The sequence below is a fragment of the Vulpes lagopus genome, chromosome 21 (genome assembly GCF_018345385.1).
Source record: "Vulpes lagopus strain Blue_001 chromosome 21, ASM1834538v1, whole genome shotgun sequence".
NCBI lineage: Eukaryota > Metazoa > Chordata > Mammalia > Carnivora > Canidae > Vulpes > Vulpes lagopus.
The window spans coordinates 31,364,625-31,648,979 of NC_054844.1; the positions used below are offsets into that span (position 1 = coordinate 31,364,625).

Sequence of the window (284,355 nt, forward strand, 5' to 3'; positions counted from 1 at the left end):
TTTCTCCTCTCAACCTATAAAAGTCCTATGTGGCATCTTCTTCCAATAAAAGGGTGATTTGTCTGCATTAGAAATGTGTTGTTTAATGTAGCCACCTCCATTAATTATCTTTTTTTTTAAGATTTTATTTATTTATTCATGACAAAGAGAGAGAGAGAGAGAGACAGAGAGAGAGAGGCAGAGGGAGAAACAGGCTCCATGCAGGGAGACTGATGTGGGACTCAATCCCGGGTCTCCAGGATTACACCCCAGGCTGAAAGCGATGCTAAACTGCTGGGCCACCAGGGGCTGCCCTACCTTAATTATCTTAACTAGATCTACTGGATAATTTACAGCTTCATGTTGCACTTTTATGTTATGGAGACAGCTATTTTCTTTAAACTGCATGAACCAACATCTGTTAGCTTTAAACTTCTCTCACTTTCCTCACCTCTCTCAGCCTTCATAGAACTGAAGAGTCAGGGCCTCGTTCTGGATGAGGCTTTGGCTTAAGGGAGTGTTGTAGCTGGTTTGATCTTCTATCCAGGTCACTCCTTATGAGGAATATGGCTGTTTTGCTTTCTTATCATTCATTAGTTCACTGGAGTAGCACTTTTAATTTCTTTCAAGAACTTTTCCTTTGCATTTACAACTTGGCTACCTGGTGCAAGAGGCCTGGCTTTTGACCTCTCTCAGCTTTCAACATGCCTTCCCGGCTAAGCTTAATCATTTCTAGCTTTTGATTTAAAGAGGAAGACTCTTCCTTTCACTTATTGTTAGGGTTATTAATTGGCCTATTTGAAATTGCTGCTGTGTATGGGTGTGGTTTGTGGTACCCCAAAACATAAAATATGATAATAGTAACATCAAAGATCACTTATCATAGATCACCATAACAAATATAACAATAGTAAAAAAGTTTGGAATATTTCCAGAATTACCGAAATGAGACACAGAGACATGAAGCAAGCAAATGCTCTTGCAAAAATTATGCTTATAGGTCTGCTTAACCAGAGTTGCCACAAACCTTCAATTTGTAAAAACCATAATATCTGTGGATCACAATAAAACAAAGCTCAATAAAATGATATATGCCAGTATTTAATTTCTGCCTCAAAGGTGACAAAGTAAGATTTATGAAGGAGAAAATGGGCATGACTTTGACTCTTGTAGAGGGAGCAACTATGAAATTAGAGTTAGTTTTATTCTTTATTTCTCTTAAACACTAGGCTTGATTCTGAAATCCAAAGATCTGTCTAAAACAAGTTGCTAAGCTATATAATTTTACATTGGCTTGTTTAAAAACTTGGAGCTATGTCAGAAAGCATTTTAGGGTCCCTTTTATTTTTATCAAACATCACTGGCTTTGGACAATGCTCCATTATGCTCTGATAGGATGCTAGAAGAAACCCATGGTGTTCTATACTTCTATTCTGATATAGAGGGTATGGTAGAGAAACGACAATATTATCCATGAGTTTTAGAATTGCTGAGGCTGGATGATGAGAAGGCAGTGGAATCATTATGCTAGCCTGCTTCGCTTTGTATATATTTAAATTTTTCCTTAAAAACATCTTTTCTCTAAAAATTGGTGTTCAGTTGTCTTATCAGCCTAATCAGTCCTACTGGCAATTTCATGAAAGATAAGACAATGTTTAAGAAATTATACTTTCTTACCAAAATCAGCAAATGCCTCCAAAAATCTCTTCCCAAAATTTGCCTGTGTAACTACAAAATGCTGAGATAGTATGCTGTTGTCATTTCTGAGACTCTATTTCCTTGATGGAATAGTTATCCACAAATCGCAAAGAAAAATCCATTTCTAAATACTAGCAAGAATCTTACTAAAACAATCTGATTTCATATTTTATTTCATAAAATAAGTGAAAATTTTCTCAGTCTTTAAGAAGTTAGTCCAAATATTGTATACCTATTAGTGAATGACTTAAAACTATATCTTGAGAGAAATATCTGCGAGTATTTGATACATTTGATTGACCCCTACAAAGACGGAAAGGTTTCATTTAAAGGGAAAAGGGCATAACTCTTCTAAGTCACTTTTTTTTGTGAGTAAATGTTTAACTAGCTCTCCAAAACAATGCATATGTAAGTCTCCATACATAGGTTATTTTAAATTCTACTGATAGAAAGGATATAACACAATTTGCAAATAGTCGGTACAATTTGTTTGTTAATTCTATATGGCCATTTGATTATCAGAGAATCTTTTTGTGGTTGACTTTTGTTAAAATCTTGGTTCCATAGCCTATATTTGCTTCTTTGTTGAATTGAACTATAGTTTTCAAAAACTGGGAGAATATTTCCTCAATTTTTGTGCTATTCACAACACAAGAGTGGATACAGACACAACACACTTTTACATTTAATCTGCATCAGTAACATTTTGTCCCTCACATTCTTAAGTCTAGATCAACAAAACAATAACTCAAACTCTGATTTTAGCTTTGCCAGTTTCCATGGTGGATTTTAAGCTACCAACATGGTACCCCTGAAAATGGAGTTGGGAAGAGGTGCACTGTAACATACCATCACACAGTGTTTCCACCATATAGACATAACAGATGCAAATAACTTCAGAAGTGTGATGGTCTGTGTGTGTAGTATGAATACTTGCAAGACATAGTAAAATCGTTAAGAATTGATACATCTTGAGTATATACTACGCTGTTCTTAATATAAATCACTTAATTATAAGTTTACATACTTTTTGATAATGACTATGTTTCACAACTGGCTCAGAAAACTCCCCAAAATTGAATAATCACTTCTTAGCAGCCAGTACGGAAGTTCAACTACATCATCACCTCTCATATTTGTGGACTAATATAGGGAATGTATGTATTGTGTGTATGTGTGTGTGTTTTATAAAACAAGTTTTATAATTCCTTCCCCAACTTGTCATACTAACCTTATTGCCCTTCTCTCAAAAAAAAAAAAATGCAACTTTCTGCTTAATGGAATAATTCCCTAAACTGAAATGAGCTCCATTAACCCTTCTGAAATCATTTTCAAACTTGAGGGCCTCCCAGGTCCAATAAATCCACCATCCTGAAGTTTTCTTGACCCTCTCTTCACAGTTAGTCCTTCTTTCCTTCCTCCATACTATAAAAGCACATTATACATCCTCTCCCTGAAGCTTTCTTAATTCTATATCATGTTAGAATTCACTTTTTGAGAGCAAGAACCATATGTAGGCTTTGAACCTTATTCTTCACAGCAAGCACTCAGTACGTGTTCCTGAATCTAATCTTTCTTTATACATTTGTTGGAAACATAAGATGCAACCAGTTTCATGAAAACAGAGCTATCTTCAATGTATCAAGTCCAATTCTTCCATCCATCATTGTGATGAGTGAGTATCAAAAAAGTTGGGAGTACCTGGTGGCTAAAATAACACACATGCGTCCAACGAGGATGTTCTCCAAAGGTCATATGGCAGCTGAGGCCAAAGTGGAAGTCCTTTCCATACTGGACGTTAGGCAGCTTCAATCCTAGACTTGTTTCAACAGTTCACTAATTGGACCAAGTCTCTTAGTGTTTCTGGGGTCTGGTGTTTAGATCTGTAATGCTAGATGGCTGAACGAGATGGCATTTAAAGGGAGCTCGCCAACCCTAATTCTCTATGATTCTAAGGTTCTAACACATACAATCGAGCAACACAGAGACTTCTATCTCCAGTGTATACTAGAAACCCAATTCAAACATCAAGTTATCAAATGGGAGGCAAGAGTGTTTTTTTCCCGTTCTCTAATTCTAGGTTGTTCTATAAAGGGAATTGTCTTGAACTTTAGAACAATGGAGAAAGAAATTTAATAATAATACTATATGGCTTATAATTTATAACTGCCCTGTGGCAGAATAGTTTTATAGCTGTATTATAAACCCACACTTGCATTGAAATATTGAATTGCTCTTGAAAAATTCTAGTTTTCCCAATAAAAAATGTTTCTGCTATAAATGAAGGGTTTTCTGTTAACTATAGGTTCTACATCAAAGTGTTGGCTGCCATGGAGACCAAAGGACACAAATATCAAGTAAAATCTAAATCAACAGCTGGTAATTCCTGTTGGGGAGGATATTTCTCTTTTCTCTGTGAAGAATGATTTTCTAAGTTCAGCAGGGGGGAAAGCAAGATTCATAAAGCTGATGATGCAAACATGTCCCTCAGTGAGTTGCAGAGTATGAAGTATAATAGCTTTCCAGCTACCTGTAATAGCCAAGCAAAATAAGAAGATGGCTGTTATAGAAGGAAGCCTGCATCACTGGGGAAAGCAGGTGAGGGTCTTTTGCTATTGTACTCACCTCATCTACAGAAAGAACTGGTCCTGAGGAATTTGAAAGAATTAAGGAGGTGGAACTCTCTCCTCCAGCAAGCCAAGATGCCAAAAGGAAAAAAGGTGAAAGGGAAGAAGGTGGCCCTGGCCCCTGCTGTTGTGAAGAAGCAGGAGGCCAAGAAGGTGGTCAATCCCCTGTTCTGGAAGAGACCCAAGAATTTTGGCATTGGGCAGGACATCCAGCCCAAAAGGGACCTCGCCCAATTTGTCAAATGGCCATGCTACATCCGGCTGCAGTGGCAAAGAGCTATTCCCTTATAAACATCTAAAAGTGCCTCCTGTAATTAACCAGTTCACCCAGGCCTTAGACCGCTAAAGAGCTACTCAACTGCTTAAGCTGGCCTACAAGCACAGACCAGAGACAAAGCAAGAGAAGAAGCAGAGATTGTTGGCCCAGTCTGAGAAGAAAGCTGAGGGCAAAGGGGATGTCCCCACTAAAAGGCCACTTGTCCTTTGAGCTGGGGTTAACACTGTCACCACCTTGGTGGAAAACAAGAAAGCTCAGCTGGTAAGGATCACACATGATGTGGATCCCATTGAGCTGGTTGTCTTTCTGCCCACCCTGTGTCATAAGATGGGGTTTTCCTACTGCATTATCAAGGGGAAGGCCAGGCTGGAGTGTCTGGTCCACAGAAAGACCTATACCACTGTCACCTTCACACAGGTTAACTCCGAAGGCAAGGGAGCTTGGGCTAAGCTAATAAAATCCATCAGGACCAATTACAATGACAGATATGATAAGATCCGCTGCCACTGGGGAGGCAACATCCCATGTCCAAAGTCGGTGGCTTGTATTGCCAAGGTAAAAAAGCAAAGGCTAAAGAACTGGCCACCAAACTGGGCTGAGTGGACGTTGTTGAATTTTCTGGACATAAAAGTAATAAATAGTTCTCTTTCAAAAAAAAAGAATAAAGGAGATGGAGATTCAATTGAAAAAATAGTGGGGTGACACTTAACTATGTCATAGGTGCCAGGCACTTCAGGTTTTCTCCTGAGCACCCCTTCCCTACATTATTAGTTCTTCCATTTCTGTTAAGTCCAGAGATGAATAAAGTTCCAAATTTTCTCTCCCCTCCAAGATATCTCAATACAACAAATGGCCTAAATTAAAGGTATTTCCAGCTTTCCTATCTCAACCCTAGGGGATGGAGGGAAGAGAACATGTGACAGATGATATCCATGGTCATGCTTTTCTATCATTGTGGTGTTTTAACCTTGAAATGGAGTTCCCATACCTGCATCTCAGTTATATGTCTGTTGTTATTTAGCATCCCTTAAATAAATATCTGTTAACAGTTACATGTTTATTAAAAACATATGTTAAATATCTATTATACAAGACACTCTGTCAGCTTCTCTGTGGGTAAAAGGATTAAATAAACACAGATTCTGTCCCAGAGAGAGCTTATAGACTGAGCAGGGACACAAAAATTTCGATAGATGTAATACAAAATGATGAGCCATAATGAAGACGTATGTAAAGTATGTGGGAGTTCAATGTAGGGAGAGAGAACTTCCATCTGAGCAGGTGGGAAAATGCTTAATGGAAAAGTAGAAGTTAAGGTGGCTTATAGAGATGAAACAATTCTGGAAGGATAGGTCATATACTGTGGATTGATTAGCTTTATCGGAGTGTAAGATGTATAAGTAGAAATAGCAAGAAATAAGGGCACCTGGGTAGTTCAGTACATCTGCCTTTGGCTCAGGTTGTGATCCTATCCTGGGGTCCTGGGATTGAGCCCTGCATCAGGCTCCCTGCTCAGTGGGAAGTCTGCTTCTCCCTCTCCCTCTGCCTTTCCCCCTGCTTGTACTCTCTCTCTGTCAAATAAATAAATAAAATCTTTTTTTAAAAAAGGAACAGGCTACATAAACCACATCTTCTTTATCCATTCATCTTTCAATGGACACTGAGGCTCCTTCCACAGTTTGGCTATTGTGGACATTGCTGCTATAAATGGAATATTCCTCAGCCATTAGAAACGACAAATACCCACCATTTGCTTCAACGTGGATGGAACTGGAGGGTATTATGCTGAGTGAAGTAAGTCAATTGGAGAAGGACAAACATTATATTTCTCATTCATTTGGGGAATATAAATAATAGTGAAAGGGAATATAAGGGAAGGGAGAAGAAATGTGTGGGAAATATCAGAAAGGGAGACAGAACATAAAGACTCCTAACTCTGGGAAACGAACTAGGGGTGGTGGAAGGGGAGGAGGGCGGGTGGTGGGGGTGACTGGGTGACAGGCACTGAGGGGTTCACTTGATGGGATGAGCACTGGGTGTTATACTGTATGTTGGTAAATTGAACACCAATAAAAAATAAATTTATTTTAAAAAAAGGAACAGGCTATAAATTTAATAAGGGATAGATTCTTTGAGGGAATTATGGTAACTAGATGTGTCTAAAATCCTTGTTTAAAAAATCCTGAAAGACATGTCATTTGTAAATATCTTCTCCTGTTCCACAAGTTGCCTTTTAGTTTTATTGGTTCTTTCACTGTACAAAAGCTTTCTATCTTTTTTTAATTTAAATTCAATTAGCCAACATATAGTAGATCATTAGTTTCAGGTGTGGAATTTAAGAAACAAACAAACAAAAATGAATATAAGGAAAGGGGGAAAAGAAAAAAGGGAAGCAAACTACAAAAGACATTTAACTGTAGAAAACAGAGTTGCTGGAGGAGAGGTGAGGGAGAATGGGGTAACTGGGTGATGAGCATTAAGGAAGGAACTTGTTCTGACGAGCACTGGGTATTATATGTAAGTGATGAATCACTCACTACATTCTCCCCTTGAAGCCAATATTGCACTGTATGTTAACTAATTAGAATTAAAAACTTTAAAAACTTTTTTTAAAAACCCACTTTAAAAAATCCTGAAAGGTATCTAATAAGGAGTCAAAAATATTGGACTGAAATTGTTAAGCTGGAACTTAAGATAGAGCTTAGGGGTAAACTGTAAGGGAATGAGAATGGGGAAAAAAAAAAGATTGCCAAGGGAAAAACCAGGCAGGAAAACAAAATGCAATTATAAAGGATTGCTTAGATTTACTTTTTTTAAATGTACATACATGTGTATGTGTTTCAGTAGATTCAAATCATGACCCTAAATCAACCATCACAGAATCACCAGTTATTGAATTCACTGTGATGAGCTTCTTATATAAATTATATCATTTTACCATTACAGAAACCCTATAAATTCTCTTTATTCTCATTTTTATATGAAAAAAATAATTTCCCTCAAGTTACCATAACTCAAAACTCCAAGATATTGCTGGAATCTAAATCTAGCATGATCCAAACTTCAATCCCTGTGCTATCTCACTTCCCAGATGCTATCATTCCCTAAAAGTGGCTGATAATATAAATAATTATACCAACTGGTGTTGTCAGAATTAATCATAAAAATACAGAATATTGAGTTAAATTTAAATTTCAGATAAACAACAAATAATTTTTAGCATAAGTATGTCCTATGTACTTGGGAAGTTTTTACACTAAAATATTATTTGTTGTTTATCTGAAATTCAAACTTAACTACATCTTGTATCTTATCTGACCAGCCTGGAAGCAACTGAATTTGGGAAATGATGTCAGTTCTCTTAAATAACAGATTTTCCTTAGCCCAGGTTAATAGCAAAGTAGGCAGGCAATAAATGAGGCATAGATGGATAAAAAAGAATGAGCAAATGATAATGGATCAATATATATCCAATGATATTATCCAGTGAATGGATAATACATTATAAAAGGCACTATAGAATGAATCTTTATCTAGCCATTTTTATATTAGTGATATTATTATTCTGATAACCATTGGAGGTTAGGATATTTAGTAATACAGGGTAAAATATCCACTTAAGTTTCTCAGCTATCAATGAAAATATTAACACACTCATTTTAACTAAGATTTCAGAAAGAAAAATTGCCAGAACCCAAACCATCTGCATATACAGAGCTAATTTAAAATGTTTCACTAATTTAACCTAATTGAAAAATAAAATGCATATTTTAATGGCTCTGTTGTTCTGATAATATGTTTCTCCAGACATATAATATAGCCAATGGCCAAATCAAGAACATAATAATGTAGATATTTTAAAGAAAGAAAGAATAATTTAAAAGCACAACATTATTCTTCAGTTATTACTTCCAATTCTCAGTTGATGGAATAAGCCATTTAAAAACTCATTGTCTGGCACAAAAACACATAGATCAATGGAACAGACTAGAGAGTCAAGAAATAAACCCAAATTTATATGGCCAATTAATCTATGACAAAGGAGGCAAGAATATACGATGGGAGAAAGCTTTTTCAACAAATAGTGTTGGGAAAATTGGCCAACTATATGTAAAAGAAAGTAACTGGATCACTTTCTTACACTATGAATGAAAATAAACTTAAAATGGATTAAAGATTTTAATATAAGACCTGAAACCATATAACTCCCAGAAGAAAACATAGGCAGTAAGCTCTTTAACATTTTCTTAGCAATATTTTTTTTGTATCTGTCTCATCAGGCAAGGACAACAAAGACAAAAATAAACAAATGAGACTACATCAAACTAAAAAGATTTGCACAGGAAAAGAAACCATCAATAGAACAAAAAGGCAACCTACTGAATGAGAAAAAATAATATAAAATGATATATCTGATAAGGGATTAACATCCAAAATATATAAAGAACTCCTATAAGTTAATTCAAAATAACAAACAATCCAGTTAAAAAACAGGCAGAGAATCTGAATAGATACACGCACAATGGAATATTACCCAGCCATAAAAAAAATCTTGCCGTCTGTGAAAACATGGATGAACTTAGAGAGTATTATGAAAAATAAAATAAGTCAGACAGAGAAAGATAAATACTGGATGACTTCACTTAAGCATGACATAAAAAACAAAATAAACAAAACAAAACAGAAACAGACTCACAGATACAGAGAACAGACTGGTAGTCCCCAGAGGGGAAGGGGTTGCAGCATGTGTGAAATAGATGAAGAGGATTAAGAGGTACAATCTTCCATTTATAAGACAAATAAGGCACAGGGATATAATGTAGAGCATAGAGAATATAGCTAATAATGTTGTAACAACTTTGCATGGTGACAGATACTAACTGGACTTACTGCTGTGACCATTTTGTAATGTATATATTAAATCACGATGTTGTACACCTGGAATTACTACAATATTGTATGCCAATTATTTTTCAATTAACAAAAGAGAATTGAAAAAAACCCACCTCTTATTTGCAGCAAGTGGCTACAATGAAGGAAATTTTAAATGGAATTTCAAATCACTGACCATTAGAATATAAATCTAAAACAAATAGTTTCAAAGTGGAAGGATGTAAAAAGATAGTCCATGCAAATGGAAACCAAAAGAAAGAATAGCCACACTTATAACAGGCAAAATTGATTTCCAGCCAAAAATATTAACAAGAGACAGAATGTTATTATACAATGATATGGGAGTCAAGACATTAAGAAAATAAACAATTATAAATCTATATACAACCAGTGCCAGAGCACCCAAATATATTAAGCAAAACTGGCATATCTAAAGGTGAAATTGAAAAAAAATATAATAAAAGTAAGTGATTTTAATATCCCACTGTCAGCAATGGCTACATCATCCAGACAGAAAATCAACAGGGAAATGTTGGAATTGAACCACATGTTAGAACAAATGAACTTAGTAGACACATATGGAATATTTCATCTAACAGCAGTAGAATACATATTCTTCTCAAGTGCCCATGGAACATTCTCCAAGATAGCTCATATGATAAGACACAAAACAAATCTTAACAAATTTTAAAAAATTGAAATATACCAAGTACCTTTCCTGACCTTAATTAATGACATGAAACTAGAAATCAACAAAAAGAAAGCTGGAATATCTACCAATATATGAAAACTATACAGCACACTTTGAATGACCAATGAGTCATAGAAATCCAAAAGAAAACAAAAGTTATCTTGAAACAAATGAAAATGAAAATACAGTGTCGAATCTTACAGGATACAGATTGCATCTAGCAGGAATAACCTCAACATAAGGGCCTTGTGGGAAGCCCAATGTGGGATTCCATCCCAGGACACTGGGATCACACCCTGAGCTGAAAGCAGACACTCAACTACTGAGCCACCCAGGTGTCCAATTCTGTTTTTCACTTTTACCAGAATGTTATATTCTTTCAATTTCCTGATTAGCATCTTTTTAAATTCCAATATGATTAATCTACACTATATTAATTTTATGTGTACAAAATAATGATTCAACAAATCTATACATTACTCAGTGCTCATCATGATAAATGTACTCTAAATCCCATCACCTATTTCACACCCATTCCCCCACCCACCTCTCCTTTGGTAACTACCAGTTGGTTTCTTTATTTAAAAGTCTGTTTTTTAAAAAAAAATAAAAATAAAAAAATAAAAGTCTGTTTTTTGAAAAAAAAATAAATAAATCTAAAACAAATCAGAAAGCTATATTTTGAATTCATTGATATGACAAGACTTTCAACTTGCTCTTCAGTGAAATGAAAACTATATTTAACTTTAGAACAAGAAATCAAGAGGTGTTTAGTCAATGAGTACTATGACAATTAAAGCTTGCTGTTAAGAAGTACTGTATTTATGAAAATTACCAAGACCCTTGATTATACACACTTTTAAATCAGAATCTGTCCTTGAACTATTTTTTGCATTGCAATTATAAATTGGTTATTTCCAGATAAGATGTGGTTACCAAGTGACCTGAAAAGCTGTCAGTTTTAAGCAGGGCTTGAACAAGAAAAGGCTCTGCAACAGGTCCAGAATAGTATGCAAGGTGCCCTGCCAATTGGGCCACATGAACCAGTAGATCCAATGTCGCTTAACGTGCCAGGGGCAGGTAGGGATACTATTTGGAGCCTTCGCCGGGCTCTGGAGGTGAATCAAAGTCCCCAAAATGAATCAAGTGTCAATCATATGTCTATATATCACATAAGAAAAAAATATTTATTCCTCTATAAGATTCCTTAGATGAATACCAGAGTAATAGATCAGATAGTACTTATTGTTTGTATTAATTTTATGTATCTGTATATTTTGGAATCTAGATTTTTCCAGTAGATTTGTATTTATTTCTGGCTTGCCCTGAAACACCTCATTGTACAAAATGATAAGTATATCTGGATATCAGGCAGGGGAACTTACAACTGATTGAAGAAAAATAGCGTAGTTGTAACTTTCTCTTCAACTCTTGAATATTGATCAAGTGACTCAGATATAAAAGTGAAAGTGTGGAGGACAAAAACAGCTTTTTTCTCCTTTTTGGTTTGAATGACCACAACAGAAAGAAAAATACAAAATAAAACAAAATTATGTGAGTATTACATAGGCTGAAGCCAAAAATGTTTTAAGGAAATATCTATTTATACAAATTCTGAAAACAATGCAGTGGCAATCTTGCAGGGCTGGCCCTTCTGCTGGAAAGGAGCCAGGGCCAACTGGCCAGCGTTCACAACCCAGTCTCTAACTGTGCATGTTTCTTGACAGGCACCTAGATAAGGATGCTCACCAGTACATTTCTGAGAGAGAAATCTACTGGTATCCACCATCTCTTATTTGAACTGACAGAAAAACAAAATGGAACATGTGATTGTCACACAGCAGTCTTCCAGGCAGCTTTGAATATTTCTGGCTCAGGGTAACACTTAGCTTGTTTGAGACAACTTTTCTATCCATCAATTGTGTCAAAGTATCAGGGACTTTCTGGAAGTTTAGGTAAAGAGCAGCATCGATTTCTAACTGGGTGGTTAGCAGGTGTGGCTTAAAATAAAAATTGGGGGTAAAACACAATCTCTATTGTTCACATTAACTTTAAGAAGGAGGGGATAAAGGGCACTTGGGTGGCTCAGTGGTTGAGCGTCTGCCTCTGGCTCAGGTCATGATCCTGGGATCCTAGGACTGAGTCCCCCATCAGGCTCCTTACGCAAAGCCTGTTTCTCCCTCTGCCTATGTCCCTGCCTCTCTCTGTGTCTCTCATTAATAAATAAATAAAATCTAAAAAAATGAAGGGGAGATCCTATGCTCTGGCCATGATGAAAGGACAGAGATCAAACATATGCTCCCCTCTAAAATAATCAAGATTCACATAGAATATATGAAAAACAGTTTTCATACATGTAAAAACAGGAAACACAGGGCAGTGATCCTTGAGAAAAGGGAAACCTGCAAGGTAAGCCCTACAATTGCATCAATGTAGGCCTCCTAAGGTCAGTTCACAGGCCATGGAACCAAGGAAAAAAACTCAAGCAGAGCCCAGTAAATCTTGCTGAATTCAAGAGACAGAGACCAGAGTTCAGATTGCTCAGGGCAGCTAGAATTTGTGAGCAATGAAACAGAGAGGAGGGAATACAGGGAAGGAGACTTAGAGATCTGTAGAGGCCCTCCCGCCCAAGTCTTCATCTGATCTGTGTTTGCGTAAGAAGAAACTACCTGAAATCAGGGAAAAAATCACTAAAAAGTAGTAGGAAAACTGTACAGGACTAGACAGTAGGAGCCTGTACAGGACTAGACAATGGGTATAATACTAAAAACCATAGAGCTTTCATAATGATGCTAAATTAGCCCTAAAGACATCCCTGGACTTACCTTAACAAAGCTTAAAAGTCTTGAAAGGATGTAACTGATTCTAATTAACTTAAATTCCCGCCTCCCTGGTGGGGGTGGGGTGGGGGAGGGAATGATACATAAAAAAGCCAACACTATATTTAATAGAATACAACAAAATATAGCAATGAATACTTTGAAACCCACAATGTCTACCGTTCAATTTAAAAATGATTATAAAAAATGATTATAAAGTAAGAAAATATGGTCCATAAATGGGGGGATCAATCAATAGGAATATATCCAGAAATTTTAGTAATTATTAAATTAGCAGAGAAGGATATTAAAAGAGGTATTATATGATCTGTGTATTCAAAAAGACAAAGGAAAACATAAGCATGGTAAGAAGAGAAATGAAAGCTATAAAATAAGCCCAAAGATCATTTCTGGATATGGGGAAAAAGTATCTGAGGTGAAAAATACACGGGACAGAATTAACAGCACATTAGGAAGTGCTGGTAAAAATATCAGTGAACTTTAAGCCGTGTCAATAGAAATGATCCAAAATAAAGCCCAGAGAGAAAACCCTAAGGGGAGAGGGAAGAGGATCAATGAACTATCAGGCAACACAGCAGTCTAACATATGTGTAATTGGAGCCCCAGGAGCAGAGAGGCAGAAAAATATCTGAAGAAAATCTGCTGGAATTTCTCCAAATCTGATGAAAATTATGAGCCCACAGTGCAAAAACTCAAGGAAACCCAAGCAAAACATATTTTTTAAAAACCATATTTATTACATTATAATAAGTTGTTGAAAATAGTGATAAAAAGAAACCTCAGTAACTGCTAGAGAACAAAAAGGACTAAAAATACAGATGGAGGGATCCCTGGGTGGCTCAGTGGCTTAGTGCCTGCCTTTGGCCCAGGGTGTGATCCTGGATTCCCTGGATCGAGTCCCACATCGGGCTCCCTCCATGCCTGCTTCTCCCTCTGCCTGTGTCTCTGCCTCTCTCTCTCTCTCTCTTTTTCTGTGTCTCTCATGAATAAATAAATAAAATCTTAAAAAGAGGAATACAGATGTAAATATGATAGCACACATCTGGCCAGATACCACACAACCCAGAGTACCCTAGAGAAGCCATCCTTAAAGTGATGAAGGGAATGGGGGAGGGAGAACACCTTGACCTAAAATTCTCTACTCAGCAAGAATACTTCCCAAAAATAAAGTTGAAATGAACTCTTATTTCTGACAACAGAAACTAGGGAATTTGTTGTCAACAGAGCATACTACAACATGCCAAAAGAAGTTCTTCAGATAGAAGGAAGATGAAAGATGATAATGTAAGGAAATCTGAATCTACATAAAAGAATGAAGGGAATTGGAAATTATAAACATGTGGGTAAATATAAACACCTTCTTAAAATATATTATAATGCCTTTAAAAGAAAGTTTAATACTTAGCAAATACAAGCCATAATCAGAAAACATAGTTAGCATGCTTAAAAATCATGGCTAAATAATGCTCATTTTGTTCATTGGGCCTTAGGAAAGTCATTTTTCAATGGGGAGATGACATGGTATATGGTATGAATGCTTCCAGGGAGATTTTACATTTATTAATGGATAAATGTAGTTTCCTACCCCACTACCTACAAAAGCCCTCCCTCTCATAGAACCAGGAACCCTAATATTTCCTAAAACGAGAAGGAATGTCCCTAAACAGTGCAGTTGTGAAGGGATGAGAATGTGGTCTCTAATCATACTATCCTCCTTAACATCGAGCTGGTTATGATTCCTGGACACTATAGTCACACAAAATAACAAGTAAAAAATCAAAAACAAAGACTGGATAATAGAGTCCAAGAAATTTTCTAAGACACATAGTAATAAGACAAAGTGACAGGTAATATGACGAAAATAGATATAGGATTTGGGCAAGAAGTGGGTGGCTCAGCTGGTTAACTGTCAGACTCTTGATTTCAGCTCAGGCCATGATCTCAGGGTTGTGGGATGAAGCCCCATGTTGGGTTCAGTGGTCAGGGGGAGTCTGCTTGAAATTCTCTCCCTCTCCTTCCCCCAGCTCAGGTGCATGCATTTTCTCTCTCTCTCTCTCTCTCTCTCTAATAAACAAATCTTAAAAAATAAATAAATACCAGGAATATTGTAGAGCTGAAAAATACAGACATGTTTACTTTAAAATAGGCTCTGATTAGAAATGGAAGAGTATAAATACATTTTAAAGTTGTCTCCAGTGACAGAAACTAAACAGACATTATATTTCTTATCAGCAATAAAAGAGGAAGAAAGCAAGGCAATACTTTCAAAATTCTGAGGAAAAAAATATTTTCAACTAAAACTTCTCTACCAAGTCAATGTGTCAAGAGTCATGGCACTTGATAGCCATGGTTAGAATAGACTCAGAAAATGTACTTTTGATCCACCTTTTCTTAAAAAGTTACTTTAGGATTAACTCTAGCCAACAAAGATAGGAAAGCAATAAATGAAAAGATAGAGGATACAAGAGAATTGGAAACAAATAGGAAGGCTAGAGAGAGAAGGTCCCAAGACGACAAGACACTAGAGAGCCTCCAGTCTATTTTGAGGAGGAAGTGAGAGGACTCCGAGAGGGAGAACTCTAGGGAAAAGCAGAGTGGGCATAAAACATAACTGAGGGGCTGGATACAATTAAGCATATGACAAAGGCAAATGCAAGGGGAAAAGAACATTTAGAACCCCACAGAAAATGGGGGGAAGCACTACAAAATGCCAAGGTCCAAATACAAAACAAAGTTAAAATGCATTATTTTGAACACTTGGGACCACATCTTTGTAATAGAAGAGATGTAATTCTTAGCAATCTCTAGTCACTAATTGAATTTTATTTATGTTGTTATAAAATAGTATTTTCTGCATCATTGCCCAGCATAAGCTTTAACAGAAAGGGAAAACATGGAAGACTTGGGTGTGGTTTCTGAACAAGAAGTAAATTTTAAGAATCCTAACAAAGATACCTGGGTGGCTCAGTGGTTAAACGTCTGCCTCCTGGAGTCCTGGGATCGAGTCCCACATCGGGCTCCCTGGAGAGAGCCTGCTTCTCCCTCCGCCTATATTTCTGCCTCTCTCTGTGTCTCTCATGAATAAATAAATAAAATCTTTTAAAAAACATAAGAATCTTAACAATATAAAAGCAAAATCTTACATAATACAAAGTAGACCATAAAAATGGAAGGAAGATAGGCAAAAGGAAAAGAACATTTTCTTCTTACCTAGTGGGATATCAGGATACCCTATGGAAGGTAAATAGAACAGGAAACAGGAATTCAGGTTTCTATTTAAAGGTACAAAGTTAAAGGACACCTGGGTGGCTCAGTGGTTGAGAGTCTGCCTTTGGCTCAGGGTGTGATCCCCAGGTCCTGGGTTCGAGTCCTGCATCAGTCTCCTTGTTAGGAGCTTGCTTCTCCCTCTGCCTGTGTCTCTGCCTCTCTCTCTGTATCTCTCATGATAAATAAATAATAATAAATAAAAATTTAAAAATTAAATTACAAAGTTAAGGAATTAAGCACTAAGAGAAATACAACCATCAGACACTAGGCAGGAAGAAAAAGATAAGTGGGAACAAAGAGCAAAAGCCTCAGCTTTCACAGTGGAGACCTGTTCATTGTTATCAAATTTATACTTTCATCTAAATCGATAAATATCTATTGATAAAGTAAAAAGAGATGTAATCATATTTTCTAGTTTTTTGAAGTAATCACCAAAAGATAAAAACAGAAATTATCCAAAAAAGTTTGCCTCTAAGGTGTATGTTTAGAGAATAGCCTGGGGCAAAGGAAGAGTTTATTGTTTTTCATTATTTCAGAATTTTTAAATCAGTCAAGGGGCACCTGGGTGGTTTAGTCAGTTAAGCATCTGCCTTCAGCTCATGTCATGATCCCAGTGTCCTGGAATTGAGCCAAGTCAGGCTCCCAGCTCAGCAGGGAGTCTGCTTCTCCTTCTGCTTCTGCCCCCCTACTTGTGTTCTCTCTCTCAAGTAAATAAAATCTTTATAAAAAAGAAAAAAAAAGAATTTTTTAATCAGTAGAAAGGAGAAAAGAAAATGGAAATAAATTGAAATAAATGAGCAAACCAAAGGTAAATACACTTTTTAAATATTATTTGTGTTTCCTATGGAGTGGATGACAAAGTTTCTGCATTTAATGCTAATTTCTTTAAGAGTTTCCTGCTGATTCCTAGTGATTGTTAGAAATATCAGTCTGAAATGAAAATGATGATGGTGCAAATAAACCTTCCTTACTTAAACTTCAAGATATTTTGGGAATAAAGGTACAGGTTCTTTTTTTTGACTTGAAAGAAGGAAATCCATCTGCTCCATAGGATTATTGACAGCCTTTCTTCTCCCATTTGGGTTTCATTTCATACAGCAGCATGAAACTACAATTCTGAGGTCTAGTTTTCTACCTTTATTTTCTTCTTTCTTTCTCTGGAAAAAAAATACATGCTAATTTTTAGTCAGAGATTGAATTCTTACTTGGGTTTCCCTCTATTCCTTGGAGGACAGCTTCTTTAATTTCCTTTGAGGGAAGTAATGGATTTCTTTATCTAGAGCATATTATGAAGAAGTACAGCAGAGCACACCCAGATGGGATCTTAGAAACATATAAAAAATAAAAGAATAAACAAAAAGATAAAAGCCAATTAAACTCTGCAATGAAAATATCATAGACCGCAAAAGCAGTCTGATGATATTGTAGCATGCATCTTGATATAGCAAGGTTTAGAAAATGACTTTTAGGGGCACCTGGGTGGCTCAGTGGTTGAGTGTCTGCCTTTGGCTCAGGTCATGAGCCCAAGATCGTGGGATTGAGTCCCATGTCGGGCTCCCTGCATGGAGCCTGCTTCTCCCTCAAGCCTGTGTCTCTGCCTCTCTTTGTCTGTCTCTCATGAATGAATAAATAACATTAAAAAAAAAAAAGAAGAAGAAAGAAAATGACTTTTAATGACCAGTATGGGGCAGGGGGAGAGTATAGCCTGGCACAACTTCTTGAAAAGCAACTGTCAAAGGGTAATGGATTTTATATTTTTAAAAATTTCAGCTTTTCCTCAGTCCAAGTCAAGTCCTTCATTTTAACAAAGATCTCTAGAGGCAATCCACTTGAGCCCTGACCAAGGGAAACACCACAGGAGCGTGAGAAGGAACTTGATGGCCTAACAACATTATTCAGAAGATGATACTTACATGCTGACAAAATTGAAGGACACTCAAGGACTAAAATACTAAACTGAGGGATCCCTGGGTGGCGCAGCGGTTTGGCGCCTGCCTTTGGCCCAGGGCGCGATCCTGGAGACCCGGGATCGAATCCCACGTCGGGCTCCCGGTGCATGGAGCTTGCTTCTCCCTCCGCCTGTGTCTCTGCCTCTCTCTCTCTCTCTCTGTGACTATCATAAATAAATAAAAAATTTAAAAAAAAATAAAATAAATAAAAAAATAAAATACTAAACTGAACACGAGCCTCAAAATGTCTGGGACACATGAATGTATTTCTGAAATACTCAACAAGAAATAGGAGTGAGATGGACCCCAAAATCACCCTGGGATTCACCCCACCTCACCTTACTATAGTAAAAAGTTGTAGAAATTGGGCAGTGATAAAAACCAGCACACTCAAGGCACCTGGGTGGCTCAGTCAGTTAAGCGTCAGACTTAGGCTCAGAGGGTTTATTAGACCTGAGCCTAAGATCCCTCAGGGTCCTGGGATCAAGCCCCTCGTCAGGCTCTGTACTCAGCAGGAAGTCTGCTTATCCCTCTGCCCCTACCCCTACTCATGCTCTCTCGCTCTCTCTCAAATAAATCCTTTTTAAAAATGCAGCACCCTCAAACACTAAGAAACCACATCTCACACATTCGAGAAACATTAAGACCTCAAGTCTCTCTTGTCTTGTTCTAGTCAACAACTTCCAGTTATTGTCCTAATTCCCCAGCTTGATTTACAGGCAAGGTCTGCATGCCTTGCCTCTACTTCCTCACACTCTTTCTAGTTAGTTCATTGTGGTAGTCAAATAACCTTTACCCTCTCCACTCTCATTAAGGTTCCTAGTGGCCTCTTGTTGGACAAACCTTAAATCTACATTCAGTCCTTATCTTATTTGATATTTCTGTTCACTTGAGATTATTAGCCACTCTTCCCTTGAAAATGAATTTTTCTGGAAATGGTTTCTCATGCTGGCCCCCTAACTCTATGTTCATTCTTTTGAAAGACCGTTATTGAAGATCACTTACATGCCAGGCACTCTTATAGGCTCTGTGGATACAACAGTAAATGAAAGAGTCAATCCCTAATCTCATGGGTTGACATAATAAAGGGAGACAAATCTAAAATATTTAGAACACTGGAAAATAACTGCTAAGAAAAAGAAAGCAGGGAAGGTGAGATAAGGAGTTACAGTAGTTTGGGTTATAATTTTAGACAAAGTAGCCAGAAAAATTGATATTGGATATTGATTAAAGTTGGTATTAGATAGTGATTAAAAAGCTAAAGGAAAAAAAAAAAACTAAAGGAAGTAAGGGAGGAAACTATGTGGATTTCTGGGGGAGTATCAATACAGGAAGAGAGAATCATAATTTCAAAGGCCCCAAAGCAGGAATCTGCAGGGTATATTAGAAGAACTTCAGGAAGACTAGGGTGATTGGTGCCAAATCATTATGGAAGAGAGAGGTAGAAACTGACTAAAGAGAAGTAACTGGGACAGATCACAGAGGAGCTTGACTTCTTCCCCAACTGAGGTGAGAACCCACTGAGGGGTTTTAGCAAAGAAGTGAGGTGACACGGCTTGTATTTTAACAGGATAACTCTGGCTTCTCTACTGAAATAGAATGAAGGAGAGTTCATGGATTAAAGCTAGGAGGCCATTGCAATATTCCAGATGAAAAATGTCTTGATCAAGGTGGTAGCAGTGAGGTGATAAGAAGTAATTAGACTCTGGATGTGTTTTTTTAGCTGGCAAGACTTAACTGATCTTTGGCCACAGCAACTGGAAGAATGGAGTTGTCATTTGCTGGGATGGGGAAGACTCAGGCCGGTAGGGTTAAGTGAGAGAGGATTATAGAATGTCAGAAACTTGCTTTTGGTCATGGTCAACAGGAGATGCCTATCAGACATCCATGTGTGCATGGCAGTTGGGTGATAGGTAGAGAGGCAGTGCCATGAGTCTGAAATGCAAGGAGGAAGTCTGAACTAGAGATACAAATTTGTTCTTAAGACATACATGGTATTTCAAGCTATGAGACTGGATGATCATGAAGTGAGTAAAGACAGAGAAAAGAAATACCCCAAGAGTGAGCTCTGGGTCACTCCAGTGTTTAAAGTTTTTCTCTTTTTACCAATCTAGTATGCAAGGGCGATGCCCAGATTATTCTCAGCCCCTTCTCTTCCAGCACCAAGGACTGAGTTACTTTGAACAGAGGACCATCTATTTCTTCTTTCACCTTGACTCTCTCTCAGCCACAGGGTTGGATGACCAATGTGACTTCTATTTCTTTCCCATCCCATCTTTGATCTTCATATGAACCACATTACCTCTATAGCACTTACCATAATTTGCATTTACTGTATTTGTACACCTTTTTGTTTACTATCTCTTTGCTTTACCACTAACCTTTCATGAGCACACAGACCAGTGTGTTGTTAACCCCAGCACCTAGCACAAGGCAGGACATATTGAAGGAAAATATTTATATTTGTTGAAAGAATGCATATGAGCCATTAGTTGATGACTCTCTGATGTGTAATCCCAATCTGATTTCTTTCCTTAGCTTCAGAATTCACCAAACTGGCCATGAGGTTTTCATTTAGATGAACCATAGATACCTCAAACTCAATATATGAAGGAAGAATTCCTGATATTGCATTATCAACCAGTGTTAGCCCCTCATGTCAATGGATGGAAAAATCACATACTTAGCCATCCAAATCAGAAATCTGAAAGTCATCTTAAACTTCTTTTTCCTTAGTACCTATACCTATTGGCCACCAACTTACCAATTCCTTTAAATGTCCCTTGGTTGCATCCCTGCTACCTTTGCTTTGGTTCAGCTCCTCAATTTTCATTTCAAAAGCCTCATAATTACTCTTCTTGACTCCATCCTAACATCCCTTGATTTATTCTGTTATTGTTTCCATAATAATCCAAAGTACCAAAATAGATGGCATTAGATTTCATCTTTCTTCGTTGCTCAGCATACCTACTTTTATTCTTTATAAGACAGTCTCAAAAAATTTTTTTGAAGATTAATTTCAATAAGATGCCTACAAAGACACCCTTTGGCCCGGCAAAGAGTGGGTGCTGAACAAAAGTACACCACACCAGGAAGGTACACTTGAAGTGGCTGAACAAAAAGGTTTTACTATTTTAATTCGAGATTCTAATCCTAGAGCGGAAACAGTGCACAGCACAGAGCAGGCACTGAATGCTTGCTGAATGAGTGAATGAATGCATCAGTGGATGAGCAAATCCTGGCTCTGCCCATGATTCTTGGGTTGCCTCCAAGTCTTTGTACTCCCTGTTCTCTGTATTTAAAACAATCTTTCCCCAGTGTCTTCCTGAGGGCTCTGTTCAAATGTCTTCGTATTGACAGGCCTTTCCAAAAAACCTAGATGAAACGAAACTCTTGCACACCCTTTCCCCTTCTTCTATTTGCCCTCCGATTTCTCACTATCCACAGCTCTGTACACATAGCTCTCTCCACCTCAAATTTAAGCTTCAGAGAGCAGGAACTCCGTCTGCTTTGTTTGCTTCTGTATCTCCACATTCATGCAGAACAGTGTCTGCATGAATGAATCTTGAAGACTCTTGGTATGACTCCTCTTCTTCATTTGTAAAGTAATGGGGTGGAAATAAATGTACTAATGCCTTCTGGATGAAAATTTATATCATCCATTTCTCCCTGCTCTTTGCCCATTGAACACAGCAAGCAGTCTCCATCTTCTATGACTAAAATTCAACATCTGTGCTGTCCCATAAAGTTGGGAAAGGATCCCTCCTTCACATCCATGCTGAAAAACCTCTTTTACAGAGCTACTCCTGAGCTGTCCAGATGGTAGCTAAATCCTACAGTGAGGATGGATTTGTCTTTTCATATAATTTAAGATTTTATAGTTGTGATGATTCTAAAAGCTTACTCGGGCCAACAGATTCATTTTATGGATGTGGACTGTGAAGACCAGAGGGGCTAAATGACTTAGTCAAAATTACATAGTTAGTGGCAGAGCCAGGAAAAAAAAAAATTACAGATTTTAGGAACCTAATCCATATCTCTTATAGTAAGTGATAGTCCTCTAACATTAAAGGGGCCTCACCAGGATTCATATATCTTTCCCCTGATTCTGAGGCCATTGTTCTTTCTACCATAACATGATGATTACTCCTCAGTCTTGCTAGAGACTATGCCCATGAACCTTACCCCAGTGGAAACACAGTTTCATTCTTCCAGCAGCTGAATTTCTCCTACAAGCTAGGGTAGGATTAGTGGGAGACAGAGCCTGAATTCATTAAGGGTATGAGTTCTTCAGAAGCAAACTTCCCCTATCCTCGGTTGTAAAACATTTGTTCCTTGTGGTTTCATGGGACTCATAATTCTTGCCATATCTGAGTCCTAAGGCTACTAGACAGGAACTTCAAGAATTATGAATTTTCAGAGTCTTAAGATAGCTGCTCAATTTAACCAAGTGTGGCAACTGATTTAATCAAGTAGTCACTCTGGTTTAAAAGACTCTATAGTTCTGCAGATGCTATTTAACCTCCCTGCTCTGTCTTCTGCTGGAATTTGGCTTCAAATCCATCCTAATGACCATGGGCAGTCAGAATTAATCAGTCCTTCCTGCACACCTACTTGAAGTCCAAAAGGTGAATGATAAATTTTCTTATCCAGTCACCAACATTATAGAGGACATCACTGCCCCCTGGTGGAAATACTAAAAACTATTCCTGAGAATGATGCTGTAAAGATCAAAATTCTCACAGGACAAGAACATTCTGCAAGCTTATCAAGCAAAAAGCTAACTTCCTAGAAACCTGCAAGGTAAAAGGTCATGGGATCTGGTGACTGTGTTATTATCTTACTTCATTTTCCGCTCCCTAATCTCTCAAGCCCTGGCTCAAACAGCCTCAGGCACCTAGAATTCCTCATCAGATGGTTTTCAGGATAATAATCCTCAAAGACTGACATTTCTCAGTTAATATAGGCTTAGACAAAACACCAGTGATCACTTTAGGACAAAGCAAAAGTTTGTTTTAATAAACTAAAATCAGCACACTATTAGAATTTTTATGGGAGCTCTACTTTATGAATCTATAAAAAGCTGGTTTCTTCACAAATTTAGCCAACTTGTATATATCATGCTTAGTTCCTTCCTGAGAGCCTCAGGGCTTCATTCCCCTCTGCCCTGTGGACATAGTGAAAAGAGTAAAAGAATCACTTTCACAGAAGAAGCCTCCTCCAACAACTCTGACATGACTCATTAGAACTTCAAGAATTTTTTTTTTTTTTTTTTTTTTTTTTTTTTTTTTTTTTTTTTTAGGCCTGTGGATGTCAATCCTGGCTGCTCCTCAAGACCATCTGGAGAGTTCGTTGTTGTTATTGCTTAATACAGACTACCAGGCACCACCCATACTTACTGAATTGGGATTTCACAGAACGGAGAATCAAACTTTTCCAGAGTGAGTGAAATCTCTTAGTAAACTTTACACTTTTGAGAACGAATTTTTTTTTGTGTTTCTTACATAATTGACACTGTGAAAATGGATTCCCTTTTGCTCTTCCCTAATTGCCACCACTGTTATTTCTACATATCCATCACCTTCTGCCTGGACTGCTGGAGTGGATGTGGTACATTACGGGAACAGATACACTTCTCATCCATCTCCTCTACTTTCAGAGGGACATTTCTGGACACCAGTTAGATCCTGTCACTCCTTGGCATATAACCTTTTTTGGCTGTTTCACTAGGCATGATAAAATTCTTGTTTCCCCTGCATGACATGCAAAAGCCCTCAGGTTCTGTAAAAGCTTGATTCAGTTCAAGCAAGTAAATTTAATCATTAATAAATCATCAGGATATCATTTGATTGTATCACAATTATACTTACACTTTACTGTTTAATTGTAACTATCACACAACCCTCAGATGGTTAAACTAATTGTATTCATAAAATTACTATTACTCTAAAAAGGAACTGTTAAGAATCAAAATATCTTTGAGCATTCGACATCAAATAATTATACTATTTCTGCTACAAATAATAATGATGATGAACTTTGCCCTCTCAGTTTCCTAAATACATGGGAACATCATGCATTTATACTGACATAGCATTGCATACATATGTGCTCGTTACTAAATAGGTAAATTCAGTTTTTCATCCTTTAGGTAATTAGCCTTTGGCAGTGAGGTATATTGCAATAATTGAAAAGAAGATCAAGAAAAGTTTACTAGCATTCTCTCTCTTGGGGGAAAAAATATACACAGGCAGAAAATGCAGCTGTTTTTCTTCATCCACAATGGGATTAGTTCTCTGATCTCTCTATTCCTAAAATAACTTTTTCAGCAAATCATATAATTTCCACTTTCTATGATACAATTAGATCTAGATTTCAGTTACAAAGAAGAAAAAATGGAAATAGGGAAGAAGGAAGAAAATTTACATGTCAAATTAATTGACTTGGAAATACAAAGCCACCCATTTAATTAATAGACAAAACAAATGTATTGAACACACATTTTGTCACTCTGCACAACCTCCTGTGAGGTAGGGGCCTGATAGTCTCCTTACGGTGGTACAGATCCATTGACTAATTGTCCCAGTGGCCCAGGTCAGACTGAATTCCCTCTAATTCCATTGCCTGCCTCATTCAGAAAAAGTAGGAAACTTCATCTCTCATCTTTTTAGGTTAGTTTGTGAAAAAAAAATTCATAAAATGCAAATTCCCATTTCTGGGCTGATAAGTGAGGAATCTACTCCCGGAGGGGTTAATTCAAGATCACCACTACTTTTAATTGTGCTGTCTCCATACCAGGGCCACTACTTCGATATGTTGAGCACTTGAAATATGGCAAGTGCAACTGAGGAACTGAATTTTTTATTTTAGTTAATTTAAATTTAAACTGAAAAACAGGGCATGCCTGGGTGGCTCAGAGGTTGAGCATCTGCCTTAGGCTCAGGTCATGATCCCAGGGTCCTGGTATCAAGTCCCAAATCAGGCTCCCCGTGGGGAGCCTGCTTCTTCCTCTGCATATGTCTCTGCCTATTGAACAAATAAATAAAATCTCTTTAAAAATTAAATAAATATAAAATAAACTGAAAAACGGATTCTGAATTAAATGGAAAACCTTTAAGTATGTTTGGAACCACTTGGATATGTGAATTTTCTTTTTCAACTCTAAGTTTTATGAAATCTAAATGCAGATATTTCCAGTGAAGATTTCAAATATGAATTGAGTAGTATAAATATTTACCAGATTTTTAAAATAGCATAAAAAAGAAATGCAATATACCTCCTTAATTTACATGATGCTTACACACCAAAATAATATTTTTGGATACAGTATGCTAAATGAAGTACATTTTTAAACTTAATCTAACCTATTTCTTCTTACTTTTTTAACATGGCTACTAGAAAAATCTTTAATTACACATGTGGCCCACCTCATATTTCTATCAGACAGCATTGGCTTAGAAGAATCTCCAGAAGATGAATGAGTCAAACCAGACCTCTCTCATACTTTACCTGCTTTCTCACCTGACCCCATTCCAGCAGGACTTAACATACAGAGATCAAATCTGTATAACTGGCCTCAGTTTCCCATCAGCATCACAGAGTTCTCCTGAGGCATGTTTACACACACAGTTAAGGTTATTATTGAGTATAAGTAGCAGGGCTACCAGAGTAAGATGCTTCAAGTAAAATAACTGGCTCTGAGGAAGGATCTCTTGCCATGTTTTCCTACAGATACAACAATCATCCTAGGGGCAGGATCTAATAGGTGAATACTTGGTATTCTCAAATGTTAATATAAGTAAGATAATATACAAGCCCAAGATTAATAATAAAGTTTTTCCTATATACAGAGATGCCATTTTATCACTCTATTCATTTTGGGTCACAATCTTTATTCAGCAACAAAACAGCAGCATTCTTCACTGTCTTTAAAAACAGAAAAACTATGAAATAGATATAATTGGTATATTTTCCCAAGGAGTATTTCATTTTGATTAAAAGAAAATTGATAGGAATATATATTTCCATGCTAGATAACTCTCAAGGGTATCAAATTTCACAGGTGAATGTCAAGTACATTTTCTGGATAATGTTAATCAAATTATGTCACTGGTAATTTCCTTGCATACTGACATTTTAATATTTTGATGACTTCATAAATCAAAGTTTCATTGCTTCAGATACTGAATAGGTTCCTTGTTAGAGAAGATGAGACTGTAAATTAACAAACTATTTTTAAAGTGTGGTTTAACGAGACTTATTTTCATTACTACCCAGTGGCATAGATATCACATGACTTTGCATTAATATCTTATTGTATTATAGTGGGAATTATGGTGGGAAATCTCATAAAAGCAGGTGGTCTTAAAAAAACAAACAAACAAACAAACAAAAAGCAGGTGGTCTTAACTCAATTCCCACAGAGATGGAGGTCATGATCTCAGCCTTGGTGGCTAAGTCTCTAAGCCAGACATCTGAGAATCCTCATTTCCCTAGATCTATCATCACTAAGTTCTCTGATTAGGTGTCTGCTTCTTCCAGGTAATCTGATTGCTATCCGTGGTTCTATCTACAGTATCCTCTAGCCAGAGTTCAACAAAATTTCTGATCAGGACCTACTATAAGAAATACCTTTCACATATCACCTCTACCCAGGCATACACATACATAATACTTTATTTTTTAATTACCTTTATTAAGAAAGATGCCCTCTGATAATTTCTATTATTATGTTATCCAGTTTCTTTTTAAAAAATAAACTGTTTTCAAGCCACTGAAATGACTTTAGAACCCAGTAAGTGTTAGAACCCACTGTTTGAAAACCCCAACTCTAATATCTGTCGAACTACCCCAATAGCTAAGAGAACTTTTGAACATAGGAGTAAGGGGGCTCTCCAAAGAATACTATTTAAAAATGACTTTCTCACTATTTTGATACTATTATTAATCTTTTCAATCAGTTAAAAACAAAAATTGACATTATAATCTCATGATAGGACATGTATTTTTCAGATATATTTGAAAATTTAAATGAGTTCTTCCTTAAACTGCAAAAAAAAAAAAGAAAAAGAAAAAAGAAAGAAAGAAATCGTATTAAATGCTGGAAAGGAAAACTGCAAACCTATATAACTTTTATTAAAAGTGTTCACTAAGGATTTTTAGTGTTCCTGTATAGTATGAACTAAACATTAAAGACACTACTTTAGAAATCTATCACTCTCATTTGGATCATATTAAATAAGATGATTAGATTTGAATATCTATATGAACCTTAAAAGCCCAATAGTATGGGATACCTGGGTAGCTCAGCAGTTGAGCATCTACCTTTGGCTCAGAGCGTGATCCTGGCCCAGGGATCGAGTCCCACATCGGGCTCCCTGTGAGGAGCCTGCTTCTCCTCTATGTCTGTTTCTCTCTGTGTCTCTCGGCAACAAATAAATAAAATCTTTAAAAAAAAAAAGAAAGCCCAATAGCATATAAGTGAAATAAGGCTTTCAGAGAAAGACAAACACCATATGATTTAACTCATATGTGGAATTTAAGAAACAAATAAACAAAGGAAAAAAGAGAAATAGAGAAAGACAAACCAAGAAACAGTCTCTTAACAAAGGAGAACTCATTGTTACCAGAGGGGAAGTGGGGAGGATGGGTAAAATAGGTGATGGGGATTAAGAGTACACTTCCCTGATGAGCACTGAGGAATGTATAGAATTGTTCAATCACTATATTTTACACCTGAATTTAATATAGAACTGTATGTTAATTGTACTGGAATTAAAATTTAAAACAGTAAAAATTTAAAAACCCAATAGTATGATAAACTCATTAAAACCAGTATTCAAAACACTGGCCAATATTGGAAGGAAGGTTTAATAATTTTGAGGTCAAAGCACATTATGATTATCATTACATAAGATTTTGCATCCAATTTAGACTTTGTAACCACTTTGGAAGGAAGTCCAATTATTTTTTATAGCATTAATAACTACATACTGTAGTCGAAGACTTTCAGTAAAGTAGTGCAATTATGAGGAAAGTAATAAAACCAATTGAAAATACCAACTGCAACCTGTTCTGCTACAGTTTATACTCCTTAAATGCGCATTATCTCGTATCAGGTGGACCATGGAGAACAGTGACAGTGTAACATGGAAGTGGCGTTGGTCCACACATATATTTTACAATTGATTTCCCACAATGTAAGACAGACTTTAGCAATACATGAAGACTTAAGATAAAAACTGCACACTCTTCAACAGGGCCTTCCTTTGGTTTGTAAATAGAGGCTGATTCACTGGCTTCAAGAATTGGAGCCCTTTTCACTGGCTATGCTTCCACTGGAGGCATAAAATATGTTACCAGGACATTTTCCATGCTATTTTAGAAACTTTATAAGAAAGCTACACTGTAAATCAGTTTTTTAATTTTGATGAAATTGCTCTCTATTAAAAGCAAAATCCCTAAAGTTCATACCTCTCAAAAGAGGAGTCAAGAGCCCCAGAATATAATGTTGCAAGTGTTTGATGAAGGGGAATGCTGGAAGCAATGCTAAGAAGAGGTCTTTGGGCTTCTGTTGGTTACTAGGGTTATAATTGTTTCAGTTATTGCTTTATTACAAAACCCCATAGGTTTAGAATAGTCTGTCTCACCCTTAAGTCCTATCGTCTTCTCTGTGTAATTTTGTAGAACTTCAAAAAATGCATATATGTTGGCCACTAAAACCAAAAACAGAAACAAAATAACAAACATTGGCAAGAATGTGGAGAAAAAGGAATGCAATGTACCCTTGGTAGGGTGTGAAATGGTGCTACCATTATGGAAAGTAGTAAGGAGGTTCCTCAAAATATTCAAAATGGTACTACCATACAATCGAACAACTCCCATTCTAGGCAGAATGGATGAAACAAACACAACAAAAACACTAATCTGAAAAGATATATGTTCGTCCTCTGTTCACTGCAATGTTATTTACAATAGCCAAGATATGAAAGCAACTTAAGTGTCCACTGATAAATGAATGGATAAAGAAGATGTGGGACACACACACACACACACACACGCACACACACACACACACACAGAGTTGACTATTACTCAGCCATTAAAAAGACTGATACTGGGGATCCCTGGGTGGCTCAGCAGTTTAGTGCCTGCTAAAACTTTGGCCTGAAGTCCTGGGATTGAATCCCACGTGGGGCTCCTTGCATGGAGCCTCCTTCTCCCTCTGCCTGTGTCTCTGCCTCTCTCTCTCTCTCTCTCTCTCTGGGTCTCTCATTAATAAATAAAATCTTAAAAAAAATAAAAATACTGATATCTTACCATTTGTGACAACACGGACAGACCTAGAGGGTATTATGATAAGTGAAATAAGTCAGGTAAAGAAAGACAGGGATGCCTGAGTGGCTCTGTGGTTGAGCGTCTGCCTTCAGCTCAGGGCGTGATCCTGGGGTCCTGGGATCAAGTCCCACATCAGGCTCACTGCTGGGAGACTGCTTCTCTCTATGCCTATGTCTCTGTCCTCTCTCTCTGTGTCTCTTATGAATAAATAAATAAAATCTTTTAAAAATATATTTAAAAAATAAAGACAAATACAGTAAGATTTCACTTATATGTGGAATCTAAAAAACAAAACAAAACAGAAACAGACTTAAATACAGAGAATAAATCAGTGGCTCCAAGAGGGGAGGGAGGTAGAGGGATGGATGAAATAAGTGAAGGGGATCAAGAGGTCCAAATTCCCAGTTATAAAATAAAGATGTCATGAGGATGTAACCTACAGTATAGGGAATATAGTCAATAATACCATAATAACTATATATGATGACAGATGGTAACTAGACATGATCATTTCATAAGATATGAAATAGGAGAAATCACTATGTTGTACACTAATATAATATTGTATTATTATATTACAATATTATATTGTATCACTAATATATTATACATATATCACTAATATATTATACATTGTATACACTAATATATTATACATATACATATATGTATATAATATTGTACACTAATATAATATTGTATGTCAACTATACTCCAATAAAAAGTATTTTATAGAATTGACATTTGTAAGTATGTACATTTTTAGGCAGAATTACATGAATCTATGTTGTTAAAATTACATATTGATTTTTTATAAAATTTAGTTACTTGTGTATTTTTAATCTTTCGGTCCTTAAATATCTACCATATAAACTCTCCATATCACCTTTTTTCCCTCCAATCCATCTTCTATTCCCATTGCTTAGCAAGGATATGATCTCTAAAACTGTTTTTAATTCTATTCATTTATTTGAGAGAGAGAGCGCATGAGCACACGGTACAAGGGGAGAGGAAGAAGCAGAGTCCTCGCTGAGCAGGGAGCCTCTTGTGAGGCTTGATACCAGGACCGACCTGAGTTAGAGGCAGATGCTTAACCAACTGAGCCACCTAGATGCCCCTGATCTCCAAAACTTTTAAAGAATTTCAGACTGAATATGTACTTCATCATATGATGGGACTTGCATATAACAGTTATGTTGTCTGTACTATTTCATCATTAGCCATTCCATTTTATAACATAAGAAACTATTTTGGTACTAATCAATAGCACACAAGTCATCTGTGAAAATATTATTGCTTCTTCACGGTCACTGTAAAGTCCATTAATAACATTGTTAAAATGATATTCACTGATTTGTGGAAATTTCACTAAAATCCTTGATGATTAACTATTGACAATGCATCTAGCACCATTTTTCTTAATGTACATGCCCTCATCCCATTGCCAGTCTTGCTTCATGGTCCTTGTGTTGTGCAAGCTATGAGTTTGACAAAGAAAACATTTTTTTTTCATAAAATAACTTTTAAAGATTTCACATGTTGACAACTCTTTTTATATCCATTGTCAGTAATGTTACAATAACATTTCCTTTCTGACTTTTTAATTTCTTATGAATATTTCATGAGCAAACAGGAAAACAACCTTCTCAGGATCCTTTCATCCTGTGGCAATCATTGTCTTAATTTTTGACATCTTCATCATATCCTTAATGCTTATCAAAACCAACTAAACTTAATGGAATAGAAGAAATTAATTCATTTGAAGTTCTTCCCATCATGGCACTAATAACTTCTAGTATAGAGGATAAGGTTTTTTTTTTTTTTTTCTTTACTGTTGGGCTTAGCACATCTTGAAACCATTTATGCAATTCTTTGGAAATATTTATTTTTTCCTTCTCATGTTTTCAAACATTTCAATGACAGAAGTACAGTTTTTAAACCTCCCCTTTACACTTAAGAAGTATGAAATACCTGACTTTATCAGCATATTTCTTTGCAAAACATTCAATTAATCTTCATGTTTTCATTACTTCAATAAAAAAAATCTCATTAGCTGATTAAGCTAACATGGCTAACTGGTCATTTGTGAGCAAAGCTATGAAGCCCAATTTCAAAAATTCAATTGAATATTATCAACCTTTTCCCTCATTTTTTGATATTTTAAATCTGCCCTCTTAGAAAACTACCTGCTGGACACGACTTTGGGTTTCCTGCTGGTATCTCAGTCTCTAACATCCAAAAGAAAACTCCTACTCTTGCTCCCAAAATGAGCTCATTCTTTCATTCAACAAATATTTATTGATCTCTAGGTATGTGGCAGGCACTGGGTTATATCTGGAAGATACAGAGTGAACAAGATCAGAGAGATCTTTCTTTCAAAAAGTTGGAAGTTAAGAAGGGAAGGCACACAACTCAAACACAGTAAGTAATTGCAAACTTATGTGAGGAAGTTATGTGAGGAAAGGGGTACAGCTCCTGTTGTAAAGGAATTTGTTCTGCATTTAGGAATCATGACTTCCTAATGAATTCAAGGATGAAATAAAATTTGGTGGATGAACTGGAATTAATTGAGCAAATGGAGGACACCCTTAAGGAAAGGTTTGGTGCATGGTTGAACAAAGATCAATGCTCATGGAAGCCTAGTCACAAGAGAGCCCCAAATCCCTTGGTCTTTGTCCAGAGAATCATGGAAATCTTAACAATTCTAAGCAGAATTTGACTAAAGTAAAATTTTATTTGGAAAACATGACCTGGAGAGCAATTTGGAGGGCTGGTCAGAGTGGAGAAGAAACCAAAGAGCAGGATACGGCATAAACCTAGGTCAGAGAGTTGATGGTGCGTAGTATCAGCAGAGATGGAGGAAAGTTGAGGTATGAGGGATTGGGTGCAAGAGCAGATATGGCACACAAGGGAGGAGTTTCTACTTGACCTACTCCTCAAATTCCTTCAAACTGCCTCTTAATTAACTGCATGTATGGAGATACCTCTCCTGGGTAATGCTCTTTCAATTAGGGTGTTTTCAAAAGCTGGAAAAGAAACCCCTGCTCAGACACATTTGTCAATAAGAGTATTTATCATCTCACACAATGCAGAGTCCCAGGTTTTGGCGGGCCTGATGTCAGCATGCTCTGACGTTCATAACACTGTCATCTACCAAAGCTGGATTGCCCAGGGTCAGAAATGGCTTCTAGCAGCAGGTGAAGTCACATGCTTGCTAAATCGCACCAGCAAGAGTGTGCAGTGAGCTTCTGCAGGCGTGTCATATTAATCCTTCCCCTCACAGACCCAGGAACTAGGTCATCAGTCCTTACCTAGATCAATAACCATTGCTAGAAGAACGCTAGGTTTTGATTGGTCTAACCTAGGCTCCTGAGCCGCTACGAAAAATAGAATCAACTTAGACCAGTGCTTCTCAAAGTGTGGGCTTTTATCCTCAACATCGGTATCTTAGGTGAGCCTGTTAGAAATGCAAATTCTTTTCTTTTATATATTTTATTTATTCTTGAGAGACACAGACACAGGCAGAGGGAGAAGCAGGCTCCATGCAGGGAGCCTGACGTGGGACTCGATCCCGGGACTCCAGGATCACACCCTAGGCCAAAGGCAGGTGCTAAACCACTGAGCCACCCAGGCTGCCCAAATTCTTTTGCATCAGAAACTCTGGGGATGTGATCTGGCAATCTGAGCCCTAACAAGCCTTCCAGGTGATTCTGATTGGCGCATGCTAAAGAAGCAGCATCAGCTCAGACTAATCAGAACAAGTCATGAGGCTTCCTTGAATCACATGGACTATGCAGGGTAAAATGAACTCCTTAGTTTGAAAAAAAATATGTGTGTTCATGTCTTAAAGTCTGCCCAGTTTGAGATAACCTCTTCTCTCTAAGTTAGGTTGTACTTAATTTTTTTTTTAATTTAAGAAGACATACTCTTCAGGACACTAAGAGAAACTAGACAAATCATTTTCAAGTGCCCATTATTCCTTATCAAATGCAATGCACAACAATTTCTGGATGTTATGTGTTTTTTTCTACCTGAAAGTAGGAATCTTTAATTATCAAATGACCTGTCATGATGTTATTGTTCACACAGTGTTGGGGGCAGTTGGCTATTTCTTACCCTACCCTATTGTCAGCCCCTACATGGACCAGACACAGAGAGTGTCTCCCCCTTTTCGTAAGGCAGAAATGACATGATCAAGGAGAAATCTAGTTGCAGCTTTTGGCTTACGTGGGATACAAAAGGACAAAATTTTCCTGACCTATTTATGGAAAACTGAATCTTAACTACTGCAAACAAGTAACAATACTAAATAAAGGCACTGAGGCAAGAGATTGTAAATGTATTTATTCTCAATCTGAGCAGCTAGTCATCTAAGGAAGGACATAGTGATCTTGACATGCTTTGCTTAAAGAAAACAGCCAAAACATATTAATAATCCATGAAGCATAAAAACATTTATTATTGAAGGACCTGGAATCTCGGATCTCTTTTGGAGATTTTTCTGTGAGTCTCTCATTGGAATACAAAATAGATAAAGCTACCTTAATCAGGGAGATGTTTATAGTGAATTTGACAGGAAAAGGCAAATGGTCTATAGTTATTTGTTCTCTATTATTGACATCTATGTCAATTCCAGGAAGTAGAAACTCGGTTTCTAAGAGATAATCATTTGTTTTGGGCTATGATCTACTTTATAAGTTGGGGTTCTTAGCTGCAAATCATCGCAATGAACTCTGCTACTTCAAACAGAAAAGGAATATACTGGAGGTTATTAGGTAATGTGTACAATTTCTAGAGGAGTCAGAAAAGGTTTGGAGGCTATGCAACCAGGAACAATGTCCAGAATCATACCACAATTGGTTGCTTCTTTCCCTAGTTAGCACAAACCCCATGGCTTATGTCATCAATACTGACACAAACTTCTTCCCCTGCTCCCATAGAAAATGGCATTTGCTCCCACTATCCCCATCACAGGGATTCAGTGAGGTCCCAACTCTTTCGGGTCACTAGCTTCCAATTCAAAGTCTGTTGCCAGTGGCTCTAATGGGCCAAGTCTAAGTCACATACCACCCTGGCCACAGAGGGAGGTAAGGAAAATGAGTAACCAGTATCTAAAGTGAGAAGTAATTCATAAGAGGGGAATACCCTAACACAGAAAATTGTTCAAGGGACCAAGAAATCCAAAAGAATGGTGAATACCCACTAGATTCAGGATTGGAAAATGAGTAACCAGTATCTAAAGTGAGAAGGAATTCCTAAGAGGGGACTACCCTAACACAGAAAATTGTTCATTTGGGCCAAGAAATCCAAAAGAATGGTGAATACCCACTAGATTCAGGATTAGGATGCTTTATATGTTTACACTCTGCTTTCATTTTACTTTTTGCCATTAGTTATGGGTGGAAGAGGCAAATAAGTATAGCAAACACACACTCTCCAAGTGCACATTTGTAGACTTAGACATCTTAGTGGATGGAAATGACAGAAACCAAGCACCATGACAGTGCTGTGCCCAATGCTGCCAGGTTACCCCACTAGAACCAGGACAACATAAGAAAATCTCTATAATAGCAAAATCCTTCAGAGAAATTTCAATTATTCATAAAATAAGTTATTAGTCTTAGAGAATGTATTAATACATCATCTGTCCAAATCTTTTCATTAAATAAGTTGACTATTTTTTATCATATTTTTTATTTTTAAAAAGGCATATGTGACAGAAAACACTGTGGCACTTAAAATTTGGAATTTTTAATGAATAATTACATGAAGCCAGAGTTTCCTGAGCAATCAATATTTTTAAGGGAAGAAATTAATTTTTTCTTTTTTAGAGAAAGAGAGAGAGTAGGAGGAGAGGAGCAGAGGAAGAAGGAGAGGGAATCTTAAGCAAGCTCCACACTTAGCATGGAGCCCAATATGGGGCTAGGTCTCATGACCCTGAGATCATGACCTGAGCCAAAATCAAGATCCAGACACTTAGTTGACTGAGCCACATGGTTGCCCCACGAATTCATTATTTGTAAATTGATCTTACTTAATAAGGAATATGTTAACCTTAGGCAATGGAGATCAAACAGTTGATCACCCGGGCTATTACTAGGCCACAGATAACCCTTTCTCAAATTAGAAAAAAGTTCTTCCTAAATACACTTTTTACTTCCATATGCTGAAAATTATCATAGTATTCTTATATCCTTAAGAACAAAACACCATTTACCCTAAGTTTGTAACAAATATATAAATTTATAATGTCTAAAAGTGAATGTTATCTTTTTGGGTTGTGCAGTGCACAACGTGCACAACCATGCATGAGGGCCTGGTAGCAACCCATCTCTGCAGAAAATCTTTTCTAGAGCATACTTTGTTAAATCATTAACTACATGGATATTTACACCATACAGAGAGACTACTTTAACAAAAGATCTTAAAATTCAGTGGCTCAAAAAAAATTATCTTTTCCCTATGTAACCATCTTAATTAAGCAGGGATTGGCAAATCACAATCTTTGAGCCAAATTCAGTGCCCAGTCTGTTTTGCACTGGTTCTCAAGTTAGGAAAGGTTCTTATAAGTTTAAATGGTTGTCAAAAAAAAAAAAAAAAAAAGGACAGAATGTGTGACAAGGACAATATGTGGCCTGAAAAGCCTGAAATATTATTACTTCTTTACTAAAAAACAATTTGCCAACCCCTGACCTAAAGGTTGACCCAAGACAGGAGCAAAGCTCTGTGCCACAAGGCCATCAAGGATGCGCGGTTCACTCTAGCTTACTGTTCTACCATCACTCAGCCAGGACGTTATCTTCATCTGCACAATCAGGGTTGGCTCATCACCACCACTTCCACATCCCAGTCGGTGGAAAGGGAAAAGACAAAATGAAGGCCAAGCATTTCTATTTTTTGAAAAAGTTAGAGCAGTACACCACTTCCCCTTAAATCACAGCATACTGTCATGGGTAACTGCAAGACCAGGTGGGAAGTATAATCTCTGGCTGGGCAGCCCTGTGCTCAGCTGAAAGCCTCAAGTTTTTATGACTAAGAGGGGAGTGACTGGTACTAGGAGAACTTAGAAATCTGTGGCACGTATACTACACCGTCCTCCTGCTTTCCTTGGTTGATGCTGAGCTGTTCCAAAAGGGTAAGACCTCCCAGCTTTCCCATACCATATATCAGGATCATTCCCAACGAGTGATTTTTTTATTGTGGGGATTCCTGTCAACAGCCAACACAGCTCTTACACACGTGAACACACACCACAGAGATAAGCGAAGGCGAGGGAAGAAGTAGGAGAAGAAGGCCTAGGGGAAAGGAGACAGGAACAGGATGGGATAAAGCACTCATCAGATTCGAGAAGGTAGATATTTCAGGTTCCTTCAGTTAGTGGCCAAAGAAACTGAAAATTATAACATCCTCAGCCGCTTACTATCTTCCCTGAGGCCGGTGAAGACACTCCTAATTGCCTGCCTCCAGCAGAGATTACTAAATATAAACACTAATAGTCTAATCTGAGGATAATGAACACTAGTCAGGTTCCTGATTCCTGCAGGTGAATCCAGGTCTCACTGAAACCAGGCTTCCCATCATCCGATGTTTACTTGTTGGACATTTCTCAGTGATGGTGTTAAATGTTTACAACAGGTGAGGACGCACAAAACGGTCACTCTGATACCCACCGCTTCCGTCCTCAAGTAACACCAGGCAGGCCTGAGAGCCTAAAGAGCCTGTCTGTCTAACTGGGTTGTCAGCGACATTAGGAAGCCTGCGGATTCCCCGGAGGAAGAGCAACATCTGTGAATGCCTGCGGCCCTGGGAGGCACGCTAAATCCTCCAGGCCTGGCTGAGCCGGGACAGCTGCAGACAGCCGAGAAGGCTAAACCCTACAGACTGAGGGACAGGGAGAGGAGGGCAGTTTGCCAGGGCACCAGAGACGGGCAGACAATTTGCTGTGAACTGCAGGTTTGCCAGAGCAGAGTGCTGACCTCCCCACCAGCTGTCCGGACCACCCGGGGTCAACAGAACCCTGAGTAGGCAAAGGAACCTAACAGGGCTCCACACCTTAGGGGAACCAAGCAAATGAAGGAAGGAAGACAATGCAGAATAATTAAAGAGGGCTCCCCACTAAGTAGAACCACCGGACAAGCACCGACAATAAATAATAACAATAGCACTTGACGAGATCCCATTAAAACATAAAGCCTCTCTAGGCAACCAAAAAGTATTGTTTTCAAAGTAAAAACAATTACATAGGTTAATGAGAAAAGGGTATGGTCACTCTTGAGAACAGAATTACTGTCCAGAAAAAATAAATGGAGGAAATAGCTCAAAACACAGATCACAGAGAAAAAGAGATAATGCATCTTTTAGAACTCAGGAGCAAATACAGAAACCACTATAATTGGTCTAAGCAGAAGGGGATTTCATAAAGGGACGTGGGTGCTTACAAATCGTGAGAAGGTGCCAGATCCCACCCCCCACCCCCAGAAGTAGTCCACCCAGTTCCAGCCTCTGTCACAATCAGGAAGAACGAGGGCTCTGCTGCCCCAGCTGTAGACTCCAGGAACCACCTCAGCTGGAGCCAACAAAAACGGTGCCTTGTTACCCTGCCTCTTGACACCCACGGCTAGGGCCAGATGCTGCGGTGCCACTGCTGCCACTGACAAACAAGGGTGTCTACAGCTCTGCTGCAGAGGCACAGATTCTTCCTCACTGCACCTCAAGCCTGGGTGCATATGCTCGGTGGAATGTGGAACTCAAGCTGAAAAGAAGTCTGAGAAATGTGGTCTTTCTTATCCCAAATCCAACATACACAAAAACATATTAAGAGGGGTTGAAGTCATATTATCTGCCAAAAATGATGTAGTGCATATTTGTCACTATTTTTCTCTGGCACCCCACCCCCATCCTGTACTTCACAAATTCTAGGATGTGCACTGTTTTTTCACAATTAAATACCTCTGAAATCAGATGCTTCTGATACTCACTGGCTTCTTAAATTCTCATTTCAGGGACACTCAAAGGTGAAAGTAAATGCTCAATAAATGTTGTCTATTACAATTATCCACCTCATTAAAGAGGGGAGATTAATGGTAACAGTGACATTTTAAAATTGGTTCAGCATCTCATTATGGTTAGAAAATAGGATGCCTCTTATTTCTGTATCATGATGTTCATACAGAGCAATCTGTATATTTTATATCTATGATTTGCAAATACCAACTTCTAATAATCAGTATCTGCACAGTAGTTGGCAAATCAGATCCCCAACAACACAGCAATAATACAACCTATTCTGTGGCTAAAAAAAAGAATTTGGGTCTTTTTTTCTTTAAAGATTTCATTCATTTATTCGCGTGCGCGCGCGCGCGCGAGAGAGAGAGAGAGATAGAGAGAGAGAGAGGCAGAGACACAGGCAGAGGGAGAAGCAGGCTCCATGCAGGGAGCCCGATGTGGGACTCCATCCTGGGGCTCCGGGATCACGCCCTGAGCCAAAGGCAGACCCCAACCACTGAGCCACCCAGGTGTCCCTAAAAAGAGAATTTGAACTGACTTTGAAGTAAGGCAGAGTCTTTGCTTAGGAAAAATTACAAACAACAGCACAGAAGGACGTGCTACATGTTGATGACCTTAAGTTTTTATAAAAGATTCCATATCAGCTGAGAAATAAATGTGGACATAATTAATATGCAAAACACTGTTATCACTCTTTAGCTAAAAAGCAACTATTTGGATTTGAAGAAGAAATATTATCTTCCAAGAAAAGAAGACATTATTCTCGGGGGACGTGGCATATATTTAATACATACTGAGGACTAATCCATTTCTAAATTTTAGAAGCACTATTTTAACTGTTTTAAGAGTTATTACTGGGGAACCTGGGTGGCTCAGTCAGTTACGCGTCTGACTCTTGATCTCAGCTCAGGTCTCAATCTCAGGGTAGTGAGTTCAAGCAGAACCGTGGGCTCCACTGGATGTGGAGCCTACTTAAAAAAAAAAAAAAAGTTACGGTAAACCTTTCTGGATGGGATCTTTAGAGATTAACAGTATTTTTTTTGCTGGTTGGCAAACTAGCTCCCACACAAGGACGGTAAGGAGAGGCAGAGACAAAAAGATGCAGGCCACTCCAGATTGGTAGGTGGCAGGTTTAATAAGCAAGAGGATTTACTTACCGCAAGACAAGTAGATCTCCATAACCCTCCTGCCAGAACCTTAAAAGTTTACATAGAGGCCTTACCTGGTTTCGGTCTCTAATACCATGTAGGTAGTCTCAACAACACATGACTCCCTTAAGGCTATGTCCTTGAAACAGCAAAACAGCCCTGGCTGTGGGAACATGCACAGAACATACACACCAAGGACCGGGGAGCAGGTGAGCAGTCTCTGATTGCCCAGATCTAGCTCTCAGGTCAACTAGACGTCACGCCCTCTCACCGACTTCCCCCAACATCTTGTACAATGTACATCTTTAAGAGGACTGCCTCTTTTACATATTTATTTGAATTATTTTAATCAGATCAACTCTAGCTGAGCTTCCAGTATTTTAAAATGTAAAACGGACCCTGGGCTTTACGCTCTGTGCCAACAAACACAGTGTTCAGGACAGTATGACAAAACTGTAACTGGACTCCAGTCAGGGTCAGATGCCTCCAATAGGTGTGAAGACACCCAGGGCTTCTCACTTCCCTGTCAGAACACTGACCAAATTATAATGTCAGTGCTGGATTTATTTTCTCTCTCCACTCAGAGGGCAAGCATTGACTCAGTATTGTTATTTTTCTGTCCCTAGTAACTGGCCTAAGGCATGTTCAATAAACATATCAGATAAACTGTCTAACGAATGGTTGAGCAATAGTCCTGTAAAAAGAAACACCCCAGGACTATTGAAATTCAAAATGGTCCTAAAAATGAAACATCTCTCAGGTCTTGTCATAGTATTTTCCTCCAGAAAAGGAGGCAAAATTACAAAACAGCTGAGTTCCTCTTTACAGGAAAATCCCTTCTTTAAAATTAAAGAAATATATATTGGGCAGCCCAGGTGGCTCAGCGGTTTAGCGCCGCCTTCAGCCCAGGGCCTGATCCTGGAGACCCAGGATCAAGTCCTGCGTCAGGCTCTCTGCATGGAGCCTGCTTCTCCCTCTGCCTGTGTCTAGCCTCTCTTTCTCTGTGTGTCTCTCATGAATAAATAAATAAAATCTTTAAAAATAAAATAAAAAAATAAAGAAATATATATTACATTGTGAAATATAGCACACATATATAAGAGAAATATAGGTACAGTTTAACTTAGGACTCAGGTCGAGAACTAGAACATTTCTAGGACCCCAGAAGCAGCACCACACCCCATCTCTCAACTCACCTCCTGCAACACCTGCCAGTCTCCACCCTTCTATTTCTTCTTCAATAACCAGTCACTATTGTCCTAACATTTGTGGGAATAACTTTTGTTTCATCATCTATGTTCAAATGCCTAAGTTATATAGTTTTAATTCCTTACATAGTGAGTTTCCTTGGTTCATCAAGATTACATTAGAATTCAAACTTTTCAAGAATATTTCATGTCTAGTGAGGAAAAACAGGAATGCTTATGAAGTACTGGAAACAACAACAAAAATTGCCATTCCTTATATCACACACAGACAAAACAAAGTTTTACAAACACTATTTTCATACAATTAGAAAAAGAACAAGAGAATGAAAACAATTCAGAGCAACACGTTTATTGAAGCCCTCACTAAGCTTTCATTTACAAGCAAATATACTCAGGGGGAAAAAAATCACAAGACAATATTTTCAAATGTTATACCATCTACATAAAAATTAAACTTGCAGAATTTACAAATTAATATTCTGAGCAGACAGATAAATTATACATCCTTTTGCAAAATCCAATCTACAGCATTTAAAAATTCATACAGTTACAATGTAGGACATTCTCTCTTTACAATCTACTTATTTACATAGCTTTTCCCACTTCAGATGATATAGTTCTCATCATAACTACCTAGGTTTGCAAACATAGTGTATTTAAAATATATTTAGCAGCATATAAAAAAATTAGATAAAAGGGGAAGGAAATACTACTTTTAAATAAAAATGAAATCAAAAGGTGGTACTAGAAATAACTCCATAGGAAAATAGATCAAAATAGATTTCTGTTAGGACCTCAAAAACATTTCCCATCACAGAATGTATGCACAGCACTAATAAAACAATTTAACAGCATTTTAGTCCTGAGCACAGAATATAGCACAGCTGCAAAACTTTGGTCAATACAAGTAAACATCAATATTTAACACAAACTGTTTAACATTCTTTGTTAGTAGATGAAGGTCAATTCCATCTTATGAAAAATCATCAATAATATTCTCCTTATTTTTTTCGCATTTTATTAAAAGGGCTTTGAAATTTGGGAACTTTCTATAGACTCATACAAATACCATACAAAGGGACCACAAACTGACTAACATCTCCAACGTGTTTAAATATACAAATCATCTGAACAGTTATATGATGAGTAACCAATACGTTGTATCCCAGGTGTTTTCTGTCACAAAAGGAGATATATAATTCAAATACTTTTAATTTTAAGGTGTTTTTTTAGCTAGGCACAAAAATCCAGCCACAAAATAAGTGTGAATCAAGCAGTATACCAATTAAAGGATATATATGTATTGGCAGAATTAAGCACACAGGCTAGTATACAATTTTATTAGAATATCATTTATATTCAGCAGTTGGATTCAGATATATTTTCCAGTTAATCCCATTCATAAGTTTTTGCCTAATAAATACAGGGCAACAACTCATAACGAACATACAGAGTATTATCACAGTATTCAGTTCATGACTATCTTCATTCATGTTTAATTACTGGCAATATCCTCCCCCAGATCTCCTATGTCAGAGATCTGGCCATCTTGCAAATTGCGAGCCTTCCAAATTCTCACAGTTCGATCACTACAAAACAAATTAAAAATGAACATGTGAAAAGAGGCAGAAAGATAAATAGTTCTTAGGATTATTTATTGTGAAAACATTTTTTTGAAGAGGACTTCAATAGACATGAGCAAAAATATACATTGTCCCATAAGCATATCAAGCAGATACCCATTATAATGATATTAAAAATAGTTCATATTGTCAAGAGCTTACTGTATGGCAGGTATTGTTACTATGTGCCCTTCAAATATAAATACATTCACTTATCTTTAATTTATCATAAAGATAGATAATGCTATTATCCCCTTTTTTACTGATGAGCAAATTGAGAGCCAGAGAGGTTAATTTGCTCAATATCACAAAGTATGTGATAGAACCAAGATTTCAAACTAGGCAGTCTGGTTCCACGGCCCCACCTCCTAATCACTACACTGCATCTGCACTTATTATTTTTAAAAAACAACACATGAGGGCAGCCCACTGAGGGCAGCTCAGCGGTTTAGCGCCGCCTTCAGCCCAGGGCCTGATCCTGGTATCCGGGATCGAGTCCCACGTCGGGCTCCCTGCATGGAGCCTGCTTCTCCCTCTGCCTGTCTCTCTGCCTGTCTCTCTCTCTCTGTCTCTCATGAATAAATAAATAAAACCTTAAAAAAAAACACATGATACAACATTGGTCAGAGATCTTCAGGCACAGAGTAAGGTAACAGTAAGGCTTCTGAGAAGAGAGGAGAGATCAGGGCAAGGATTCCAGGGGGTTGTTGAATCTGGCCACAGTCAGGAAGAGATATGCTCAGATGAAATCAGCATTAGCCCATAGTAAAGGCAGGAGGCTACTGAGAAGTAGACTGATCCTCCACTATTATGAAACATAGAGGATTCAAAGTTCTTCCAAGAAAACTTGTTCTTGTTCACCCAGCATGGAGGTACTGGGGAGTGGTCATTAAACCATCATATTTCTTACTGTGTCTCTCATAGCTTTAAGGGAGTGGTACTTTTCTCCAATTATCTAATAAACTCAAAGCCAAAAGAAAGAGTTTCCACAGAATTTCATAGTGAAGAGGCACTTCAGAGATTATGCAGTCCATTTCAAGGAGAAAGAGAGTTTAGTTATATGTCCAATGTAACATAGTAAAGGACAGAAGTGAGCTTAGGACCTAGGCTTTCTAGTTATAATCAGTAATCTTTGTTCTTCCCTAAGAGTTCATATCACAAGCAAACAAAAAAACCTCTTTTTCTATTTTTTGTATCTCTATGAGATGATAGATGTTAACTAAACTTACTGTAAAAAAAAAAAAACTAAACTTACTGTAGTAATCATTTCACAATATATAAAAGTCAAATCATTATGCTGTATACCTGTAACTTATACAATGCTATATGTCAATTAATCTCAATAAAACTGGGGGAAAATAATCTTCTCACCAACCCACATAGCATACATACACTGATAACAGCAAGGTGATTATGTTCATTCATCTACCTATTCATCTACCCATTCACTCATTCAACTACCCACTCAACAAATGCTTATTGAGTACTTGCTATGTTCCAGGCACTATTCAGATGCTTGGGACAACTTAAAAACAGACAAACAGCAAAACTCTCTTCCATTGTAGATCATACATTCTAACAAGAGGAGATAGACAATAAACCATATTAAATAACTAAATCATGAAGTTTATCAGAAAGTAATACATGTTATAGAAAAAGAAAAGACAACATGGAAAAGACAGCAGCTAGGTGATAGAAGGGGTTACAATTTTAAATAAAATGGCAAGGTTACCCCTGGTGAGAAAGAAAAACATTGGAAGAAAGTTGGGATCTCTGAAGGCAAAGCATTCTGGGCAAAGGGAGCAACCAGGGCAAATGTCCTATGGCTGAAACAAGGTTGGTGTGTTCAAGGACCAGCAAAGAGGTTACTGAGGATTGTAAAAGAAGGAGCAAGCGAAGAGGTACTAGAAGGTAAAGTGAGAGAGATAACAGATGATCAAAGGGTCACATCAAGTACAGTCTCTATTGTAGGTAAAATAGGAGACCACTCCAAGAGTTTGAGTAGAGAAGGAATATGATCTGACTTGTGTTTTAAATGGATTACTCTGACTTCTGTGTAGAGAATAGACTACATGAGGACAAGGTACTTTGTTTACTAGGAGGCTACTGTAGTAGATCCAAGAGCTAATGGTAGGCTAGAATCAGTGAATTAGCAGAAGACATGGTGAAAAGTGATCAAATTCCAGATATAATTTAAAGGTAGAACACCAACAGGATTTGTTCATGGACTGGATACGGAGTGTAAAAAGAGTGAAAGTTTCTGGCCTGAGCAATGGAGAAGACAGTGATGCCATCAACTGATGTGGAGAAGGTTGTAGGATGAGCAGATTTTCTGGGAAGGTCAGGAGTTCAGTTTAAGACATATTAAGTCTGAAACGATCAAACTTCTACTACTAGTCATGACAGAGTAACTTGCACCAGGTTAGGTTTTTTGATGTAAACAAAGTGAAAACCTGACAAACTATATGAAACAACTATTTTCAGACACTAGACCATGGGGAGTACAAGGCTGTAGTCCCTGAGAAAAAGGAGAGAAGTGAATTCCAGGACAGCCCTGGCTCTTGCCCTGGAAGTACTTTCCAGACTACAGCACAGGGAGAGGAACTCAAGCAGAAAAGAACCACAGAACCACTGAGTTGAAGAGATAGAAATAAAAACATGAGATAGTGAGAATTTTCAGGATCAAGTAGAGAAGAGAGCTATACAGAAAGAACTATGGAGCTATGGGGAAAGAATTCCATAAATCCACATATAGGCCCCTAATGTCTCTGACTGAATGCTAAGTTACCCATGAGTAAAGTAATATTATAAGGCCAGCAAACAAAACAAAAAAGCAAAACAAAACAAAACAACTACTAGTGAGCTGCAAGTTGAATAATTCCCAGAGCCCACAGAGGGCTATGAACCATTTAAGTTCTGACCAGAAAGTAGATATTATCAAACACCCAGGGCATTCAGTAGGAATCCAAGAATTAAAAACCAGTCTCAAAAAGATAAAGCTGAACCACAAGCAACTTAACTGCCTGACTAAGGTCCAACACTCTTTAAAAGAATAAAACAAAATCCAGGGGCACCTGGGTGGCTCAGGTGACTAAGCATCCCACTATTAATTTCAGTTCAAGTCATGATCTCACAGTCGTGTCCAGCTTGACCCTGGACATGGAGTCTGCTTAAGATTCTCTCTCTCCTTCACCCTCTGCCTCTCCCTCTCCAATAAAAATAAAATTCCTTAAAAAAAAAAATACAACAAAATCCAAATACTCAAAACACAGCAATATCATGTTCAACATCCAGTAAAATATTATTTGACATAAAAAAGTAGGAAAAATGAGGGGCGCCTGAGTTGGTTAAGCATCCAAATCTTGATTTCAGCTGAGGTCGTGAGATTGAGCCCTATGTCAGGCTCCACATGGAGTCTGCTTAGCACTCTCTCTGCCCCTCCACAAACCCCTCACTCACACACTCATTCTCTCTCTCTCTCTCAAATAAATAAATAAATCCTAAAAAGCAGGAGGGCAAGAAAAATGAGACCCATAATCATAAGAAAAAAAATCAATTAATGCTACAGATCTGGACTTATAAATAAATAAGTAAATTGCAAAAGAGCCAGAAATATTAGCTATGAAAGAATTACTATACAAAGACCAAGTTCTAAAGTGCCTTGTTTTTCCCACTTATAATATTATTATATATTATATTATAATAATATAATATAATATAATATAATATATATAATAATATATAATAATATAATATATTATATATAATATTATATATAATACATTATTATATTAATTATATTACTGAGAAAAAGTTCAGTTCTTCAAAAATAAGACTATATCGTGGAAGGTGTTAAAGTAACATCATACTTCACCCAACAGACCTCAGTAACATACAATACTTTGAGAGTCTTATATTGAGTGTCCCACAGCTTTGAGGGGTATTAAGTTATTTCCAGTAAATTATCCAGGACATAGCAAGTTTCCAAGAGCATAAAGAGAAGTGGTGAGTCTTAAGAAAATAATACATCTTGGAAATAACATCAATGAAGCACCAAAGGTAAGCACCTTAGAAAAAACACAGAATAAGCCACTTTAAAATACATTAGAGAGGGATCCCTGGGTGGCGCAGCGGTTTGGCGCCTGCCTTTGGCCCAGGGCGCGATCCTGGAGACCCAGGATCGAATCCCACGTCAGGCTCCCGGTGCATGGAGCCTGCTTCTCCCTCTGCCTGTGTCTCTGCCTCTCTCTCTATCTCTCTGTGACTATCATAAATAAATAAAAATTAAAAAAAAAAAAAAAAATTTAAAAAAAAAAAAAATACATTAGAGATATGAGAAAGTAAATCTAAGTGAAACGAGGGATTCAATGAAAATAGCACAAATAATAAGAGATGCTACAGAAATACAGCAGAGGTTTCAAAATAAAGTCAGAGTAATTGTGCATTTAGGACAAATGAATCAAGAAGGTGCTCTAATTAAATTAAGTGCGAAAATGACAAAGTAAGATTTTCAAGGTAGATATTTATGAGACATTACATTTTATCTGAAGAGACCAATGCCTGAAATCAGGAGATATATATATATATATGCTCTTGGAAACTTGCTATGTCCTGGATAATTTATATATATATATGCTTTCCTTGTCAAAGTACTTATATACATATTATGTTATTTTTAAGATCACAACATCTCTCCCCTTCCTTCAAGCATCTTCAATGTCACTTCCTTAGTGAGGCCTTCACCAGCCACCCTATTGTGTAACCTCCTCCCCACACTACTCTCTTCCCTGTTTTATTTTTCTCCACAGCATCTATCACAATGTAACATATGTTACTTATTTATTTTATTTTATTTTCTTCTCCTTAGAATGAAACTGGGGATATGATCTGTTTTGTTCACTGCTATTTCCAAGAATCTGGAACAGGCCTGACATATTGGAGATTCATCATAAATGGAAAAATAAGCAAATGAATCCATCAATCCAGCCTCCCTAAGAGGGAGGAAACAGATACTATTATTATGTACTTATACAGCTGATGCTTGAACAACACAGGATTGAGCTATGAGAGTTCACTTTCCTGTGGATTTTTTTTTGATAAACACAGTATCACACTGCAAATGTATTTTCTCTTCTTATGATTTTCTTAAAAACATTTTCTTTCCTCTAGCTTCCTTATTGTGAGAATACAAAATATAACTACAAAATATGTGTTCATTGACTATATATTGGTAAGGCTTCCAGTCAACAGTAAGCTATTAGTAGCTTATTTTTGGGGGAATCAAAGTTATAACTGAATATTCAACTATGTAGAGGTCAGTGTCCCTAAGCCTACATTGACCAACTGTCAAATGCACTTTAAAGAGAGATAGAAGAGGAACAAAGAGATTTTTTTAAATGATTTATTCTAAATGTGAAGAATGACAAGTTTGTTGTCTTTCTGGAAAAAAAAAATCTTTAGAAATTAGTCACCTATAAATGATCATTTTTTAACTTCAAATCACCAGGGAAGGACCTGGCAGCCAACTTCCTAGTACAAGCAGAGTGCTAATACAGAAGTAACACTATTCTCTCATTTATTCTGGGGATTAAACTCAGTGCCCAAAGTGCACATCAGAAAATATAAATAAGAGATCTTAGACATTAGATTCACTGTAATAAGAGTTTCATATGTTCTACATTTCCAGACATTTACAACTTATAGTATATTTATTAACTCTGAACACAAGCAACCAATACAGAGAAAAATCACACAGGAAAAACTTACTCGGCTGCAGTAAAAATATGGGTGGAATTAACACATATGGCATTAATAGGACTCTCATGACCCTTCATCTCTCCGACTGGCACAAAAGTATCCATGTTCCAAAGCTTCAAAATACCCCCTCTGCAGCCACTGAGCAAAACTGGGTGCCCTGGCACCACTCCTAGAGCACAGACCCAATCCTTATGTGCATTTGGAACTTGCTGAAAGAAAGAAAGAGAAATCAGTAGCTTAAGAGGAGCCTTCCAAAATGGCATTTCCACACCAAAGTAAGTTATGAACATTTTTGTTGACAAAACAACATTTGGAACGCTGAATGGCCTGAACTATAAAAATCATTTTCTATGCGATCATCCTTAGTGATTTAAAGAAATAAATCTGCAATATGCTTCCCAATTTGCCTCAATTTTTATCACTGTTATCAATATTAAAGAGTTACAATGTTAAAAATCTTACAGAACCTAAAAGACCCAGAAAGTATACAGAATGTTTCACAACACATTCTCTTCATGGCAGTTAAGTATCTCACCTCTCTCCAAAATGTATTTAATTCAACAAGTTTGAAAACTACAGCCTGGTATATAAACTATAAAGAATGCTTCATAAAATCACTGCCTTCAACCTTTGGTAGAGAACATGGAGGCAGGCCTAAGGCTTCTTGTAGAAGACTAGAGCTAACATATATTTCATAATGACTAAACAATAATTATAAGCTCAAACTATATGACTGTATTTGAGTATAAATATATTTATATGAATAATACAAAAGTCACAACCATGAATGTATATGTATAAAAGACTCTGAATGCAATATACTCATCTGTTGCCAAGTTTGTTCTATTGACATTCATGCTACCTGTTCATTTTGTTTTCATCTATTCTTATCTAGAAGGTATTATTAAATATTGAATGTTGCCCTTCTTATAATTAGTAACTCTGGTGGATGAAGATGAAACACTCTTTAAGAGACTCTTTGAAGTTCTTCTGTAGACTATTAGTGGCTCTGAAGTATCCATTCCCATGAAAGGTTTTGCATTACCTGTAGAAGGTCTTTTTGAGCTAAGTCCCATTTCTTGATTCCATTATCTCTGGACCCACTAAATAAGTTATCCCCTTGTATGGTTAGCGCTTCGATGCCGTCATAATGAGGGGGCTCAAAATTGTGGGTGGGACTTACAGTTCCCAGAGCCCCTTCAGTCACATCAAACATCTAAAAAAGAAACAGAGAAAGCCGACATCCTATTTAACTTACAAATAAACACCTATACATGTTCACACAGAAACACATTCGTGTATATATTAACCAGATATGACTTGTTTTGTTACAATATTTTACAAAATTAACTCAATTAACCTGGTATAAATGACCCAGGATGAACACTATTTTCATGCAACTTTAGCTTACATGTCACATGCTTATGTGTCTGTAGGCTTTTAAAAAAGGCAACCCATATTTTCATGTAGGAGTGTACAAATGATACATTCAATAGTAAAAAGACTACATATCAATCCACTTGAAAGTCAGAAAAATGATATGACTGTTATTTAGCCACTATTTGATAGCTCTGCAATTGTGGTAGGCCATGTCAAACTTCCCAAAGTTGCTATTCAAAACCTCTGCTCTCCTAGGTTGCCTTCATCTCTCTTAGCGGTTGACCTTGTGATTTCCTGAAAAGGCTACTAGCATGATCAAAAATAAGCTTTTTTGGACTTTTCCCTACATTTCAAAAGTTTCCTTTTATCCTTAAACATTCTCTTACTCTTCCATTCTTTTCAGATGCTAAAGTGTGCTTACTGTTTCCCAAGGTTCACATCACTGATGTGTTTCTAACTGTTCCTACCACTTCATCAATTACTACCACTTCCTTCTTCACACTTTCCCTTTCCACAGGGCCTGTTTTTTAAGCAGACATACTCAAATCTACCACACACAAAATCTTCTTCCTTTAATCATTCTGTTTTCATGTTACCAACCCACTTTTCATCTCTTAATCTCAGATTCAAAACAAAATTTATTCTTTTCCTATCTTTCTGTATTCTCTTTTTACTAATTGCTTCTTACAGGAATCCTGTCATCCTCTCTCTCCTTTGGCCATGTCAACTACTCCAACTCCTTGAACATCTGACTCTATTTGAATGGCTCCCAAACCTTCATGTCTAGTCATAACTTGAGCATGAGCTCTAGACTTGCCTTTCAAATGGCCTACTCACTGACATGAAGAGGACTTCTATTACTGAGTATCTCAAATTTAACATTTCGAGAACCAAACTATACATCTTTCCTTACCTGCTAATTTCATAAGATCATAATAGACTCAGTATAAAAGATGGGGACAGTAATACTTATGCATTAGCGCTGGATGACTGAGCCAAACATCTTTAAAATCCCTCCCAAATTATCGTCTATGAAAAATGAGAATACATGATTGAATAATAAGACAACACAATCAGAAATTATGAGTGAGGACAAGATCAAGAAGAAAAGGTAAGGTCAGAAGTGAAAAAAAGAAAACTGATTAAGAGAAAAGGGTTGTAGGTGCATCTGAATACTTTAATATCATCAAATAGGAGAATATAATTCAACAATTCTATCATACACACTTTGATGTAATGATCCTTGGAGCCAGTGACAATTAGATCTTGCCCATTAGAAATCTGATCCACAGTAAGGCACATAACAGGGCCTAGGTGTCCTGTTAACTTTCCTGTAGACTGAAACCTTTAAAAAGAAAGAAGAATAATTTTGTTTGAAAATATTTCTTAATGTGCTGGGGCTAAGCACATAAATAATCTACATTCTTTGATGAAACTGTTCATTAATTTTCTTTTTTTATTTTAGCTCCACCTCTAGGCAGCTCTCTTCAAATTGAGAATCAAAAAATAGCCAAACTAACCTATTTTATGACTGAAGTGTCAAATAGGTTATTCCAAAGTGACTAATGTCATTTCAACAGTAAACAAAAAGGCAACAAAACTTGTTAGATACTAATTTTGAATCCAACCTAAGTCCAGGTAAACCTAAATCTGTTACATGTTCAAACATGTTATAAATATATGACCAAGGTCCAATTTTGAATTTGATTAAAACAACTGCTATTGCTCATATAACACACAATCAACAACAATATGGAAAAAGTAAGATTACTTTATAACACATATTCTCACATATACACATCCACATATATGTATACCCATCATATACACATTTATACACACATATACCTAGGCACACATATATGTGTATATGTGTGTCAGAAAGTAGATGGTCCATTTTATCAGCTATTATAAAGACTGAAAAAATATATATTGATATATAGGTAGCTGGTAGAAAAATGTGTGATATTAGCTGTCAGGGGGTAACAATGAACCTTTGTCTCACAGTCCTACCTCATGAGCTGCTGGAATACAGAGATATATTTAACATAGAATATTAGTTTCTTGAAAACTATTCTCTTACTTTGTTATGATAAATCTACATTTAATCATGTTCCTGAAATCAAGCAGGTTCCAAAGGACCTAACTTTTCAGCAGAAATAGAAAGTATAAAGATTTTTAAAAGCTGGTATCTGGGACACCTGAGTGGCTCAGTAGTCTGCCTTCAGCTTAGGGTGTGATCCTGGGATCCAGGATTGAGTCCCATATCAGGCTCCTTGTGGGAAACCTGCTTCTCCCTCTGCCTGTGTCTCTGCCTCTCTCTCTCTCTCTCTCTGTCTCTCTCTCTCCTTCCCTCTCTCTCTCTCTCTCTCTCTCTCAATCTGTGTGTGTGTGTGTGTGTCTCATGAATAAATAAAAATCTTTTAAATCAATCAATCAATCAATCAATCAATCAATATAAGCTGGTATCTTTTCTGCTTCATGTCATGACTTTGAGTACCTTCCTCCATGGTGCTCTATGAGTCAAGTTTTAATATCTTCAAGAATAAACCAAGTACTTACCTCTTTTCTCATTTTCTTAAACAAGCAGTGTGTTCAATTTTCTACATTCTATTTCTAAAACAGTGCTCAGGACTGTGTTTCTTCTCTCTCTCTTTCTCTCATCAATGTATCTATAAATTATGTTTATTATATTATCATGTGTTAAAATGTTACAAGTTATAAATAGTTATTTTAAGTTTTTAAAATACCCCTTCATCAATATCCTGTAATCGCCTGTTTAGTGGCCACTATCCTCCATTAACAGCATGAGTGCTAAGAAGGTAGACACCACCTTGTCTTAGTCTTTATTCCAAGCACCTACCACAGTCTTGGTGCAGTACCGGCCAGAATCAATGTTAAAAAAATACTTAACCAATAAATGAATATTCCTTTGCTGCCAAAATTTTAAGAACTAGAAAAGAAGCTAAAATAAACACTCAACTGAAGGGCAAAAGCTCGTATTTCATGGCAAATAAAAATCAAATCAAAGGTGTAATGCTTTAGATTTCAATTTACCATTTTTTACCCATTTTATCTTCTTGATATGTCATCTTTTCTATATATTTTATATTCACAAAAACCCTAAAAGAGTTTATGCCCAAAGTTATTATATTAATTTATAAACTAAAAAGTTTAAAATATAGGATGTTTAAGTGAGGCTGCCCAAAAAACAAACAAACAAAAAACAAAAACCACCTCTTTCAAAGGTCCTGGTGAAACTAGAACGAGAATCTTGATCTCTTCCTAGCAAACAACACAAACTGTAGACAAATATTAAGAGGGGCTATTTTCCTTCGTATCCTTTTTTCTATCAATGGAGAGTAAAAGAAAGGAAAATTTTGAGTTTGCTCATGAGGACAGAAAAGACATTAAGGGGCACAGGGCCAAATAGAAAAGCCTATGATTTTATATTAACTTCTGGAGTTATAAAAATTAGATCTCATATACACCAATATGTTACTAATATCTGAAAAATTCTATTTGCCATACATATACAAGAAATATATTTTCTTTAAAATTCTACCTTTTAAGATCCCACATCCTGACAGCATTTCCAGAAGCTGCATAGAGGAAAGTGCCAGTTGGGTTTAGAGCAATTTGATTTATCTGGTTTTCTCCAGAAGGAATAGCTACTGTCCGGCTGGTACTTGCAGAACAGGCATCTCCAAGAGTAACTTGACCCGAAGATCTTAACAGAGACAAAACAAAGGAAAAAAAGTCACATTTCTGGATAAGAATTCGCCTTAGGGTTCCTTAAATTCCTAGGAAACTGGCTGTAGACAAAAACAAGCTCTGTGTCCTCTGGTCACCATGTGAACCATACCTAGCACAGAACCTCATACACATAGTTGGCATTTATAAACATATTTGATGAGTAAGTGAATAAATGAATGACTAAAACAAGATGATATGGCTGAAAATTCTTAATTTGTAAGTCTAGTATAATGCTAGGAACTCCAGGCCCTGAGTTAGGGATGACCAGGATGTCATTTAAGAAAGATTAGAGGGATCCCTGGGTGGCGCAGAGGTTTGGCGCCTGCCTTTGGCCCAGGGCGCGATCCTGGAGACCCGGGATCGAATCCCACGTCAGGCTCCCGGTGCATGGAGCCTGCTTCTTCCTCGGCCTGTGTCTCTGCCTCTCTCTCTCTCTCTCTCTGTGACTATCATAAATAAATAAAAATTAAAAAAAAAAAAAAAAAAGAAAGATTAGATGTCAAAGATTAAAAAAAAAAAAAAAAAAAGACCCAACAAATGATACAGTGCCACAAAGGTAATTCATTTTCCTAGTTTCCAGAAGGCCCCCGAGGGCCAGGCCTTCCAATATTCCTTTTGTCCATAAGAATTGCCTTTTGAATTAAAAACATGAAGATTGGGATCCCTGGGTGGCGCAGCGGTTTGGCGCCTGCCTTTGGCCCAGGGCACGATCCTGGAGACCCCGGATCGAATCCCACGTCGGGCTCCTGGTGCATGGAGCCTGCTTCTCCCTCTGCCTCTCTCTGTCTCTCTGTGACTATCATAAATAAATAAAAATTTAAAAAAATAAAAAATAAAAATAAAAAAAATAAAAACATGAAGATTTTTCAAACCCAATCATACATGGAGTATTTACCATGTGCCAAAGACTTAAACATAACTTATTTCTATTTCCTCAGATAAATTCTAAGTGATAAATACATTCTTAAATTTTGAAACATTTTCTCAGCTAACTTCTAAAATACCAAGTTATAATCAATCTTTTTAAATTTGACTTTAGTGAGTCAGCTGGGCTGGCAGACTTCTAAGATACAGTGCACCTTTTTCTATAAAATTTCCAAGAGATTTGTACTCAGTACAGTAAATAATTAGCAGTTCTCAAAATACAAATTAGCACTTGTGTTAATAGTTCCTACTCTACAAATTATAAAATTTAACCTTTCCTATGTTCCCTCTGCTTATTTAAAACAAGAGTTCACCTCAATTTTAATTATGTAAAACAGTTTATTGATCTTATAGCAAAAAAGAATCATTATTTGCTCTATAAAGAGATATACGATGACACAGAAAACAAACTCATCCTCCAATTGTCCAACCTAACCTACAGTTATGAAATTTGTGCCCACACCAAAGCAGTTTATGTCCTAAAACGACCAAAAACCTCTCAATTATTGAATACCTGCAAATTAAAGGTTACAAGTACTTCTTAACTATCTACTATGGTGATTTTAGCCATTTTTCCAAGGAGTGGTATTCATTTGAAGTGAGTAATTAACTACATCAAGTAAGAAATATTATGAACATGTGGTACCTTAGTATTTAGGAGGGAGAAAATATGAAATGTATACTTAATCACAGATCAAATATGATTTATTCCTTCCTGTTTAATACCAGGTTTTTATATTACATTTTCTCAATAGATTTCCCCCCTTATATTATCTACATTCTTACTTTAGTATCCTTTTGGAAGCAGACAGGTATAAATAAATTAAAATACATTCATAGTCCTATCTTTTCATATATGTAGTACATAGGAACTATTTGCCCCTTATGCTATTTGTCTTTACATTACTTACGTCAGCGTTCGAATGCACTTTGCTGAATCTCTGATATCCCACACCTTAATATAAGATGTGGACACAGTGAAGACCAAACTTGTATAATTACAGTATTTAACAGATACAACATTGTTGGGATGACCCCCCAATGACATTATCTCTTGCCCAGTCACCAGATTCCATACTTTACAAGTACGATCTACAAAAAACAAGAAAAGGAAAATACTGTCAATATGAATTAGATTAGGTTCTCTTAAGAATAAAAATCATTTAAACAATTTTTCTATGAGAATGAAATTTTAAAAGTAATTATTCCATAACCTACAACGGACATCCTACCTCTATCCTTGACCCTATACATCAGGTTCAAGGGCAAAGTACATAAAAAGGACTGGATGAAAGCCAGGGATGTCTGGTGTATGTATTATGTGGTATTTAAAAAATATAATTATATAAAATCTTGAAATAGTCATATCACAAGAGTCTTGCTTTAAATTGCCCCTGAATTTAAAATGGCATTCTCATATTAGCTTCTTCAAAATATTCTGTTTTGATCACTCCTACTTCCTCACAGTACTCCACACTCATAAACACACAGACTTTTCCAGGTGTCAATGATTGATGGATTTTATTTTTGACCACAAAATATAATTATAAACTAATTATTTTGTTTTCCTGACATGCCAAATATATAATTATTCTGGAGATAAATTTAATTTGAATTAGAAAATTACATTTTCACACTGTAGATTCTTTAGAGAATGGCTTGCCATTCACAATTCCTAAGTTCTAGCTAGACTGTTATACTTTCTTATATACAATGAGCAATAAATTGCTTGCTGACTAAACTTGTAATGTCCCTAAATGCTAAAAAACTTTTATTAGCTCCCCAGATTCCTGTACATGCTTCCTTTCGACCTTTCTAGTCCTACTCCCCATCACTTCTTTTACATTACAGTAGACACCTGAACAATGGGTTTGAATGGGTCCACTTACATGTAAATTTTTAATTAATTTAATTTAATTTAATTTAATTTAATTTAATTTAATTTAATACAGTAGTACTGTATTAAATGTATTACAAATGTATCTTCTCAGTAACATTTCTTTTCTCTAGCTTACTTTATTGTAATACAGTATATAATACATATTAACATACAAAATATGTGTTAATCAACTATTCATATTATTGGTAAGGCTTTGGTCCACAGAAAGCTATTAGTAGTTTACTTTGGGGGAGTCAAAAATTATATGCAGATTTTCGACTTTGCAGGGGTCAGAACTCCTAATTCCCATGTCGTTCAAGGGTCAACTATATTCTACATTTCAACCCAATTGGATTTAGTTTCAAACATACTCCATTTTTACCTCTATGTCTCTGCTTCTATTTTTCTATAATCTTGGTTGTCAATTGTTTCCTGTCAATATCCAAACTATCCTGTAAGGTTTATCCTAAATGCTTATGTCAAAGCCTTTCTTATTTCTCACAGGTTGGCATAACCTCTCCCTTTTCTGAAACCCCCAAACTCTTAGTCCTTAACCATATAAAGCATTTATACTTGATTTCTAGTTGCCTGCAATTGTATCAAAGGGGTTAAGAGTACAGGTTTGGAGATAAGTAGACATGGGTTTCCAATGCTGGTTCTTCCACTTACTACTATGTTCACCTGGGAAAATTATTTCATTTTTTGAATCCTCATTTTATTCACCTGTAAAGTTAAGATGCAACATGTATCTCATCAGAGTTACAATGAGAATTAATTGAGATGTAATTTATATAGTGTTTAACATAGTCTCTGACATATAGTTAAGTGCTCAAGAAAGGTGGTTGCTACCCATCTTATTCTCTTTACTACAATGTACATTGTAATGACCCTTTACCCATTTTTATATAACCTGCATTATAAGCTCAGGGCCTTGCATGCATTAAGTGCTCAATTACTGAAGGAAATGTATTCTCTCCACATCCTATTCACATGACATCAGTAGAGGTTTGACATTCCTCCCAGCCATGTGATGATTTTATATAACTCAGGGGTTGAACCAGATTATCTCTCAGGTTCTTATGTGTCTTAAGCACTTTGACTGTTTTAAAGCCTGTTAAAATGTAATCATTTTTTTATTAAAAAAATCTCTTAACTATCCACATGAAACAACTATTGGCACCTTTTGATCCAGTGAAGAGGAGATCATCAGTAGAATCGACACAGAGCACAGCTTTTGTGTGTCCTTCAGCTATGTGAATACACTGCAGTGGAGAAGTTCTGATTCCTTTTGAGGCAGGAAATGGGTTGATTATGCCCCTGAGATGGGGGAGAAACAAGATTCACTTCAGTAGCTATATCATAGTACTAATTTTATTTTCCCCTGACTTTAAGAAGTCTTTCTAAGTAATTAACAAGAAAATTCAGACTGCTCCTTTGCCTCTTTTTAAAGGAAAAGGACATAGAGACAAAGTGTGAAATAGTGATAGTGGTGATGGAGTGCATCAACTAATAAGGCATCAGCCAACAGCTGCATTCTACCAAGAGCAAAACCTATGGTATATGGACCTTCTTACTAACAAGTTCTTCTCTTCAAAGTTTAATGAAGCAATATTGGGAGCTGTTTAAGTATAGTGAATTGCAACAAATAAGAAAGGATAAATGATGGATAACTGGAGGATGTAACTCTGTCAGGCTGGAATGTGACTCTATGTCAAAAAGAATATTCTGGGGCAGCCCATGTGGCTCAGTGGTTTGGCACTGCCTTTGGCCCACGGCGTGATCCTGGAGACCTGGGATCGAGTTCCATGTCAGGCTCCCTGCATGGAGTCTGCTTCTCCCTCTGCTGTGTCTCTGTCTCTCTTTCTCTCTGTGTCTCTCATGAATAGATAAATTTAAAAATCTTTTTAAAAATATTCTGGAGGAAATATAACACATATAACCTAAAATACTAAAAAAAATAAATTTCAAATGAATTTGAAAAAGACAGGGATGACCGCCTATGCAGAAATTCTAAAGGGAAAATGGCCCAAAACTATAAAAAAAAAAAAATTTAAAGAAAAAAACTCTAACAGTCTCAAAGAAGATTTAAAAAAAAAAAAAGAATGAGACTTTAAAAGTACAGACTTTTTAGGGAGCTTTCTTATAAGTTTAATTATTTCCAGTGTTTCTGCTTTATGCCATTAGACTACATACTATGGAAACATAAAGTTTATCAAAATATTGTTCCTATCTTCTAAAGGAGTTTAAGACAGAATCTGAATTGAAATAGTTGTGTCGAGAAGACTAAAGATGAGAGTGAATTATATGATAAATATATAAATTAATGTGTCTGCTCAGAGCAGGAAGAAAAATTATTATGTTGACATGTATCCATTGTATAAGACAGATGGCAATAATATTAAAACAAATAACAGAGATAAAATAAAACTGTTTCCAGCTGCTTTGGTGGGGGGCACAGGGAGAAGGAGAGGAAGAATCTTAAGCAGGCTCCACACCCAGCATGGAGCCCAGTGCGGGGCTCAGTCTCACAACCATGAGATCATGACCTGAGCCAAAAATCAAGAATTGGACACTTAACCAACTGAGGCACCCAAGTACCCTTTCATCTCCTTAGTGAAAGAGAACAGTCTTCGAGAGCAATGGGCAGAAATGATTAAGAAGAAATGCAAGCCCAAGATAAGTTAGAAATGACAACAGAGACTAATACAATGAATTCAAGTATTTCTGTTTTTAAGTCATTATATCACAGGGTTTTAAAAGGATACACCATTGTATAGGCAAAAATCATTGTTGGTACACTAAAATTGATAAAGGGAGCAAAAGATGTAGATCCAAATTTCCAAAAAGCAGAGGGGAAATAGTGGATTTCAGAAAGTACAGATGGGCAAAACTTCCTATTGAGTCTCACAAAGGAAAATATTTACAAATTATTATAAACACTTAAAAATAAATGCTCATCAGTAAAAGATAAGACTAATGTCACAGGGGCAGTTCTTTGCAGGGTTAATAGCAAATTAGGGGGATGTCATATTCACAATACTTGCTGACTTCAAAAAGGTCCATACAATGAGCCTTTCAAATGGTATCCTTGTAGATATGGTAGGTAAGTACAGAACTATTGTAGTTAGGTAGTTCCATCAGTGGCTGAAGAGGCACACCTAAGGAGTCAATGTTCCTATCAATTTGGAAGTCAATGTTTCCCTAGCACTGAAGAGAGATGGTATATTTATTAAACTGATATATTAAAAAGCTGGATACTGTATTGTATTGTCTAGGAAAACGACAAAATTTATTTAAGTACCTACTTAACATTAAAATAATCATCAGATACAATTTAAAGATAAAATTTAGGTAGAAGTTAGAACAGAATGCTCCAAGTAGGAAAAGATTTAATAGCAGCCTAGATTTAAAAAGCCAAAGAAGGGGCAGCCCCAGTGGCCCAGCAGTTTAGCGTCGCCTTTGGCCCGGGGCATGATCCTAGAGACCCGGGATTGAGGCCCTGTCAGGCTCCCTGCATGGAGCCTGCTTCTCCCTCTGCCTGTGTCTCTGCCTCTGTGTGTGTGTCTCTCATGAATAAATAAATAAAATCTTTAAAAATAAATAAATAAAAATCCAAAGAGGTCATTATGCTAAGTGAAATAAGACAGAGAAAGATAAATGCCATGATTTCCTTTATATATGCAATCTAAAAAAATGTGTATTAAAAAATAAAAGCTCATAGATATAGAGAACAGACTGGTAATTGCCAGAGGTAGAGGGTGGGGAGGGTAGGAGAAATGACCAAATTATTTTCTGGGCTTAGTTTAAATAAATTGAAATGAATAAATACATAAATAGCTAAAGAGATTTTTTTAATTGAATAAAAGATCGATGAATAAACAATGTATGGTTTCTCGACCAACACTTTCAATAACTAGTTCAAGAGAAGTAAATATTTCAGGAGAAAGAATGTAATAGAGCTACTATTACAGGAGGAGGTTGGAAGGAGGTTGAGTTCTAGATGCTAGATTTTAAGAACACTGAAAACTTGGAGACTTCTCAAAGCAGTGGAAGCAGAATGAAGGACCTGTAGACTACATTACATAAGGAGATGATGAAACTAAACCTACTGAGCTGTTAAGAATATACTCACTGAAGAGAGGATACAAAAGCAGGTTAAAGGCTGAATATTTAAACAACTGTCATATACACACAAAAAGAGGTGTGTGAATTAATTCAATTAATTAATACCTGAAGGTTAATTCTGGTAGAGCTCAAGAGGGCTGATGAATAGAAATGCTAGGAGGTAAATTTAAGCTCAGGACTAAAAACAAACAAACTTTATTTTTAGGCTCTATTTATAATGATTTCAAAAAGTGAAGTTTGTTCATCATCACTAGAAATAACACCAGGAATTGTTATCACTGGATATGTAATTACAGTCTAAAGTATGATTTGTGTACATGTGTCAAAGTGAGATTCTTGAAATTAATGTTCAGTAATTTATTTGTAATCTAAGAAGTTAGCCAATCAAAATTGAAATGGAAGCAAAACCTCCCCTATAAGTCTGAATCTCCATTTTGAAATCTTATTTATGTGAGGTCACATCTATGAACTGAAGCCATAGAATTAGAACTATAGCTTCAAATGTTCAAACGGGTGATCTAATGCACAATCAACGGCTACTGTTACTTCTCAAACAGAAAATATGTATGTATATCCCAATAAGCTGGTTATAAAGAAAAAATTCATGTTAACAGTCTAAGACATAACAGTCTGTCATGTCAAAGGCTGTAATATTACAAAAGTGAATACTTGCCTCCAGTGACTTATGTATGGCACTGCCACTATAAGATGCCTCTTTTACATTTTTATATGTTTTAATATCATTTATTTCAGACTTCTGAAGAAAAATAATATCAACATTAAATATAGTATTTTACTAAGATACTGAAAAGTGCTCTCTAGTACTCACAATATTAGCACTAATATTTCATAGGGATTATCTTACACCAAGATAATTTTTAAAAAATAGAGAAACTGAAAATATACATCCATGACATTTCTTTCAATATCAGAATTAACCTATTCACATTCTGACTATAGAAATCAACTTGAAAATAGTTTAAGTTAAAGTTTAATACTGCAAAGTTGTATATCAAACTGGTCTGAAGGAAAAAAAAATGCTTATTTTTGTTCCACGCAAATCAGTAAAGTCTTGTAATACTGTAAATGAGATTAATTTCCTCTGCCTACCTTCTGGAGGATCTACTGATGATCAGCAAAATGGCCATATACAGTGGAAACAAGTGCAAAAAAGAGAGGAGACAAAATGATAAGTGGAAAGAGGAAATGATAGAAAGAGAGAAATTAAGAGTCCAAAAAGCCCAATTTAACATGGAAAAATTCAACACTGTTATTTTTAAAACAGCATCTATCAGCAAAAAAAATATTTATTATTTTAGAAAAACTCCTTTAATTTCAATTTCTTCTCATATTTTTGGTACCATAGTCTTTCCCCCCCAGCATATCTTTTTTTCAGGTTCACAAAACCTTCCAAAACTTTTTATTTATAATCTCCAAACCAACAACAACAAAAATACTTTATTTACCTCTCACACGTTGAAGGACTGAAAACATATAATTGCTAAGGAACAATGAAATCAATATTCATAGAATTTAATTTCTTTGAAATAAAAGATTTAGGTTATAGACAGAAAACAAACAAGTTTGCTGCTACTTTGCCTAAAAGGTATGACAAAACATATTAAAATTAATATGTTTAAAAATATTAGTGTGTTTATATGGTACAACAAGTTATGCATCCAAAAGTAAGATATGCCTATAGTTTCTAGGAAGGTATTTTAGAACATCAATGAAATGCCAGAATGTAGGAAAGATAGAAAGAAAGTACCTGTGTACCTCCGACAGAGAGGAATCACTTTCATCAGACCTACAGTGAAAGAGTTAGAATTATGAGGAGAAAGAACACTGAAGTCAACAGGTAAAGACACTGAGACTGAACTGAAAATCAACAGTATGAATTATAGAAATACAGCAAACATTTCCTTTATAGTGAATGCCTTGCTTTTCTATCTGTACTGGATATCTGCAAATTCAATGTACAGTAACATCTGGTAAAATATTTGATTCTTATGTTTTCTCCTAAGACTTTGAGGATAAAAACTTTCTTTTACTCATCCACAGAAAACCTATCAATCCTCATTTCTAAAATTTAAGCCCTGCAGTGGAACAATATCAAGTAAGTAAAATACGTCACTTCAAGATTCTTTCTATTTAATTTGATTAGTACTAGAAAATGTTTCTTATTTAAAGAGCTACTAATGAATTTTATCCATCTTGATAATTACTTGGATTTAGATTCTAATGTGAAGTTTGCACAGATACATTTTATGTTTGCATGCACAGCAAATTACCTAAAATGCAATAACCTTTGATTTTAACTTATCTCAAAAATATGAAGTTCTCCTAACAAGGGAATCCCTCAGTAATACAGGACTTTAAAAATAGGTGAGCCACTCCTGTCAGTTCTACCCTGAAACCTCCAAGACTGGCAATAAGTCTGGTTATTATGAAAAATCTACTCAGTTTGTGCAATAGGCTTGGGAGAAGGAGGACAGAGTGAATGCTGACATGGAATATAACCAGAAACAATGTATGGGATCTTTTTCTAGCTGAGATATGCTAGTCTCAAAAAACAGCCCAAAAAAAATGATTCAAAAGGTAGGTGAGTCTCTGAAAGTGTAGTCAGTTATTCTGAGTTTTAGCTTACAAAGATGACAACAGAGTCAAATTACTGGTAGCTTATAAAATATGTCAGTAGAAAATATAAAACTATGACTAGATTGTCAAGATTATCAAAAGACTGACAGAAAATTTTATTATGCCTTTGAATATAAGGCAGACAAAATTTACTAACTCTTCATATCACTAGTGAAAATAGACTTCCCAAAGACATTGCTAATGTTCTATTCTTCTCAACTAAATGGGAGGCAGAGATTTTTTCAATAACACACAAAATTTATCTACCTAGATAAGGACATGTCACGTACTGATTAAACTATATTAAAATCTAATCAATAACTTTATCTATAAATTAAGCAGATTAAAAATTATTTCAAAATGTGTGCTTCTCTAAATCTACAGAGCCATCTAGCATGATCTAAACCTGACAGACAAATCTTAAACAGCAATCCTAAAAATCTCAGAAATTGTTGATATACACAGGGAGATTATAGCATAGAAAACAAATAATAGTGGTGGGAGACTAGATATGAAGTACATACATCTACAGTGTTACCATTCAAAATCAAAGCAGACAAGTCAGAGTTAATCAATATCTTATGGCAGCATTGTTAGTATCAAATTCTTGCAAGAGAGATTCTGGCTCAATATGGGAATACTTTTTCATTTCAAATTTAGTGCAAATTATACTTTTCACACCCCTCCAACTTTTCTTCCTCTACAAACCACCCTCAATCCTAATCCCCACTACCCATAAAGGAACTGTCTTTTATTATTTTATTTTATCACTGAAGTTTTGTGATGGATTTGTGTCAAACAACCAAATGGTAACAATGGTCTCTGCAAGCTATAATATGCATGGAAGGTAAAATAATTTGCCTCTTTTCAACTCAGTCTATCTGGATTAGAGGCTTTTGTGGGCTCAGAGAGACTGAAGAATCCCAAGAAATTTAAATTTCAAGTGGTCTCAAAGATATTTCAATTCTAATTTACTTAGAAAAGGTAAGACAAGTGCTGAAAGTAGAGCAATGCAAATCTACAACAGGGAATAATGTTCAGCAGGAAAATAATTTTCTCTAATCTTTTCTAGATGGTTCATTTCCCATTGGAAAAACACATCAAATATGGCAAACACATCAGATTTCATCTCCCACACAAAGAGATGGCTAAACGTTTTCTACAGGCTGTATTAAAAGGTTCAGAAAACTGCAATAAGTAGAGGGGCTCTTTTCCATAAAGACTTACTTATCCTGCTGAACTGATGTGTTTCCCTGAGAAACAGTAAGACGGTTAAAAACATTCAGTTCATTACGGGGTCGGCTTGGTGGGGAGGAAGGAGGTGAAAGACTAGCCTCTGAGGTTCCAGAATCTGAGCTACAAGAAAAAAAGAACATTAAATAGGTGGCTTTAATTGGTTATGATTTGTTAGAAATGTTATAAGAAACATGCTTTTTTTAAAAAAGCTTTTCATTAAAGAATTCCTTCCATCCTAGTTTAAAAAAAACAAAAACAAAAACAAAAAACCACTTTTCCACTGGATTTTGTCACATTGCCCACAAGATGGCACTAAAGAAAAAGTTCTATCTGCTGAAATCTAAAGCCATTACAAATAAAGCAAGTCAAATTTAAAATTACACAATTTTAGAGTTAAAACCAAGTTACTCGCTTGACAGATGGAGAAAGAGAGGCACAGTATTTAAGAGCGATTTGTTTTTTCAAGGATTCACTCACTTTTATGTTATTACTTATTTGCTCCATTCCCCACTTCCCAATTATCCTTGAGACATTCAATCCAGTAAAAACAGGCAAATTATATCTTTAAATACAGGAAGCAAAAAAATAAATAAATAAATAAATAAATAAATAAATACAGGAAGCAAGGATGATTAGAAGGATAATTTCCATGACACTCAAGTCAGCCAAACCAGTGGTCAACGTAAAGTGTGTTGTCATGGGGGAGAGGATGGTATAAGATCGTCCACTTGAGCACAGAAAACATATGAAACTTCTTTTTGCTTATTTTTATGTTAAAAATAATAAGATTTACTAATATTTAAATGTAGACCGGCACTGATACTCTCCCTCAAGGCAGTGTCAGAGATCCATCTGCCACATGCAGCACCTCAGGTGACATGAGGGGGGAGTGGGTGTGCCACAGGGTAGAGAGGGGACAGTGGCTCTCACCCATTCGTTCAACTTTCTCCATGTTGCAATGTTGCAATTTTAAAATGTCCAGTTAAGTGGATCATCAGATTATACTATGTACTGTTACGTAAATAACCCTCACAAAACACACAAATAGTTTTAAAAAGATTTCAGCAGAAAAACAATTTAAGTATAAAAGAACAGCAAGAAAATGGCACAACTAATACACCCTATGACTAACACTTGTTTTTTGTCAGCTACTCTAAAGAGGTAAAGTCGATGTCAGTTTTAACAGTCAAATCAATTTCAAGTTTTTCTAGAAGACCACCTGAAATACAGACACACTTCATCTCAAGTGTATATGAATTTTTTCAATGATATGCACAAATAATAGAAAAATAAATAAGAGAACATGATTAGGGGCAAGTGTTCAAATATTTTTCCAGGTGTGTGTGTGACCAAGAAACATTTAGCCAAGCCAACAGCTAACTTGATTGTCTATTAGTCAAAAATGTCATAACCAAAGAGCCAGCCTACATATGGAAAATAACTTCACTGTTATCCTTTAGCATTTATGTACAGCAGACATTTTATGCAATCTAGTTGATAAAAAGTATGGGTAACTTACTGTTTCTGTTCCTTGGCCTTTGATTTTTCTGCTTTTTCATATGCTTTTCTCCTGATTATAGGGGAAGGCTCTGGCATTTTTTTTTCTGATAGAGATGACTGTCTGGAACTAAAATAGAAAAAGACTCCTTAATCATCAAATTTTAAATATATACATTGTTTGGCAGGTACTCAACCTAAAATTTTTAACAGATTAATAACTGGAACTTGAGAAAGTATTACTGGGAACAAAATACAAAAATAGGATGGGATATATTATCTGAGTAATTAGTTGATGGAAGTTGACATCTATATATTTAACTTATAAATTGGCAATCTTATTAAATATAAGCAAACCTATTATCTTTGAATGTAAATATCAATGCTACACTGCCAAATAGTTCAAATTAAGTTTATTTTAAACATAAGTGATTAGGTTGATTAGAATTGTTTCAGTTGAAAAAACTCATCTTTACAGTCTTACAAGAACAAAAAATATAAGAATTGTTAGAAACAATAAGATTTAACGAATATGTAGACATAGTCAAAAATAGTACTATAGGTAATCACACAGACACACAAATAACACACAATAATTTAACCTAACTAGTAGTTAGATATTAATAACTACGTAAATTTTAGTAACAAAAACATTCTTATTGTAACCTTTAAATGTCAAATAGTCACTATGTAATTAACAATTTAAAAAACAATTTAAAACTATTATTTTTGTGTATAGTAGTAATGAATTTTGATTCAAAAATGAATTTTTTCCTATCATTGGCTAGTTATATTCATAAAAAAAAGGAATTAGAAGGCAAGATTACCAGAGTGGGTTTACATGATTCCTATTTGAAAGTGAAAACTAAATATTTAAACTTTATGTGTCTGACTTTTCTAATCAAAAGAAATCACACATTTTAAAAATCCTTCATCTATTTATCATCTATTTATTCATTTATTTATCATAGGGGCCACCTGAGTAAATTATTTTACATCATGCAGTAAGTCTGCAGTAATGACTTCTTAAGAGTTACCACACCAAACATGTCCAACTTAAATTTTTATAGAATGACACAAGCATTTGAATTTATTAAAATTATTGAATTTATTAAACAGATCATGTGAAGTAACAGAGTCCAAAACATATATTCTACAACCTGTCAAAAAGGATACACTTTAAGAATGAAAATAGAGGAGGGCAAAAAGAAGGTATTACCTGAATCTGGTTTCCAGGCCATAGATTTAGTCTTGAAGTTCCAAAAGTCTCTATTTAAATCTGTTACTAAAGTCTGTTCTGTTTATATCACTACCTTCACCAAAAGCATTTCTTCAACAGTCATCAAAAAAGCACTGAAGCCATTAGCTTATACTGGTTAGCAATCTATCAGCAAATCCAATAGTTAATTTAGTTAATTGCATAGGCTACATCAAGCACATGCAAGAAAGTTGCCATCATTAAAATTAAATTTGGATCTAAAGATAGCAGATGGGCTTAGTGAATGGAAGATGACAGAAATATCTTCATAAAATGAAGGAGGTTTTAAAAAAATTTTTTTAAAAGAAGGAAGTTATGGGAAAAAGATACTCAAAAGGGGAAAGTTTGTTATATTTTATTATTTGTAGAGTCATATAATATGTGCCATTTTTTTTGGGCAATAGTCCTCAGTGCAGTATTCATTCCATAAATCATTTGCTAGATCATATGCAAGGGTTACTTTGAAAAAATGTCATTAAAAATCTTTACTAGTGAATGACTGATCTGATTTTAACATAACTATCAAAATACACAAACACACATAGCATACACACACATACTAGCTTGGTAGAGAAATCTTTGTCCTCAAGACAGTAGTGAAAATTCTAAATAAGTTTTGTTTTGAACAGAACATTTTTTGTTCATATTATCATAAATGGGAGAATATTTCCTCCTTCAAATCTTTGATAATATCAATAAAAATATCTTGTGCATACTCTATTCCCAGACATGCAATGCAATGTGCTTTAAGGCAAAAAATAAGGAAAGCTTAAAATGATTAAGTTTGTAATTGATATTTCATTTTCTTTATAGGGTTATTGGCAAAGGTTTGCGATCCTTACCAGACTCTTAGAACTAGGATGTACGTTAATTTAGAGCAAATTTGAGACTTTAAAGCTTCTGTTTTATATAATGGTTTTATAGATATAACTACCCAATTTTAGGTGTTTCTAAATAAATTTTGTCTGTAATTTTTAACTCAGCCTTTATGAAAATTACAACCCTTAAGAGTGATCCTAAAACTTAGAAAACAAGCAATACAATTGAACAAAGAATATCTCATCTTAAATAACTTCAAATGTCAAAAAAATTAGGGGAGAAAACACCTAACAAATTCCTTTGAAAACCAGGGATCTTATTTACATAATTTTTAAAAATAGAAATAAGAAATTAGCAACATGCATATAAAAAATAAAAAAAAAAAAGAAAGTAAACAAAAAAGAAAAGCCAAAAGAAAGGAAGTTAGTGTAGCTGGGCCAGACTTACATGCTGCCTATCTTAGAAGGGAAGCCAGATGGGGGAGGGAGCTCTTTTTCCCTAGCAGAAGTACCACTTGTCTCTGTATTCATTCCAATCTCTTGCCCTTCTGCAACAGGTGTAAGAGGGCCAGGCAAGGAGGCATCTCCTGTACTAGTGTCTGAAGCTAGTTCACTGCTATCTGCATACAGCAATTCCATTTGAGTGGTGGTTCTCCTTCGGGCCTAGTCAGAGAATGGAAGGAAAAGCAATCAGGAGCAAACTTTTGCAGAGAGGATTAGGGAAAAGAGATTTAATATTAGTTTGAAATAGGTAAAAACATTTAGCATGTCATTTCCTAGCAAGTGTGTCAAACATAGCATGTAAGATAGTGACAAGCCAGAGCTATAGCCAGATAAGACCTTTAAATGCCATAGTAATAGCCAACATTTATATTGTATTTATTGTATGCCAAACATTGTTCAAACACTTTATTATATTAGCATGTACTACCATTATCAAAATTCACAAATGAGGAAACTAAGGCACAGAGAAAGTAATTTACCCAAAGTCTCACAACTAGCAAGTGGCAAAGTCAGATTCGAAGACAAGCAACTTGTCACCAATATGACTGTGCTACCCTGCCACTCGTGGCCAGCTCCCTCAACAAAGAATTTTTGTAAAAAAGAAAGAAGAAAGAAATGAAACCAAAAGTTAACTGCAGGTAAGCTCAACTAAATTCTGATTTTTCTTATGTTTAAATCCTTTATTTAATATCATTTTTAGTTTTAAATTTTATTTTGATATCACTTTTTAAATCTGCTTCTTAGTTGTGACTTTGTTTTCCTGATGCCTTAGCTGTGTTTTAACATGCCTGCTAGATAATTCAACACCAGCCTGCACCAGCTGTTGGTGGCACAGTAAGGTAGGGGAAGGTTATTTTCCTAGAATCTAAACTCACTATATACATTCCTTTCCTTACTCTTGAAAACTGACTACGCTGTTGTTGCTCAGTTGTTATTATCACTAAGATATTAAAGGATAATCACAGTGTTTACCAGATGATAAGCCTCTAAAGAGCTAACTAACACACTTGTTTTATTCAACTTTATATCCCCTGTACTTAGCATAATGCTGGTACATACCTATTTAACGTAAAGAGTCCATTTTACTCTTTCAGTGATAAAAAAATATATGATATGAGATCCTTCCAGGTATCTTTGCAGATCAAAAGTAGCAACTCAGAAAATTTCTGAGAAAAGTAAGCCCTCCAACCAGTTTTTTATATCATCAGTTCTCGTCACTGCCACTAGTCCAAGGCAGAAAGGAATCATTTCCTTAGGAATTCCTAATCACATCAGTTGCTTCAAGAGATGACCGTTAGGGCCACACTTCACACCTCTCTCTGGCATCCCAGCAGGGTATGAATAAGTAGACTCTCATAGGGCCTGAAAGACTTTCAGGACCATAATAGATTCCCTCCTCAAATTAAGATGGGATCCAAACCATACTAGGATGTTTTCGTTGAGTTTGGGTAACTTCTGCTTAGCCACTTAGAATAATAAAATACCAACCACATGTTGCCAAGCCAGTAGTTCAAGGATCATACATACAGTCTGGATATGTTTTTTGATTGGCTTGACCAGTGTTTTAAAGATCAGGAAATCCTACATAAAAATCTTTATTTACAGCTTCTTTGAAAACAAACAGAAGACCTAATAATCTCAGGCCTATACTCCTTGTGGCAAATATGAGCAAGAGCTAAGTGGTGGTTATTTGCTTAGATGAAGCATGTCCTGTCCAGGTAATCACAATGACCCCTCTTCATTATTCTATAGCCAAATTACTACAGCCAAAATACTCATTTACAGTACCTATTCACTATGGGCCTTCAATTTGTCCTAATCCATATGCACAAGGTTATTCTTTCCAGTTCTGATTCTTTCCATTCATTTAACAAATATTTACTAAGCACTACTAGGTTTTTAAACATCTTAAGATGGTTAGTTAATTCATCTATTATCAAATGCTATTCAATCTGAAACAGACCATGTGTATCTTACGCATTTAACAGCATGTGTCACCAATGTTTTTCTAACAAATATGCATTATAGCCTCACTAATTTTTAATATACCATGATGATTAAGAGTTGGCTTATTATTCAAACCTCCTCAGGATACTAATTTAACAAAATAAATATGAAACACTTAAGAACATACTAGAATGTTACAATTTCAAAAGTTTCCTGCCAATTTACAAATTTTGCAAATTCATGTTGTATGCCACTATAGGATCTACAATATCTCTTACTGTTAGGAAATTTAGGTGACTTTAATAAATTAGCATATAACTTCCTTAATGGGTGATAAAACTTTTAGGAAAAATTTGGAAAAAAAAAAAAAAAAGAATTGATCTCCACAATTATATCTTTTCCAGGGAAAAAGTACAATAATGCAGTAAAACACAAGTTCCACAAAGCAGAAATGTTTCAATATAATTTTTTTTTCAAAGGAGAATATGATATAGAACTAAATTTCTTACACATGGGAGCTCTGTTAAAGCATGCCAATTTATTAACTTACTAAGGGTCTGAAGTCTTTTGTTTATTTGTTTATTGAGCCAGACAGGAGGCTCAATCTCACAACTCTGAGATCATGACCTGAGCCAAAATCGAGTTGGATGCTTAATCAACTGAGCCACCCAGGTGGCCCTGAAATCTGTGTTTAATAGTGATAACAAAAACAGTGGGAAAGGGTGCTTACCTGCTATTTTCAATTCTCCTTACCTTGCTTTTAGGTTTCACTTCACCACAAAGTTTCATAAGATCTGAAGATAGCGTGCTATACACAAATAAGTAATTAATCACAGATTAAAAGGGAAGTTATTATAGAAAACTGTATGTCTTCTATGTTTATAACTATAGAAAACACCTTATATATTTATGGGGAAGAAAAGACAACATTTAAAAACAAAATGAACTAATTGAAAAATAATTCATTTTTTTCCTTAAATATCTTGGTATTTTTATTTTAAAATTTGTGGTGGAAAAAAAAAATTGTGGTGGTTAAGTATGACTTAGTTTGGTTTCCATAATATTGTTTTTCATGTTATTCACTTAGCCATAAAATTCAAATTAGTTGATGGTAATTTTTTGAAGGAGCAAGATAAAAGTAATTAAAATATTACAGAAACAAGTAAAATCTATTAAATTTCTAAAGGCTCTCTTACCTTCCTTCTGATCCTGGGCTGTTTAAAGGTGCTTCTTCATCAGTACTATCCTCTACACTTTCTAAAAAAAAAAAAAAAAAAAGTGTCCGAAACTGAAGTATTACCCACATGTCAAAATTTGAATGACTGCAATCCCTATGCCATAATTAATATCATCAGCCCAACATCTCAATATGGGCAGTTTGGTTTTAGTAACTGAATCCAAATAGAAATGGAGAAAAATATTTCTAAGAAACCCCTCTGATTATGTGTCCTAAAATGAGAAAAAGTATTCAAAGTAAGAAAATCACAAGTTCAGATCATAAAACACAGAAGAACAACATTCACAGGATGGAAATGAGATCATGTATTTATCAGAGTATGGATAATTTTATCTATTTTTCAGAGTATGTATTTATCCCATGTCATTCAAATATATGAAAAAAGAGTAGTGTACAAGATTAAAGTAGATGCTGCATGAGCTCCCTTTGATGTACTAAGCCAAATTCAAAAACTATGTAAGTATAAACATACTTGCTGTATTTTAATCAGTATGCCAACTTACTTAGGTATCTTCCTTTTTTATTTTTGTTTCTAAGTAAAGAGTAAGAGTGTGTGCATGTGTAAAGGTATTTAGAAGTTACACATCAGCATGCAGCTCACTCACAGGTACATAAAAGACAAAAACAATAGATTTGCATGCAATGGTTTTATAAATAAATACAAGTAAATTACCACTATTTCAGAATAACTGTAACAGAGGAGTAAAAAAAGAGGAGGAAAAGCAAACAAGTAAACTAGTAGGAAGTCTGTAAATCAAACAGCCACCAAAAGTAAATTATTTAAAATGTCAGTGAGCCCCTAACATAGGGCAGGTTTTTAAAACATACACATGTTATTATAAAACAAATCCACAAAAGTAAAGACAGTATAAATGACATCTATTAATGAAAAATATTTATGATTCATTCCCTTTTAACTTTTTATTTTATACATGTGGATCGCAGACAACTAATTCCTTTCTCTGATGCTCTCTTTCTTCGCAGCAAAGGGAGCCTACCTAGGACCCATACAAAGGGAATTTATTTTCTGAAGTGAAGAAAACAATGGTCTTGAAGGCAATGTGTATCTCAAAGCCCACCACTAGAGGGAGGCTCGACAACTTGTTCACGGACAGGATAACTGAGGGCTAAGGTGACTTGACAATACTGAACATGAGATTATAGAGAAATGAGAAACTAGTCTTTATTTTCACATATATAAAAATGGGCTAAGAATGGCTAGTATTTTTCTTATAGAGACCAGTTAGTATGAAACCAGTTAGTATGTTAAACATCATGTGAGTGCTTAGTAAAAACTCCTGCTAATACATGTATACATAATTAGGAATTATGGTTTGACATAACCAACCTGGCAAAAGGATAGAAGCCCCCACCCAGAAAGTCATCAAATCAGACTCCTCTCCAGGACTGAGCTTAATCTGAGCACCACAGTCACTACTATACTGTTAACTCTGAGAATATACATCTAGCCCACTACCAGCTTCCTTTTTTAACACAGAATTAAAGCTAAAGGCAGAGACTTGCAACTCCTGAATACCTTAAAGTCCATTTTTATTTAGTGTAAAGTTGTACAGTCTTACTTCACTGGAAGTTAACCAGGTATTTTTAAGTCTTTAAGTTATTTTTTTAAGTCATTAAAATAAAGTGTATACAAAGAGTTAACATAGAAGCCCAAAGACCACTATCCTTAAAAAGGCCTGCTTGCAAAGTGGGACTTTGTCTGGCATCTGGAAATTTGATTCTCAGAGCGTCTCCTGTCATTAGTTAACTTATGAAGGTATGAATGGTTGTGCCTAGACCATAGAATAACATGGTCTATGCTAAACTTCTGCTTTCCTTCTGGAGTCTTGAATCCTGGTACATACTATGTAGATGGCACCTACGTGACCAGTCCCCAGGAAAAGGAGTCTAAGCTTCCTCAGGTTCTAAGTGTCTAATGAACTTGCCTGGGCATAAACGTTGTACACATGCTGCTGCATTTTCCTTCCAGAGGGAAAGGATCATTCTATCTCCCACAGAAGGGAGAGAGCATAAGGAAAACCGGACATGGATTCCTCCAGACTACATCTGTGGGATTTTTTTACCCTTGTGATCCAGCTGTGCATCCTTCTTACACTGTTCTCATGAACTCTTGCTATGAATACAATCATATGCTGAGCCCCATAGCAAGTCTCCAAAGATAGGTATGATCTTAGGGACTCTAACATAGGGAAAAAGAAGAGGATAATAAAGATTATCTTCAAGGGCTACCAAAAGCACACACATATTAGCAAGGCCCACCTTCTAGCCTTATGTTCCATCGTTCTATGCCATGTGCTTGTTGCTGAGGGCACCAACCATGCACACAACATTGTGGCTAAGTCTCTGTGTTTTAATTTGGTCATTGCCTGGAGTGACTCTTCTCTGTTCCCTTTCCACCTTGTCTTTTGCCTAGATAACTCTTTTTCTTCTTTTGTGTTCCAGCTCAAATGTCACCTCCTCCAAAAAGCTTTTATCAACTCCTCCATTCTTGTTGGGTGGCAGCACTCAGTGTTCCTATAACTCCCTGTATACATTTCAATCACTGCCCTCACTGAATGTATCATACTCTGTTCACAGTCTCTCACCCTCAGCAAGGCATCAAGTCAATGAGGGAAAGATTTTAGGTCTTATTTGAATCCTAGCACTCATCCTAACGCTTGAGGTAAAATAGGAGTTAAGTACAGTTCTCTAGCTTTTGCAGCTCTAACTTCCATTTTGTTTCTCCTTCCCTGTTTTTCCTCCAAGCACCTCTGGGCTAGATTATGGCCCCCGTCTCTAGTGCAGATTTCAGCCATAGAGACACAGGCTAGCTCAGCTGAATGGGTTTCCACTCTCTGCTTCTGACCCTTTTTCAGCCGTAGATAAATGAAAGTTGTTTGAAGGTTGTGAAAAAGTAGCACCACCCATCAAATTAGCAGTTTAATATCTTTTGCACAAAAGGATATCAAGAAGGACATTTGCACTTTCTACCAAGTTAAAAGAGACAGTAGACTTAAATAAGAATTCACTTATTACTATAGGTTGGGCCACAAAGAAAAAAAACAAGGAGCAGGAGAGGGAGGAGAGAGAAGAAGAAGAGAAGAAACATGCCTGAGAACACATGGAAAGTTAAAAAAATTCTAGTTATACTCCAGGAACTTGGGCAGTCTTGGTCAGGATATAACCAATCCTACTTTTTCTACCTGTACTTGTTATAGCATGAGTAGATTAAAAGTAGTGGCCTTTCCACACATGTATTATACAATTGATCTCAAGGAAATACTATGTTGAGATTAACATGTGGTATAAACATCCAAAAAAATCAAATAGCTCATGTATTTTATTTGTGTAACATCTTATTTAAAACTAATTCAGATGTATAGATTATATTTATTCTAATGACACATACAGGTAAGTACATTTACTCTTTCAGTTATAGTCCTTTCCTTTACTTAAAAGCATTTTTTTTTAAAGATTTTATTTATTCATTCATGAGAGACAGACAGAGAGAGAGAGAGAGAGAGAGAGAGAGAAAGGCAGAGACACAAGCAGAGGGAGAAGCAGGCTCCACGCAGGGAGCCTGACATGGGACTCAATCCCGGGACTCCAGGATCATGCCCTGGTCTGAAGGCAGGCGCTAAACCACTGAGCCACCAGGGATCCCCTACTCATCAGCATTTTAAAAACTTTTGGCAGCTGTGTACTTAGAATCAGATAAGATTTTGAAATAATTTTAATTAAATAAAAACCGCTCCAAAATAATCATTTAGAAAAATCTCAAGTAATAAAATTGCCCTGATACTCCTGGTCCTTCATGTGTATAATCACTAAGAGGAGCAGAGATATTATTAATGGGTGGGTATAATTCATGTAAATGTTACAGTGGCAAGAGAAAAAGGTTGAAAATTTCAATACTTGGTGATCTCTAAAGCCCATTCTAATCTAAAAATATTATAATTATAAATACTGTTTCAGTCTATTCATATAAAATATCTGAAGAATTTTATTTAATTTATAAAAAAATATGTTTTGAATTTTATAAAAATTAAGAATAGCTGAGAATCTAGCAAATATATACTGAAGACAAATATATACCCAAGATATATGCTAAGGAAAGTTAATTATGAGGTTAAAACAACAGATGTAAGTTAACAGATATATTTAAAAACTAAAAAGAAATGTATACTCCATTTTTTCCTACAAGAAAAGAGAAAGAAGGGCTTATGAAACTGGAGCCACAGCTGGAGGTCAATAAATAAAAGAGAAAATTAACTAAAGCCTACTTCTTTAAATATCTAATAGTTTTAAAATAGGAAGGACAAAAGACTTAGTATGTTTGTGGTCACGGATATATTTCAAAAAAGATCATGCAAAAACCAGTTGACTGCCAATAAAAACTTTAAACATAAGATGTACCACAATTAGTGTACATGAACAATTAGTAATTCATGCAGCTGTAGGGTACACAGAAAGCTAAACATACTTACCTAAAGGTACGCTATCTAGATCTGTGTAAATAACAGCAAAAAGGAAACAAAAAGCAATACTCCAATCAAAACAGATCCAATGTTAAGAACTCCCACATAAAACAAGATTATGTACCATTTATAAGATACATAGAATAGATGCCATAGAAAACATTTATTATTTTTCAAGGCAGTTAGATATGCAGAGTAAAGTAATGAAACTTGGTTAATATTTTAAATAACCAATTCAGAAGCTTAGTTGATCCACAAAAACTAATTGCTTAATAAGGTTAAATAAGCCTTTTTAAGTTGATAATCATTTGTTGGAATGACAATAATTACATCCCCCAAATTTATACATGCAAATTAAAGAAAGAATAATTATTACATAAGTAAATACAGCATCTATTCAGTCAAGCAATAGGGGAAAGAGATATAGTATAGCATTCTCAAAGAGCAAAGCTACCATGCAATTCATTTAACTGATATTTAGTCCAAATTACCTTGCAAAGCATGGCCTAGTAAAGCATCTAGCTCAGGATTTAATTCTGCTTTCTCTTTCAACATATGGAATAGAAGCTGGTTTTGTGTAGCACTGGTTATTTCAGTTTGTTTAAGCCGACCTTCAAGTACTTTAATTTGAGCCTCTTTCTGAGCAGCCTGAAGACCCTGTAATGACACCAAAACAGAAGACCCTGTAATGACACCAAAACATACTACTACTACTAATAATAACAATAACAATTGTCTTAGATCATACAAAACAGATTCTATTACATAAAGATCTGTATCAAAACGCAAATGTATATGACATATGGAATTTAGCATCAGATAGACCTTGATTAATTGAAGCTCCTCCACTTACTAGTCTGGTGACTTTGAGCATATTACCTTATCTTCTTGATTCAGTTTCCTTGTATGCAAAACGATATGAATAACACCTACTTCCTAGCACATTGTAAAGAGTAAGTGGGAGAACATGAAATAAAGGGTCTAGCACAGTCCCAAAGTGGTAAAAAAAAAAAAAAAAAAAAAAAAAAAGGTGAGTCAGGAATCATTACCACCTTTAACATTTAGGTGTAAGTTTTTTATAGTTGACAGGTTAATGCATTTACAAAGAGGAGAGAAGTGATACTGTATTTTTTCCTTTCCAATTCTTTTTGAGTTTTAAAGAATCAATATTAAACCAAAGCTATGATATCAAATTTGTCTAACCCCAAGAGGTTTTTCTTTTCATTTTCCTTTGTTAAAGCAAAAGATGAATTATTTCTTAAGTTGTTTATCTGTTGTAATACACAAGTACAATGGATGACAAACTAACAGAATTGAGCTAAATAATGCTGACTTTTCTTAACTCTAAAGAAAGATAAAAGAATGCATTTCAATTTATAAAAAAGTCTTACTTATTACAAAAGAAAGGGTCACTGGAGAAAGATAAACAAAATGAACTAATCAAAATAGGTTTTCAATAACAGTATAGTTTAATCATACCTTATTGATACCCATTGACAAGAAGTGATCTAGCAGGTATCGGGCTTCTGTAAGTGTGCAAGCATTAATGACTGCAGTAACATCCAATGTTTCTCCTTCTTCCTATATCAAACCAACATATGATGAACATTACTTTGAGCCAAATGTGTTCAGAGGCAAAAGCCTATTATTTCATTATTTATTTGGTAGCACTGGGTTAGTTTTATTAACTAAACTTATTGTTTCTTGAAAATGTAAAATAAGATCTCTACTCCAGGAAACATCTGGGCTCTTTGAAAAGAAAAAAACATACTTGAGCAGTTAAGAATTCACGGTGGATTAATAAATTGTATACATTTTTAGACATTTTTTATTTTAAATAATATTGCAAATCAATGAAGAAATCTGGAGAGCAGGCAGGGAGTGATATCCATGTAAAACCTAAGAATCGATTAAACCAATAAAAATTGATATAATTGATATAAAAATTCAACTGATCTAAAAATTCAAAGTGCTTTTAATGATAAAGATGAAAATATCTTCCTTAAGCCATTAACTATTTTTTTAAACATACAAACCTTTGCTTCTTCCATCTGCATGATGTTGGCTTGACAATCAGAAATACTGTCATTGATGTAATCTATATTAGCAGTTAATGATTCCATCTCCTCGTTGATGTTAATCACATTTTTATCTCCTTCTTCACTCTCCTTGACTATCTTTTCTCGTCTTTTTGAAAGTTTCTCTCGTCTTTTTGTGAGTTCTTCCCGTTGCTATTGAGAAAACAGATTGGATTTTAAGAAATATTATTCATCCAGAACCTTAAGAACTTTATGCTAAGTGAAATAAGTGAGTCACAGAAGTACAAATATTGTAAGATTCCATTTATGTGAGGTATCTAAAATAGTCAAATTCATAGATGTACTAAGTAAAATGGTGGTTGCCAGGTACTGGGGGGAGGGACGATAAGGGGGTGCTGTTCAATGGGTATGAAGTTTCAGCTACACAAGATGAACACATTCTAGAAGTCTGCTGTACAACACTGTGCCTACAGTTAACAACACTGTGCTGTACACTTAAAAATGTGTTAAGAGGGTCAATCCCACGCTGTCTGTTCTTACCACAATTAAAACAAAGCAAAACAAAAAAATGAAATGATGTTTTATCTATTCAATGACACACAATGTAATCAAAACTCACAAAAAAAAAAAGAAAAAAATTGTTAAGTATTAATTCACCCAGAGTTCAAATTCAGAAAACTAAAATTAAAAGCCAGAGAGGAAGAGCATATCTACATTCTATTTTCCACACCTTGAGGAGTCTATTCATATCCGCCTCCATATTGGAAATAGTCATTTTCTGCATGATGATGTCTGTGACTCTGCGCTCAAGAAGCTGCCACTTCATGCGAGCTGTCTTAGAAGTAAATACTCGGCCAGTCAATCCTTTCCTCTGATATTTTTTTCTATAATCATATAAAAACAGTAAAAACAGACAAGCATAATTACTCATGTGCTTATTTGATTATACACTGCCAAATAACGAGCTGTTTTTCGTTGAAGTCCAACGTTTAGTAATAATGCCACAAAGATTATGTCAGAAGGAATAGAAGAATTGTACTGACCTGGTTCCATTTGTTGTGGGTGTTGGTAAGGCCTGGACTCTTGCCACAGGAATTCTCATTTTCTGCTGGGCTCCTGCCCTTGATACATCTGCTTCTACAGCAGCTGCAGTGGAACCCATGTCCTGAACAGGGGTATCAGATGAGCTCAGCTTTCGAGTGACTTTCCCAGCCACTCTATCTGACATGGGCCTCACTTGCCTACGAAGAGCTGTAACCTGAAAGAGCAAGAGAAACTGACTCATTCTCTTAGTTTACAGAAATAGATCATTTACCTCAAAGCCAGACGTTTCCTCCAAATCATTAACTTGCCTCTTCAGTTTTGCGACGAAGAACCACTTCTTGGTTTCTTTTTTGGGCCTCCAGAAGTCTAAGTTGATGCTATAAAACAATAATGAGTAAGTTGAAACGGTAAACTGAAAGATACAATGCTTTCTACTCCTGCATTAACCTATTCCACCATCCCATCGGGAACTAATAGTTCTTAGCAGAATCTGAGCTAACAACAACTTTGCATCCATTACTACAGATGAGGATATTTTATTCCAATAAACAAAAATGCATACTGATACATTTTCTAAAAAACGAAGTTATCTCTGTGACATACTTTTATTGAAGAAATGCTATATAGGGATCCCTGGGTGGCTCAGTGGTTGAGCGTCTGCCTTTGGCTCAGGTCGTGATCCCGGAGTCCTGGGATTGAGTCCTAAAACAGGTTCCCCACAGGGAGCCTGCTTCTCCCTCTGCCTATGTCTCTGCCTCTCTTTCTGTGTCTCTCATGAATAAATAAATAAATTCTTAAAAAAAAAAGAAAGCAAAACAAATGCTATATCATGCTTACTATACACAAGTGCTTTTCTAAATGCTTTATAAATATTTATCATTTTATTTTTGCTAGACATTTTGTTTTGCTAGCTGAGGCATGAACAGGAAAAAACACAGCTTAGAATATTTTCAAGAAAGTCACTTTACAATATATACAGTAATTATTAACTGTTGCAAATATAGGGAAAACATCTATTAATTGTATTAACACTTTATAATAACTTCAAAAATATTATGTTGGGTAAAGTAAATGAACAATAAAACAGTCAGTATTGCCTACCAATTTGCTTCTAGGTACTTTATATGATAAGAAAAATTAATTATAAATTCCTTTAAGCCATTTTATAAGACTATAATTGAGAAAGAATTTTGGACTGAAAAAGAACAGAGATCCTAGTTCTACTTCTGTCATTTATTCAACTCTGTGATCTTGGGCAAAGCTTAGGAATTGGGCTTAATCAAAAATATCTCTTCTGAGACTTAAATTCTGAGATATACCAAATAACCCTTTATATTTTGTATCACTAATTTAAATAGATCATTCATCTCATGTTTATGTATATTCCTATGTCATCAGATCAGAATTCTGGTAGAAAGAGACCATCTTATTACTGTCATAATCTTCATTGCCTACAACAATGACGGACATAGAGGCAAAGTCAACAAATCTTTTTAAATGAATAAACTACCAAAAATTAAAATTAATACGCAGTTTGAAACTTGTTACTACTACATTAAGTTTTCTTATTCTAAGTCAAATGTCAAGTTCATTTATATTCTTTGTATGGTGTAATACGAATATACAAAGGGTTCAAAGATGAATATGACAAGAAACAAGTTAGAAATATGTACACAGGGATCCCTGGGTGGCGCAGTGGTTTAGCGCCTGCCTTTGCCTCAGGGCGCGATCCTGGAGACCCAGGATCGAATCCCATGTCGGGCTCCCGGTGCATGGAGCCTGCTTCTCCCTCTGCCTATGTCTCTGCCTCTCTCTCTCTCTCTCTCTCTGTGTGACTATCATTAATAAATAAAAATTAAAAAAAAAAGAAATATGTACACAAAGCAGTAAGTAAAAGCACCAAGGAGTCTGAATGTTATCTTTGAATGTAATTAGCCAGCCTTACATCTTTATAATAGAATAATATATCATATATGATCCTATGTTGTGGAATAAGATTAAAAAGTTCCATCCCAGGAGTGAGTTTTTCAATATTGGCCTCTATATCTTAAATGAATTAGTTATAAAGAAATAAGTAGTGTACACTGTAAGACAATCATTCCTACACCCAAAAGCTTGAATTAAAAACAAAATAAATACGATATTTGTCTTTCTCTGACTTATTTGACTTAGCTTAATACTCTCTAGCTCCATCCATATCATGGCAAATGGCAAGATTTCATTCTTTCTGAAGGCTGAGTAATATGTAGAGTTTAAGAAACAAAATAAATGAGCAAAGAGTAAAAAAGAGAAAGAGGCACAAACCAGGAAACAGACTCTTAATGACAGAGAACAAAGTGTTGGTTACCAGAGGCAAGGCGGGTGAGGGGATGGGTGAAACAGGTGTTGGGGATTAAGGAGGGCACTTATGATGAGCACCAAGTGTCAGGTGTCAAATGGAAGTGTTGGGCAGCCCTGTGGCTCAGCGGTTCAGTGCCGCCTTTGGCCCAAAGTGTGATCCTGGAGACCTGGGATCGAGTCCCACATCGGACTCCCTGCATGGAGCCTGCTTCTCCCTCTGCCTGTGTCTCTGCCCTCTCTCTCTCTCTCTCTCTCTCTGTGTCTCTCATGAATAAATAAATAAAATCTTAAAAAAAAAAAATGGAAGTGTTGAATCACTATATTGTACACCTGAAACTAATATTACACTGTATGTTAACTGCCTGAAATTCAAATAAAACTTCTACATAAATACATAAATAAATAGCCAAAAAATGGAAATAATCCAAATATCCATCAATTAAGGAAAAGATAAACAAAATGTGCTCTATCCATACAGTCATGAAAAGGAATAAACTACTAGTACATGCAATAACATAGATAAACCTTGAAAACATCATGCTAAATTTAAAAAGCCAGACAAAAAAGGCTATATATTGTATATTCCATTCCTATGGGACATCCACCATGGGCAAATTCATGGAGACAGAAAGGATACTAAGGTGGCTGCCAGGGGCCAGGGAAGGGGAAGAATAGGGAGTGACTGCTAATGGGTATGGAGTTTCCTTTTGAAGTGATAAAAAATATTCTGGAATAAGATAGTACTGATTATTTCACAATTTTGTGAATACACTAAAGGCTTGAATTGTACAGTTTAAAAGAATGAATTTTATGGTTTGTGAATATATGCCAATTTTTGTAAATAGGAAAAAAAAAGAAAGATAGCCTTAATACAGCAGTCATCTCATGAAAATATCTACTTTTCTCATTACTATCATCTATCTCCTTAATTTTTCTCTTTACTTCCCAAAGTAGATGTCTACTTTCTAAAATATGATGTTTGCTCACATTTTCTCCAAGGAGGATTTAGAACGAGTTGAGCAAGAAAAAAGAACTGAGGCTAAAACCTAATCAACAATGGGGAAAAGACTATTTTGTCCTCTTCTTCTGAGGAAAAACAAGATCATAATGAAATAATCATACTGCCAAAAATTTGGAAAGAAGAAAAAAATAAATCGACTATAACCTAAAACCCTAACACAATTACAGTTAGGATGTTGGTATATATTCTTAAAATTATTTCCCTCATTTTAATCAAGTGTGCATATATGAAATGCTACTTCATGAGGTACCTGGGTAACTCAGTCAGTTAAGCGTCTGCCTTCGGCTCAGGTCATGATGCCAGGGTCCTGGGATGGAGCTCCAACTAGGGCTCCCTGCTCAGCAGGGAGTCTGCTTCTCCCTTTCCCTCTGTCCCACCCCCTTACTCATGCTTTCTCTCTCTCTCTCTCTTGAATAAATAAAATTTTTAAAAATGCTACTTTACACAATGCTAAATCACAGTCATTTTTCATTTTACTATGCGGTTTCCAAATCCTAATAATCTTCAATGGATGAATAAAAACCTATTAAATGAAATGGACTATAATTTATTTAATCATTCCCCTTTACTGTCTTGGTTGTTTTTATACTTTTCACTATTACAAATAACCTTAAAGATTTTAACACAAAACAATTTTTCTGATTTTACATTATTTTCTTAGTCTGAGTTCATGGAAGAAGTAGAATTCTTAAGTAAAAGAATATGAAAACTTTTATACCTCTTGGTAAAGCCTTCTCTAGTGAAAGTGAGTTATTATTCCAGGAACATTGCTAAGAATCTTTAGTGGTAAAACTGTCTGGAACCATTCTAAAATTGCTATCTTAAAAAAAATAAATAAATAAAATAAAATAAAATAGCTATCTTACAATACTGTAAGTAGTTCCCTGATCTCCCTAGAGATAATCAATTATTCTTTGTCATTTTCTAGCATCTCATCATCTAGGAAATAAGCCTCTCATAAAATTTATAATAATATATAGTGTTTTTCATAAGCTTGTCTGTTGAGTTACTATAATCCATATATTATAATAAATGCCACATTTAAAATTAATGCTTACATATTGTCCTTAAGCTACACTTAATAGTTATGAAAAAAATTTCTTCCATTTACTAAACAACCTTGTTCAATGTAAAATATTTGTATAAGACTGAAAGGTAAAGTCCTACTCACATCTCTTTTACGTTGATCTTTTTTCAATTGAGCAATCTCTCTGTTTCTCCTAGACTCTGTCAATCTGGCTTTTTCTTGTTCTTCTTTCATTTGTTTCATTAGTCGAACCTAAAAAATTAAGTAATACATCTATTGGAGTTTTCCTATCACAGCGTTCCTTAAATTAATCACATGTATGGAAGCAAGCAGTTAGAATTTAACACAGAAATGATGGAGTATTGCTGCACAATTTAAATTGTCAGTTCTTATTTTGTGGGATTAATTCATTTCTATTTCTATACTTTTCTAATATGTTTCTCTCAAACTGCTTAGTGTTCTATGCTTTTTATACTCAGTGTTCAGTTGTTCTAGAACTTGAATGAATTTTTGGTATTTAAATTATTACCAGTAGCTGTGTGACCTTGAATAAATTACTTAACCTCTCTAAGTTTTCATTTCTCATATATAAAATAGATATAACAGCTCTATGGCATTGGATTATTATGAGAATTTATTGAGTAATACCTGTAGAGTGCTTATAATAATGCCTGGCATATAGTAAGCACCTAATAATTTTAGCTATTGCTGTCATCAGTAAAAGATACAACATTGTAATCTAAAACTTCCTAAATCATTTTCACATCTGCTATTTTAAGGAAACAACATTGACTGTTACGCCAAATGTTAATATTAATCCCAGGTAGCTCAGCGGTTTAGCGCCACCTTCAGCTTGGGGTGTGATCCTGGAGACCTGGGATCGAGTCCCATGTCAGGCTCCCTGCATGGAGCTTGCTTCTCCGTCTGCCTGTGTCTCTGCCTCTCTCTCTATCTCTCTCTCTCCGTCTGTCATGAATAAATAAATAAAATCTTTAGAAAAAAAAAGGATAATTAATCCCACAACAAAAACACAGAAGAGATCAGGATTCACATGCTCTCTTTTGTCAAGAGAAGACAGTTTGTATCTTTCTATGCATGCGCATGATAAACACTAAATTCAAGACAGTTGTTACCTCTTGGGAAAAGGGGAACATGATCAGAAGGGGATATATAGGAGGTTTTGTGTACACTATAATTTTTAATACCTAAAATAGATAGTGGATATAGTATTCGTTATACAACTATCAATAATTTCTTGCATGTTCAAAACATTTTATGTGTTTCAGGAGAGCTATATCCATCAGTCAAAGAGGCCCTGTTTTTGACCACATAATTTTCAGCTACTCTGAAGAAAGGCTTTGATAATGATGAGTACAGAAAAAATTTCTAATTGCCAAAAGGAAGTACATCATTTGTAAGAATGCATATTGAATATGGAAAGAACATTTTATGGAATTAGACTTATTGAATATGGAAAGAACTACATTAATTTGTCCCAAATGACACAAATAACCTCAACATCAGACTTCAATACAAAATGTAATCCATACCTTTGTTTTTTTCATTTCCATCACATCCTGTTGCAATTTCTTCAATTGCTTTTCATATTGAGACTGGTTTTTGAGCAACCTTGCATGCTCTTTTTGAGCTGTCTGAAGTCTTTGCAGTTCTTTATTCATGGCTTGGAGTTTCTTTTCATATTCAGACCTAACTTTTTTTGCCTTTTCTTCTGAGTAAGATTCCACTGAACCTAAATGATCAAAGGATATCTGTATTTATTTCTGTGATCTGTGATACAGATCTTCATTTCACAGATTTACAACTCACGAGCTCAGAGAAAAACTACCTCCCCAAAAGAAACCTCAGGAGGCCAGGATATCTGAATCACTCTCTCCTTGATTTCACTCTCTTTTATTATCTACTCTCAACCTGTTCAACAATTATTTAAGTTTTTTTTTTTTTAGTTAAAAAATGCTCCCCCCCCCCAAAAAAAAAAATGTTCTCAGCATAAATCAAGACAGTAAAACAAAATTAGCCACAATTTTGGATGAAATAATTAAATAGGCTTGGTAGGTACCCAGAATGAAAAAATAAGGAATATTTAACATAATGAGACAAACTCACATTTAATGTGGCTTCTAATGTAATTTCTTTTTCCTAAAGGCAGAAATTATAAAAATTCATTCTGGCAATTTAGTTGGAACTTTAATTAGAATTAAATGTAATTCTTACCTAAGTTCTGGAGCACCTGGTCTCTCTCAAGCTGAGTGTCCCGAATTTTATGTTGCAGCATCATTAGCTTCTCTTCATACTGCTTTTTCAGTGTCTGCAGTCTTTTCTGGCTGTTTTCTAGTTCATCAATCAGCTTCTGCTTGATTGCAATTTCACAGGTAATGTTTGCTAAGTCTGCTTGATAATTGGCTATTTATAAAAGAAAAAAATAAACATACTGCAATAGGCCACAATATCATAATTCTTGCTTTCAAGTATGATCATGAAAACCATCATCTATATCCAGGTATTCACTTAGCAGCTATAAGGAAAATGTCCTGGATAAACCAAAAACTAAAAAGAAGTGAACAAGATAAAGAGGTGTCACTGTTGATCAGTGACAACAGATACTATTTGTGCTAAGTAAGAATTGAAATCACACAATGACTACATCCAGTAAGAGCAAAAACATGAGGCTGGGAGGGGATGCACAGGTCAGCAGCTATAAAAGCTGCCTTCCTCAAGAATGAAATAGAGAATGTTTTCTGCCGTATTTTAAATCCCCAACTGAATTTTTGTCCTTGTACTAAATACAAGTACCTTTTTCATCTGATTCTGAATCTGATTCATCAGAGCTTTCACCCCCTTCAATGTCATCTTCTTCTTCCTCTTCCTCCTCCTCTTCTTCCTCATGATCACTCACTTCTTGACTTTCTTCCTAAAATGTGATTTGAGACTATTAATAGTACAATATGCGCAAAAACAGATTACCTCATTAAGAGAGATTGCTAGAGTATAAAATACAGAAGTACACAAATTTCACTTTTCATCAGTTCAAAAACCATTCCACAATTTTAGGGTTATTATATAACTTTTTCTTAAATAAAATAGTACTTTATCTCTCCTAATATTCTACCTCCTCCCTAACCCCCTGCCAATGCTTTCTTTTTGGACGAGATAGAGTTGCCAGTACTTTATAGCTCATGTTTCTGAAGAAGTCCTCAAGTAAATAGTTTAAAATGGATGCATTATAACAGTTTCTCTTTTCAACATAGTATAGATACCATAAACAAGCTAAATGCAGGCACTGAAATATACAAGTTCATTCTTTCAACTTACCACTTCTAATTCATTGTTTTCTCTTTCTGTAATACCCTTTTCTTCTTTCTTCTCTTGGTCAGTGTCTGCATTATCCTCTTTACTGGCCACACTTTAAAAAAAAAAGGAACAAAGGGGTACAATATTAAAATAGAGATGAAAATTGTTCACTTTTGTCTCCCAGATTTTAAAAATCATCAATTGTTTGTGAAAACTAGAAGGGTTTATCATTTGACTGAGCAAAGTTATGTCTGATGCTTCAGGGGAAAACAGAAATTGCCATTCAAACAATGGTGATTTAAATCACTGGAGAAAAGCTTATTTTCTAGAAACACTGAGGAATAGATTATACCATAGGGCATGAGATCTGATGGGACAGCTAAGAACTAGTCACAGTAACAACTAATTAACTAGAACATAGGTGATTAAAATTAAAAGGACAAACAAATTATTTTTCTTTTCTCATCTAAAAATAGGACTTTTCCCATCTAAATATAAAGAAACAGAAGCTAAATATTTCTTGATGTCCTAATACATTTAAAAGTAAATTTAAAGATCCAGAATAAATCTGCTCACAGATTTATTTGTAGTAAGTTTGTCTACCCTGGCTGCATCCATTCGAGTGGTTAGGTCTCCTCTGGTTAACAGCATAGGCTTTTGTCCTAGGCTATACCTATGGCACAGGACTCTTCTTAAAATGTTCTCAGAGAAATGGATCTTTGCACTTCAAAACTATCTGAAGTTCTCAGCCTCACCTTTGACTGAATAGGAAATTCCAGGATCTGCCACAAGACTGGCCATACAAACAGAAGCCTCCTCCTAAGTCATCTGGTACTAACAGCTCTAACTACATACTGATGTCAGGTAATGGTTATAACTAAACTAATTAACCCCTGGTGGCCCTGACAAAAAAACAGTGTACACTACAGTGAGCAAAGTTTTTCACATTTAATTCACTACACTCTTAGGTCTTAGCATCCTTGATCAATTATGTACAGAAGTTGCACATCTGTTCACTTGACCCATACATTTAATCAAGCTAAATAATATTAAGTGAACTTTAAATAAATCTATATGTGAAAGATTTCTTCTTGTGCTACTGTAACATTTTGAAATCATCAAGAATAAAAAAAAATACTCGAAAAGGCAATATTCTCTAAATAAAATTCCCCTAGAAAAAGCTTAAAATCTTTATCAAAATAACTTTATAACAGGGATCCCTGGGTGGCGCAGCGGTTTGGTGCCTGCCTTTGGCCCAGGGCGCGATCCTGGAGACCCGGGATCGAATCCCACGTCGGGCTCCCGGTGCATGGAGCCTGCTTCTCCCTCTGCCTGTGTCTCTGCCTCTCTCTATCTCTCTGTGACTATCATAAATAAATAAAAATTTAAAAAAAATTAAAAAAAATAACTTTATAACACTTATCATTTCTTTCAGATATTCTGCTATACTAAAAACTGCCCTAATACCTGGACTTGTTTCTAGCTTCTAAAGCCAAAAATTTAATCTTATTTAAGCTTTTTATTATTAAATAGTAACCCTAAGTTCCAATTCTCACAGTTGCTTTTGTACTCAGAACAAGGAAAACACATTTCCTTTTAAGTACTTTTCAGAGTTCTTAATTTAGATTTATTTATATGATTATTTCAATTTCTGTCTTCCTTAGTAACCTCTAAGCCTTTTGAGGGCAGGGTTCATGATCGTTTGACTCAGCATTATGTCCCCAGTACCCAGGGGATGTACATAATAAATGAGCAGTAAGTGTTTATTAAATATATCAATCTCTATGACTGTGCATGAGCACCTGTTTGTCATCTCTATGTGTCTTATGCACTAATTATGTTGGAGTCTAATGGTATAGGCTGAAAGATGCATAAAGATGCATGGAATACAGCATGTCTCTAGAGTGAGAAGGAACAACCAGTAGCAATAACAATAAAACAATCTTAACTGGAAAAAAAACCAAGTAAATTATAACAGGGTTCCATGAACACTGTTAAATCATTCTGTTAGAGAAAAATGTTGATTATGCTGAATGCTTCTCTTAAATCACTTGTATTATACTAGGGCTATTGATTTTCCATCATACAGTTCCAACCAAAACTCTAGAAACTCCCCTTCACCCATCATCCCATTCAAAGTACAGTACCATGTACTCAGATATACTTGAGGTTTAGGACTAAGGTTAAGGCTAGGATGGTGAATCTGTTTGGAAAGATATTTCTCATCAGCATTCCCCAGTCTCTCCCCTACACAGTCTTCCTTCCTCACCTGTAAATTGTTGCAGCACACAAATTTGTTATTGTTGGTTGTATCATTATTTAAGCTCCATCCAAATTCTTTTTTACTCTGGTTTACAGCTAAATAACCACTTTATTCTAACCCTCCTACCTTCTCCACGTCACCTGTATCCAGCAAATGTTTATATATATCATTTATATATAAAGTTAACTCATATATAAGCTGTTCACGTCAATTCTGATGGCAGAAAGATCAGCAGTTGTAACTTTACATTATTAATTTACCTTTATAAATCACATAAGACTTAAACTTTTAAAATACAAGTTGATACTTTATAATTATTGTACCTTAATTCAAGTTTTCCTCAATAAAGTGAGACAAATTGATATCTAAAATAACTAAGCAATAATGAAAAATATTTAAGTTTGCAGGTTACAGAGAATCAGAATTTTGCAGTTGGAAGGAACACCAGTGATCATGGGGCTTAACCCCTTTGACATCTGACAACCAATGTCAACATTTTTGTTGACAAACTAAAACAGAAACTCTGGCCAGGGAAGTCAATCCACTCAAGGGGCTAAAACCAAGGGTCTTGACTCCAGGCCAGTATTCTAGAATCTTATGCTGAAAGTGCAGTCCATAGACCAGGAAGCATCAACATCACCCAGAAGCTAATTAGATAAGCAAAATCTCAGTTCCACTTCAGTTTTATTGAATCTGAATCTTCATTTTACTAAACTACTCAGGTGATTTGTGTGTGTGTATATATATATATATATTCTAGTTTGAAATGCCTCATCCTAGAACAAGAAACTGCTCTGCTTTTGCTATTCCTTAAGGGATGATATAAAAACTGGAAACAAATTTTACACACTAAAGACACTTAAAAGACTTGAAAATTTTAAGGTGGAAGGTGTTTCCATATGCTACTTTAACTATGCATTTTATTTTGACCTTCTGAAATAGAAGAAATCTCACGTTTTTAATGCCATAATTTAATTCTAATGATAAATATAATGTCCTAAATATATACTAATTAGGTGAATTCTAGTGCAACTTATAGACAATTAGAATTACATTCTCATTATAAAATACTTTAAATAAGTTATAGAATTATAGAATAAAATTTATTCATACTGTAGAATATCATATGATATGTGGAATATAAATTATTAAATAATTTTAAGAAAATATAATTTTTAAACTTTCGTATTTGAAATAAGATATTGCTGTAACTACTATTGCATAGTAAAAGGTCTCAAATGGCTTATTTTAAGTAAGAGATGAAATTTCTCAAGCGGTGCTTCTAAAATATTTAAATATTGTTTCTTAATCATTTTGATTATATATTCTGGAGTTTATTTAGAAAAAATATGAAGAGAAGTTCTGATATGAAGTAAAATATTAATTGATCCTGGTGTAAATAACTATAATTCTGAGTGACTAAAATGCAAATTATTACATAGAGAGTACAGATATGTGCTTCTAGATTTTGCTTAAATTTCAAGTGAAAAAAAGAAAATATCCTGTTTCTGATGCTCACTTCAAATACAGTTTAAAAGCAACACTTATTTTTCTAATTCAACCTTAAAAATGCCTTGTAAATCTTATCTGTAATAAGACCACAGTTCCTGTTGCTTTGTTGTCATTTAATGTTGTTTTGCAAAACTATTACAAATATTTGTATATACAAATATAATATAACATTATAATATATATTATTACAAATATTACACCAAATAAGGAAGGGGAAAAACCCACCTATGACTTAGCATGTGCTGCAACAAAGTCTCAATTCCTACCCAATTAAAAATTCTCAGTCTGCTCACAAATTTTTGAAAGATATATTCTGAAAGCCATTGGTGGGTTTTTGGTCATGCTTAGCCTCAAAAAGGTAAGTCATCACATAATTGTGATAGTTTATCTGAAATCACATGAAATTGCCTGAATATTGATCCACGTAACTAGTGAGGGTTTTATTCTGAAAAAAATACTTTCTAGAAATATATTTGGTGTATTTGTAATTTTATAAAATCACCATTAATTTTAGGAGCACCAAGCTAATCTAGTCTGAAACAATCTATAATTCTATAACACATTTCCTTGTGAATGGCAACTATTTAAATGACATTTTAATAAAAACCTGGGAAATATTCCAACCTTCTTTCTTCTCGATTGCTTTCCTCAAGTTTCTGTAGCCTTCAAAATCACGAGGCACAGTATTGGAAGGCCAAGCCAATGAAGGACAAACCAGACAGTAAAAAGCGAAAGTGATAAGAAGGTAAAAATGATACATGAGCTTGAAGACTTTAAAATAAATTTTAAAAGATATCATCAAAGGACAATACACAGTAAAAAGGCAATACATTTTGTATGAATAAAAAGTAGAAAAACAAGCAGTATTATATCTAAGAAGAGTATTAGACTATCAGTTGAAATTATTTAGCAGTAAAATGTAGAGTCTCAGTTTATATAACTTGATCAGTAGTAAGAATGTGTGGATACCACTGCTTTTTAAAATCTGCAATGGATCCATTTTCTTAGCTTCCCCAAAAAAGCCTTTCAATGATATCCTCTTCCTTTTAAGCCTTCCCCAAATGACCTTTATATGGCATCATTTAAAGAACTTCAAAAAGTAATGCCTTTATACTATAATATGAAAATACCATTAATACTACATACTAGAATACTACTTTTAAAACTTGTTTTCTATTTTTAATATACTACATGTGAACATCACTAAATCTAAAAAAAATCTATTTCAAAATTATACATGAAATGGTATTACAGTCAAATGAGTATGGTTGTTATGATATCAGTGAAAAACTGTAATTTTATTAATTGAAAATAAAATCTCATAATATCACTGTACTAGTAATTAGAAACTATTAAAAGGATTAAGGCAAAAGTGGCAATAAAATGGGAAATGTAGTACCTTCCATTAGTAAGATTGTTTCAATCAGAAAAATAAAAGAAAAACTAAAAATATGTGCTTAAAGATTTTGAGATATAATTTAAACAATATTCAACACACAGAATTGGGGATCTTTACTTAATGGAATGTACCTGAATACCAATATTTGTCACATAAACAAAAAGATAGATGTGCTAGGCTCTGATGAAGAATATAGCAACCTTGATATAGCATACTTCCAACCAGAATTCCAAAAATATTTTTCAGAATCATCAATATTTTTAAATGAAGAGATTGAGTCTTATGTATAAATTATTTCAAGCCAGTTCTTTTCATGTGCTTGCATGTGATTTTTACTTGTTGGCCTGTGGTTATTTTTCATAATCAACTGCTATTATAAGAAGAGACTAGCAATCTTTCTGGGAAAAAATTCTAGAGTGGTATTCACCAGGGATCAAAAGGTCCCATATAATGGCTAGGAAAAGGAAAATAAAGCCATCACCTAAGAAATCTAGGGGTTCCAAAGATTCAACCTGACACCACTAAACACAACTATAATGCAGTCTGATGAATTAGTAAAGTTGTTTTATATATATAATTTAAGTCATTTAAAGCTAGATATCCAAAAACATGGGGATCAACGCCTAATCTAGTCTTATACTAATGAAAATGAGCCACAGTGGCTCAAAGGATATGGTTCCTCCCTGGCAAAGAGCCCAAATTTTCTATGCCCAATATGCAGAATTTTTATTTATCTTATACAAGAGAGCTCTATTAAAATGTATGAATGATATGAGCTAATAAGTAGATAAACATTAGATGCCTTCTCAATTATTCCTTTAAACAACATGGCAACAAGTAGTTTAAAAAGACAGTGGGGGGGACAGAAAAATGAACTAATAATCTGATATTTCTCCATAATTTAAAGTTGAGTTTTTATTCCATTTAGTTCCATTACATGGAGAAAGAATGTTTCTCCTATAAAGAGGAGAGAGAAAGAATGACAAATCTTGTCAACAATTTTAACATTTTTGTTACTGAAAAAAAGGTAATAGTCTCTTCAATTTTTTCACTTTACTTTGTTACACTCTCTTATTTCCTTATCTACAACTATGGATGATTTTACAGCTCAACAGAAAATAAATCTTAAACCTATCACATATTAGCTAATTTTTGTAGCTTTGACAAAGACTTTGATGCAGAAAAAGGTGAAAGTTCCATGTAAAACAGGACTTATGATGCCTTCCTTGAACATAAAAGCAGTTTCTGACATAAAAATGACCTGGTTGCTACTCTTCCTACTAACAATTACTTTGTCAGAGGTCCTGTGGCCACTACAACCAAAAATTAACAAATACAAAACAAAGTAAGTTAAAAGAAGTGGAGCTCCTAAACAATTTGTGGCTTTAGTGGGGAGGAAAGAAAGCAGCTAGGAGAATAAGGACAGCTTAGGAAATCTGAATCCAAAACTAAAGCCCCAGATAGATCTTGGCAACTCTCAGCTACAAGAAGGTAAAAATCTTCGTTACATAACGTAGTTTTTTTTTTCTTCATGAGGTTGCTATCCAAAATCTCAGTATTTGAATTAAAACTTCCTCTTTAAAAATTACAAACATCCTTAGAAAGGCTTATTGGTTATAAGTTATAACATGGACATATATAGAGTGGATTTTGTTAGCCACAGATAGTTTTGCCCCCCAATTTGAATTTCAGGAGAGGAGAGAAGGAAGTAGACAATTTTTGAAATCAGGAATACTTTGGAGTAGAGTAGAATTACATGAGAACTGACCACAAGAGGAGGAATGGACCAAGACAGGCAGCATAAGGACACAGGCGGTCAGAAGATGGAATAAAAAGGATGGCTAAGGCAGACACTCACACTTTTTCCCCGAAGGTTGTAAATCCATGAAAGAAAAGAAAGTTTCTTTTCCCTTTTTTCCTTTCCCCCTTCCCTTCTGAATTGCTCTTACCATACTACAAAATGGGTAAAAATCATTTTATATAAAGTCAGTTGAGAAAGCTGGACAATATGCATTTATAACAGAGAAAAATCAGTCCTAAATTCCAAAGAAAATTTTTTCCAAAGAATTTTTATTTTTTTAATTTTTTTCCAAAGAATTTTTAAATGAACTTACTGTGTATGTAAGGTTGAAGGAGAATCTCAATTTTACCATGCCCTCTCTGATGAATAAAATAAATAAATATGAGGGATATAAAAGAACTCAACCAGAATCCATATACTAAACAGGAGCTACGGCCTCCAAAGAGTTCCTATGGAAGATGAAACAAACTGCAAGCCTTCTAAATATTTCTAGAACTCTGCGTTTATTATTTGTTTCAACTGTAGCAAACCCTTTAGCTAAAATGACAGTTTACCTACATTTTTAAAATAGGAATTTACATTATATATAGCCTAAAAGTTATAAGGATTTACAGTAAAAAGCTAATAATGAAATGCTTTAATCAAGCTGAATAAAACAGTATTAGTATTCGTGTTTAAATCCACAACAAGGTTTGAATAGACTGTGTTAAGAAAAATTGTATTAAATTCTATAATTTATATATGGAATAATATAAACTCATAAGGCTTTCAAGCAGTTTATGGTACACAAGAAAATTTTTTTCTAGGTTCACATTATATTATATAGGTTTCAGTTCTACAAGGACATAATATGGCATGTATGTGAACATGCTTTATGAAGCATTTTTTAAAGTATTACATATGATTATTCATTTTTAGGAAGTATTAATTTTTTTATTTTAAGTTATCATTTACTTTTTTCAAGATGAATAAGGTAATAACTGTAAATTTATCTCATCTAGTTTGGTTTTTTCCTCACCAATTTTTTTTTATTTCATATCCCTTCTTGTTTAAAAAATTACTTATTTTTTTCACTCAGGTTCTTATGTGGAAATACAGTTGTTTGGTTAGGTCTTCTTATTAACATCTGCTATTATTTTTATCATAACAATTATTCTATCTATCATAATCACTGAAATAGTCCATTTTTCACTTTGAAATAACAGCCATTGGGATGCCTGGGTGGCTCAGCGGTTTAGCGCCTTTCTTTGGCCCAAGGCGTGATCCTAGAGTCCCAGAATTGGGTCCCACATCGAGCTCCTTGCATGGAGCCCGCTTCTCTCTCTGCCTGTGTCTCTGCCTCTGTGTGTGTGTGTGTGCGTGTGTCTCATGAATAAATAAAATCTTAAAAAAAAAAAAGAAAGAAAAAATAGCTATTTAATTTTTTTATCTTAAAAGCACCAAGGACAAATCTTAATAATAAAATATTTTTCCTTTAGTACTATTTACCAATCAAAATGCTTACCTCTCTGCATTGTCACAAAAATAATCTTCATCAGAGGTATTAGTTTAGGGTACCTATGATCACTATAAAAATGTCCAAAACAGGGCAGCCCGGGTGGCTCAGCGGTTTAGCACCTGCCTTCAGCCCAGGGCCTGATCCTGGAGACCCGGGATCGAGTCCCACGTCAGGCTCCATGCATGGAGCTTGCTTCTCCCTCTGCCTGTGTCTCTGCCTCTCTCTCTCTCTCTCTCTCTCTCTGTCTGTCTGTCTCTGTGCCACTCATGAATAAATAAATAAAATCTTAAAAAAAAAATGTCCAAAACAACCTAGGTTTCTACTGGGATCTCTATTTTTCATTATTCATACCAAATGAGTGATTATGGTAATATCTCTAAATTTAACTCAAAACTAAACAGCAGATTCAGTTCATGACCTCGAGAAATATATCCTTCCTTATACTTAGTGTTCATGAACAAAACCAAGATCTTTAAAAACAAGTCATACTATTTGATATTTTGACCAAATACAGAACCGAATTTTACAAAAATAGCCTTGTGCGAAAGTCTCATTTTCATTCAAGCAGTATGTTGGGTCACATAGAATTCTGTGATCATTGTTTTAGTTTTAACTACCCTGCATAAAAGCTAATCATTATATATCTTACTGCTGCTATAATCGGTCATCCATGAAAAACACCTATTAAGACATTAGTATCCTAAGAATACAATTTCAGTTGCAATGCCTCCTAACAATAAATGTGTAACTCCTTGTTTTAATTATTCTAATTATTCCTTTTTAATTCAAGGACACACAGCAGAATTAACTTAAAAATTTTAAACCTCCAATTACTTTAGTCAACTGGATTGTTCAAGGAAGAAATGCCTGGGTGCCTAAATAAATTTCTAAATAAACTGAGCAAAGCAGCAGGTAGACTAAATGTCAAAAATAATTCTACAAAGCAAGTCTCTTGGAACAAACTATTTGATAGCAGTGCCCTTTTTGAATATCTAGCCAAAAATGCTTAAAGTGAATTTGACTGGCATGTTCAAAATATATTTAGTAAGTAATATGACTGCACCACAGAATCAACATGTAGACATGTAAAGAATTTGTGAATATTTAACCACTCATACCTTACAAGTGGTCAAATTTTAATTTTCCTCTTCTTTGCACCCAGTTGATTTCAGAGAAAGATATCATCAGGATGCAAAGAAAAGAAAGCCTAGAACAATGGTGAAAAGCTGAGTAACTCCTTGTTGATTCAAAAGGCCTAAAGTAACATAAATAACTTTGACATAATCAAATTAGAAGCCCTGCAGAAAATACTGAAGAGACCAAATGATATTAAATGACAGTCTGATGGATTCGTTTAGCCTTTAGTTAAACTAATCTAGACAGGAATCAGATTATATCCATGAGACTACTTAATTGCATTAGAAAATGGGAAGGAAATGAAAACAGTGAGTTGTAATGGTAGAGCAAGCTTTGCAGAAAAGATGAATGGAATGCAAAAGCAGCTATTTGAAAAACAATAAAATAATTTCTAAAAGTAATTTCACCTTGTCATAGTCTAAAATCAAATCTACTACTATATTATTATAATTAAACTTATTTTTCTTACATACAAGTATAGGTAAACCATGAAAAGTATATCATTATAATTTTCAGCTAATTTAAATGACATTTCTCTTATTAATATACTCTGAGACTATGTATACTACGTACATAGTATACTATGTATACTCACTGTAACTGCAAATTAGGATATACTGAAAAGTAAGAAAAACAGGGATTCATATAGTGATTTTATAACACTACCTTTTTTTCTTCTTCTTTTCTTTCCGTTTCAGCTTCTCTAAATCTTTCTTAGCTAGATCTATAATTTCAATGGTCTCTTTGTCTGAGGATAGTATAGTAGGAGAGAAAGCTGATGATCCACTGAAATATGGTGATCTTGCTGTGGCTCTTGTCAAGTTTTTTCGAAGGTTCTCATTCACTGCTTCACTTTCTAATAATTTCGCCCTAGTGAAAAAAATGCATTTAAACAGGAAACATTTTTTATTGTAGTAAAAAATTCATGGCATACAATGTACCACCCTAAGCATTTTCTTTTTTTCCACCCTAAGCATTTTTAAATGTATAGCTCTGCAGCACAAAGTACATCCACACTGTTGTGAATCTTGGCCACCTTCCATCTCCAGAATTTTCTTATCTTCTCCAGCTGAAACTCTGTACCCATTAAACATTAACTCCTCATTTCCCTCTCCTCCCAGCCCCTAGCAACCACCATTATACTTTCTCTCTCTACAAATCTGACTACCCTAGGAATAAATAGGGAACATTTTAAATATATTGTGTCGTATGCTAAAAAGTCATTCAAAATGTATTCCAATGTTGCTACAAAGTATGGTGGTTGTTGTTTTTTAAATAAACGTGCTCACAAACATTAACGTTTAGGATTTTTTTTAATTCCCTGATTAAATAATTGTAAATTTGAAATCACATTTTTAGTGCTCAAAAGTACCAATGGTAATTAGATTAGTTGCATTCTGGCCAGTAGGCACTAGTGATCTTGCTTTGTAAACCCATCATTTAAATTTAAAATCTACAAGCACCATGGTCCCCTTTCTTTCAGTTCTCCATTCATCATGATATAATAGCATTTCCAAATCTTTGTAAGGAATAGTCAAACTTGCCCCTAGCTGGCTGAAAGACATCTGGCTCCTAAACATGGCATGGGAAAAGATGGTATCTCCAAGGAAACCTGAGTTTGATAATTGAAAACATTCTTTTGTTTCCTCAAGCAGCCCTAATAATGACAGGAGAATAATGTATGCACTGTCAATAATATGCAAAAAAACATGGAATGACAAGATTCTAAAAGAGGGGACTCTTGAAACAAAAAGGGATTCAGAGTCCACTAGGCTAGTCTTTTATTTCTACTTGATTTAAACCATCAAGAACACAATTATCTACTTCAATAAACTAGATTTCCAAGGTCAATTTGGCAGAAGGGTGAGTGAGACAGGGCACTCAAGCACTAAGCCAACGCAGGTGCCCCAATTTCAAAATTATTTTAAAGAAACTTCTGGGGGTGCCTGAGTGGCTCAGTCTGTTAAGTGTCTGCCTTCTGCTCAGGTCATGATCCTGGGGTCCTGGGATGGAGCCCTGAATAGAGAGCCTGCTTCTTCCTCTCACTCTGCCTCTCCCCCTGCTTGTGTTCTCTCACTCACTCTCTCTCTTTCAAATAAATAAATTCTTTTAAAAAATAAAAATAGGGATGCCTGAGTGGCTCAACAGTTGAGCGTCTGCCTTCAGCTCAGGGAGTGATCCCAGAGTTCTGGGAATGAATCCCACCTCAGGCTCCCTACAGGGAACCTGCTTCTCTCTGCCTATGTCTCTGCCTTTCTCTGTGTGTCTCTAATGAATAAATAAAATATTTTAAAATAAAAAATAAGAAAGCAAACTCTGAATATAATGCTGTCATTTTGCTAATCAAGAGCATAAACTAAGTATAAAAACACAACTTAACTATAAAAACTCAAAGTCAAAATTCACATTTTTCTGTATTTTCAATATAGCCTGGGTACATAATAATGTTAAGACTAAACAAAAATATAATAAGTTAGCTATTAATAATGACCTGTTTTGTATTGGTTCCTTTATATAATAATCAGACAAGTTCTTTTTTATTACCTGATTTAAGCTTGTATTTCATAGGGGTATATACAATGCTTTTTCAATGCTGGTGCTTATAAAAGCTGAAACCTTTAGGGATCAACTCCATAAAGCCTAAGATACATTAGCCTAAGTTGCTTTTTGGGTTTTTTTCCTAACAACTCTTTCTCTTCCCACTCACCAACCAGCCCTGCTGCCTGCATTTCATTTAATAGGAGACCAAGCAGTGAGTCATGAGGCGAAGTATACAAACTTCCTTAGGAAAGAGCAGACTGAGGGCTTACATCTTAGCTCTGTCACTCACTTGATCTTGGGCAATTAGCCTTAAAGCCTCTACTCTTTCCTCAGTAAAATGAGATGAAAATAGACATTTCCCTACAATTGTTTTGAGGATCAATGATATAATGAGTTTAAAATTCACCAGATTGATAATGTATTTAATGAATAATAACTATTCTTATCAAAAAATTGGAAATAATATAATTATCAAGCAGTAGGCAATCAGTTAAATAAACCAATTACAACCACAAGATAGTATCACATGGAATGGTGTAAAAATCATGTCAGAAAAAAATAACATTTTTAAATGCTCATATCAAAAAAAAAATGCTCATATCTTGTCACATTTCAAAGATACTGAAGCTACAGATATACCCTTATGTCAATTTTGCTAAAGTATGCATTCAAAAAACATTGAAGAGATATACCCAAATGTTAACATCAGTTCTAGTAATGGTAACAATATGAATGACTTTAATTTTTATACTTTCCTATCTTTTCAAAAATGTCTACAAAAACTTTAACTACTGCTCAAAAAAAAACAAGAATTAATTAATTATATAGCGTCCATTACTATTGCTCAAAAAATAATGGGGCATGTAAATTTATTAAAAGGAAACTAGTGGGCAGCCCGGGTGGCTCAGAGGTTTAGCGCCACCTTCAGCCCATGGCCTGATCCTGGAGACTCGGGATAGAGTCCCACATCAGGCTCCTTGCATTGGAGCCTGCTTCTCCTGCTGCCTGTGTCTCTGACTCTCTCTCTCTGTGTCTCTCATGAATAAATAAAATATTTTTAAAAAATAAAAAATAAAACTAGTGCTATTACAACTAGAATAAAACTTAAAGTATAAACATTTCTAAGTGGCAATGCATCACCATAAATGTGCATTATATTAAAGGGGCTACGAATAAATGCCTTCTGAAGATGTAAGTTCTGATAGAAGTATGGATTGGAGTAGGATTTAGCAGAGATAAAAATGATAGGAGAACTTGGACCTAAATAATACCACGTTAGGCTGTGACATCTTGTTCTTCCTTTTCAGCTCCATAATAACTCCTTGAGACTAGCAGGTGTTACCTCATTCTTACAGATAAACAAACTAAAGCTCAGAGATGTTAGGGAACTTGTCCAAAGTCACACACTTATTAAGAAATAGAAATTTTAGTTTCAATCCAGGTAATCCAATTTAAATTCAAAGTTCATTTATGCTTATTCCATATGTACATTATTTTTTTATTGTAAATTACAATCTTGGGATGCTAAGAGATTACCCTCAGGAGTGGGAGATACCTAATTAAAAAAACATCAAAGGGGGGCAGCCGGGGTGGCTCAGTGGTTTAGCACTGCCTTCAGCCCAGGGCCCGATCCTGGAGACCTGGATCGAGTCCCACATTGGGCTTTCCTTCATGGAGCCTGCTTCTCCTGCTGCCTATATCTCTGCTTCTCTCTCTCTCTCTCTCTCTCTCTCTCTCATGAATAAATAAATAAATAAAATCTTAAAAAAAAAACCATCAAAGAAATTCTGAACAAGTAGAACAAGCCATTAACTTTTATACCAAGAAAGATTTGATCACTGATTGAACTCAGGGTCTAAGAGTCATCTCTGTTTTCTAAATGGCTTAAAGAATGGTCTTATATCAGGAACTTGAAAAAGAAAATATTAAATGTTGTGTTTAGCTACTATAAATGAAATGATTGTTTTGTAGGAAATAATGACACTAGTCAAGCCATTTGTCTTACAGCAAGATCAGGCTTAGACATGGCCCTAGAAGAGAAGAAATAAAGTACAAGAACCAAGAAATAAAGTACAAGAAACTTAAAATTAGCCTTAAAAATTGACCAGTGCCAAAGAAATAAAAGAGATAAAGAGTAGCAGCCTAAGAGGAGGAGACTGTTGACCACTCCCAAATGGTGAAAAAAGAGGCACAGGAAGGGAAGGCCCAAAAGTAACCTCATAGATATCAGTTATGCCAGTCCTGTACATCAGGTTAGGTAAGAGGTACAGTAACTAGAGTAGGAGGAAAATATAGGAAGATAATATGGGAAGAGAAGAGAGAAAAGCAGTTTGGAATGTGAAATTATGAGAAACGCAAGTCCTTATTCCTCTAAAGTTAACCTCACCAAAGGACTGAAATATCATAAACAGTTTTACTAAATAATAGACTCAACAAATAGCAATATTACTATACTACAAAACCCAAAACACTTGCATTACATATTAAAAAACATGAACTAGGGGATCCCTGGGTGGCGCAGCGGTTTGGCGCCTGCCTTTGGCCCAGGGCGCGATCCTGGAGACCCGGGATCGAATCCCACGTCAGGCTCCCGGAGCATGGAGCCTGCTTCTCCCTCTGCCTGTGTCTCTGCCTCTCTCTCTCTCTCTCTCTCTCTCTCTCTCTCTCTGTGTGTGTGTGTGTGCATGTGTGTGTGTGACTATCATAAATAAATAAAAAATTTAAAAAAAATAAAATAAAAAAAATAAAAAACATGAACTATACCTGAGATCTTCGATTTCTTTGATATAACTGTGAATCATATTACTGATCTCCTCATTCCCTTCACCTGAAAGATAAAAATAAGGAATTTTTTAATTAAAATTTCCACAAAACAGAATCAGTGAAAAAAGTTATGGAAATAAAACAATAATGCTTAAAAACACAATTCATACAGCAGATTTCCTACTCTTAATTACATACACAGACAATAATATTACTAAAACAAAGGGCACATTTTGCTTCTTCAAGAATGTATTATTTACACATTTAAGTATTTAACTTAAAATCACAGACTGTATGTACACAGATTGGTATTTCTACTTTAAATATTCCAGGTAATTAATGTATATAAAGAATGTTCCCTGCTTTCCAGGAGTTAATCCCTCACTCATCCCACCTAACATACATACCTGCTCTGGCAAGAACCTGGTTGGCCTGATCACTAACAAGCTGCGTGATTCTGGCCCTCAATGCATCAACTGTCTCTTGCATGGCTTTAATTCTTACACGTAGGTTATTATTTTCAGTCTGTAGCATAGCATTCTCATGAAACATGTCATTGATACTTTCCACACCCTCCTCGTCGATTATTCTTTTACCCTAGAAAAGGAAAATATTTCCCTGTTTGTTGAGGAGTCTAAATATACAAGAATTTTATCTAAAAATACTACACATCTATAACAAAGAGCCCTTTGGTTTTAGTAGCCTCGAGGCAAATGAGATCTTTTTTCCCCTCTACCATATCCCTCTGTGGTGCACTTGTCACTAAAGAAAGTGACTAAGGAAGCTTTTGAAACAAGAGGTTGGTTGGGTTGATAGACTGAACAATATTAAAGGTCATTCACAAGAAAAACTAGAGAATTCTGTTTCCAAAGGAAGGATGCCATTAGTTTGACAGACAAGAGACTCTGGAGACATGTATGGATAAGCCATCACAAAAAGGCATCACTGTCTTCACAAGATGTACCACAAAATGCAAAGTCAAACCCATTCACTCACTGTTTTATATTCCATGAGCTCCATCTGAAGCCGTGTGATCTCACTACGAAGTGCATTGATTTGCTGACTAGCTCTGTCCTGATTGACCATCACTTTGTTCTTGATATTTCTAGCTCGATTGGCATATTTCAGGGTATTTAAGGTTTCCATAAAATCTCTGTCTGAAGGGCTAACACATGCTATCATGATTGTTTGGCTGAAAGTTAAAAAGAATAATTAGTTTTACAGAAAAAAAGAAGTAAAACACTGAAATAAGCATTTTCAATATCCTGCCTTTTGAACAGTATCTTATCTTCAAGATACCAAAAGATTAATACTACTAATTTAAAAATAAAAGCAAATTTAAATGTCCCCTATGCTTTAACTCTATCTTAAGGGAAATGATTTTTTATTTAGGTAAAATTGGAGAAAATGAAATTATACTACACTTATTTTACCCATAATACTTTGAGAAAGTACAAGTGCATATATTTCTCACCTCTTTACAAAATTTTTCTGAAGCAATGCAAACAAATAATTCCAAAATTTAATCCATAATAATGACAAACTATATTCAAAAATCATTTCTTTCATTACCTACTTAATATTTCAGAATTTTACATTTTTTTCTTTTTACTTAATTATTCATATCCTGATTTTTTTTAACGTTGGCAAAGAAATTTACACAAAATCGTATCATCTGAACATGAAGAATATTTAGTAAATCCACATGTTTTTCCAATATAAAACTTCATTTATGATGGGGTGGTCAAAGCTCCTGAGCTTCTGGCCAGATTACACAGAAAAAAATGGAAAATAGTGCTTTATCGTCATGATGAATTGCTTTGCCAACCAAAGAATAGGATAGTGAAATGCTTAGTATGCCCCAGCTATTCTGTCTGTCAATGAAACAGCCTAGAAGACTGTAATCAGCACTTAAACACTGACTGGAAAATGTATAGGAACTGCAAATGAAGAGCTAATTTACCCACCCTGGTAGAAAATTCATACCTATTAATTCTCATCTGTAGCCTTCTAGTCTGCTTCCCCTGCCATACTCCCCCAGTAATCTCAACACAGCACACAGGGTAACACTTTTAAAAAGGGGTCCCATTCTTTTTTTTTTATTTTTTTTTTATTTTTTTTTTATTTATGATAGTCACACACACAGAGAGAGAGAGAGAGAGAGAGAGAGAGAGGCAGAGACACAGGCAGAGGGAGAAGCAGGCCCATGCACCGGGAGCCCAACGTGGGATTCGATCCTGGGTCTCCAGGATCGCGCCCTGGGCCAAAGGCAGGCGCTAAACCACTGCGCCACCCAGGGATCCCAAAAGGGGTCCCATTCTACCCATCTTTTTCCGTTAGCAATGCTTGTTCATCTGTATTTAGTCTTATTATTATTCAAGATACAACACAGGTATCATCTAGTCAAGAATTCATCAGTTTGCCTACTCTTTCTTTTCCTCATATCCTTTGTGTATCTCTTTTTTGTTGATTTTACCATCATCATCATTATTATATTGAAATTTGATAAATCTCAACTCTTAAACTCTTAACTCCTAGAGGATAAAGATCAAGTTTTATTTGTCAGTATACTTTGTGTAACATAATACTGGAATCTAGCAAGTCATTAGTAATTGTGATGTGTGTCACATATACATAATATTTACTTATTAGAGATCAGAAAGTTAAAATAATTCATGCAGAGGAGCCTGGGTGGTTCAGTCAGTACTTCGTCTCAGGTCATGATCTCAAGGTCCTGGGATCAAGCCCTGCCTTGGGGAGTCTCTTGGCCCTCTGCCTCTGCCCCCGCTCCTCCTTGTGCTGTCTTCTCTCACATAAATTAATAAAATCTTAAAAAAAAAAATTCATGCATCTCTAGCTCCCTCTTTTAATGAAGAAAATAAGGTAATCAAGTGAGAGTGAAGGTTACGAACACTCATTAAAGAACAGGACTACTCAAAGTGTGGTCCCCAGGTCAGTGCCAGTCTGATAATTATTTGTTACACATTCACAATAAATTCAGAAATTGAGAGTAAGCATTTTAGACTTACAACATTTGAACTTGCTATAATTAATGACCTCATCTCACTGAATGGCGTATAGAGCAGTTCAAGTGTTTTCAAACTTAGATGGTAAGTCACAAACAGGCAAGCTGAGTGCAGTCATGCACCATATTATCCCACCACAAATTAGGGAGTGGGGTAGAACTCAGCCTTCACAACTATTTTGAGAAGCACTGGGACCAAGTGCTTAAGGAGAATGCTGAAGTCAGTAATGAGAGGAGCTAAGATCTATTGTATAGGGAAAAGATCACATATTAAATAAAATCCCAAAGATACAAATTTCAAAAATGGTTGTATTTATGAAAAATCCAAACGAAATATTAGAGCTGTTTATTTTTAAAGTTTATATAAAACCACAATTCTGTTTTAAAGGAAACTGGAACACTTAAATAGGCCATTATGTTATGTATCTTAAATATTAATTATCATGTTATATCATATGTTAGGAGGAAATACATCACAATGTTAACAATAGTTACTTGTTTTAAAAGATTTTACTTACTTATTTGACACAGAGAAAGAGAAGGAGCACAAGCAGGGGGAGTGGCAGGCAGAGGGAGAGGGAGAAGCAGGCTCCCCACTGAGCAGGAAGCCAAATATGGGGCTTGATCCCAGCTGGGATAGTGACCTGACCAGAAAGCTTAACCAAAAGATGCTTAATCGACTGAGCCACCCAGATGCCATCAACAGTAGTTATTTGTAGGTATTAAAAATATAATTGACTTTTACCTGTGCTTTAGGTTTTTCTGTCTTTTTTAGAATTTTTGCTATAAATTTGTTGTAAGGCTCTATTAAACATTATAAATTAATGAAACCAATTTAGTTAAAAAAATAAAAGTCACAAGTTATGCATTAGTAGATACAGTTTATTTCCACAAATATCTTTGATCTGATTTTTCTTTTAAGAGTAATTTGTACAAACGTTACAAAACAATGATACTCTGTTCTCCAAGGCTTAAACAAAGTATAATGCTTTTGAACCAAAAGTTCAATTTCAAAAAATTTTAAATTTGACTTAACAAACAAAAATTGGTGTCTCATTGTAGTAAGACCTAGACTGATACTGAAGGTCAGCATGAAGATATATAGGGGAAGAAATATACAACAATGCAAGCAATATTGTACCTATACACAGAATGTGCTTGAAGAGAGAAGAGTTAACACAATGCAAACATTGTCTTAATATAAAATATATTTTATTTTAGGAGGAAATATAAAAATAATACTGTTGAATTCTGTAAAACAAAACTTTACTCCTAAATCTAAATACATTCTATATTATCAAAATTCTTCGAATAAGTTGTTCAAAAAGGAAGTCTGTAAGTATAATTACCAGATCATTTTTTTTACAATAAATGTGTCAGGCCATTGAAAGCACTGTAAAATAGATTCACTGTGGCTGTCTGTAACTTGTTGCATTACACCATGATTGACTTTATTTTTTTAACTTTCATTTTTATTATTTTAAAAAATATTTTATTTAATACGATTGACTTTAAATGCTAAAAATGTGTCCACTTATAAATCCAACATGTTGATGTTTATAAAAAGGAATGCACTACCAAAAGAATGAGTTTAGCCAATGAAATATATCAGAATGATGCAAAGTATGGAAAAAAGAGGAATATCAGTGATATTGGAAAGTTAATAAACAGCAAACATCCCATGTTTCATTCAATTGACATTAAAAACAAGTTTTTCCACATGTAAAATACTTAGGATTTTAAGGATACTAAAAAGTATCAATATTTAATTACTTTGCAATTACTTAGAAGACATTTGTTATCAACAAAATTTTATTAGGCATCTGCTATATGCTTAAGGTAGAAATTATGATATGGTAGGAAAAGTACATGCTATGAAATTCATTTATAAGCTAAATGACTTTGAATAAACTATTTAACCTCTCTGGATTTCAATTTCCTTACCTGTAAAATAGGAACAATAACACCTACATCAGGGGATGTCATTAAGGATTTTATGAAATAATCACATACAATAATCACATGGACTCACCTATTTTAGGTACTTAAAACTTATCGGTTCCTCTTCTATTAATTTGCTTTATAACAAAAACAGTTCTTATAAATCACTTTACAAATTTACCTTAAAATTAAGGAGTAACTGAAATTCAGGAATATGAAGGATAATCACTTATGCATACCTATTACCCCCAAGGGAATCCTGTAGCAGCCTTGTCAGCTTAGAATCTCTATAGGGGACATGGGTGGCCCTCTTGCTCTTATCTCCCAAAGCACTTATGACATTGCCAAGTGCCAACTAAAAGAAAGAGAGAGAGAGAGAGAAGAAAGTGATAAAATTTTAGCAATTATAACACTTTTAAATAAAAAAGCTTATAAAGAATAATATGGGGTCAATGGATCCTCCAGACACTGACATCACCATCACACTGTATCTTAGTTGACCTTCTGCAGAGAAGCTTCAGTTTTAACCACTGGCTACAGTGAAACTTTTTCAGATGTATCTGAACACGTTTCAGTGGCCTAAACAAGAAAATAGACCAATGGCTTTTGTTTTTTCCTGACAGCACAAATGGAAATTCACCATGACTTTATCTCCTAAGATATTCAGATCAATACAGAAAGTCTAGGATCCAGGTCACTCTCTTTAACACAACATTCAACCACAGTGTAAGCATCAAGATGGGTGTTGAAGTTGGGAGGTCTAGCTTTCTCTACTCCAGCCTCGGTTGTTAATTTCTGCACTGAAGGGTTACAATCATCTAGGAGCAAATATTGAACAATAGTAAAGTAGGACCATCTGTGGAGTCCCCACCTCTAGGAAGGGAGGGAGGAAAGCAAAGCAGAAAACACAGGCCCTGATGCAATCTGCATCACAGAAATTTAGGGATGCCATTATTTAATGCAAGAACAAATGTCCAGTTTTATAATGAAGTAATAAGAGAAGATTAATTATATAAAGATTTGCCCTAAAACTTTTTCTTCCATATAACGAAAGCATTATACTAGCAAACACAAGGTATTTTGCAATTAAAAACACCACTAAATAAATAAATAAATACACCACTAGGTGGCACGGTGTTAAAATTAATTCCTAATATAATTTATGAAAGTTCCCATTTTAAAAGAATCATTACTTAAAACAAATGATTATAATTCCCAAAATAAAATGATTGTCATAAAATATTAGCAAAAAAATCTACTTTGAAAGTCATGCTATGGGGAGCCCAGGTGGCTCAGCAGTTTAGCAATGCCTTCAGCCCAGGGCGTGATCCTGGAGACCTGCAATTGAATCCCATGTCAGGCTCCTTGCATGGAGCCTGCTTCTCCCTCTGCCTGTGTATCTGCATGTCTCTCTCTGTGTGTCTCTCATGAATAAATATATAAATAATCTTTAAAAAAAAGAAAGTCATGCTATGAAATATTTAATATTAATATAAAATGTTGGTTTTGACATTTTACTTTTAAAGGTGGGAAGAATATTTTAAATATTTCTATTTGTATTATTTTCTGCATATATCATAAATTTAATCCAACTAAACTTATACATATGTAAAACTTTGCAATGTTTTAAAGGAAAAAAGCCTATAATGTGCATTACTCCTAAGTTTATAAATTTACTGTAACTTTCTTTTCTCAACTCAGCACATGAAGGGTTTCCACTTGAGTAATATGTACGTATTACAAAAAAGAAAAGGATACAAGAAAAGTTCTAATATATTCTTAGCACAAAGCTGTAGTCTTAGTCTTACAAGTCCACAGTTGATGGAAATGCCTTCTTTGGCCCTCTCTCCTGTGGCTCCAGTACGCTTCAGTCTTTCTGATCCTGCCAGATCAACAAAATGGAACTTTGCAGTCAAGGTTTCAAATTCATTCAGCTGTGATGATTCAGAAATCACTTTATTATCAGTTGCATTTTCCTGCAATTGAGAAAAATAATCAAAAGTATTTTATTAAAAAATATATATTTTATTAACGTGACACTAAATATCTTCCAACCTTACCCTGCCCTCATTATATAAATTAAATATAAATATATATTTTATACATATAATATTCAAAAATAGGCAAGTAGCCAAATAATTGTAAATGTAAAAAAAAATCTACTGGCATTTAGAAGCTTAGGCAAAGGTAGAAAGAAGTTGGAGAACCAGAAACCAGCTGTAATCAAATGAGGCTTTGCTTGTGTTGAAGAGAAACCTGAAACGCACAGTCGTCAAAAGCAAAGGGTCTCAGATGACTATATACATCACCATAAGCTACAGCTTGCTTTCTGGTTGCTGCAGACACATTTGATTTTTTTTTTTTTTATTTCAAAATCTTACATAGTTGGCCATCTTCAGTTTTAATACAATCAGAGGTATCTCATTAGGAAAAGGAATGATTAGCCAAACTAAATTTGGTAATTTAAATTTAATTTAAATTTAAATATACCCTCCTGATATTTATGTGGATTTTTAGAAAAATGAAGCCTGCAAGTCTGAGAAATTAGAACTAAAAACTCACAGCATCTGTTTGGGGACACATTCTGGTTTGACACAAATGAATGGTAAAAATGGCATGTGAACGAGAACTCTGAACATTCATCTGGGTACTAGCAGTGGTCCGAGATAAAGCACCCAGCTTCAAACACTGCATCATCTGGAAAAGGAAAAGAAAGATTTCACTTGAACAATATTTAAACAAGATACCATACAATCAGAAATCTAAGCTTTGGCCAAAACCTACCATAAGGGGTATAATATTTTCATATTATTTTAGTTTCAGGCACTTTCTAAGCTGAAAAATGTAATAGCGTATTATCTTTTTAATAGGAGAAAACACTAAGATTCCATTGTTTGTCATTTGCTGACATTTGCAGCTCCCATTCCAAAACTGTTACAGTAGAACATTTGGGAACAAACAGAGCAACAACTTGAATTACTGGAGCCCTTCTGTATCTTCTCTTGAAACATTTTTCTGTAACCTTTCTTAACAGTTTCCTTTTAGGAACCAAGATATAGTCCTACATATGCAACAGCAAAAGGTACAAAAGGATTGTACTTTTTCATCTTCATCTTGTGTACCTGTAGATCTTTCATCTTCAATGATCTCTCTTTCTCTAGCTGTGAAAGAAAACTATACCTACATTGCTTTTTGATGCTATGACAAATGTATAGACTTTATCATAACCCTGCCATTGTAAACAATGAAATCCTGATATAAAAAAATATAGGTGACAGCCCGGGTGGCTCAGCGTTTTGGCACTGCCTTCGGCCCAGGGCGTGATCCTGATGACCCAGGATTGAGTCCCATGTCAGGCTCCCAGAGTGGAGCCTGCTTCTCCCTCTGCCTGCGTCTCTGCCTCTCTCTGTGTCTCTCATGAATAAGTAAATAAATAATTTGTTTTTTAAATATAGGGAAAGAAGACAAGATTTTAACTCCATATTACATATAAGGATAAAATTTCATTCTTGATCTTAAGCAAACCATCAGTAAAGCTGATTATTAAATAAAGCCAAATACGCTCTATTTTAATGTAAATGTCACCTCTGATTCTGTATTCACAGTACGTGTTGTGACGCCCACAGTATAAATTCCTCCAGTTGAATCTTCATGAATTCTTATATTTGATTTTTTATTTTTTGCATCAATATCACGAGTGGTATCAAATAAGTCAAGGACCTCTTCATTATATAGCTGTCAAAAAGAAATATTATAAGCTTAATTTTAGCAGAAATTGCCTCAGGGCTATTAACATATATTGCACATTATCTTTCAAACATATCTTAAAACATCTTCAAAATAACATATTTCTTCAAAATAACATATAAGAAATGAATAATGTAATTATTACTACAAAAACAAATAAATGCTTGATTTCTTTATAAGAGTAAGAACAGTAAATGACTTAATCATGACTGAGTTGAAGACCAGCTAAAATGATCTATTACTCATTTGCAAGAGATAAATATTGGGCATTGCATAAAACATACGCTATCCTTGTAGCAATAGCATCCTTTGCAGCCCAATTAGTGCTAAACCTCAATCCTGTTATTCCTCATATCTTCTCTCCTTCTTAGCTGCTGAATTCCCAGAGCTTTGTGAGCCTGCCTACCTTAAAACAGTATAAGATAGAATCTAAAATAAACAATATTAATTGTTTTACTATATGGATACTGGCCAAGTGTTTTTAATTTTTAATACCAACAAGAAGGAATACTTATTATTTATTATTTATTATCTATTATCCTAAAATTAGTTTACTCAAATGTTGTTTATTAAGCACTAGGTGCCAAATACTATACTAGAAAACTGGGAGTATAAAATCATAAAGGGGGGATCCCTGCTTGGCTCAGCAGTTTAGCACCTGCCTTTGGCCCAGGGCGTGATCCTGGAGTCCCAGGATCAAGTCCCACATTGGGCTCCCTGCATGGAGCCTCCTTCTCCCTCTGCCTGTGTCTCTGCTTCTCTCACTCTCTGTATCTCTTATGAATAAATAAATAAAAAATCTTTAAAAAATATGAAATCATAAGGGTTATGATCTTAAGGATAAGATATAAAGGAAACTACTGAGACAATTAGACTAGTACCTCTAAGAATTGGGCATTCACTTTAAAGTCTGGAGGAGGATGCCCATTTTTAATTGCAGTGTGTTTTTTCTCTTCAATACTCTTGAAAAGGTGTTTCACAGCACGAGAGATAATACCCTGTTCTTCCTCAATGATGTTAACATCAAATCCTGTTCCCATTGTGTATGTTTTGCCAGCTCCAGTCTGAATAAAAGAACAGAACAGAGAAAAATGCATGCTTGATGTTAATAACTTCAAGACAAAAATAAAAGTGCAACTAAATTGACACTTCTGAAAAGTTACAGCTTCTCTGAAAATAATTTGGTACTTACTTGTCCATAGGCAAAAACGGTAGCATTGTATCCTTCAAAACAACCTTCAATTAGTTTTTCTATACATTGAGTGTAGATCTGCTCTTGCTGAGAGTCAATATCAAACACATAATCAAAAGTAAAAGCTTTATCTTTCCCTAGGAAAACCTGAGGTTCTCCTGGTGTGACAGATGTACAAATATGGCATCCTTCAATCTTCTCTTTGGCAAGCTGTGGTCTTATTCTGTGAGAAATAATTAGGAAAAAATAAAATAAAATGAATAGGAAAAAACTGAAAAAAATAGGACTTAAAAATTCCTAGCCAAATCTTTTTAAAACACTAATATAATCTACTATGGCTTCTTCAGTTGATAAGTTTAAGTAAATTAAATTATACTGAGTCAATTTCAGTATGAGTTACTTGACAATCCCAAAAAATCATGAGCAAGAATAAAATTAATCCTAAAAATAAATATATTTGTGACTGGATACTTTTCGGCAAACTGTAACAGGTAAAGACAGAGTTAAATAAATTCTGCTGCCAAAATTCTTTTTGTTGTTGTTATTTTTAAGTTTCTTTATTTCCAGGAAAGACATTACCAAAAGTAAGAAATTAAGGACATAATATTTATCTTGATGCCCCTGACTTGCCATTTTGCAAATTCTATACCAGTTGTTTCCAAACATATTTAACCATATTGTTCTGTCAGCTTAACATCTTTGAAGCACACTCCCACAATACATATGTATGTGTATTCATTATAAATGATATGCATGTACTTTATTGATGTCACATATTATGATATACACAAAAGCAGAATTTTGTAAAAAGAGAAATTAAAAATAAATACAAAGAGAAGTTCCAGTATTCTCCAAAACCCTGTGAATCAACATGCATTTCTCCTAGGGTATCCTCTCTCTACTTGGAAGACCACAGCATTATACTCATTCTACACCAAAAACCCATCTACTCCAGATTTTAGTACCTTCTGCTGCTTCTCTTCCTGATTTTGAAGTCTGTTTTTAAAGAAGGAAAGCAAATGTAGTGGTATTTTGCTAACAGAACAAACCAAAATCTGGTCCTATTCTATTTAATCTAAAAAAAGGACTATCCTGGGGCACTTGGGTGGCTCAGTTGGTTTAAGCCTCTGACTCTTGATTTCGGCTCAGGTCATGATCTTGGTATCCTGCGACGAAGCCCCATGTCTAGCCTGGCTTTGAGCCAAACCCCACTTTAGGTAGGACTCTGCATTTGGCCTGGCCTGCTCCACGCTTCGTGGGGAGTCTACTGGAGGTTCTTTCTCTCTACCCACCATCTTGCCCTTGCGCACAGGTGCACACTCTCTCAAATTAAAAAAAAAAAAATCTTAAAAAAAAAAAAAGGACTCTTCTGGACATATATATAACTGACTTACTGTACCTAGGTTTTCTAAAACCTAAAAGGTTCTTATTTGCCACGAAGAAGGAGAAGCAATTTAAGGAAGAAAGTAAAGACAACCAGTAATAGAAAACAAAATGATGAAGACAGACCAAAGAAAGGATTTAAAAAACAATGGTCCCAAATTCTTATTTTTGAGATCTGAGGTTTTTTTTTTAATGAAACCAACAGAAGTGGAATGAGTTCATCCATTTATTAGAGATAAAACCAAACCTAAGTCCAGATTGCCTGAATTTTAACCCTTTTAGGTTTATCATGATGGAAGGTCAATGAAAGGATAGGAAAGATAATACTGAGAAGCAACTGAATTTCTGCAACTGTGGTTATCTAAAATAGAATTCTATACTATCCAAAAAATATATTTATGCAATTTTTTCTTTCCTCTATGATAATGAAATTTTTCTTTTTAATCAAGTCTTCAATTGTACTTATTTGTCTTAATGGAACACAATAATCAATATAAAGCTGTGTAGGTACTGTGGAAAGAGTAAGAGTGGCCATTACGAGACCTGGTTTTAACTACTTCTGTCACTCCAGTTATCAGGTATCTTCCATCGGACCTCCAATTTCCTCACCTGTGGATAGAAACTGTAATTTCCAAAGTTCCTCTTAGATCTAACGCCATTTGGCCACAAGATACTATATTATTAAAAAGGGAGAAAGGAAAATAATATTTATATACTATATAAAAATAAAATGATATCACAACAAATAAACAAAGGGCTTCTTATAAGAAGCCACAATCATGGACTATGTGGAAACAGCTAATGGTAATAGCAGCTTTGGCTTTCTGGTTCTACATTTTTTATGAAAGGTCTTTCTCAAAATTAATATTCTCTTCTTTCTAAATTCCTTTTTTCCTATCTCACTTCATCCAACTATGAGGTGGAAACTGTAAAAATACCTCCATCCTTCTTGGGAGAATCCTCATCCTGACTGCTGCCAAACTAGAAACAGGGCAGTCAACTTCAATTACTCCCTCTTCCCTAGTCCATCTACTTAATTGATCTCCAAGACCTTATTATCTCTGAAATAGCTCAAGAGCCCACCAATTTCTTCCCAATCAACATCAACATTATCTCTTACTTGGATTATTCCAAATCTCCTCACTACCCTCCCTGTGTCAATTCTCACCTCCACTAATCTGTTCCATACACTGCAATATCAGTGATATTTGTAAAATATAAAGTTGATCAGGTCACTACCTTGCTTAAAATCCTTCAGTTCGTCACTAAATCCCTCTGTAGTCTATCCTTTTGCCATGCTTCATCTTTAAAGTAAAGGATATTGGTTGTTGATGGTGGCAGTGGTGATGGCTTATTTTTAACCAGTTTCACTAACAAGCTATGCTCTCTCTGGCTTCTATATCTTCAAATATACTGCTCTCTTTCTCAGAACAATCTTCCCTACCCTCTCAATTCCTAATTCCTTTTCCAGCCTGAACATCTCATGTTTTTAGTCTCTGGTTAGATTTCACTTCTTTAGAAAGCTCTTGCTAACTCTTTGCTTCTAACATGAAGTCTTATCTGAACCCAGGCTTTTCTCTCTACCTCATGCCCCCAGGATTCTGCTCTCTCCCTTCTTTATAGCTGCACTATGAAGCTTAACAAATCCCATGTAATAAGACAGATAAAAATAAACACAAGTTGTCTAAATGAAAATGAGCACTGGGCTGCTGTTTGAAATCCATGCCTCATTAATTTTAAGTAAATTATTATAACCATAGGCTAACTTATTTGGCTATTAAGATACTTCTAATTTCACTTTAACATGACAAAGAAAAAGTAGATGCTATTTGAATTGCAGATATGACAGCCAATTTTAAAATGCCAATGTCATTCAGAACTTAATCTCCCAACCTCTATTCACCTGATTATTATCCTTGTTAATGGCAAGCAGGATTGTGTTTGAAGCATGAATGGATGATATGCATTCCATCCATTTGCATAGGCGGGGAAAGAGAGTGGTTTTAAAAGCCAGAAAGATGGGTGGAACTCTATTGAACTGGATCCAGGCAATGGCAGTTTCTCAACAGGTCTGAGAAACTCCCACCTAGAAGGGGATGATCTCTGTGCCATGCAGGGAATTGGAATTGACTATACTTCAAAGGTTAGAGATATATTAACCTTTTCAATTTCCCTTCAAAAATTTTTCAAAAAAAAAAAGAAAGAAAGAAAAGAAAAGTAATTTGTTGCATCTAGTTTTGGTTTTTGTTGTTGTTGTTGTTGTTTTTAAGATTTTATTTATTTGGGATCCCTGGGTGGCTCAGTGGTTTAGCGCCTGCCTTTGGCCCAGGATTGAGTCCCACGTCAGGCTGCTGCATGGAGTCTGCTTCTTCCTCTGCCTGTGTCTCTGCCTCTCTCTCTCTCTCTCTCTCTCTCTCTCTCTCTCTGTGTGTCTCTCATGAATAAATAAAATATTTTTTTTATTCATGAGAGACACAGAGAGAGAGGCAGAGACACAGGCAGAGGGAGAAGCAGACTCCATGCAGGGAGCACCATGTGGGACTCAGTCCCAGGACCCTGGGATCACACCCTGCACCAAAGGCAGACGCTCAACCACTGAGCCACCCAGGCATCCCTGTTGCCTCTAGTCTGTAAAGCTGGAAGACTTAGAATATGATACAAGCTGCTCATTATTCAGTTTTAATATAAAAACACATGACAAATGTCATCTCCATTTTCTCACATCTAAATCTTTCCCTTGACATACAGTTTCCTAGCTTCTGCTCTTACCCTCTATTGAAACTGCTCAGAACGAGGGACCAAAGCAGTACTTTTCATTTCCAAATAAAGTGGACCCTTTTTGGTCTTCATCCTACCTGACCTCTCTTCAGCATTTGACCCTATTTACAACTTGTAGGGGAGACAAAAAATTTTTCCTTCCATCCTCTTAGGTTCTACTGGCTTCAGCCCTGTAAATTGGACTGATGAAAGACAAAATAACAAAGGAAAAACGAACAGCAGTTTATTCACAGGTACAACATGCATACACATGGGAATACTCATGATGAATAATAATTCAAAAGGTAGTTAGAACTTTGGACTTATATAGCATATTAACAAAAGGAAAAAGGACTGAGTTCCTAGGACAGCAAACAGTGGGAAGGTAAACATATGGAGAAACTAATGGAAGATAAGGCCTAGTTAGTTAAAGTTTGTTATGTAGGTTCCCCCACTTCCATTCTCGTGGCTGGCTTCTGTCCCAGGTGGTCCAGAGAGGGGAAAGGAAACACCTTTGCAAGTTTGTGTCTTGCTTTTAGACAAAGAGGAAGAGGCAGAGATCTTTCCTTGTATCTGCTTTAAAAAAAAAAAAAGAAGAAGAAGAAGAAGAAGAAGAATTGCCTTCCATTTAAAATAATCTCTGTCAAAATGGCATATTTGGGGGAGATATATTCTGCTACCCTTCATAAACTATATTTCTTAATTCTTTATCTGCAGTTGGCTTTTGTAACATCACTTTTTTTTTTTTTTTACTGATTCTGATTACTAAACCAATCTCTTTTTTTAGACCTCATATGCCAATTTGCCTTAAAATGTCAATGTTTCCTCCCCCAAAATATCCTAATTATTTACCATGGTACCTAACATTTTCCTAATCTATATTCTACCTCTCATTCCATTTTCAAATCTAGTTACATCCAACTATCCCAAACCACTGATTTTTTTCTTGGTCATCTTATATACTTTCATTCACCATGCCAATGTACATTGTTTTCCCTCTGCTTGGAATGCCAAACCTCCACCTCTCTGCATAAAAATCTCTTTGTAACTTTTTAAGATCTAACTCAAATATCTGAACCTTTCTAAAGCTTTCCCTGACCACCCAAGCTTGAATTAACCTATGCAATTTGTACATGATTTTAAATAGTAGCTACCAAATTGAATTCTTTTTTAAAAAAGATTTTATTTATTCATCTGAGAGAGAAAGAGAGAGAAACAGAGCATGAGTGGGGGAGGGGCAGATATAGACGGAGAAGAAGACTCCCCACTGAGCAGGGAGCCCAACATGGGGCTCCATCCCAGGACCCTGAGATCATGACTTGAGCTGAAAGCAGATGTTTAATTGACTGAGAGACTCAGGAGCCCCTCAAACTGAATTCCTATTGCTCTACTAGCAAATGAATTGAGGACAGAGAATAGATCTTATTCAATCATAAAACAAAGTAATTCAACACTTACTGACTGAAACCTGTTGTAAACCACTTTTGTTAAATGGGGGGATCATTCCAATACTGGGTATGTGATTATCACAATAATCTAACTTTGCTCCATCACTCTACTCTGTTACTAGAAACCTGATCTTGAACAATTATGCAATTACCCAATGCCTCAATTTTCTAATCTGTAAGATGGGGAGCCTGGATTTAATACTCATAAGGTCCTTTCTGACTTCAAATTCTATTTTAGTTATTCCTTAAAAAGAGCAAAATCCTGATTTAAAAATAAGTATCAATAAGCAATCTTTTTTTTTCCTATACCCACAATTATTTACACCACTTGTTCCTTATTTCTTTTTTCCCCCTTTATTTCTTTATGGTTTCTATCATTCACTTCAATTTTTATAGCAAATGTAACTATACCATAGGAACAAGTTATTTCATTTATAAAAATATAACCACAGCAGCTTGTGGCAATAGCTAGTGAATAACAGGGGAGATTCTGAGACTGAGACCAGTAATAACTAGCTTTAGTAATAGAGTATAGCAAACTAGCCAAGAGGACTAGTTTTAAAATGTCCTGGATAGGAGCAAAAAACAAGAAGATAAGTATATGAGGGTGGGAATGTGGGGCTTATAGTTGCTACCTGTTCAGCTCAAGTTTTAGTCGTCAGACTAAAAAAAAAAACAAAAAAAAATGGAGTTTAAAGTTTAACTCTGCCACATACTATTGGAGGAAGCAGTCCACCATGAGACCTGAGCATCTCTGCATATTCTTGCTGGGTATGCCAAATATGTAAGACCCTAACTGCTCTTTTTAAGGGTCATTTCTCAAATTGCTGCAAGCAACCTTTAGGGATAATGTCTTCTACCTAACAAAGAGCTAGCTTGCTTCTGCTTACTATAAAACCAGTGAATCCCCAAGTTTGTTATTTCTCAATGCCCCACTGCTTACACAGCATCCACATAATAGGTCTACCTGCATTGCCTCCATGGGTTGGGGGAGGGGAGAATTAGGAAGGAGTTCAAATCATCATGAAGCTTCCAATGCTTTGTCTCTAACTCAGGAATCTTGTGGCTTTTGCAATTATACATGAAACAGTGACAGACTAGTTTGTTAACTAGGAAAGAGTGTAAAATCTCAAACTCTTCACAGGTCTTAACACATACTAATTACGACCTTTGGCAAGTCATTCTCTTAGCCTCAGTTTCCTTATCTGTAAAATGGTAATATTATGACTGTAATATCCACCTTCCAGAATGTTGAACAGATAATATGTAGCATGAAAGCCAATGTAGGTATAAAGTGTTTTTACTATTGCTACAGCACCACTTGAAAATTCTCCAAGTAGGTTCCTTTATAAGGCACGTTTACCATCTTAACTCACCTTGAGCCTTCCAATATGATATGCATGATTTATTCTTAGGCTTCCCTAACTATTGCCACATTTTTCAAAACACCTTTTGGATGCCCTGAGTCTTTAGAACAACTAAATGTAAACCTATTATGTAAGGAATAGAAGTATAATACAACAGTAAACACCACCTACATATATATGTGTACACAGACATACAAATATACAAATATATATTGCTATGCAAAGACAATGAAGCTGAATGTTACACCTCCATTTCCAGTGAAAAGTCACGACCCTAAAGTTAACCTTTTATAGACAATAAATAACCAAGCCTCTATAAAGAGGCTATTCATACTAACACAGTACAACAGCAACCAAAAGGGGAATTTTTTTCACTTTCAGTATTATCATCATTTTTACTGTCTCCATATAACCAATAAAGAAATTTCATTCAGAGAGGAAGAAAACCAAGTTCCTGAGTAAATGGTTCTTTTAAAAAGGGGAAATAAATCATTATGATACAGTTGTCCTTATTCTGAATTAAATTTGGTTAAATGCTAGTGACAAGAATGTTGACAAATAACTAATCAATGATTTGTTGAGACTGAAGGGATGCTGATTTAAGTAAATAGGCACATACCATTATAATTTATATCCTTCTAGGACTATGCAGTCACCAGTTGTTGTTGTTGTTGTTGTTGTTTTTACATAAAAATTTAATTTTACATAAATTTTTTACATAAATTTTAATGTTAGAGTAGCACTAACATCACCTGTTAACCTAAGTCCAAACATGCAAGCAATCAAATCTATATTTTTATTTTTCTTCTTTCAACATTTTATTTAAACTCAACTTAGTGGGATCCCTGGGTGGCGCAGCGGTTTGGCGCCTGCCTTTGGCCCAGGGCGCGATCCTGGAGACCCGGGATCGAATCCCACATCAGGCTCCCGGTGCATGGGGCCTGCTTCTTCCTCCGCCTGTGTCTCTGCCTCTCTCTCTCTCTCTGTGACTATCATAAATAAATAAAAATTTAAAAAAATAAAAATAAAAAATAAACTCAACTTAGTTAACATACAGAGTAGTATTAGTTTCAGGGGTATAATATATACTATATATTGACTAATTGAATTTAAATTTAAAAAAAAGAATTTAATGATTCATCACTCATACGTAACACCCAGTACTCATTCCAACAAGTTCCCTCCTTAATACGCATCACCCATTTAAACCATTCCCTCACCTCCCCTCCAACAACCCTCAGTTTGTCCCCAATAGTTAAGAGTCTCCTTATGGTTTGCCTCCCTCTCTGTTTTTATCTTATTTTATCTTTCCTTCCCTTTCCCTGTGTTCACCTCTTCTGTTTATTAAATTCCACATATGAGTGAAATCATATGGTATTTATCTTTCTCTGACTGACTTATTTCGCTTAACATAATAACCTCCAGTTCCATCCAAACCTGAATTTTTAAACACACGTTGTTTTGTAGTACCTTCTAGAGTTTCTCTTATACCCTCACTTCTCCTTATCCCTCTGTCCATCACAAGGCATCACAAGAAATAAGCCTTTCTTTTCCTAATTGGTCAAGATATTTTTATTTTTAAAATATAAACAGAAGGGAAATAACACACAAATGTCCTCCTTTTTGCACTTGGCCATTGTTAATCTCTTATTCTATTAGAATGCATTGTTGTCCTTAACCTACAGTTTCAAAAATGTGACGAATTTTTCCATTACCTAAATGTCTTTGTAAACTGTCTCTTCTTTTTTCCTTGAGTTATTCTGATCTCATCCTCACGCGACTGTGTTAGTTCTCCAGTTTACTCAATAATCTGACCTGATTCCCACTCTGTGTAGCTCTTTTACTTACAGCTATCTGTAACTAGCCCACTTGGCACCTTGTTAACACCTTTGTTTTTCTTATATGACACCAATAAATCTATCCTCTGTTCAGATCCTTTGCCCTTTTTTTTTTCTCATCTGTCAGTGTTTTTAGATGATCATTATATTGGATGCTATTTACTAATGCTCAATTTGATATTTTACTGTTAATTATATCTTACTAATTTCCTCCCTTCCATTTCTTAAAAATTAGGACAGCTATTACATTGCCACCACAAATGAACCACTGGTTTTTGATCCTTTTTTTGATCCTCCCCTGGTTCATTCCAGTTAGTAGGCACACATTAAGGAAGGAACTAACCTACTTTTAACCCTCTATCTTTCATTCTAGAATAGTTTCTGACACATCATAGGAAACTTCTAGGCCATTTGTGGTCTTGCTGAATTATTTTCCTAAGAGATTAGCCATGGCATAAATAGTAAGTAACATAGGACCATAAAAAGAAATTCCTTTTCCTGAAATGGGTCTTTAATTACAGTGATAATTGATGGGAAGAAAGGTATTTCTCCAAGACATTCAAGAAAGAAACACACCTCAGTAATTCCATTAAAGAGATTAATTCTGTAAAAAGCTTAAGAACAATAAAACACAGTAGTGTGTACCCAGGACCAGGAAGTACACACTTCTATGAAGGGAAGAAGAGATGGAGAGAAGTTCACTTTTGAATCCACTGATGATGAAACACTTTAAAAAATTATTCAGAAATCCTATCTTAATCTGTATAATTAGCTACATATCCTACGGCTTCATCTCTGTGTGGTCCATCTGACTCAAGTTTATTCTCACTCAGAAACACCAAAAAATATGCATTAATCTCTGGGTCTGTGATTCCTAGAGTAATCTACTCAGTCTCTGGTTTGCAATGCCACTTAGAAAAACAAAGATTTATTTCCCTCAGGTACAGTTCCCCACTGACTAATGAGGGAAAGAAAGTAGGAATAAAAGAATGATGGGAGACGGACTTCCTCTGACTTTCATTCCAATATCTTACACCTTTTCACCCCTCATGATTTACTATGGATATAGCACACTGAAAGAAATACTCTCTAAAGTGAGGAAACTACTACCTTTCATAGGGGGAAACATCATATGTCACTTTCTCTGATAAGTACCAGCCAGATGTTCAGAGAATTGCATTGAATAGTGCACATAGGCTGACAAATAAAAGAAAATTGCCAAATTCTGGATTTAGAGGAAAATCCAATCCTCCACATAACTATGAATTAATACCTTTAGAAACTCTGGGCTCTCTTCTTTAGCCTTCCCAGAAATAGAAGAACTTCTACTGAAAAAAACTCAGGGAATAAGGGAAAGGGGTATGTTAAGTGATGACTTGACCCATCCACCTACTGTCCAAAGTGCTCATCAAATTTCTGTTGTTGCTGGTAGCTGTATGTGGTGGCATGCCTATAACCCAAGACCATCAGAAAACTTCATTGAGTCAACAAATCCCTACTAAATGTTAAACAGTGTGTAAAGCAAGGACTTTAAAAAACAAAAAAACTTAGGGATCCCTGGGTGGCTCAGTGGTTTGGCACCTGTCTTTGGCCCAGGGCATGATCCTGGAGTCCGGGATCGAGTCCCACGTTGCTCCTTGCATGGAGCCTGCTTCTCCCTCTGCCTGTGTCTCTGCCTCTCTCTCTCTCTCTCTCTCTCTCTCTCTCTCTCTCTCTGTGTGTGTGTGTCTCTCATGAATGAATAAATAAAATCTTTTAATTAAAAACAAAAAAAAACCTTGATGATGGTAGCCATGGGAGAGAGAAAAAAACAAAGAGCTAGAAGAAAATTAAGTATGTGCTCAATGGAATACTATGTACAAAGGAGAAGTGGAATAAAGATTAGTCAGAGGAGAATGGTATAGTTACAGGAAAAGCTTCAGCAGGAAATTATATTTGACCTAGATTTTGCAAGGTGATTAGAATTTTCCAGGCAATGGAGACAGAAAAGGTCAGTTCAGGCAAGCAAAGGCAAAGATACATAAAGGATATTTGTTCCTGGTTGTAACACAGTTCTTTGAGAAGAAGCACTAGGGTAATAATAGAAGTTGCTAGAATTTAGGAATGTTTTATGAATGTTATGACACCACCTAAGTGGGCATCCCCACCAAAACATTAATTCTAAAATGAACACCCCAGTCTCTGCATGATGAAAGATGCCACCAAAAGACTCACAAAAGCTGTATCGGATCTCGGCCAAATGTCTTTTTGTTTCCTCCTCCAGATGGGTTCTTCACTTATATTCACCATACCCTGTGCCCTAGGAGACTGAACATAATGAGCTACATAAAACAATGGGCTCCCTTCCCTTAGACTTAAAGTGGGGCTTAGCAGTGGAAGGTGCCAAGAGGACATTATACAGTAGGAATGAGGTCAAGGTATTCATTCTCCTGATTCCTTCCCTGCCAAGTCCTGCTGGTGGACCATGTCCCTTTACCAAAGGTCACAACACCTATCAGGACATCTACATCAGTAGGTGTCCCTTAATTGTGGCTCACATCAGAGTACTGCCTTATCCCTTAGAATTTCCTTAATGTAGCCCATCTTACACCACACTTTCCCTCATTATTTTGTCTGAATGTATCATCGGTTTCCTGCCAAGGTCCCAACTAAATCAGAAATAATCTCTGAAAATGGCATCAAGCCCTTTTTAGTACTACCACTGTGAAACCATCCCCTTCACTCCCAGTCATCAAGAGAAATCTTGACTTAGAATATACAGCTGCAAAGTCCCTACAATTCTCCACCCTTTCACAAGCAAGTCACTGACCCAGTCTCTTTCCTAGGAAAAATTGGGGTTTGAGATATATGTAATAGATTTTAAATAAATAATAAGTAATAACACAAAGTTTAAAAAGCATTATCTTTGAATTATCTTATAGAATCAGTTTTTTCAATTTAATCTTACAATTTAAAAGATTTAATTAATACTTCAGTTTTGTTTTTAAAATCTGAAAAATAAAATAAATAAAATAAAATAAAAAATAAAATCTGAAGAAAAGGAGGCAGATGACTCAAGGGGGTAAGAGTGATGAGAAAAAGCAATCTCAGAATCACAGTTGTTGTGATAACCAAATATTTCAACACTCATTCTGAGATCAGTAAGTTTCTATTTCTCTCATTACATTTTACCCCAATTATATATAGAATTTTCAAGAATCTTCCTAGAAAGTTCTTTCTGAATGAAACCAGTATATATTTCTGGGAAAGGGGGGGATCTCCTTCTATGTTTGTTAATACTGTATGTTTATGAAACTATTTCATCATAAGAAAAACTAATATTATGACTATAATGACAGTAGTACACTCTCAATCCAAAGGGTATACTACTTGTGTTTACAATCATTCTGTGGAAAGGAAAAAGACTTGTCACTTCAGCTCTTCTTCTTAGAAATAGAAATATTTTATTAAGCATGAATAATTAAGATTCTGGTTCTAGGTGTGCCTGGCTGGCTTAGTTGGTAGAGTATGCAACTCTTGATCTCAGGGTCATGAGTTTGAGCCCCATGTTGGGCATAGAATTTACTTTTTAAAAAAAGGATTCTGATATTAAACTAACAAACATAAGTGGTTGGTACCAATTTTTACTATCAAGAAAAAATCCTTTCCATAACCAACATTAAAATAAGCCATAATTCTATCATCTCCCAATAAATCCAAAGTGACAGGTCAAAGCTAAGAATATATATTTTTTCATGAGAAAAGTGTGGTAGATAGGATTTTAATGTGAACCCCAATGATCTACAACCATATATAATTCTTGCCTCTTAAGTGTAATGCAAACTATGAATATGAAGGGATATCACTTGCAATTCAGCTACTAACCAGTTAATATGGAGTTAATCAAAGAAAATCCTCCTGGGTGAGCCTGACCTAATCAAGAAGGTGAGCCTTTAAAAAAAGTGAAACATCTAAGAGACAGGCTCCTACTGGAAAACAGGAAGAAGGTAAATAATCACGTCATCAAATGCCTATGGAGAAGGATGATTTAGGAGGTGAGCAGGATAACAAGTAGCAAGAAAATGGGAACTCGGTTAACAAGAAAGAACTGAATTCTGCTGCAGGCTGAATGAGGTTTTAAAAGAAGATATGAGCCCTAGATGAGGACCACAGTCCTGATACCACCACTACAGTTCTGTGAGATCTGAGCAGAGAATCCAGCTAAGCTGTGCTTCAATTCTCGATCCATGAAAACTAAGATATAATAAAACATTATTAAATCTGTAATAATTTGTTATATAGCAATAGAACACTAGGACAGAAGGACACATCATACTCTTTCCTAAGCTAAATTCTATTGCTTTAAGATGATAATCATTAAAACTCCTGTTTATGCTAATGTTAAACTCAGAATAGGTGAGTAACATCTGGCATACATATAACCATGATGATAATAAATAAGCCAAGTAAGACTCATTCATGACACCATTATTCTATCTGCCTTTTGGGGGAAAAAATGAACTCATCCCCTTGCTAAGTTAGAAATCTCCAACTATATTTCTTTAAGCTTAATTTTTTTAAATTTCAGAACCCATGAATCAAATGTTTGACAATATCTTATATTTCCTATAAGTCTTAAAATAAATGCTATTAAGTATAAGGAAAAATAACTCAATAGAAATATGGTTTCCTTCCAAGTATAATATTCTCTGGACCTTCAATTAAGAATTAATTGTATTATAAGACAATAGTTACAATAAGGATTTTATATTCTCTATGCTTTTTTTCTCTATGCTTTTTTGTTATTTTTTCTTTGTTTTTTTTATTTAAACGTGAATCATGTTTGAGAAGGCATGTCTACCAACGTCTCTTAACTTCCAATCACCTTGTATTTAATAAAAAAGATTTCATTCCAATGGGGAATTTTTACCAGATTCAGCAGCCTTAGAATTTTAAAATTATTTTCATACTGTATCTATGAACTGTAATGTTACCCTCCCAAAATTCATATGTCAAAGCCCTAGCCCCTAATATGATGGTATTTGGAAGTGAGGCCTCTGGGAGGTAACTAGGTTTAAATGAAATCATCAGGGTGGAGCTCCCACAATGGAATTAGTGTCCTTAATTAGAAAGCTCTCTCTTTCTCTCCTTACCACATGAACGCACAGTCGGCTATCTGCAAGCTAGGATGTGGGACTTCCCAGCCTTCAGAACTAAGAGAAATAATGTGTTTTTTAAGCCACCCAGGCTACAGTATCTACTTATAGCAGCTTAAGCTGACTAAAATACCATATTCACTCTATGAAACAACTCTAATATCTTCAACTATCCTGCTTGCTATGTGCTATGAGGCAGGACTGACCACGGAAGAGTCTCACTGGGACTCAGGATATAAACAGACTTCTCTTTTTTTAAGTAAAATTAATTAATTAAATTTATTTTTTTATTTTAAATCTCTAAAAATTTAGAAATTAAAATAAATTAAACATTTAAAAAGTAAAGTAATTTTAGCATCCCCTAAAAATAGTTAGCAAACTATACTTTTCTAGACACCATACATTAGCCTGTGGGATGAAATTACCTATCAATGAAATCATCTAATAGTTAAATTCTATGCATCTGCTTCACTTTTTACAGATTGTCTCTTACAAAGCCAGTTGAATATCATTCAGACTTTTATATATTTTATGAAGTATCAGCAATGAAGCATGCAAATAGCATTTCCCATACATTTTTCACCAGTTTGTCTATTACCTTTATTTTTTTTTAATGGAGAAAAATTGAGAGGGCCTAAAAGATCAGAGGGAAGTAAAAAGATCTTGGCAAGTGGGCAAGAACAGGTATCTAAGAAAGCTTGCTTTCTCTCAGACATTTTAGCCCATGAATATAATAGAGATACATTAGAGAACAAAGTATCTTTGATAAATGCACAGAATGCACTTAATCCTCTTCCTGAATTGAAGGTCAGAGAAAATAGCTAAATCTCACCCATTAGCTTGGATACTAACAGCCAGGAGCCACATTTGTGCATTCTGGGGAAACAATCTGAATGTTAGGAATTGAATAAAAATGTCATTAGATTTTTGAACCACAATGAGCTCTCTAAACCATTAGCTTTCCCCTTTCTGCAAAGCTCTAATATCTCTAAGTAGATTAGGTAGGAAGACTCCCATTTCATCAACAAAATGGTGTCCTAAATAACAGATATTTGAAGCTTACTGTAAAAATTAAAAGTTTCTAGAAAACAGAAAGCCTCCTAGAGTTGATTCAATTTAACATAATTTATTGTATAAATTATTTTCTATGCCTCTGTATATAAGATACGTGTAAGGCACTCCCGGAGAAATAAAGATGAATAAAGAAACTTGGTTTCTGACACCTAGAATTTTATCACTTAATGCAAGAAATGAGGCAAATACAAAAATAACTGTAATTCAACATGATATACTATTAAATACTATAAGAGGCTTAAAGCATAACTTCTCAAACTTTTATACATGAATTAAATGGGGAACTTATTAAAAATATAGATTGTGGGTGGGAGATGGAGACTGTGTTTTTAATAAGCTACAAATGATGCTGATGCAGGAAGGACTCTTGAGTTTCAAAGCCTTACAGTAAATGGGTAGAAGACATCACTCCAAGTTAGAAAAGAGAAGAAAGGATAGCCATGACAGGGAGGGAGAATACCATATGTAAGTGACAGGGGAACACAGGGCTAGCTGAGGACAAGGCACGAGCTTGGGACAGCACATTGACAAGTCCTTGAAACAGGCAAAGGAACATTCCTCTACAGACTCAACTGCCCGGATGTTCATACTTTGCTAAGGGCAAAGGCAATCTTAGCCCAACCCCCCAGGAGCCTGTAAGCCTACTTTAACATATAAAAATTCCTTTAGAAATTTACTTTTATCTCTAAACCCCCAAGATACGTGTTGGCAATCATCCCGCAACCACATGGCCTACCGATATAGATCTGAAGTTATCCCATGACTCACATTTTATTAGACAGTAATAAGTAACCTTTTCCCAACAATAGCTAGCCCCCTCAAGATCCTAGAAACCTTGCTTCCAAACTTCCTTAGAGAGTATAGCTATCCTCAAACCCCTCCCAACTCCCAGGTATACAATCAGCCACCTCTCACAGGCCCAGGGCAGCAGCTCTTCCTGCCCATGGATCCTGTCCCCATGCTTTAATAAAACCACCATTTTGCACCAAAGACGTTTCAAGAATTCTTTCTTGGTCGTCAGCTCTGGACCTCACCTATATTCCAAAACTTCATCATAAGGGGTCTCTTGTGTAGGTCAGATTTTGATGAAAAAGAAAAGAAATGTAAAATTTATCAACCAAAGAAATATGTGCTTTTCTACTAACAGAGTGTTTCTTACTTAACACACATCCTAATAATGATTCTTTCCAAAGAGCCATCTCATATTACTGTAGAGATATAACAAAATTCTATAAAGTGCCATTCCTAATACCTTAGATTTCTAGACATTGCAAAGCCAAGTAGCTTCACACTACAGTAGCACAATCAGTGGTTCATGGGATGGTCTCAGAGAGCTCTCAGCTTAACAGAAGTCAAAGATTATAAATTTGATTCTGAGCCGCATTCCCCACTCCACTATCCTTAGACAAGTCTGCCCAAACACTGATAGTCATGCCCATCAGGACAGGAGGTAGGATGAGGAACGTGGATTTTTTTTTTTTCCTCAAGTGACACAGGACTCTGAATATTTAGATTTCATTTTCTATAGCTGTGTAACAAATTACTATAAATTTAGGGGCCTAGGATGATACACATATATTATCTCACAGTTTCTGTCAGAAGTCCAAGCTAGGGCCTCTGCTCAAAGTCTCACCAAGATGAAATCAGACCATCTGCAGGGCAGCATTGTCAACTGGAATTCAGGGTCCTCTCCCAAGCTCATTCCAGTCGTTGGCAGAATTCAGTTGCTTACAGCTATCGAACTGACGTTCTTATTTTCTTGCCAGCAGACGACCAGCTCTCAGTTCCCACATTCTACCCTTAGGTGCTAGCCATGTGGTCTTCTCACAACATCACAGCTTATGGCTTCAAAACCACCCAGGGAATTTCTTGCTCCAGTCTGCTAAAACCAAGTCTCATATAACCAAATGTAGTCACAGGAGTGATATCCCATCACTCTTGCCAAATTCTACTGCTTAGAAGAAGCAAGTCACAGGCAGTGCCTGAACTAAAGCAGAAGGGACAATAGAAAGACATGAACATCAGAAGGCAAGGATCGCTGGGTATCACCTTAGAGTTTCTCTGCCATAGTCAAGAAAGTTGCTGCTCAGAAAATGTGATGTTTGATTAGAGACTTGAAGAATGAGGATTCAGTTATATGAAAGCAGAGGGCTGAGGAGTAGACAACCACTAGGAATATAGGGAAGGGGAGATGGCACAAGAAAGGAGGTAGCCATGAAAATGACTGGTACCAGTAGCCGTATTTTTTAATTTCATCACTGGTTGCTAGTGAATGTAAATAAAGTATTTAGTGTGAGTTTTATAATCCAACTACCCATGTCCTCAACTATTGCAATGCACACCCCAGAGGTATGCATCAAAATTAAAGACACAGGAAAAATACTGTACAATCTTCCTAAAGTGCCAACTTTATCTTTGGTAAACTTAATAAGTAATTTAAACATTTTTATATTAAAAACAAGCATATTTCTAGAACATGCACATGAAATGCACATAAATATATTATTTATACTAATTTTGTACATAAAACTCGAGCACTCTCTCAAAGAAATCTCCCATCTAAAAGTATATGACACATTTTATCTCTCTGAAGTGAGAGGAATCTTGGTGGAATTGCTTTGACATTTAATGCTATTTTAGATCTACGCTGTACTTCATACCTCAGTAAGTATTAATGAGGGGAAGAAAAAAAAAACTCCCAGGTGAAGAAATAAATTATTAAGCACACAGTCTCAAATGAGCATACCCATTGTGGCCTCTGGAAGGCAAAATGTAGACTAAATTGTTATAAAGGCAGTTAAATTTACATATCATGCAGTCAGGTATTGATGGCTAGGCTACTATACTTAATAATTACCTACCCAACTATTAATTTTTTAAAATTTTTTATTTATTTTACTCATGAGAGACAGAGAGAGAGCAGAGACATATCAGAGGGAGAAGCAGGCTCCCTGTGGGGAACCTGACATGGGACTTGATCCCAGGACCCAGAGATCATGACCCAAGCCAGAGGAAGATGCTCAACCACTGAGCCACTCAGGCACCTTTCAACTTAATTTTGGATACAGTGGTAGAGGTTTTTAGTTTTTGTTTGATTTGGGTTTTGTTCTTCTTGTTCTTTAAGATCCAAATGTATAGTCTATGTTTTGTGGCATAAACTGCTAACAGCAATCCAAAATCTATCTCCCCTGCTTCTCCCTCTGCCTATGTCTCTGCCTCTCTCTCTCCCTCTCTCTGTGACTATCATAAATAAATAAAAATTAAAAAAAAAATTTAAAAAAAAAAAAAAAAAGGAATCCCTGGGTGGCGCAGTGGTTTAGCGCCTGCCTTTGGCCCAGGGCGTGATCCTGGAGACCCGGGATCGAATCCCACGTTGGGCTCCCAGTGCATGGAGCCTGCTTCTCCCTCTGCCTATGTCTCTGCCTCTCTCTCTCCCTCTCTCTGTGACTATCATAAATAAATAAAAATAAAAAAAATTCAAAATCTATCTCCCACTTTTCCTGAGTAGTGAACTGTTCTACTGTTAATGAAATTTTTATCTGGATACTCTGCACATTTTAAGCAACCTTGCAGCTAGATGTGATGGTAAATTCTGATTAATTTACAACAGAGTCTCTCTCATTTTTTTTAGAAGATTTTATTTATTTATTCATGAGAGACACAGAGAGAGAGGCAGACACAGGCAGAGGGAGAAGCAGGCTCCTCACAGGGAGCCCGATGCAGAACTCAATCCCAGCCCCTGGGATCACTCACTGAGCTGAAGGCAGACACTCAACCGCTGAGCCACCCAGGCTTCCCTACATCAGAGTCTTCAATGGGAGATGGGCCTTCCCGTTTTTCCTTCTGTCCTCACTGACTGGAATGCATAAGTGGTGGTGGTACACCATCTTAGATCATGTGGATAAGGGCAACACTGAGAGGATGATAAAACAACAAAATAGAAGAATCCTGGATTCCCAACACAGTAGAACTTTGCTTTGAGCTGCTTATACCCAAGTTGTAATGTAGATGGGAAGTAACCTCTATTTTGATTAACCCCTTATAATTCAGCATCTTTGTTAGAGCATCTGAACCCATGTCCTAACTAATGTAGAATTTGATGGCCACTCAAGCAGAACCTGTAGTATGTAGTATTGACCTGGAGGCTGAACAGCAAGCAGATGGTAAGGAAACAGCAACAAGAAAAGCAGCTAACTCTCGCTATGTCACAGCAAAACATTCAGTCAAACTGCTGCTTTAAAGTTAGTACCTTAAAAGTACTAGTCAAGAGGCACCTGGGTGGTTCAGTCAGTTGAGTGTCTTACTTGGTTCAGCTCAGGTCATGATCTCAGGGTCATAGGATCAAGCCTCTGCATCAGGGCTCTGCACTCAGCAAGGAGCCTACTTGAGATTCTCTCTCCTCCCTCTGCCCCTTCTCCCATTCTCTCTAAAACAATAAATAAATTTTTAAAAACACACTAACCAAATCTCTAGCTTGAGTGAAATGATTGGAAAAAGTAAGAATGTTAATAAGTACTGGCTATTTCTTACTGGTTTCAACAAAATCCTTCAAGAAATATAAGCTCAGCCTAAACAACACTGTATCACAGTATGAAGCAGATATAGAAGGCAATTTAGCTCTCTAGAAGAAAGTTCACACCACCTGTAGCCTGAAATCTATATTCACTGAGTGTCTGGTAAAGTGGGGCTTCCTAGGGTTTAAAAACCAATTTTTTTAATATTCCAAACAAAAACAGGTAAAACATGAGTTTTAGAAGATACAGCCTAAGCAAATATAAACCTGGGATTCCAGACCATTGGAGCTAGCATAGCAATCAAGAAGATATTAAAGAAACTACCTTCTTACTAAGCCTCAAGGTAACTGTCCTTGATTTAGAAACTGCAGGATTTATATAGCACAAAGGCCAACAATTAAAATCCAGTGTTCTTAGGTAGGAAAAAAAAATGTACACAATTATGTCTTGATTAATGTTCGGCTATGGTTGCTTGCACTTGGAACTAATCAGTTCAAATAGGCAGAAAATCCAATACATTTTTGAAGATACGTATTACACACGCATAAACACCTGGACTATAAAAGCCTATAATTGCTCAACACAAAGAGAACCCCTTGGGCTCCTTTACCTGCATCGACAGGAAGCCAGCTTGGAAAGCTATCCATCCCCAAGTAAAGGATATACTTTTCAATGCCCACTTTAGATCTGGCCATGGAGAAAAACAGACGAAGAATCTCCCAAAGGACAAAGCCAGAAACCTTGGAGAATAAGTTATTTCCTCCCCAAGGGCAGGGGGACAAGCTTGCCAGAAGAGCTAACAAAGAACTTTTTCTATTACCAGGATAAAATCTTCATGATTCCCACACACAGGATCTGACTGTTGCTGAGTGACTATTGGGTTTCCAATCTTCCTCTTTTCCAAATGCAGTGTCTTATCCTGCTTTGCCTCTACCACTATCTTTTGGGTGTGTTACCTTGCCTCGACTTTACCATTGTATATGAGATGTACATTTGGGCAGTGGGCAGACGGTAGATAAATTAGCTTCAGAGCAGATGCACCAAGCACAAGAAATGATAAGAGAGCGTAAGAGAAAGGACTGACTTCACATCACCCAGGTATAATAAACTATGAGATGGATGACACCTGAAGATAAAGTGGGGGATCCCTGGGTGGCGCAGCGGTTTGGCGCCTGCCTTTGGCTCAGGGCGCGATCCTGGAGACCCGGGATCGAATCCCACATCAGGCTCCCGGTGCATGGAGCCTGCTTCTCCCTCCGCCTGTGTCTCTGCCTCTCTCTCTCTCTCTCTGTGACTATCATAAATAAATAAAAAAAAAAAAATGAAGATAAAGTGGGCATTTTTCACGGTTGGTGGAGAGAGAGAGAGAGAGAGTGCATGTGGCAGAAACTGTTGGCTAATCTTCCAAAAATCCGTGTTTTCCTTTTTCCACAGCAATATGAATTTTAGCTGGAGTATATGGCATCCTATATTTCCTAATATCCTTTGCTACTACATATGGTGATATGACTTAGTTCTGACTAAAAAAATGCAAAAAAGGGATGCCTGAGTGGCTCAGTGGTTAAGCGTCTGCCTTTGGCTCAGGTCGTGATCCTGGGGTCCTGGGATCGAGACCCACATCAGGCTCCCTGCATGGAGCCTGCTTCTCTCTCTGTCTATGTCTCTACCTCTCTCTCTGTGTGTCTCTCATGAATAAATAAATAATCTTTAAAAAATGCAAAAAAAAAAAAAACTTCTGGAAGTGCTATCAGGGTTAAAAGAAAGGAGTATGTCCTCCCTCTTCTGCTTCTTTCTGGGATATAGACATGGTGGTTTCCATCCATAGGCAGGAGATCAATATATATCCTCCAGACAACAAAGAAAAGCTAGAAGCCTGGGTCCCCAACACTGTGCAGAATCCTTATTAACCTTGAACTAGCATAATAACTCCTATCTTATTTAAATAACTAATGTTTGGGCTCTTGTTATAGCAGTCAAGCCTATATCCTAACTTACACAAGCTTATAAAACTCTGACCAAGAATTTCTCAATTTAATGTATAGATAGGTGTAGAGACACAAAGAATAGCTTTAAAATTCCATTCCAACTAAACTGCTAATTCAGATTGTGACTCACCATGGTAATTCTCTGTTTTGCATTTGCTACAAGATAATAATAGTAGTTAAAACACAATGCTAAATTACCACTTATTTTTTAAAAATTAGGAAAACTCTAAACATCCTGGAACCTCACTGAAATGAAATGCATTCTCTAATGGAAATTCGTAAACACAGTACGAATGCATTGAATTAAAACATTTGGGAATTTTTAAACTAATTCATTAGGATGGCATTTCTTAATATGTAAGTTTTGTATTACTACATATGTGTTTTAAAGTTTGTTAGAATTGAGACTTCCTTTTTTTTCTTCAATGTAAAAAAAATCTTGACATGAAAAAATCCACCATACAGATTGATATTAATCTATTTACTCAATTATTTAGTTACTTAATATTTACCCAGTAAATACTTATATACATATTGATGTCTCCTGAATGTCTAAGAAGAAAAATAGTTAAAATAGTAATGTAATGTCTTTAATGTTTCATAGTTCACATAACTCTTTTCATATATCTGGCTTCCCAGCAGCTGCCCAAAGGGCTGAAGAACAGAAACCCAGTAGGGCAGGGGACAAATGCTGACCAATGAAAAAGACAAAAGAAGAAACAAATAAATTATTCTCCTTTCCTCTCTCCAACAGACTGTTCTGAAATGACTGTTTCCATATGGCTTATCCAGAGACAAACCAACCTGTGATGTGACCGTATTTCCGACTGAATAATGTGCATTTTGTATCTGTTATTCCATTTTTTTCCACCATGCTTCATTTTTTTTTTCTCCTCACATTAGCTATCCTGGGATTTTACTCCTGGTAGAGCATTAACTCCTAGACCTTGCCTCAGGGTCTGTTGTCTAGGAAACAGAGGCTAAGATAGGCAGCATTAAACTAATGGTGGCATCTTTTTGACAACTTTCCCCAAAGGAATGAGAGAAGACACACAGGATTTTAACTATTACTGTGCTTGCAGTGGAATAATGAGAAAGGGAACTAACACAAGTTGAGCATTTATTTACAATGTGCCTGGCACTGTACCAAGTTTTCATGTTATTTCATATAATCTCATTTATTGTTCCCAATATACCATCCAACTTTATCAATAAAGAACAAGGAAATACAGAAGTGGCTGAGGTTTTAACTTGTGTACCACTGAGCCCAGCACAGCAATACTAGCATCACAGCTTGTATTCACCGTAGTTGTCAGCCAGATCAGTTCCAGTGTATTCCAGTCCTGGAGCATCTACAGTGTGTAACCAATCTGCAGGAAGTCTGTTAGTACTCCTTGCCTCCTCATTCTGAATGCTTCATTTCATCTTTTTCATTTCACTATTCAGATGCTAATCAAAGCTCAGGGGCAGCCAAAGAGCACTTTTTCTAAGCCAATTTTTCTGGGAATGTGGCCCAGCCTGTGATACAGATGTCATCTCCATGTCAAATGTCACAGTCTTAAAAAAGAAAAAATGTTACAGTCTTTGTCTATTTGCCTTTTTGAAGCAAAAAACCTGCTGAATTTCAGCTAAATTGTAACTTTATTTTTTTAACCAAATATTTAAAGAAATTGCAAGAATTCTATCCAAGCAGTCAACTATATAGTAAACTTATTTACAATTAGACATAAACAAGATTTGACTCACATATTTGCTACTTGTGCTTTTTCTGTATATATTTTACAGTCAAACAGATTTTGTCATGGGAATATATTTCACTGACTAGAAGAGCTCATGTGTTGAAATCAGGAGACCCTGGTCTACTGCTTATTCATCAGGTAATTTATTAGGTACATTGATTTGTATGGTACTTTCTGATGTCATTTCCTCTGATATTTACAATGACCTTACATGTACTTATAGATCCTAAATCTTTGCCTCCACCTCAATCTCTCTCCGAGTTCTAGGCTCATCAAATTACCCAGATGTCCTACACGCACCTCAAACTCAACATAACCCATACCATTCATATTGTCTTCACCACACCTCTGCTCTTCTGACACCAGTCTCTACTTCTGTTAATGAGAAATCCCAGAGTCATCCTAGATTCCTTCTTTCATATACCCACTTCCTATCTAATCCATTATGAATATTTGTTCATTTTGTCTGTGTAAAGCCTTTGAAACCAACATCTCCATTTTTGGTTTTGTTTGGTGAATGTCATTTCTCACCATGACAATAGCAACAATCTTCTCACTGTTCTCACTACCTCCAGTCTACCCATCTCCCTGGCCTGCCTTTTACACATTTCAAACTGTCTTCCACATACCTCTTAAAATCCTCAGTGCGAAATGTTGAATTTTCCTATTTAAAATATCTTAATAGCACCACTGAGGGATGGGTGTGGGGATAGGCAAAATAGATAAAGGGGATTAAGAGGTACAAACATTCAGTTATAAAATAAGTAACTCATGGGGATGAAAAGTACAGCATAGGCAATATAGTCAACAATACTTTAATAGTCATATGGTGACAGACAGTAATTACACTTATGATGAGCACTGCATAATGTATAGAGGTGTCAAATCACATGTAGTACACCTGAAACTAATATAATATTGTATGTCAACTATACTTCAATTTTTAAAAATAATAGCATCCCAGACCCATTTATTTCCACTCTCCAACACTTCAGGCTCTATTTCTCCACTGCTTTAGAAGACATTCTGTCCTCTGCTTGAAATGTCCATCCTCAGGCATCCATCCTACCCACTCCCTTCTTGACCAGCATTTCCTCTAGGAGGCCAGTCCAGACCTCCTAAGGGTTAAGACCCCTTTCTCAGTGTTTCCATAGCATTGTAAGCAGAGCTAATTGTCTAGCTATAACTTTTCTCCATGATGCCACAAGATCCCCAAGAGCAGAAAGGGTCTTCATCTTTTATCTTCAGTACAAAGCTCAATAAAAACAATTAAATAAATGAATAATTCAATAACTCACCCTACGAAGCAAAATTTTTACATTCCTATGGGGGAGACAATACTTCCCTTCAAATCATGAATTAAAAAGGCAAAAGGATAGAGCAACTGTATAGATATACACGTACATACAAATGTTCACTAAATTACTGTATTACAGAATCTGAGAGGACCTGAAAGACTGTTGATTCTAACTCCTTCATTTTACAGAGAAGAAAATTCAAGCCAGGAAAGACTGAGAGACTTGCCCAAGATCTCAAAACAAGAAACTTATCCTTGTTCAAGTACAAATTACATTTTGTAATTTTCTCCTTGTTTGGGGGATTTCTGCTCATTACATTTATTTTTTTTTTAAGATTTTTACTCATTTACTTGACAGAGTGAGAGAGAACACAAGTAGACAGAGTGGCAGGCAGAGGAAGAGGGAGAAACAGGCTCCCCGTTGAGCAGAGAGCCCAATGCAAGGGTTCATCCCAGGACGTTGGGATCAGGACCCAAGCTGACAGCAGATGCTTAACCAACTGAGCCACCTAAGCACCCCTGCTCATTACATTTAGAATGTCATTGAGGGCCTCCAAGTTAAGTATGAGTAAGATAATAAGGACATTTTTGTTTCCAATTAATAAATACAATAAGCAAAGGTTGATATGATAAAAATATAAAATAATCTTAAAACAACTTAAAAATTATAAATTAGGGAATCCCTGGGTGGCTCAGCAGTTTAGCACCTGCCTTCAGCCCAGGGCGGGATCCTGGAGTCCTGGGATTGAGTCCCGCATCAGGCTCCCTGCATGGTGCCTGCTTCTCCCTCTGCCTGTGTCTCTGCCCCTCTCTGTGTGTCTTTTATTAATAAACAAATAAAATCTTTTAAAAAAATATAAATTAGACTCTTGAAAAGGTGATACGTATTTGCCATATAGCTGCAAAGTCATCATCCTGGAGATAATTAATGCATCATCTTATTGTTAATGTAGAAAATTACCACAAACTCTGTGGCATAAAGCAACACAATTTTATAATCTTATAGTTTTGTAGGTCAGAAATCCAAAATGTGTCTCACTGGGCTAAAATTTAGGCACTGGCAGAGCTGCATTCCTTTCTGGAGGCTCTAAGGGAGATTCAATTTCCTTGCCCTTTTTAGTTTGTGAAGGCCACCCATATTGACTCAGGCCCTCTTCCTCCATCGTCAAAAGTCACCAACAGCTATTTTCATATCACACCACTCTGACCTCCTTTTCTGCCTCTCTCTTCCCCATGTAAGGATCGTTGTGATTACATGGGGCCCACTCAGAAAATACAGGTTCACCTCCCTATTTTAAGATCAGCTGATTAGCAACCTTAATATTACATCTGCTGCCTCAATTATCCTTTGCCAGGTTACGCAACTTATTCACAGTTTCTGAGGATTAGAAGTTGGACATTTGGGCAAGCTATTATTCTGCCTACCATTGGGTGAGGGGGTAATATGATTCAATATGATATGATAGAATATGATATGATAATTTTTCCTCCATATCGAATAAACTTCCAATGATAGAAAAACAGAATATCAAAGAAAAAAATTAAGTAACCTCATTCTACATAAATAACCATTCTATTCCAATAGCAAATATAAGCAGGAGAGTCTGGCACAGAGAAAACAGAAGACATTTTCAGATATCTCCTCATGTAGATAAACCAGCCTAAAAGGAAGTTACTTACTTCTTCAAAAGAGACAGAAAGTCATTAGAGCTGATAAGCTGAGACCATGCTGCCCAAGTATTTAACTCCAATCTATTTTGACTACTGAAATCATCCTGAGTTGGTCAACTGCAAGAAATAAATTTGAGGGGAATCCTGAGAAAAATTTTCAGTCCACACCCAGGATTATGGAAGGTGTAATGCCAAGGAGAAAGCATGATCCTAGATTAGTGTCACCAAAATTGAAAAGTAGGAATTAGGGGTGCCTGGGTGGCTCAGTCAGTTAAGCATCTGCCTTTGTCTCAGGTCATGATCCCAGGGTCCTGAAATCAAGCCCTACATAGAGCTCAGCACTGGGCTCTTTGTTCAGTGGGGAGCCTGTTTCTCCCTCTCCTTCTGCCTGCCACTCCTCCTGCTTGTGCTCTCTCCCTTTCTCTGTCAAGTAAATAAATAAAATCTTAAAAAAAAAAAAAAAAAAAGAAATGTAGGAATTATTCTCTATATTGCCCCACATATTTTTTTTCCTTTTCTAAAAACGTATCCTTTGAGAAGATATATGAATGGATAATAAACACATAGCAGTAAATCTTCATGACTTCAGATTAAGCAATGGATTCCTAGATATAGCACAAGTAACAAAAGAAGAAATCAATAGATTGGATTGATCAAAATTTTAAAATTTTGTACCTCAAAGTACTTTATCAAGAAGATAAAAAGATAACCTGTAGAATGGGAGAAACTATATATCAGATAAGGGTCTATATATCAGAATATATACCTACCACCATACCATACCTCCCACAGTGTTAGTAACCCGGTTTGAGTGTGATTTTTTTTTTTAAGATTGTATTTACTTATTCACGAGAGACGCAGAAAGAGGCAGAGACATAGGCAGAGGGAGAAGCAGGCTTCCTGCAGAGAGCCTGATGTGGGACTCAATCCCAGGACCCCAGGACCATGACTTGAGCCAAAGGCAGATGCTCCACCACTGAGCCACCCAGGTCCCCCCTCTTCCTCTACTTATCCTGGCTCAAACTCTCTTTCAATCGATCAATCAATCAATAAAATCATTAAAAAAAAATTCCTGGAAAAGGCAAAATGACAGACAGAAAACAGATCAGCAATTGCCTGGGAGTAGAAGTAGGAGGAAAGAATGACTGCAAATAAGCACAAATTGGGGTGATGGAAGTGTTTTAAAACTGGATTATGGTAATGGTTGCACAAGTGCACAATTTACTAAAGTTTATTAAGTGAATTTCATGGTCTATAGCTTAAAAATTTATGTGAATTTTATGGTCTATAACTTAAAAACGTATGCTTTAGTTCTTTATAATTCACAATTTGTGCTTAATATTAATATTATTTTTTAATTTAAAAAACCACAATTCATAGAAATCATATAAATTACTTTTTTTTTTTTTTTGAGATTTTATTTGAGAGAGAGAGAGAGCAGGGACGCCTGGGTGGCTCAGCGGTTGAGCGGCTGCCTTCAGCTCAGGTCAGGATCCCCGGGTCCTGGGATAGAGTCCCGCATCGGGCTCCCCATGGGAAGTCTGCTTCTCCCTCTGCCTTGTCTCTGCCTTTCTCTCTGTCTCTCATGAATAAATAAATAAAATCTTTAAAAAGAGAGACAGAGCACGAGCCAGGGGGAGGAAGGAGGGCAGAAGGAGAAGGAGAAGCAGGCTCCCCACTGAGCAGGGAACCCATGCCAAGCTTGACCTGGGATCATGACCTGATCCAAAGGCAGACGCTTACTGCCGGAGCCACAAAGGCACCCCTTAAATTACCATTTAAAATTATAATGTCTACAACAATGTTCTGCCAAGTGTGGTCTAACACATGTCAGAAGGACATTGAGAACTGGTAAAATTGCACTCCCACCTCCATCTCCCATCCCTAACCACACACACCACTCCAGACACTGCTAATCCATTTAACCAACTCTATTTTTTTCCATTGTACTTAACACCCTCTAATATACCATGTAATTAACTTTTTTTTTTCCCATCAGTGATCCCCACACTCATATGCATATACAAACAGTGGCAAGAAGGCTTCAAGAAAGTAAACACTGTGAGGGCACCTGGGTGGCTCAATCAGGTAAGTACTTTGGTCTTAAAAAGAAAAAAAAAAGAAAGAAAAAATACTGACATATCTCTGTCACCCAGAACAATTCCTGGCACACACTGTAGGTACTCAAATATTTGCTAAAAGAGTGAAACTTCTGTTCCTGGGCCTCACTGCAGATCCTTAGAGTGGAGCCCCGGAATTTGTATCTTTATTAGTTCTCCCAAACAATGGGATTTACTGGTCCATATGGAGCCCAGCCATTCACACATGGCCACAGCAACTTGAATTGTGGCAAAAATAATCTAATGGCAAGGACTGTCCACAAAGATATAAGTAGCTGAATACTGAGCTTACAGAATTAACACAGTGTTAGATGAAGTGAGGAACAAATGCCTCAGTTTGGGAGTATGACAAGTAAATTTTGCCTCAACCACAGCCACCCACACAAATCTAACACAATACTCTTAGCCAGGCTTTTAAATTGTATCCCAAAGGGCTTTTATGTAACCACAAGTCAAATTAACAACTCAAAAGGATTCTTCTAACTGAGATTTTAGCTGTAAACTCAAAGTAACTGACAGATTCTTATTATTTATGGTGCCAATGGCACTGTACACACTATTTGAAATAAGTACTTCAGAGTATTCTGAGAAACTTATACTCTACATTTCTAAAACCATCATAAAAAGAAAAGGTCATTGAATCTCAGCTTAAAATGGCCATCTTTGTACCAAATGATAGTTCACGGAGTAGTTCTTTAAAAGACATCATGCACAAAGATATTTAAAAAATAAGGAAAAATAGGTTGCTGAGACAATACCATGTGTCCACATCTGTCAAACAGAAACAAACAGTATCTAGTCTGCCTATCTACTCAAGTTATAGTGAGACTGAATGAGACCATTAGAAGGTACTTAAAGAGTCTAAATAAATACATACGTATTTTGTACTTATAAACATGTAGTCTATCCTTTCAGACTTCTTATAGACAATGACTCTAATCTCTGCTCTGAAATCAGAAGCATTTATCCAAGGGTTATTCATGATATAAGAGCCATCAAAGAAACATTTTTGATAGAATAAGAATTCCAAGACAAAATACTAAAAAATTACTTCCTCTATGCAGGATGCTTACCTTTATTCCATTATATTTAAACATCAAATCCTATGTTTTGCTCATTTTAGCACTTTGTCTATAAAGGTTTTCATCTCATTATCACAACCAAGATAAAAAAAAGTGGAATCACACACATATTAACTATACGAGAAAGAAAGCAAAAAGACATATTTGGCAGAGTTGAAATGTCTTTATAGATATTATCAAGATGTAATTTTTTTTTATTTTGTGCCAATCACCCAAACTTTAATGTTTTTATGTGAATAGCCATTGACTATCCCCCAATTTAAAACTGGAATCTTCAAACATTCTGAGAGCTAAATTTAAGATGGAAACCAGCTTAAATGCATCCTATGCTAACCAAACAGCTTAAGAGTTCATTAAATTTGGGATACCTGGGTGGCTCAGCAATTGAGCATCTGCCTTCAGCTCAGGACAGGATCCTGGTGTTCTGGGATGGAGTCCCGCATTGGGATCCTGCACAGATCCTGCTTCTCCTCCCTCTGCTTATGCCTCTGCCTCTCTCTGTATCTCTCATGAATAAATAAATAAAATCTTTAAAAAAAAGTTCATTAAACTCATGTATTTTCTGAGCAATAGCTAGATGCCTGAGGCACAAAATGATTATAAACTAGTAGAGGATAGAGGCATGAAAATAAATAATTGCAACACTGTGTGGTACATGCAACACCAGAGACATGTATGAAGGTTATTAGTGGCCAAAAGAAAATAACAAATTGCATAAACAATATTAACAAAGGGTAACCAAAAAAATCCCACTTGTCTCTCCTTGAGTTCAGAAAGCCATCAACTCTCTTGAATAACTACAGTGTTCTCTATTTTCCTTAATTATATTCTTACAGGAGCCACCACCTCTCCCCCTATATGCATTCTCCATACAACACCCATTACTGAATTTCTGTAACATTTATCTGATCATGTTACTCCCTTATTTCAAAATCTCCAATGATTCACCATTAACAGGATTAATAAGATAAAAGCCAAACTCCTTAAATTAATGTTAATCAAGACTTCAGTATCTTTTTTCCTTACCCCCATCAAATATACACTTCCCCTTTCTACAAATCCAGTCCATCCACCCAAAACCAGACAGAGATCTCCCCAGCACTCTAGCCCACATTGACCTTTTCCTTCTCTAAACTCGTACAGCATTTATTGATCCTATGATTCATTTTATGCAAAATTGTTTCATCAACTACCCTTTCCTGCTTCTTGAATGAATCTTTTTTCATATATAGGAAACCTTTAATCCCCATGTCCATTCCTTATCCTTGTTTTGGAAAGAGCATTAAGTTCCATAAATATCTGTCAAAATACATAGTAATTACTATAAAAATTATTCTTTGATTTATCATGGACCAGTTTCAAAATGGTGACTAAAGTTAATCATTCTTCTGCTGTCAAGTAAACTTTAAGAAAGGGTATTTAATATATATTCTTAATTCATATTATAAAGTGTTCCTTTACAACCAGGCTAGTAGCTTCATGGCCTTTATAAAACCTTTCCTTATGCCTACACTATTTTTTAATGAAAAGAAAGAGACCCACTATTTTAAGTGACTCCCCAAGGATTCATTTGGCTCCCCATTCATTTGTTTATTCAACAGACACTCACTGAAAAACTGCTAGATTACCAAGCACTAGAGAAAAAGCAGTGAATAAAACAGATAAAGTACCTAGATTCAAGTAGCTTAGATTCTAGTGAGGAAGAAGTCAGTATAAAATGTGCAATGGTGGTAAAGGCAATAGAGAAAATTAAAGCAGAAAAGGGAACAGAGGGTCAGGGTTGAGGGAGCAAGCAGGCTGCTATTTTATATAGGGTAGTCAGAGAAGGTCTATCAGTGAGACAATTTTTGAGATACTATTTAAGCAAAGGCTTGAAGAAAGAGAAGTCATGCAGATATCTGGAGGAACAGTGTTACAGACAAAAGAGGGAACAGCAAGCATAGAGGTCCTATAATATGCATTTGCTTTTGAGAATATTTAATTTGCTACAAAAGTTGAATAAATGAGAGTGTCTGGGTGGTGCAGTCAGTTAAGCATTCGATTCTTGTTTTCTCATAATCTCTGGGTCATGTGATTGAGCCCCACATTGAGCTCCACGTTCAGTGTGAATGAAGTCTGTTTGAGATTCTCTCTCCATCTTCCCCATCCCCACTCATTCATACTCTTTCTAAATAAATAAATAAATATTTTTTAAAAAAAGAAGTTGAATAAAATGTGTTAAAATGTATTAAGCATAGAATAGTAAGTAGCAGGTAGCCCAGGTGGCTCAATGGTTTAGTGCTACCTTCAGCCCAGGGCCTGATCCTAGAGACCCGGGATTGAATCCCACATCGGGCTCCCTGCATGGAGCATGATTCTCCCTCTGCCTATGTCTCTGCCTCTCTCTCTGTGTCTCTCATGAATAAATAAACAAAATCTTAAAAAAAAAAAAAAAAAAGAATAGTAAATAGCTTGTGAGACAAAAGCAAAATTCATAAGACATGTTAAACATATAAATGGAGGTAGTTAATAAGTAAAGCATGTGTCCCTAAACAGAGATAGGAATATAAGGACTAAGACACCTAAATTTATGAGGCACTAAACATGCAACAGGCCCTAATATTCAAGAGGCTCTAAATATAATGAGATACCTTATATTTAAATATTGTGAATATTTAAATATTCATGAACAGTAAATAAACCTGAGACATATGAGGCATTCTACACATACATTAGGTCTTAATTCAATTTTCTTACATGGTCTGTCCCCAAGAAACACAAATAAAAGCAATGGTTGCTCACCAAGATAAGTGGAAAACTACAGCTAAGACCAAGCACGCTTGCCCCAATGTCTCTGATAGAGCAAGTATGTCTCACTGGTATTAATTACCAGAGCATTTTCTATCTGATTGAGCCTCTCACTCACCTCAATTCTGGTTCTCTCTCCTGTTAAGGCAGACAGAGACAAACATGAAACCTGTGTACCCCAAGATTCAGGGAATGGAGTCCTTACTCACTGTGCCCTATTCTAAGTCTATTAATGTCACCCCATTTTTCCCCTCTCCTTCTCATAGTATGTTTTAATTTAATAACCGGTGATGCCTAGGTGGTTCAGTCAGTTAAGCATCCGACTCTTGATTTCGGCTCAGATTTCACAGTTGTGAGATCAAGCCCCACAACAGATTCTGCACTGGGTGTGGAACCTGCTTAAGATTCTCTCTCCAGGGATCCCTAGGTGGTGCAGCGGTTTGGCGCCTGCCTTTGGCCCAGGGCGTGATCCTGGAGACCGGGGATCGAATCCCACGTCAGGCTCCAGGTGCATGGAGCCTGCTTCTCCCTCTGCCTGTGTCTCTGCCTCTCTCACTCTGTGTGTGTGACTATCATAAATAAATAAAGAACCCAGAGACTAAAAGAGGAAAAAAAAAAAAAAAAAGATTCTCTCTCCATCTCCCTCTGCCCCTCCCCCCACCCCCATGTCTCTCTTTCCCTGTCTCTGTCTCTCTCTCAAAATAAATAAATAAATAAATAAATAAATAAATAAATAAATAAATAAATAAAATTGATTTAAGAAACCATGTGTTTGAGCATCTTATTGGCCCTGTGAGCCTTTCTATTCCATTACTTCTGCGATTGGTGGCATGGTATTGCACTTGGGAGACTATCATTTTCCCAAAACAAAGGCCCTCAAGCTGAGTGCTCCTGGCAAGCTGGAAGAACAGTCTGGAAGCCAATGGGGTTGGGACAGAGTAGGAGAGAAAAAGGAGAAAGTAGGGGCACCTGGGTGGCTCAGTTGGTTAAACGTCTGCCTTCGGCCCAGGTCAAGATCCCTAGAATCATCCTAGGATTGAGCCCCACATTGAGACCCACCCTGGGCTCCCTGCTCAGTGGGGAGTTTGCTTCTCCTTCCCCTTTCGGCTGCCGCTTCCCTGGCCCCTCCCCCTGCTCATGCTCTTCCTCTCAAATAAAATATTTTTAAAAAGAGAGAGAGAGAGAAAGGAGAGAGTAGGAGTTCACTAAATATGTAGAGACTACATCATGTAGAACCTTGTAAGCTATCATAAGAGATTTTGGCTTTTACCCCCAGTAAGACAGGAAGATTTAGTAGGGTTTCAAGCACAAAAGTGATATATATAAAGCTTCACTATATAGAGCACTGTAAAGGGTTGGGAGCAGGTAGGTAAATTTAAAAAGTACTATGATAATTTAAGCAAGAGATGGCAGGGACATGGAACAGAGTGGCAACAGTGGAGGTACGAGAAATTATTTGAATATAGTATATTTTAGGGGTAGAGCCAAAAGAATTAGCTGATGGATAAGAAGTGAAATATGACAAAGGAAAAGATTATTGTCCTGAGGGACTAGTAATTATGGATTGGAAAGACACATGTCATAAAGACTAAAATATGAAAATATAGTCTTAGTCATGACACCATCAAATAAACTATCAAATCCATTTAACAAAGTGTCTACATAAATGGAAATAACTTTCTTTTTAAAAAAAAAAAAAGTCTAAAACACTGTATCTACTTAAGTACCTGAGTAAAAAATATGAAAATGGAAATTATATATATGGCACATATGTATGTTTGTCTAAAATACTTACCAAAAAGTAGTATTCTCTGGGCTGGAATATGGAGACTTTTTAATCTCCCTTTTTAATTTCTTATCCTTTCATAAGATTCTATAACACATGTATAATAACAAAAGTTGTAAGAAATGAACAGAATTATACATTTTCTGGATATATAATCTATGTTCCTTAGAACAAAAAATTGGTGGGAATCTTGGCTTCATGAGCCTCAGAGGAGCCTCAATTACATGGAGCCAACAAAGATAAGCACTTGAAAGTCAGGGGAGGAGAAAACCCTACAATCATGGAGACTGCTCTCGAAAAAGGTAATTAGTCTTGAATTATCAGATATTGGCCTGCACTAAATCATCTATTAAGGAGGTAAGGAAAAGCCACAGGCAACATAGAGTTAAAATGTGTGCACCAAAGAAGACATGAGCCTTGTGCATAGACAGTGTCAGCATAGTGAGGTAGTGAAGAACATGGACCCTGGTGTCAGATTAAATGATCAAACTTGAATCTTGGTTCTGCCACTCGACAGTTCAGTGCACCTAGGCAAGTAATTGAATCTCCCTGTACCTCAGTTTCCTTGTCTCTAAAATAAGGATAAGGATATCTATACCTCCAGTGGTTGTCAAGAGGATTAATTACATGTGCATATTGACCATTCAAAAGGCTTGAATTTAGGGTCCTGGATCAGGAACAGCCTAAGGCAACACACAAAGCAGGAGAGGAAAATAAGGAATGTTGAATCCTTTGACTGCAAAGGCAACCAGACTCGGTCCTAATTCTACGTCTGATAAAGAGCAAAGCCTCCATAGGAGGGTTCTAGGGGCACTTAGAAGTCATATTATGATATAATTGTCACCTGCTCTGGACAAAAGGGGAATGAGACAAGATACAGAAATAGCAAACTTAGAGGCATCACTGGAGCCACAAATAGGAAAATTAATCCGGGCTAGGAAAAGAAGACAGGTCCTATAAAGAGCCTGAGCTGGGTGCCTCCGATTTAATACTAAGGATACAGAAACTTGGAGATAAAGTAATAATCTCAAATTATATGACCAGTAAGGATTTCATCTGTGATGTGGAAATACCCTTCATAAAAATTGCAATAACTTCAGCAATAAAAAGTCAAAATTTTTAGTAGGACAAAATTAGGTTAAAATGACTGGTTTGTGAAAAGCAAGGAAACTCATACTGTTTTCCTTAACAATCACCTATAAATAATTAATTGGCCCTTCTGAAAGGTAGATTTCACATTTCTGACAACTAAAGGTAAAAAGTATTTATTTAATGGAAGTTAAGAGAACTTAAATATATTCTCATGTGACTCCACCCATATTAATTTTTCTAAATCTTACTGGAATCAAAAGCAAAGAATAGGGATGAAGAGCATCATTTATCTCTTCTGTATTTATTGCATTTACCATTTGTGCTTCTTGTGTACAATAATGACATAAAGTTCTCTTCCTAATAAGTGACAACACTAACATAGAAACAAAACAGATTTAATGTGATAAAACAAAGTGCTTTTCCTGGTTAGAGCAAAAACCCACAGCCCCAGGACTTTATAACTGTTCTCCACTGTTCACAACTTTCTTTACCCACTAGTTAGGTGTCCAGCCCCCACTTGAAGTAATGGAGGAGCATCCTTTAAATGTTAGGAGAGGGTCTTCAACTGCTGCTACTTTCTTGTAATAGTGGTTTGCTAATAGTGTCAAGTACTATCAGTAGGTACAGAATAGAGAAAGGATAATTTGGAATAACACCCTGAATACCATCTTATCCCTAAAGGAAAACAAGACAGAAATTTAGTACCAAAGATATATAGTTCTGATGATGCATCAGAAATCAGGATCAGTAAATAATAAATAAAAATTAAAAAAAAAAAAAACAGGGGATCCCTGGGTGGCGCAGCGGTTTGGCGCCTGCCTTTGGCCCAGGGCGCGTTCCTGGAGACCCGTGATCGAATCCCACATCGGGCTCCCGGTGCATGGAGCCTGCTTCTCCCTCTGCCTGTGTGTGTCTCTGCCTCTCTCTCTCTCTCTCTCTCTCTCTCTCTGTGACTATCATAAATAATAAATAAAAATTAAAAAATAAAAAAGAAATCAGGATCAGGGGAGCCTGGTGGCTCAGTCAATTAAGTGTCTGCCTTCAGCCTGAGTCCTGGGATGAAGGACCATATCGGGCTCCCTCCATATCCTGCTTCTCCCTCTCCTTCCTGCTCGTGTTCTCTGTTGTTATCTCTATCTTACTCTCAAATACATAAATAAAATCTTAAAAAAAAAATCAGAATCAAAAACATTTGCAACAACATGGATGGACCTAGAAAGTTATTAAGCCAAGTGAAATAAGTCAGACTAGAAAGACAAATACCATATGATTTCACTTGTATGTGAAATTTAAAAAACAAAACAAACACATAAATAAACAAACAAAAAGCAGAAACAGACCTATAAATACAGAGAACTGATTGTTGCCAGAGGGGAAGAGGTGAGGTGATGGGCAAAGCGGATGAGGGGAGTGACAGAAACAGGCTTCCAGTTACAGAATGAATAAGTCACAGAAATTAAAGGTATAACATAGGAAATATAGGCAATGGTACTGTAATAGCATTGTATGGTAACAGATGGCAGCTACACTTGTAGTGAGCATAGCATAACGTATAGAGAAGTTGAATCACTACACCTGAAACTGATATAACATTGTTTGGTACTAGAGAAACAAGGATGAATAAGACCAGAGTTTAGCTACATTGGGGTTGCATTTCAAAGAATTCAGCTGTTATTTTAAAATATAATAAAAAATTATTAGTACAGCAAAAGGGAATAAAAAACATGTAACCCAAAGGGAACTACTGTCAAAAGGAAATCAGAAAAAGGTCAGAAAGTATAGTGTGAATGGAAAAAACATTGGTAAGGAATAGTTGCAACAGTAGAATGCTATAATTTTCAGAACTAAAAGATCAGAGAATGGGCACCTGGCTAGCTCAGTCAGTTAGGCACCTGCCTTCGGCTTAAGTCATGATCCTGGGGTTCCAGGATCAAGTCCCACATTGGGCTTCCTGCTCAGTGGGGAGCCTATTTCTCCCTCTCACTCCTCCCCACTGATTGTGTGCTCTCTCTCTCTCTCTCTCTCAAATAAATAAATAAAATCTTTAAAAAAAAAAACAACCCATCCTTCAAAAAAAAATTATAGAGAATGATATAGGAAAATGAGCTTATTTCAGGGTCAAAAGAAACAAAAATAATAGTAAGTAGAGTGCTAAACAAACAAAATTTTCAAAAGAAATTCTTTGCTCAATTACCTTCTTTTACCCTATTTATAACAACCAACTTCTGAACATTTCTTATACTGAAAAAAAATGCTTTAGATGAAAGTGTAGTATGCCATGGATTAAAGGGCGTTCACAATATAATGTTAGCAACAACACAAAGCCACGTTCCCATGATTCTACAAATACTTGCTGAAACAACTCAAAGAACTTGAAAGTGCATGGGAGGAACATTTGGCAAAGCACCAAATACTGAATCCAAACCAGTGCCCAGAATATTAATCAAAAGCATGTCTTCTTGAGGAATGTTTAAAGTCTTTTCTATTCCTAAATTCTTAAATATTTTTCAATGAAAGGTATTTTGTAGATACTCACTCCTGGAAATGAGGTTTCAGAATTAATAATAAATGAACATTTACATTATATGTAACATAAAAGTAGAACTATACAAATAAATGAAAGCCAGACTTTTACCAAAATGTCTTTTGAACTACTGATTCAATATACTTCTTTGCCAAACTAGTTATGAGTTGTAAATATGCAACTATGCAAATGTGCAGAGAAACAGACTAAGTATATTTGACTCATTCATTCCTACTATTACTCTATAAACAGAAAATTATATATATAGATATATAGATAAAACAAAATCAAACAAAACTAGTAGCCCACAAAAATTTTATTTAGACATTCTGAATAATTGGCATAAGGAATAATTTGATTCTAGGAAAAAAGGTGACTATACCTTTTAGGAGATTTTATCCACTTAGGAAAAGACATTAAAGGTATTTTATTTTATGTAACACAAAAGGATCTCTATTAGAACTATGTCGGAATGCTAGAAATCTTCCTGGACTATCAAAACTACTTGAGAAGAAAAGAAATGGGTCACTTTCTTTCCATAAAGAAAGGCAAGGAAAAGTTATAATGGTAGTTTTTTTGTTTTTTGTTTTTTTTTTTTAATTTTTTTTATTTATTTATGATAGTCACAGAGAGAGAGAGAGAGGCAGAGACACAGGCAGAGGGAGAAGCAGGCTCCATGCACCGGGAGCCTGATGTGGGATTCGATCCTGGGTCTCCAGGATCGTGCCCTGGGCCAAAGGCAGGCGCCAAACCGCTGCGCCACCCAGGGATCCCTATAATGGTAGTTTAAAGGTTCATTAGATTTAGAAACTTTTTTTAGTCTCTAAAGGTTTTCACATATTTCTAAAATAAAAGGAAATCCTTTTACCTCAATTGAAAATTTAGTTCTGCCCTGGTAATATGTATTACTGGAAAAAAAGTGCACATATGACCTAAAAACTATAAAATACCCCACAATAATGCTTCACCAAAAATATGTATACTACTATCTCATGGTTGTTATGCTTATTCATGAGGCACTATCTGACAGCTGCTCATGAAAACTGGCACCACATACATGTTCATGATTCAAGAATGTGTGCCATTGTCATTTAAAAATCAAGAGCCCAATAATGAATCTTTCCCATTTTAAGACAAGAAAACACAACAAAAACCTTCAAACATTCCCTCTTGACACAAAGGCCTAAAGGTCTTTCACTTATCCATTCATTCATTCATTCATCAAACACTTAAACACCTAGGTACTCTGTGCAACTGAGTAAGCTAGGCAATTAGAACACAAAGATATATATAACACGCAATCCATGCCCCTACCCAACTCAGTGTAGAGTCTGTAAGATAAAATATATCTACTGTCAAAAAATATATATATATATATCTACTGTCTAAAAATATGCTAAAATTTAAGCAGTATGCTAGCTTTTCTAATTGGAAAACCTTAACAATGTCTGGAGATGTATATGTATATATAATATGAGTAGACGCACACACCTTTTTTAAAATTTTCAATTTTAGATGGATTATATGGTGTGATTATGAAAAGAGCACTGGTCTAAGAGTTGACTTACATTCTAGTCAAGCTCACTGATTAGCTACATGACCTAGGACAGGTCACCTAACTTTCATTAGCCTGTTTCCCAATACATAAAATGAAGATAATTATACCTGTTTTACCTACTTCACAGGGTTGTTATGAAGATAAAATGGCAAAAGATATAAGATTGCTTATTAAATTGTAGAACTCTATACAAATGTACAATGCTATAACCTAAACAGTATTATTTTAACTTCCAAAGCTATTAAATAGCTAAAATACTTTCAGGTTAAGTTTTTAAAACAATCTCAGCCTACCAGCATAGTCTCTTTTAAGACTAGCGTCGAAGATTTAATGAAAAACAAGTTAATGTCAGGGTGCCTGGGTGTCAGTTAAGCATCTGCCTTCAGCTCAGGTCCAGGGATGGAGCCCCATGTCAGGCTCCCTGCTCAGCGAGGGGTCTGCTTTTCCCTGTCCTTCTGCACCCCCCATCCCAGTTCACGTTCTCTCTGTCTTGTTCACTCTCTCTCTCTCTAATAAATAGATAAAATCTTAAAAAAAAAAAAAAAGGTAATGTTGAATTAACATTAATGGCAATTGAGTAATGTTGAAGAATGGACAGTTGGCCAAAGTTTCTGAAAGGACCAGATACATCCTAATCATCTAGGAGCTTGTTAAACATGCTGACTTGTAGATCTGAATTTCTAGAGGGCTAAGGTTGGGAATACATAAATTTATCAAGCACCCAGGAGATTCTTACATTAAAATGTAAGAGCCAAAAAAAAAAAAAAAAATGTAAGAGCCACTTAACTATAGTGAAAGATTACCTTATCCTGCCCTTACTAGCAAATAAGATTTTTAAAAAACGGTGTCTTAGAAAATAAAACATCACAAAGAATAATTACTGTATTTCTGTCTCCTTTAAAAATACTTTTTTAGGGGCACCTCGGTGGTTCAGTTAGTTAAACATCTGCCTTTGGCTCAGGTTATGATTCCAAGGTCCTGAGATGGAGCCCCATATCACACTCCCTGCTCAGCAGGAAGTGTGCCCCTTCCTTTGCCTCTGCCACTCCCCCTATTCACGCTCTCACTCTCTCAGTCTCTCCCTTTCATTCTCTCCCAAATAAATAAATAAAATCTTTCAAAAAAATTTTTAAGTAAAATTTTTTTAATTAAGAAAGGATAACACATTCCAGGTATTAGTTTCACTAACCTGTGTTGTGCTAAAAATCTGAGTTGTTAATTTTTTTCATAACTAAAAAAACATATCCAAAAGCAGTTGGGAAATATGCAATAAGCATTTGGGGTCATTAATATAAAAATTCTCCTTTCCCTTGAGATAGCAGAATTTAGCATAAATCCTATCTACTCCTTGCAATGTAATATCACCATCATGTTTCATGATATAGGTAACAATATAAAATTATGAGGTCAATAGTATACAGTATTTTTTCTATAATTTCAATAATAAATAAGACTTCTTACATGTTCCTAAACAGAATTTTCTGCAAATCTAGTATAAAGAAAATAGTGGAATTTTAAGAGCTCTTCTTGGCAAATTAAATATAAAATTAAGCAATACCTACATCTTATTTCAATAATACCTAACTATTCACAATATCATACATTCCCTACTGAGAAGACACAAATTTCAAATGCAGTGCTAAACAAATTCTGCCTATGTAAATTAAATCCTCATGAGGTCTTTCTTCTTAATAAAAAAAAAAAAATATGTAGTGGATGCCATTAAAACATATATGGAGAATTTAAAGCTATTTATGTGATAAAATTGTAGTTAGGAATTTACTTTTTAAATTGTCTTTAATATTAAATACTATTTTTTAAAAGTAAAAGATTAGAAAAATATACAGTTGTCCAAAAAACTTCCTTACCAAAGTAAGCGCAACAATTTTAATGATGTCTATGTAAAAATATATGTATTTATTTGTGTAAAAAAATGGAGGATCTTATGTAAAATGGTTGCCATCTAATAAAACTGAAATACAGAAAAAATTTAAATAGTAATAGTCAAATAAAGCACTGTTGAAAAGCTTCACACAGTTCTTTAAATATTCCTTACATTAACATTTAAGAAACAGAAACCTACACACACTCTTCCTTGCAGCTGCTTAATAAAAGTGTATATAAAGTTCCAAAACAAACTACTAAGAAAAGCCCCACATTATTGTCGCATGTTTCTTACTAACAGACATTTCTCTGTTTGAAACAGAAGGCTCCCTGTTCACTGAAATGACTGAAAACACGGAGTTGGTCATTCTTAACTAGGTCCTAAGAAAAAAATATGCAATTAGAAAAACAATAAATTCACTCAGTGGTGGACAAAATAGTAACAGGACAGTTGCAAACCCGTCATTATATCAAATATGTCATTAATTAACACTTTATTTTGTCTACAAAAAGTTTCCCCTTTAGTTCATATGTAAAGCATATTTACCTAGGTCCTCCCTGGCCACTCTTCATGTCCAAGTCAAAGAAAACTTAATACTCAAAAACACTTTCTGTAAATTCTAACAGAAAATTTGGAGTAACAGAAAATAGTCTGTAAAAAATATAATAATAACACTATTACTTCACTGCCTAATAGGAGCTGCACCCTCAAAAAAGCCTACAAATTAATATTCCTAAGTTTCAACAAATTTCCAAGCAATGTATTTGGTACATAAAACGAAAATGAAGATAGTTCAAGGTCATTATAATGTGACTATACTTTATTTAAGGATGACCGTAAAGCTGTGGTATCATTAGAAGAAAGTGAACGAATCCATATCTCTATCCAGTCAACTACACAGGAAGTAGAACCCACAAGCAAGGAATTCAAAGACTCTGTACTGAACCCAAGAGATGCTAAATGATTATCCTTTTGGCATCTATACACACTTAATGCCCAGTCAATGCTCACCTCCAAGTAAAACCACCCATGTTGCCCCCAAGTACTTGCTCCCTTCTTTGAAGAACAAGGCCTGTTGTCTAAGTGATCCATCTGAAATTTATCATTTGCTTAAGTAAAGCATATATTACTGTATATGCTTTAAGGTGTGTATCACTTAACTAAGAAGGTAAACTTTGAGCTTTTCAAGGGAAAAGGCTGCTTTATTCCTTTCTGGCTTCACCATGTTAATTCACCTTTTATTCCTTCTCAGAGATGTTGAATTCCCTACCTCAGTTTTCTCTCTTGCCTCCACAATTCACACTTTAAATTTATGATCACAATCTTCAAATGAGCCCTAAAGCACTAACAAAAAGCTGATCCATATCCCTTATTAGTTCAATCAACCACTCTCCAAAATAATAATTTCACTGCTTTGCTCCATTTCCAGCTTCACCCTCGGCGAATCCTTTTGTTTCTTATCTCAATTAGAAAATACAAGCTATGAAAAAAAAGAAAAGAAAAGAAAATACAAGCTATGTCAATAAAACGTAAGTATCCTTCCATTCCCAAATCTATTCATACTTTGCTTTCAATACTGTTAAAATGAATGTACATTCCTGTTCCTATCAAAGGTCAATCTCTCTACTTTTAGGTTGCATTTCATCACTTCTCACCTGCAGGAGACTCCCTTCTCCATAGGGATGAGTTCTGAGATGCCCAAGTGGGTACCTGAAACCATGAATAGTACTGAACCCTATGTGTACAATGTTTTTTCCTGTACATACATACCTATAATAAAGTTTAATTTATCAATTAAGCACAGTAAGTGATTTACATGGATAATAATGAAATAGAACAATTATAACAATATACTTTAGAGGTACCTGGCTTGTTCAGTTGGCAGAGCATGAAACTCTTAATCTTGGGGTTGTGAGTTCAAGCCCCACATTAGGTGTGGAGATTACTTAAAATAAAATCTTAAAAATAACAGATTTTAATAAAGATAGATGAATGTAGTGTCTCTCAAAACACCTTATTGTCTCACCCTTCTTGTGATGTGAGATGATAAAATGCCAACATGATATGATGAAGTGCAGTGAATAATGTAGGCATTGTGACATAATGTTAGGCTACTACTGACCTTCTGACAATACGTCAGAAAGATATCTGCTTCTGGATGACAGTTGACCACAGGTAACTGAAACCTGAATTCTTCTTTCCATATTAGATAATTCTAAGGACACAAACATTTGATAATTGCATTCCTCCTTTATGCCTCAGATTCCTCGCTTTTTACAATGGGGGTAAAAATAGTAGGTATTTTATAGAGTTGCTGTGAAAATTACTATAATTATAATTATTATCATGTCTTAAATCTATCACTTAAGCTCATGTCCCCCTTGGGCTTCATTTTTTAAATCCCCTTTATAGCAATCTCGAAACAGAGTCCTATCCTTGCTGTCTCTAACTCTGTATTCCCACCAGAACCTCCTCCATCCAGGTGTTTGTTATCATCAATCCCTAAAAACTCATTTGACAAATGCACAAATGACTACCATGTAACCAAATCTAATAGTCTATTCTCAGTCCTCAAATAATAGTCAACACATATTGAGCATTGACTATGCTCTCAGACATACTCATTTAATCCTCACAATAACTCTGTGGGATAGATATTATAATTATCTCATTTTAAAGAGAAAATTGAGACATCAAGAAGTTAAGTAACTTACTCTAGGTCACACAGCTTACTCAATCTCTCAGCAAGTTCTAGAGAAAACTCCATAATTTAGCTCTATTCTACCAATTATTTTAATAAGCATTCCCCACTCAATTCCTTCACAAGCAACAAGGTGGTCTCTACTATAGTTTTCACAGTGATTCTCAATCTTTCCTAGCTGATGTTGCATTCCAAAAAACGAACATCTTCTTCTACTGGTCTTTTACCCATTATATATGGCATTAAATCAGTAATGTCAAGACATATGAATGTGACTAATAATCAAGAGAATAAAACAGATAATAAAGACAAATCCACAGATGATCAAAAAGTTATAGTTAGCTAATGATTATTTTAGGATAATTATCATATCTGTATTTTAAAAAAGAGAAGATGCACAAAATGGATGAAAAAAGAGAATTTGAATCTAGAAAAATGGATTGGGGCACCTGTGTGACTCAGTCAGTTAAGCATCTGCCTTCAGCTCAAGTCATGATCCCAGGACCCTGATCCCTGCTCAGCAGGGAGCCTGCTTCTCCCTCTCCTTCTGCCTCTCCCCTCCACTTGTGCTCTCTCTCTCTCTCTCAAACAAATAAAATCTTTAAAAAATTTGTAAAGAAAACTGGATACTCTGGCACTAAAAAAATATAATGTATGAAATCAAGAACTAATTGAATAAGTTTCATAACAGCTTATACAAAGAAGACATATTTGACTAAATCAAAACAGATCAATAGAAAATATTCAATCTGCAGCACAGAAAGAAAAAAAGAATGAAAAAAGAACAGAACATAAGGGAGATGTTGGACATTCTCAACATATAACATACATATAATTGGAGCCCCAGAAGGAGCAGAGTAAGAAAATGAGACAGAAGTAGTACTGGAAAACATACTGGCCAAGAAATTTCCAAAACTTTTGGAAGACATAAGCTTAGAGATTTAAGTAACTCAATGAATCCTATGCAAATAAAGTATAAAGTACAGTTTATGGCAAGAAATATTACTAAAGCTCAAAGAATATTTCATAATGATTACAGGATTGTGATAGAATAATGCCAATCCCAAAATGTCCATGTCCTTCTAATCCCTGGAATCCCTGGAACCTGTGAAAATGTGACCTTATATGGCAAAAGGAACTTTGCAGATGTGACTAAATTAAGGATCTTGAGACGGCAGATTATCCGTCATTGATTATCCATCATTATCAGGTATCAAGTATCCTGCATTATGATCTAATTGCAAGAATCCTTATGAGAGAAAAGACAATGTGAAGATGTAAACAGAGATTAAAGATGCTACTCTGCTGGCTCTGAAGATAGAGAAAGGGCCATGAACCCAGAAATACAAGAACCATAATAATAGAACCTAGAAAAGGGAAGAAAAGGGATTCTCCCCTAGAGCCTTTGGAGTACCTTGTTTTTGGCCTAGTGAAGCCCATTTTGGACTTTAGCCTTTAGAAGAGTAAGTTGATAAATTTGTGTCGTTTTGAGCTACTAAGTTTGTGGCAATTTGCTATGGCAATACCTCAGAAGGTATTGTTCTAATATTTTGTATTACAAAACTAATACAAGGATCAATAAAACAAGAAAATATAACAATCTTAATGTCTATAAAAAGCAAAAATTGATATAACAATAACAAAAGGAAAACCAAGAAATTCATCATCAGAATTGGAGAATATTAACTCACATCTCTTAGTAACTAAGAGATTTTTTTCAAAAATCAGTAGAGATATGGAAGATTTAAGCATTACCACAAGCTATCTTGACTTAGTTGATATTTATAAAAAAAACTAAATGCAACCATTGCAGAATGCATTTTCCTTAAATGTACATGAACATTTAGTGAAACAGACTATATATGCTAAGCCAAAGACCAAGTCTCTACAAATTTCAGAAAATTGAAGTCATACTAAATATATTCTCCGACCACAGTGGAATTAAACTAGGAATAAATAATGCAAATAACTTTAAAAACCTAAATATTGGAAAATTAAACAAATTAAAGAGCTGTCCACTCTCCCCACAAAATTCTCATGCCTTAGACATCTGGGGGGACAGTAAAAGACAGAATGTTTCTCCCTACTCTGAAATGCCATTGCCATCATTTATACTTATCTTTGTCTTTGACATTGCTGCCACCAATTCCTGCCTCCTTTCAAGGTGAAGCTTAAACCTTGCCTTTGCCATGAAGGAATCCCTAAAGATCTCAACCTCCCCCCCGCCACTTTTAGACCATATATTGTCCATGTCTATTTTAGCTCCCAATCACATCTTATCTTGAAATATTGTTTAAATATTTCAAGTGTGTAAATACTAATTCTTCAATAAGAATGTCAACTATTTCATTTATACCACAGTCCGGCAACATGACCAGCAACAGGGGAGTTCATAGTAGTGTAGAGTTTCAGGCCCCACTTCAAACTCAGTAAATTAAAATCTATATTTTAACATGATCCTCAAATTACTAGAGTGCATACTGAAGTCTGAAATGCTTTATTTTACAGTGATTCTTTTTAGTCCACCACAACAGTTGTACATAGAAGCAATTCAATAAATATACAAACTAATCTAAAAATATATGCATCCTGCTATATTTTTAATATCCAAAAAGCACACAATAAATTTAAGGTCAGGGGGCAGCCCGGGTGGCTCACTGGTTTAGCACCACCTTCAACCCAGGGCGTGATCCTGGAGACGCGAGATTGAGTCTCATGTCAGGCTCCCTGCGTGGAGCCTGCTTCTCCCTCTGCCTGTATTTCTGCCTCTCTCTCTCTCGATCTCTCTCTGTCTCTCTTTCTCTGTGTCTCTCATGAATGAATGAATGAATGAATGAATGAATGAATGAATGAATAAAAATTAAAAAATAAACTTAAGGTCAGGGAAAAAATATTTCAGGAAGGAAAATGATTAATGGTATGTTGGTAGATACAGCTAAAATCTAAGCATAATGCAACAGAAAATGCTCATAAAAATCAAGGTTTATGTGTCTCCTGCCTATTGTCTAAAAATTCTGCAGAAGATATTTCACTGTTTGACTAGTCACTAAGAATAATAACCCATGATGAAAAAGAAAATCATGATGAAAAGAAAGAGAAAACTTATTCAACCATCAATTGGACGAAAAAAAACTTGTTGAAAATTAATTAAAGATATATCTATTATAACTAGCGCATCTGCCATATTAGAGCAGTAACTCAGATACTACTTTACAAATACTCCTGGGTGGCTCAGTTGGTTACATGTCTGTCTCGATTTCAGTTTGGGTTATGATCTCAGTCTCTGGAGACTGAGCCCCACTTAGGCTCTGCACTTAGCGGGGAGTCTGTTTGGGATTCTCCCTTTTCCTCTGCTGCTCCTCCCGCTCCATGTTCTTGTGTCCTCTCTCTCTCTCTCAGATAAATAAATAAATCCTTCAAAAAAAAATGCTACCTTAGGGGTGCCTGGGTGGCTCAGTTGGTAGAGCATGCAACTCTTGATCATGGGGTTGTGTATTTAAGCTCCACATTAGGCATAAAGATTACTTAAAAATAAAATATTTAAAAAATAAAATAAAATAAAATAAAATAAAATGCTACCTTACAACTATTCGTAGATTTAATAAGCATCATATAATTGACCAGAGTGCTGAAAATGCCCATAAATTTACAAAATGAGGAAATTAATACCTTATTTAAAATAAACATGAATTCACCTTCAGTCATTTTGGAGGACCTATATAATAGTTTTGAAATTTGAATTTGAAAGGATTTGTAAAATGTATTCCTTTGTTTCAAGACCATTAATATGGCAAATCTTTTAAGAATGCCTCTCTAATATTTCCACCCAAACATCAATCTTGACCTATCTAAACTTTTGAAAATTAATATGGCACCTGGGAAGTGCCAAAATGAATAAACAAAATGTTATTATCCTGACCATATAGTATCTAAAAATCTACATTTCTCGTTTATTTTTTTTATTTTATTTTATTTTTTTTTACATTTCTCGTTTAAATGGATAAACTGCAAGTCCAGTTTCTTACTCCCATTTGAAAACAGTCAGGGACACCTGGATGGCTCAGCGATTGAGCATCTGCCTTCGGCTCAGGGCATGATCCTGGGTTCTGGGGATAGAGTCCCACATCGGACTCTCTGCAAGGAACCTACTTTCTCCCTCTGCCTATTTCTGTGTGTCTCTCTCTCTGTGTCTCTCATGAATAAATGATTAAAATCTTAAAAAAAAAAAAAAAAAAACAAAGAAAGAAAACAGTCAATTCTTCCCTCTTGCTCCTACCTGCTCAATACTATTCACATAAATAAAACATCACCATCTAATCTTTGGGTCCTTTTGACCACACAGAATGCTAAAAGAGGTTCCTCAGGGACAAGAAGAAAGTATGGTCCAGATAGATGCCTACTACCACTTCTTATCCTTAGAGAATAAAATCAGTTCTGACAGATAACAATTTTGAAGTCCTACAAAGAATACTAATTCAAATTACTTCAAAACCAATCGTGAAGAGCACTGTGTGGCTCAATCAGTTAATTGTCTGCCTTGGGGTCAGGTCATGATCTCTGAGTCGTGGGATTGAGCCCCACATCAGGCTCCCTGCAGAGCAAGGAGACCATTTCTCCCTCTGCCCCCACTCTGCTTGTGTGTTCTCTCTCTTGTTTTATCTCAAATAAATAAATAAAATATTTTTAAGAATTTTAAGTTTTTTTAAAAAAACTAATCATGAAATAGAAATGAACAAAATCATATACAAAACATAGGATATAAAAATATATTCAAGCCATATCCTTTTTTTTGCCATAATGATAAAAAGACCATTAAATGTAATACATGGAATTAAAGCTATTAAAATACAAATATCTCATAAGCCACGCCTGGGTGGCTCAGCTGTTGAGCACCTGCCTTCAGCTCAGGGTGTGATCCTGGAGTCTCAGGATGGAGTCCCACATAGGGCTTCCTGCATGGATCCTGCTTCTCCCTCTGCCTGTGTCTCTGCCTCGCTCTCTCTGTATCTCTCATGAATAAATAAATTAAATCTTTAATAAATAAATAAATATCTCCTAAAAGGATTTCCTATTGGAAGATGTAATATTTGACAATCCTGATGAATAATATCCACAAAATGCCATAAAACAAACACAATAAACCTATTTGGGTTTTTTGGGGGGTTTTTTGGGTTTTTTTGGGGGGGGTTCTGGTTTTTAATTTTATTTATTTATTCATGAGAAACACACAGAGAGGCAGAGACACAGGCAGAGGGAGAAGCAGGCTCCATGAAGGGAGCCTGACATGGGACTCGATCCTGGGTCTCCAGGATCACGCCCTGGGTGGAAGGTGGTGCTAAACCACTGAGCCACCTGGGCTGCCCAAACCTATTTGTTGAAGCTAAAAAAGTATTAGACCAACACCCACAAAATGGGCATAAACATACTATATGTTTTGATTTCACAAAGGTTTTAATTAAACCTCTATTCTATAAGAACCTTAACAGAAAACTAACATATATTAACATATATATATATATATGTTAGTGTATATGTATCGATGTGTGTGTGTGTGTATAACAAAAAGACTAAAATGTAGAATATTAACATTTTGTACCATCTTAAATAAAACCTTGGCATTGCTTTTAGAACCTAGTTTGGATAGCTCAACTTCCTTTTTTAAAAAGCATGGATATTTGACTTGACATTTTCTTTTTCCTTACATCTTAACAGGAACATTCTAAATCATCTATACACTTAAAATGTTTCACTTAAAAATTTAAGTATAGTTATTCTTCCTGTTGCTAGGGACACTAATATAAAGATTATGCTTCACCAAATTGTCCTTTTTATTCTGTCTTCCCCCACAGTTTATTCGATTACCAAAGTACAGTTGTGCAGAAAGCAGACCAAAAATGATCACTGTGAGACTATTAACTGCTATTACATCACTATCTCTAATACTTGTTAAAATATCCAGCTGACATTTGGTCGACAATTATGTACTGGAAACATAGAAAATTATTTTTTTTAATTAGAAAGCTTTTTAATATCTATTAAAGAATTCTACACAGGCTAGGTAAATGTCTGATCCAGTTGAACATAGAACCTAGAGACCAAATAGATCCACAGGGTATTGACAATCAGGAAGTGACAGTAGCACCGTGAAATAGGAAGAAATCCATGAAAAAGACAGGTGGGCTTAAGTAGGCCTAGCAGTAGGCAAAGAACGTTAGGGGAATGAGGTCAAGCAGCAGATAGAAATCTAAACCGATACACTCAGCATCAGGGAAAATATGCTGACAGGTATCAGAGATTCAATCACAAAGATCTATTTATTACAAAAATAGAGGGGCAAAAAAACAAACAAAAAAAATAGAGGGGCACCTGCATGGTTCAGTCAGTTAAGCATCTGCCTTGGGTGCAAGTCATGATCCCAGAGTCCTGGGAATGAGCCCCAAGTTGTGCTTCTTGCTCAGCAGGAGTCTGCTTCTCCCTCTCCCTTTGCCCACCCACCCTACTCGTGCTCTTTCTCTCTCTCTTTCTCTCAAATAAATAAATAAAATCTTAAAAAAGAATAGAGTCAATCAACAAATACTTATTGAAGGTCTCTTCTGAACTAATTAATCACTGTTCTAGATACTGGTGATCTGGTTATGAATAAAATAAAGAAGACTGCTTACTATATACAAGGGTCTATGCTAAACATCTGTGAATACAAGCGTTGTTTCTGTTGTTGATGTTAGTTCAAGGGAAAGTTCAATGATGATCTCAGCAGTAAACAAAGGCAGTAACTAAGACACATGGAGCAAAAGGACAGAGTACAAATTATTGAAAGAGTGATACACACCAGGGCCAAAAGTTTAATTCCTGGAATCAAGCTATGGAAGTTCTAGTAATAAAGGGTTTAATTCATTCAGAAAAAAAAAAAAAAAGTTCATGCCTATATTGAGTATGAGAAATGAAAACATAAAAAAGACAAGATAAAACTGAACTGCTAGCCACTGGAGCTTCTGAATGGCCCAGTATTTAAGAATAGGATCTGTCCTAGCATCCAGGAAAATGATAAACCTGCAAGTGTTAAGTAGCCAAACTTCAAAAGATAAGATATATAGGGACAAGAAGACAAAGAGACCTATACAGATGTGTGCAAAGCAATGGCTTAGGAAAGAACAATCTGATAGTGACGAAATAGATTTGAAAGGGATATAAGATAAGGCAGAAAGCATAATAAAAAGAGCATGTGATTGGAAATCAGAAGACCTGGTTCTAGTCCCTCCTGTTTTACTTATTATTCTCTGATACTTTTAGACAATGTCTTGTCATCTTTAAAATAGGAATAACAACAGGCTAACCAGAAGGCTCAAGTAAGAAAACATAAGGATTCACTCTCTAATCTGCAAGGAACCATACAAATGTTACTTATTACCATGATCAGTGAAGAGATTACAGCAAAGTAAATTAAAGAGTAAAGACCAAAACTAGAGTAAAGGTAATGTGAATTGCTAGGGGCAGGGGGAGGAGAAAAGTGCAAAATGAGACATTAATGAGAAAGACAAGGATTTGACAACAAGCAAGGATAAATGAAAAGGAAAGAATTTTAAAAACCAAAGTACCAGAAGATATACTGTTAAGAGGAAAAGTGATGAAAAATTATTAAAGCAACAAATTGTGAAAAAAAAGTTAAACATGAATATGGTATTTAACAATACTAAAACCATGTCGGGGCGCCTGGGATGGCTCAGTAGGTTAAGCATCCAACTCTTAATCTCAGCTCAGGTCTTGATCTCAAGATTGTGAGTTCCAGACCTGCACGGTCTACTAAGAAAAAAAAGGAAAGGAAAGAAAAAGGAACTAGAAGGTATTATGCTAAGTGAAATAAGTTAGCCAGAGAAAGACAAATACCATATGATTTCACTCATATATAGAATTTAAGAAACAAAACAGATGAACATAGGGGAAGGGAAGGAAAAATAAAATTAAGGTGAAAATTTAGACGGAAGCAAACCATAAGAGACACTGAATTCTAGGAAACAAACTGAGGATTGCTGGAGGGGAGGGTTGCTGAGATGGGGTAACTAGGTGATGGGCATTAAGGAAGGCACTTGATGTAATGAGCACTGGGTGTTATATGCAATTGATAAATCACTACATTCTACCTCTGAAACTAATAAAAAAAATAATTTAAAAAATACTAAACCCATGTAAAGATGGCATAAAATTTTCAAGTGGATACAATTTTGCTGAGTCATGATTATGCTTGTTAATACTGGCAATCACAGCTTTACAGATCTTACTAAAATTTCCTCCATTTATATTTTGTGGGGGTTTTTTTCCATTTATATTTTGAAGCAAAGAATAAAAAACGTACCAGCTAGCTATTTTTTAACTTGTAAGGGAGAAAAAGCTATGAATTTCCTTTGTATTACATTGCAAATGTAGTGGACAAGTAAAAGACATTGCTTCCTTGTTAACCTGCTGAGTTCTATAAAGGTCACAGCCAACAAAACAGTCTTTAAGCATCGTAGATTTGATGGTCAGAACATCTTGGAAGGAAGATTTGTTTTCTGGAATGGTCTTACTGGTCTATATCATCAATTAAAACACAGTTGTAATCATCCAGGCATTAAATAACTTAAAACCTGAACTAAGGCAATGGCAAAGGAAATGAGAAAAAATGGGGTAGATAAAAACGATAGTAACAACAACATATCTATGTATGAATATGAAATGACAAGGAATCTAACCATCTCAGTCATACAAGCGGGAATCCAATTTAGCCCCTCTTCTGAACAACATCTTATTTTATCATTTAAATGAACAAAGGGTAGCCATAGACAGAACAACAACCACAAGACATCGGTTTTGTAAGGTCTCATCTATATCTGGACAAAGAGGCTTCATAACTTTTAAGGCCTACCTGCTTAGTAATTCAGTAGTAATAATCCACATACATGAAGTAACATGTTGTGTGATGAAAAACATTGTTGATCAGTTCCCTCTAAAAATGCAAATGTTTCTCCTTTTAACTTTGATATTTCATATATGAAACAATATATTTTCCTGGAGTTACTTTTTTTTTTTCCTGGAGTTTTCTATGAATTCATTGTCTATTGATCCTTCCTTATATTTTCCTATGATTCTTCACCTAAACATATAAACATTGCATGTTTGGGAAATACTAGAAAACTACAAAAGCAACAGAAATTATGAACCAAAACAATTTAATACAGAATGTTCTTCAATGAGTAACTGAATATTCAAGCATCCATAGTACAATCAGTGAGAATTATCCATTAATACGTAAAAGACCTAGTTTTGCAATAAGAGTAAGTCACTAAATGTATGATAATGATGTTACACAATTAAGTTATACTAATAAAGCACTAAGAGTACCCACAAATCATCAAAAATTTAGCAATAATATGACATAATTAGTGGAGCCCTCAGGATATATTCAACTGGTTTAACTGCCCTTAATATTTGTTGAGCAACTACTATGTATCAGGAACTCTATTTAGAATCTACATCTATAATTTTATTTGTATTCGCTTAACTGCAGTTTCTCAAACTGTGATTGTTTTCCCCTCTTTAATGAAAAGGGTAATTATCTACCTTGTATGTGAAATTGGTGCAATGACTGGATTTATGCAAGTAGATAGAGTAGTATTAGTTAAATGAATGAGCTGGCGAAAAAAAATAAATGAGTGGGATGGGATGGGATGGGATGGAATAGAATGGGATATGGTATTGTCTCTATTCAAAAGTTTTACTTCCATGGGTAATCTGTTGACAAGTTTCCAGAGTGGTGTAGTTCTAACAATAAGAACACCTTAGAAACTGATTCATTAATTTTAGAGCCAGAAGGAATCTTAGAGATCCTTTAGTTTAGATCTTTCATTTTAAAGATAAGGCCATGGGATCCCTGGGTGGCGCAGCGGTTTGGCGCCTGCCTTTGGCCCAGGGCGCGATCCTGGAGACCCGGGATCGAATCCCACATCAGGCTCCCGGTGCATGGAGCCTGCTTCTCCCTCCGCCTGTGTCTCTGCCTCTCTCTCTCTCTGTGACTATCATAAATAAATAAAAAAAAATTAAAAAAAAAAAAAATAAATAAAGATAAGGCCATGAGAAAATATGTGATTTGCCTGACATAACTTATCTAGTTACTAGTGAAAGCAGGGCTGAGCCTCGGTCTTCAAATTTCAGTTCCTATACAGTTCCTCTTTTCTGGCATTCCCTTGAAGACTGACTGTAACTCCTCTGTGAAGGAACCATACTGACCAGCAATATTTGCTATGAAGTTGCTTGAACTATTAATTGATATAATAAAATACTAGCAGTTATAACAAGATAAGAAATGTGACTTTTCTTGTTATCTCATAATTTCAACTGCAAACCTCAAGAACAGTCTCTAGATACATCCCCACATCATTTACCAAGAGGTGGTCAAACTGGTCCTTCAACTATCAGTCCTTATCGTTAGGCTATATATGATAAGGCTAAAGATTCATGATTGAAATACTTTAAAAAGAATTCAAAGTAGAGAACACTGTTTCTCATTTCCTCTCCAAGGTATAGGGAAGTAAAATGTCTCTCCTCTATCATGTCAAGTAAGGGGGTTGTCCAAGGTTTTCTTTATTTATTAAGACTAAAGAGTTATAAGAAGGCAATTGTGGCATTTCATTTCTGCAGAATGCAGACTAACCTATCTCAAAATGTCTATGTTAAAGAGTACAGTCCCGGGATCCCTGGGTGGCGCAGCGGTTTGGCGCCTGCCTTTGGCCCAGGGCGCGATCCTGGAGACCCGGGATCGAATCCCACGTCAGGCTCCCGGTGCATGGAGCCTGCTTCTCCCTCTGCTTGTGTCTCTGCCTCTCTCTCTCTCTCTCTCTCTCTCTATCATGAATAAATAAATAAAATCTTAAAAAACTTCTAAAAAAAAAAAAAAAAAAAAAAAAAAAAAAAGAGTACAGTCCCATATCAGGGTGTCCACCCAGAGAGGAGAAGTGAGAGAGTCTCTGGGAAAATCTGATGCATGTCCTCTGGATTCCAGGTATATATATTTACACTTGGAAAAGTCTGAAGATTGAAAGTAAAAAAAAAAATTTAGGAGACAGTTACTGAGCAAGTGACACTTTTGCTATTGACAAGTCACAGATACATGATTTTTCTCATTGCCCAAGTAGACAAAAAAGACAGTGGCCAGAAAGTCAGCTATTTCATAGGAATTTTGCCAAGGAATGTTGACTACCACCAGGATAAACAGACATTCACTGTCACAGGCTATAGATATATGAGATATGAGAGTAAGGAGGGAAAAGAACTAGAGCATTACCAAAAGGTTATGCAGGGAGTGCAGCTCCCATTACAGACATGGCAAGAAGATTGGCCCTCAGGAGGCTCTACAAAGAACTTGAGGTCATTACAGCCAGCTAGCAAAAGCCAAGAGAGCACTACAAAATGCATCAGGCAAAGAAGTACACAGAACACTAAGTAAAAAGAAATTTTGCAAATTGAATTTGAATTTTAAAAAAATGTATATAAAAAAAAAAAAAGGACCCAGAAGAGGCACAGTGAGGATAGAAGGAGAAATACAAGGGCAAAGTGAGGCAGAATAAGGTGACCAAAGGGAAGTTCCACTTTCCCAATATAAGTTATTAAGGTCTGTGGTCAGGACTGAACTAGATGAAAAGAGAACAGAGAATTGGGTATTTTGGGTTTAGACTGGGCAGTACTTTAATTTCTGAAAATGACACCACTCCTACAGATGAAAATAACCTGAAAGTAATGGGACCTACCCAAGAAGTTGGAAAGAGAAATTAAACAAATTTTGATTGAAGCATAAAGCAAGTTTCCTAGCTGTGCACTAACAAATTCAGCCCACTCAACAAACCAGTTATACTCAGTTTTTACACATCAGATTTAAGAAGAAGAGTTAATGACCTAAGAAAACATTCATGAAATGAAAAATGTAAAGTGAAAAAAAATGGTGGAAAACTATATATGCAATAGGATTCAATTTTTTATTATATAAAGAATGAGATTATATTAAAATATAATAGAAAAAATGTTTTTATTTCTCTTGGTGGTGAAATTCTTACAAATTTTCAAAAATGAATAATACTTTTATCATCAGAAAAAATATACTGCTCAAAATTTTACCAGTACCCTTGTGAAAAAAATATGAAATTTTTTACTATTACAATCAAAATCAACTATCATTTTTTTAGTGTCATTAGTTTTGTTCCAAATTTTGTAGCCAAAAGGAGTTGCCTTAACAATATCAAATGATGGCAGGCTTGGGTGGCTCAGGGGTTGAGCATCTGCCTTTGGCTCATGGTGTGATCTCGGACTCCCGGGATCAGGTCCCACACTGGGCTTCCTGCATGGAATCTGCTTCTCCCTCTGCTTATGTCTCTGCCTCTCTCTCTCTCTCTCTCTCTCTGTGTGTGTGTGTGTGTGTGTGTGTGTACACTGTCTTTCATGAATAAATAAATAAAATCTTTTTTAAAAATATATTCAATACTCTGTGTAGCTTCTTTTTTTTTTTTAAACTTCCTTTTTTTTTTTTATTTATGATAGTCACAGAGAGAGAGAGAGAGAGAGAGGCAGAGACACAGGCAGAGGGAGAAGCAGGCTCCAAGCACCGGGAGCCCGACGTGGGATTCAATCCCGGGTCTCCAGGATCGCGCCCTGGGCCAAAGGCAGGCGCCAAACCGCGGCGCCACCCAGGGATCCCCTCTGTGTAGCTTCTAATTTTGCTCTACATTATCTCTCACTTCCTTCCTAAACACCTCAAATGTGTGTTGGAAATCATGGTCCAGCAGCAGGAGTAGAGGCAAGTTATTAATCTGGAACACCAGCTAGAACCAAGTTGCAAGAATTCAAATCCAGCCTGGTCACTTAGAGCTGTGTGACCCTAAACTAATAAGCAATTTGCTTAACTTTCCTTATTCATAAAGTATAACTAAATAACAGCGCCTATACTATAGGATTATCATGAGTATTATATGCGTTAATATGTGTTCAGAAGTTAGAACATTTGCTTTTGCCACATACTGGGTGTTTAATAGTTCATTTATTTTGACTTGAAAATTCATCTACGCCCTCATCCTAAAACCTCACCTGCCCATCCCTGAAGATACGGCTTGTACTGAAATGCCCTCAAGTAAGGCTATTTTTTCCTTAAACACCACATGTAAGTCATTGCCTGCAGATGAGTTTTCTTGCTCCCTAGAGCAGTTTCCAACCTGTCTCTCCTCATTCTTCCAAAGATTCTATCATTTTCGAAGCACATGTCATCATGAGAACCTTACTGCTCCTTAACATCCTTTACTGCTGTCCTGTCACACTGCCCCATCCATTGATCTCACTTACCGTCTACAGGATCCCCTTCACCACTACTTCTACTAGCATTCTTGGTAACTCCAAATCCCTTACGTGATATACCAAACACCAGTATCTCACAGTTTTTTGACTTCCTTAAAAACATTCTCATTTTTTGTGAAAAGAAAAAAAAAAATCCAGGCAGAAGAGAACTCCTTTATCTTCATGTTCCCAGATTCAAACTACATGCATCTACACCCACAAATTCTGTTTTTTCTCTTGCTAAAGGACAACTCAGATAAAAGTGACCCTGATTCTACCTAACGCCACTCTTTCTACTTTCTCCTTTCAATCTCACTCCAAGTCTCTTTCTCAAGGGCTTCACGCCTACAAATATCTCTCCTCTCTTTCTTTCACCATCAATTTCTCCCTGTCCTGGATGAGTCCCATCAGGCATAAGCATTGCTCATTATCACACATTAAAACAATCCTCCCTTAATCGTGTCTTTCTCTGCCTCATTTCTGTGCTCCCCTTCACAGCAACATCTTCCAAAAGCAATACTGATTTCACTGTGTCTGCTTCCAAATCTCACATTCTTTCCTTAATCTGCTCCAACCAAGCACTCCTAAAACACGTCCTACAAGTCACCAATAACTTATCTCTTACCAAAGCAAATAGTCAATTTTTGTTCACCTTTTACTCCTAAAACACGTCCTACAAGTCACCAATGACTTATCTCTTACCAAAGCAAATAGTCGATTTTTGCTCACCTCTTACTTGACTTTGTGAGCAACATTTGAAACAGATGACCAACTTCTAGGACAACTTACTCTCGCTGTTTTTTCAAGCCTCACTGATTGCTCTTCTACAATCTCCCTAGCTAGATCTTTTTCTCTTATTACCTCCATATTTTAAAGTGTCCCAGGGCTTTCTCCCCACAAGTCTTCTGTAATTTTTTTCTCTTCATGAGGGATCACATCCAGTGCCATGCTTCAACCATCTAAATGCTGTTGCCTCTCAAAAATTTATCTTCAACACAGACATCCACTCTGTGATCCAAACTCATATATTTAACAGCCAACTTGACATCTTTATTAGAACGCCCAATGTATAGCAATTACAACAGAGCCAAAGTAAAACTATTGATCTTCTTCCAGAATAACTCATTTTTCCTCAAAATTTCAAACCTGAGAATCTACTTAATTCTCTTTTCATCACACCCTTTATCCACAAGTTCTCACAGCTCTATCTCCAAAACATACCCCAAATCTACTGTTCACCCTCTCTCCTACTACTACTACTACTACTGTGGCTACATTGGAGTAGCCACCTCCATCTCTTTTCTGGAACACATTAACAACTTTCTTACTGGTCTCCTACCTCCACTAACTCTCGTAACATAGTTCAACCTCTACATAGCAACCACTTATATTTCTACAATATAAGTCAGATTATGTCATACCTCCACTTAAAGTTCTCCAAAGCCTTCCCACTAAAATGGAACTCCAAAATTTCCGTTCTAGATTACAAGGCCCTAAATGATCTGGCTCCTGCCTACCTCTCAGAGACGATCTCCATTCTATTTTTTATTTGCTATACCTGGCTATACTGCTCTTCTTACCATTCCACTAACATGCCACCTTATTTTTTGAAGTTTTTGCACTTGCTTTTGCTTAGAATTCTCTCTCAGATCTTCTCAGAGCTCAATTTTCTCAGTATTCAGGTCTCAACTCGAATGTCTCCTCCGAGCCAATGCCAATTATTCTCATGCATACTGTTCCACATTCTGCAGAGTACTCATCAATATCTAAAATTACTTTTTTAATTTTATTTTCTTTATCCTCACCCAATGTTACCACCTTCAAAGTGGAAACTCTTATCTTGCTTATATCTACAAAGGGTCCCCAACTTACCATGGTTTGATGACACAATTTTTCAACTTTTCAATGCTTGCAAAAGCAATACATATTCAGTAGAAACTGTACTTTGAATTTTGATCTTTTTCCCAGGTTAGTATTATATAGCACGGTAATTCTCTCATGATGCTGAGCAGCTGTAGTGAGCTACACTTCCCAGTCGGCCACATGACAACAAAGGTAAACAACAATACATTTATTATAATCATTGTTTTTCACTTTCAATAAGTCATATTAGATATTCAGCACTTTATTACAAAATAAGCTTTATGTTAGATGATTTTTGCCCAACTACAGGCTAATGTAAGTCTTCTGAGCATGTTTAAGGTAGACTGGGCTAAGCTATGATGTTTGGTAAGTTACATGTATTAAATGCATTTTCAACTTAATGATATTTCAACTTACAACTGGTTTATCAAGAGGTAATCCCCCCCAAAAAAGAGGTAACTCCATCGTAACTCAAGGAAGATCTATATATATCTTCCACACTCAGAACATCCTTCCTGCAACATCAATGGCAATCAAATATTTTTTGACAGGATGACTAAAGTTTCCATAAGAATAATTAAAAATATACTATGCTTTCTCCTTTGGTGTTGAGAATCACATCTGACATGCCTACTGATGTACTAAGCACTTCATAGAGGACCAAAAAAAAGAGATAAAGTCTATCTTTGCTCTCAAATAATTCAAAATCCATTTGAGGAGGAAGGAAAAACCAACATAAGCCCGAGACACCTAACACAACTATTTACAAAGCAATCTATCATACACTATAAATTATACTTACATATATGAATATGGTAGCATTAGTCAATAAAGGCACCCTTAGGAAAGAAGAATTCTATGAGGTATATATTATCAATATCTTTTACAGATAAGGAAATTGAGACACAGCCAGCTTAAACAATTCACTCAAGGTTAAAAACTAGGAAAAGAGTCAGATTCAATTAAATCTCTTAATGTCACAGCCCATTCTCTGAGGTAATTTTGTCTGCCACTTCCTTATAACAAGAGCTAGCCACTGTGAAAGGTACTAGCAGAAGTAAGACTGACTAACAAATGGAGCAGTCAAGGACACCTAGAAGTCTAAAATTCTACCGATATTTAATGTTGAAAGTGCCTTGGATTTTGGATCTTGAAAAATAAAACAGATCATCAGTCTCCTAAGAAAAAAACACAATCTATTACCCACAGGACATCAGGATCAATGAAGTGGATACACAAGGAAAAGACAGTCAGTTAACTAAGGGATTTAAAATCTTATCCAAACTATATTCTCAGAAATGGAATATTTTAGGGCACTTTCCATAGAAACCTCCTGCCTCACTTAGATCCAACCTGGTCTCTCTGAATAAATGAGTTTATTAACTAACTGTATGGGAAAAGATATGTGTATATGTATGAACATGCAGGCAGGTATGCACACCCATGTCCTTAGATGTGTGGAGAAGAAGTTGTCAATAAATCTTTGCAATTAGTATCTGATGAAAATAGGATGATATCTATGAGAGGGATTTTTTTTTTTTTTAGTGGAATGAGTATGAAAGTTAGGAAAGATTAGAGAGAATAAGTATAGAGGAAAAGGGGAAAAAAAAAAGTGAATAAACCAATAGGGCTATGTTAAAGATTAAGAAATTGGAAAGAGGGAAGCCTGAGTGGCTCAGCGGCTGAGTGTCTGCCCTTGGCCCAGGGCGTGATCCCATCCATGTTCCTGGAATCGAGTCCCACATCAGGCTCCCTGCATGGAGCCTGCTTCTCCCTCTGGCTATGTCTCTGCCTCTCTCTCTCTGTGTGTCTCTCATGAATAAATAAATAAAACCTTTAAAAAAAAAAAAGGAAATTGGAAAGATTAAATGTTATGGGACTTAAATTATTAAAAAGAGCTTATATTACTATTTTGGAAAATAAGGAGTCATTTTTCAGTCTTAGAAAGTGAGCTATTGTGATTACAGTGGCTATGGAGGTAGACTACTCCATAACTTGCACATAGTATGTTCATACTTCATTTTTGGTATGTTTCAGAAAGCCATCAGATCTGAGACTCTCCCACCTGGACTTAATTACTCAAGGGCAAAACCTGTATCCTGATTCATCTTGGACTTCCCAGTGCCTAACAAAGTGTTTGCATTGCACTTGACTTTAGAGGGATTCAATAACTAATAATTGAGACTGAACTAACTGAAATATATTGAACTTATCTGAGCCAAACTGAATTGGAATGATTAGCAATGGGAGCTACTTACTATCTTCACAAATTCATTTTCATTCCTCCATTTTAGATATCAAAAAATACTTGACTAACTTCTGCTGTATTAACAACAAGCTTAGAGGAATAACTTTTGTTTTATAATTTTAGTGGCACTTTAAAGAAGCTGTAATGTACTCAGCAGAAGTATAATTCACTTTACACGTAGAGGGACTGAGTCATAGAGAGGTGTCACGTTAGTTTTCCACAGAGTTACTTTTACACCACTGCCACCTCAAAGTGAGTCAGTGGAATAGAAAAGAGCTGAAGTCAAAGTCCAAAAGGATTACTTTCATCACCAAAGTTCATTTTAAAAGATTCAATTATAAAAGGGAAATTATGTAATGTGCAAATAAACATACTTGGTAAATACGGGGGAAAAAAGCACAAAGACAACTGCTTTTGGAAACAGAAATTCCTGTTACTGCATTCTTTTTTCAGGTAAATAGACAGCCTGCTTCTCCACAGAACATACAGAAATTAGCTCAAATATACACGTAGCTGTTTTTGCAGTATGAGGGAATCTAATGATTTGAAGGCTATTCATCCTCAGTTATATTACTCTTTCTACCTCTGTGATTTTTTTAATAGCTAATATTTGGAAGATTCTGCTTGTCAAAGACAGCAACTAGGGCCGTCTTAGTCATCTTCAATACCTCACTTAACTTTCTACCACATATTTTCTAACTTCATCTGTCACCACACTGTTCCACTTCACAGTAAACCAACATGTAAAAGACACAAAAAGGTATTTATTTTACTAGTTCAATCAAATTTGTTTTCTAAACAGGTTTGTTTTAAAAAGTGAAGTTTGCTTTCAGGATTGTTTAAGTTTCAGACTCTATTGATACTGTTATCACCCAGAAATGTGTTTTTCAATGCAAACAGAACTACAAAGGTTTCAGCAGCTAATACTGTATAAACAAGAAAAAACTAATTATTATGTAAGGTCTTAAAAAAGAGTTATAAATTTATTTTCCTTATTTAATTATGATAATTAAACTAAAAAATGTGCCAAATGACATCTCATAAAATGAATTATGAAAATGACAAAAAAAATTTTTAATTTAGCAAAGGAACCCTGTCACTTCAGTCTTTTAATTACTTATGTTATACATGGAAATAATGAGATGTTCTCTTATAGCTTACATATATATAAGAGCATATATATATATACATATATATATATATATATATATATATATATGACTGTGTGCGTGTGTTCAATCACTTTTGGGGTCTTAGTAAATACTCTGTTAGTATAAGCAGAATTGTGTTTGGGTTAATGATATACCAAGAAATACATTTAAGAGGCTTAAGGACTAATAAGTCAGTCAGCTCACCTTGCCAGGTAAGCAGTTGGAAATCAATAAGTATCCCTATGTCCTTAAGGATAAACAGGAAAGAAATGCCATTCCAATAGTATACACACCATCAGAGAACAAAGATTTTTTAAAAATTATTCAACCTAGCAAGAAAGCATAATTATCTCAACCTTGACTTTCACTACTCAATGTATTCATAAAATAAAGACATTCATTCTCAGGCAGCCCGGGTGGCTCAACGGTTTAGCACCACCTTCAGCCCAGGGCCTGATCCTGGAGACCGGGTATCGAGTCCCATGTCGGGCTCCCTGCGTGGAGCCTGCTTCTCCCTCTGCCTGTGTCTCTGCCTCTCTCTCTCTCTCTCTCTCTCATGAAAAAATAAATAAAATCTTAAAAAAAAAAAAGACATTCATTCTATCATATAAATACAGTGCTGATAACTTTAACTGGTAATATCAAGGTCAGTATCATCTAATATAAATGCACTATTAACTTCCTTTTTATTCACCCTTACTGCATACAATTGACAAAAATCGTAAGATATGTAAAGTGTACATTATGATGATTTGATATATGTGTACCCTTTCAAAGGATTCCATCAAGTTAATTGACACACTCATCACCACACATATTTGCCCTTTCTTCTCTTGATGAGAACTTTCAAGTTCTACTCTCTTAGCAAATTTCAATTACACAACATAGTGTTATCAACTATAGACACCATATAATACATTAGATCCCCAGACCTTATTCATCCTATCACTGAAAGTTACCAACCTCTCCCTCTATTTCTCTGTTCAAGAAATAAATTTTGCAAGTTAATGAATACAACTAACATTTATTGAGGCCTGCTGTATGCCAAACGTTATTCTGAATACTTTATAAATATGCCAATTAAATCCCATAACAATCCTAGGAGATTAGTACTCTTAGTATCTTTATTTCATAGAGAAATCAAGATGAAGGTGGAGGGGATTTTTTTGGTTTTCGTTTTTTAAAGATTTATTTATCTGAGAGAGAGATCACAAGAAAGAGTGGGGGCTGGGGATGGGACAGAGGGAAAGAAAGAATCTCAGATTCCCCACTGAGTGCAGAGACTGATATGCAACTTGATGTGGGGTTCAATCCCAGGTTCCTGAGATCAAGACCTGAGCCAAAATCAAGAGTCAGACTCTTAACTCAGGTGCCCCAAAGGTGGAGTTTTACAAACAAGAGCTCACCAAGGAAAGTATTCCGGTCTTGAGGTGATTAGAAAAGAAATTGTGGTTAGTTACTATAAGTTTTACCTAAAAGAGGAAAAACAGAGATTTAGAGAGATAGAGATAGATGGAGAGAAAGAGAATAAAAAGAGGTGGTATGAAGAGAAAAAGGAAGGAGAAAGGGAAAACTTAGAAAAATGAATCTAACATCTCCCAAACAATTCTAAATGCAAGACATTTACAACATTCATATAATCTTAACAACCCTATAAGATGGGTATTAACTTCATTTTACAGAGGAGAAAACCAGGATTCATAAAGTTTAAGGGGCCATCCTTAAATTTTGAACTCAAATCCTTGTGACATAAAAGAGCATAGAGTCCCTGCTCTTTTCATTAAGCATAATGCAAAGAAAAATATAATTAAGGCAGGTTTGGGGTGGAAGGAAAAAGACAAAATTAATAACGAATGTGAAAACACGACCAACTAGTGTTTAGAAGTCCCTTGATAGATACTAGGATAAGACAGGGCACTGTTGCCATAAAACTATGATGCTTTTAACTGAGAGTGCAGGGATGTTGGGAACTATAACGGCTACTTGATTTCCTTTGATCCCCTCACAGATTCTTCTCATCCCATCTCAACGTCAGTGAAGCTGCTGTGAAAAATAGCACTGGCCAATTCACCTAGATGTGCCAGTCCCATACTGAGTGATTACAGTGTACACCATCGATTTGGCCTAGCCCAACACACTCTCTGTGGGCTGCTTCATCAAAATTGAGATGCTAAGCTATCATTGTGCTTAGCAAAGAAAATAATGATAATAAAAATGACAGCAGTATCTACTCTTTACAAAACATTTACTAAGTGCCAATAGTTTAAGGGTTTTATATACATTTTTTAAGATTTTATTTATTTATTTGGGAGAGAGAGAGAACACAAACAGGAGAGAGAATAGCAGAGGGAGGGAGAAGCAGGCTCCCCGCTGAGCAGGAAGCCTGATGCCATCCGGAGCCCAATCCCAGGACACTGGAATCATGACCTGAGCTGAAGGTAGATGCTTAACCAACTGAGCCACCCAGGCAGCCCAATATACATTCATATTTAATTTTTATAACAAACATATAAGCCAGGTGTTATTTTCCCTTATTATACCCCTGTAGACTTTGAAAATAACAATATTTATTGATCTGTTACAGACATTGAATATAAAAATAATTTCATTCATAATGGTCAAAAAAGGGATAAGAATTCTGGAACATGGTTAGAGATAACTTTCATTCAGTGCTAACTGATTTGTACAGACTCATCCTCACTAATATTCACTTGCTGCTTCTGAAAAACAGTATTTACCACAGCACTCAGTAACACAGAATTTCTTTATGCCTATTTTTTTTTAAGACTTTACTTATTTATTCATGAAAGACACAGAGAGAGAGAGGCAGACACATAGGCAGAGGGAGAAGGCGGCTCCATGCAGGGAGCCCAATGTGGGACTCTATCCCAGGACTCCAGGATCACACCCTGAGCCAAAGGCTCAACCACTAAACCACCCGGGTGTCCCTCTTTATGCTTATTTTTAAATAGAATGAGGTAGAGTCCTACTACTGAAATATAAAATGAGGCAACACAACTGATGTCAAAATATGCACAAATTTAAAAGTATGAAATCATCAGAAGTCTTTGAGTTACACCATGTTGAAAGCTACAGTCATAGAACACATACACAAGATAAATAAAATTATGATTGGCTATACCAATTAATACAAAATTAGGAACTAAAGATAACTAAAGAAACCCTATACTGAGAGACAAGAAGTACATCTGTACAAAGGTAACAGAAGGTCCAATTACACTTATGTAACAAAACAGATAAGAATATAATCAAACAGATGGAATTTGTTGCCAATCTAAGGCCAAGTAGGCAAACTAAAATTCAAAAGTATCATATTGTATTGCCTAAACTGAGACTTGACAAGGTCACAGATGTCACATGTGGATTAAGGAACCTTAAATGGCCAAATAACCAGGAATTAAATCTGTGATCTCATGTTTAATTAGCAGTTGACAACTTCCATTTCAGGGCAGGACAGATGCAGACTAGGTGGCCAAAAGGCTACTCAAACAAGTGTTTTGTGTTGAACTGAGGTACAAAAGCAAAATAAGCACTTTAGAAATGCACTAATTTTCAAGGAACATGGAATGGTTATGGGCCAGTGTTTGGTTAACCATCAGTGTCTTAAATCAATGTGTTGAATGAATATCTGTATTATCCTAATTGATTATTATCTTGCTGCTGATATAGCTGAAAATTTAAAATTATAAATCAATATATCTTTTTCTAAAAAGTATCCTCAATCTCATAACATTTAACCATATATTGTGGGTGGCCAGTATTACACTCCACCTTCAGTTACAGGAAATGGTCATTTGTAGAGTCTGTGCTTATCAGTGGAAATGAAAATATCACAGGAATCATAAAGCCAAGTTTATCACTGGTAAGAGTCCAGACCAAAACAATTTTCTAACTATCCCATGTCCGTTCTATTATATCACACTGCCTCCAACTCATGTGATTCCAATACACAGTGGACATGTAATATTGATATAATAAATGAATGAGTTTTGATCTAAAAAGTAAATATGATTAGAAAAGATACAAGTGAGGTTAGAGATGGCCTATGTCTCATTATGCCATGTGATCAACATACCACATCATAATAATTAACTACAGCTTCACTTTCTCCAAAGTTTCATATTCTTGCTTGCTGATGGAAAAAGGCTCTCATTTAGAACAACTCCAAAATGACTATGTAACTGTTGTCAAAAAATATGAATATGGGGCAGCCCCAGTGGTGCAGCAGTTTAGTGCTGCCTGCAGCCCGGGGTGTGATCCTGGAGACCTGGGATGGAGTCCCACGTCAGGCTTCCTGAATGGAGCCTGCTTCTCCCTCTGCATGTGTCTCTGCCTCTCTCTCTCTCTCCCTCTCTCTCTGAATGAATAAATAAATCTTTAAAAAAATATATGAATATGTACTCCAAAAAAGTATGTCCTTCATCATAGTCAGAGAACCACAAGATCATCATACCTAAGTGACAAACACAGCTCCCCAAAGTTGAAAATAATGTCAAATTCAATTTCAAAATAATATTTTACTACATACTAAGAGATCCAAAGAGTTGTCCTTGATTTAGCTCTTCCTTGGGCTCATGGTGGGGCACAACCAAGTCTCAACAATTTTCTTAGTTCCTTGCTCCTACTGAAGATGCTAATAGGGGTGAACAGTCACCCAAAGAGACTGGCCTTAGGGTTAAATCCCAAAAGACCTTCATTCCAATCTAGACAGGCAGATATCTGCTTGTTTCAATACCAAAACCATGATGTCCTTCAAATGTTCTATTATAATAATGCTATCAGTATGTTAGCACCTTCTTTTATTTTTAAAAATTATTTGTTTATTTATTTACTTACTTACTTACTTGAGAGAGAGTTTGTGCACACACCTGCCTGTGTCTGCGCTCAGCACCAGCCCTGAGATTAGGACTGGAGCCAAACCAAGAGTCGGATGTTTAACCAACTGGGCCACCCAGGCACCCCAACATCTTCTTTTAAAAAGCATAAAATATTCTCTGAGTTTTGGGAACATTTCAAGTTGAACAGTGAAAATCACATTCTATATATCTCTCTCTCATTGCAATTTTAGAGGGAGAGAGAGAAGACTTGTATAAGGAAGATCTATGGCCCTAAAACGCAGAAATTTCTATGCATGGGAGCAATTTAGAAAGGCTTCAAGCAGAGGTGAGACTTTGACATTTAGATGGATGACAGGCTCCATTATGGTCAAAATGTGTTGTATTCTTTATCTCCTTCTAAAATAAAGAAAGGAAAAGCTAAGATATTATTTAAAAGCTTAAGAACCACCTATCAAGTGAAGTATTCCTCAAAAAAAAAAGGGTCTTTTTAAACCCCTCAGCTTTCTACTTCTACCACCAATTCCAGATCCTAATAAATACATCTCACTCCCCACATGACTGCACCCTACCCCTACCCTACCTCACCCTTCAGCCATCTCGCTCATAGCAAGTCAGCCATTATTACCAGAATGTGCTATAATCCTTAAGTGTGTTGGAAAAAAGTTTTAAGAACCTAGGGGAGGGAAGGGGGAGAAGACTGCACGGCTAGCATTCAGAAAATCCTCCTGAACGTTGTTTCCAAATTAAACTATACACACATTTATACTTCAGTGGTTGTCATTAAAACATTACTGAGCTACTGCGAATATTGAAAACAGTCCATAATGTTTTTATTGCCCAGTTCTGACATTTCTTCACGTTAGACTATATGAGGAACCCCAAAATATAGACCTGTAATTTCTATTCCAGAGGTCCCACTCTCTCTGCCTCTGAGAATCAATCATTGTCCTAGTTTTAGAATTGCGGCCACCATAAGGCAAAAATAATGGGTACTAAGAGTAGGGGAACTCACCCAAATGTCAAGTTAACTTTCATAAGGAGTATTTATGGGATTAAAACTGTAGTTTTTTAAAACGTAAATTTATTCTATTTCTAAGATGTCTGCCAGAACAACATGAAGACTTAAAAAAAATTTACAATACATATCAACAGAAGACTTGAATTGCCATCTGTGGGAACTCAAGCAATTACCTCAACTTCTCTGGGCATCTACTGTCCAAACTGTCATAAAGAAGGGCCCTCAACCAGCTGGTATTGTCAGGTTCTTTCCATTTTAAAATCTATCAAAAATTAGAGAGGTACTAAAAATCCTCTTCAGGATACAAATGTCTGATACTTTCAAAAAACAAAAGACAAAGAAACTTCATATATAATTCTTAAAACAGAAATATCTCATAATAATTGTAGGTTGTCATGAAAATTGTCTCTTTGGCTTGGCTGTCATTTGCTTCAAATAAAGCCTGAGCCACAAGAAAACTATTTTAACACTCTGAGAAGATTAGATAGTTAATCCACTGGGAAACCAAGCTGAAAGACAGAATTCACAAATCCGCTTCTCAGAGAGAAGCAATGAAATTAACTAACATACCTGTTTTATTTTGAATAAAATTATCCTATGGATACACTGTATACAAATACTTCCTATTATCTGGCATCCATTTTCATTTTTGTGGTTTTCCTTCCTAATCTGAAGCTGAAATGAAGGTCATGTCTAACATTGGCAGAAAAACAATAATTTCTAAGTCAGAGTTGCACGAGTGGGTTGTAACATATCTTGGGGGAAAACATCCATAATGATGCATATTCCAAGTTCATGTCTTTGAAGATAAATTGATGAGAATTGAAAGATTGGACAGATTATGGAATTAACTGCCAAGATAATTTCTGCTTTTATAGCTTCACAAAACTGGAATTTCTAGTGCATCATTCTCTACCCCATAATTATGCATCAAAATATTAACCAATTAGCAGGTAAGATGGTAAGAGCTCAAAGGGTAGTAATAATTGGACATGAAACTTGAACTTTCATGGAGTTCCAAATAATAAACAGGTCTACCACACTTCATAAATGCAATAAACCAAACTTGAGAAAAATATATCAACTCATATTTTGTAAATAAAATAATTTCATGGACTTTCAACTCATATCATCTACTAGCTCTTCTTTCATTTCCCTTATTTCTTAATCCAACTTCAAAGACATACAAGTGGGGCGTGTATATTTTATCAAGTAGGACATGATATAAATAATAACCCCCTAACGCATAAGCTCTGGAGTTTACTTTTTATATGAAATACCTTTGGAGTCAGGGCACATTTTTCATTTTTTAAATCGCTGTTCCTAATGAATATAGTACCTAAAAACTGCTATTAAAAAAATAAAGAAGAGGGATGCCCAGGTGGCTCAGGGGTTGAGTGTCTGCCTTTGGCTCAGGGAGTGATCCCGGAGTCCCAGGATTGAGTCCCACATTGGGCTCCCTGCATGGAGCCTGCTTCTCCCTCTGCCTATGTCTCTGCCTCTCTCTCCATATATCTCATGAATAAATAAAATCCGCATAAATAAATTAATTAATATTAAAAAATTTAAAAAGGAGAAATAAAAACTGAACTTCAACTATTATCTTTCATTTCTAGTTCATGCCATTGATTACATTTTGTGTTAGTTCCAATATATTTTGTGCATTTAAAGAGACTCATACTGCTAGGGATGTAAAAGCAGGGACCATGTAGGTCATACATGCTACGTATCCTCAGCAGTTGAAAAGTGTCCAGCATGGGGTGCCTCGTTGGCTCAGTCAGTAGAGCACACAACCCTTGATCTTGCTCAGGGTTTTAAGTTTGAGGCCTACTTTGGATGTAGAGATCACTTGAAAATAAAATCTTTAAGGGGTGCCTGGGTAGTTCAGTCAGTTCAGCGTCTGACTTCAGCTTAGGTTGTGACCTCAGGGTCTTTGGGACTGCACCCTTCATCAAGCCCCACACTCAGCAAGGAGTCTGCTTCTCCTTCTCTCTCTCCTTCTGCCCCACCCCCAACTTGTACGATCTCCCCCTCTCAAATAGAATCTTTAAGAAAAAAAAAGCGTCCAGAACATAGTATACACTTAATAAACATTTGTTGAAGAAAAAGGAAAAAATAAATGACCAATCACCAGGAAACCATGTATTTCCATAAAATAAATATTTCTAAAAGCCTCACTTTACTACTTCTATATTTTCTAAACATTAAATGGTTTCAAATAATTTACCTCACATGTGTAAGCATTTCAGCTTGAAAGATCCTTAATACATTGAAATTAGGACACAAAATGTTTTGAAAACATTTGGAAATATGTTTAAGAACAGAAATAAATGTTAACTAGACTTACAGTACTGATCATTTGCAATGCATACAAATATCAAAGCATTATGTTGTATACCTAAAACTAACATAATGTTATATTTCAACTATACCTCAATCAAAACAAATGAATAAAAAACAAAAACAAAATACACAGAGATTGGTAAGATAACCCTAAGTTTGAATTCTAGTTCTGGTACTTAGTAGCTGAAAAACCTAAACAGGTCATCTAATACATTTGTGATTGGTTTTTTCATCTGTAAAACAGTCTACCTCATTGAGCTTTAATGTAGATCAAATAAAATATTGTACATGTGTATTACAACCAAAATGGGAAAAAGCAACCACAAATGACTAAATGTTTCCTGTTCAGTAACAAGAGTACCCAAAGTAAACATTGTTGGGAAAGTCAAGCTTAAAATGTTACACTACTTCCTTCCTATAGATACAGAGCCAACAGTTTAACAAAATCACATATTTAATAGACTGCATATGCAAAGTTCTTACAACTCGTAATACCTTGATATTGCCACCTCAGCACGAGGGAAAAGAAATGTCCAGAGTGGTCACATTGGAAAGCAGTGCCAGTGACAAACCTAAAATGAGCTTTTGATTGTCCAACCACTCATAAGCCTGCTCAGCAAAGCCACTTTTTAAAACTGCTTTAGTAAGGTAAAAACACAGCAAATTGAAACCCAATTAGACTACATTAGCCACTAATCCAAACTGATTGTCAAGGATATGTACAGCTCTCTGTCAAAGCGAAGCAAAGAGGTTTTAGCTCAACCACACAGACAATGACATGAAAACACAGTGGCCCTCTCTGTATTTCCATTTTTGTCCAGCTCTTGACATACTCTAACAGCTAAAGTTCTTGAAAAGGAATAGTTTCAAATTTGCAGTCACCATTCATAGACAGGGAAGGGGAAAAAGCACATCATCTCATAATATTTTACATTAGAATCAAAATGTTTCATTGATCTTATCATTCTGAGTTAACTGAATAGTTCAATTCAGTACACTTAGATATTAAGATAGAATATATATACTTCATTGCTCATTTTTGTTGATGACATCTACCTAAAGCCATCCGTTTAACTTACCACATTTTCTGAGAATTCAACTACCATATTGAGTGCATAATCACTATCTTTCTTACACCTGTGTACCCTGAGACGTGGTGGGGGGGGGGGGGGCTTGGTTGAATCCAGTCTTATGTGTGTGTGTGTATGTATAACTACTCTAAGAAAAGATACCTAGTATTCTGGCATTTTCTTTTTTTCTCTCTCTTTTTTTTAAAGATTTTATTTATTTATTCATGAGAGACACAGAAAGAGAAAGAGAGAAGCAGAGACAGGCAGAGGGAGAAGCAGGCTCCACACAAGGAGCCCGATGTGGGACTCGATCCGGGACTCCAGGATCACACCCTGGGCTGAAGACAGCACTAAACCGCCGAGCCACCCAGGGATCCCCGCTGGCATTTCCTTGATATAAGAGTGTGGGTCGGGTACACCTGGGTGGCTTGGCGGTTTGGCGCCTGCCTTTGGCCCACGGGCGTGGTCCTGGAGTACCAGGATTGGTCCCCCATCGGGCTCCCTGCGTGGAGCCTGCTTCTCCCTCTGCCTATCTCTCTGCCTCTCTCTCTCTCTGTCCCTCATGAATAAATACATAAAATCTTAAAAAAAAAAAAAAAAAAAGAAGAAGAGTGTGGATCTATGATGGGGTGGCTATGATTTATTTCTATGTATTGACTTATGTTGCTATACTGTAATTTTATCCTATACTACTTTCACATTTTTTAAATTATAGAGCAGTATCAGCCAATAGAAACTTAATGTGAGCAACATTATATTTGATTTGAAATTTTCTAGTAGCCACATTTAAAAAAAGGAAAATAGGTGAAATTAATTTTAATATTTTATTTAACTCAATGTATCAAAATAATCAATTTAATGTGTAATCAATACAAACACTATTAATATATTTGCATTCATTTTTCTTACTAAATCTTTGAAATCCAATGTATACATTGCACTTAGAACATGTCAATTATGACACTAAATTTTTATCAGAAATACTCTATCAGTATTTATATAAACTACACAGTTGAAAAAGTAGGTCCAATTAATGAACTTGTTTCAAGAATATTCAAAAGTGGGATGCTTGGGTGGCTCAGCAGTTGAGCATCTATCTGCCTTTGGTCCAGGATCAAGTCCCACATCGGGATCCCTGCATGGAGCCTGCTTCTCCCTCTGCCTATGTCTCTGCCTCTCTCTGTGTCTCTCATGAATAAATAAATAAATAAATAAAATCTTTTTTTAAAAAAAGAATATTTAGGGGATCCCTGGGTGGCTCAGCAGTTTAGCGCCTGCCTTTGGCCCAATGCGCGATCCTGGAGTCCCTGGATCAAGTCCTGTGTTGGGCTCCCGGCATGGAGCCTGCTTCTCCCTCTGCCTGTGTCTCTGCCTCTCTCTCTCTCTCTCCCTGTGTCTATCATGAATAAATAAATAAATAAATCTTAAAAAAAAAAAAAAAGAATATTTAAAAGTTACCCAAAACAGGGCACCTGGATGGCTCAGACAGTTAGGCATCAGGTTCTTGATTTTGGCTAGGGTGGTGGGATCAAGCCCTTCATCCAGCTCCTCAGTCAGTAGGAAGACTGCTGGAGATTTTCTCTCTCCCTCTCCTTCTACCTCCCCACCTCTCTCTTTCTCTAATAAACGAATAAATCTTTTATTTTTTTTAAGATTTTATTCATTTATTCATGAGAGACACAGAGAGGCCCTGGGCTGAAGGTGGCACTAAACGACTGAGCCACCCGAGCTGCCCTGAATAAGTCTTTAAAAAAACATTATCCAGGGACACCTGAGTGGCTTAGTGATTGAGCGTCTGCCTTCAGCTCAGGACGTCTGCCTTCAGCTCAGGACGTGATCCTGGAGTCACGGGATAGAGTCCCGCATCGGGCTCCCTGCATAGAGCCTGCTTCTCCCTCTGTCTGTGTCTTTGCCTCTCTCTGTGTGTGTCTCTCATGAGTAGATAAATAAATAACATCTTTAAAAAAAAAAAAAGTTATCCAAAAACTAAATAAAGGACCAGTTTTTTACAATTAAATTAATTAAAATTAAGTAAATGATAAATTTAGTTCCTCAGTAGCATTAATCAGAATTCAAATGCTCAACAGCCACATGGGTTGAATAGTAGGGCTGTTATCTGAATTCATATGCACTTCAATGAAAGATACCCTGCAAAATACCTCAGATATACCCTGCCAAAAAAAATTTTCAGAAATTGAATAAAAAATATTCTCCACGGCACCTGGTGGTTCAGTTGGTTGGGCATCTGCCTTCAGTTCAGATCATGATCCCAGGATCCTGGGATCAAGTTGGGACTTGCTCAGCAGGGAGCCTCTTCTCCCCTCTCCCTCTCCCTCTGCTGTTCCCCCTGTTTGTGCATGCACCCTCTCTGTCAAACAAATAAAATCTTTTAAAAAAATTCTCCCTAAATAAGAAATTTCTTTTGAACTTCTTAACCCCAAAGTTTTATATGACCCACACACTTATTTAGAGAAATCTTAAAATAGAGTCACCAGCCTTAAGAGTCTCTACATCTGGGATCCCTGGGTGGCGCAGCGGTTTGGCGCCTGCCTTTGGCCCAGGGCACGATCCTGGAGACCCGGGATCGAATCCCACATCAGGCTCCCAGTGCATGGAGCCTGCTTCTCCCTCTGCCTGTGTCTCTGCCTCTCTCTCTCTCTGACTATCATAAATTAAAAAAAAAAAAAAAAAGAGTCTCTACATCTAACAAAACACAAGAACTTCTAGGACACTTTCTGCATTTCACAGTAGAGTCAATCCCCTATACCTGTTATTACATTACTCATTGAAGAAGAAAAACAAGTCAAATGCCTCTGTTTGTGTCAATGTGTTGATTTACTTATCCTGCTGATGAAATCTGTCACAAACAAGTATAGAATTGGAAGACACTGTAAAGATTAAAGAGAATTGGAGGAAATATTTTAACCAAGTTCAGATCCTCCCTTCCTGAATTTTATCTTTTCTACCAATAACAAGGTATACATAACTTGTCAAAGCCACTCATTTGTAACTAAGCTAATACAGAACCAGGAAAAGGTAAGTGACCTTCAGCTAAATAAAGCTTTGTGAAGTATGTTCTTGCCTTTCACCTATGTAGGTTCAATGGCTAAGAATATGTCTAGGTTGGAACACTGGCTCTATTACTAGCTATCCAGTAGTTTAAATAGGTCACTTAATCTTTCGATGTCTCATCCGTAAAATGGTCATAATAACAGAACCTAAATCAAAGATTGTTATGGAGAATAAATGAAATTTTACATGATATAAAACATCTTGACAGCACTGACCCTAGCACATGATATCTGTCCAACAATGATTGGTGTTTTAACTCAGAATCAGAATAATCAGAGATGAGGATATATGTTCAACAAATATTTGTGGTAAATGAAAAGATGTCTCCAAGCACTTTATAAATACCAAAGTGCTAGAAAAACATAAGCTATTATCACCCTATGTAAAATAAGTTTAGAGAGTGGATCTATTCAGTGTATTTAATGAAAGAAAGACAAAAGGACCTTTACAATGCAGTTTACCAAGTTCTGTTAACCTTTCTGTAGACCTTTCCCAAACAAACAGACCCACACTTACCACTTAAAAAGCACAAACATAATAAACACAAATCATTTATGAATATATTTTATTTATAAATCAAATATAAATTATTTATCTGTCAACATCACTTTAGGGCCATCCATGACTCTGCTCACTTTCAGTGCAAGAATCATCATATTTAATGGCATGGCAAATAAGCTGCCCTATGATATTCTAGAGAATTCACAGATAAAAATCTTAAATCTCTAAAAATGATTTCTCTCATAGCCTAATTTTTTGTTATCATTACTGTTTTATGCTCCTCTTCACCTTCCTTGACCAGATCTGCTAACAAAACTGCCTCTTCCTGGATTTCTGCAACGGCACAGTCATTAACGAGCATTAAAAAGCCAAAAGAGAGGTAGTAGTGTTTTTAGGAGAAACAAACTAATCCAACAATTGGATAAGTAGCCTCGGAATAACCAAAAATGTCAAAATTAAACTTCAAAGGCTTTATAACAGATTATTCTAAACAGTCATAAAACTGTCACCTCCACAGGTGATCATTTCCTGATCCATAAAAGAAAAAAAAAAAATCTTTAAAATTCAAGTCATTCTGGAGCTCCTGGCTGGCTCAGTCGGAAAAGCATGACTCTTGAACTTGGCAGTCATGAGTTCGAGCCCAAGGCTGGGTGTGGACATCGCTTAAATAAACAAACTTTAAAAAAATAAAATTTATGTCATTCCTTAGCACATAAAGAATATAAAACTTGTATTATCTTTAGTCTGTAATGCATATAAAACTGCCATTTCTATGCCTAATCAAGACTTGCCACGTTTAAAACACTGCTGACATGAAAGGATCTTTAAAAGACCTTTCCAGAAAGGCTACATGAGTGAAGGATTTTTTTTTTTTTTCCTCAATCATTTCAAATTTCTCCAAGGACACGGTCTTCACAATCCTTAAAGTATAAAGAGAAGCGGATCCACCGTGGGCCATCACGGAGCTGTGAAAGCGACGCACCTACTCCACCATGAATGCTTCATTAATATTTCAGCGATGATGCTGCAATTTTCCATAAGCAACTGTCAGACCTCGGCTTCTTGCTATGTATCCAAAGTGTCCAAATGACATTCAATACTCGCGTTTTACCTGGCGTTGACCAAAATGCAATTTTGATGCATGTGGCATTTACAAAGCTCACACCCAGGCCCTGCCTAACGTTGTATCGGATGCACCCGCCTAACCCAGTCACCCCGGCACCCCCTTAACCCTTCCACTGGCTGAAGGAGTCCCTTCCTTCTGCAGACCTATCAGCAGGGGATAGAATTCTGAACGCGAATTCCCATTCCAGCGCCCAAGGGCGCCGTGTGTGGCTCCCACGGCCACCCCCGCGCCTGTGCTGCGCGCGTCTCGGGGATGCTGGAGGCGCCTTCCGTTCGCACAGGCATCTGGACCCTGCATCTGGAAGCGCCGCCGTCAGCCGCTTTGTCTCCTGCCTCAGAAGGCCTCAGTTGCTTGCACACACATGACAGACGCTCTCTAAACAATAATGATGATGATGATGATGATGATGATGGGAAGAAGAAAAAAAAAAACCACCACAGCGCAGCGAGCAGGCAGCTCCTCCGGGCGACCCGGCACAGCGGCCAGGCCGTCGCCCAGGGCCGCCCCACCTGAGGCGATTGTGCCTCAGGCGCGAGAGCGGGCGGGGGCGGGCGCCGAGGGCGTCCCCCCCCCCCCGGGAGGAGTCCGGGCGCCGCGGGGACCCGGCGTCGCGCAGCCGCCCGCTACCTGCAAACGCCTCGGGGTCGCCCCGGGACCCGCAGCCTCAGCGAACCCAGCTGCCAGCCGCCGCCCCCTCAGCGGCCGCCGGCGACCCGGCCGTCCTCTCCGCGCCCTCAGCCCGCCCGCCGCCGCCGCCGCCGCCCGTCCTCACCTGACAGCCACCCGCACCGAGCTCTCGTCCGGGGCGCCCCACATGCCGGCGGCCGGCGTCCGCGGCACCGCAGAGCTGAGGCTCGGCCGGAGGCGCGGCGCTCGGGCGCAGCCGACCAGCGACAGGGGGCGGCAGCCTCACCTCCGCCGCGCTCCAGCCATGTTGGGCGACTGAATGGAAAGGTGGCGGCGGCGCTGAGGCAGGAGGAGGAGGAGGTGATTCACGGCCGGCGGACGCCCGCCCCTCTCCCCCGCTGCCCCCCCGCCAGGTCCTGGGGGCGGGGACGACGCGCTTGACGGGCGAGCGCGGCGGCGGCGGCGGCGGCGGCGGCGGAGCCCGCAGGCCGCCCGCGGCGTCCTGACGGCCGGTAAGTGCGCCCTGCCCCCTCCGGCGGGGACGCGGCCTGGGCGGCGGGGCCCTCGCTCGGCGGCGGCCCGCACTGCGTCAGCCGCGGCCCACGGCCCACGGCCCGGCCCAGCTCGCCCTCCCCCGGGCCGCGCCCCGCCCTGCGCTCGGCGGGCACTGCCTGGCGCGGCCGGGCAGGGGGGCGGGGGCGGGGGTGCGCGCTTCCAGGCCCCCGGGTGCTCGCCCGCCGCCCTGCTCTCAACCCTGAGCCTGGGGCGGGCAGGCGGGCGGCCACTCTCCGTGCGGCTTTGTCCCTCCCTTGGGCTTAGTGTCCTCGCTCCGGCTTGGACTTTGACCCCCTGCCCCAGCCCGCCCCCTCCCCTGTCGTCCCCGCTCAGCCCCTCGCCCCCCTCCCGGGACTCAGTCCGTCCGTCCGTCCGTCAGTCCGTCGGGCCGTGCTAAACCGGCTCCCCGGCTTGGCCGCTGTCGGGGCAGCTGGGCCGTCTGTCCCGCAGCCCGTCGCCTGTTTACCAGCCCGCGGAGAACATGGAAACGATTTACTCCGGGACGCCTGAATGCGTTTCTGTTAAACGGCCAAGGGAACTGCACCCTGGTACTGCCAGTGTCCCCAGAACTGAACATCCACCAAGACCTGCTCTGTCTGTAGTGAATCCTCACAAACTGATTTTTTTAATTTTTTTTTTTTCCCTTCCTGGCCTTCAAAAAGCGCCTCCCAATCCCGGGATTCTATCAACATTGAACCATTGTGGTTGCTGCTTGTGACTATTGTGCTTCCACATGCCTTTGGATAGCTCTGTGGCAACAGCCTTTATTGGCTTCGCCACAGAGTATCTATTGTGGACTGGCCCGTACATTTCTCTGAATAAACATGTGGGTTCATACAAAACAGTATAATAGATGAAGTGGCACCGTCCAAATAAAGACACAGCCCCTAATTTAGGACATCCTAAATCTGCACACCTAAGCATTCCAGTCAGCAGGGATCCGGCAGCATGAGGGGAAGGAGGCCGCACACTCTGGGACAAACAGAAAATGTTCAATGCTCCTAAATGGAAGGCCTGTGTGATATATATTAGTTTTAAAGATATTTTGACCCTAAATCCCATACCCCTGAGTCTTAACAGACATGTGGACAGGAGGTAGAGAGCAGAGACGGTGAGTTTTCCTCTGTCGACCCGATTGGAGGCGAAGCTCTCCTCTGGCTGCCCTCTAGAGAGCCTATCCTCCCCTCAGTATTTATCTATTAACAAAGCAGGGCACCACTTCCTCCAGCCCTGGCAGCCCTATCTGGGTGGCTCTAGATTGGCCTTCTGCCTTCTGAATTGATAAAAGCTGCAAGGAAGGCAAGGAAAGCCAAGCAAATCTACCAAGAAAACTAGAGAAATATATATAATGTAAGACCTTCTTTTAAAAAATCTTAAAAATAAATAAATAAAAATAAAAAATCTTATGTGGGACACGTGGGTGGCTCAGTGGTTGAGCATCGGCCTTCAGCATGATTCTGGGGCCCCTCAGCAGGTTCCCCGCAGGGAGCCCACTTCTCCCTCTGTCTATGTCTCTGCCTCTCTCTGTGTGTCTCTCATGAATAAATAAATAAAATCTTTTAAAATTGTTTTTAAAAAAATTAAAAATCTGGGATCCCTGGGTAGCACAGCGGTTTAGCGCCTGCCTTTGGCCCAGGACGCGATCCTGGAGACCCGGGATCGAATCCCATGTCGGGCTCCCGGTGCATGGAGCCTGCTTCTCCCTCTGCCTATGTCTCTGCCCCTCGCTCTCTCTGTGTGACTATCATAAATAAATAATAAAAAATTAAAAATTTTAAAAAAATAAATAAAAATAAATTAATTAATTAAAAATTAAAAATCTTATGTAAAGCAGCACCAGTACTATGTATGTCTCAGAGTGAGATGTCAAAAACACAAATGCTACCAGACAACACCCAGAGAGGTAACTTTAGTGAGTCTGAGCCGGCCAACTGAGAAAAGATAAAATAGAGAACAAGAAACCCCCTAACAAAGGCAATGGCCATCCTTAGCTTTGAGGCTGGCTGGAATGCGGACCTAACGGTGCCAAGCTTTTGGTTTGTATGTTTGTTATTTCTTAAGAGAAAGAGAAAAATCAGACCTTTACATGAAAACTCCTTAGTTCCTAGCACCATCAACTAACGCAGCACCACATTTATGTAGCATACAAATCAATCAAAATGTATTATCAACCCAGCTTCAGTTCCAAGCCATCAGGCTGGAAGTTCTGGCCAAAACATTAGCACCAATAATAGCTGTGGCTTTGTACATGGTTTCAGGCAAAGTAGTATAAAAATTCAAATTTCCTTTGATGACCAAGTAAGTAATTTTCTACCAAGTTTCAAAATTTGTAAATTAATTCTCTATTTTCTATTTAGTTCAGATCCTTTTATAGCTACTATAACCCGTTTCCTTACAGCTCACCCAATTAATTATCTTAAGTTGAAGAAAACTCCAAGGGAAGAGTTTTTTACTGCAAGAGTAGTTCAAGTCCCACTCTAACTGTTCATTCAACAAATATTTAATAAATGACTTCTGTGTGCCACCAATAATGGACTCTAGTGATATAAAGAGAATTAAGGGGGATCTCTGGGTGGCTCAGCAGTTTGGTGCCTGCCTTCAGTCCAGGGCATGATCCTGGAGACCCGGGATCCAGTCCTACATCGGGCTTCTTGCGTGGAGCCTGCTTCTCCCTCTGCCTGTGTCTCTGCCTCTCTCTCTCTCTCTCCCTATGTGTCTCTCATGAATAAATAAATAAAATCTTAAAAATAAATAAAGAGAATTAAGATTGTCAGTGTCTACAAGGAGCTTACAGTATAGTTCAAGATGACAAATTTGGAAATCCGTAAGTGCAATAATAGAAATTGTAACAAAAGTATGATGAATTCTATCTGGAAGGGTGAAGAATTCTTCAGGAATAGACCACTCAGGTTGGTCTCCTTGAATCCACTCTTGCCTCCACACTTCAGAAAGAGTGATCTTTGAAAATCTAAGTCATTTATATCATTCCCCTGACTGAAACCTTCCAATAGCTACCTAATAGAAATAAATTCTCCTAGACTTTAGGACACTTCACACTCTGGCTTCTCCTGATTCTAACCTTATCTCTGAACTCACAACCCTGAGATCAAGAGTCTCGTGCTCTATTGACTGTTCTTTCCCCAGGTTTTCCCATGCTGGGCTCCTTTATTTATTTTATTTATTCATGAGAGACACAGAGAGAGAGGCAGAGACATAGGCAGAGGGAGAAGCAGGCTCCCCACAGGGGGACTAATTAGGGACTCAATCCCAGGACCCTGGGATCACAATGTGAGCCAAAGGCAGAGAAGCTCAACTACAGAGCCACCCAGCTGCCCCTTACAGGATTTTTAAATGGCTTTTCTTCTTTCTTTCTTTCTTCTTCTTCTTTTTTTTTTTATATATTGCTTTTCTAAGAAGATACCCTGCATTTTTATTTTGCATAGAACATGCAAATCATGTAGCTGGCCCTTAGGGGGTGGGGTGTATGTGTGTGTGCTACCTCAGACTGAATGATTGGGAGTGGTATCTCTGAGGAGAGGAGAGGAATTTAATTTGATACCTAAAAGCTCAAAAGGAGCGCACCATGGGAAAACCTGGGGAAAGAACATTCCAGGGAGAGGAAATAGCTAGTGCAAAGTCCCTAAGGCAGGAAAGAACTTTTAATGTGTTGAAGAAATAGAATGAAGGCCAGTATCACCACAAAGTAGTGGTTAAGACTTGGAGTGGCAAAAGATAAGGTTAGGAGTGCCTAGCAGGCTCAGTCAATAGAGCATGAGACTCTTGATCTCAGGGTTGTGAGTTCAGAGATAAAGTTAGAATCAGGAGAAGCCACAGTGTGAAGTGTCCTACAGTCTAGAAGAATTTATTTTATCTTTAATAAATAAAATCTCTAAAATAAATGAATACATAAAGTAAAAATCCTGTTAAAGTTGCTAAAATATAAGCCTTTTCAGATCCTGAACTCTCTTACTCAACTTGTCATGGTGGGTTTTTTTTTGCTATTTAATGTTATTTTCCATAGACAGAAATAAAATTTTTTAAATATTAGCATTGATTTTCCCATTCATCTTAATTTTTTTTTAAGATTTTATTTATTTATTCGTGAGAGACACAGAGAGAGGGAGAGAGGCAGAGACATAGGCAGAGGGAGAAGTAGGATCCATGCAGGGAGCCCAATGTGGGACTTGATCCTGGGACTCCAGGATCAGGCCCTGAACAGAAGGCAGATGCTCAACTGTTGAGCCACCCAGGCATCCCAACCATCCATCTTTAAATTGGGTAATGCCCGTTTTAAGTATGAATAGGAGAGCAATTAACTCACGTGAAATTATCAAAACTATACAGTTCCTATGGTATAGTACATATGCACATATGAATTTCATTCTTAACTATGAAAACATTGCACAAAACTAACTCAATTTTTTTTTTTAATTTCACTTTTTGATATACCTATATTCTACTAACACTTTCTACCTTTGGCTTACAGATAGATGAGTAAGGAAGAACTGAAAGGAAGAGGAACTACCTTTCCCTCTCTTTGACTTTCCTTTTACATCATCATTAGTAGTTAGCTACAGGGAAGTGATGACTAAGAAAAGGTAAGATAAGGTTCTTTGGTCAGTATATTTCTTAGAATGCCATTGCTTTCTTTTTTTTATTTGATGCAAGTTTTGATTTGAGAGAAGGATAGCCTCTGCAGGTGTCAGCATCTCTGCTTAGTCACACACAACACATTTACCTCATACTCCCACTGGATTTGACTCTCACTGAACTCCCACACATTGTGGGTCCACCAGAAGTCTATGTTCACAGGGCATCCCAAAAGCTATATGAGAATGGTGTGACAAGGAATGGAGGACATGGATATTGCCCTATGTCCTCTACTTACCCATGTAGACTAGTATTTTATCAGACCTCCCTCACAAAACACAAATCCAAAGATAAAATTATTAAGCATTTCAAGACAGTGATAGTAGAGCATTAAACTAAGGGTGGAGCCCTGTGTGACTGCATTACCATTCACCGTGAAGCCAGTACTATGAACCCCGTTATTCACTATCCCCGCACTATTTTATTTATTCATAGCCCTTTTCACTAGGTGATGTTTTCTTGTTAATATTTTTTTGATTATTGCCTGCCTCCCTCCATTTGAATATGAGCTTCAAGATAGCAGAAATCTTTTCTGTTTTATTCACTAATGTATTTGTAGCTCCTACAACAGTGTCTGACACATAATATGGATCATTAAAGATAAGTTGAATGACTAAGTGATTTGGGGCAAGATATGGGAACTTTCTAAGTCTCAGCTTCTTATGTAAGTAATGTATTTTTTCACTGTATAGAGTTGTTTTAGAGACTGAAAGAGCTTTGCTTATCATTTGTTAATTGCAGCACTTACTCATAATAAAGACCCCATAAAACTAGCTACTTTTATTGTAAATATTTTCAGAATACAAAGTGTTTTAAGGGACGCATGGGTGGCTCAGCAGTTGAAAGCCTGCCTTCGGCCCAGGGGGTGATCCTGGATTCCAGGGATGGAGTCCCACATAGGACTTGCTGAATGGAGCCTGCTTCTCCCTCTGCCTACGTCTCTACCTCTCTCAGTCTGTGTCTCTCATGAATAAATAAATAAATCTTTTTTTTTTAAGTGTTTTAAGAAGCAGATACGGATGCTACCGCTGCACCTGTCTAAGGTACACTTGGAAGAAAGATCAAGTCTAGCACACCCTAAACAGCCAAAAAGAAGCTACAACATGCATTAGGGCAACAATCTCACCAATTTTTGCCCCTGAGGCCATCTACTCAAGGTTTTTCTGGTTTCCACATTCTAATCAGTCATTAAAAGTTATTTGCCTCTTCCTTTTTGCTGCTAGCAGAAAAGATTAAAAGAAAAAGTTCTGATTACAACTTTATGTGCAAACAACCGGCTTTGGAAGAGCATGCCTAGACAGCCATCTCCTCAGAAATATTTTTGAAAAAAAGTCTCTAAAAAACTAACCCTTGGGACGCCTGGGTAAGCTCAGTGGTTGAGCATCTGTCTTTGGCTGAGGTTATGGTCCTGGGATCCTGGGATGGAGTCTTGCGTCGGGCTTGCCACGGGGAGCCTGCTTCTTCCTCTGCCTGTGTCTCTGCCTCTCTCTGTGCCTCTCATGAATAAATAAATAAAATCTAAAAAAAAAAAAAGAAACTAATCCTTAGTACTGCAATCAGAAATATCATTTTCTGTCAGTGCTTCTTTTTGTTGTATACATTTTCCTCATTAATAACAATGGAAAGCATTTATAGAACTCTTCTATCATGACAGTGTAATGTGTGAAGTGACAAACAAGAATTATTTCACATAATTCTCCCATCTCCAGGGGAGTACAATTATTACTTCTATGTAACGTTGAGGAAACAGAAGCCTTCCCAACAATATCCATCTGTCAAAATCTGACCTTTATTTCAGGCCTCACTCAAAAATCACCCTCTCTTCAACCTATTCTTGATTTTACTCTGCCTCTGGACCAGATTTATGATTTTTTTCTTCTTTCAGATCTTCATCACATTTTATTAATGTCTTTGATAGTATTGTAATGATCACTTTTTAACTCCTTATCTAAACTGAAAATTACTAAAGGGCAGAATTTGTGGAAAATTTAAGAGTGCAGATAGCACTTATTAGTTGGATAAATAAGTGATTCCCAGAAGAAGGACATGCTATGCTTTAATTTAACATAGAATAAATTTTCATTGCAGATGGTCTGCTGCCTACCAGTTATAGTTCTCAGAGAGACTATTTCCAAACCATAGTGTCTATTAAAGGTGGCATTCAAACTATCAGGAAGGAAAACACAACACCTGAGATTCTGTAAACCAGCAAATGTAAGCGAGGCTCCTATAATTTTGGAGTTGGAGAACATTTTACAATTCTAGTCTACCCCTTTCATTTTACAGAACAGTTCCTGAGGGGAGAATTGGTCACCACTAGCTCCCACTTACCTATGCGCAAGCACACACCCTGTCCCAATACACATACATACTGCCCAGTTGGTAGATCTCAATTAAAATCTAGGTATCTCCACTCCTTGTTCTGGGTTCCTTGTTCTTCGCTGTTAATTTCACTACGTTTTATTCTTCAGGATTAGAAAAATCTCAGCCTACATTAAAAGTATTTGCATATGAAGACTATATACTGAAAAGTAACATAAGGTGAGCTTAAATACTTATAGTGGTAGTTTACCTTATAACATAACCAGTTTGTTAACACCTTGTAAATTTAATTTTTAGTAACTCATAACATTACTATAAAAATCAAATTTGGGGAGTGCCTGGGTGGCTCAGTTGGTTCGGCATCTGACTTCAGTTTAGATCATAATCTCAGGGTCCTAGGATCAAGCCTCATGTTTGACTCTCTACTCAGCGGGGAGTCTGCTTCTCCTCCCTCTGCTGCTCCCCCTGCTTGTGCTTTCTCTCTCTCTTTCTGAAATAAATAAATAAAATCTTTTTAAAAAATTAATTTTTAACTACACATTTTCTTCACATTTTTCTCACTTATTTTTTTTTAATATTGGTGTGATTCATTTCTGGGTAGAAAGTAAGGGTTTGAGGACTTTTTTCATTTCCTTCTTTTGTATCTTTTTATATTGCTTGAAATTCTTTTTTTTTTTTTAAGATTATTTATTTATTCATGAGAGACAGAGGGAGAGAGAGAGACAGAGACAGAGACATATGCAGAGGGAGAAGAAGGCTTCAGCCCTGAGACTCAATCCGGGGACTCCCGGATAACGCCCTGAGCTGAAGGCAAATGCTTAACTGCTGAGCCACCCAGGCGTCCTATTGCTTGAAATTTTTAACATAACATCTATAATTTACAAATAAAGCGAAATTATTCTTCTAAGGAAAAATAGTAGAAAGTTTCTAAACTTCTCTTTGTTAAGAATGAATAATAAGATAAAAGTTAAATTCCAGTGTTCACACTTTAAAATCATAGTTTTGAAATCTAAAATTGAATTTAAGGACTTGAACCTGGATTCTAAATCTAAGGGGAATTCACAGATTAAAGATTTCTCTCGAGTGCTTTGGACTTTTGTTGAGTTTGCAGCTTGTGCGTATTGCACACAGCTTGATTACCCCAAAGTACTGGCCCAGTTAATTGCATTCAAATGCAAATTACAGCTATTAAGTCATGCTGGTCTTGAGCCAAAGTCTTGTGCCAAGTTTGTTAAGAGGAGTGTGGTTTTTTTATAACTGTGCAGGACTGAACTTGATAAGCATTTTGGGATAGTCGTTCATTCTTTGTGTCTTTTTATTTTGGAATATTATAGAACCAAATCACTGAAATATAATTGTATTGGTTATTTTAAATTGAGAACACTTCATTTACTATCCCTCCTCTTTTATTTATTCATCAATACCACCCCTATTTTTTCATATCTGTTAACTGAATTTCCTGCCTTCATATTTTCTCCTCTCACCATTTTCTTTTCTTGTTACCTCCACATGGATATTTTTCAAATTCTCATGACTCTGGATACCCGGAAACCAAAAGATTTAATGTAACTAGGTTTTTCATTCTTATTCTGTTTTGGAAAACCTATAATAAAATATGAAGTTAGTTAATTATAATCCATAATCATATGATAAATATTTCACCAACTTCTGCAATGCACATGTGCTTAGATTTATCTCGCCTAGGGGATCCCTGGGTGGCGCAGCGGTTTGGCGCCTGCCTTTGGCCCAGGGCGCGATCCTGGAGACCCGGGATCGAATCCCACGTCGGCCTCCAGGTACATGGAGCCTGCTTCTCCCTCTGCCTGTGTCTCTGCCTCTCTCTCTCTCTCTCTCTGTGTGACTATCATAAATAAATAAAAAATTAAAAAAAAGAGAGATTAAACTTCCTGTCATTGAAAATGTTCAAGCATAGGCCAGAAAACCACTTGATGACAATACCATCAAAAAGATGCAAAAATCAACTGGATAGAACACAGGGGAAATATGATCTAAAAGGTCTAGGAGAGTCCTTTCAAGCAGAGTTTATGAATTTATGAAGTGTCAAAAATATCCCAAAATCCAGCAATTGAGAGAATAGTATTATTAGGTGAAACAGGCAAGTTGGGTGGAAGGAAGGGATAGTTCATTTGGTAGAAGAAAGAAAAACAGTTGAAACAGAACTTGGGTTAAAGCAATGTAATAAAATAAAGGTAGAATTTATCAAAGGGTGGGTCGAACATGAGCATGAAGGCCCTGGAGAAACCAAAAGGATTGAGGACAGAAGAAAAATCAATGGATCTATCAGATCAACACAACTAATTGTAGTCATAAAGAATAGTTGTGGTAGGACAGGAAAAAGAAAAGCTAGGTGTCCAGGGAACTAAGAATTGCTGGTAGAATGGCAAGGGGACACTTTACTCCTTTGAGAAGTTCTTAATGAAGATGCAAAAGGGTTCAACCTAAATTCCATTTCCACTTGTAAGTCATTACGTCAGGTCAGCAAGTGTTTTAGTGCCTAAAGGACACCATATTTAAACTACTTTCATTACCTTATCTCCATTCTTTCTTTTTTAAAAAAAAATATATTTATTTATTCATGAGAGACACAGAGAGAGAGAGCCAGAGACACAGGCAGAGGGAGAAGCAGGCTCCATGCAGGGTGCCTGACGTGGGACTCAATCCTGGGTCTCCAGGATCACACCCTGGGCTGAAAGTGGTGCTAAACCACTGAGCCACCCAGGTTGCCCTGTCTTTTTTTTTTTTTTTTTTAATCATTTTAGACTTACAAAAAGTGGCAAAAGTAAAGAGTTCCCATATGCTTAGCTCCCCTAATATAACAACCCATATAAATATACCAGAATTATCAAACCAGAATATTAACATTAGTTCACTTAACATCCTTGTTCTGTTTCAGGGGGTCCAATCCAGGATACACATGGGATTTAGCTGCCATGTCCTCTTAGTCTTCCTCAATCTGTGATTTTTTAAAAATTTTATATAAATTCAATTTGGCAACATATAGTATAATACCCAGTGCTCATCTCATCGTATGCCCTCCTTCATGCCCATCTGTGATTATTTCTTTTTCAAGACCTTGACACCTTTGAAGAGTACTGGCCATCTCTTTTGTAGAATGTTCCTCATTTTGGTTATATGTGATATTTTCTCAAGACTTGATTGAGTTTATGCATTTTTCTTTTAATAATACCAAGAGAAGTGATGTTGTGGCCTTCACAGTATGCCCTATCAGGAGGTACATAATGCCAATAAGTCTTATCACCAGATATATTCATCAGCTGCCGTAACAAAATACCATAGACTTGGTAGCTTAAACGCAGATTTTTTTTTTTTAATGGTTTTTGAGGCTAGAAGTCCTAGATAAATTCTGGCAGGATCAGTTTCTAGTAAGGATTCTTCCTGGCTTACAGATAGCTGCTTTTGTGCTGTATAAAGAGTAAAATCTCTGGTATCTCTTCTTATAAGGACACTAGTCCAGGTACCTGAGTGGCTCAGGGGTTGAGCATCTGCTTTGGCTCAGGTCGTGATCCTGGGGTCCGAGGAATGAGTCCTGCATTGGGCTCCCCTCAGGGAGCCTCCTTCTCCCTCTGCCTATGTCTCTGCCTCTCTGTGTCTCCCATGAATAAATAAATAAAATCTTTTTAAAAAAATGACACTAATTCTATCAGATCAAGGCCCTACTCTTAGAACTTCATTTAATCTTAATTATTTCAGGGCAGCCCTGGTGGCTCAGTGGGTTAGTGCCGCCTTCAGCCCAGGATGTGATCCTGGAGACCTGGGATCAAGGCCCATGTCAGGTTCCTGCATGGAGCCTGCTTCTCTCTCTGCCTGTGTCTCTGCCTCTCTCTCTCTCTCTCTGTGTGTCTTCCATGAATAAATAAATAAAATATTTTTTAAAAATCTTAATTATTTCAGTAAAGATTCTATCTCCAAATATAATCACATTGGGGCTTAGGGTTCAACATAGGAATTTGTGGGAAACACAATTCAATCTACAGCACCAGTGATTGTTGACTTTGATCATATGGTTAAGGTGGCATCTGCTGGATTTCTTCACTGTAAAAATATTTTTGCCTTTGTAATCAATAAATACGGGAAGATATGTTAACAATATGATCATCTTTTTTTCTTATACTTACATCCACTAATTTTAGCATCTGTCAATGATTCTTATCTACAGTAATTACTAGGAACTTTGCCTAATAGTGATTTTCTGTTTCCATCTTTCCTTCTATTTTTATTGCCTGGAATTCTACTAGAAGGAGCAGCTGTCCTCTTTCCCCCATTTATTTATGTTTTCCATTATTTATTTATATAGGCATGGACTCATGGATATTTATTTTTTTTCCTATGGGTTATAAGCCATTAGAAAAAGAAGAAAGAAAAGGAGAAAAAGAATGAGGGGAAAAAAGGCAATGCTTGTCTTTCCTCATACATTCCTGACAGGGCAAAAAGTCACTGTGTTACTATTATCTCATATATTGTAGACCATAGAAAATTACATATGGGACGTATTCTATTAAAAATAAGTTATGAGGCACCTGGGTAGCTCAGTTGGTTAAGTGTATTTTGGAAATATTTATCTGAGTGTTTGGTTAAAACAAAAAACCTGCTTAGCAAATGTATAAGATCAAAATATTAATAGTGTCCTGAGCTATATACACATACATTTTTCTAAAAAAATATTTCCAAAACAATCCATTTTTTACTACTTTATCAACTTGAAAAGAATTCCACAGAATAGTGTGGTTTCCAAGTTAAAATCAAAGAATAGTTTGATAACTGTGCTCTAAGATACCCTATTTGCCATCTCCATACCTGAAATTTGTGTCCTTTTCAGTATTTCTTTACCCTCATGACAGTTTAAACCTTCTATACAAATTCGCCTTCACCTCAATCATATTCATGAACTTCATTCTTTATCAAATCCATGTCTTCATTTTTTATTGAGACAAGAATTTTTAATTTTAATGCCAGTATTGTTAATTGAGTGTTATATCAGTTTCAGGTGTATAATACAGTGATTCAACAATTCTATATATTATTCAGTGCTCATCATTATAAGTGTCCTCTTAATCTCTATCAACTATTTCACCCATCCTCCAACCCACTTCCCCTCTGGTAGCTTTTACTGCATGTGCTGGATATGTATATATGCCCATGGGTTTTATTTTGATCCTGCTATGTTTAAATTTAGGAAACAATTTAGCACAACATACAAAAAAGAGTCAGAAAGTTTCACCACACCAGATACCTATCATATTCTGACCTGAGAGTTTAGATTTAGAGGCAAAAGCTAAATATAAATAAAATTTTATGAGTTTACACAAAAAAGAGTGATACCATGTGAACCATAATGTGTTACTATTTTGTGTTGCTCTTATACTCCTTGTACTCCTTATTAATGCATATGTGATGCTTTCATTTAGCAACATCATACATCAATAATAATATTTTCTAATTATTTTAATTTCTTAATGAATCTAAATACCAAATTAGTTTGTTTTGTTTTTACTGGTGGGTGGAGTAATTTTAAAATGTAGTATCTTTACAGGCTGGGGCCCCTCACCTCCCTGTGGAACTCCATGCCTGAGGTGGAGGCAAGTCTAGGATGGCAGTGCCCAGACCAGTGCATGAGACCCCTACTGTGTCCCCAGAGTGTGATACTCAGCATGAATCAGATGCTGGAGGAGATAGACATTGAGAGAAGAATCAGTTGGTAACTTTGAATGATAATGGCGGTGATGCTCCTTAATATCCCAACCATAATGAGCACTATGAAATATGCCATTCTTGCTAGAAAGTGGAGCCAAGTGGCAATCCCAAATCCACTAAGGTGATGCTGTCTACACTGGGCCAACTCCTGTGGGCACACAGACATAGCACAGCTTCTACTTTCTTATGGACTAAACTCAGGGTGCAGATGATAGCAGCATATCCAGTCTGCATGAAGTTGCCCTGAAGTGTAAAGAGACCATTCATTCCCTCCTTTGAAGTCAACCTAGCCCTGAAGGCTATCTGAGCTAGAAAGGTATGACCAACAGGTGACCTACTGCCCTGTAAGAGTGATGGTTATGGATTGAAAATTTATATCCCACCCTACCCCGAAATTCGTATGTTGAAGTCCCAGCCTCCGTATGATAGCATTTGGAGATGGGGACTTCAGAATATAATTAGGTTTAGATGATGTCATGAAGGTGGGCCTCTCATGATGGTATTAGTGTCCTACACCAGGGGCGCCTGAGTGGCTCAGTCAGTTAAGCATTTTACTCTTGATCTCAACTGGGTCTTGATCTCAGGGTCATGAGTTCAAGCCCTACATTGGGCTCCTTTGCTGGGCACGCAGCCTATTTAAAAAAACAAAAATAAAGAAGACACCAGAGAGCTTGCTCTCTCTCCCCCAGTGTGCACAAAGAAACCACATGAGCATACAGCAAGAAGGCAGCCAACTACAAGCCAGCAAAAGAGTTCTCATCAGGCACTCAAATTTGCCAGCACCTTGATCTCGGACTTTGCAGCTTCCAGAACTGTGAGAAATTAACTTCTGTTGTGTAAACCTCCTACTCCATGATATTTTGTTATGGCAGCAAAGCTAAGACAATGACCTTTAAGACCTGCTTGCCTACTTCATCATCACCCTCCCATCCCAAGCTGCCTTTCAGTGGTACTCGGCTAGATATCCACAACCATCATCAAGGTCAACTTCCATATGTAAACCAAGAAAGAGTTGATCAGATTATCCACCCTAATTTTTTAAAGAAGTGACTACAGAAGTAAGGGATTAGATTTGGAGGGATGGAGAATGCAAGTGCTCAAGCCTAGACAGATGATCAAATTCCAGATCATTCATGTGGAAATGCCTAACCATTTGAGGGGATGGGAGGGGGACAGCCCCTCACCCCATTCACAAAAATGAATTCTTAGGGTATTAAAAACACACATAAAAACCAAAACTGTGGGCAGCCCGGGTGGCTCAGCGGTTTAGTGCCGTCTTCAGCCCAGGGTGTGGTCCTGGAGACCCAGGATAGAGTCCCGTGTTGGGCTCTTTGCATGGAGCCTGCTTCTCCCTCTGCCTGTGTCTCTGCCTCTCTCTCTCTCTCTCTCTCTGTGTGTGTGTGTCTCATGAATCAATCAATAAATAAATAACCCAAAACTGTATAAATATTGAAGAAAATATAAAAATATATGACATGAAAACCGTGAAGGAAAAACTTAACAAACTTACGTACATGAAATTTTAAAACTGAAAAAAAAAAGAAATTTTAAAACTGCAACCAAAAAGACACCTTGATCAAAATTAAAAGATAAGTAACAACTAAAGAAAAATACTGCTGTATCTATGACAAAGGATTAGTATACAGAATGTATTATAAACACAAATCAATATGAAAACATAAAACAGGTTTTAAAAAATGAGCAAAGTGTATGAACTGATCATTCACAGAACAGATAATACAAAGAAACAAAAGCAAAAACAAGAAGATGCTCAACCTTACTGGTAATTATGAAAATGCAAAATAAAACAATTACTAGGTTTTTTGTTGAAATAAATTGAATAATTTCAAAAACAGTGAGTCAATAGCATTTTATACCCATTAGGTTGTTAACAATAATAATGACATCCTGATAGAATCTCAAGTGCCAACAACAGTTTGGTGCTCTTATATACATTTTGCAATGTACCAAGTACTCTTCTCGGTCCTTTACATGTGTTAACTCACTTAATCCTCACAATAACCCCACGAATAGCTGCTATATTCATGTTTTACAGTTAAACTGAGGGACAGCATAGTCTAGTGATTTATACCAAGGTTCCACAGTTAGTGACTTCCAAATCATCACTTTCAACCTTTAACACTATATTACCTATAAATTGGTAGCAACCTCTCTGGATGGCAGTGTGGCTGTACTGAAAATTTTTAAATGAGCACACAGATACACAAACTGTTGAGTCTTGAGTAGTCTGGGTCTGGAATCTAAGAACACTTGGGTTGGAGTCTGAATCCACTAATTAGTACTAAGTATAAACAAGTCTCTTCATTTTTCTGAGTCCCGAAATTTTCATCTTTAAGGTATCTATGTAACTTTTCCTATGTGGGCATGTTGTGAGAATTAAAAGAGATAATATAAAAAAATATTTAAAACACTTTGCAAGTAGAAAACACTGTAAGATAGCCTCATCATTTTACTACATTTTTATAGTTTAAGGAAGCACCTCTTCCTGGTGCTTGAGTTTGTACATTTACTGAATATAAATATTTCAGTGAAAAATTAGTAGTCTTTCTGAATTTGATGAGCTCTGTAGTTTAAAAAAATTGGTTTTAGAGCTGGTCATCAATATTTGTTGAGGACTAATTACAGAACTAAGAATTCACTGGAGAGAAGAAAGATTCACAGTGCTTTTTCTTCAGAGTTACCATTTCCTTTTACAACATGCACATAGACAAGAATTTAAATTTATAAAATAGTGCAGCAACATATAAGGGGGCTCACATTAAAACAGTATAAGCCAAAACCAAAATTATGGTAAAGTCCCTAAAAGCAAAAGGCTGATAATGTCAGACCAGACCTGATTTATAATCCTGGCTTCCTTCAGTTTTAGTACAATAGAAATCATACTACCTACCTACTTATCTTGAAGATTAATTAAGTAAAATGCTTAGCACACAGAGATACCTCGGAGTTATTGTGCATTCAGCTCCAGACCACTGCAATAAAGCAGATATTGCAGTAGCAAGTGAATTTTTTTGTTTGCTAGAACATATAAAAGTCGTGTTTACACTATGCAGTACTCTGTTAAATGTGCAATAGCGTTATGCCTAAAAAACAATGAACATACCTTAATTTTAAAACACTTTAGGGGATTTGTGAAGAGATGGCCCACCTTCCCAGACTCGGGTTACTGATGAGAAAATGAATCATAGGGAAGGCAAGTAACCTGCTCAGATTTGTTTATTACAGAGAAAGAGAGAGAGGATCCTGAGATCATGACCTGAGCCAAAAGTTAGACACCTAACCTACTGAGCCACTGATATGTCCTATATTCATGGCCAACTTCTGTTTGGTGGGATTAGGAACAACCTGACGGTGTGAACTATCTAAAAGAATGAAAGTGCCAGGAATACTTCTGTCACTCTACCAAGAAATGAAGAGAATATCAACACACCTGTGACCAAATGCATAAATATGATTATTTTTGGAAGTTTGTACAGTATAGCAAAACTAAAGAAGAAACAATAAGAATCCACATCCCTCTATTTTTGTATCTTCCTGTATTTTTGTTAAAATCAAAATAGTATTAGAGGATGATCATGATATATCAATATTCAGTTTTTCAGGATCTGTAAAAACAAAATAAAATATCATGAACCATTAATTAAAAGTATATAAGCTTTAAAAAAAACACACAAAATAACCCACTTTATTGCTAGAAAATGCTAACCACCATCTGAGCTTTCAGTGAGTCACACATAATCATTTTGCTGGTGAAGGGTCTTGTCTCAATCAGTACTTGCTGCTTTGCTGCTTCACCTTGCATTTTTATGTTTTTTTTTTAAAGATTTTTTTAGGGGATCCCTGGATGGCTCAGTGGTTTAGCGTCTGCCTTCGGCCCAGGGCATGATCCTGGAGTCCTGGGATCGAGTCCCACATCAGGCTCCTTGCGTGGAGCCTGCTTCTCCTTCTGCCTGTGTCTCTGCCAATCTCTGTCTCTCTCTTTCTCTCTCTCTCTCTCTGTCTCTCATGAATAAATAAAATCTTTAAAAAAATATTTTGTTTATTTATTCATGAGAGACACAGAGAGAGGCAGAGACATAGGCAGAGGGAGTAGCAGGCTCCCTGCAGGAGCCTGATGCGGTACTCTATCCTAGGACTCAGGGATCATGACCTGAGGTAAAAGACAGACGCTCAACCACTGAACCACCCAGATGCCCACATTTTTATATTAAAGACATGGCTTCTTTCCTTAAGGTTCCTGAACCAACCTCTGCTAGCTTCCAACTTTTCTTCTGTAGCTTATTATTATTATTAAATATTAGAGAGAGAGCAGGAGGAGGAACAAAGAGAGAGGGACATGTAGACTCTGCATAGAACCCAACACAGGGCTCCATCCCAAGACCCTGAGATCATGACCTGAGCTGAAATCCAGAATTGGTCACTTAACCAATTCAGCCACCCAGGCACCCCTCTTCTGCAGCTTCTTAACTCTCAGCCTTCATATAATTGAAAAGTCAAAGCCTTGCTGTGGATTAGGCTTTGACTGAGGGAGATGCCGTAGCTGGTTTGATATTGTATCCAGACCACTCAAACTTTCCCATATCAGCAATAAGGCTGTTTCACTTCTTATCATTCTCGTGTTCATTGGAGTAACACTTTTAATTTTCTTCAAGAACTTTTCCTTTGCATTCACAGCGTGGCTAATTGTTCAAGAGGCCTGGCTTTCAGCCTGTCTTTGTTTTCAACATGCTTTCTTCACTGAGCTTATTCATTTCTAGCTGTTGATTTCAAGTGAGAGATGTGTGACTCTTTCTTTCACTTGAATATGACAAAGCCATATGGGCTTATTAATTGTCCTAATTTCAATTGTTGTGTCTCGGGGAATATAGAACAGTCAGAACACACACATTTATTAAGTTTGCTGTCGGGACACCTGGGTGGCTTAGTGGTTAAGCATCTGCCTTTGACTCAGGGCCTGATCCCAGGGTTGGGGATCAAGTCCCGCATCGGGCTCCTGCAGAGAGTCTGCTTCTTCCTCTGCCTGTGTCTCTGCCTCTCTCTCCGTCTCTCATGAATAAATAAATAAAATCTTAAAAAAAATAAGTTTGCTGTCTTATATGGGTCCAGGTTTTGGCCTCCTAAAACAATTAAAATAGTAACATCAGATATCACTGATCATAGATCACCATAACAAGTATAATAATAAAAAAAAAACAAAAAAACAAGTATAATAATATAAAAGTTTACAATCTATAATATACAATATAAATTTTATAATAATAAAAAAGTTTACAAATTACCAAATTACAAGTTTGGTAATTTAGAATTACCAAAATGTGACAAAGACATGAAGTGAGCAAAAGCTGTGGAAAATGGCACTATTTGTCTTGGTCAAGGCAGGATTGCCCCAGAGATTCAATTTGTAAAAAAATCTGTGAAGCACAATAAATCAAGCATTCCTATAAGTGTTTTGTGCTATTATTTCTAGCTGCAAAGGAAAGTCAGAAATAAGAGAAGAGTGAGCCCTATTCAGAAAGTGAGGTAGTGATTCTAGTAAATTGTAGTGTTAGAAAAGTTTTTTTTGTTTTTTTGTTTTTTTGTTTTTAGAAGAAATGTCTTTTAAACAGGCTTTATGGAGATGCCTGGGTGGCTCAGTGGTTGAGTTTCTGCCTTTGGTTCAGGGCGTGATCAGAGGGTTCAGGGATAAGCCCTGCATTGGGCTCCCCACAGGGAGCCTACTTTTCCCTCTGCCTATGTCTCTGCTTCTCTCTCTCTGCGTCTCTCATGAATAAATAAATAAAATGGTTTAAAAAAAAATAAACAGGCTTTACGACAGAAAAAGTAAAAATGACATCTTTCAAAGTACTCTCTTTTGGAATGGGATTTTTACATATTGGAACAAATGAACCTGAGTGTGATGGTTCAATCAAAATTCAAATCTGAGAATAGGACTTTTGAGGCCGAATATATGAAAACTAAATTGTAGTGCTCGAGTTGTCCATTTACATCTAGATACCACTGCAAAAGTTGTTATAAACTTTGTCACATTTTCAAAAGAGATTGGCAGCCTCTGTGGTTAAAAATAAAATCTAAAAAAAAAAACAAAAAACAAAAAAACCTAGGTTTGCACAGAAAAAGGCAACGTTGATGCTTTCTATTATTAAATTGAAGCATTTGTATCTAAAGGTGAATCAGTAAGCAATGCCTCAAGGGCAACTTAAAGTTACATTTTATTTTTTTAATTAATTGATTGTATTTTTGAACAGTTTTATGTTACAGAAAAATTGAGTGGAAAGTATAGAGTTTCCATATACCTTCTTCACCCTCCTCAGCTTCCCTTATTGTTAATACCTTGCATTAGTGTGTTATATTTGTTACAATCAATGAGCCAATATCAATACATTATTACTAAAGTCCAGAGTTCACATTAGAGATCACTTTGTATTGTACATTCTTGGTTCTGATAAATGTACAGTGACTTGGATCCACATTATAGTATCATTCAGGGCCTAAAAATCCCCTTCTTCACCTATTTATCCCTCCTTTCTTCCCCCAACCCAGGCAAATACTGATCTTTTTTTTTTTTTTTTTTAAGATTTTATTTATTCATTCACGAGAGCCACAAAGAGAGAGGCAGAGACACAGACAGAGGGAGGAGCAGACTCCGTGCAGGGAGCCTGGCATGGAACTCGATCCTGGGACTCCATCATACCCTGGGCCAAAGGCAGGCACTCAACCACTGAGTCACCCAGGGATCCCAAATACTGATCTTTTTAAACTGTCTCCATACTTTTGCTTTTTCTATAAAGTTGCTTTAAAAAAAAAAGATTTATTTATTTGAGAAAGAGAGAGAGAATATGAGCAAAAGGGGCAGAGGGAAAGTGAGAGAGAATCTCAAGCAGATTCCACACTGAGTGCAGGGCCTAATGCAGGCTCAATCTCCTAACTCTGAGATCACAACCTGAGCAGAAACCAAGAGTCAGAATCTTAACTAATTGTGCCACCCAGATGCCTCCATAAAGTTGCCTTTTTTAAAAACAAAAAAGATTTTATTTATTTATTCATGAGAGACACACACAGAGAGAGGCAGAGACATAGACAGAGGGAGAAGCAGACTCCCTGTAGGGAGGCTGATGCGGACTCTATCCCAGGACTCTGGGATCACACCCTAAGCTGACGGCAGACCGTCAACCACTGAGCCATCCAGGCGTCCCTTAAAGCAAATATTTATGTCACATCTTGGCTAAGAAATCAATAAAATCTGCTACAAGAAACACTGAACTACTGGGAAATTATAAAGAACAAAAGTAAAGGTCATTTAATATCATAAAGAGAAATAATATATAGCTGAATGAAATTACTGATGTGGAGATCACTGAGTAAAATTATGTACAGAATATAAACAAAATATTGACATCTGTGTGGCATGTATATGAAGGAGAAAGCCTTGACTATTTTTTTGTTACAGAAAATTTATGCCATTAATGGAGAGATTTTCCTTTTATTGTAGAAAGGGTACTTTAACATCTTTATGATAGAGGAGGTTTACCAGTGGAATAGAATTTTCAGTGCAGAACAGACACATTTTCTTATTTGAAATCTCAGACACGGGATCCCTGGGTGGCGCAGCGGTTTGGCACCTGCCTTTGGCCCAGGGCGTGATCCTGGAGACCTGGGATCAAATCCCACGTCGGGCTCCTGGTGCATGGAGCCTGCTTCTCCCTCTGCCTGTGTCTCTGCCTCTCTCTCTCTCTCTCCCTGTGTGACTTTCATAAATAAATAAAAATTAAAAAAAAAATGAAATCTCAGACACATATAGCTTTTTCCCATTTTCTTTCTTTTTTTCTTTTTAAATATTTTAATTATTTATTCATCAAAGACACACACACACACACACACACACACAGAGAGAGAGGAAGAGAGAGAGAGAGAGGCAGAGACACAGGCAGAGGGGGAAGTAGGTTCCATGCAGGGAGTCCAGTGGAGGACTCGATCCCTGGACTGCAGAACCATATCCTGGGGCAAAGGCAGGTGCTAAACTGCTGAGCCACTCAGGGATCCCAATTTTTCCAATTTTCAATGCATTAGTTGACTCCCTTAAATTATTTATGTACAATTCTATTTCCCCTACTAGATTATGGGTTGCCTTTGTGGGATTTATTTATCTTTACATTACCCAGTCCTTAACACATAAGTAAATGGACAATAACTGATAAGTGGACTTTTATAAACAAAACATACATAAAAAGTCTCTTTTCACTTCTCACAATTCTCAATAAAATTGAATCATTGCTTTATAAATATTAATTTTTAAAAATCAAGTATTTCTTTTCTTTTTCTTTTCTTTCTTTTTTTTTTTTTTTTTTGATTTTATTTATTATTTATTTGGGAGAGAGAGAGAGAGAGCCAGAGGGCAAGGGAGAGAAAATCTGAAGCAGACTGGCTGAGCACAGAGCCCAACACAGGGCTCAATTTCACAACCACAAGATCATGACCTGAGCAGAAACTAGAGTTGGACCTTAACTGACTGAACCACCCAGGTACTCTGTCCCCCAAATAAAGTATTTTTCAAGACATTTTAAATAATAAACTTGAAAGATGCTTGTGATAAAAAAAGTAAAAGATAAACAATGTAAAAAGATATAATGGAAAACAATAGTCCTTCCTTACCAACTCATTATTCTTATTTCCAGAGAGATAGCCACAATTATCCATTTTGTAGTTAGCCTTTCAGAAATGTGTTATATACTCATACTACTGTGTAATTTAATATACATTTTACCCTTAAAAGGTCTTCTGGTTTCTGGTAAGGCCCAAAAGTTGAGAATCACAGGTGAAAAATAAAAGTGGTCAAAAGAGATGAGCTATGTAGATACTGTTTAGGTAGTTCTACAGCCATCTCCTATTTCCAGCCTATATATGAAAAGGCTAGAGAACTTGGAAAGTGAGGATTTATTTTAAGAGCATTATTACTGTGTATACTTTTCTCTTGTAGCAAGACACATAAGAGGTACATCAAGAAATGTACTTATCGAGAAGAGGGGTATCTACTAGGAAAAGGATATACATGCAATAGTCTTTCCCTTTCCTCCCCACCTGCCTATCTAGATACTTACTGAGCTACAAAAACCTGCTGAACAAGTGTTACAAGACAGGAGTAGAGCTTGGTGACAGAAATGGGAGAAGTTGACTGTCGCCCACTGCAATTGGTATAAAGAGAGGCAAGTGTTACCTAGAAAAATCCAGTAAGGAGGATTTTTGCTTCTGGCAGTATGGTATACTAGAGGTTCAGTGAACCCCACTTCTGATAAACATTATAGATAAAAACGTACATAGAGATAAACACCAAAGGCATGACCCATTAAATAAATTATTGATAGTCTACGTTGCATTAAAATTAAAAACTTCTCAGGATGCCTGGGTGGCTCAATGGTTGAGTGTCTGTCTGCCTTTGGCTCAGGGCATGATCCCAGAGTCCTGGGATTAAGTCCCACATGGGGTTCCCTGCACAGTGCCTGCTTCTCCCTCTGTCTATGTCTCTGCCTCTCTCTCTCTATCTCTCATGAATAAATAAATAAAATATTCTTTAAAAAATTAAAAACTGCTCTGTGAAAGGTAATGCAAAGAAGAGGAGGGGCAAGAAGGTGGAAGAGTAGGGGTCCTCAACTCATCTGGTTCCACAAACTTACCTAGCTAAGTTTCAAAACATCTTGAACATCTATGAATTTGACCTGAGAGTTAAAGAGAGAACAGCTGGAATGCTACAGAGAGAAAAGTTTTTGCTTCTAACAAGGTAGGAAGGAGAAAAAAAAAAAAAGAATAAAGTGGGGGAGGGGAAACACTAAACCGCTGAGCCACCTGGGCTGCCCAAGAGACTCATTTTAGACCTAAGGACACCTACAGCCTGAAAATGAAGGAGTGGAGAACCGTTTACCACGCAAATGGTCCTCAAAAGAAAGCTAGGGTAGCAATCCTCATATCAGATAAATTAGAGTTTATACCATAGACTGTAGTAAAAGATGAAGAGGGACACTATATCATACTACTTAAAGAGTTTATCCAACAAGAATACCTAACAATCATGAATATTTATGCCCCTAATGTGGGAGCCCCCAAGTATATCAATCAATTAATAACCAAAGTAAAGAGTTACTTAGATAATAATACACTAATAGTAGGAGACTTCAACACAGCACTTTCAGCAAATGACAGATATTCTAAGCAGAACATCACCAAAGAAACAACGTTAAATGCTATACTGGACCAAATAGAATTCACAGAAATATATAGAAATTTCCATCTGAAGTAACTGAATACACATTCTTCTAAGTGCACATGGAACTTTCTCCAGAATAGACCACATACTGGGTCACAAATCAGGTCTCAGTCAATATCAAAAGATTGGGATCATCCCCTGAATATTTTCAGACCACAGTCCTTTGAAACTAGAACTCAATCACAAGAAGACATTTGTAAGAAACTCAAACATATGGAGATTAAAGAGCATCTTACTAAAAGATGAATGGGTCGGGATCCCTGGGTGGCGCAGTGGTTTGGCGCTTGCCTTTGGCCCAGGGCGCGATCCTGGAGACCCGGGATCGAATCCCACATCGGGCTCCTGGTGCATGGAGCCTGCTTCTCCCTCTGCCTATGTCTCTGCCTCTCTCTCTCTCTCTCTCTCTGTGACTATCATAAATAAATAAAAATTTAAAAAAAAAAAGATGAATGGGTCAACCAGGAAATTAGAGAGGAATTTTAAAAATTCATGGAAGCTAATGAAAATGAAGATACAACCACTCAAAATCTTTGGGATACAGCGAAAGCAGTCCTGAGAGGGAAATACATCACAAACAAGCCTCTCTCAAAAAATTGGAAAAAACTCAAATACACAAGCTAACTTGCACCTAAAGGAATTAGAGAAAGAAGAGCAAGTAAGGGCTACACCAAGTAGAAGAAGAGAGATAGTAAAGATTCGAGTAGAACTCAATGAAATAGAGACCAGAAGAACCATAGAACAGATCAAGAAAACCAGGAGCCGGTTCTTTGAGAGAACTAAAAAGATAGATAACCCCTAGCCAGCCTTATTAAAAAGAAAAGAGAACAGACTCAAATTAATAAAATCATGAATGAAAGAGAAGAGATCACAACCAATACCAAGGAAATATAAACGATTTTAAAATCATATTGTGGGCAGCTATATGCCAACAAGTTAGGCAATCTGGTAGAAATGGGTGCATTTCTGGAAAACCACAAATCACCAAAACTGGAACAGGAAGAAATAGAAAACCTGAACAGGCCAATAACCAGGGAAGAAATTGAAGCAGTCATCAAAAACCTCCCAAGACACAAAAGTCCACAGCCAGATGGCTTCCCAGGGATATTCTATCAAACATTTAAAGAAGAAATAATACCTATTCTACTAAAGCTGTTTTGAAGGATAGAAAGGGAGGGAATACTTCCAAACTCGTTTTATGAGGCCAGCATTACCTTGATTCCAAACCCAGACAACGACTCCACCAAAAAGGAGAATTATAGACCAATATACCTGATGAACATGGATTCAAAAATTCTCACCAAGATACTAGCCAATAGGATCCAACAGTACATTAAGAGGATTATTTACCATGCCCAGGTGGGATTTATCCCTGGGATGCAAGGGTGGTTCAACACTTTTAGAACAATCAATGTGATAGATCACATCAACAAGAGAAAAAACAAGAACTACATGATCCTCTCAATAGATCCAGAGAAAGCATTTGTAAATACAACATCCATTCCTGATTAAAACTCTTCAAAGTGTAGGGATAGATGGAACATTCCTCAGTATCTTAAAAGCCATCTATGAAAAGCCCACGGCAAATATCATTCTCAATGGGGAAACACTGAGAGCCTTTCCCCTAAGATCAGGAACATGACAGGGAAGTTCACTCTCACCACTGCTATTTAACATAGTACTAGAAGTCCTCACCTCAGCAATCAGACAACAAAAAGAAATAAAAGGCATTCAAATTGGCAAAGAAGAAGTCAAACTCTCCCTCTTCGCCGATGACATGATACTGTACATAGAAAACCCTAAAGACTCCACCCCAAGATTGCTAGAACTCATACAGCAATTTGGCAATGTGTCAAGATACAAAATCAATGCACAGAAATAAGTGGCATTTTATACACTAACAATGAAACTAAAGAAAGAGAAATTAAGGAATCAATCGCATTTACAATTGCACCCAAAAAGCATAAGATACCTAGGAATAAACAGAACCAAACAGGTAAAAGATCTATACCCTAAAAACTACAGGACAGTTCTGAAAGAAATTGAGGAAGACACAAAGAGATGGAAAAATATTCCATGTTCATGGATCGGAAGAATTAATATTGTGAAAATGTCTATGCTACCCAGGGCAATTTACATGTTTAATGCAATCCCTATCAAAATACCATGGACTTTCTTCAGAGATGAGAACAAATAAGATTTGTGTGGAATCAGAAAAGACCCCGAATAGCCAGGGGAATATTGAAAAAGAAAACCAGCGCTGGGGGCATCACAATGCCAGATTTCAAGCTGTATTACAGAGCTGTGATCATCAAGACCGTATGGTTCCAGCATAAAAACAGACACATAGATCAATGGGACAGAATAGAAAACCAAGAAATGGGCACTTAACTCTATGGTCAACTAATATTTGGCAAAGCAGGAAAGAATATCCACTGGAAAAAATGACTGTCACTTCAATAAATGGTGTTGGGAAAACTGAACAGCCATGTGCAGAAGAATAAAACTAGACCATTTTCTTACAGCATATACAAAGATAAATAAATTCAAAATGATTGAAAGATCTAAATGTGAGACAAGAATCCATCAAAATTCTAGAAGAGAACACAGGCAACACCCTTTTTGAACTTGGCCTCAGTAACTTCTTGCAATATACATCTATGAAGGCAAGGGAAACAAAAGCAAAAAGGAACTATTGGGACTTCATCAAGATAAAAGCCTTCTGCACAGTAAAAGACACAGTCAACAAAACTAAAAGACAACCTACAGAATGGGAGAAGATATTTTCAAATGACATATCAGATAAAAGGGCTCCTAGTATCCAAGATCTATAAAGAACTTATCAAACTCAACACTCAAGAAACAAAAAATCCAATCATGAATTGGGCAGAAGACATGAACAGAAATTTCTCCAAAGAAGACATACAAATGGCCAGCAGGCTCATGAAAAAAAATGCTCCACATCACTTGCCATCAGGGAAATACAAATCAAAGCCACAATAAGTTAACACCTCACACCCGTGAGAATAGCAAAAATTAACAAGATAGAAAACAGCAAATGTTAGAGAGGGTATGGAGAAGAGGGAACCCTCTTGCACTATTGGTGGGAAGGCAAACTAGTACAGCCATTCTGGAAAATAGTGTGGAGGTTCCTCAAGAAGTTAAAAATAGGGATCCCTGGGTGGCGCAGCGGTTTGGCGCCTGCCTTTGGCCCAGGGCGCGATCCTGGAGACCCGGGATCGAATCCCACGTCGGGCTCCCGGTGCATGGAGCCTGCTTCTCCCTCTGCCTGTGTCTCTGCCTCTCTCTCTCTCTCTCTGTATGACTATCAAAAATAAATAATTAAAAAAAAAAAAGAAGTTAAAAATAGAGCTACCCTACGACCCAGCAAATGCATCCTGGGTACCATACACAAAGATAAACTCAAAATGGATGAGAGATCTAAATGTGAGACAAGATTCCATCAAAATCCTAGAGGAGAACACAGGCATCACCCTTTTTGAACTTGGCCATAGTAACTTCTTGCAAGATACATCCACAAAGGCAAAAGAAACAAAAGCAAAAATGAACTATTGGGACTTCATCAAGATAAGAAGCTTTTGCACAGCAAAGGATACAGTCAACAAAACTAAAAGACAACCTACAGAATGGGAGAAGATATTTGCAAATGACATATCAGATAAAGGGCTAGTTTCCAAAATCTATAAAGAACTTATTAAACTCAACACCAAAGAAACAAACAATCCAATCATGAAATGGGCATATCAAGACATGGGAAGACATGAAGAAATCTCACAGAGGAAGACATGGACATGGCCAACAGGCACATGAGAAAATGCTCTGCATCACTTGCCATCAGGGAAATACAAATCAAAACCACAATGAGATACCACCTCACACCAGTGAGAATGGGGAAAATTAACAAGGCAGGAAACAACAAATGTTGGAGAGGATGCGGAGAAAAGGGAACCCTCTTACACTGTTGGTGGGAATGTGAACTGGTGCAGCCACTCTGGAAAACTGTGTGGAGGTTCCTCAAAGAGTTAAAAATAGACCTGCCCTACGACCCAGCAATTGCACTGTTGGGGATTTACCCCAAAGATTCAGATGCAATGAAACGTCGGGACACCTGCACCCCGATGTTTCTATCAGCAATGGCCACAATACCCCAAAGATACAGGTATAGTGAAGCGCCAGGACACCTGCACCCCAGAGTTCATAGCAGCAATGTCCACAATAGCCAAACTGTGGAAGGAGCCACAATGTCCTTCGACAGATGAATGGATAAACAAGATATATATATATATATATATATATATATATATACACACACACACATACATACAATGGAATATTATTTAATCATCAGAAATGATGAATACCCACCATTTGCTTCGATGTGGATGGAATTGGAGGATATCATACTAAGTGAAATAAGTCAATCAGAGAAGGACAATCGTCATATGACTTCACTTATACATGAAATATAAGAAATAGTGAAAGGGATTATAAGGGAAAGGAGGGGAACTGAGTGGGGAAAAATTGGAAGGGAGACAAACCATAAGAGACTCCTAACTCTGGGAAACAAAGGGTTGTGGAAGGGGAGGTGGGTGGGGGGATGGGGTAACTGGGTAACAGGCACTGAGGAGAGCACTTGATGGGATGAGCATCGGTGTTATACTATATGTTGGAAAATTGAAGTTAAATAAAAACAAATGTAAAAAAATACAAAAAACTAAAAGCAAAAACTTTTGGGGAAAAAGTGACTAAAATTAAAGAAAAATGTATTTTTTCAATTAAAGAAAAATTTTAAAAGCCCTTGTGAGTTTATAAAAAAAACAGTGAAGCATATATTAAAAATATTAGGAACAATGAGAAATATTTATAGCAGAGATGACAAGAATTAAAGGCATATTATATCCAATTCAATGGTGTGAATTTTAAAATCCAGAAGAAAGATGTTCAAACTGATTCAAGAAGTAGAAACTGAAATTTTCTTAGAAGAGGTTGGAAAAGTAATTAAAGATGTAAAATTTAAAATCAAACACCAAGACAAAATGGTTTTACAACTGTCTACCAATTCTTGAAAGATCAGATACTTCTGATGTTAACTAAATCTGAAACTCCTCGAATTCATTTCATAAACTGAGCAGACTCTTACTACAGAAACTGGTAAGATCTATAAACCTATAGGCAGATTTCACCTATGAATATAGAAGGTAAGATTCTCTAAGTAAATGATCAAGTAAAACTCATCAGTATATCAATATAAAACACTGTATGGACAAATAAGGATAATTTTAGTAATGCAAAGATAGTTTAATATCAGGATATCTGCCAGGATAGTTCATTATATCAATACAGTAATGGAAAGAAATCATATAGTAATTTAAATAGATAAAAGGGCATTTGGTAAGATTCTGCAGAAAGATCTAAAATAAACTCTAAGTAAAATTGTCTTAAGGGAGACCATTTTATAAATTAACTTAAATGTAATAATAATAATTTATCAAACAACTGAATAAACAGCAAAATCCTTCTAAAATTCTAATATTGGGATGCCTGGGTGGCTCAGTGGTTGAGCATCTACCTTCAGCTCAGATTGTTATCCTAGGGTCCTGGAATCGAGTCCTGCATGAGGCTCCTTTCAGGGAGCCTGATTCTCCCTCTGCCTGTGTCTCTGCCTCTCTCTCTCTCTGTATGACTATCAAAAATAAATAATTAAAAAAAAAGAACTTAAAATAAATAAATAAAAAAAAAATTAAAAAAAAAGAACTTAAAATAAATAAATAAATAAATAAAAAAAAAATTAAAAAAAAAGAACTTAAAATAAATAAATAAATAAATAAATAAATAAATAAATAAATAAATAAATAAATAAATAAATAAATAAATAAATAAATAAATAAATAAATAAATAAAAAAAAAATTAAAAAAAAAGAACTTAAAATAAATAAATAAAAAAAAAATTAAAAAAAAAGAACTTAAAATAAATAAATAAATAAATAAATAAATAAATAAATAAATAAATAAATAAATAAATAAATAAATAAATAAATAAATAAATAAATAAATAAATAAATAAATAAATAAATAAATAAATAAATAAATAAATAAATAAATAAATAAATAAATAAATAAATAAATAAATAAATAAATAAATAAATAAATAAATAAATAAATAAATAAATAAAAAAAAAATTAAAAAAAAAGAAGTTAAAAATAGAGCTACCTACGACCCAGCAAATGCATCCTGGTACCATACACAAAGATAAACTCAAAATGGATGAGAGATCTAAATGTGAGACAAGATTCCATCAAAATCCTAGAGGAGAACACAGGCATCACCCTTTTTGAACTTGGCCATAGTAACTTCTTGCAAGATACATCCACAAAGGCAAAAGAAACAAAAGCAAAAAGGAACTATTGGGACTTCATCAAGATAAGAAGCTTTTGCACAGCAAAGGATACAGTCAACAAACTAAAAGACAACCTACAGAATGGGAGAAGATATTTTCAAATGACATATCAGATAAAGGGCTAGTTTCCAAAATCTATAAAGAACTTATCAAACTCAACACTCAAGAAACAAAAAATCCAATCATGAATTGGGCAGAAGACATGAACAGAAATTTCTCCAAAGAAGACATACAAATGGCCAGCAGGCTCATGAAAAAAAATGCTCCACATCACTTGCCATCAGGGAAATACAAATCAAAGCCACAATAAGTTAACACCTCACACCCGTGAGAATAGCAAAAATTAACAAGATAGAAAACAGCAAATGTTAGAGAGGGTATGGAGAAGAGGGAACCCTCTTGCACTATTGGTGGGAAGGCAAACTAGTACAGCCATTCTGGAAAATAGTGTGGAGGTTCCTCAAAGAGTTAAAAATAGACCTGCCCTACGACCCAGCAAATGCATCCTGGTACCATACACAAAGATAAACTCAAAATGGATGAGAGATCTAAATGTGAGACAAGAATCCATCAAAATACCATGGACTTTCTTCAGAGATGAGAACAAATAAGATTTGTGTGGAATCAGAAAAGACCCCGAATAGCCAGGGGAATATTGAAAAAGAAAACCAGCGCCGGGGGCATCACAATGCCAGATTTCAAGCTGTATTACAGAGCTGTGATCATCAAGACCGTATGGTTCCAGCATAAAAACAGACACATAGATCAATGGGACAGAATAGAAAACCAAGAAATGGGCACTTAACTCTATGGTCAACTAATATTTGGCAAAGCAGGAAAGAATATCCACTGGAAAAAATGACTGTCACTTCAATAAATGGTGTTGGGAAAACTGAACAGCCATGTGCAGAAGAATAAAACTAGACCATTTTCTTACAGCATATACAAAGATAAATTCAAAATGATTGAAAGATCTAAATGTGAGACAAGAATCCATCAAAATTCTAGAAGAGAACACAGGCATCACCCTTTTTGAACTTGGCCATAGTAACTTCTTGCAAGATACATCCACAAAGGCAAAAGAAACAAAAGCAAAAATGAACTATTGGGACTTCATCAAGATAAGAAGCTTTTGCACAGCAAAGGATACAGTCAACAAACTAAAAGACAACCTACAGAATGGGAGAAGATATTTTCAAATGACATATCAGATAAAGGGCTAGTTTCCAAAATCTATAAAGAACTTATTAAACTCAACACTCAAGAAACAAAAAATCCAATCATGAATTGGGCAGAAGACATGAACAGAAATTTCTCCAAAGAAGACATACAAATGGCCAGCAGGCTCATGAAAAAAAATGCTCCACATCACTTGCCATCAGGGAATACAAATCAAAACCACAATGAGATACCACCTCACACCAGTGAGAATGGCTCAAATTCAGAACACTGACAACACCAAATGCTGACAAGGATGTGGAGCAACAGGAACTCTCATTCATTGCTGGTAGGAATCCAAAATGGTATAGCGACTTAGGAAGATAGTCTGGTAGTTTTTAAAACTAAAGCTACCCTTACCCATATGATCCAGCAATCGTGCTGCTTGTTATTTACCTAAAGAAGTTGAAAACTTACGTGCACACAAAAATCTGCATATAGATGTTTATGGCAACTTTATTAATAATAGCCAAAACTTGGAACTCACCAAGATGTCTCTAAGAAAAGCAGCCCCGGTGGCGCAGTGGTTTAGCGCCGCCTGCAGCCCAGGGCATGATCCTGGAGACCCTGGATCGAGTCCCATGTCAGGCTCCCTGCATGGACCCTGCTTCTCCCTCTGCCTCTGTCTCTGCCTCTCTCTCTCTCTGTGTGTCTATCATGAATAAATAAATAAAATATTGGGATCCCTGGGTGGCGCAGCGGTTTGGCGCCTGCCTTTGGCCCAGGGCGCGATCCTGGAGACCCGGGATCGAATGCACATCAGGCTCCTGGTGCATGGAGCCTGCTTCTCCCTCTGCCTGTGCCTCTGCCTCTCTCTCTCTCTGTGTGACTATCATAAATAAATAAAAAAAAAATTAAAAAAAAAGAACTTAAAATAAATAAATAAATAAATAAATAAAAATAAAATATTTAAAAAAAGATGTCTTTAAGTAGGTGAATAGATAAATAGTGTAAATTCAGACAGTGGAATATTATTGAGTGCTAAAAAGAAATGAGGTATCAAACCATGAAAAGACATGGAGGAAACTTAAATGAATGTTACTAAGTAAAAGAAGTCAAACTAAAAAGGCTACATAGTATACATTTATGACTATATGACATTCTGGAAAAGGCAAAACTATGGAGGCGATAAAGATCAGAGTTTGTAGTGATGTTTTGGTGGCTCAGTAGTTGAGTGTCTGCCTTTGGCTTGGGTTGTGACCCTGCGATCATAGGATCAAGTCCCACATGGGGCTTCCTGCAGGGAGCCTGCTTCTCCCTCTGCCTGTGTCTCTTCCACTCTCTGTGTCTCTCATGAATAAATAAATAAAACCTTTTTCCAAAAACTTTTTTAAAAGGTCAGACTGTCTAGGAGTTGGGGGAGAGTTAGGGATGAATAGGCAGAGCAGAGTATTTTTAGGACACCGAAAATAGTATTAACAATTTAGATACATGTAACTATGAATTTGTAGATACATGTAACTATGAATTTGTCCAAACTCTTAGAATGTACAATATCAAGAGTGGACACTAATGTATACTATGGAATATGGGTAATTATATTGTGTCATTGTAGGTTCCTCAATTGTAACAAATGCACCATTCCGGCGTGGGATGTTGATACTAGAGAAGGCTGTGTATGTGCGCATGTAAAAGGTATATGGGAAATCTGTACCTCGATTTTGCTGTGAAACTAAAGCTCCTCCAAAAAACTTAAGTCTTTTCTTAAAAAAAAAAAAAAAAACCCTACATTTAAAATGAAAAAAATTTAAATGCATTGTTGAACTGATGCCAGAAACAATAAAGTTTGAATTGAATCCATGGGCGTAAAATAGAGGTGGTCTTTGCCCTAAGACTATCTGTGTTTAGTGTGGATAGACCTGAGTTTTAGTAACTCATCTATACCAGGAATAAGAGGCAAAATCTGGGGCCTGAGAACAGTGAAATATCAGGTAAGAGTAACCTCTGCCTGAAAATAAAATCTGGAAAGAGTGATACTCTCACTAAATAAACTAGGAAGAACCACAGCACACAATGTGAAATTGTGATCATATGTGCATGTTTTGTCTTTGGATGTGGATAGAAGAAAAAAATATATATATATATATCTCACCTCAAATATCCTAATCATAGGCTTCGAGCTCCACCTATATGGCCCATAATTCTCCAAGCCAACAATTTAAAGAGAACCAGATTGCAATGATTATAGTTACAGAATTATCAGAAACAGAATACAAAATAACTATGTTTGATATACTTTAAGAAATAACAAACAGAGGGGATCCCTGGGTGGCTCAGTGGTTTAGCACCTGCCTTCAGTCCAGGGCCTGATCCTGGAGAACCAGGATCAAGTCCCACATTGGGCTCCCTGCATGGAGCCTGCTTCTCCCTCTGCCTGTGTCTCTGCCTCTGTGTGTGTGTGTCTCTCATGAATAAATAAATAAAATCTTTTTTTTTTTAAAGAAGGAAACAAATAAAAATCAGACACAGGGAAAAAAGACTATTGAATCGGGTTAATGAGATTTGAAATAGAACAACACAAAAATTCTAGAAATATATTTATAATTAAAATTGAAAACTCAGTGGATAGATCAAATAGTAAGTTATACCTAGCTGAAAAAAGATGGATAGACCTGCAAAACAAATGCAGAAGAATAACACAAATAGAGCACAGGGAGATCAAGTCCCCACATTGGGCTCCCTGCAGGGACCCTGCTTCTCCCTTTGCCTATCTCTCTGCCTCTCTCTGTGTCTATCATGAAAAAATAAATAATTAAAAAAAAATAACACAATTATAATTTAAGTAATACCAAACTTTTAGAAATTTTTTAAAAATCTTTTTTTTAAAGATTTTATTTATTTATTCATGAGAGACACAGAGAGAGGCAGAGACACTGGCAGAGGGAGAAGCAGGCTCCATGCAAGGAGCCTGATGTGGAACTTGATCCCAGGATGCCGGGATCACATCTGAAGCCAAAGCAGATGCTCAATCGCTGAGCCACCCAGGCGACCCTAAAAAAAAAAAAAAAATCTTCTAATGAAAATTTGGAAAGAGTATCATTAAAAGAGAAGAATAATATAAAAAAATGCTTATAAGAAAATTTGAAAATGAATTTTTCAAAACCAATTTAATATGCATTTCTAATTTAACAAATTAGAAAAAGAATGATACAATAAAGTTAAGGTAAAAGGAAGAATATAGTAAAAAGCCCACAAATGAAAATCGAAAACAGTATCAACAAAGACAAATTTCGTGTGATTTTTTTTTAAGATTTTATTTTTTTTTAAAATTTTTTAAGACTTAATTTATTCATTCATGAGAGACACACAGAGAGAGGCAGAGACAGAGGGAGAGGGAGAAGCAGGCTCCATGCAGGGAGCCCATTGTGGGACTTGATCCCCAGGCTCCAGGATCACACCTCGTGCCAAACCGCTGAGCCACCTGGGCTGCCCTAAGATTTTATTTTTAAGTAATCTCTACACCCAATGTGGGGCTCAAAATCACAATCCCAAGATCAAGAGTAACATACTCCATTTGCTGAGCCATCTAGGTACAAAATGTTAATGATTAATACAACTGAAAAACTCTAATCAAAAAAGATAAAGGGCCAGACAACAAAAAGAAATAAAAGACATCCAAATTGGCAAGGAAGAAGTAAACATTTCACCATTTGCAGATGACATGATGTTATAGATAGAAAACCCTAAAGACTCCACCAAAAACTGCTAGAACTGACAAATGAATTCGGTATGATCATAGGATACAAAATCAACATGCAGAAATCTGTTGCATTTCTTTACACCAATAATGAAGCAGCAGAAAGAGAAATTAAGAAAATAATCCCATTTACAATTGTGCCAAAAACCATAAGATACCTAGGAATAAACCTAACCAAAGAGGTGAAAGAGTTGTCTCTGAAAACTATAAAACATTGGTGAAAGAAATAGAAAATGACACAAAGAAATGCAAAGACATTCTATGCTCATGGATTAGAAGAACAAATATTGTTCAAATGTCTCTATTACCCAAAGCAATCTACAGATTTAATGCAATCCCTATCAAAATACCAACAGCATTTTTTATAGAACTAGAACAAACATTTCTTAATTTTGTTATGAACCACAATAGACCCCAAGTAGCCAAAACAATCTTGAAAAAAAAAAAAAAAAAAAAAAGGAAAGCTGGAGGCATCACAATTCCAGACTTCAAATTATGTTACAAAGCTGTAGTAATCCAAACAGTATTGTACTGGCACAAAAATAGACACAAAACAGAATAGAGAACCCAGAATTAAACTGATGATTATATGGTCAATTAGTCTTTGACAAACAAGAAAAGATATCTGCTGGGAAAAGGACAGTCTCTTCAGCAAGTGGTGTTGGGGAAAATGGACAGCTATACACAAAAGAATGCAACTGGACCCCTTTCTTACACAATACACAAAAATAGATTTGAAATGGATTAAGGACCTAAATGTAAGACCTGAAACTATAAAAAAAACCTAGAAGAGAACACAGGCAGTAACCTCTTTGACATTGGCCATGGCAACTTTTTTCTAGATATTTCTCTTGAGGTGAGGAAAACAAAAGCAAAAACTATTGGGACTACATCAAAATAAAAAGCTTCTTTACAGCAAAGAAACAATCAACAAAATTAAAAGGCAACCTACTAAATGGGAGAAAATATGTGCAAATTGAATATCCAATAAAGGGTTAGTATCCAAAATATATACAGAACTTATACAACTCAACACTCGAAAAACAAATATTCCAATTAAAAATGGACAGAATACATGAACAGACGTTTCTCCAAAGAAGACATACAGATGGCCAAGAGGTAAATGAAAAGATGTTCATCATCACTTACCATCAGGGAAATACAAATCACAGCCCCCAGAAGATAGCACCTCACACCTCTTAAAATTGCTAAAATCAACAACACAAGAAACAAGTGTTGTTGAGGGTGTGGAGAAAAAGGAACCTTCTTGCACTGTTGGTGGGAATGCAAACTGGTTCAGCCACTGTGGAAAAAAGTATGGATGTTCCTCAAAAAAGTTAAAAATAGAAGTATTCTGTGATCCAGCAATAGTACTACTGGTTATTTATCCAAAGAATACAAAAACACTAATTCAAAGGGATACATGCACCCCCCTATGTTTACAGCAGCATTATTAACAATAGTGAAGATATGAAAGCAGCCCAAGTGTACATCTATTGATGAACGGATAAAGAGGTGGTATATATATATATATACCATATATATATATATATAATGAAATATTACCCAGGCATAAAAAAATGAAATCTTGCAATTTGCAAGAAAAAGAATGGAGCTAGAGAGTATAATGCTAAGTGAAATAAGTCAGTCAGAGGAAGACAGATACTGTATGATTTCATCATATGTGAAATTTAAGAAACCAAACAAAGAGGAAAAGAGAGAAAGAGGGACAAACCAAGAAACAGACTCTTAACCATAGAGAACAAACATGGTTCCCAGAAGGGAGGTTGGTGGGGCAATGGGTTAAATAGGTTATAGGGATACCCAGGTGTCCCAATTAATAGAATTTAAATAAAATAAAAATTTAAAAAACATCAAGAGTGGGGATCCCTGGGTGGCTCAGCAGTTGAGCGCCTGCCTTCAGCCCAGGGCATGATCCTGGAGTCCCGGGATCGAGTCTCACACCGGGCTCCCTGCATGGAGCCTGCTTCTCCCTCTGCCTGTGTCTCTGCCTCTCTCTGTCTCTCATGAATAAATAAATAAAATCTTTTTTAAAAATCATGGTACAGTAGAATGTTATAGGGAAATTAACAAATGAACCACAATCTTGGATATAATTCATAAAGGTTAAAAATATGTTAAATAAAACATTATAGAAGCTATAGAAGAATACATATATAAACATTTTTAAACAATTACTAATGTCAGACCAGGTACCTTACAATTATTCACTTACTTAATCCTTTAAACAATCCAATGGTGTAACTTCTATTATTATCTTCAGTTTACAAATACGAAACTGATGTATAGAAAGATTAAGTCACTGCCCAAGATCACACAATGGGGAGGGGCCTGATTTGAAACCAGGCAATTTGTCTCTAGGATCTGGAGTATAACTCCATTCACATAAAGTTCTAAAGCAGGCCCAGCTAAGGGATATATTATTTAGTAATATATGTATATTTGGCAATATATATGGCAAAAACTATGATTAAATGTAAAACAAAACAAAACAGCACAAAATTCACAATTACCTGTTTTAGTGGAGGGAAGGGAATACAACCTTAGAGGGAAAGAGAAGGATTCAAAGAAATTGGTTTTCTGTGATCTACATGTGTCCCAGAGAAGGTAGTTAGGCTGATCCTTGAAAGGATTGTACTCCTACAGACACCCAGGGTAAGGAAGGGTATGTAGGTAGGTAACATCTGAGAAACCAGGGCCTGCCTGAGAGAGCATAGTGTAAGTGGGGGCTCTATCTGGGAAGTAGGGATGGAGAGAGTTGTCCAGAGAGCCCACAAAAGCAGCCCAAGAGAGAAGAGCCAGCATCTGAATGTCTGCTAGAGGACAACTGCACCATGAAAGCAGGCGAGAGGTAGTAGAAGGGATAAAAGGGTAGAAAAACAAGTTAGAAGAGTGAAGGGAGAGTGAACAAGCTTTGAACTGGATAAATTAAATTCTTGATATCGGATTGTAGTCTCTGTTCACTACAAATGAGGCTTTTTGTTCATTTATGAAAGTGGCAGGGAAAAGTTAAGGGGATCTGCCTGAGATATTGTTCAAAAAAGGAAGAGTTTGCAGAGCTTGTTTGAAGCCCAGTGGGGAGAACAAGTAAAGATGTTTCCCACTTGCATTTTACCAAGTTCAGTATACTAATTCAGATTATGTAGTGACACTATTTTTTTTAAGATTTTTAAATTTTTATTTATTCATGAGAGACACAGAGAGAGAGGCAGAGACACAGCCAGAGGGAGAAACAGGCTCCACGCAGGGAGCCTAACATGACATTCGATCCCAGGTCTCCAGGATCAAGCCCTGGGCTGAAGACTGCACCAAACCTCTGAGCCACCTGGGCTGCCCTATAGTGACACTTTCATACATGGGTTTAAACTGTGCAGATCCACTTACCTGAAGATTTTTCTAATAAATACAGTACCATACTGTAAATGTACTTATTATTTTCTTAACATTTTCTTTTCTTTAGCTTACTTTATTGTAAGAATACAGTATATAATATATATATATAAAACAAATAGGATATGCATTAATTAACTATTTATGTAATCAGTATGGCTTCCAGTCAACAGTAGGCCTATTTGTAGTTAAGTTTTGGGGTAGTCAAAAATTATACAAAGATTATATAATCTCAGGGATCAGTGCCCCTAAACGTGGCATTGATCAAGGGTCGACTGTACACAAATATCTATCCCTTTACCTTTTAAAAATAATAACTTTGGGGATCCCTGGGTGGTGCAGCGGTTTGGCACCTGCCTTTGGCCCAGGGCGTGATCCTGGAGACCCGGGATTGAATCCCACGTCGGGCTCCCGGTGCATGGAGCCTGCTTCTCTCTCTGCCTGTGTCTCTGCCTCTCTCTCTCTCTCTCTCTCTGTGTGTGACTATCATAAATAAATACAAAATTTTTAAAAATATTTTAAAAATAATAATAACTTTGTTGAGATATGATTCAAATATTTTAAATGTTCAGCCTTTCTATTCAGTGGGTTTTAGTATAATTCACAAGGTTGTAAAGTCATTATAGCTATCTAATTTGAGAACATTTCATCACCTCAAAAGCATACCCTCATATTATTAGTTACTCCCCATTTCCTGCTTGCCCTGGCAACCACCAAACTACTTTCTGTGTCTCTGAATTTGTCTGTTCTAGACATTTCATATAAGTGGGATCATGCAACATATGGCTACTCATATCTGGCTTATTTTACTTAGTATGATGTTTATAAGTGTCATCCTTGGTGTAGCATATACATCATGTTACATCTTTCTTTTTCTTTTTAAAAAATGCATTTATTTATTTATTTAAGAGCAGGAAAGAAAGCACAAGCAGAGGGAGGGGCAGGGGCAGAGGCAGACAGAGAAGGGAAAGCAGACTCCCTGCTGAGCAGGGAGCCCGATGCAGGGCTCAATCCTGGGACCCAGAGATCATGACAGGCACCAAAGGCAGACACTTAACTGACTGAACCACTCAGGTGCCACATGTTCCATCTCTCTGTAGCTAGGTAGTATTCCATTGCATGGCTATACCATATTTTGTTTATCCATTCATCAGTTAATAGACATTTAAGTTTCCACTTTTTCCTGCATTATGAACAATGCTGCTACGAACATTCATGTACAAGATTTTGGGTGAACATCTGCTTTCAATTCTCTTGAGTAAATATGTAAGAGTGGAATTGCTGGAGCATATGGCAAACTCTGTTTAATATTTTGAGGAAACACTGTTTTCCAAGTACTGCAGGTTTTACAACCTAGTCAACAGTGTATGAGGGTTCTAATTCTCCACATCCTCACTAATATTTGTATGCCTTCTATCTTAGCCATTCTAATAGGGGTAAAAAGAAATCTCATCATGATTTTGATATGCATTTCCCTAATGACTAATGATGCTGAACATTGTTTTATGTACTTATTAACCATTTGTGTATCTTTTTTGGAAAAATGTCTGTTTAGATCTTTTGCCCATTTATAATTGGGTTATTTGTCTTTTTACTGTTGAATTGGAAAAGCTCCTTATATATTCTCAGTGTAAGTGCCTTGTGCTGTGTATGATTTGCACATATTTTCTCCCATTCAATGGGTTGTCTTTTCACTTTCTTTATGACGTCCTTTGAAATATAAACTTTCTTAATTTTGTGGAAATTCTATAATTCAATGTTTTGTTGTTCATACTTTTGTCTCTATCTTAAAAAAAATTAATTTATTTATTTGAGAGAGGGAGAGCCAGAGAGAGAGCACAGCACGGGGAGCAGCAGAAAGAGAAGTAGAAGCAGGCTTCTACTGAGCAGGGAGTTCAATGTGGGGCTCAATCCCAGGATCCCGGGATCATGACCCGAGTCCAAGGCAGATGCCTACCCAGGCACCCCTGTCTCACCTTTTTTAATACACAAATGTAATCATATTATACCCATGGTTCCTCAACTTGCTTTTTCTTATTATTAATTCTTGGACATCTTTCCACATTTCTACCTCTCTCTCTCTCTCTCTCTCATATACACACACACACATCTATCTACCTATCTATCTATACTATATATTACTTTATAGCATCATGGTATCTTATTTTATGTAGGTAAATAAGAGGTCCTCCATTGATGGACATTTAGATTTTTACAGCTTTTTGCTATTATAGTACCACAGCAAACATTCTGAGACTATATCCTTATATACATGTGTTAATTTACCCACACTGTATATTTCTAATTGTGAGTGTTGGGTTAAAGAGTGTTTATATTTGAAATTTTGAGATATACTAACAAATTATCTTCAGTGATGCTGTATATATATATATATATATATATATATATGTTGTCCTCTAGTAGTGTTTGAGAATGTCTTGCATACACAAGTTATGACTAAAATTTTTAGCTTTATCCATCTGATAAGTAAAAACTATTTTATTTTCCCTTTCTTTATGTTTGAGGTTGACCATCTTTCATATGGTTATTGGACATTTGTATTTCCTTTTATATAAACTGTTCCTTTATAACCTTTCCCCATTTTTCTAGTGGATTATTTGTCTTTATTGAATTTCCAGAACCCTTTGTATGTAAGAATTTTTGCTTTTTCTCAATTATATATGTTGTAATGTTTTTCTTATATTGTTATTTTCTTTTGAATTTCCTTATGGACCTTTTGTTGTACAGAGGCTTAAGATGCTTTTGTAGTTGAATCTACTACTCTTTTGTCTTATGAACTTTAGCAAATCATTTTTCCTCTTTTTTCTTAATTTTCTCTAAGGACTTTTTCCTATTCAAATTTTGGAGAATCTGACATTCTTGACTTAATTATAAAAATCACTGCACAAAATTCTTTGAAAACTGAACTATTGCCTAGAATAGTGTCATGTACTACATAAGTCTAGTGAATAAATTATTATTGAATAACACTTTCTTTTTTTTTTTTTTTAAAGTACATTTTTTTATTTTTATTTATTTATTTTTTTTTTAATTTTTTATTCATTTATGATAGTCACAGAGAGAGAGAGAGAGGCAGAGACACAGGCGGAGGGAGAAGCAGGCTCCACGCACCAGGAGCCCGATGTGGGACTCGATCCCAGGTCTCCAGGATCGCGCCCTGGGCCAAAGGCAGGCGCCAAACCGCTGCGCCACCCAGGGATCCCTGAATAACACTTTCAAATTCATATTCAACTTCACACTTTTCAAGACAGTCTAAATAATTTTTTAAAAAGATTTTATTTATTTATTTATTCATGAGAAACACAGAAAGAGAGAGGCAGAGACACAGGCAGAGGGAGAAGCAAGCTCCTTGCAGGGAGCCCAATGTGGGACTCGATTCCAGGACCCCAGGATCAGGCCCTGGGCTGAAGGCGGCACTAAACAACTGAGCCACCTAGGCTGCCCTAAATAATTTGTTTTTAACTCAAAGCTTAAAATCACATCCCTTTACCAAATAAAGCCAATATGGTTTTAAGCATAACAAATTCTATATAACTCTTGCCATTTTACCAACAAAGTTCAGTGGTTTGTTCTTGTTCATGTTGCTGTTGCTGTTTTAATCATTGGTAGAATGATTAGCAGTTGCTTCCTGAGGGACTGAGAAGTAACAACAGACATTTGAGCCTTTGTATTTAGAGAGAACCCTTTTGTTCAGTCCAGAAGCCCTAAAAGTTCCCAGGCACCAGTAAAAAGGGGTGTTTCCCAGCTCTGAGTGACACCTGAATACATGTCATCTACAACAAAAGGAGAGTTTCAATGTGTTCAGGCAGGAGATTAAACAGAGAGTCTTTTCAGAAATGAACAGAAGTGCCAACAATTTGAGGTTCAATTCATTTAACCTGTTAGCAGAAGTCTGCTAACTTTCTTTCTTGCTTTCTGTTCCAAGCCATATCTGCAACAGCTGTGACAAGAATAATTAAAGTAAGCCATTGTCTGCATTCTTGATCAATACCCAAACTCCTGCAATTATTCTTACAACAATGCATAGTTTGAATTTTGTTAATAATGACATTTTGGGTTGCATAGGAAGTTTGTGATATTATTTTTCAGAAGTTTGCTTTTAAAACTAAAGAAGTATACTAAAGGCATAGTTATAAAAATTTCACGGCAGAAAAACAAATGAAACTATAAGGAAACTGTGCATAAAAATATACAACTAAGAACTAAATAGTGAAAAACATTTTCAGAATGGATACCAGAGGGCAGCCCAGGTGGCTCAGCGGTTTAGCACTGCCTTCAGCCCAGGGCCTGATCCTGGAGACCTGGGATTGAGTCCCACATTGGGCTCCCTGCATGGAGCCTGTTTCTCCCTCTGCCTGTGTCTCTGCCTCTCTCTCTCTCTCTCTCTCTCTCTCTCTCTGTGCGTGTGTGTGTGTGTGTCTCATGAATAAATAAATAAAATCTTTAACAAAATAAAAATAAAAGAATGGTTACCAGAAATCTGTATAGAATAGAGTGAAGAAGCTAAGCTGGATAACTTCTGATCTCTATAACTTTTTTCAGTTCAAAAGGACTTTATAGAAAGGATAGGAATGGACTATATAAAGGAATAGTTGAGATTTACACATTAGAGGTCACAAGAGAAACTTCAGTCCACAAAATAACCAAAAAATACAGTGTGTTTCTCTGTATGTGTTTGAAAAGGAAACGGGTTGACTGGAGATTATAAAAAGATGTTGGTAGATCATGGGTGCTTGTTGGACAGAGCTGCAGAGGCTGGCAAAGCCTTGAGGTCGAAACCAAGATCAGAATCTGATCTATCTGATCCAAGCTGGATGATATCTGGGAAGACAAATCTGATCATGTCACACCCAAGTTTAAATTTCTTTTATAATTCCTCACTGTCTAAAAAGAAACTTCAAACCCTATAACAAAGGGGTTTAATGAGGCCGTTCATGTTATGAACATGTTACCTTACTATATTAGTCTTCTAACCCTAAGAAAATCTGCACTTTAGCCATTCCAAATTTGCCCCATGCTATTTTCTTTTATTTATCCATATCTTTCCTGTGTCGTTTGTATGTGTGTTTTCCTCACCTCAGTTAACCATCTTGCAAACTTCCATTCATCAAATTCAACCTTTATGGCTTGTCTTAGATTTTACTATTCTCTTAGAAATAGCATTCCCTCTTCCATTATTTTGTGACATTGTTCATTCTAGTAGTAATTATTTATGGATATTCTTTCTGAGATAATTGGAGTTGCTCAAACTGAGAGACCACTTCATACTTATGTTTGTATCTGAATTGATTTAGAATCCAAGTCATATGATAGAAAGAGCTCTGTCTCTCTCACTCATAATACTTCATCTTAAAAAATAAATATCTGAGAAATTGGATTAATTTGTGAGAAGCTGTATTTATAATTTGGAGTCTCTAGAAGTAAACCTCTAAGGCAGGACCTGCTATCCTTTGCCAGTCTAGTGGCACAATCCCTTCTCATTAAAAATCTAATTTGAAGTGATATTATAGGCAAAATTATATAATGGAGTTATAATGTATAATTTATTCTTTTTCTCATAGCTTCACTGAGATATAACTGACATATGACATTGTGTAAGTTTAAGGTTTACAATGTGATGATTTGATACTTGTGTATATTTCAAATTATTTACCACAATAAGATTAGTTAGCACATCCTTTACCTCACATAATTACCATTTTATTGTTGTTATAAGAACATTAACACTCTAAGAATATTAAAGCTCTAAGAATATTAAAGCTCTAGGGGTGCCTGGGTGGCTCAGTTGGTTAAGCATCTGCCTCTGGCTCAGGTCATGATCCCAGGACCCTGAGGCCCACATCAGCCCTGTATTGGGCTCCCTGCTTCTCCTTCATCTGCCGTTCCCTCTGGTTGTGCTGTCTGGCTCTCTCTCTATCTCCCTGTCAAATAAATAAATGAAATCTTAAAAAAAAAGTCTCATAGCAACTTTTTATTAAGATCTCTATTATTATTAAGATTTTGGATCTTTAAAAAAAAGGTGGGGGGGGACATGGGTGGCTCTGTGATTGATCACCTGCCTTCGGCCCAGGGCATGATCCTGGAGTCCCCCGATCAAGTCCCACATCCGGCTCCTTGCATGGAGCCTTGCTTCTCTCTCTGCCTGTGTCACTGCCTCTCTCTCTCTCTCTTTCTCTCTTTCTGTCTCTCTCTCTCTGTCTCTCATGAATAAATAAATAAAATCTTAATAAAAAAGATTATTGGGATGCCTGAGTGGCTCAGTGGTTGAGCATCTGCCTTCCGCTCAGAGCATGATCCTGGTCCAGGGATGGATTCACACATCAGGCTCCCTGCGAGAAGCCTGCTTCTCCCTCTGTCTATGTCTCTGCCTCTATCTCTGTGTCTCAAGAATAAATAAAATCTTAAAAATAAAAGATAAATGGTTTGGAGGTTTATAAAATTTGTGATTATTTCTTCCAATATTGTAATATGCAAACTATTTGAGAACATTAAATATTTGGAAAAAAGGCATGTAAAAAATGGCATGAGTAAAACTCATAAAAAGTATAAAGCATAGATAATAAGTAAGCTATCAATTTATAATATATAATTTAAGTCCACAGGATATAAGTATACATGAGTAAACAAGTAGCATGTAAAACATAGGTAAGCTTACAACATATATGAAATATCAAGAATAAATTACTAATCTTTAACATACACCAAAGATAGATAAAATTAATAGAAATTGTGATGGAGAAAAAATGATATTTAAAGACAGAAGCATAAAGACCAATTCCTGATTATGATGATCCCTGGAAAATAATAACGCATATTATAATTCCATTCAGGTCTCAAGTGTTCTCTTTTCAACCTAAAAAAAAAAAACACAAAAAAACCCCATAGTGGCTCCACAAGCTAATTGGCCTGAGTTTTTTGATAGACAAATGTGTATCATTGCCCATCTGTGAGCACCTTGTTCAAATTGCAACTATAGGTTCTTATAATCACATCGTAAGCCAGGAGACCTAATACCACAGAGAGACACAGGACATATGAGCTTTGCATAAGGGATTCAGATATTATGGTATTCTCACTTGTAACCTTTTCTACATGTGTTAACCTAATCAATCTCTTTTTTATGGTTTTATACTGATATCTTGAAATGATTTAATAAACTATAATTTGAACCTCTTTATTTTGTTAATAAACCTTTCTGTTCCATGGGATAGCTTACCTGGTAATATACCTGGAGGCTATCATCATCAAGTTAATTCTCCATGTGACAAGTAAAACTGTAGATTCTACTGGATTTTTTTGAATCACATAGCTCAAGTGAAATGACTAAATAAAAGTAAATGACACAGCCAAGAAAATGATCTTTCCAATCAAGAAAATGTTTTTGCTAGCTAAATAATCATGATACATTTTTTTAAAGTCATTGCGATTGAGGAAATAATTTCCCTGTTAAATACGAAGAGCTATGAGCCCTATTGAAAACATTCAAAAGAGAAGTGATAGAGTGGAATTGGTGGGACCCTAACCTGGGGAGCAAAATATGAATTCTAATCTGGCATCTGTCAATTCTTAGATTAGAGACCTACTTTGGTTGCTTAACTTTACTTGAGCTGTGGTTTCTTCACATGACAAATGAGAAAAAACCCAAGAGTATATTTTGTAGATGTGATTAACATTTATAAGCAGTTTACTTTACATAAAGAAGATTATACTTGATGGCACACAAATAGACACATACACCAATGGAATAGGATAGAAAGTCCAGAAACAAACCCACAATTATATTGTCAATTTATCTTTATCAAAAGAGGCAAGAATATGTAATAGGAAAAAGACAAATTCTTCCACAAATGGTTCTGGGAAAAGAAGCACAGCTACATGCAAAAGAATAAAACTGGACCACTTCCTTACACCATACACAAAAATTAAATTTAAAATAGGTAAACACCTAACTGTAAGACCTGAAACCATAAAAATCCTAGAGGACAGCACAGGCAGTAATCTCTTAAATTGGCTACAGCAACATTTTTCTTTATATGTTTCCTAAGGCAAGGGAAATAAAAGCAAAAATAAACTTTTGCTACTATATCAAAATAAAAAGCTTTTGCACAGTGAAGGAAATAACAAAAATAAAAAACCTACTGAATGGGAGAAGATATTTTCAAATGCTTTTCAATAATGGGTTAATATCTAAAATATATAAAGAACTTACATAACTCAACACCCAAAAAGCAAATACTCCAATTAAAACATGGTCAGAAGATGTGAATAGACATTTTTCCAAAGACGACATACAGATGGCCAATGAACACATAGACACTCGACACCACTCTTCATCAGGGAAATGCAAGTCAAAACTACAGGATTATCATTTCACACATGTCAGAATGGCTAAAATCAACAACACAAGACATAGCAAGCTTTGGTGAGATGTGGCAAAAAAGGAACACTCTTGCACTGTTGGTGGGAATACAAACCGCTGCAGCCACTCTGGAAGCCACTCTGGAAAACATTCCTCAAAAAATTTAAAATAGAACTACTCTATGATACAGCAATTGCACTAGGTGTTTGCTCAAAGAATATAAAAATAGTAATTTGAAAGAGTGTCTGGACCCCATGCTTTTAGCAGCGTTATTGACAATAGCCAAGATAAAGAAGCAGCCCAAAGTGTCCATTAATAAATAAATGGATAAAGAAGAGGTGGTATATGTATATTCCATTATTCAGTCATAAAAAAGAATGAAATCTTGCCATTTGCAATAAAATGGATGGAGCTAAGAGTATAATGCTAAGCAAAGTAAGCTAGTCAGAGAAAGACACATACCATGTGATTTCACTCATTTGTGAGTTTAAAAACAAAACAAAGGGTAAAAAAAAAAGAGAGAGAGAGAGGAGAAAGAACCCAAGAAATAGACTCTTAACTGTAGAAAACATTGATTGTTACCAGAGAGGAGGTAGGTGGGAGATGGGTGAAATAAGTGAAGAGGATTAAGAGTATACTTACCATCATGAGCACCAAGTAATGTATAGAATTGTTAAATCACTCACTAAATTGTACCCTGAGACTAACATAACATTGTATTTTAACTATACTGGAATTAAAATTAAAAACTTATACAAAAAAAGGAGAAGACCACACTTGATTTTTGTGGTTGAAGGCCATGAAAGTAAAAACCAAGATTTCTCTGAAAAGAAAGAATTCTACTTCAAAACATAAAAATCCTGTCTGAGTTTCCAGCCTGCCAGCTTGCCCTACAGATTTTAAGGTTGCCATCCCCCATAATTTTTTTAAAAAATATTTTATTTATTTATTCATGATGCACACAGAGAGAGGCAAAGACATAAACAAAGGGAGAAGTAGGCTCCTCACAGGGAGCCCGATGCAGGACTCGATCCCAGGACCAGGATCATGCCCTGAGCCAAAGGGAGACGCTCAACCTCTGAGCCACCCAGGTGTCCTGCCATCCTCCATAATTGTGTATGCCAATTTTTAAAAGATTTTTAGTTTATTTATTAGAGAGAGAGAGAGGCAGAGACACAGGCAGAGGGAGAAGCAGGCTCCATGCAAGGAGCCCGATGTGGGGACTCGATCCTGGGTCTCCAGGATCATGCCCTGGGCTGAAGGCAGCACTAAACCGCTAAGCCACCAGGGAATGCCCATGTATGCCAATTTTTAACATAAATCTACCTATATCTATCTATCTATCTATCTATCTATCTATCTATCATCTATCTATCCAATCTATCCCCTACTAGCCTGTTTTTTTGGAGACCCTTAACTGATACATCTTTCCTGCTTCTATGCCACAGAAATAGGGAAATAATTTGAAAACTTCAAAGTGCTATGCCAATATAAGGTATTATTATCCCAAATGTATTTCAAACATGTATTTTAAGTTAATGACTGCAAATATATCTATATATGTTTCTGAAAAGTTCTTTTTGTAAAAGGATATTACAAGCAATAGTTTGAGTAGAAATGCCCTTTCATTTTTTTTTTTTTTTTAGAAATGCCCTTTCAAAAGGGAAGACAGTGGAAGAGTATTTGAATGATACTTGTGAACAACTGTTTTAATGACTTATTGTGTGAATCTGAATGTAATAACAAAGGTGTAAAGGAAGAGTAACAGTGTCATCCTCTTTCTCTTTATCATTCAATACAATTGAGTGAATTATCTACTTTGATTTTAATGAAAGCTTTTGGTCTCAAACTTCTCAGTAAAAATGAAATCTTGCATTATTCATTTAATCTAAAAATACACAGAACATTTCCCTTGGCCACTATAATCCCCTATTCTTCTCTTTGCTCTTTGTCCCATCTTAAAACTTACCATTTTGGTTAGTCCAGTTCAGACAAGCAGTGATTGCTCCACCTAGGTGAGCATGTCCTCAAATAAAAGCTCAACTATGGATTCTACTATTTGTTCTGCTGAGTTCACCACGAACAAGTTACTCAAATCTCTTCCACCATCAGTTAGTAATCGAGCTGATCACCCACTTAGCATTAACCAAGCAAATGATTGTGCAACATGCCTATCCTATCATCACTCCTCCACTTTCAGTAAGTCTCCTATCAGAATTAGTCTTATTACTTTAGAGACATAGTTTATATTGATTGATTTTATCAATTCCTGTTGATAAGATGTGGCTCAATGAGTTTAGCTTTACTTCAAAAATTAAACCAACTTGGGCAGCCCAGGTGGCTCAGCAGTTTAGCAATGCCTTCACCCCAGGGCCACCTGATCCTGGAATCCCAGGATCGAGTCCCATGTCAGGCTCCCTGCCTGGAGCCTGCTTCTCCCTCTGCCTGTGTCTCTGCCTCTCTCTCTCTTTTTCTCTCTCGAATAAATAAATAAAATAAAATAAAAAATTAAACCAACTTAGGGACGCCTGGGTAGCTCAGCAGTTGAGCCTCTGTTTTGTGCTGAGGCTGTGATCCTGGTCCGAGGATCAAGTCCCACATCAGGCTTCCTGTAGGGAGTCTGCTTCTCCCTCTGCCTATGTCTCTGCCTCTTTGTGTGTGTCTCTCACGAATAAATAAATATTTAAAATAAAACCACTTCAAAAGGGGTGAAGTTTCACAAATAGTCAATCTTTAAAAATGCAATTTAGAATTGGATGGCTATTCCCAAAATGAGCATTTCTACAATTATTTGTAGCAGTAGCCTCAATAGATCAAGTAATTGAGCTTGATGCTATCCAGAGATCATGTGAAAAAGAATAACGTATTGGAATGTTTATGTTCTAATAGGGTCATTTAAGAAAATTCAGCCTCTTAACTATACCTCATTATTCATTGATTTTAAAAGAATATCTGTTCTTTTTGTACATTCCAGAGTTCATCTGTTAGTCATGTTTATGGATGTAATTAAAAAAAAAAAGCAGGGGCTCCTGGGTGGCTCACTCGATAGAGCATCAGATTTTTTTTTAAAGATTTTATTTATTTATTCCTGAGACACACACACACACACACACACACACACACACAGAGAGAGAGAGAGAGAGAGAGAGAGAGAGAGAGGAAGAGGGAGAAGCAGGCTCCATGCAGGCAGCCCGACCCGGGACTCGATCCAGGACTCCAGAATCGGGCCCTGGGCCAAAAGCAGCACTAAATCGCTGAGCCACCCAGGCTTCCCAGCATCAAATTTTGACTCAGGTCATGATCATGGTGTCCTGGAATCGAGCCCAATGTGGAGCCCCAGGTGGAGCCATCTATTGGGCTCCCTGCTCAGCAGGGAATCTGCTTTTCCCTCTCCCTCTGCCCTCCCCCAGCTTGCATGCACACTTATGTGTGTTCTCTCTCTCAAATAAATTTTTAAAAATCTTTAAAAACGAAAGAAAATTGTGTTCAGACTAAACATTAAATACTATTCAAGTGAACTTGCACAGTTAAAATTCAATTTTCTTAACTAGTCTTTATAAAACATTCACGAACTTGGGGTTATGATAAAAAGGAAACACATATATACTCTGTTGGGAACAATAATAAAATACTTTTCCATAAATCTTTTTTTCTGTTTTTGTTTTTTGTACTTAATTCTCAATATTCTTGCTTGAATTATCAGGCCTATTAGTGTCTCATCTCAAAAAATACCATTTTTCACTGTCAAACTTTCTACAAAGTACATTTTTCTGAATAGAGTCTGGATATACCTTGAAAGTCTTGCAGCAGATAGAAATTACTTTTCTTAGTTTTAACCTCTAGGAAATTTTAAAAAATATTTTATTTATTTATTTGAGAGAGAGATAGCATTCCCTGTCCCAGAATTCCACTCAGGGCTCTGTAAATACCTGAATTATAGAATGAAATGAAGGAAAGAATATTTTATTTTATTTTTTAAAGATTTTATTTATTCATTCATGAGAGACACAGAGAGAGGGGCAGAGACATAGGCAGAGGGAGAAAGAGAAGCAGGCTCTCTGCAGGGAGCCTGATGTGGGACTCGATCCTGGGACCCCAGGATCACACCCCAGGCTGCAGGCAGCGCCAAACCACTGCACCACTGGGGCTGCCCTTGGTCTGATTCTGTATGAAGGCCTAGAATGCATTGACCACCTTTATCTTACTTTTATTGCCTCTTCTATGGCATTAATAGGACATCTCCAGAGTCATAGATTACTGCAGGGTCCTTCTGTGAGATGTCATCACCTCTCTTGCCTTTCTTTTTAGATATACTCTTTGAGGACTTTAAAGTTCTGATTAAGAATATGAGGTTCTAGAGTTGACAGACCAGTTTCAAAGCTTTGTCATTCATTGCAAGAATGGACAAATTACTAAACTTCCCTGGATGATCAATTTATTCTTCTATAAAATAATAAAATTAAATTAATTAAATGGTAATTAAATGAGATGACTTATCTAAAACTTAGTTTAGTGCTGCTTGGCACCATAGGAATCATTCAATAAATGTTAGGCATTGTCCTTACTATTACTACTACCATAGTTATATTTCTATTTAACTATAAGCTCTATGACAGCAAGGATCATTCTTTTTTAGGCTTTGTGCTCCCAGTGTCTAGCATAGTATTTGATACATGTTTGATGAACTGAGCCATACTTATGATCTACAGAGAGAAATGTAAAAAAAAAATACTCTTTTACTTTTCCTGACTGGAGGTGGAGTAGGTAAGAAGCAATATACAATACTCTTATCCTATGAATCATAAATAGTGATTGCCTGATTTATATTTCTTTTTTTTTTTTTTAAAGATTTATTTATATAGGGCAGCCCAGGGGGCTCAGCAGTTTAGTGCCACCTTCGGCCCAAGGTGTGATCCTGGAGTCCCGGATCGAGTCCTTCATCAGGCTCCCTGCATGGAGCCTGCTTCTCTCTCTCCCTCTGCCTGTGACTCTGCCTCTCTCTCTCCCTGTGTCTCTCATGAATAAATAAATAAAATATTTTTTAAAAAAAGATTCATTTATGTATTTGAGAGAGAGAGAGAACAGGGAGGGGAGGGGCAGAGGGAGAGGGAAAGAGAATCTCCTGCAGACTCTGCTGAGTGCAGGCTGTCTGAGCCTCCATCTCATGACCCTGAGATCATGACTTGAGGTGAAACCAGGGGTCTGACACTTAACCAACTGAGCCACCCAGGTGCCCCAGTCTCATCTGTAGTTCTCAACTAAAAATCAAATGCTCAAATTTTAAAGGAGGAGGAGGATTGGCTTATAACTTTAAAGTGAGAAAAGTGAAATTTGAGTGAAAACTAATAAGAATAATTGAATGTTTGTGGTCTGATTCTCCTTTCATATATTTCTTGGTTTTAAAAACAACACAAGTGGAGCACTTGGCTGGCTCAGTTGGTAAAGCATGCAACTCTTGATCTGGGGTTGTGAATTTAAGCCTCACATTGGCATAGAGCTCACATAAAAAAATAAAGATAAAAAATAAAAGCAACAGAGGTAAAGAAAGAGATGACCAAAAATAGAGGAGAAAGTGCCAGAGAAACATGAAGTTTATTTACTTTATTTCCCCCTATTATTACATTGAGGGAATATTCCCGTTGTCTCTGTAGCAAGGCAATTCCCCCCACCCACATAGAAAACTTTGGTGATTCTTCAACCATGGCTAAATGCCAACCTTTCCATATTACTTGGAAGAAGTTTCAAGAAACCTTCCTTAAAGGAACTCACTGTGTAAATACATGATGATAATAAAAATCGTAAGATCAGTAGGGCTTCCTCCTCACTGATTGGGAATTTCTTGCTAAATAAACCTTTATCTGTGTGACTGCAGGTTTTACACAGCACACACCTTGCCATAGTAAGCACCAGAGAAGTGGGGATAGATAGTGATATTTTTCATTTGGAATACATTGGAATGTTGGTTTTTCTAAATTTCTCATGCAGCATAATAGAAGGATTTTAAATCTCACGTACAGGCCACTTTGAGTATTTCTCTCAGTACTGTCAGCCCAGAAGTCAACTGATAAAGTAATTCCACCAGACAAGGTGAGGCCTATTAAAACATTACATCATTCTGTATATACCAAGCCAAGGAAGGATCTTCTTATATGGTACCTCCATGAGGAGCTTGTCCAGTGAACATTTCAGTGACTCAAGTGGTTATGATCTACCCGTGCTTGAGAAAATATTTTGTAAGTTACTCATCCAGCTCTTAGGAAATTTAGACATATAGAGCAACCCGTACAAAACATTTGAGATCACCAAATCCAACCCACTTATTTTGAAAACTTATGAAGATATAGTTTGTGGAAGAACTAGAATTAAAACCTAGGTCTCTTTTTCACTATCTCACACTGATCTCTAGTTATTATTATTATTTTTAAAGATTTATTTATTTCCGAGAGAGAGCATATGCTCTCTCTTGAGTAGGGGGATGGGCAGCAATTGAATCTCAAGCAGCCTCCCCACTGAATGGATGGGGCATGATCTCATGACCCTGAGATCATGACCTGAGCCAAAATCACAAGTCTGATGCTTATTAACTGAGCCACCACGATGCCCCTGTTCCTAGTTATTTCGTGTAAAAATGAGTAATTTTATTTTATGAGCACTCCTCTGTTCCTTCGGTAGTATAATTAAGGATATATTTTCCAAGCAATTGCTCTCATGCCAGAAAGTTCTTCAATTTCGTATTTATGTTCTCAATGATATAGTATCTATTTAGTTTTGTAAAATATATGAACAAAATATTTAGAATTTCTCTCTTCCAGAAGAATTATCACTTGGTAAAAATCTACTACATTTAAAATTTTCAATATAGTAAAACTAAGTTAAGTTAGTGCCACACAGTGAAATGTTAGTTACTCATTTTGGTAATATATCTTAAGACCCATATCCTATTTTTTCTTAAGGTTTGTTAAAAAAAATTTATTCATTTGTTTGACAGAGAGAGAGAACAAGCAGGATGAGCTGCAAGCAGAACGGGAGGGAGAAGCAGACTCCCCATGGGGCAGAGAGCCCAACACAGGGCTTGATCCCAGGGCCCTGGGATCATGATCGGAGCTAAAGGTAGATGCTTAACTGACTGAGTCACCCAGGTGCCTCAGATTTTTTTTTTTTAAAGAAATCTCTACAGTCTACATGTGAGGCTCAAAATCACAACCCTCAGATCAAAAGCCACATGCTCTACCAACCGAGTCAGTGAGGCTCCCCAAGACCTACAATTTAAAGTAAAACTTAGATATATAACATATGTACATTAACAAATGTCCTACACACTTCTAAAACATCCCAGGTAACTTTTATTGTGCATTAAACTAACAACTTCATCCTTTTCCAGGGCAAATATAATTTCATTCTTCTTAAGCAGCTTGTGCAGCATTAACTGTTAAATGAGTTACTATGTTTTTTCTCAAAATTGTTCATATAAAGTCCAATATTTTTCATGTCACTGTCATGACATGGAATTTGTAAGGGTCACATGTCTTTCTCTGCTGTGGGGAAACTGGGCCCTTTCTTCTGATATTCTCTAGGATTCTTCACTTAGGAACAAAATCTAGAGACACAGACCAAGATAGAGAGGCAGAGACATAGGGAGAAGCAGGCTCCATGCAGGGAGCCCGAGAGACTTGATCCCAGGACCCCAGGACCAAACCCTGAGCCAAAGGTAGCCGTTCAAGTGCTGAACCGCTCAGGCATCCCAGTAATTCCTACCTTTCAATGGTGGTGTGATGACTGGATAAAGTAATATATATAAACTGCCTCCAGAGATAGCCTAAAACATAGGATCTGAATAAATGATACTACTTACATCATTACCCTTCAAACAAGTCACTTTCGCCTTCTAATTCTTCATGTACTTCCAGATACTCGGATTTCAAATGACCAAAGCTAATGCTGATCACTAGGCGGTCATAATTTCTCAGTATAACTTCCTAGACTAGTTTATCTTCCTTTTCAATTTTTGTTTGTAGCCCCTAGTTACCACATTTCTGGCATGTGCTCAGTATAAGATTTTCCAGCTTAGTGCTTTCCTTATCTAGAAGATCAGAACCTGGGATCCCTGGGTGGCTCAGCGGTTTAGTGCCAGCCTTCTGCCCAGGGTGTGATCCTGGGGTCCCAGGATCAAGTCCCACGTCAGGCTCCCTGTATGGGGTCTGCTTCTGTCACCGCCTCTCTCTCTCTCATGAATGAATAAATAAATAAAATCTTACAAAAAAAAAAGAAGAAGAAGAAGACCAGAACCCTTAATTATGTACTTTTCTCATAGCCACAGAGCCAGGGATTTAGAGCTCCTTAAGAAGATTAATTAAACCTGCTGCTGTTCTCCCAGCAAAGCTTCTTTTATTTTAGACTGCTGAGCCAAGGGTTAAGTGTTTTATCATAGAGCAAATCAATGACAAATCTGGATGTGGAAGCCAATAAGCTAGATTACCAGCTCTTTGTGATACTGAAAGAACACTTCCATTGACTCATTTTCTCTTCTGTGGAGTTTTAACAATACCTTAGTGAGAATCTGCCCAGAGACAAGAGCACCTTCCTGTACTGTGATATGATGCATCCGCACACTCACAGACAATTCCCCATTGATCTTAACTGCAGAAAGGGAAAGCCTGGCACATTACTTAAGAAGAGCAAGTCAACCTAATTCACAATTGTGCTTACTCCCAGCTTTTTTATAGCAATAGTGCTTTGTCTATATTGCTTAACCATTGAATATTTTTGGTGTGGGCTTCTTGCTTACAAATAACTGGCCAATATTTATCCAACTTAGTCTTATTAGATAATTTAGTCTATTTTTCCAGGTCATTAGTGTAATAAGCAATGTGGCCCAAATGCTAATATATTGCTCCTTGGCACATAAATGAAAATACTTCCATATTCTTCAGTACACAGTGTTTTATTTTTCTGTTTCCTCATGGAGACTGAAAAAGAAAATATATCCTTTTATTAAAAAATGTTTTCGTGCTTTGCTTTAATAATCAGTTTTGTGCCAAAGCCCAAAATGAATTAACCTTATAAACCGATCTCTGAAATTATTAACTTAAGTGTTTTAGAAGTTGAATGTTATTAGTCAGAGTGATAGACATTTGAATAAAGCAAAGTTTCTCAAAATTATCAAGTATAACATATATAATAAATATATAACTGTTACCTGGAATGTGTCTTGAGGGTGTATACATAAAAGATACTGCTGAGGTAAATTTTGAATTATTGGAAAATTTAATCCTAATGTATAGACTGCTTATAAAGAGGGTAAACATACCATTTTTATGACATTTTGAATTTGCACTCTTCAATAATTAAAAATATGTTCCATCTCTGTATGAGCTCATTTATTAAGTATGTTATTTTAAAAACGGAAGACATAAATAGAAAAATAAACCATAGGTTGTACGGCTGAACCATCATTATTTACTACCTCAGATCTTCAGCCTGATGAGACCTTTGCTTAACAGAATCTTTCGAACATTCTAGTGTGTATCTTCAATTTTGGAATAAAAAGAGGAATGTAACTGAAAAATCACAGAGTTTATGCTTAGCAATTTGGAGGTTTTGAATTACCTATTCCGATATATTAATTTCAGTTCATAATATTAGTTTGTATTTAATAACAAACCTGCAGAATTCTTGTGGCTATTTATTCTTTGTGATGAAATTCAAGATAAGTTGTACCATAAACAGTTTTCTTGATTATTCATAAATATTGAGGGTGAGAGAAAACATTAAGTTGAAATAGAGTTCTTTACAGCTCATGCTTTGTTCTCATCTATGCTGGCAAACTGTGAAAACATTACCCAAGAGCATGGTTTTCTAACTAGTAAACCATGTTCAGAAATGTTTTCCAATTCAGTACAACTACATGCATTCACAAAAGGAAATTGTTTTGTTGATATGTCCCGGGCAGATTGTTTCCTGTTTTGGAAATTGCTGTGCTCAGTTAATCAGAGCTGAGATGGTTCTATTCATCCTCTACAAGTCGAATTGGCCAGCTCATTGAGAATGACTTCCAAATTATCTCAGTAGAATTGAAGCACAGGTTATAAGATTCACTAGATACCTAAATATAAAACATTCATTTTTTTCCTATGAATTAAAAATGCTTACTTTTATATGCTGTGATTTTTTTTTTACTTGTTTCATACTTTGTATCTTCATGTCAAAAGAACTTGGAGTTTGAATTTAAATTTCCATTTATGCTATCAATCTTATGAAATTCCTTCTGATGAGACATAATTTTAAAGTTATAGGAAATATTTTAGCTACTCACATTAGTAGAGGCACAAAGTTTTGAAAATCACATATTAGCCAGTAACTCCATTTTTTCCCAGTAACATTTTCTATCTAAGTTGGGACTAATAAATAAGGTAATTGATCTAAATTTTATATTACTCCCAAATTTTATTATATTAATTGCTTTGTACACCCAACACGCTAACCTCCATTCCTTTGGTACATGTACCATACTTTTTTTTTTTGTACAACTTTTGGCCTGGCCACCTGTTTCAAGCCAAGCATTGGGATCCCTGGGTGGCGCAGCGGTTTAGCGGCTGCCTTTGGCCCAGGGCGCGATCCTGGAGACCCGGGATCGAATCCCACGTCGGGCTCCCGGTGCATGCAGCCTGCTTCTCCTTCTGCCTATGTCTCTTCCCCACTCTCTCTCTCTCTATGACTATCATTAATAAATAAAAATTAAAAAAAAAAGCCAAGCATTACTCAAGATTTTTATTAATTTAAGTAGAGAAGTGATCATATGAAAGGATGTATTTGTTTACTAGATATATTAACTAATTTGGGATTTGTGATAATTTATTATTTAGTGTTTTTATAAAGTGATTTTAAAATTCCTTCTTACATAACAAAAATAGACTAACTTATGATATTTGCATCTTATATTAATATAGAATTTAACATTTTTAGGTGGGCAAACATATTCTATTGCTCGCTTTTTAAAAATTATTGAAGTATGGCTGACATACAATACTATATTAGTTTCAGGTGTAATAGTGATTCAACAATTCTATACATAATTCTCACCATAATAAGTGTCATACAATATTATAATATTACAATCTTTTTTTGCTGCAAAAAGCTTTATCATTTCCATTTGCTCCGTGGCTTGGGAGAAGTCTCCAGGGTGGTTAAAAACCTGCCTAGTGGCTGTGGAGAGTGGCTTAGGTACAAGCCCTGGCACCAAAGGGATGCCAGAGGGTCCCCTCAAAAGCTGTGGGGCTTTAGGGGCTCCTAGTGGTGCTTGAGGGTTAGCCTTGGGAAGAGATGCTCATCCAGCCCCACCTGGAGGCCAGCCAACCTGCAGAAGTCAGGTGGTAGCCCATCTACTTGATGAGTTTCACCTCCTCATTTGGGAAGTGGTTTTCCAAGAAATCGCAAAGGTAGAGGGCTGTGGGGTAGAACCCAGGCCATGCATATCCAAAAGGGCCTGATTCAGGCTCTTTTCCAGGACCATGGTGGCTTCCATGGCATCCAGGGTTTTACCCCACTCATCTTGGGAGACTTCTGCACATCTTGGAAGATGGCACAGCTGCAGCGCTGGTTTTACATCTTCAAGAGACATTCGGCTAGCCTTGAGCTTCTCTTCAGCCAATTCCTGGAAAAAAGTGCCCCCACTACCTCGAGAGCCACATAGTCTGATAGAAATAGAAGCCCAAAGAAAGGTAGGTGTAGGAGGTCAGCAGATGCATGTTGACCAGAAGGTCGATGGTGTCTTCCACCTCAGGGGAATAATTCTGATGAATAGGGGAGCTCATGGGTAATCACTAATAAGGAACTACCCTCAAAACAGATTGCTGGCTGGTCCCAGAGGCAGAGTGGCCAAGAACATAGCTCTGAAGTTTGCCTGGGGAAAAGGTTGGGAAAAAAGTTGGAGGGTAGTTGGAGGGTGATAGAAGGGGTGTCCCTGGGTCTGTTCAGTCCAAACACTGTTGAAGCAAGAGAGATCCACAGGACCATGGACACACTGCCTAACATTATAGTATTGACTATATTCCCTATGCTTTACTTTTCATCTTTGCAACTTATTTATTTTATAACTGGAAGCCAGTACCTCCTAATCCCCTTCACCTATTCTGCTCATCTCCCCACCCACCTCCTATCATTAGTTTGTTCTCCTTATTTAAGAGTCTGTTCTTCACTTATTTTGTATTTCAGATAGCACAAAAAAGTGAAATCATATGGCTTTTGTCTTTGATTTATTTTACTTACCATAATACCCTCTAGGTCCATCCATGTTGAGGCAAATGGCAATATCTCATTTCTTATGGGTAATATTCCATTATATATATGGAATATGTATATATACCACATCTTTGTTATCCATTCACTTATCAGTGGACACTTGGGTTTCTTCCATATCTTGGCTTTGTAAATAATGCTGTAATAAACATATGGGTGCAATTATCTTTTTGAATTGGTGTTTTCATTTTCTTTGGGTAAATACGCAGTAGTGGAATTACTGGATGATAATGGCATTTCTGTTTTTAACTTTTTGAGGAATCAAACTGTTTTCCACAGTGATTGCACCAATTTATATTCCCACCCATAGTGCACCAGGTTCCTTTTTTCCCATATTCTTGCCAATATTCATTATTTCTTATCTATTTATAATAGCCATTCTGACTGTGTAAGATGATATCTCATTCTGGTTTTGATTTTTGTTTTCCTGATGATTAGTTATGCTAAGCATCTCTCTCTTTTTTTTTTTTTTTGGCTAAGCATCTTTTCATGTTTTTAGCCATCTGTATGTCTTCTTCAGAAAAAAAAAGTCTATTTAGGTCCTCTGCCCATTTTTAAATCAGATTGTTTGATTTTTTGGTGTTGAGTTGTAAAAGTTCTTTATATATTTTTGGATTTAGTCTCTATCAGATATATCATTTGCAATATTTTCTGCCTCAGTTAGTTGCCTTTTTGTTTTGTGGATAGTTTCCTTTGCTGGCTTTCTATTTTGGTGTGGTCCCAATAGTTTATTTTTGCTTTTGTTTTCCTTGCCTAAGGAGACATATCCATAAATATGTTGCTAAGCTATTGCTGCTAAGTTTACTCAAGTGTTTGATTAATGCTCTTGGTAGTACATCACACAATTACTTTCTAAGTTTTAAGTATTCACTTTCTTTTGCCAAGCAGCAGATCATGTGCTTCAACTCTGCAATGATAGAAAATGGTAATTGTTTTTGCTGAATTAATTCTGGAAAGTGACCATTCCTAATGGGCAGAATTCAATGACAAGGAGATCATTTCCTTGCTGCTTAGTTTTGTTTAAGGCTCGGGACCACCTACTGAGTGGATGGGGGTGGGAAGGCTATTGGCAATTATTTTTAAAAAGGAAGAAAGTCTGTGCACCTGTTGTACAGCTGTAATGACAGCCTAACAGGGACAAAGCATGCAGAGAGTGTGCTCATCAGTTATTGCTCTCACATGAGGTGAAAATGCTTTGCTGTTTCAAGAATTCCTGTGAAAAGCAGGCCTAACAGTATCCTCAAATGAATTATTTTGCGAGAGATTCTTTCTGCCTTTCATTTTAATCTGTGGAAAGTGATGAAAAGGAGCTTCTTTCCAAAGGCAGGAAAACTTTATAAAATATCTCATAGAATAACAAATATTTTTATTTTTTATTTTTTAAAAAAGATTTTATTTATTTATTTATGAGAGACACAGAAAGAGAGAGGCAGAGACACAGGCAGAGGGAGAAGCAGGCTCCATGCAGGGAGCCTGATGTGGGACTCCATCCTGGGTCTCCAGGATCATGCCCTGGGCTGAAGGCAGTGCTAAACCGCTAAGCCACAGAGGCTGCCCAGAATAACAAATTTTATTTTATTTTATTTTATTTTATTTTATTTTATTTTATTTATTATTTTATTTCATTTATTTATTTTTTTTTTAGTATAACAAATTTTAAAAGGGAAAACTAAAAGAAAAAGATAGTGATTTTTGAGCCATTTCCATTATCCAGAAAGCTCTACTGAGCAATGTTTCTCTAGAGATATTTTATAAAAATATAATTTCAAATAAATTTTTGGATATAATTATTAAGTTCACACCAAATTATATCTACCTTAGGTCTTAAAGAGGCTTTACACTTTTTTTGTCCATCAAAAATAGAATAACAATAACAAAAAAGTGATATGTTCTTATGCTGGAATACCATTCCTTAATGAAAAGGAACAAATTACAGATTTATATAAGTTTGGGTAAACCTTGTAATGAGATACAGAAGGAAACTATTAGTATACATCTATTTATATAAAGTTCAGGAAAAGGGGTGCATAGTTGGTGAAAAGCTACAACAAAAATTAAGGGAGTTAGTATCATAAAATCATAATAATGGTTATGTCGAAGGGAAGGAAGGAGGATATACCCTTGAAGGCATACATGGGCAGGCTTCCAGGCTGCCAGCACTGTTCTATTTCCTAACCTGTGCAGTGGTAACATCTGCATTTTTTTCTATAAATTCTCCTCAACATGTTGTATTTTGCAATAAAAATAGGCTAAAAATCACTGTCACAGTTCATTGAATGTGCCTACATCTTTGAAAATATCAAATCATACTTAAACTGCTACAACTGATTATTCATAGATTCATGAAATCTAGAGGTGAGTGTACAGATTTCTTAGTGTACAAGCTACAGTGTTACCTTTTAGTGATAAGGAGAAATTGTTACTTGAAAAATGTTGGCGGGATCCCTGGGTGGCGCAGCGATTTGGCGCCTGCCTTTGGCCCAGGGCGCGATCCTGGAGACTCGGGATCGAATCCCACGTCGGGCTCCCGGTGCATGGAGCCTGCTTCTCCCTCTGCCTGTGTTTCTGCCTGTCTCTCTCTCTCTCTCTCTGTGACTATCATAAATAAAAATTAAAAAAATAAAAAAAGGGGCAGCCCCCGTGGCGCAGCGGTTTAGCACCGCCTGCAGCCCGGGGTGTGATCCTGGGGACCCGGGATCGAGTCCCACGTCTGGCTCCCTGCATGGAGCCTGCTTCATCCTCTGCCTGTGTCTCTGCCTCGCTCTCTCTCTCTCTCTCTCTCTCTCTCTCTCTGTCTCTATGAGTAAATAAATAAATAAAAATCTTAAAAAAAAAAAAAAGAAAAATGTTGGCAGTAGATTATGGTAAACATACTTAAACAAAAATAATATCACTTTTTTATTCCCTGCAGGTGTGCATAAACTAGATGGCATATTTTTATTCTTTAAGTGGCCAGATATTTTAAATATCTTTGCTGCATTTGCTGTCATTCTTTTCTAGCTGTCATGTCAAATAAAAGATTGATGGAGGTGCTTGTAGATTTAGAAGTTGATACTGGTATTGAAGCATTTATTAAGGACAAGTTAGCACAAACATTTTCCTACTACCACTAAAATCCAGAATTGGTTCCAACATTTCAACTGAAAATGCTTCAAATATTCAAAACAATCTCTCATGCTATTATAAATTGGAAAGGTTTAGAGACTTTATCTACAGATACTTGTACAGCAAGAAGGGTGGTTCACACTCAATTATTCATAGAACCTGAGGTTGTTGTTTATAAGGTAGTGAACTTGGATATATATCAGACCTGCCATGATCTGGAGTCTGACTATCCTTCCTAATTAATATCCTTTCTAATTATTAATGTCCTTCCAACTTAATGCCCTGCTCCTCTCCAAATCTCACCATAGAGCTGATGAATACTAAGCTTCTTGAAGTTTTGTATCTTCATGACTTCAACAGCTGTCTGAAGACTCTTTTGGTTACATGTTAGAAGAACCAACTCAAGCTAGGTTAACAAAAAAGAAAAGTTTTTTTTAAATTAAAAAAGTAAAAAGCTATTAAATACTTTCTGTACAATTTCAAATCCAGAGGAAGTAACTACTATTAAAATTTGGCTATGGCTCAGATTTCAGATTTTATGCATACCTGCATAGATGTTTTTTTCTTCACATGGGATGATAATATCTATGTTGTCTCCCAGTGGTTTTTTTTTCATATAATGAATAATCTTACAAGACAGTATTTTTTAAATATTTTATTTATTTATTCATGAGAGACACAGAGAGGCAGAGACACAGGCAGAGGGAGAAGCAGGCTCCCTGTGAGAAGCCAGATGTGGGACTCGATTCCAGCACCCCGGGATCATGACCTGAGCTGAATGCAGATGCTCAACCACTGAGCCACCCAGGCGTCCCACAAGGCAGTATTAAAGTATAAGTTAGAGGGCCTCCCAATTTTGTAATGGCTGCATTATGTTAATTAACATTTAAAATATTTCCAATTTATTTACAAGAAATTATGGAACATAATGCTGGGACTATCAATAAAACCTGTTTTATAGAATCCAAGGAAAAGTCAAACAATCATCAGCAGGAATGGAGGAAACAAAGCAATTCCGTAGCAAGAATCGTTTGACTTTCCTTCTAGAGCTCTGTGATTAATACATCTCTCAGGAATGTATTTACATTCTCCAGAGAGTATCAGATACTGTGGAGTCTAGTGTCACATTTGGTCCTATTAGGTTTGACCAAGAGGCCAGGGTCAGATAGGAAAAAACATGGCTGTGAGAACCAACAGCTGAGGTGGATGTAGAGGCCATTTCCTATTTGATTTTGCCTTTCTGGTGCTTACATAGTGTCTTACCATCTCCACAGAAAGAGTTGTGACAAAGTAGCTCTCTGTAATAAGTTGTCCTCCTCTCATTTTCCCCCTTTACATTAGTGTTTTACTGACATTTCATGCTAAATTAAAAGATCATTTATGTGACAGGCCCTGAAGTTCAGGTCTAGTGGGGCCAGCCTCATGGAGCTGCAATGAAAGGAGGACAATGAGAAAAAAAAAGAGGGGGGATCCCTGGGTGTCTCAGCGGTTTTGCGCCTGCCTTTGGCCCAAGGTGTGATCCTGGAGTCCTGGGATCGAGCCCCACGTCCGGCTCCCGGCATAGAGCCTGCTTCTTCCTCTGCCTGTGTCTCTGCCTCTCTCTCTCTCTTTCTCTCTCTCTATCACAAATAAACAAAAATAAATCTTTAAAAAAAAAAAAAAAGAAAGAAAGGAGGACAATGAAGTCTGTGTGCGACCTGAGTACCAGATCCTTGCTTTCAGTATCCAAATCACTTGCCCCCACCTTTCCAGAACTATATGTCCAACTGCTTTCCAACATCTCCCATCTAGACATCCTTTGGACATGTCAAATCAGCATTTCCAATACTGAATCTACTTTCCTCTCACAGACTTCCACTTGTTCTGCTTACCTTAGTCAATAGCATCTCACTCTGCTTTCCAACCAGTCACCAACTTCTGTTAAGGCCTCTCCAATCCATTGCCACTGCTCTGATGTAGGCTACCATCTTCTGTAGCCTGCACAACTGGAAACTCTAACTCATCAGACTTCTCTCCTGCCTCTAGTCTTACTAGAGTCAGTTCTTGACCCTGCAGCCAATGAGAGCAAAACCTTTCCTTGCAAACTAGTCTCTCTTCAGTATAGAGCCTGAAGTCCTTAGCATAGCTCAGCAGGGGATAGTATTCCATGTGGATTAGGCATTTTATGAATTGCCCACTTCTTCCATCTTAGCCTCTCTATCCTCTTTATTTCCATTTCTATTTTCTTGCAGCTCCCTGATTTCTTGCCTCTAGAGCAGTGGTTCTGAACCTTGACTGCACATTAGAATCATCTGGAGAGCTTTAAAAAAAAATACTACCAGCTTGGTTGCCCCAGACAAATGAAATCAGAACTCCTGGGGGTGAGACCCAGGGCTAGGATTTATGTTTTTAAAGCTCCATAGAGGATTCCAATATGTAGCCAAGTTTAGGAGCCTCTGCAAATCTTTGCATAGCTTCATTTCCTCTCCCTGACCCAATCCCTATTCCCTTCTTTATTTTTATTTTTGCTTTTTTTTACGATTTTATTTATTTGAGAGCGAGAGAGGTGGGAGAGCGAGAACGCATGTGCTCCTGAGTGTTGAGGCCTGGGGAAGTGGGTGGCAAAAGGAGAAGGAGAAGCAGGTTCCTGGCTGAGAAGAGAGCTCCACACAGGGGCCCAATCCCAGGATCCCAGCACTCCAGGATCATGACCTGAGCCAAAGGCAGACGCTTAACCAACTGAGCCACTCAGGCACCCCCAACCCTTGTTTATTCTTGACCTCCTTCTCTAAGCTGCCTAGCTCAAACTCATCCTACTTATCCGACAACCCACACATACAGAGAAGCCTTTCTTGACCACAGGAAATGTTATGTGAATAGATGGAGAATTTTGAACAACTCTCAAGATCTCTGGATTCCTATCTATAAATTATCCTTTGGACCATCTGATATCTATCTAATAATAAATGTCATGAAGATGTAACTGTGTCAGGCTAATCATGTGCATTCATTCATTAACTACCACTGTCAGGGTTTGTGCTAGTTGTTTGTCTAATTATCACATTTCATTCTTTCTGTAATCTTTAGGAAGTATTCAAATCCTATTTTACTGCTGAGAAAACTGAAGCTTTGACAGTTTAACAAATATAGACTAAATATGTAATATATTTAGTACATATTTAGTATTATTTTTATATAGTTATATAATAGGTTATATATTTTAAATGTAATTACTTTATATATTACAATAATATATTTTAATTATATATTATTTATTCAGTATATATATTAACATACACACTAAATATGTAATGTATACTAAGTGCAGATACCAGTATGAATCATAAGAAGAACCCAGAATATGAAATATTCTCCAGAGTTTTTTTAATCAAAATATTATAAATGAAAAGTTCTGAAATCCTTTAACAAGAAACTGTTTGGAAATGTATGTTTTAGATTTTTCAGATGCATATGGAAAGAACTACTCAGCAGCATAGCAGAAGAATAATAAATAAAAATTTTGGAAATATCAACTAATGGTTTTATGCAAACAACAGTGTTTCTGATAAGCACATAAAAATTCAGATAAGAGAGATGGCAAATTCATTTATTTTGCTTTAAATTGGAAAATAGTTATTTTACTATTCTGATGTATATTTAAGAGGATATATTTCAAAAGCAACAGTTAGGAACAAAAGCTTAAATGGGATTTCTAGCAGTTTTAATGCTGTGGAGAACTTTATATCTACTGCATGGTTGACAGATAGTAAGGCTTCAGAACCAGAATATACACCACACCCTTTTTATTCACTGTCCCTTCCTATCTCCACTTCTCTCTTCCCCTCCCCTCAAATCACAATCTCTCTTTATTTTTCCAGCTTGCACTATGTGTTCATTCACCTCCTGTGTAATTACCATAAATAATCAGCAAGATAGGACCTGTGTGGTACAAATGCCACACCTTGGTTGTGTTGGGAGCAACCACTTGAAGTGATGGCAACCTAAACATTTGCACACTTTTTAAGGTCACAATGTCCTGTAGTTAAGTATTTCACAAATAAATCTTTTAAAATCCAATAGGCAAAATATCTGAATGTTTCTCCATGGTTAATACCTGACCTAAAAGTCACCTTTTGACTGGCCAAAACACTTGACTCTACATGCCTGGGATGGGTGTTGACCGTAGCCCAGAATGATTTCTTCAAATTAAAAACAAAACACAAAAAAACAATTGTTCTTTCCTATTAAGAACTAAGCAGGAGAAAACAAAAGGCTTTGTTCAGCTGTAAATCATGTAAAAGCAGGGGTATGTTACCTGCTCTGCCAAGACTAAATTAAAGCAATCAGCAACAGGACTTTAGAGATTGCAAAATCCCAGAAAAGGAATATTATGGCACTTTCTTGAGCCAAATATTAGTGTGAAAGGAAAAATGAAATAATTAAATAATAAAATTAAATTTAAAAAGAGATTCTCAATAAATAATAAGATAAGCAGGAAACACTCCCATTATGGGTTTCTTTGGCCCATACCCTGTCTTCACTATCAGACTCAAGCCTTCAGTTAAGTATTAATTTTCCTTTTGCTTATGCTTAGTTGTGTGCTCTGTGGATCCTCCCAGCTGCAAGATAATTTTTCATTCTCATTCTTCCCAAAGAAAGTGTGAGGTTCTTTAGCATGTTATAATGAGTCCCCAGTTTTGGAGAGTTACAAAACTCTGATTTCCAAATCACTAACACCACTTCCCACCCAGCTCCGTACATATATGGGGCCCAAGGTGTGCAAAAAGACAATTAGATGGTACTGCATAAACCAGTCAAATTCTATAACTTAGAAGTGGAGAAATTGAGAGTCAGAAAGAATTCTTTTTCTCAAATTCACACTAGTTATTGGCAAACTAAAATAGAATTCAGATCACATGAGTTCTAGTCAAGTATATTTTCCTCTACCTAATTATTTATCTTAGTAAGTTTATTTTGCTTACAAAATTTCACAACACACTTCGAGATAGCTGGCGATATCTGGATTATCATTAAACTAAATGTGGGATCATCACCAAAGAAAAGCAAAGAATTTAATTGAAATTCCTAAAACTTCATTTTGTTTTTGTACTTAATCACAAACTTCACAGATGCCAGGTTTTGGTTTGTTTGTTGTTGCTTTTCCCAATATCTAGGTTTTGCTAGCATGACCTCCCCTGGATAATCTGTTTCTTATCATAATTTTGCAATGTAATTTTAACCATTACATTTTCCTTTGATTTGTCACTGTCATCCTTTCCGACACTGACTAACCATTGCATACTTTTTTTTTTTTTTAAGATTTTATTTATTTATTCAGGAGAGACACAGAGAGAGAGAGGTAGAGACATGGGCAGAGGGAGAAGCAGGCTCCATGCAGGGAGCCTGATGTGGGACTTCATCCAGGGACTCCGGGATCACGCCCTGAATTGAAGGCAGACGCCCAACCGTTGAGCCACCCAGGCGTCCTGTATACTCTGTTTTCAAACAAGATGGTACAACTTCTCCAGAGGAACTACCAAGAAACTTGAGATAAATTAGCTGCTTACATAAGATAGTTGCCTCTTAACTCTCTGCTTTTTATGCAGCTTTTCTTCTTGGCCTTCATAAGTGCCTTTTGGAATAAACTCAACTGAGCCAAATTCATTCTGATAACTTGTCTTAAAAGCTCTTTTATCAACTTTACTTCTCACTCATTAGCTAAACATTAAATCTCTTTTTCTCCTCTTCTTTGGGTGCTCCAATGGCCAACGGATTTCGATATAAACTACATGAAGTCAAGGCAAAGTTATTCTTACTTAGCAGCACTTGGTTCAGTGACCTGTCAATGATGTGCCATTAAGTGCTAACTCTCTAAGCACATGTGATAAGCATAACCCAAATGTAACCAGGATACAATCCTATGTTCTCCAGGGTCCAAGGCACCCAACAGGCATGACAACATGTTACAACATGCAGCCTCTTCTCTGGCCAGTTATGCTACTTCTTCAGTCACAACTTGAGCTTTACACTGAAATCTATTAATCTATTATTCCATTTCTCCCCACTTCTAAGTTTAGATATTACTAAAAATATTCATGTACATCTTTTAGACTGTGAGCTCCTTATAGGCAATGACTATGAAGTATTTAACTTTGACTTCCCAGTGACTAATTGCTAGATTCTTTATGGGTATTTAATAAATACTGAATCAATAAGTGAATGAATAAATAAGAAATGAATGAATGTGCTCCAAATCCCTCCCATACAACGATAATGCTGTTAATGCTATACATTAAGGCCAATTTTCTCTTCTGTGATTCATGTTTCATTGCCCTTTCCCTAACTCAGTTCCCTTTCTTCATCTCTGCCTCAAAAGAAAATATCTCTTTTCTATTACAGGCCAAGATTATAGGAAATTACAAAGCTTACAGGAGATGCTGATCTCATATATGAAAGTAATGAGATACTCATTGGTATGCCCCAATACATTATGCGATATTTATTTGGGACAATGATCAGCTTCCAGTTTACAAACAAAGCTGACATCATCCATTAAGAAATTATCTGGGCCTGAACATTGAAAAAGAACACACTGGAACTCAGCTAGGAAAGGAATTGGAAGAGTAGGAAGGAGGTGTAAGACCAGCTGGTGCTAGAATAGATATGAGCTTCTCTTTCTTTTTTTCTTTTTTTCTTTCTTCTTTCTTTCTTTCTTTCTTTCTTTCTTTCTTTCTTTCTTTCTTTTTTTCTTTTTTTAAGATTTTGTTTATTTCTTTGAGAGAGAGAGAACAAGCATGAGCAGGTGGCAGGGGGGTGGGGGGTTAGCAGCAGAGGGAGAGGGAGAAACAGACTCTCTGTTGAGCAGGGAGCTGGGTGTGAGGAGGCTCCATCCCAGGACCCTGAGATCACGACCTGAGCTGAAGCAGATGCTTAACCAACTGAGGCACCAAAGTGCCCCAACATGATCTTCTAAATGCAATCATAGAGGCAGCTCACACCTTCTCCACTCCAACACCTGCAATGAGCTCTGGTTTACTGACAGTTCCTCAGCTACTGAGCACTATTTCAGTTGCTCATTAAGGATTTGTGACTTCTCTTCTTTTTTTCTCAAATTCCTTTTACCTTGTAGGACTCCTTCAATAGTCAATTAATCACATTTCAAATATCAGCAAATGTACTATTTGTTCTGAAGTCTGAACCCTACCCAAGATAGTCCATTTGCTATGGAAGGTTCTGTGTCACTGACCCCACAGACTAGTAACTTTGGGCTCTGTTTGTTCTTCTTTTAATTTATTTAGATATAAAGTTAGGTTGTTTATTTGGGATGTTTCTTGTTTTTTGAGATAGGCCTGTATCACTATGAAATTCCCTCTTAGAACTGCTTTTGCTGCATCTCATAGTCTTGGAAAGTTGTCATTCCATTTACATGTGTTTCAAAGTGTTTTTTTTTTTTTTTTATCTCTTCTTTGGTTTCTTCATTGATCCACTGGTGGTTTAGTAAAATTTTTAGTTTCTGTGTATTTGTGTTTTTCCCATTTTTCTTCTACTTGATTTCTAGTTTTGTGGCCTAACATGTGATCTATCCTAGAGAAATGTTCCATGTGTACTTGAAAAAAATGTGTTTTCTGCAATTTGGGGGTAAAATGTTCTGCATATATCTATTAAGGTCCATCTGGTCTAATATGTCATTTTTAAAAATGTATATTATTTTTCATTTTTGAGGAACCACCATATTGGATTCCTTCCATATAGGCTATCCCCATTTACAACCAATAATGTACAAGGATTTCTTTTTCTCCACACCCTCACTAATATACCCTCACTAATGGTGTAGCAAAAAAATTCTTTTTATTTTATTTAAAATTTTTAAAACATTTTTATTTTATTTTATTTATTTTATTTTATTTATTTTATTTATTTATGATAGTCACACAGAGAGAAAGAGAGAGGCAGAGACACAGGCAGAGGGAGAAGCAGGCTCCATGCACCGGGAGCCCGAGGTGGGATTTGATCCCGGGTCTCCAGGATCGCGCCCTGGGCCAAAGGCAGGCGCCAAACCGCTGTGCCACCCAGGGATCCCCCTATTTTATTTTATTTTTTATTAAATTTTGTTTTTATATTAAAGTATAATTTACATATAACATTATATTGCTTTCAAGTATACAACATAATGATTTTATTTTGTGAAATGATAACCAAAATAAGTCAGTTAACCTCTGCTACCATATATAGTTAAATATTTTTTTCTTATGATGAGAACTTTTAACATCTACTCTCTTAGCAGCTTTCACATATGCAAAGTAGCATTATTAACTCTAGTCACCAGGCTGTATTTCTTGTCTTTTTCTATAGCCAATCAAGTAGTTATGAGATGATCTCATTGTAGTTTTGATTTGCATTTCCCTCATAATTAATGATGTTTAGCATCATTTCATGTACCTGTTGGCTATCTGTATGTCTTCTTTGGGAAAATGTCTAGTTACATCATCTGCCCATTTTTAAAATCAGCTTGCTTCTAATTGTATGATTTATGTATTTTGAATATTAATTCCTTATGAGATATAGTTTGTAAATATTTTCTTCCATTTGGTAGGCCTTTCATTTTGTTATTTCCATTGCTATGCAGAAGCTTTTTAGTTTGATAGAGTCCCACTTATCTATTTTTGCTTTTGTTGCCTTTGTTTTTGATGTCAAATTAAAAAAAAATTACTGCCAAAATGCATCTCAAGGAGCTTATGCCCTATGTCTTCTTCTAGTAATTTTGCTACGCATTTACACCATAGGAAGCCAATGCTTTTAAAGCTGTATCTGTGAAATCAATATGCTGGATCTTGGCTTGAATATAAAATAAATGAAATGGGAAAGAATAGAAGATGTCTGAGTTAACTCCTCCTAGTAAGGAAAGGTATTGTTTCATGGTACTTTAATTTCAGTCATATAAGTACTTATTGGGACATGAGGTAAATATTCTTTCTATAAATATTTGGTTGAAACAGCTTAAAAATTACTGTCATAGTGTGAGTACATAGACTAGATCTCCTAAAATGTGTTTTTTGATTATGGTGTTGATATCTGTGGATAAGTACTGGATATTTAGGTGGATAAAAGGGAAATCTCTAAGATTTAAGCATGCATAAAGGGAGATGAGAGCATCAAACAATCCAATTTATTTTGTGGCAATCCTCAGCAATTCTGGGCTCAGAGCTCCATTCAGCAGTTTCCTGAAAAAAATGAAGATTCTGCTTCTATAATTGTACTGAATAGAATTTTTATAGTTACTTTTAAAGTTTGTAACAACAGAATTAGTGTAACTTAAGGAGTTCTTCAAGATCTTACAGATCTGGGATTCCTGGGTGGCTCAGCGGTTTGGCGCCTGCCTTCATCCTGGGGTGTGATCCTGGAGACCCGGGATCGAATCTCACATCAGGCTCCTTGCGTGGATCCTGCTTCTCCCTCTGCCTATGTCTCTGTACCTCTCTTTCTCTCTCTGTCTCTGTTTCTCATGAATAAGTAAATAAAATATTAAAAAAAAATCTTACAGATCTTCTTTAGATCTGTACCTAAACCAGAAACCAAGTACTTGTTCTTTGGTGTAAAAGTGGTATTAATCTGTATTAAGTCACTAGAGCAACATTTTATAACAACTGAATACTCACATATATTGATACATTTCCAAATAATATGGTGAAGAGATTTTAGTGCTTTCTTTGACCTTCTAGAATCCATGGTTCTAAACAATTAGGGAAGTCAAAATTTATCCTACTTATTGATTCTGCACCAATTCTTGGGTCTGCATCTTTTCTTATATGTTTTCTGCTTCAATATAGTCCAGAACTTATTTTTTTTATTTTCAACTTTTTTTTTACTTTTTATGTTGACATATTGTCAACATACAATGTTACATTAGTTTCAGGTGTACAGCATAGTGATTTGACAAGTATATATGTTTTGCTATGCTTATCATAATGTAGCCACCATCTGTCACAATGCAATTGCACTACAACACCATAGACTGCATTCGCTATGCTGAGACTTTTATCCTCATGACTTATTCCATAACTGGAAGCCTATATCTGCCACTCTCCTTCACCCATTTTGCCCATCCCCTTAGCAACCATCAGCTTGTTCTCTACATTTATGGTTTGTTTCTATTTTTGTCTGTTTATTCATTAATTTTTTTGGATTCTACATATAAGTGAAATCATATGGCATTTATATTTCTCTGTCTGACTATTTCACTAAGCATAATACCTTTTAGGTTAGTCCAGAACTTCTTATCAGAGCAAAGGAATCTGGAAAAAAATACGCTATGTCTTACATGACTAACTGTTGCCTCTTCAATGGGTATTTGCATTTGAAAGAGGACCTGATACTGTCCAGAAGAATCTTTAACACAAAAGAATGAGCAGATCTATGACAGGCCATGAAGAGATACATATGACATATTTCTCATACTTGATATTCATCATCTTTTGACATCCTCCCCCAGTGTAAACATCTAAGCTATAGTTAAGTAAACTCAGGTCTGCTGTTCACATGCACCCAGGTGAGACTTCCAGGTGGAAGAGAGCAATGTGAGATGCAGACACCACATCAAATACATTTTTTGGTGAAGATGTTGCAGAGATAAGAGATATATGGTTTTCAAGGGAAAAGTGGTAGAGTCTTTGATGTGTAGAGTCCAAGATCAGTGATGTGAGCTGGGAGGTCTGTGCCCAGGAGAGCAATGAGATCTTTGTTGGAGGGGTTCTATAATGTGATTTGGGCTTGGTTTCTGGCTGCATTGGTTACAAACTTGAATCTCTGACTATCATAGAAATTCTGTGGTCTTTCTAGTATCTGTTAATCTGTTTCTTGCTCTTTAAATTAATTAGAATGAGTTTTTTGTTGTTTGTATCTGAGAACCTCAATTGATATAGGCTTCTTCATTCATTCAAATTATACTATATATATAAACAAAGATAGGAAAACTATGGCACAATCATCTGGTGATGTCAGACAGTTCTTCCACATGTGTTATCTAATACCCACTTATGTGTATTCTCTTTTTAGGAAAGCTAGAAAACAACTGATGGGAAGCTATTCTTTAATTTTTATTTAAAAGTGATATTTGGGGGGTGCCCAGGTGGCTCAGTGAATTGTCTGCCTTCAGCTTAGGTCATGATCTCAGGGTCCTGAGATCAAGCTTGATGTTGAGCTCCCTGTTCAGCAAGGAGTCTGCTTCTCCCTCTCCTCGCCCCACCTCCCCTGCCACAACTTGTGTTCTCGCTCTCTCAAAAAAATAAATAAAATCTTTTTTTAAAAAAAAGTTATATTCGGTTTGAGGTCTTAAATATGAAATACTGAAAACCAGAATGGAGGCCTTGACATGTAAAGCAGCTATTCCTTTGCCATTTGCTGAAATGACTACTTTTTAAGTCTTTTATTCTATTGGGATATTCTCCTTTTTTTCATCTTTAGTTCTACTTTGTATTATGGATTTACATTAATTAATGGATTCCATTCTTGTGTGCAAGGGATAACAGTCTAGACTTATAGGGTAAATAAGGAGATAGAAAAAAACAGGAATATGGCATTCCTTTATCTGTTTATTACAGTCCTTTAACATTAAAAGCAAAGTAAAAATTGCAAAGTTGTATTCTTTTTTATTGACCTAATTTATTTGACAAATATTACAAAAATAGAACTTAATATAATGCTTGACACACAGATATCAAGAAATATTTTTTAACTAAAAGAATAAATATTTAGTTAGCAGATCTCAGGATCATGAAAGCCAGAATAGAAAGGATATCTTCCCATCTAAAAGAAGTTTTCATTGATTCAATAGGCCTTACTGACATAGCAGCCAAGCATACTGTGCCATTGCTTTATGAATTCTGCTGAACTCACATATTGGAAGGATCACATTGAGAAACAAACATTCCAGTCATTAAACTGTTATACAAAAAAAGATTATTTAAAATTCTTATTCTATATGTATTTGTGTGTGTGTGTGTATGTTTCCTTTTTTAAAAAGCTATAACCAGCTTTTTGATCTCTAATTCTGAAAGATGAAGCAAAAAGTTTGAGAATTGTCATATTACCTTTTGCTTAATAATATAATTTTTAAGTGGGAGAGTTTTTGAGGCCAGACTTAAGCCTCCCAAGGCCCAGTAGAGCAGATTAGTAAATATCAGTGACTAACATTTGGACTTTAGCTGAGATCATGACAGTTTAAGGTAACCTTTATCAATCACTTCTATTGTAACTCTCAACAGCAAGGAATCTGAGTTTTGGTGGCACAGAAGAACAAAAATATTTATTTTAGCTTCAATGTGGACACACAGAATTAAAGCATCATGTACGTCATGAGAAGTTTTAGATACATGTTAAATTACTGAATGAATCAGTTACACTTGGAAAACTGGGGAAGGAAGGATGGTGTACGTGGAAAATTCTAACCTAGAACAGGCTGATAGTGCAAATAATGATATTGACTAAAATATATCTTGTCAACTCAAAAAATATATATATTTCCAAGTTTTGTGACCACTTTTCTGAGGTAGAGGGCATTTCAAAAAATTTTATTTTTATTTATTTTAAAAATTTTAAATTAATTAATTTATTTGAGAGAGTGCACACACACACAAGCACACACAGACACATGAGACACAGCGGGGGAGAGGGGACAGATAGAGAATCTCAAACAGACTCCATGCTGAGCATGGAGCCAAATGATGGGCTCCATCCCATGATTCTGAGATCATGACCTGAGCAGAAATCAAGAGTTGGACACTCAAAAAACTGAGCCATCCAGGCACCATGAGGGCATTTTAAAAATTGCTTTCAACAGGGGATCCCTGGGTAGCTCAGCGGTTTAGTGCCTGCCTTTAGCCCAGGGCGTGATCCTGGGGTCCCGGGATCGAGTCCCGCATCAGGCTCCCTGCATGGAGCCTGCTTCTCCCTCTGCCTGTGTCTCTGCCTCTCTCTCTGTCTCTCATGAATAAATAAATAAAATCTTAAATAAATAAATAAAGTTGCTTTCAACAAATGTCTTTAAAATGTTTACAAAACCTCTTGGAAAACCTAAGCCTGTGTTTGGTAAGCAAGGAGCGGGAAGGAAAAACAAGGGAGGTAAGAAAGACTGCTGAAATAAAAACTTCTGCACAGAGTCAAGTGTGAGATGATATCAAAGGGAAAGAACTTGAGTTGGACAGATCAGTTTTGAATCCTAGATCCACTGGGTGCCTGTTTTATTAAGTCTATCTAGTCTTCAATTTCCATATTACCAAATGAATAAAATACTTACTCTCCAGGATCTTAAGTATTAAATGAAAAGTACTTGGCATAGCACGTGGCGTTTAATAAACCATCAGTAAATGGTGATGGCATTGATGACAAAGATAATGATGATCCTGTTTTGAGGAAAGTAGGCAAGAGTAGAGCTATGTTTTATACAACTGGCTCACCAAACTCAGGCTGCACCCTAGATCTACTCAAGCAGAACTTCAGGGGTTGGGACGCAGAAATATGTATTTTTAGAAATCTCTGGTGACTGTGTTAATAAGCTGATTTTAGGACTACTGAAATTCAGTAAAAGTTGCTGCATTTTACTGACTTTTGTGGTGTGAAGGAAACCACAATCTCATGATGTCCAAAAGTAACCAAGAAAAGAACTATGAGTAAATTACGTGATCTAGCATCCTTCTTTACACTTATATGTGTCTCTAGACCTCATGTGAGACTACTCTCTGGCTACCTGTAATGCTAGCATGCTAGGTTAAATAATCTCTTCAATTAAAAAATAAGAAAGAAACAGATGCTAATATTCTCTGTAAGACTGATAAACACATTGAGAAAGCAAATAGCTAAACTTCTGTTGACCCATAAAAAATATCTCTAACCTCTGAAAATATCGGCCGTAGGTTGTTTGGGATTCAAGTGAGACCTGAGGCAGAATTTCCAAACCCCATTTGCCTTCATGTCCCCATTAGGGGTTCTCTAATTCTATTTCAGAAAGTTAGATATTTCACTGGGGTACAAACCTAATTCTGACTCCACAGTTTTCTTCTCTGATACGTAAGGTAGACCTACGGTTGTTTCTCTGTATCCTTAAGTGAGTAAGACTACGCCGCTCTGGAGATAATAAATGCTGGCAAGGGTGAGGAGAAAAGAGAACATTTGTTGGGTTTGTATCATTGGGAATGTAAACTGATACAGCCACTGTGGAAAATGGTATGGAGGTTCTTCAAAAAATTAAAAACAAACTACCATATGTATGATCCAGCAATCCCAGTTGGGGATACATCCACTTTGGGGAATATATCCAAAGGATATAAAAGGAAGATTTAAAGAGATATCTGCACTCCATGTTCATTGCAGCATTATTCACAATAGCTAACATGTGGAAATAACCTAAGTGTCTGTAATGTATGAATAAATAAAGAACATGCAACATATATATATATATGTGTTGGCATATAAATATGTTACATGTTCTTTATTCACACACACACACACACACACACACACACACACACACACTGGAATATTATTCAGCCACAAAGGAAATCCTGTCAGGTGCAACAACTTGGATGAAACTTGAAGGAATTATGTTAAGTGAAAATTCAGGCAGAGAAAGACAAATACTGTATATCACTTATACATGGAATCTAAAGAAGTCAGACTCAGAGAAAAAGTGAAGTGGTGGTTACCAGGGGCTGGGTGAGAGGGGAATGGTAGATATTAATCAAAAGGTACAAACTTAAAAAAAAAAAAAAGGTACAAACTTCCAGTTATAAGATTAACAAATTGTAGGTAATTAATGTACAGCATAGTGATTATAGCCAATAATGTTATAATATATACTTGAAAGTTGCTAGGAGAGTAAATCTTAAACGTTCTCACCACAAAATGGAATGGTAATTAAGTGACAGGACAGTGATGTTAGCTAATGCTGTAGCAGTGATCATTTTGCAATATATAATGTATCAGTAACAGAGTGTACAACTTACACTACTCAGTCAACAGGTTGTTCACCTTAAAGTACTCATAACAATTAACAGGTTGTACACCTTAAACTACAGAGTGTTACATGTCTGTTATATCTCAATTAAACTTGGAAAGAAAAAAAAAGATGAATCTCTATGATACTGATGAATGTTGATTGTAGAGAAAGCAAATGAAATTGCTTCACTTATGAAAAAAAAAGAAAGAAATTGCTTCACTTATTAAAAATGACTGGGAAGATTTCCTGAGATCTATGCATTTGCTCTCCATCTTGAGTCCATGCAACGCATTTATATTAGGTCTTTTTGCAATAATTTGTATTCTTCAGACTCAATTTAGTCACATGTGCTAAGATGTAATCTACACAGGAGCATTACCTACTATGATACACTCAACTTACCACGTAGGGCCAGATAGTTCCATCATATGACACAATTTAAAAAAGATCAATTGACTTCTGGGACTGACAGGGAAATAGACAATAAACCTTTTGGAGTGTATCAATAACAAAAGAGTAACAGCAATAATAATAATGTAATATTTATGTAACACTTTACAATTTAGAAGAGGCTTAGCAAATATTGTTACATTTTTAGTTTTGAAAACCTTTATTTCATTTAGTTTGATTTTTCTAATCAAAAAAGAAAAGAAAGCAACATTAAGGAATTACTTGCCCAAATATACAGACACTAACAGCTAGAGTTAGATTTTTAATTACTACTCTATTCACTAAATGATGTTCATGACTTCAAGTTGACTATGTTCACTGTAAAAAAGCTGATTTGATCACAATTTGTATGTAGAAAAGAAATACTGGCTCATTGCAATTTTTTGTGTTGATTCTAAAAATAAGTGCAATAGTTCCTTTCAGAAGGTGTTACTGATTGGGTCAAGGAGCTAAATTATTGAATCCTCAGGCAAAAGATGACCTCCTATCACAGATCTTAGTCTTTCATAATATCTTCTGTGTCCACACAGAAGTATTATTCATTAGTTTCAATAATCCTTCCTCAACGTGTAGTTAGAAAAAAAAGAAATACCTTGCTCAGCGAGGACTCTGCTTCTCCCTATCCCTCTGCCCTCCCCTTGCTTGTGCACTTGCTTTCTCACTCTCTCCCTCTCTCAAATAAATGAGGAAATAAAATCTTTTAAAAAAAGAGAGAAAACTACCATATTTAGTGCAGAGATCTATTGCAAAGTATCTTTTATGAGAAATAAGGTAGAGGTAATGGGAAGCCTTACATAAAATCTGCAGCCATAATTAAAAGGGTAATAATAAAATTCTCATTGAATTACATAGGATAAGACTCAGGTCCAATAATAATTACATAGTGTATTTTAATAACACTTTACAATCACTAATTAGATAGTCCAAACATCTTCCCTATGAGATAGGGTGAGTATTGTCATCCCTGTTTTGCTTATGAGGAAATAAAAATGCAGATTGGTTCCATGACGTGTCCAGTCATACACGTGAGTCATGGTAAAGCTGAGATTAGAACCCATAGCTCTGTTATTCCTAGAACTTGCTATTCTCCTTTCCCAGTTTAATGCTAAAATATTGCTCTTTAATGGTTTAGGATTATGATTTCTGATGAAATGTTTTCATAAAAGTAATGCCACCCCCATTGTATTTATAACTTGTTTATTTTGGCTCATTTAAAGAATTGTTAGACATGCATTAGGCTGTCTGTCATGATCTTATAGCCATATGTCCATTTTCTGATAGGAATGGAGGGACATACAGGAGATGACAGGAGAGGGGCAGATAATATGAGATTTATACTATAGGATATGTATACATATGTGAATTTTTGCATGTGTACTTATCCTAAATTCTGAAAACACATATACACATGTATACACACTGTGAGTAATCCATAATGTCTCTCAGAATGGCCATTTTGAACTGAAATTGTTGGGAACTAAAATGGAGGCACCCACAATTATTTATAGAAATTGACCTAACCTGAACTAGATGCAACAGAAAATCAATCTTGGTCTTGGTTGCATTGTTAGCATAGTCCTCTAGCCCTAACAAACTTCTCTGATACTGACACCTATCTGAAGAAAGCAACCTTTTATACTTCAAAAGCACTGGTTTTGGAGTCCAAAGACCTGGTGTTTAAGGCCCAACTCTACCATGTAACCTTGAGGAAACCCCTTACCCACTCATTTTCCTCAGAGATAAAATGAAAGCAGGTTAGGGCCCCCAACAAGGTGTGTTCGGCCAAAAATCCTCCCATAGGATTTGTACCAAATGAAATGTTACATGGTTGCACCTGAAGCTTCTGCTAACCCACTGGGCCCAGTCTTTATTTCAACTTCCCTACTCCTTCATTGTCCCTGCAGGTACCCTGCTTACCTCATCAGGTTGTATAAGGATCAAATAGGATAATGCACAGGAATTCCTTATAAATGTATATATGGGAAGGGGTGTTGAGAAGGGGGAATGATAGAAGTATTTATTTGTTGTAACATTCCTAGCAATGGCTATGAGCCGGGTTTGTTTTACGCACTTTACATGTGTTGAGTCACTAGATTTTCACACTAACATTTTGGGGTAAGCACATCATTTTTCCTCATTTTATAGGTAAGAAAAGTGAAGTCCAGGGTCACACAACTAATAAACAGCTGAACTGGGATCTGAATGCAGGTCTTTGACTCCAGAGACTGGGTCTTGATCACTTCACAACACCACCTACTTTTATACAAAGAGAACTTAAGCCTCAAAATCTGATACATGTTAACATTTTTACATGTTTTTTTTTTCCAGATTACTTTCCTCTTGGGGTGGTGGTAAGGATATGGAAGAACAACAGAGGCAGTCCACCCCTACCTTGTGCCCCTTCTTAAACCCATTTATTTTTAACTCATTCAATAATTACCTATCAGCTCCAGTTCCAAGCATTCTATTCTGGGGAAATTTTATATCTTATTTTATTTCTGTATTATCAAAGGAGTGGTCAGCTCTGTGTCAGGTGTCCATGAAAAATGGGTTACTTTCATGCATTAAATTGAAACTACTTACTGGGAGCATGTGCTCAAGAAATGGTATTTGAGTATAGTGGATGGGCTTGCCTGAGCTGATAAATATTCTCTTATCTAATCTGTGGTAATAAATCAGTTTTTCTCTGATGGAAGCTGCTTCATTTAGGGGTCCAACCAAAAAGTAATGAGGTTAAATACATTCATCAGCCATAATCAAAGGTCCAAATTAGGTCCTTAATATTTTTGTAAAGATTTATTTATTTTTGAGAGAGAACTAGTGCGGTGTGGGGGAGGGGCAGAAGGAAAGAATCTCAAGCAGATTCCCAACAGAGTGCAGAGCCCAACTTGGTGCTCAAGGCAGAGCACCACTTGGGGTTCAAGGTGTGGCTCCACTCAGTACTCTATCTCATGACCCATGAGATCATGACCTGATCTGAAACCGAGAGTTGGAGGCTTAACCAACAGAGCCAGCCACCCAGGTGCCTTAGGTCTTTAATATTTTGAAACAAATGTCTTGTTCTCAGAGTTAAGAGAGAAGTCTACTCTGTTTATTTTGCTGTAAAATAAAAACAAAACAATAGGCCTTCTAATTATGTATTCCTTGGGTAAGGCCTTCAAATAATTAAGATCATGGAAAGATTCTTGTACAAAGAATCTGTCAGATTCGTATATAGAATGTATGGTTGGAAAAAAGGCACTTTTTAAAATGGATAGTTCAGTCTAGCCATGATACATTTATAACAATGTAGGTAGGTCTGTTTATTTTATGCTAAATGTTATGGTTGGTGATATAAAGAATATTAATATTAGCCAATGGTTTGGGACACTGCAATGGAGTAAATGTTTGTCTCCCAATTTCATAAATTCAAATCATAACCCTCAATGTGACGGCATTATGAAGTGGGGCCTCCAGGAGGTGATTATGCCATCAGGGTAGAACCCTTATGAATGGCATTAGTGCCCTTATAAGAGAGGCTCCAGGGAGTTCCCTTGCCTTTGCCACCAAGTAGAGCACAAGAAGATAGTTGCCTATAAACCAGAATTTGGGTTCTCACCAGACATAAAATCTTGCAGGCACCTTGGTCTTAGACTTCTTAGCTTCTAAAACAGTGAGAAGTAAATTTCTCTTATTTATAAGCTACCCAGTTTATGATATTCTTGTTATAGTAGCCCAGACTTAATAAAGCATTGATAGTAAAATAAAACATATAAATTGCCTTAAATTATTATGCTACTGATAGCTTTTATGAGGATATTTGTGACCTGACACAGTTATATAAATCTTTTGTTTTAACTGTTAAGGAAAATATTTCACAAATTAAATACTTATTAATGTCAAGATCAATTTTTAACATGAAGATATTTTAGTAAATATTAATTTGACTATCAGTGAAGAGTATAGGAACATTTTGGATAATGAAGACAAAGACTGTGTACTAAAGTGAATTAGTTAATCTAGTTTTCTTTTGAATCAGTAGAAGTCACAAAATTATTTCTCATCTTTCATGCAATTTTGCCTTTGAAGGCCTAACTAAGAATTGTTCAAAATAACTTAATGCTCTTTTGCAAGTTACACTATTTGGTACTTCTCAGTGTGTATAAATAACATTACATTATGTCATTATTTTCATATTGTAAAGGCTTATAGTCTGAAGTTACAAGTTAAATCACTCTTAGCTATTTACATAAAGAATATATATGACAGTGATTATTCCTTAGACTATTTTGAGGTTTACATTCAGATTCTTAGAAATGCACTATCTTATTTATAGGAATTAGATGTAAGACTCTGTAAATCTTTCTGAACATTGAAATCATCACATTTCATTCCTCTGAACTTTTCTTTCTCCTTAGAGAAGCACCTTAGAAAACTCAAAAACCAATTTAATAAAATTTTAAAAAACCACTCCCCGTTAATTTCTTCTTTAGCGATTATCATAAGTTGTAATTATTTTCTCTACTCAGATATAAACTTACTGTCTGAATCGCACACTAGGATGTAAATTCCATGAGGGAAGCAATCATATATGTCCTATTCATTATTGTTTCTCCAGATGAAATAGGAGCTAATCAATAGCTGTTTGCTTTTGCATTAATTCTGCCTCTAGAATGTCAACTCCTCAAAATTATGGACTAATGCACAATTTATCTTTGGATTATTCCCTAATGTAGAGTAAGTAAATGCTAATTTAAAATCCCCTGTAAATTTTGTTTAAAATGGCATTTTAAAGGAAAAAGTGATATAAACAACAACAAAAAAATACCAGCATAAGGAAGTTTTGAAACAGTCAATGCTGCCAATCATATTTTTAAATAGTACCTAGATAATAGTAATATTAATGAACTTATAAGACTTTCTGTAATATAACACAAATTGAGGAAGTTATGTGGATTATTAATGTTGCTTTCTTCTAAATGAATACCCTGTGAAGGAAGCATGAGAGCACATTTAACACGTCTACTGTATTTCTGGTATAGTGTTAATGACAAAAAGTATTTTTTAAGTAAAACATTTAAGTTTTAGGAATATTAGATAAATATTCATGTACAGGTTATTTTCCTTTTATGTCAGAAATTTGCTACAATAAAGCTTGCATATTTGAATTTACTCTGATGCGACTATAACTGTCACTCCTATTTCTCAAATGCTGTAATGGAGTCTATTTAAGATCATGAGCCTGAATTCAACAGTTAAAACTTTAATGACAGCTGTCAGAAGATGCAATCTTAATTTTTAGGAACTATTCTGAATAACTTTCCTCAGAAAGCAGTTTTGATTGAAGTTCTTTACAGATCTTCTAGGAATACTCTGGTACAGATGCACCCTATTCATCATCTGTCTGCACATGAGCACAAAATTCCAAATCATGGCATGTTATAAAGGTTTTCAGAAGTCTGATGCAGGAGTTTTTAATCTGGGCTCCATAAATGGACTTCAAGGGTCAGCAGAACCCTATATCTCATAAAGAAAATTTATGTATATCTGTATTCCTCTTTTTAATCAGATTGTTGAGGGGGTTTGTTGTATCTTAACAAGGGCTGCTGTTGGTATTTTACCTGGGACAATACTTCTTTGTGAGGGACTGTTCCAGACTTGGACATACAACATCCCTTGGAAGCCCATTCATCAAATGCCAGTAATGACTCCTTAGTCTTTGTGACAACCCCAAACAATCTCTATGTTCCCATCCACCCCTTAAGGCTTCCTGGATTGAACTTCACTGGATATTATATAATCCCAAGGAAGATCAAGAAATACTGCTTTCTATAGCTTTGATTCCCTCATTTTTGGAAAAGTGCTTTCTTGCTTGAGGGTTGATGATCTTACAGAGAATAGACAGATGGGACTGGAAACCTCAATTAGATGAGTTAACACGTATTGTGAGAATATCTGAGAAAGAGAAGTGAAGAGCCAAAAGAAGGCAGTTCTCAGAATGAGATGTCTGAATTTAAGTTCAGAAGTTCAAGTAGTTCCAGATTATAAGTTTATCTGTGTCCATGGAAATGGACAGCTCCTGTGCGTGGAGGTGAATATCAGTAAAGCTGAAGAGGTCAGTGTTAGTTCCCAGCCCTCAAGGGAGCTTTCTCGCTATTATCTGAAACCATGCCCCATATGTGGATGGGAGGGAGGGACCAAAGAAAGAGGCTGGTAGGTGGTAGTTACAAAGGGAACTAACACACAAGGCTAGTCTGGGTGGCAGCAAGACAAATGAATCCCAGCTCCCACTCTTTAAACTTAAAGGTTTATAAAGAGGCCCTGACAGGCTCAGTAAGGTACATACTGTGCATACTGTGTAGGTGTTTTCAACACCACATTGCCATCTTAAGGCTATGTCCTTGGACCAGCCTCTGGGAGCAGGTAAAGCAAGCAGAACCCACATTCCAAGGACAAGGGAGGAGGTGAGGAGCCTCTGAGTACCCAGATCCAGTTCACAGGTCAATCAGCGGTCATGTCTTTTTGATGACATTCTTCAACAGTCAAGGAACAAAATGGCCATGTTGTTGAATAAGGTATCCGCATGGACTTTGAAAAGATTCAAGTTAGTGGTGAGAGTTGGGATGAAGGGCGTTAGGTAATAGAGCTTTAAAAGGGAACCTGACATTTGACTTTTGAAAAGATAATTCGATAATTTGATACCTCTAATAGTCAGGAAAAAGCAAATTAGAAAATTATTGGATGTTATTTCTCACCAGTTTGACAAATATTAAAATACTGATAATATTCAGCATTGGAGATTAAATAGGCAAAAAGATATTTTTACGTATCCCTGAAGGGAATACTACTAACTTTTTCACTAAAGATTTGGAAATATCTATTAATTCTTCAATCCTACACTTGAAAATCTATTCTGTAGGAACACAGCTACCATTATAGAAGGCCAAATGCACAAATCTGTTTATTGTGGTGTTGTTGGCAGTGTTAAAAAACTGGTAACAAAATATCTATCAATAGTGGGATAGTGCATTTATCGTATGGAATGTTTTGCTTCATACTAAAGCAGAAACACATTAGAAATAACTGTTTTAAGAGAAAATATCTATAATATGTAAAACCTTTTTTAAGATACAGAATTATGTGTGTAGTAAGCAATAAAAAGAAAACATCCTATATTTGTTGGTATGAAAATAGAGAAAAGTGTGGAAGGTTACCCACCAATTTGTTTACATGAGATGTATCATGGGATAGGAATGGAAGGGAGAAGACAGAGATTATGAGTTCTTTTCTTATACATCTTGAATTTTTTGATTTGCTTAAGTAGGATTACTTTTAATATTAAAAACAAAACTACCATAATGAGCAAAATAATCCATTTACTCAAAAGAAATTAAAATTTTGAAAGGAATAAGAGAAGTATACAAATACCATTAAGAGGCAGAACAACTAATGTACCTTGAAAGATCACAAATTAGCTATGGAGAGAATAGTGTAAGTAAAGAACTCTAAGAATTTTTTTCATACCTAATAATTAAAAAAAAAACTTATTTATTCATGAGAGACACACAGAGAGAGGCAGAGACATAGGCAGAGGGAGAAGCAGGCTCCCTGCAGGGAGTTTGTTGTGGGACTCAATCCCAGGATGCAGGGATCACCACCAGAGCCAAAGGCAGAGGCTCAACCACTGAACCACCCAGGTCCCCCCCTAATAATATATATTTTTTCCTAATAATATTTTTTTTTGACTATTATAAAAGTTTATTTAACAAAAAAGTTCAATATGAAAATGCAGGTGACCTGATTTTTTTTTTTTTTTTTGATTTTTATATTGTAGTAAAACAGGTACTATGGACAGGGGACATGTGGAAGCAGTTTTCTTCTTCTGATGAACACATCCATTGTTTATACTCGTTCCAAGGCTTCTAACATGATGATGCTATTTCCTCGTATTACCACCATTCCAATATTGTTCTGTTGCCCGCTAGTTGCCATCTCCACACATTCATCTATCACAAGATTCATGAACGGATCGAACCCTCGCAATATTCCTTGGACATGTCTGCCACCATTTAATTTCAATGATAATTTCTTGTCCATAAATTTTTTCAACTCGGGAGGGTGAGCCTTGCTCATGGCGCCGACTCGGCGAGCTCGCAGATCCTAATAATATTTTTAAGAAAAAGGTCAACCTACTCAAATTTTAAATTCAGACAGTCATGTTACTAACCAGAGTCTTTTCTTTTTTAAAGATTTTATTTCTTTATTCATGAGAGAAGAGAGAGAGAGAAGAGGCAGAGACACAGACAGAGGGAGAAGCAGGCTCCCTGCAGGGAGCCCGATGTGGGACTTGCTCCTGGGACTCCGGGATCATGACCTGAGCCAAAGGCAGATAGACGCTCAACCGCTGAGCCACCCTTATGTCCCCCGAGTCTTTTCAAAGTACAGGTGGACACCCCATCCAACAACATGGCTATTTTTACTATAATGAGATCTACTTTATAGGAAATTTTCTTTATATGTGCTGGAAGTTCATTTAAATATATATACATTTTTAGTTACTTTAAAAAGTAGTAATTTCTACTTTGTAACAGTTAACAGATAGTATTCAGAATTTAACAGGTAGGTACTTACTGGCACTTGTCTTGTTTCCTTGCCTGAGACACAACATCTCTAGACATTGCCTGGAACTAATATAGTATTTTACCAAACACAGCCCATCCCTAGCCTTTGGCTATGGATACAGTATTACATGTTATGAAAATAGATAAAGAAAAATAAGAAGCAGCAGGCATATATGAAAAACAAAGGCTATTATCTTTCTTGACATCATGCCGTATGTGAATACTGTGTTTTACAGAGCTGGGATAAAGAAACTGTTTCTTTAGCTTAAATTGTCATGGTATTGCTGTTTTTTCCCCCCTCCACCCATTTGAGCTAATGCATTATAGTTGGAGCTGTGAGCCTGGGCGTCATCTGTGAACTCCACCCCTTACTTCCAGTTCCACAAGAACCGTAAGTAGGTGGATAGGTGTGTGTGATAGGGTGGTACCCCTGTCACATCCATCTATCATACTCCTGCTCATCTAGTTGTTGAGCCAACAGGAAATTACAACCCTATAAGGAATGAAGGAAAACTTCCATTCAACTGATCTTCAATGTTCCCAACTTCACTTGATATTTAAGGGCATGGACTTTGGAATCAAATTCCAGTTCTCTAGTTCCTGATTGTACGATCTGGGTATGTTATTTATTTTATCCTCTGAGCCGCAATTTCTTTGCATGTAAAATAGAGTTGTACCTATATCAGTTTTTGTGAAGATAAAGTGAGAAAATGCACAAAAAGTTCCTAGTAACTAGTCTACTCTGAAAACACTGATTCCTCATCTCCATCTCATCTACCTACTTCAAAATGCCTAACCTGACTTCTCATTTAATTTCCCTTTCACTGTCTATCACCTATTTTCTGCCCTCCCTGGCCCTTTGCCTTCTCTAAATGGATGTTCTTTCTGGAACAATTCTTTTAAGGCCTTAATATTTTAAGTTTTAGCCACTAGGGGGCTATGTTACAGGATACAATTCCATTCAGCCTTACTACACTAGGAAATCAGAGAATAAAATAAAAGAATCAAAGAGTCAAATAATCATAGTGTTGAGGAGACATTAGATAATATTTAATACAATGCAAATTTAAAGACTAGGGTACTAAATATTTAAACAAATATGAACAGGTAATTGTTTTGGTTTTCAAATCACTACCTCTACAAATTTACAGTTAATAAATAAAACTCATTTTCTCTTAAAAGTTTTCTATCTTTTAAATAATTTTATGAAAAGAAAGAAGCCACATGTGAGGGCAAATAAACATCCTTTAGCAACAAATCCATTTTCTCTAATTTACCTTATTTTCTTTAAATATATATATGTGTGTGTGTGTGTGTGTGTGTGTGTGTGTGTGTGTGTATTTGGAGATTGAATAGGCAAATATATACATGTATATGCATATATATGCATGTGTATATAGATATATACATACATATACGTGTGTGTGTGTGTATATCTATGTCTATATATATATGTATTTTAGAGAGAGAGAGAGAGTGCTCCAGCAGGGGAGGGAGGGGTAGAGGGAGATGGAGAGAATCTTAAGAAGCTCCACACCCAGCACAGAACTTGATACCAGACTCGACTGCATGACCCTGAGATCATGACCCAAGCCAAAATCAAGATCTGTGGGTTTTTTGTTTTTTAAGATTTTATTTATTTATTCATGAGAGACACAGAGAGAGAGAGAGAGAGAGACAGAGAGACAGACAGAGGGAGAAGCAGGCTCCACACAGGGAGCCCAATGCGGGACTTGATCCTGGGTCTCCAGGATCACACCCTGGGCTGAAGGCAGGCGCTAAACCACTGAGCCACCCAGGGATCGGCAAAATCAAGATTTGGATGCTTAATTGACTAAGCCGCCCAGACACCCCTAAATATTTTCTTCAATTCAAGTAATTTAAAATCCACCACATTTATTTTAAAATGTAAAATATCTATATTTGAAATATCTCAGGTAGATTTTAATTCTTACTTTGTTTAGCATTCAACAAAGTGAAATTCGTCTGTACTTAGATATCCAAGTAACGTTGAGCGTTAAGGCAGTCTCTTAACTTTGAACATCCATTCATTCTACAATATATAAAAAATATGTCAAGAAGTATTCATACCTACCTAGAAGCTAATAGAAGCTATGATGCTACCATTGAAAAATGGACTCAAACAAATATCCTATACTACTAAAATTATCAACTAAAAATGCAAACAATTAAAAGATGAAAAAAATCCATGTAAACTATCCAATCCAGATGGTACCCTTTATATTTATTCATTTACTTTTTACACATATACTCATAGTCCTTATGTCTGGGGAAGTGCTTTGTATTTCTCTTTGTTATTTTTTCATTATTCTTACATTCAAAAAATGTTGCTCTGTACTTTTGAGCATAAGCCAGATCGCACAGAATTCCACTACAGTAATGCTGGTAGCAGTGAGAGTCGTCTCTGTACCTCAGAGCTGCGCTGAGCAGAACTAAATAGCCAGAAGCTCCATAATTAACATTCCATCAATATGGAAGTGTTTAAATATATTCTCATGCTTTAGTCATATTTTAAGAAAAGGCACTTATAAATCTGTCCATCAAATGCTATCTACAATTGGCAAAATTATACTAACATTTTTATATATGTGAAACAAGCCAAATTCTGATTTTAAGCGAGGCTAATGAGCATGGTGACAGATTCTTGACATTAGAAAAATGGAGAAGACAGTTTTGTTACTGTTGTTTTAATAATTGTCTCACAAAATGATTTAGTGACTCCAACACCAATTCTTTGATACTTGACCTTCATTCTTACAGCCCTTACACAAAGTAAGCAGTGGTGAGTTAATTTATTGATTCATTTATTCATTTGTTTAAATAGGCCCAGTGTGGAGCCTATTTAAAAATAAATAAATTAATAGGAATGAGCAGTCTATGATTGTACACTGCAACATAGATAAACTTCATGCACATAATGTTAAATGAAGGAAGCTAGACATAGAAAGATATATATAGTATGATCCTACTTGCATAAAGTTAAAAGCAGGCAAAACTAATGTGTGGTGTTAGAAGTCAGGATAGTGCTTATCCTAGGAGGGGGGAAAGAGAGGCTAGCTATTAAGGTGGTATAGGTGGTATTAAGTGGGCTTCCGAGCTGGCAATGCCCTATTTATTAACTTGGATGGTAGCTAAGCAGGTGTTCAATTTGTGATAATGTATTAAGTATGCATTATATATTTATGTTTTGTGCAGTTTTCAGTATATGTGTGATATCACACTTTAAAACATTTTTAAAATTTTTGTTGGCTTTTAAGAATAGATTGATGGAGGAGCACCTGGCTGGCTAAGTTGATGGGGCATAGGACTCTTTGACTTGGGGCTGTGGGTTCTTAAGTAAGAGATTACTTAAAAATAAAATCTTTTTTAAAAAGGAGAATAGATGAGTTATTGAATGGATGCAGTAAGATCAGTCAGGAAGCAATGGCAGTCGTCCAAGTGGGAGATTTCTACTTAAATCTCGCTAACACGGTGAAGATAGAAAGGAGACTTATTTGGAAGTGATTCTTTAGGAGGCAAAAAGAACAGGATTTGGTGATGAATTAGATATGTAGTGCGAGGGGCACCTGGGTGGCTCAGTGGTTGAGCGTCTGCCTTTGGCTCAGGTCGTGATCCCGAAGTCCTGGGATCGAGTCCCGCATTAGGCTCCCCACAGGGAGCCTGTTTCTTCCTCTGCCTATCTTTCTGCTTCTCTCCGTGTGTCTCTCATGAATAAATAAATAAAATCTTTAATATATGTATATATATGGAGTGTGAGAAGCAAGTCGGGAGCAAGGGTGATTCCTGGGAGCCACTGGTTTAGGAAATAAAAAAGCAGGCCTCCGTCACCAGGGATAAAAGTAAAATGGATAAGGATGAGGATCAGTTTTCATCTTTGGGAGTAGAAAGGTAAAGACTCAGTCAGAGACCAGGTGTGAGAAAAAGACAAGAAGGTTGGACTTGTTCAGAGAGCAGAAAAAGTAGTTGTGGAGAAGGGGAAAGTGAGTGAGCTAAAGAATATAGTGTGGTGGTGGTGGTGTGTGTTGGGGGGGGTACACCTGGGTGGCTCAGTAGGTTAAGCATCTGCTTTCAGCTCAGGTCATGATCTTGGGGCCCTGGATCAAGCCCCACATCAGGCTCCCTGCTCAGTGGGGAATCTGCTTCTCCCTCTTCTTTTGTCCCTCCCCCTGTTCATGCTCTCTCTCTAATAAATTTTAAAAATCTTTAAAAAAAAAAAAAAAAAAAGGATATAGTGGGATTTCTGAGTGTTACTGAGATGTCTTTTGATCCTTACCAATTTATAGTGAGCATTTTATCCTGAACGGTGGCTTGCGCCAGTATCGCTCATCCCCTCTTGTCCAGGCATGAAGAGAATCAGTAATCAGTCACATACTATTAGAGTTTTGCCAAAGGGGTGTGGTCAGTAGTTTGGGTACATTAAAATAATTTAAAATAGACCAATAAGAGGCTGTAATAAATCTCAATTTTCCATCTTCCTCATAAAGGAAGAGGATCTTCATGGGCACCTCTTCTAGCATTCCCTAGAAATATAGAAATTCTCCTGAGAGGGTAAAAGAGAAGATGAGGGAAGCTGGTGTGATGAGGGTCCTAGGGCTCCAAGATTACTTTCTTCTCCGTAAGCACACTTCCATTGACACTGTCACCAGAGTCACATATTATCATTTCCTCTCTTTCACTTTCTCTTCATTGTTGTTTTTCCCCAAGTCCCTTTGGGGGATTGTATGGAAGAAATAAGCACGAATAGACATACTAAAATTTTGGGGGGACTATGGCAGATTTGGGTCTGGAGATATGAAATTGAAAGGAAGATTAGTGTTTCATCTTTTGGACACAGTAGTTTATACACAGTTTCAGGCTTCAGTAACTAATGGACTCACTGCAAAGATAGCAAGTCTATACAGTTTCAGTGATATGCCAAGTAGTGTTTGGACATCAGGCAAAATTGCAGTTTTATCTTTGGCATTTGCCTATCTCCCTCTCTCTTTCTTCTGCCAGTACCTCACTAATGTATTCACTCAGTCATTCAGTCATTCAGTCATTTGTTTCACAAACACGTTGAGTAACCACTCTGCAGCATACGTTGAGCTAGTCGTCTTCTAGCAACTCACACTTCGGGTTTCTCACCCCAATAAATCATCCCTCCCCTCAAAATTAGCCCTCTATCTTCCATGACCATTCAACCATTTCTGGAAAGGTGCTGATTAGATATTTATTTAAATAACTCATATCACTAAAATGCATACATTTTAATGGATATAAACATATGTCAAGCTCTCTCCTAAAAACTTTAGAAGTGTGAATACTTTTTAAAAAAATATTTTATTTATTCATTTGGCAGAAAGATAGAGAGAGCCAGAGAGCACAAGCAGGGGGAATGGCAGAGGGAGAGGGAGAAGCAGACTCCTTGTTGAGCAGAGAGCCCGACCCAGGACTCCATCCCAGGATCCTGGCTGGGATCATGACCTGAGCCAAAGGCAGATGCTTAACCAACTGAGCCACCCAGGCATCCCTAAGCATGAATACTTTTAATCCTCACAACAAGGTATTAAGTTAGTACTATTATTATCTCCATGTTAAAAACTAGAAACCTAACGCATTGAAAGGTTAAGTAACATGCTCAGTAGGGAAGTGGCAGAGGCAGGACTCAACCAAGCAGTCTTTCTTCAGTAGCCTGTGTTCCTAATCACCTCCCAGCATAGCCTATACCTGACTCTTGCAATGAAGTGTTGGGGAGGAAGAATTTCTTCTGCCCTTCAGGGTCCTTCAGCTGGACTAAGAATCAAATTGGGATGAGACAGATTAATAGGAGAAAGTAAAATTTAATGGCATACATGTGTGGAATCCACACAGACATGGAAATTCCAGACAGTCAGGCAACATGATATTCATTATCATGGGGGATCGGTCTGAGGATACAAAGTAGAGAAACACCATTAGCAGGAAGGTGAGAGATGTTTGGAAAACAAAGGTTGCTCTATTATGTGCATAAACTTCTTGGGTAAAGGGAAGTCTCTGTTAATAGCTTTCTTCCCAATACAAACAGGCAGTTGAGGAAGAGGTAAAAAACTTTTCCTGAATCTGCTGTGTTTTAATTGCTTTTGACTCAAAATAATGTTCATGCCAAAGTGGTCCATCTTGGGGGTAGTCTGCCCTTGGCCCCTACAAAGGCAAGAAGAGGTGCTATGTTCTTACAGGCTCTGTTATAGGTTGGAATTGAAATTTGCTATTTGCTTTGAATTGGCCCTTTTGTTCTTCTCATCAGGAGTCCAGTAGTCATTAGGTTAGGGTTGTTCTGTTGGTGCTGAATTTTATATATGCATCAAAGAAAGTATAAGTCAGGATGCCTGGGTGGCTCAGTGGTTGAGCATCTGCCTTTGGCTCAGGGTCCCGGGATGGAGTCCCACATTGGGCTCCCTGCATGGAGTCTGCTTCTCCCTCTTCCTATGTTTCTGCCTCTCTCTGTGTCTCTCATGAATAAATAAATAAAATCTTTTTTAAAAAAAGTGTATTCATGACTAATCTGAAGAAAGACTCCTTTATGGTAATTGGGATTGATAATAATGGGGTATAGGGTCTTTGAACCTGGGCATGTTCTCTGACTTGAGAGGTGCTGAGATCTATCCAGGGAAGAAGAAAGAGGAAGGATGTACATTTGTGATCACACAGAGAGAAAACATGTAGCAGTTAGAGAAGTGGTCTAGTTAGACATTTAATGGGATATCTAATTTCTATTGAATCAGTGAATTAAAAGAAATGTTTGTAAAACTTTTATGATCAGCATGCTGGGGTGCATAGTTAGCTCAGTCAGTTAAGCATCTGACTCTTGGTTTGGCTTAGGTCATGATCTCAGGGTCATGGGATTGAGCCCTGCCTGGGCTCCATGCTTAGCAGGGAGTCTGCAAAGATTCTCTTTCTCTTTCTCTCCCTCCTCACCATTCTCTCTCTCTCTCCTTTTTTTTTTTTTTTAAGATTTATGTATTTATTTATTCATGAGAGACACATACAGAGAGAGGCAGAAACACAGGCAGAGGGAGAAGCAGGCTCCATGCAGGGAGCCCGATTTGGGACTGGATCCCAGGACTCCAGGATCACACCCTGGGCCGAAGGCAGGCGCTAAACCGCTAAGCCACCCAGGTGTCCCCTCACTCTCTCTCTTTTGCTAAAATAAATAAATAAATCTTTCAAAAAAGTTAAATAATAATAAGCATCGTGTTGGGAAGATTAAAACCAGAGTATTACTTCTTGACTTTGAAAAGGAAAGAAAGCAGATGAAGCAAATACTATGAAGTCCCCAAGATGCTCAATTTTTCTTTCAGCAAAAAAGAAAAACCGCACTTTATAGTTTTACCAACAGTGTGGGCTTAATATAGAAGAATACGAAGAAAAAGTGCACTTCAGAGGTAGAGTTCGGTGATTCATCAGTTTTATATAACACCCAGTGCTCATTACATCACATGCCCTTAATGTTCATCACACAGTTACCCCAACCCATCACCCCTCCAGCACCCCTCAGTTTATTTCCTATGATTCATAGTCTCTTATGGTTTGTCTCCCTTTCTGATTTTGTCTTGTTTTATTTTTCCTTCTCTTCCCCTATGATTCTTTTTTGTTTCTTAAATTGCAAATATGAGTGAAATCATATAATTATCTTTCTCTAATCACTTATTTTGCTTAGCATATATCTCCTAGTTCCATCCATGTCATTGCAAATGGTAAGATATTTCATTTTTTGATGGCTAATATTCCATTGTATACATAGACCACATCTTCTTTATCCATTCATCTGTTGATGGACATCTGGGCTCTTTCCAGTTTGGCTATTGTGGACATTGCTGCTATAAACGTTGGGGTGCAGGTGCCCCTTCAGATCACTGTATCCTTTGGGTAAATACCTAGTAGTGCCATTGCTGGGTCATAGGATAGCTCTATTTTTAGCTTTTTGAGAAACTTCCACACTGTCTTCCAGAGTGGCTGCATCAGCTTGCATTCCCACCAGCAATATAAGAGAGTTCCCCTTTCTCCGTATCCTTGCCAACATCTGTTGTTTCCTGACTTGTTGATTTTAGCTTTTCTGTCTGGTATAAGATGGTATCTCATTGTGGTTTTGACTTGTATTTCCCTGATGCCTACTCATGTTGAGCATTTTTTCATGTGTCTGAAGTGACTTTTTTAAAGCATAGAAAAAGTTCTGGGGCACCTGCCTGGTTTGGTGGGTAGAATATTTGACTCTTGATCTCAAGGTCGTGAGTTCAAGCCCCGTATTCAGCATGGAGGCCACTTAATAAAAAAAGGAAAAGATAAAAAGTTTTATATAGCTGGAAAGAATTCAAGACATTCTGAAAGCTTGATAGGGTTGATAAAGATGGTGGAGTAAGGGTATTTATCACTGACAAAATAATGAGAGAAAGTAAAAAGAAACACCTGCCATATAGAGCCAAGGTAATGAGGAACAGAGGGATGGAGGGGCGTGGTAAGGGTGGGGGAGACAGCTTTTGGGAAGCAAAGGAAACAGATTAAGGCCAGATCATGGAAGGCCCTGAACATTTTGAAACAAGTTTTAACTTAAAAAAATTTATTTAAGTAGGAATAGACATTTCTCCAAAGATGATACACAAATGGCCAAGAAATATATGAAGACATGCTCAACATCACTAGTCATTAGAAATGTTAATCAAAACCAAAACGAGATATCACCTCACACCTATTAAAATGGCTCTATTAAAATATATCAAGTGTCGGTGAGGGTACGGAGAAATTGGAACCCTGTGCACTGTTAGTAGGAATGTAAATTCGTACAGCCACTATGGAAAATAGTATGAAGTTTCCTTAAGAAATTAAAAACAGCACTACCATGCAATCTAGCAATACCACTTCTGGGTATATATCCAAAAGAATTGAAAGCAGGTCTCAAAGAGATATCTGCACACTCATGTTCATAGACACAACTCACTCTATCAATGGAAGAATGGATAAATAAAATGTGGTATAAACATACAATGGCAGGGGCACCTGGATGGCTCAGTGGTTGAGCGTCTACCTTCAGCTCAGGTCATGATCTCGGGGTCCTGGGATCAAGTCCTGCATCAGACTCCCCATAGGAAGCCTGCTTCTCCCTCTGCCTATGTCTCTCTCTCTCTCTGTGTCTCTCATGAATAAATAAATAAAATCTTAAAAAAAAACCCACAACATACAGCGACTTTTATTCAGCCTTAAACAGGAAGAAAATCCTGTCACACATCACAATATAGATGAACCTTAATGATATTATGCTAAATGGAATAAGCCAATCATAAAAGGGCAAATTCTGTCCAGTTCCACTTGTGTGAGGTACCTCAGAGTCAAATTCATAGAAATGCAAAGTAGGATGATGGTTACCAGGCAAGAGATGGGGGAGAAAGAGGAGTTATTGTTTAATGGGTATAGAGTTTCTGACTTGTAAGATGATGCTGTTTCACAACAATATGAATGTACTTAACACGACTAAACTGTACACTTGAAAATGGTTAGGATGGTAAACTTTATGTTTTTTATTACAATAGAAAATTTATTTTTTGTTACTTAAGTCCTCAAATTCATTACGCTGTTTTTGTATTAAACTTCTGGAATTTGTGTGTGTGTCTGTGTGTGTGTGTGTGTGTTAGGTTGCAGGAAAATATATGTATCTGCTTGGATCTACATTAACCTCACCTATCTACACCGCACCTTTGTGGATCTTAG

General features: G+C 36.5%; 3 protein-coding genes and 1 pseudogene across 18 annotated transcripts; 1 reads left to right on the top strand and 3 right to left on the bottom strand.

Annotated features, from left to right (window-relative positions):
• Window positions 1–4,373: 4,373 nt before the first annotated feature.
• LOC121479653 lies at window positions 4,374–5,180 on the top strand (annotated as a pseudogene).
• A 36,073-nt stretch (window positions 5,181–41,253) lies between these two features.
• Window positions 41,254–188,899, bottom strand: KIF21A (kinesin family member 21A). Of its 16 annotated transcripts, none has more exons than XM_041735848.1 (38): window positions 188,688–188,899; window positions 111,575–111,797; window positions 111,264–111,446; window positions 110,221–110,370; window positions 109,198–109,332; window positions 108,444–108,611; window positions 106,875–106,990; window positions 102,666–102,861; window positions 102,077–102,266; window positions 101,670–101,733; window positions 97,032–97,235; window positions 91,155–91,193; window positions 86,777–86,867; window positions 86,258–86,375; window positions 85,679–85,867; window positions 84,997–85,196; window positions 83,591–83,698; window positions 79,367–79,435; window positions 79,058–79,272; window positions 78,745–78,898; window positions 78,012–78,206; window positions 77,455–77,556; window positions 76,467–76,632; window positions 75,985–76,005; window positions 71,457–71,517; window positions 71,014–71,068; window positions 68,258–68,472; window positions 65,756–65,863; window positions 64,228–64,356; window positions 62,132–62,170; window positions 61,474–61,485; window positions 57,419–57,555; window positions 55,271–55,451; window positions 53,245–53,409; window positions 50,907–51,024; window positions 49,345–49,515; window positions 48,309–48,508; window positions 41,254–42,509 (listed from the first exon to the last, which is right to left on the bottom strand). In XM_041735848.1, the coding sequence occupies exons 1-38, from the start codon at window positions 188,729–188,731 to the stop codon at window positions 42,416–42,418; spliced, it is 5,025 nt and encodes a 1,674-aa protein (XP_041591782.1). In that variant the 5' UTR covers window positions 188,732–188,899; the 3' UTR covers window positions 41,254–42,415. The 16 variants fall into 16 exon arrangements, with proteins under 16 accessions (XP_041591782.1, XP_041591781.1, XP_041591784.1 ...); XM_041735847.1 differs by having other exon boundaries at window positions 61,474–61,488; window positions 188,688–188,896; XM_041735850.1 differs by lacking the exon at window positions 61,474–61,485.
• Window positions 188,900–246,062: 57,163 nt separating this feature from the next.
• Window positions 246,063–247,628, bottom strand: LOC121479894 (ferritin light chain-like). Its single transcript, XM_041735868.1, has 2 exons — window positions 247,465–247,628; window positions 246,063–246,850 (listed from the first exon to the last, which is right to left on the bottom strand). Exons 1-2 carry the CDS (start codon window positions 247,564–247,566, stop codon window positions 246,593–246,595), a joined length of 360 nt encoding a protein of 119 aa, XP_041591802.1. The 5' UTR covers window positions 247,567–247,628; the 3' UTR covers window positions 246,063–246,592.
• A 26,102-nt stretch (window positions 247,629–273,730) lies between these two features.
• LOC121479895 (small nuclear ribonucleoprotein G) lies at window positions 273,731–274,175 on the bottom strand. Its single transcript, XM_041735870.1, has one exon. It carries the CDS (start codon window positions 274,127–274,129, stop codon window positions 273,899–273,901), a length of 231 nt encoding a protein of 76 aa, XP_041591804.1. The 5' UTR covers window positions 274,130–274,175; the 3' UTR covers window positions 273,731–273,898.
• Between the last annotated feature and the right edge of the window lie 10,180 nt (window positions 274,176–284,355).

What these genes read in the sequence shown, in the direction of transcription:
- KIF21A (XM_041735847.1), bottom strand. Translation starts at nt 188,731, where the DNA reads ATGTGGGGCGCCCCGGACGAGAGCTCGGTGCGGGTGGCTGTCAG. An exon ending in ACTAGGCCATGCTTTGCAAG is followed by an intron (nt 76,006 to 76,466) that starts GTAATTTGGACT and finishes TTATTTACACAG; the next exon opens with ATCTAGATAGCGTACCTTTA. An exon ending in CCTTCTAAGATAGGCAGCAT is followed by an intron (nt 65,864 to 68,257) that starts GTAAGTCTGGCC and finishes TTTCTATTTTAG; the next exon opens with TTCCAGACAGTCATCTCTAT.
- LOC121479894 (XM_041735868.1), bottom strand. Translation starts at nt 247,566, where the DNA reads ATGTGGTATATATACATATTCCATATATATAATGGAATATTACCCATA. An exon ending in TGGACCTAGAGGGTATTATG is followed by an intron (nt 246,851 to 247,464) that starts GTAAGTAAAATA and finishes ACTTTTTTCCAG; the next exon opens with GAATTGGCTGAAGAGAAGCT.
- LOC121479895 (XM_041735870.1), bottom strand. Translation starts at nt 274,129, where the DNA reads ATGAGCAAGGCTCACCCTCCCGAGTTGAAAAAATTTATGGACAAGAAA.